General features: G+C 38.5%; 10 protein-coding genes and 1 long non-coding RNA gene across 14 annotated transcripts in view; 3 read left to right on the top strand and 8 right to left on the bottom strand.

The window, feature by feature from the left end:
• The window catches only part of LOC307152240 (uncharacterized protein), a 54,723-nt gene extending 19,492 nt beyond the window's left edge, over positions 1-35,231 (bottom strand). The window contains exons 1-4 of one of the 3 annotated variants that reach the window (XM_079860707.1): positions 34,938-35,231; positions 7,824-9,863; positions 7,639-7,748; positions 7,223-7,326 (exon numbers count right to left, since the gene is read on the bottom strand). In XM_079860707.1, coding sequence (XP_079716833.1) covers positions 7,223-7,326; positions 7,639-7,748; positions 7,824-9,863; positions 34,938-35,037 — 2,354 coding nt within the window. In that variant the 5' untranslated portion in view covers positions 35,038-35,231. The remainder of the gene's footprint in view (positions 1-7,222; positions 7,327-7,638; positions 7,749-7,823; positions 9,864-34,937) is intronic. The other 2 variants (XM_079860705.1, XM_079860706.1) reach the window with 2 other exon arrangements.
• A 56,431-nt stretch (positions 35,232-91,662) lies between these two features.
• LOC307154740 (uncharacterized protein) lies at positions 91,663-108,020 on the bottom strand (the record flags this gene model as incomplete). Its single annotated transcript, XM_079864826.1, has 8 exons — positions 107,874-108,020; positions 107,153-107,620; positions 97,408-97,529; positions 95,902-96,007; positions 95,011-95,264; positions 94,857-94,937; positions 94,205-94,308; positions 91,663-91,801 (listed from the first exon to the last, which is right to left on the bottom strand). The coding sequence occupies exons 1-8, from the start codon at positions 107,971-107,973 to the stop codon at positions 91,663-91,665; spliced, it is 1,374 nt and encodes a 457-aa protein (XP_079720952.1). The 5' UTR covers positions 107,974-108,020.
• A 4,855-nt stretch (positions 108,021-112,875) lies between these two features.
• Positions 112,876-118,135, bottom strand: LOC307154739 (uncharacterized protein; the record flags this gene model as incomplete). The annotated part of the gene is made up of 4 exons (XM_079864825.1): positions 117,976-118,135; positions 117,241-117,624; positions 117,040-117,143; positions 112,876-112,947 (listed from the first exon to the last, which is right to left on the bottom strand). Exons 1-4 carry the CDS (start codon positions 118,082-118,084, stop codon positions 112,876-112,878), a joined length of 669 nt encoding a protein of 222 aa, XP_079720951.1. The 5' UTR covers positions 118,085-118,135.
• Positions 118,136-137,182: 19,047 nt separating this feature from the next.
• LOC307152652 (uncharacterized protein) lies at positions 137,183-139,161 on the top strand. Its single transcript, XM_079861479.1, has 5 exons — positions 137,183-137,337; positions 137,545-137,868; positions 137,944-138,053; positions 138,513-138,616; positions 138,820-139,161. Exons 1-5 carry the CDS (start codon positions 137,238-137,240, stop codon positions 138,950-138,952), a joined length of 771 nt encoding a protein of 256 aa, XP_079717605.1. The 5' UTR covers positions 137,183-137,237; the 3' UTR covers positions 138,953-139,161.
• A 5,245-nt stretch (positions 139,162-144,406) lies between these two features.
• Positions 144,407-148,508, top strand: LOC307152743 (C-type lectin domain family 4 member E-like). The gene is made up of 5 exons (XM_079861642.1): positions 144,407-144,606; positions 144,882-144,992; positions 145,071-145,180; positions 145,251-145,351; positions 148,057-148,508. Exons 1-5 carry the CDS (start codon positions 144,498-144,500, stop codon positions 148,193-148,195), a joined length of 570 nt encoding a protein of 189 aa, XP_079717768.1. The 5' UTR covers positions 144,407-144,497; the 3' UTR covers positions 148,196-148,508.
• Positions 148,509-157,225: 8,717 nt separating this feature from the next.
• On the bottom strand, positions 157,226-172,411 carry LOC307152558 (uncharacterized protein). Its single transcript, XM_079861325.1, has 6 exons — positions 172,235-172,411; positions 171,626-172,075; positions 171,433-171,542; positions 162,556-162,659; positions 161,773-162,131; positions 157,226-160,515 (listed from the first exon to the last, which is right to left on the bottom strand). The coding sequence occupies exons 1-5, from the start codon at positions 172,374-172,376 to the stop codon at positions 161,978-161,980; spliced, it is 960 nt and encodes a 319-aa protein (XP_079717451.1). The 5' UTR covers positions 172,377-172,411; the 3' UTR covers positions 157,226-160,515; positions 161,773-161,977.
• A 1,924-nt stretch (positions 172,412-174,335) lies between these two features.
• Positions 174,336-195,875, bottom strand: LOC307152110 (complement C3-like; the record flags this gene model as incomplete). The annotated part of the gene is made up of 41 exons (XM_079860506.1): positions 174,336-175,645; positions 176,816-176,951; positions 177,261-177,344; positions 177,438-177,518; positions 177,607-177,696; positions 178,794-178,899; positions 179,591-179,680; positions 180,195-180,285; positions 180,606-180,654; positions 181,107-181,197; positions 181,284-181,343; positions 181,613-181,771; positions 183,594-183,757; positions 184,990-185,140; positions 185,290-185,385; positions 186,468-186,627; positions 186,730-186,805; positions 186,906-187,109; positions 187,190-187,276; positions 187,641-187,698; positions 187,978-188,187; positions 188,314-188,453; positions 189,089-189,180; positions 189,262-189,376; positions 189,584-189,784; positions 190,378-190,449; positions 190,557-190,686; positions 190,792-190,947; positions 191,024-191,215; positions 191,299-191,502; positions 191,607-191,753; positions 191,864-191,979; positions 192,108-192,228; positions 192,538-192,643; positions 192,788-192,875; positions 192,987-193,069; positions 193,403-193,491; positions 193,716-193,789; positions 193,889-194,051; positions 194,213-194,405; positions 195,802-195,875. 41 exons carry the CDS (start codon positions 195,873-195,875, stop codon positions 175,507-175,509), a joined length of 4,938 nt encoding a protein of 1,645 aa, XP_079716632.1. The 3' UTR covers positions 174,336-175,506.
• Positions 195,876-197,392: 1,517 nt separating this feature from the next.
• On the bottom strand, positions 197,393-226,362 carry c3a.6 (complement C3a, tandem duplicate 6). Its single transcript, XM_079860476.1, has 41 exons — positions 226,264-226,362; positions 225,753-225,948; positions 225,426-225,594; positions 225,243-225,316; positions 223,926-224,014; positions 223,699-223,781; positions 223,014-223,101; positions 222,749-222,851; positions 222,551-222,671; positions 221,875-221,990; positions 221,361-221,507; positions 220,875-221,078; positions 219,453-219,644; positions 218,270-218,422; positions 218,066-218,195; positions 217,919-217,990; positions 217,577-217,771; positions 214,749-214,866; positions 214,493-214,584; positions 214,245-214,384; positions 213,262-213,474; positions 211,967-212,027; positions 211,804-211,890; positions 211,522-211,725; positions 210,188-210,263; positions 209,947-210,106; positions 209,546-209,635; positions 209,318-209,474; positions 208,271-208,434; positions 203,153-203,308; positions 202,971-203,030; positions 202,807-202,897; positions 202,672-202,720; positions 202,444-202,534; positions 201,879-201,968; positions 201,395-201,500; positions 200,461-200,550; positions 200,279-200,359; positions 200,107-200,190; positions 198,117-198,252; positions 197,393-197,957 (listed from the first exon to the last, which is right to left on the bottom strand). The coding sequence occupies exons 1-41, from the start codon at positions 226,332-226,334 to the stop codon at positions 197,816-197,818; spliced, it is 4,941 nt and encodes a 1,646-aa protein (XP_079716602.1). The 5' UTR covers positions 226,335-226,362; the 3' UTR covers positions 197,393-197,815.
• A 556-nt stretch (positions 226,363-226,918) lies between these two features.
• On the top strand, positions 226,919-252,969 carry LOC307152817. Of its 2 annotated transcripts, none has more exons than XR_013820057.1 (4): positions 226,919-227,097; positions 227,389-227,483; positions 249,929-250,040; positions 252,902-252,969. It is a non-coding gene; the product is annotated as an uncharacterized lncRNA (long non-coding RNA). The 2 variants fall into 2 exon arrangements; XR_013820058.1 differs by lacking the exon at positions 252,902-252,969 and adding an exon at positions 251,007-251,080.
• On the bottom strand, positions 231,963-260,594 carry c3a.5 (complement C3a, tandem duplicate 5). The gene is made up of 41 exons (XM_079860470.1): positions 260,495-260,594; positions 260,215-260,410; positions 259,961-260,129; positions 259,501-259,574; positions 259,281-259,369; positions 259,090-259,172; positions 258,910-258,997; positions 258,651-258,753; positions 256,180-256,300; positions 255,914-256,029; positions 253,152-253,298; positions 252,870-253,073; positions 251,214-251,405; positions 250,974-251,126; positions 249,902-250,031; positions 249,742-249,813; positions 247,760-247,957; positions 247,012-247,126; positions 245,234-245,325; positions 245,015-245,154; positions 243,952-244,164; positions 243,765-243,828; positions 243,586-243,672; positions 243,189-243,392; positions 243,020-243,095; positions 242,618-242,777; positions 242,296-242,391; positions 239,057-239,204; positions 238,594-238,757; positions 237,085-237,240; positions 236,856-236,915; positions 236,691-236,781; positions 236,551-236,599; positions 235,874-235,964; positions 235,587-235,676; positions 235,324-235,429; positions 233,271-233,360; positions 233,065-233,145; positions 232,789-232,872; positions 232,477-232,612; positions 231,963-232,303 (listed from the first exon to the last, which is right to left on the bottom strand). Exons 1-41 carry the CDS (start codon positions 260,566-260,568, stop codon positions 232,162-232,164), a joined length of 4,944 nt encoding a protein of 1,647 aa, XP_079716596.1. The 5' UTR covers positions 260,569-260,594; the 3' UTR covers positions 231,963-232,161.
• Positions 260,595-263,027: 2,433 nt separating this feature from the next.
• On the bottom strand, positions 263,028-283,826 carry LOC307152142 (complement C3-like). The gene is made up of 41 exons (XM_079860549.1): positions 283,727-283,826; positions 283,447-283,642; positions 283,123-283,291; positions 282,424-282,497; positions 282,203-282,291; positions 281,472-281,554; positions 281,289-281,376; positions 280,526-280,628; positions 280,274-280,394; positions 280,062-280,177; positions 279,803-279,949; positions 279,505-279,708; positions 279,175-279,366; positions 278,948-279,100; positions 278,736-278,865; positions 278,434-278,505; positions 278,052-278,249; positions 277,575-277,677; positions 276,982-277,070; positions 276,738-276,877; positions 276,231-276,443; positions 276,041-276,101; positions 275,705-275,788; positions 271,807-272,010; positions 271,520-271,595; positions 271,223-271,382; positions 269,987-270,082; positions 269,724-269,880; positions 268,690-268,853; positions 268,454-268,612; positions 267,634-267,693; positions 267,460-267,550; positions 267,309-267,357; positions 266,785-266,875; positions 266,499-266,588; positions 266,050-266,155; positions 265,692-265,781; positions 265,289-265,369; positions 264,519-264,602; positions 264,242-264,377; positions 263,028-263,312 (listed from the first exon to the last, which is right to left on the bottom strand). The coding sequence occupies exons 1-41, from the start codon at positions 283,792-283,794 to the stop codon at positions 263,171-263,173; spliced, it is 4,929 nt and encodes a 1,642-aa protein (XP_079716675.1). The 5' UTR covers positions 283,795-283,826; the 3' UTR covers positions 263,028-263,170.
• Positions 283,827-284,108: the final 282 nt, after the last annotated feature.

Below are 284,108 nucleotides of genomic sequence, written 5' to 3'. Positions count from 1 at the left end.
AAACGAACAAAGAAAAGTGTGATCTGATAGTCTGGGTTCTCTTACGAGAGGTCTCTCGTACTGTGTAAGTATCTTACGCCAGTAGTCAGGTTCACTATATATTTTTGTGGGAATTTTTGGGGGATTTGCTAAACTATACATTTTTGGAAAGGTTATTGTATAAGGAGTCAGAAAATCAATGTTTGCATTTGCCCAGATGTCTATATGGCGGCCATATTGAATTTTTAAAAAATAGCCGCCGTAAAACTTTAATTTGTAATATCTCGGCTTCTGAATAAACTGGAATGTTGATTTTAACTGCTAAACCCACATTTTCAGGGTCAGGGAATCCAATGGTGCTAGTTACAAAGCTACAAGACTTTTTCACATTAACCCATAGATGCATAAGTGGGTCAGAAATGACCCGGTGTGGTTGTTTTCTTGCAATATCATTGTAATGAAAAATTGTTCGCATTTAATATTCCATGTTCCTCAAAAACCATGGTTTTTTATCATCCCATTGAAATACATCCACAATATGGGTAAAAAGACTAAACATCACAAGCAGTTGGTCAGATAACTCAGAGTTCCTTTTATTGAAGAGTTTAAAATTAGCTAATGTAAAACATGGATGTTCGGGAACTATCGACATATGATTAAGCAACCTATATAATTAGACAGTTTCTCATAATCATCATCGCTTTCATACATCACGGCTTGGGAAGTGTCATCGTTCTGGCACTGGCTGCTGCACTGACACATGTCAGTACAGGCTAAGTCCTTAGTTCTGCAGGAGCACCTCCCAGAAGAGCAGTCAGATTTACACTTGCATTGAACCAACTCAAGGATGGCCTTTGGGGCTGGGAGGACCTCTGTGGTCACTGGTTTGAGCATGCCATCCGAGTGTTTGAAGTATCCGTTTTGCAGAGGATCCAGCTGTGGATCCTGCAGAGCAATGGCTGCCTTTGCCCATACTCTTGTTTGGGCATGGACTCTCAAGATGTGTTGCTTCAGAGCTCCAAGTGTTGGAGGGAGCTAGTCACTTTCTGCCCTATGTTTGCAGAAGAGATGCCATCACTTATCCAGTGGATTTGTATGGGATCATGTGAATGGCAATGAAGAACCAGATGTTGAGGGGTCTGGCTCAGCCGTTTCTGTGCTTCTTCTTTTCTGTCCACGCTTTTTGGCAGTGTAGTGTCCTGTAGCTAAAGCATGTGCATTGTGGTCTCTTGCACGTTGTATTTCAACCTTATTAGTTGCACTGAGGGACAGGAGCGATGCCAGACTGCATTCTCTGTGCACATTGTTTCTGGTGTGCAGTTTTGCAGTCGCCTTTGTACTTGGACATAGTTCCCATCATTCAAACTGGCCCTCTCTTGAACTACCTGAAGAATGAGACCATAGGACTCTAATTTAGGGTGTTAGACCAGGACTCCTTTCTTTTTATCATCAGACTGGCAGAAAATGCACTGCTTCCAGTTAATGGACTCCTCAGCTTGACCCCTTCTTAAATATATCTTAAAAATATATCTAAATTACATCATATGCTCTCATTGACAAATGCGGAACAATTAGTTAATGCGTTCATGACATCAAGGCTAGATTATTGTAAAGCTCTATTGGGTGGTTGCCCTGCACGCTTAATAAGCAAACTATAGCTGGACCAAAATGCCGCAGTTTTGAGTTCTTACTAGAACCAGGAAGTATGACCATATTAGCCCAGTTCTGTCAACACTGCATTGGCTCCCTATTAAACATTGCATACATTTTAAAATATTGCTGATTACTTACAAAGCACTAAATGGTTTAGCTCCGCAGTGCTTGAGCGAGCTCTTAACGCATTATAGTCCTTCACGTCTATTGCGATCTCAAAATTCCGGCCAGTTGATAATACCTAGAATATCAAAATCGACTGCTGGCGGTAGATCCTTCTCCTATTTAGCACCAAAACTTTGGAACAGTCTTCCTAACATTGTCCGGGAAGCAGACACACTCTGTCAGTATAAAGCTAGACTAAAAACACATCTCTTTGACCTAGCATACACATAACACATTATAGACTTCTATAATTCAATGTTAGGCTGCATAGATTAGGTCAGCCGGAACCGGGAACACTTCCCATAAATCCTGATGTACTCGTTACATCATAAGAAGAATGGCATCTACGCTAATTTGGCTCGAAACATCACTACAAATAAAATCTTTCAACAGGAACTACTTTGTGTGTGGATCACTCTCAGCATCCTTTCTAGTAGGTTTGCAATGTGCATGTCTTTGTAATTCCCAAAATAAATATTAAATGTTTTAATGAGTGATATAAAAAATATTTTTTTGAAGAACAGCTGGAATATGAAATGATAACTTTTCATTACAAAGATATTGCAAGAAAACAACCACATATTCCTACTCATTTTTTTCCTACTCATGCATCGAAGGGTCAATATGGTAAAGTGTAACTAGCACCATTGGATTCCTTGACCCTTACAGTGTGAGTTTAGCAGTAAAAATCAACATTCCAGTTTATTCAGAAGTCGAGATATTACAATTTTACATTTTACGGCGGCCATTTTTTTAACTTCAATATGGCCGCCATATAGACATCTGAGCAAATGCAAACATTGATTTTCTGACTCCTTATACAATAACCTTTCCAAAAATGTATAGTTTAGCAAATCCCCAAAAAATTCCCACAAAGGTTAAAATCTGAATATAATGAACCTGACTACAGGGGAAAACCTCTTTTCCACGAGATATTGAAGCCAAAATTTATCTTATAATTTTGTATTAATGCAAAACGCGTTGCAGCAGCAAGCAGACATGGGCGAGACAGCTCGCGTGCCCATTGACTGCTCTGCTTCTCTTCTGATCCTCTGTCAACGACTTTGTGGAGAGATTCGCTGAGGTGCAGAAAGCGTCACAGGCCTTTAAGCACTTCCTCCCGAATCGCTCCAGTTCCGCAGCAGGCCGTGCGAAACCACCCGCTCGGAGCTCACAGCCGCAGCCTCCGTGCCCACTGCCCACTGCCCATCCCTACAAACAAGCACAGCCCTTCACACAGGGCCCGCGCTCATAAAATCGACTCAAGTCGATCGCGCACCCAACATAGTAAACGTGATTCAAAATGCTCACGACCAGAAAAATCCTCGCGCAGATTCGCAGAGGAGACTGGTTTATGTCGATAGATCTGAAGGATGTGTATTTTCAAATACAGATAGTGTCACGTCACAGGCGATACTTGAGATTCGCCTTCGAGGGCCAGGCTCATCAGTACACAGTCCTACCGTTCAGCTTGTCCCTAGCCCCCCGTACATTTACGAAGTGCATGGACGCAGCGCTCGCGCCCCTCAGACTCCGGGGCATGCGAGTGTTGAACTATTTGGACGATTGGCTGATTCTAGCTCAATCTCACTCAGAGCTCGTAGAGCACAGGACCGTTTTACTCGAACACCTCGAGAATTTAGGTCTAAGAGTCAATTGGGCGAAGAGTTCTCTGATCCCCAGTCAGATGATATCTTTTCTGGGCACAGAACTGGACTCGCAGTCCATGATAGAGCGGCTGTCATCACAGCGCGCACTAGACATTCAGCGCGCAGCGAGCTTTTTCCGCTGTGGCGCGACCGTCCCGCTCAGGAAATTTCAGAGGATGCTGGGTCTCATGGCCTCAGCATCATCAGTTCTTCAGCTGGGCTTGCTCCGCATGCGCCCCCTGCAGTTCTGGTTAAAAGCACGGGTACCGCGCAGAGCGTGGGCATCCGGTCAGCTTTGTCTCAAGGTCGATCAGACTTGCGTCTTAGCTCTGAAACCTTGGAAAGCGAACGACTCTGAAACCCCCTCCACGCTCAAAGTCTATGTGGCGGCCATAGCAGCGTTTTCTAAAACAACGCTTGGTCAGTCAATAGGAAGGAACGATTTAGTCATCCGCTTCCTCAAGGGAGCTAGGAGGCTGAATCCTCCCAGACCCCCTTCAGTCCCTGTGTGGGACCTTTCTACGCTGTTGGAAGCCATGAAAAGTGACCCATTCGAGCCTATCCAAACGATTAACTTCAAACACCTGTCTTTCAAAACAGTGTTCTTACTGGCTCTTGCTTCAGTGAAGCGCATAGGTGACCTACACGCGCTCTCGGTGAGCGCGGCGTGCATGGAGTTTGGGCCGAATGATTCGAGAGTCATACTCAAACCTAGGCATGGTTACGTTCCAAAATCCCTTAACACACCGTTTCGGGCTCAGGTCATTTCCCTGTCCGCCCTACCGGTCTCTGACGAGGAAGGGGACGCAAGCTTTCTTTGCCCAGTTAGGGCGCTAAGAGCTTATGTGTCTCGCTCGTCTGTTTTTTAGACAAACAAAGCAGCTGTTTGTTTCGTTCAGTGGGCGTTCCAAGGGACTGGCTGCTTCGAAACAGAGCCTATCCAGATGGATAGTTGATGCTATAGCGCTGGCATACACTGCCAAGGGCTTACAGTGCCCGTTGGGTGTCAGAGCGCACTCCACGAGAGGCGTGGCCTCATCGTGGGCTTGGTCTAGCGGGACTTCCTTGCAAGACATATGTATGGCGGCGGGCTGGGCCTCACCGTCTATATTTATAAGGTTTTATAACCTGGAGGTTCCCGCCTTACAGGCCAAGCTGTTGTCGGTGTAAACGAATCAGTGCTGTCTGTTTCGCTGATTCAGGACACTGGGGTCGCTGAGCGTTGTGCGCTGCCGACTGTATATGCTATGGGAAAATGCGTAAGACCCGCATCTTCCCACATCAGTTCAGGCCGGATCCCGCCCTGTCTGTGTGATGTCACAATAAACACTTGCGTCTATGAACGCTGCTGTATATGGATAGAGTGGTTCCCCCTCCTCTTTCCAGGACTCTCTTGAGTTCCCTTGGTGACTATTCACTGTGAATCCTGGGCTTCGCCTTCAGGTTTATTAGTGTTAGATCCCAGCACGCATGGCGCTTTGCATTGGGTCCCCTAGCGTAATATACTTACGCAGTACGAGAGACCTCTCGTAAGAGAATGTACTCGGTTACTAACGTAACCTCGGTTCTCTCTAGAAGAGGGAACGAGTACTGCGTATCTTGCCGTGCATGCAACACACTCTGGTTCTCTTCGGCGATGAAAAACCAGGTATCAACTGCCCCCGAGCTTCCTTTTATAGGCCTAAGCCACGCCCGTTTCAGCGGGACATGACGCAATGGAGGGATTACAAGGAGGGACAGAGCAGTATAGAATAATGGTTTAATATGTGAAAAATAATGCGAATTTTTAAAAATGAAGCATGAACACATGTTACAGTGCACCCCACAAACACAATCAAGCCTTCGAAAAAAAGCGTTTTACCACCCCTTTAATAAACATTGTACTGATCAAAACACTTTCACATTAATTTATTTAGAAACACAGTCATCAATAATCATCCTGTGAATCTCAACAATGGGGACAATAATGAAGCATGTTGCAGCGGCTGCCACCAATCACAACTCATTAATGGCTCCCATCATGCATTACGGTATGAATAAATTATGATCTGAATTGTCTATGTAATTTACTTTTCCTAATTTAATATTCTGCTCCTAACCATTGTTGAGATGCATTGACTGAATCTTGACGTCTGTGTGTTCCTAAAAGAAAGGTGTTGTTTTTTTTAAACATCTTTTAAGAAATCCTTTATATTATATCTAAAATTCTGGATATTTATGCAGAATCACAAACATAAAGTTCAAATGATGATTGTCATAATATAACCAACACCATCAGATAACTTTTTTTCTTTGTTCATCTGGCAGTTATAACTCAGATACAACAACCAAACAAAATCTAAAGTTAATAATATAAGGGTCAATAGCCCCACTAAAGCAAACAATGATCGCCATAACGCTGGCTTACAATTTGAGATTTTCTCCTTCAGTGATTCTGCTTGTTAACATCAGGTGTCTTCAGTAATGCTCAATCATCACTCAATTAATCACTTAATTATCTCATTAACTTCAACACTCTTGAGTGTTCATATACACTCCCAGGAGTGTTAATTTAACACTGGAGTTTTTGCTGTGTACAAAGAGCCGTAGTTAACTGACAAGCTGAGCCATATCGCATTAATTATTGCTGGCGATATGTCCGCAATATTAATGCGATATGGCTCAGCTTGTCAGTTAACTACGGCTCTTTGTAGTAAATGCCGCTTTATCTGAAAGCAGGTGATGGCGATTTACTACTAATCAAGGAACCGGCTTTACTGACGAGATGCACATAACAATGTGATGCGATATATCGCCCAGCCCTAGTGTGGACACACAAGTGTTCATTTAAAACTGAAGATTTTGCAGTGGGGTTAAAAGGGTTAAATGTGTCAAATAAAAAAAAAAAAATAGTGAAGCATAATTTAATATTAATCACCTGTAAATTAATTTACGGCATCAAACTGCAAAAAAAAAAAAAAAAACAGCCATTTACTGGCAACCACAGCTGCCAGTAGATTACCGTAAAATCAAGGAAAAACAGTAATATACTGTAAAACAAAGATTTACTAAACGAAAGAAGTTAATTTCACTGAAATATTAGTGGAAGTTAATAGAAAAAAGTTATGCGAAGTCAATAACTGATAAGGAGAGTAAATATTAAACTGAAGTGTTTTATGTGGTTTTGCACAAGATGATACAGGAGAGATCTGTTAGTTTAATTAATTAGTTGTGTGTGTCACCATTGTGCTGGAGAGTAGAGCCTGTGCTTCAGTTAAAGATGAGCAGAGAAACTCTGATGTTCTGCTGCCGGTTGCTTTATTTAAAGGCAGTAACTGTGTAGTTGTTGATGAAGTGACAATTTCCTTGCTAAGTACTTTAGCACATACATGCGTGCTATTTTTCGCTAAATACGAACTGCAAAGATTTTAGTTAAAGTCATGTTTTTAATTAATTCACTATTACACATTAGGTGTTTACAGTTTTATATTAAGATATATTGTTTTCAGTGGACTAAATTAAGTAAGTTTACAGTACTATCAGTAAAAATACTATTTTTAAACTCGAACTGTTTGAAGCAGTTGTTTTCCCAAATGATATGAGTTACCTTCCATGGTATTTTACGATAACATACTGTAAAAAGGAGAGCTGTAAATTAACGGTAAAGGGCTGTAAATTAACAGTATATTGCTGGCAACCACAGCTGCCAGTAGATCACCGTTATTTCAAAGCGCAATTTTTTACAGTATGTTTAAAATATATCCACAGTGGATTTCTGTGAGTGTTTTATTACTCACCCTTGATTCAGTGTTGAATTATCCACCCATTTCATGATCCCCTCAGTCTCAATGTCAGACAAACCAATCCACACTCTCTCCTTGACTAATATAGATATTAACTTCTGTATGTGAAAAAAAAAAAAAACACATTAAAGAGTGATAATCAACATTACATTATAGATCTTCATCTGGTATTATTTGTTGGACAGAAGAAAAAGATAACTACCAGCATTACAAAGTAATATTCAACAGCAAGAACAAATAAAATATGAAAGACGTTTGTTATATAATTGTAGCATTTATTTTCCAAGGAAAACATGAGACTCTGTTGTGACTGTTTTTGTTGTTTGTTTGTATGTATGACAGAATATATTTAAGTATGTTCATTCAAAACAAAATTACCATAAACTAGATATATTTGCCACTGAACTCACCTGCCTCTCTTCAGTGTTGATAATGATCAGATCAGCTCCTCGATCTCTGCAGAACTGCCTGGTCTCAGACCAGCTCATCAACTCATTGGATTTGAAAAACCTGTCTTTTCCTTTCATTAAACATAAATACATGTATTAATTGTGTTGTAAAGTGCAAATATAAATTTAAATCCATTAGTACTGACCTAGTTCATATACTTTCCTTATTTCAGAGTCTAACTCCATTTTCTTCTGACTCACAGAATCAAAACTTCTTTGTAACTGGCTTTTCTCAGCACTGAGATCATTGACTCTGGTCTCCAGCTCCAGTTTCTTCTGACTCAAAGAGTCGGAATTGTTCTGTAACTGGCTTTTCTCAGCACTGAGATCTTTGACTCTGGTCTCCAGTTCCAGTTTCTTCTGACTCAAAGAATCAAAACTTCTCTGTAACTGGCCTTTCTCAGCATTGACATCATTGACTCTGGTCTCCAACTGGCTTTTCTCAGTGTTGAGATCTTTGACTCTGGTCTCCAGCTCCAGTTTCTTCTGACTCAAAGAATCAAAACTTCTCTGTAACTGGCCTTTCTCAGCATTGAGATCATTGACTCTGGTCTCCAAATGGCTTTTCTCAGCAGTGAGATCTTTGAATCTGGTCTCCAGCTCCAGTTTCTTCTGACTCAAAGAGTCAAAATTGTTCTGTAACTGGCCTTTCTCAGCATTGAGATCATTGACTCTGGTCTCCAAATGGCTTTTCTCAGCAGTGAGATCTTTGGCTCTGGTCTCCAGCTCCAGTTTCTTCTGACTCAAAGAGTCAAAATTGTTCTGTAACTGGCCTTTCTCAGCATTGAGATCATTGACTCTGGTCTCCAAATGGCCTTTCTCAGCATTGAGATCATTGACTCTGGTCTCGAACTCCAGTTTCTTCTGATTCAAAGCATCAAAACTTCCCTGTAACTGGCTTTTCTCAGCACTGAGATCATTGACTCTGGTCTCGAACTCCAGTTTCTTCTGATTCAAAGCATCAAAACTTCCCTGTAACTGGCTTTTCTCAGCACTGAGATCATTGACTCTGGTCTCGAACTCCAGTTTCTTCTGATTCAAATCATCAAAACTTCCCTGTAACTGTTTCTTCTTAGCACTGAGATCATTGACTCTGGTCTCCAGTTCCAGTTTCTTCTGATTCAAAGCATCAAAACTTCTCTGTAACTGGCTTTTCTCAGCACTGAGATCATTGACTCTGGTCTCGAACTCCAGTTTCTTCTGATTCAAAGCATCAAAACTTCCCTGTAACTGGCTTTTCTCAGCGCTGAGATCATTGACTCTGGTCTCGAACTCCAGTTTCTTCTGATTCAAAGCATCAAAACTTCCCTGTAACTGTTTTTTCTCAGCACTGAGATCATTGACTCTGGTCTCGAACTCCAGTTTCTTCTGATTCAAAGCATCAACACTTCCCTGTAACTGGCTTTTCTCAGCACTGAGATCATTGACTCTGGTCTCGAACTCCAGTTTCTTCTGATTCAAAGCATCAAAACTTCCCTGTAACTGTTTTTTCTCAGCACTGAGATCATTGACTCTGGTCTCCAGTTCCAGTTTCTTCTGATTCAAAGCATCAAAACTTCCCTTTAACTGGCTTTTCTCAGCACTGAGATCATTGACTCTGGTCTCGAACTCCAGTTTCTTCTGATTCAAAGCATCAAAACTTCCCTGTAACTGGCTTTTCTCAGCACTGAGATCATTGACTCTGGTCTCCAGTTCCAGTTTCTTCTGATTCAAAGCATCAAAACTTCTCTGTAACTGGCTTTTCTCAGCACTGAGATCATTGACTCTGGTCTCGAACTCCAGTTTCTTCTGATTCAAAGCATCAAAACTTCCCTGTAACTGGCTTTTCTCAGCGCTGAGATCATTGACTCTGGTCTCGAACTCCAGTTTCTTCTGATTCAAAGCATCAAAACTTCCCTGTAACTGGCTTTTCTCAGCACTGAGATCATTGACTCTGGCCTCCAATTCCAGTTTCTTCTGACTCAAAGAGTTGAAGTTGTTCTTCAGTTGGTCTTTTTCAGTCATTAGATCAGTGTAATTGTCCTGTAAGCTGATGATAGTGTGATTGAACTCTTCAACTGTGTTCTTGTAACTCTTTAACAGGTCTCTCTCTGCTGTGATGGTGATGTACAGTATGATGAAGACCATCAGAAGAACACAAATGAGCCCGAGACACACTGTCATCAACACCAAACACCTGCGTCCTCCTGACAAACAGAGACAAAACACACACATATCAGTTAACAACAATTCACGCAATATTATTAGTAGGGCTGGGCGATTTAAATCGCGATATTGTAATGCGCATCTTGGCCCTCATTTATCATTCTTGCGTAGAAACGGGTGTATATGTTGGCGTAAGATTATGCTTACACTCCTCTCACCGCCTGATTTATGAAGCTGTGCGTACCTTTGAAATCCAGGTGTACGCAATACCTGACCTTGATAAATGCCGCGGCTGAAAACGATCGTCATTAGAATAACACGCCCCTATATATTCAAGTCTCCGCTTCCCCCACGGCCTCATTTTACGCCATGGACACACGGAAGATGGCAAAGAAGAAAAACTTCTTTGAGAAAGAGAAAGTGAAACCAGGGAAGTGGAAAGAAACAAAATTGATTTCTAGATTTTTATTATTAATGACGCTTATTATTATTTAGAAGAAGAATGTATTTATTATTATTATTTGTATTATCATTATTATTATTATTATTATTATTATTATTTAAAATAAGAAGAATGTCATTTTTATTATTTTGTCAGTCTGAATTATTTTTTTGGTCATTGAAAGCCTTTCATTAGTAAACCCAGTCCGTGCACACCTGCCGGGTCTAACCCTGGCCTAACCATCGTTTCAAAGAATACAACGGCGAGCGCGTCGAGTATAAACGCCTCGTCCGTTTGGGGAGGAGCGCGCGCAGTCTGCGGAGACTCGCGCTGCGGAGCCAGGCGAAAGTAAACAAGGCTTGAAACGTCAGGTAAAGCGCACAGGCTCGCAACTGAAGGAATACATATGCCTACAATTCAAATGCTTTGGTAAAGTCACACAACTTAAACATTGAAGTCCATGTTGCACAAAAATAAACACTGAAGTTTATAATTACTATGTTGTTGTTTTTTTACAGTGGGTCATAATATATCATATCTTTTAGTTTGTCAGTGCGTTTTGTGGTGTTAGGAATTGTTTTTCTGCGCATTCCCGCACTCAAAACATGCGTACACCACCTCCTGAGCTGGCGTAGGATTTGAGTGTGCCATACGCCAACGTTCATATTGATAAATCTCAAAGTCACCGTGGTTTTGGGTGTACGCCAGGTGTACGCTGGAAATTTGGTGTACGCACTTTTAATAAATGAGGGCCCTTGTCAGTAAAGCCGGTTCCTTGATTAGTAGTAAATCGCCATCACCTGCTTTCAGATGGAGCGGCATTTACTACAAAGAACCGTAGTTAACTGACAAGCTGAGCCATATTGCATTAATATTGCGGACGTATCGCCAGCGATAATTAATGCGATATGGCTCAGCTTGTCAGTTAACTACGGCTCTTTGTACACAGCAAAAACTCCAGTGTTAAATTAACACTCCTGGGAGTGTATGAGTCCACACTCAAGAGTGTTGAAGTTAATGAGATAATTAAGTGATTCATTTAGTGATGATTAAACATTATTGAAGACACCTGATGTTAACAAGCGGAATCACTGAAGGAGAAAATCACAAATTGTAAGTTATCGTTATGACGATCAATGGTTGCTTTAGTTGGACTCTTGACCCATATATTGTTAACTTTAGATTTTGTTTGTCTGTTGTTTCTGAATAATAATCACCAGTTGAACAAAGAAAAAAGTGATCTGATGGTGTTGGTTATGTTATGACAATCATCATTTGAACTTGATCACTGAACTCATTAAAATCCTTCTTTCTGACTTCGATTTATGTTGTTGGTTAGTGAATCTGCATAAATGCCCAGCATTTTTAATATAATATAAAGGATTTCTTAAAAGTTGTTTAAAAAAACAATCATTCTTTTAGGCACACACAGATGTCAAGATTCAGTCTATGCATCTCAACAATGGTGACGAGCAGAATATTCAATTAGGAAAAGTAAATTACATAGACAATTCAGATCATAATTTATTCATACCGCAATGCATGATGGGAGCCATTAATGAGTTGTGATTGGTGGCAGCCACTGCACCATGCTTTATTATTGTCACCATTGTTGAGATTCACAGGCTGATTATTGATGTCTGTGTTTTAAATGAATTTATCTGAATGTCTTTTGATCAGAACAATGTTTATTAAATATTTTGAATTATAAGTACTGATAATCATAGGCTGAAGAATCACTAAACTGCTGCTAACAAGTTAAATTAAACTATCTCAATAAGTGTCCTTTTTCAGATCACAGCATGATTATGTCAAAACATAACCAACACTATAAAATAACATTTTAATTAATCTCTTAATTATCTCCTCAGCCCTAAATGCCACTCCACCTGAAAGCAGGTGAATGCGGATTTACTACTAATCAAGGAACCGGCTTTACTGACGAGATGCGCATAACAATATCGCAATTTAAATCGCCCAGCCCTAACAGATATGGTACATGTTTACAGAGGTGGAGAGTCCTGGGGTCAGAAAGTAAAAGTCCTGCCATATGTTTATTCCATTCCATGATCTCTCACAGCAAAAACTCCAGTGTTAAATGAACTCTCTTGTGAGTTTATTTGCCTCCAGACTCAAGAGTGTTAAAGTTAATGAGCTAATTAAGTGATTGATTGAGTGATGATTGAGCATTATTGAAGACACCTGATGTTAACAAGCAGAATCACTGAAGGAGAAAAATCACAACTCTAGATTTTGTTTGGCTGTTGATCTGAGTTATTACAGCCAGATGAACAAAAAGAAAAGTTGATCAGGTGGTGTTGGTTATATTTTAACATAATCATCATTTGACCTGAATCACTGAACTCATTTAGAGCCTAATCTCTGACTTAAATGTATATTGGTCATTACAACATCACAGTAATTCTACAGATTAAGATCCAGATTTTTCAATATAATTCAAATTATTTCTTAAAAGTTGTTCTGATAAAGAAAAGGAAAATCTTTCTTTAAGGCACACACAGACATCAAGATTCAGTGTATGAATCTCAACAATGGTGACAAAAAGAATATTCAATTAGGAAAACAAAACAATTCAGATAATAATTTATTCATACCGCAATGTATGATGGGAGTCATGGATGAGTTTTGATTGGTGGCACCCAGAATGCACTGCAACATGCTTTATTATTGTCACCATTGTAGAGAATCACAGGCTGATACTTGGTGTCAGTGTGTCCAAATAATATATTATTTCTAAGTCTTTTGATCAGAACAACTTTCAAGAAATCTTTCTGATTACATTGAAAATGATTAAAATGGCATAATATTAGAATCACAGGCAGCTGTAATCAACAAGGTAAACTTAACTCTCTAAATGAGTTTCGTGATTCAGGTCAAATGATGATTATGTCAAAACATAACCAATTTCTCTTTGTTCATCTGAGAGTGTTAACCCAGATACAACAGCTAAACAAAATCTAAAGTTATTAGTTTATGGGTCAAGAGCCCAACTAAAGCAAACACTGATCTCCATAACGGTGACTAAAATTGTGATTTTCTCCTTCAGTGATTCTGCTTGTTAACATCAGGTGTCTTCAATAATGCTCAATCATCACTCGATCAATCACTTAATTATCTCATTAACTTTAACACTCTTGAGTCTGGAGCCAAATAAACTCACAGGAGAGTTAATTTAACACTGGAGTTTTTGCTGTGTGAGTTCATGGGTGGAATAAATATATGGCAGGACTTTTACTTTCTGACCCCTGGATTCTCCACCTCTGCATGTTTACTAATTTGAACTCTATAGAATGATTTCTGAAGGATCATGTGACACTGAAGACTGGAGTAATGATGCTGAAAATACAGCTTTGCCAACACAGAAATAAACTGAATTTAAAATATTTTAAAATAGAGTTTCTATTTTAAAGTTAAGTTTTTTTTTTAAATTGTAAAAATGTTTCACAATATTACAATTTTTGCTGTATTTTGGGTCAAATAAATGAAGTCTTGGTGAGAAGAACAGACATCTTTTAAATAGTGTTGCTTTCGTCAACGAAAATTATGACTAAATATCGTCGTCAACGAACCTTTATCACGTGACGAAAACGAAATGAAACGAGACGCCACGTAAATGCTGGTCATGTGACGATAACTATAATCAAATGTATAATGCAATATTGTTGACGAATAAAAACGAGACTAAATGTGATTTACAAAATAAAAACTATGCTAAAATGTCTCTTCATTTCCGTTGACCAAAATGAGACGAGACAAAATGTTATGACGTTATTTCGTCTCGTTTAGTCGCGTTATTATTATTTAGCAGTATTTCTGTTCCCCTTGGCTCACTTCAGGGGCTGCATTAAGCCCCGTTCACACTACAAGCGACTTTATCGCTGCATGTCACCAGTGGCTGGCGGTGAGGTCGTTAGTGGGCGTTCCCACTACTGGTTGCCTATGTTTGTGAGTGACATTCACGGATGTTACTCCATGTTGTAGACAACAAATCTGTTTTCTTGCCGCTACAAGCTAATATTTTGGAAGGAAACGTCTAAATATAAATGGAATCAGTACATAAAATGCATAATATTAAAGATGAATGAGAAACAGCGAGTGCCCTGTGCTATGGCGGCTATTTAAATGCAGCAAATGGGCAAATACTGGTCTTTCTGAGTTCACAAAACCATTCAGGCTCAGAGTCAGCACGGCGAGTACCACTCGGAATACACGGAGACATATCATAAATTATTGGACAGTTTCTGACAGCTAAAATAAACTTCTCATTCATCTTGCCTCGGTCGGACGCGGCACTGAAGAGTGACGAATCACGTGCGCTCCACTGACTTCACTCCTATTGGTTGTCACTCCCGAAAGTCGCTCTTCATTTGCATAAAGTTGAACAGATCTCAACTTTGTCGCGTCGCTGGACACGCCCCATCCGGTCGCTGACGCGCGTGTCACCGGAAATCACCCGCTCCCCATTGAAATGAATGTTATCGCGTCGCTTTGTTGCTTGTAGTGTGAACGGGGCTTTAGGTCGCACTGTGCAGACGCAGGCAACGTCGCTTCCTCAAGCCCCACTCGCGGCATTATTAGAAGATGCATCTGCGGTGAGTTAGTGTAAACGACAACAAACAAAGTTAAGTCTGATGCCTGTTTCACACACACTCCGTGTGCTGTGTGTATGCGGTGCAGGTGCAGCACAAGCTATAGTGCTTTCACATATGCTGCGTTTGCAGTGTGTAACTTATCCACGGCTGTACCACAAACACATAGGCTACTCACTATTTTTATTTCAAATCCTGAAGTTATCAGCTACCTTTTTTTTTTTTTTAAAGATTTGTCAGCATTGCGATTCTCTTCACATACACTCTTTAATAGATGTAATTCACGTTTAAACACAATTTAAACAACGTAGGCTATTATTCAATGCATTACTTTTATAGATTTATATATTAAGTTGCTCAAGCAAGTGGTAAAATATTTAACCATGTACTTATATTAAAATCACAAACATTTTAAATACAAATTTTAAATTGACATTTTTTTATTTAATACAATAAATCTTACATGTCACAAAGAACTTGTTTTTCCACCTTCACGAATGAGACGAGTATTACTTTTCTGTTCGCTATTTTTGCTATTTTTCCATAGTGGTACACTATATTGACTAGAATTGCATTACTAAAAAGAGATTAAAATACAATTTTCATTGACTAAAACTAGACTAAAATGTCATCAGTTCCCTTTCAGTCGTGACGACATAATTGGGATCACTTCAGGGAGCCCTATCAACTTCGAGTGTCTACAGAACGAGCCAATGAACGTTGGCGTGCGTGAATCGCGTCACGCGCCCCGCCCCGCCGCGCGGGTATAAACAGGAAGCGGGCGCACGCACACATTGTCTTTCACTTCGGAGCCGAGTTTCTATGAGACTTTTTGTCTATCAGAATCAGCCTTTGAAGACTTCAAAAAGAGGATCATCTCTCTGTTCCTGTGTTGGTGTGACGGCGCGATCAGCGGTGGCCGCGAGCATTGCAGCTCTCAACTGCTGTTTTCACAGCATTGTGTTTGTGTTTGTGTGTGTGTGTGTGTCGGTTCGGTGGGCGTTTCCCCTGTGTGTGCATTCACACTGCGGCTACCCCTGGGTGCCTCAACACAAAAGAGAGTTTTTCCAAATCCTTTTTTATTTTCACTAAAAGAGCAACACAAGCGTGACCCTGCGTCTTTTTCAAGATGTCATTCCGCTTGTGCGTTTCTGGATGCCGTCGTTCCCTGGCGCCAGCAGATGGCCACAGCAGTTGCCTCTCGTGTTTGGGCATTCAACACGCTGAGGCAGCTTTTGTGGATAGTTCATGTTCCCACTGCGGGAACATGACTATCGCAGCGCTTAGATCGAGACTCGCTTACCTCAAGGGAGGTGCAGTCCCCTCGCCTATGCCCCGATCTAGTGTCTATTCTGCCCCGCAGAATAGACCTACTTCGGCGCATGACCAGGGTGATCTGAGGATTACCGTGAGGGCTTCCCCGTCGAGTCATCCTCCGTGGGCCCCTCACGCCTCACAAGCGCTGTCGCCACTGGGGCCCCTTAGTGGACGTCTTGGTCCTTCTCCGGAACGACCAACCGTTTCCTTTGGGGCTCCGGCTGATGACCAGATGTCGATCGCAGCATCGGAGGGGGAGCTGTCCTCTGGAAATGACGACTCGGCTGCGTTGCCCCCCTCGGGGTGTGTAGCATTGTCCGAGCCAGATCCAGAATGGACTGCTATGCTTTCCCGGGCCGCCGAGAAGGTCGGGCTTGCGTGGAATCCTCCACCACATCCCGAACCTTCTCGGTTGGACGATTGGTTTCTCGGGGCGGGCCGTGCTGGTTCTCAGTGCGCCGCCCCGGTACCTTTCTTTCCGGAAGTGCATGAGGAGCTCTCTAGGACGTGGAAGGCACCGTATAGTGCCCGAAGCCGTTCTAGTGGCTCCTCACCCCTCGCCACCCTCGACGGCGGGGCAGCTAAGGGGTATGTGGATATCCCCCCAGTGGAGCGGGCCGTCGCGATGCAGCTGTGTCCGGCGTCCGCTTCCTCTTGGCGGGGTAATCCACGCCTCCCGTCCAAGGCCTGTAAGTTTTCGTCCGGTTTAACGGCGAAGGCTTACAAGGCCTGTGGACAGGCTGCTTCCGCCCTCCATGCCATGGCGCTCTTGCAGGTCCACCAGGCCCAGGCGCTCATGGACATGAACGAGGGTGGTTCTGACCCAGAGCTCCTCCGGGAGCTCCGTGTGGCAACCGACCTCGCCCTTCGGGCGACGAAGGAAGCCGCACGTTCGGTCGGTCAGGCGATGTCCACTCTGGTGGTCCAGGAGCGCCACCTTTGGCTCAACCTTGCGGATATGAGGGACACCGATAAATATCGGTTCCTGGATGCCCCTCTTTCCCAGGTTGGGTTGTTCGGCGACGCGGTCGAGAGCTTTGCCCAACAGTTCTCGGCCGCACAGAAGCAGACGGAGGCCATCCGGCACATCCTGCCCCGGTGGACCCCTGCTGCTCCCACCCGTCCGCCGGCTGCAGACCCTCCGTCTACTCGTCGCCGAGGTCGGCCTTCTGCGACGTCCTCCGCTCCCGCCAAGCCCCAGCAGCAGCAGCCATCATCCAGGCCTCAGCGTGGAGCAAGCCGCAGAAAGCCGACCCCGCCCGTCCAGGCCGCTGCCAAACCAGGAGGCAAGCGACGGTGCAAACGACCCTGAGACGGGCGGCCCAGAGGTGGATCAAGTTGCTCTTCAGGAGATGGCGAAGGCGCCACTCCTTCCCCCGGTGGAGGGCCGGGCGGAGAATCTTTTGTTTCCTTTTCTTTTTGTTCCGCCACTGACCCACGGGTCAGTGGTACCCACATTTTCAAAAAAAGAGCAATTTCTGAAACCTCTGGGCCCCAAGAGGGCGCGCTTGGCAGTCGACGACGCCGCCATGCCTTGTCACTCCCGAGCCCCTCTTTCATCGCCAGCGAGCAGCAGTGGCTGTGTTCCGGACGTGCTGTCGCCTCCACACACTCACTCTGCCTTTCAACGGAAGCAGGTATGTGCTGCACCACACACTCAGACCCCACTTCGGGCCGCTGTGCCGTCCGAGTCGGGTCCCTGCATTCCGCCGCGCTGCCCCACCCCGGGTACGTCTGTTGTGCCGTTAGTCCCGCTTGTTCGGTCTCTGGGAGCCTGGTTAACGCTTCCCAGCCCGTCTCGCTGGCTCATCCGTACCATCAGACTCGGCTATGCGATTCAGTTCGCCCGGCGTCCCCCTGCTTTCAAGGGCATTCTGTTCACCCGTGTTCTGGCGGACAGTGCCCCTGTGCTCAGGGCCGAGATCGCAGTCCTACTGGCGAAGGACGCGATCGAGCCGGTCCCTCCAGCCGATATGAAGACCGGCTTCTACAGCCCGTACTTCATTGTACCCAAGAAAGGTGGTGGGTTACGACCATAGACTGTAAAAAAATATGGACGTAGTGTCCGTGACGTCACCCGTAGGTTTCTGAAGAGCATTTTTGAAGCCTAAAGTGGGCGGAGCCGTCCGTCGCCATCTTGGCCTTGCGTCACTCCCGGATAACAGAAAATAGGCAAACAGGCGGGGCGTGAGTGGAGCTGAGGAGCCAGCCTGGCCATAGATATGAGCATTCTCTGATTTGAGCCTGGCTATCTGAAATCACCTAGCTCGACGTGATCGAGTTAGCTGATGATGTAAAGCCAATTAAAAGTTCCTGTTTTTGCCCTTCGAAATATTATAATAGTTAAAATACATGGCTACAAGTGAGACTGTGTATTACTTCGAGAGTGTTTGTGTGTGACAGTGATTTATGTGCATACATGTCAGTCACTCTTTCATGGTCCGTCAGCGCGGCATCGCTCAAGTTCGTAGAGAGCTTATTCAGTCCATTTTAAATTCTGATTTTGGCCGCCTCTCAAATGGGTTAAACCGTTAACCCATAGATATATTGCCTTTGAAGTGCAAGTAAATGCGCTAGAAAATCCGCGCTCATTCATGGATGTGCATTTATTGCACGGACGGAGAAAGCGCCGACGCCTGCATGATTTCATCTGACGGTACATAAGCATATTATCTATCTGTTCCGTGAGAGCAGAACGAACGAGCCTTTATTGACGTTTTAAATTTGAAAACCCCAAAAAGCAACAAAATTGTCTGACATCCATTAGTGCATGTTCACAGAGGAAAACAACTGAAATACAGCTATGGTTGTTCTCTCAAACGATACTCGACGACAACGACTGAATCCAAAGACGTGGGCTTTGTACCCAAGTATTAAATTGTATGAAATAATCCCGAAAAAAAGCACAAACACCGCAGAGAAGGCAAGTTCAGCAGCAACATTTGCTGAGGTGAAGTGACGGCTAGTAACAGCAGACAAACGGCTAGCATTGACATCAGCGGGAATCCACCTGTCACTCAAGTGGCCACACCCTTAAATTTAAATATTAATCAACTAAACGGATGAGTTATAAAAAAATTCACCCCCCTCACAGTTGTTATGAAGGGCAAAATTAGCTGTATAGACCAAAGCCACATAGAGATCCAGGCTGTAAACATGTTTTTTTCTGCTGTAAAGTTGGTAATTTTAACATGAGGGAGATACAGATTTGACTCACTTCTGCAGCCAGGCCAAGCGGCCAGTTAATGAATTGCAGTTTAACTCACTTCCGTGTTGGTTTCAAGAGAGAGACGGGGAGGTTGCCGCTTGGTTACGACCAATCTTGGACCTGCGCGTCCTGAACCGGTCCCTTCACAGGCTACCGTTCAAGATGCTTACGCAGAAACGCATTTTCAAATGCATCCGTCCCCAAGATTGGTTTGCAGCGATCGACCTGAAGGACGCGTACTTTCATGTCTCGATTCTCCCTCGGCACAGACCGTTTCTCCGCTTTGCGTTCGAGGGACGGGCATATCAGTACAAGGTCTTACCCTTCGGGCTGGCCCTGTCGCCCCGCGTCTTCACGAAAGTCGCGGAGGCGGCCATTGCTCCCATGTGCGAGCGTGGTGTTCGCATCCTCAACTACCTCGACGACTGGCTTATTCTGGCCCAGTCGAGAGAGCAGTTGTGCGAACACAGGGACATGGTGCTCAGTCACCTCAGCCACCTAGGGCTTCGGGTCAACTGGGAAAAGAGCAAACTCACCCCCGGGCAGAGGATCTCTTTTCTCGGTATGGAGTTGGACTCGATCAACATGACAGCGCGCCTCACCGAGGCCCGTGTCCAGTCAGTGTTGAACTGCGTGAGCACACTCAAACGAAGAACAACGGCGCCACTGAAACTTTTTCAGGGGCTCCTGGGGCATATGGCATCTGCAGCCGTGGTTACGCCGCTCGGATTGCTTCATATGAGACCGCTCCAACACTGGCTCCACGATCGAGTCCCGAGATGGGCGTGGCAGAGCGGCTCGTGCCGGGTCCAAGTGACTCCGCACTGTCGCCAAACTCTCAGCTTGTGGTCAGACCCTTCGTTCCTGCGGGCGGGTGTTCCCCTGGAACAAGTGTCCAGGCACTCTGTGGTCTCCACAGATGCCTCTGCCACCGGCTGGGGGGCCACGTACAACGGGCATGCAGCTTCAGGTCTGTGGACGGGGCCTCAACTGCATTGGCACATCAACTGCCTCAAGTTGTTAGCAGTACGTCTTGCACTGAGCCGTTTCAAAACGCTGCTACTAGGCAAGCACGTACTGGTCCGTACGGACAGCACTGCGACCGTTGCGTACATCAACCGCCAAGGTGGTCTACGTTCCCGCCGCATGTCACAACTCGCCCGCCATCTCCTCCTCTGGAGTCAGAAGCATCTGAGGTCGCTTCGTGCCGTTTACATTCCGGGCCTGCTCAATCGTGCAGCTGACGAGCTCTCACGTCAGCAGGTGCTGCCGGGAGAATGGCGACTCCATCCCCAGGTGGTCCAGCTGATTTTCAGGCGCTTCGGGACCGCACAGGTAGATCTGTTTGCCGCTCCGGACACGTCTCACTGCCAGTTGTTCTATTCCCTGACCGAGGGGACCCTCGGCTCGGATGCTCTGGCACACAGCTGGCCCCGGGGCCTACGCAAGTATGCATTTCCCCCAGTGAGCCTTCTTGCACAGACCTTGTGCAAAGTCAGGGAGGACGAGGAGCAGGTCTTGTTAGTTGCGCCGTATTGGCCCAACCGGACCTGGTTCCCGGAACTAGTGCTCCTCGCGACAGCCCCTCCCTGGCCCATCCCTCTGAGAGAGGACCTGCTCTCTCAGAGACGGGGCACCCTATGGCACCCGCGTCCAGACCTCTGGAAACTCCATGTCTGGTCCCTGGACGGGACGCGGAGGTTCTAGGTGACCTACCCCCTGCGGTAGTTGACACCATCACTTCCGCTAGAGCCCCCTCTACGAGGCGCCTCTATGCTTTGAAGTGGAACCTGTTCATTGACTGGTGCTCCTCTCATGAGGAGAACCCCCGATCTTGCTCAATCAGAGCCGTGCTTTCCTTCCTGCAAGAAGGGCTGGAGCGAAGGCTGTCTCCCTCCACCCTTAAAGTGTATGTTGCCGCTATTGCTGCACATCACGATGCTGTTGATGGTAAGTCTTTGGGAAAGCATGACCTGATCGTCAGGTTCCTGAGGGGAGCAAGGAGACTAAATCCTCCTCGCCCACTCTCTATACCCTCTTGGGATTTGTCTCTGGTCCTTTCGGCTCTTCAGAGACCACCCTTTGAGCCTCTGCAATCTGCTGAGTTAAAAATCCTGTCCTGTAAGACAGTTCTCCTGGTTGCATTGGCCTCCATCAAGAGGGTAGGGGACCTGCATGCATTTTCGGTCGACGAATCGTGCCTAGAATTCGGCCCGGATAACTCTCACGTGATCCTGAGACCCCGGGCCGGATACGTGCCCAAGTTTCCTACCACTCCCTTCCGGGACCAGGTAGTGAACCTGCAAGCGCTGCCTTCGGAGGAGGCAGACCCAGCCCTGGCTTTTCTCTGTCCCGTTCGCGCTCTGCGTCTGTACGTGGACAGAACGCAAAGCCTCAGGACCTCAGATCAGCTCTTCGTCTGTTACGGAGGCCAGCAGAAAGGGAAGGCTGTCTCCAAGCAGAGGATGGCCCACTGGATAGTGGATGCCATCGCCTTGGCTTACGAAGCCCAAGGCGTGCCCTGCCCGCCTGGGTTGAAAGCCCACTCCACTATGAGTGTCGCTTCTTCCTGGGCGCTGGCTCACGGCGCCTCGCTGACAGACATCTGTAGAGCTGCGGGCTGGGCGACACCTAACACGTTCGCTAGGTTTTATAGCTTACGTGTTGAGCCGGTTTCTTCCTGTGTGCTCGCTTCTACTAGCCGGTAACACCGAAGTTCCCGCTCTAGTGTCGGCTTGCTGCGCCACTCCCTTCCTAGGAACGGATACGTGCGTTTTTTACTCCAGTCGAGTTCCCCACTTGGCGAGCCCTGTGAGTTCCTTCGCACCCCTTCGGCAGTCGGACGTTGCGGAGCGTCCGACGCCAGGTCTAGTGCTTGTATGCTTGTGTAACTTGTGCTAGGCTGGGTTCCATATGTGGTGATCCCTGCGGCGATCCCATATGTGTATTCTTCCACGACCAGCTCCCTGCGGTGAGCCCGTGTCTTCCCTTGGCAGAGCCCGCTCTGCCGTCACTGTCCGGTGTGTCTCCCCCTTCGGGTGGAGCCACCCCAGTGACATTCAATATGTTGCACTGCCCCTTCGGCCAGTCCATATGTGTATTCTCCACATGTTACCTCCCTTCGGGCAGGATGTGGCTCCGCAGCGTTCTTTCCCATGGAAAGGTACGCTTTCCCAGTGTTATCCAAGAGTTCCTCTATGTGGGGTATAATGGAACAGCAGTTGAACTCCCTCTACGCAGGCCTTCCGCCCCAGCAGTTGGGGGTCTGAGAGTCTTGCGTAGGGCGCTGGATGTGGCAGCAACCGTGGCGTTTTCCATGGGATCCCAATTACGTCGTCACGTCGACGTTACGTCGAACGTGAGCGACTGAAAGGGAACGTCTCGGTTACTGTTGTAACCCTCGTTCCCTGAAGGAGGGAACGGGAGACGTAACGTCCCGTCGCCACCGTTGCTGACCATCGCTGCATGGCCGTCACAAATCTCGGCTCCTCAGCGAAAAACAATGTGTGTGTGCGCCCGCTAACTGTTTATACCCGCGCGGCGGGGCGGGGCACGTGACGCGATTCACGCACGCCAACGTTCATTGGCTCGTTCTGTAGACACTCGAAGTTGATAGGGCTCCCTGAAGTGATCCCAATTACGTCGTCACGTCGACGTTACGTCTCCCGTTCCCTCCTTCAGGGAACGAGGGTTACAACAGTAACCGAGACGTTTTCGTTGACTAAAACTAGACGAAAATAGTCATGGATAATTCTGACCAAAATAAGACTAAAATGCTAAACTGAAACTTGACTAGTCTAGACTAAAAAGAGTATGAACGTGACTAAAACTAATAAAAACTAAGATGACAGCTTGACACAAAGACTAGACTAAAACTAAAATTAAAACAGGCCGCCAAAAACAACACTACTTTTAAAAACATAAAAAAAATCTTACCACCCAAAAACTTTTGACCGGTAGTTTATATAGCATCTAACTTGTACTATTAGCACTTATAATAAAATGTACAGTCTTACAGACTAGGATAATAGTCCTACAGTCTTACAGACTAGTCTACCTCTCGGAAAATCCTGAGAATCTCATCAAGCATTATCAGGTGAGGATCTAAAATTGATCAATAACCAATATGAGCTCCAAACCTAAATAAACAACTTGTATAATGGCAATTAATTTAACCAAATTAGATGTAAGAGGCTGTAATATATTAATTTTATTTAAAAATATAAAGGTACATTTCTTTCTAATTTTGTGATTCAATACAATGTATTTTCAATGCAATGTATTTTTCGCGACAATCTGAACAATAACAAGTGATGTTGCAAGTAAATGCAGATTTGCTGTTTTTTTATTGATTTATTTTTTAAGGATACTCATGGGAACGAAGATGAACTGGAACAGCTCACATTGAGGATCATCATGAAAGGTGGCTCAACGGAAAATCTTTTAAATGTTGCAAAGGGTGAAAAAGTTGTAAGTGAACATCCATTTGTCAATTTGCCATATTTTGTTGTACATTTCATGTGTGGTTTCAGGCTTTGCAGCCTGTGGCAAAAAATAAAGTGAAATGCTTTATTGTGTGTGATTTGCACCCAGTCAACACGTTGATCTCACAGTGATCTCTCCATATGACCACAATGTGAGTTCACAGTGAGCTAAAAGTGTAACCGCACTGTGCACTCACTGTGTGCTCATATTATGGACACAATGTGAGTCACCCCAGCTAGAAATGTAATTGGACATGGACTCCAACATCACTCAGATGTTTAATTAAGTGATTAATTTAGTGATGATTGAGCTTTATTGAAGACACCTGATGTTAACAAGCAGAATCACTGAAGAAGAAAATCACAAATTGTAAGTTACCATTAAGGTGATGGGTGTTTGCTTTAGTTGGGCTCTAGACCATTATATGTTTACTTTAATATTTACTGTTGTTTGTCTGCTGTTATTGATTTATAACAGTCAAATGAACAAAGTAATATGCTATCTTATAGTGTTGGTTATGTTTTGACATAATCATGTTGTGACCTGAAAAAGGAAACTTATTGAGACAGTTTGGTTTAACTTGTTAGCAGCAGTTTACTGATTCTTCAGTCTATGATTATTAGTATTTTACTTATAATTCAAAATATGTAATAAACATTGTTCTGATCAAAATAAATTAAATTAATTTAAAACACAGACATCAATAATCAGCCTGTGAATCTCAACAATGGTGACAATAATAAAGCATGTTGCAGTGGCTGCCACCAATCACAACTCATTAATGGCTCCCATCATGCATTGCGGTATGAATAAATTATGATCTGAATTGTCAATTTACTTTTCCTAATTGAATATTCTGCTCCTCACCATTGTTGAGATGCATAGACTGAATCTTGACATCTGTGTGTGCCTAAAAGAATGATTTTTTTTTTTAACAACTTTTAAGAAATCCTTTATATTATATCAAAAATTCTGGCGATTTGTGCAGATTCACTAACCAACAACATAAATCGAAGTCAGAAAGAAGGATTTTAATGAGTTCAGTGATCAAGATCATAACATAACCAGAACCATCAGTCACTTTTTTGTTCAACTGGTGATTATAATTCAGAAACAACAGACAAACAAAATCTAAAGTTAATAATATATAGGTCTAGAGTCCAACTAAAGCAACCATTGATCGTCATAACGGTAACTTACAATTTGCGATTTTCTCCTTCAGCGATTCTGCTTGTTAACATCAGGTGTCTTCAATAATGCTCAATCATCACTAAATTAATCACTTAGTTATCTCATTAACTTAAACACTCTTGAGTGTGGACTCATACACTCCCAGGAGTGTTAATTTAACACTGGATGTTTCGCTGTGTACAAAGAGCCATAGTTACCTGACAAGCTGAGCCATATCGCATTAATTATCGCTGGCGATACGTCCGCGATATTAATGCGATATGGCTCAGCTTGTCAGTTAACTACGGCTCTTTGTAGTAAATGCCGCTCCATCTGAAAGCAGGAGAAGGCGATTTACTACTAATCAAGGAACCGGCTTTACTGATGAGATGCGCATAACAATATCGCGATTTAAATCGCCCAGCCCTAGTCAAGACCAAAGAGTCCAACTACAGCAAACACTGACCTCTACAATGGTGACCAAACCAAACTCTTCAAACAAACTTCAACATGTAAACCTCTTAAACATAGTTTCTAAACATCGAAACTTCCCGCTATAACTGTCTAAGAATGTTAGGGGGGATAATGTTCTATCAATGTCATCACTAAACATGTTTGAAATGTTTATAGAGAGTGTTATCCTACCTTTTAGGAGAACATTCTGGTTACAAAAATAAAATTAGCTACAGAAAATATTACAAGAACATAACATAATGCTCTCAAAACATTCATAGAACAATAACATTTCTAGCTGGGATGAGCTCATATTGTGGTCATAGTTTGAGCACACAGTGAGAGCGCTGTGAGGTTACACTTTTAGATCACTGTGAACTCAGATTGCTGACGGTGTGACCACATGGTGACATCACTGTGAGATCATAGTGTTGACTGGGCATGTTACATTTAAGACACTGAAAGCAGTGCAGTAAGCAGACCAATAGCTGAAGATCTAAAATAAGTTAAAAATGTTAAGTAAAAATGTTAATTAATTTAATTGTCTTATTTTTATTTATAAATTAGCTTAAATGTTAAGTTAACACAACTAAGATTTATTTTGATCTCACATGGCCTGCACTGTGTTGGATTTACTTAAAATGTATATGCACCATTTTTGCATCACACTTTTTAAGTAATCCCAACTTGGAATAATTTTACTTAAAATTAACAAGAAAACCTTTGTTATATGTACTTATATTTTTAAGGAAAGAATGTTGCGTATACTCAAATATTTAAGTACATATAACAGCTCAACACTTCAGACTAACAAACGAGATGCATGATAACATCCAGAAGAACAACTGCTTATAATGGAGCAAGACATGAACACATCAGATGAAAAGGGTGCAGCATTACATTTCACATGAAAGCAGGTAATGCTTGATGAATTCAACTTGCATTGTTTTAAAAGACGGGACTCTTAATAATGAATTATGTGATCACTATTGAATGATTCCATAAGAAAATAGAAGTTTAAAGGGGGGGTGAATTGCTGTTTCATGCATACTGAGTTTTTTACACTGTTAAAAAGTTGGATTCCTATGCTAAACATGGACAAAGTTTCAAAAGTTAAGTTGTACGTTTGAAGGAGTATTTTTGTTCCAAAAATACTCCTTCCGGTTTGTCACAAGTTTCGGAAAGTTTTTTTCGAGTATGGCTCTGTCTTACGTAAGATAGAGCGGAATTTCCTTATATGGGTCCTAAGGGCACTTCTCCGCGGCCGCGCGCGCACTCGCAGACCAGAGAGAGAAGAGAGCGAAAGCAGTACGTTACCTCAAAGCGCTATGCTCGGCTTTTAGGGAAGTCAATGTCACCAAAGAAGTGGGTTTTTGGTTGGCAGGGCAAGACAACCCTGCACAGATTCCCAAAGAACCCAGCGTTAAGGGAATAGTGGATGGAGTTTGTTTTTTCGAAGCATCAACGGAGGTTGTGCACGACTCTTTGTTCCCTGCATTTCGACGATGATTGTTTTATAAACAAAGCCCAGATCGACTTATTTGCAGATCGTCTAATGCTTAAGGATCGAGCAGTCACGGTGAGTAAACTACTTCAAATGTCTCTCTGTGTTGTTAGATCAGTTAGCACAGCTATAGCACACCGCCCACACGGCCCGCCCCCAGCCGCTCGGTTTTTTCCGGAAAGACTCGGTACAGCCAATCTTTAACTTATAAATATAATAAAACTAAAGACGTTTTGGAGATATGAAGGATGCAATACTACTCTATAGGTACTCAAGATTAACAGGAGATTGAGTGAAAATGAGCATTTCACCCCCCCTTTAAGCATGAAAAACAGGATGATCCCTATTTCTCACAAATCCCTTTTTTTTTCTTCTCAGAGCATCTGAGATCATTCTAGTAGTTCAGGGTGTGTTTTCCAGGATTTAGTTCAATACAGTCCACAATCCACATAGCAACATTGTGTCGGCCCAGATCCGGCCCACATCTGGCACACATGGAAAGATGATCTGGCCCACATGCAGCGTGGACGTACGGCACTTGGGTGGGCCACTCCTGTTTGCCAGATCTGGGCCACAAGCAGGCCATAGCAATGCCACATCTCAGCCAAGAGCAAAGAAATAAACCAGAACTGGAGGATTAAACAACTCCACAAACAGCTTTACCAGCTTCACTTATTACCAACCAGACTGACTTTATTTCTGTCAGACGTCTACAAAAGTTTTTATTGAGAATTAACAGAGGTTTAACTATAATGTGTTTCATTTAAAGTCACCATTACAGTGAATAGTGTTTCCATTAGTTGGGCTCTTAACTCTTAGTATATCTATTGTCTTCTTTGGCTGCTGTGACAGAGTGTTTGTCATACACATTTGCAGCAGCAAAGAAAGCTAAAGTGACATGAGATCAGGTGATGATGGTTACCTGTTGATGGTTTTATAATCATCATGAAATAACCTGTTTCACTGAGATACTTTGAATCTCACAATTGTGCTGTACCATTAATATATTCTCATCACAAACCCTGTGTTACTGCAGCGTGAGATCCAGCAATATTATAACAATCAGTTATTAGACTTTAACAAACATGAGCACGAAAAAAAATCCACGGTGACACACTTAGATAGGCTATCAAAAATCAGCACACGAATCTCAACAAGGGTGACAATATTTTTTTTTTTTTAGATTAATTCAGAACATCACTGAAAGCTACTAAATGCCACAACAAAAACAACAGCAAAAAAATAAAAGCACATTTTTAGAATTAAACAAATTAATAGGACAATTTAGCTGCATAATTTATTCATGTTGCAATGCATGCTGGGAGTTTTGTACAATGATGGTACCCAGCATGCATTGCAGCAAGGTACTTTTGATTCTCACCATTGTTGAGATTCATACGTTGATTATTGATGTCTGTGTGTGTCATCGAACAGTAATGATTCGTGCTCATGTTTGTTAAAGTCTTCTAACTGATTGTTATAATATTGCTGGACCTCATGCTGCAGTAATACAGGTTTTGTGATGAGAATATATTAATGGTACAACACAATTGTTAGATTCAAATTATCTCAGTGAAACAGGTTATTTCATGATGATTATAAAATCATCAACAGGTAACCATCATCACCTGATCTCAGTTCACTTTAGCTTTCTTTGCTGCTGCAAATGTGTTTGACAAACACACTATCACAGCGGCCAAAAGAGACAAAATATATAATAAGAGTTAAGAGCCCAACTAATGGAAACACTATTCACTGTTATGGTGACTTTAAATGAAACATATAGTTAAACCTCTGCTAATTCTCAATAAAAACTTTTGTAGACGTCTGACAGAAATAAAGTCAGTCTGATTGGTAATAAGTGAAGCTGGTAATGCTGTTTGTGGAGTTGTTTAATCCTCCAGTTCTGGTTTATTTCTTTGCTCTTGGCTGAGATGTGGCATTGCTATGGCCTGCTTGTGGCCCAGATCTGGCAAACAGGAGTGGCCCACCCAAGTGCCGTAAGTCCACGCTGCATGTGGGCCAGATCATCTTTCCATGTGTGCCAGATGTGGGCCGCATCTGGGCCGACACAATGTTGCTATGTGGGAAGTGGTGGACAAACTAGCCGTTTGCAAAATTATGGTGATAACACTGAATCAAATAATTGCACGCTATGACGTCTCTGTGTTTCCATCAGAGCGCCTAGTTTACACATTACACACAACTGGATAAGACAATTAGCAGATCTGTAAGCTAGTTCTCTTACGAGAGGTTCTCTCATATTGCGTAAGTAGCTTACGCTGCGGGAAAGTCTTCTTTCTCGAGATACTGAAGCCAAAAAATTATCCTTAATTTTTAATAATCTTGTCAACGCAGTGCGGCAGCATGCAGACCTAGGGCAGGCTGACTCTCGTGCCCATTGGCTGCCCTGCGGCAACTGCAGCAGCCTATCGCTGAGCCCTTGGCGTGACGTCACGTCCAATGACCGCGCTTGGCGTGCTTCACGCGTCACAGCCCGCCAAAAGGGGTGTGGCTTAGCGTATATAGGCGAGGCTCAGAGGCTGCTTCACTGGTTTCTGTCTCTTCAGCGACGCTCTCCGCATCGCTGGACTCTGAGTAAGCCGCCGCCGTTGAAACAAGCGACCAGCACACCGAGGATATCAGCCTGAAGAAGCCGGCCGTCTTCGCCGCCTTCAGCCTTCCCTGCCTGCTCCGCTATCCGGCGAATTATATCCTTTTCTGCTCTGTGTTGTGTGTGTGTTTGTGTGTTCGCCTACCGCGACACACTGCATCTAAAAGAGCGCGAGGCGTTTGTTGCAAAATGCCTCGCAATTCCTGTGGCTCGTCCAGATCCCCGCTCAGCGACAGGGACCGCCATGTGATCTTCGCTCTCTGCCTGGGTCGTGACCGCGCAGCCTCGCCCTTACTTCGGGCGGCTGCGAACTCTGCGAAGAACTGCCGATGTCGACCCTGCGGGCTCGACTCGCCACGTTCGACGCTTCCGCTGTCTCTCCGTCCACGGATGCAGCAGCTGAGCGCTCGCCGGAGCCCCTCCCGCGAGCCTCGCTATCTCCTTCTCCCCCCCACCTCCCGACGCGCAGCGGTCGGCTTTCGCCCGCACTGCCGTCACCTCAGGGGATGAAGCAGACAGCGCTGCTATCATAGACAGCTGCTTACCCCCCTCTGTCAAGCCGCGCAAACGGCGCCGCTCACAAGGGATGTCAGAAACGGACGGTCTCGGGCTATAGCTTCCTTTACGTTACAAGAAAGCTACCCCCCCGTCACTGGCTAAAGGAGAGAAGAGTGTTTAGCCCCACCTAGGTAAGACTAACCTCCATTCCTCGCATATTTCTCAGTCCCCTCTTAAACTCAGGCGACTGGAAATACTTATACTGCAGCAACGAGCCTGTTTTTATACACGCACGCCTGCAAACAAACACTGACGCAAAAACATTATGACGCTAGCCCCCTTCCGGCGCTCTCCCCCTCTGTTCGAGCCGCGCAAACGCGCCGCTCACAAGGGATGTCAGAAGTAGACGGTCACGGGCTGGCTTCCTTTACGTTATAAGAAAGCTACCCCGCGTCTCGGTCGTGCGCGTCACTGACTGGCCACCTCCATTCTCACACATTTCTCAGTCCCCTCCTAAGCTCAGGCGACTAGAAATATCTATATTTCAGTAAACGAGTCTGTTTTAATACACGCACGCCTGCAAACTAACGATGTCACAGCACATGATGACATCTTCCCGCTCTCTCTCCCTTTGTTCGAGCCGCGCAACTGCGCCGTTCTCAAGGGATATCAGAGCGGACGTCACGAGTACCGGCGAAAAGAGGAAGAGTGAGTGTTTTCATCCCGCCTAGACCGGACTACCTCTGATTCTCACATATTTCTCAGTCCCCTCTAAGTTCAGGCGGCTGGAAATACTAATACTGCAGTAAACTATGGAGCTATTCTTGTGCCAATAAAACTGAACGTAGCTTTTCAAGAAACTAATGAAAATATAAATTGAAACTAAATAAATTATCTCTAAAACTGAAAAAGAATAAATCGCAGACAAATTTTTTGACTTCGTTTTTAATACACTGCATGTTTTGCTAACTATTTCTCATATTTCAATCGCTGATCTGAACTTACAAATGCGCTTCCAGAGTTCTCTTACGAGAGTCCTCTCGTACTGCGTTTTTGTAAAAACGCTACGGGAAAAACTCTTTTTTCACAAAATACTGAAGCAAAAAATTATCCTTAATTTTCATACATGTAAAGCGCGTTGCAGCAGTACACAGCTATGGCGAGATGGCTTGCTCGCTCATTGGCTGCTCTGCGGCAACTGCATAAGCCTATCGAGCGAGGCCTGAAGTGACGTCAGGCCAATGAGGGCGCTTCGCGCCCTCCTTTCCATTTCCCGCCGAGACGGGTGTGGCTAACCTCTATAAAAGGATCTCGAAAAGGCTGATTCACTTGATTTTTCATCTCTTCAGCGAAGCGCACGCATCGCTGGATCACGAGGAAGCACGCGTCGTCTGGGGCAAGCACTTCAGCGGGACGAGCCCTCGAAGCCGCTGGCCAACGCCGCCTTCTACAGCCGTACCTGCTGCGCTTTCCGATGCCATATCCTTTCCATTCTATTGTTCTTGTGTGTGTGTGTGTGTGTGTGTTCGCTTTGCAACACTCACCCCTAAAAGAGCTGCGTCTTTTTCAAGATGCCTTCTCATGCAGCGCTCGCTATATTCTTTTTCAGTTTTAGAGATAATTTATTTAGTTTCAATTTATATTTTCATTAGTTTCTTGAAAAGCTACGTTCATTTTTATTGGCACAAGAATAGCTCCATAGTAAACAAGCCTGTTTTTATACACGTGCGCCTGCAAACAAACGCCGAAACGAAACACGACGCTCTGTCATATGCTCGCGGCCGGCGGCTCGCGGCGCCTGCAGCCCTGGCTGGCAGCCGAATGGTATCACACAGGAGTGACTATGGGAGTGATCTCACACCGGATAGTTGTCTCGACAGACGCTTCCAACCAAGGTTGGGGAGCGCTCTTCGAAGGCAGACCGGTCTATGGCCGCTGGTCAGACCAGGAGAATCTCCTACACATAAACTGTCTAGAGATGCTCGCGGTCGAGAAAGCGCTCAAGCACTTCCTCCCATTCCTCCTAGGTCACCATGTTCCAGTCCGAACGGACAATACATCGGTAGTGAATAATACATCGCTATGTGAATCGCCAGGGCAGTGTCAGATCAAAGACGCTCTGCACCCTGACGGAATGCCTCCTCGTGTGGGCTCAGCACTCTCTGCGCTCGCTGAGAGCCGCGCATGTGCCTGGCCACCTGAACGAGGGTCCCGATAGACTGTCCAGGGACAACGTTCCCTCTGGGGAGTGGTCTCTACACCCCCAAACAGTCCAGTCACTGTGGCGCCGTTTCGGCAAAGCGAAAGTCGACCTTTTTGCGTCAAAAGACAACGCTCACTGCCCAGAGTTATTTACGAAGAACGAGGACGCACTGGCCCATACCTGGCCCAGCGACCTGCTATATGCTTTTCCCCCGGTCTCTCAGGTCATCAAGAGAGTCAGGGAAGCGCGCCACACAGTGCTCCTCATAGCCCGTACTGGGAGAACCAAGCTTGGTTCCCGGAACTAATACAGCTGGCAGACACAGTCCCCTGGCCGATACCGGCGAGGAGAGACCTTCTCTCCCAAGCCCGCAGCTCAATCTGGCATCCCCATCCAGAGCGCTGGTCTCTGCATGCGTGGAGCCTCAACGGTTACTCGTTGATCTGTCAAAAGGGGTTATGAACACGATCATACAATCTAGAGCCCCCTCTATGAGACGGCTCTACACGTCAAAATGGTCGGTGTTTAGCAAATGGTGCACTGCCAAGGGGCTCAATCCACAGGCATGTGGGGTATCGCATGTATTGTGTTTCCTTCAAGAGCTGCTGGACGCGGGCAGGTCCCCCTCCACGCTCGAAGTTATGTTGCGGCCATCTCAGCTTTCATTGACTCAGAGCTGGGCCGCGCATTAGGAAGGAACGTGTTCGTCACTCGCTTCCTTAGAGGAGCCAGGAGGATGAACCCCCCGCGACCCCCCTCGGTTCCTATGTGGGATCTTTCACTTGTCTTGGAGGCCCTGAAAACGCATCCCTTTGAACCCTTGGAAACTGTGGATATGAAATACCTCATGCAAAAAAAACGTTTTTCTGATAGCTCTGTCTTCAGTTAAACGTGTGGGAGACCTTCACGCGTTATCTTTAACGCCGCGTGCCTCGAGTTCGGACCTAACGATTCTAAAGTTATGCTCAAACCGAGGCATGGTTACGTTCCCAAAATATTGGGCACTCCCTTCAGAGCGCAGGTCATTTCTCTCTCAGCCCTGCCAACTTCCGGCAGCGAGGCCGATAGTAATCTCCTCTGCCCGGTCAGGGCGCTGAGAAACTACATCACACGCTCCGCCGCTTTCAGGCACTCGGAGCAGCTTTTTGTTTCGTTTGGAGGGTGCACCAAGGGTCTGGCCTCCTCGAAACACAGTCTATCCAGATGGATAGTGGATGCTATCGCAGCTGCTTATGCGTCTAAAGACCTGCAGTGCCCACTGGGCATTCGAGCTCACTCCACCAGAGGAATGGCCTCGTCGTGGGCGTGGTCCAACGGGATTTCCATTCACGACATTTGTACAGCGGCAGGCTGGGCCTCCCCCTCTACATTTGTTAGGTTTTACAACCTGGAAGTTCCCGCCTTGCAGGCGGAAGTTCTATCAGCCTAAGTCTCGCGTAGACCGGCCCACTATCAGTGCGCGGGCTACGTTGGTTGATTTAGCTCTACTGGTTGAGCTGCACTATGCAGGGAATTGTCAGTTCGGACCGGCTGTGCCGCTCTGTGCTCCCTAGTATGTGCTTGTGTACTGCGCTAGCCTTCTATTGGCCGCCCGGCTCCCTGCTATCACGTTCCCCGGGCTCTCCCTGGGACTCATTCAGTGGATGCTGGGCGCGCACGGCGTTGACAAGGGTGTTCCCACAGCGTAAGCTACTTACGCAATACGAGAGAACCTCTCGTAAGAGAACGTAATCGGTTACTAAACGTAACCTCTGTTCTCTCTAGAAGAGGGAACGAGTATTGCGTAACCCGCCGTGCTTGCGCCACGAGCTCACTCGCTTCAAGCGACAGAAACCAGTGAAGCAGCCTCTGAGCCTCGCCTATATACGCTAAGCCACACCACTTTTGGCGGGCTGTGACGCGTGAAGCGCGCCAAGCGCGCTCATTGGACATGACGTCATGCCAAGGGCTCAGCGATAGGCTGCTGCAGTTGCCGCAGGGCAGCCAATGGGCACGAGAGTCAGCCTGCCCTAGGTCTGCATGCTGCCGCACTGCGTTGACAAGATTATTAAAAATTAAGGATAATTTTTGGCTTCAGTATCTCGAGAAAGAAGACTTTCCCGCAGCGTAAGCTACTTACGCAATATTCGTTCCCTCTTCTAGAGAGAACAGAGGTTACGTTTAGTAACCGATTACGTTCTTTTATGTCTTCTCTGCTGAGCTAAAAGTTTTTTTATATCTCTGATACGTTTTCTTGTTGAAATTGAGAACATTATTTTGTTAACCACCATTCATCAACAGTAACAGTGAGTCAACTGGCTTGTTTAGTTCATTATTTATTCCATCTATTTCATATATGTCATTGCTATGCTAATGTAGCTTATAGCTTGTTGTAGGATTCACTGTGGAGTATACAGTAAAAATAAATGTTTTAGTATTTAATGTGTCAATCAATTAATCTTAACTTAACTATACTACACTAAAAAACTAAAAAGTGTTAGTTAGAACAACTGTTGGATTTTTCAGTGTAAAAAAGGAATGACTGAAATTTTATATAACAGTTTTCAGTTCCTCAAACATTATTGCTCCATTACCAACTCCATCTCTACGTCAGAATAAAATTTCTACTTACTGCACATTGGAGCTTTTTCTTCATCCTGCCAGAGACTCTCTGTTTGTGGTCCAGTTGTGCCTTTGGTAACTTTGTTTACAACATACTTGCCTGATTTCATTATTTGCTCTAACTTACAGTCTTACAATACAGTAGCCTATGTGTTCACAGATGAGCTGCGGTCTGTACTGTAAGACTGGATTTCGTGCTAGGAAAGAAAGTGAAATCAAACATCCTGCATTAAACAATAAAAATCACTAATCTGGAGATCCCGCCTCTCCCTACTTCCCTCCTTTCACCCTGACTCAAATCACTGAAAGTTTACTAAGAATGTCAATATAAAACACTTAATGTTATCAGGGTTCTACCCTCCCTTACGAAAAAGAAGTTTATTCAAGTGTTCTATTAGTATACTTCTTTTAAACTAAAAATAAGAAAATATAATTTCAGTCTACTTTTTATATACTTCTCAGAAATATACTTTATGTACTTCTCAGAAATATACTTCAAATTGCACTTAAGTGTACTTGACTTATACTGAGAGAAAAGTCCAAGTATATTTAGCCTATACTTGTTGATCAATATATACTTAAAAGTATAATTAAGTATTCTAAGTATTTTTGGCTTGTACTTGTGTTTACTATTTTAATTGAGTAGCTTATTAAATACTTTTTTAAAAACATAATATTACACAGCGTCTTATAAACTAACATGTTCAGCTTTATATAACAAAGTTTCGGGTGGAATAGCTTATAGAGTAAATAAAATAAGCATGGAAAATAAGTTTATTCAAGTGTTAGTATACTTCTTTTAAACTAAAAAGAAGAAAGCATACTTTCAGTCTACATTTTATATACTTCTCAAAAATATACTTAAATACACTTACGTGTACTTGACTTATACTGAGAGAAAAGTTCAAGTATATTTGGCCTCTACTTGTACTCAATCTTTTGATCGAGATATACTTAAAATTTTAATTATTCAAAGTATACTTGGCTTGTAGTTGTGTTAACTCTTTTGATCGAGTAGCCTATTAAATATACTTTTTTACATTGTTTTTCATATAGTCTTATGAAACTTTGTTTGAAAATATTGATTGAAATGTTGATATAGAACAGATATGTTTCTAATTCTGCGTATCTGAATTTTTGTGCAGGCTAGTCCACTGGTAGTGTACATATTTACTTTAATTCAACTTTTTCCCACCATTGACTGAATTTTCCAGCTATCCATGTTTTCACTGGTATACGGTAGGGAGCGCTATGACAGTTCTAGTACAGAATCTCTGGATCAAAACACAGGAGAAGAAGAAGCTGAACCATGTGATAGAAGATTGCTCACTCAAATGTAAAATAATGTGATCATCAAACATTAAACAGCTTGCAAATCAAAACTGCTTAATGTTTCCAAATGAAATGAAGCGTAGGCCTAACCCATGAAGAGAAAACGACTGTGAATCTTTGGGGGTGTTGGACTCGATCTGCTCCACCTGTATTTTGATCATCGTTCTGGATCTGATCAAGGCGTAGTCTTTGACAAATATGTGATTTTCTCAACTATTTTCTCAACATTTTAACAAAATGTTGCCTTTCTTTATGAAACTTACTGACATTCAAGTGTTGATAAAAAAGGATGAAGCTCATAAAATGTTTTTAAAATTAAAGTAGAGTTAAAGGTATTTTTCAAGTATAAAAAAATAACATTTGAACATAGTATACTGTAGGCCTACTGCAACTGCAAAAATTGTATATAGTAAACTGTAAGTATAATGTTAAGTTCACTTAAAGAAAACTTGTAGAATAAAACTACTTAACTAGTAGTTTACTGAGAGTACATTAAAAGAAAACTTGTAGAATAAAACTACTAAACTAGTAGTTTACTTAGAGTACACTAAAAGAGTAAAAATAATATATAAATGGTAGCCTGGTTAACACCAGACCCTTCTCAGTGAGTGTAGGGTCTGGAGAAGCTATGTAGACAAATCATTTCCAAAGGGGCGTCACCAACCGACGTAGCTCAAATTCCTCTGGGCGCAATTGGATAGTCTTAAAACCAATCAGAACGATGAAGCACTGTAAACCCAGATTTTGTTTCTAATTAAACTTACGAGTAATCATTACTTATTCTTTTATGTTTAGTAAAAACCTGCTATCATCACTAAACAACATTAGTTGTTTGTACTATTTAGCTGAAAGATTCATTGCACTAATCATGTTAAGCTGAGATAATGTTAAGCTTCTGTAAGGGAGGGGCGTGGCCTATTTAAACAGGTGACAGTGCGCAGAGTGTGCCATTGCAAGATTGAACCGAAGTCGAACATTACCAGCTTAACTTATTACTAAACAGACTGACTTTATTTCTATCAGACGTCTACAAAATATCTAGTTGAGAATCAACAGAGGTTTAGATGTTGATTATTTATTGTTTCATTTGTAGTCACCATGATGGTGAAAGGTGTTGGCTTTAGTTGGGCTCTAGCCTTTGATATTTAAATATTATATTTTCTCTTGCTGCTATAATTGGGAGTTTAAAAGGCACAATAGTTATAGCAAACAGATAAGAGTACTGTGATTTATAAATCTCCTTCAGCGTCGCTGCGCTGTCGGTATCGTGTAAATTCCTCCTCAAACGTTTATGATTGGTGTCAAAATGATAAACTATAAGTATGATGTTAAGTTCACTTAAAAAATACTACTAGTTTAGTAGTTTTAAACTACAAGTTTTCTTTTAATGTACTCTCAGTAAACTACTAGTTTAGTAGTTTTATACTACAAGTTTTCTTTAATTGAACTTAACATCATGCTTATAGTTTACCATTTATATATTATTTTTACTCTTTTAGTGTACTCTAAGTAAACTTGTATTATAAAACTACTAAACTAGTAGTTTACTGAGAGTACACTAAAAGAGTAAAAATAATATATAAATAGTAAACTATAAGCATGATGTTAAGTTCACTTAAAGAAAACTTGTAGTATAAAACTATCAAACTAGTAGTTTACTGAGAGTACATTAAAAGAAAACTAGTTGTGCACTTGAAGTTTACTACTGTTACACTTATAGTACACTTAAACATATACTTTTATATACTTCAAGTGGGCCAATTTAGTCCCAAGCAGTATTAAAATAGTACACTTACAAGTTTACTACTAGTACATATTGACATTAGTATACTTACTATATAAAGTATACTTAAAAATATACTTGAACATTACTCAAGAATACTTCATAAAATGAACTTGAAGTATACTTTTTTTTGTAAGGGCTGGCAGCTTTGTCTGTGTTGTCTTTGTTTCATGTCTCTATGTGTCCTGCTTAAACACATGGCTCTGTCTTTGTTTGTGTTGGCCATGTGCTCCTCTGTTCCTGCCTCCTTGTTTCCCTGTACCGCACCCTCTTGAGTCCTTGTTTGTCTGAGAGTTGTCACCTTTTCCTCATGTTCTCAGCTCCCTTTATACGTGTTCTCTTGCCCTCATGTTTTGCCAGTTCGTTGTCATTGAGTGTGTTGTGCTGTTACTTATTGCTCATAGTTCCAGCTGTGGATAATGATGGCAAAATGAGGCTTCCTGAACCACCGAGACCTCAGAGCCCATTGCTTCAGCCAAAGGTTCATTACTGGAAGCTTCATTTGCATTGCTCATTAGTGACACCTAGCTACTGTGCAAAGAAATAGCAGACAAATTAATTCATTCTGAACCAGTGTCTTCAAGTGCCAGTGCTAGTGGCAGCTGGTATAAATGAGGACACTGATGCTTTCTGAACCTGGACTTTACACCGAACCTGGTTTCAAAGAGTTGTCCTCATTTTAAGTATCTTCACTTCTACCAGGGGTGGAAAGTCCAGGTTCAAAAAGTAAAAGTCCTCCTCAGTATTTTGTTCCAATCACCTGGATTTGATAAACAGATTAATTAAGATAGAAGTCCAATTCCTGCAAGTCAATAAGTTCTTGAATAGACTGTGTGAGAATGATCTTTAGCCCCCTCTAGTGTATAAACATAAGCACACTTTCTGTCATTCAGCTTTAACAGTGTTTCTTTTATGAGACACATGAAGTCCTTTTCATTTCTTAAACTGTGTTATTTTTAGTTCCAATACTGTGGTGCTCAATGACAGAGAGGATGATGATCAGAAGAACAGAGACATTGAATGGATGCCTTCATGTGTATATCTATTCATCTATTACTCTTTAAAAACCTAGACAGCAACATATTATAGTTTCGGCCCAGATCCGGACCACATCTGGGCCGTGTGGAATCCAAGTGTACGAGATGTGGGCCGGATCTGGCCAACACTATGTTGCTGTCTGGGAATAACCATAGACAGTATATAATCTGGACACAGCGACCCCATAGGTTTCAACAGAGAAAAGTGAAGTCAATTAGAAGCTCTCACTTCCTGATGGTCGAGTGTACTGCGCAGACTCAAACTGAGCTTGACTACGTAGATGTGACGTGAGCAAACCGTCTGTCTTCTAGTAGCTGTGCCAAGCGAAATCTGAATCATTCCCTTCATAAACTTGCAGAGACGGAGAGTGTGAGTAGGAGCTGTCCATGAGCTGGAGCAGGAGCAACTTTTGCTAAGTATTCTGATTAATTACTTTGTTATTTTGCCTCCACGTCCCCCGATTGCCCGCGAGCTTCTCCTCCTGTCCATATGGTAATTCTCTACTGTGCGACAGAGAGTCGAGTGGTTATGACGCAATCGTTAGCCTATTTTTACAAAAACTGCTTCTACGGGGCCATAACGTAAGATACAAGGTAATGGAGCCTTTTATACATTTTCATGTTTCTTTAGAAATAAATAATGGACAAATGGAGTCTTTAAACGCCTCAGATGTAAAGTTATTCGCTGTCAAAGTGACACCAAAATGAATTGGAGTCAATGGAATGCTAACAGCAGGAGATGGTCTGCTAATCAATGGCGGCGCCCGGGGAAACTTCAATATTTTATGAAACCCTGCCCCCTGGGAATAACCTATTATAGAGGTAGAGTGGGGGTAAAACGCCTCCCACTTGTTTTTCCCAAAATAACCACTAGAGGGAGTCAAGATGCATTTTTACTGTTGCTATGCACTACGTTGACATATACAAATCTCCATGGAGAAGAGCTGACACCAGCAACGTATTTGAAGAGAAGAGGATTACATGGTAAGTGCTTTAATTTTCAGATATTAGTAAATAAGTGTTTAAGAGAATATTGTTCTGCAGGATATGATGTATGATAGATGAATAGTGAAGTCTGTAGTTTGAGAGCATATGTTATTTATAAGGTATATAATTATATTTTAAAAATGAAAACATTTTTTAAAAGTCATAGCTTGTGGAGTAAATCGGCCCCTACGCTGAGGGGTAAAACGCCCACCAGGGGGCATAGTTTCTCTCTATCATAATTACTATAATAACATATTTCTCTCTATCAAATTCTTTGTTTTACACTTACTGCAGTATAACTAGGTGGTAAAATCTAAATATTTGAACAAAACATGAAAAAAAAATACCTCAAGTGAGCATTAGCTTGCTAGCACAGTTAGCTCACTGTTTGAAGGTGGTTAGGTGACCCAATGATAAAACATAGTGGCTTTTAATGCATTTATTGAATATATTTCACTACATAAATATACTAATTTCTAAGTTTAATATTTATTTAGGGGTTTCTGTTTGTCTTGGTGATAGTGGTGAACAAATACATCAATTATCAACCCCATATAGGCCTAGTGTAGAAATCTCATCCTCATATATATATTTTTTCTCTCCTTATAGATGCGGACATATAAAAGAAAAAGTAACCGTGGTGCTTATACAGAGCAAGCTCTACAAAATGCCCTCAGAGCTATTGAAGAGGGAACTGCTTTGAAGGCTCCAGCCCATCAATTTGGAGTCCCCCCCAAAGACCTTGAGGCGGCATAGGGATAAGAAAGTTTTGTTGGAGCCTGGATCAAAGTTGTTTAGGCCGCAAAGCAGTTTTTACGTCATCATTCGAGCTTCAGTTAACGGATCACATTCAATCAATGGAGAGAGCATTATTTGGGCTTTCAACGATGGATGTAAGGAGGCTGGCCTTTGACCTGCAGAGAGGTTAGGCTTGAACCATTGTTTTCATTCAGAGCGCAATATGGCAGGAAAAGACTGGTTTTATAGTTTTCTAAGGAGACAAGGAACCCTGTCTGTCAGGACTCCACAGGCGACGAGCATATCTAGGATGGTGGGGTTCAACAGACCGAAGGTGGACCTGTTCTTTCGTATTTATGAGGACGAACTCCATAGGCTTGGCGAAAACGTTGACCCCACCTGTCTGTGGAATATGGATGAGGTGGGTGTCCAGAATGTACAGAAGCCAAACAAAATTGTTGGTTCAAAGGGGAAGAGGCAGGTGGCAAGAGTCACAAGCGCGGAAAGAGGCTTTACTGTCACTGCTGCCTGGTCCATGAACGCCGCTGGGTAGTTTGTACCACCACTGTTTACAACCTCTAATTAAATAACATCACTGTATAAATATGAAATAGCAATTGACCAAATTAAGATGATTGATTTCCTCAAATTAAATTAACTAAAATTGCCAGTAAGTTGCTGCAAATTTGACACTACATTTTTTTACAGAGCAGGCCTAACTTGACCTATGTATTGATGTCAATTAACTAGAAGGGAATGAATCATATTTTTAAGCTGGGACAGAGATGATGATTTAGGAAAACCAGAGATAACTTTTAAACACAACCCACATAGCAACATTGTGTCGGCCCAGATCCGGCCCACATCTGGCACACATGGAAAGATGATCTGGCCCACATGCAGCGTGGAATTACGGCACTTGGGTGGGCCACTCCTGTTTGCCAGATCTGGGCCACAAGCAGGCCATAGCAATGCCACATCTCAGCCAAGAGCAAAGAAATAAACCAGAACTGGAGGATTAAACAACTCCACAAACAGCATTACCAGCTTCACTTATTACCAACCAGACTGACTTTATTTCTGTCAGACGTCTACAAAAGTTTTTATTGAGAATTAACAGAGGTTTAACTATAATGTGTTTCATTTAAAGTCACCATAACAGTGATTAGTGTTTCCATTAGTTGGGCTCTTAACTCTTATTATATCTTTTGTCTTCTTTGGCCGCTGTGACAGTGTGTTTGTCAAACACATTTGCAGCAGCAAAGAAAGCTAAAGTGAAGTGAGATCAGGTGATGATGGTTACCTGTTGATGGTTTTATAATCATCATGAAATTACCTGTTTCACTGAGATAATTTGAATCTAAAAATTGTGTTGTACCATTAATATATTCTCATCACAAACCCTGTGTTACTGCAGCATGAGGTCCAGCAATATTATAACAATCAGTTAGAAGACTTTAACAAACATGAGCATGAATCATTACTGTTCGATGACACACACAGACATCAATAATCAACGTATGAATCTCAACAATGGTGACAATCAAAAGTACCTTGCTGCAATGCATGCTGGGTACCATCATTGTACAAAACTCCCAGCATGCATTGCAACATGAATAAATTATGCAGCTAAATTGTCCTATTAATTTGTTTAATTCTAAATATGTGCTTTTATTTTTTGCTGTTGTTTTTGTTTTGGCATTTAGTAGCTTTTCAGTGATGTTCTGAATTAATCTAAAAAAAAAAAAAATATTGTCACCCTTGTTGAGATTCATGTGCTGATTTTTGATATCTAAGTGTGTCACCATGGATTTTTTTTCGTGCTCATGTTTGTTAAAGTCTTCTAACTGATTGTTATAATATTGCTGGACCTCGTGCTGCAGTAACACAGGGTTTGTGATGAGAATACATTAATGGTACAACACAATTGTGAGATTCAAATTATCTCAGTGAAACAGGTTATTTCATGATGATTATAAAACCATCAACAGGTAACCATCATCACCTGATCTCATTTCACTTTAGCTTTCTTTGCTGCTGCAAATGTGTTTGACAAACACACTGTCCCAGCGGCCAAAGAAGACAAAATATATAATAAGAGTTAAGAGCCCAACTAATGGAAACACTATTCACTGTAATGGTGACTTTAAATGAAACACATTATAGTTAAACCTCTGTTAATTCTCAATAAAAACTTTTGTAGACGTCTGACAGAAATAAAGTCAGTCTGGTTGGTAATAAGTGAAGCTGGTAATGCTATTTGTGGAGTTGTTTAATCCTCCAGTTCTGGTTTATTTCTTTGCTCTTGGCTGAGATGTGGCATTGCTATGGCCTGCTTGTGGCCCAGATCTGGCAAACAGGAGTGGCCCACCCAAGTGCCGTAATTCCATGCTGCATGTGGGCCAGATCATCTTTTCACGTGTGCCAGATGTGGGCCGGATCTGGGCCGAAACAATGTTGCTATGTGGGAAGTGGGTGACTACAAGATATTAACATGCATTTACTCAGTGTATAGTATATGAGGGTCAGTGTTCTGCCATTTATTTACTTGGATGGTATGAATAAATATAACACAAATGTGAAAAACACCCTTATTCACATTATGATAAACTGGATATTGTGAGTTTATTATAGATTAATCTCAGTTCTTGTATAATGGCAATTTTACATTCTCTTTCTAACAAATTTCATCTGCACATCCATATCAATTGGTACATTACAGTCAATTACACTCTAAAAAGAGATGTGTTAAAAATGACACATGTTGTGTCAGTTTTAACACATGTGGTGAGTGTGCTCAGGGACAACACATGTTGTGTCAAATTTAACACAATAAATGTGTAAGTCATTTTAACACACAAATTGTGTCATTTTAAAAAATAAAGCGAAAGGGCCCGATGCAAAAATATTAACCGTTTAATCAATAGTCCAGTACAGAATGCATGTGCACACAAAGTACAACACAATGTTTCAAGCTCAATGACTGGACAGACTCACTGTACTGGACATTATTCAGTTATTCATGCTTCAACCCCTAATTGATAATGCTGCTTTTGACAAAAGTTCATGAAGAAATAAAGGTTAACCGAGTTTGCACTTTGAATTTTATTAAAATGTAGCAACTGACAAAATATATTCATATAAATAACTTGTATTTACACTGGCCTGTTTGTTTGAGAACATAGCAAACTCTGCATACCATTCACAGTGATGGTGAGTGTCGGCGCTCAAAATGATGAGTTGAAAACAACACAACCTGTAGAAAGAGATGTTAAAAATGACACATGTTGTGTCAGTTTTAACACATGTAGTGTGTGTGCTCAGGGACAACACATGTTGTGTAGATTTTAACACATGTTGTGTAGATTTTAACACATATTGTGTCAGTTTTAACACATGTAGTGAGTGTGCTCAGGGACAACACATGTTGTGTCAAATTTAACACACAACCTGTGTCGATTCTTAACACATCTCTGTGTTTATAAGGACTACACATTTTGTGTTACCTTTAACACAACTAATGTGTTATTCCTCTTACACAGAAGTGTGTTGAAACCTTTTACACATTAATGTGTTATAGTTACACAACTTGTGTCAGATCTGTGTCACATGTGACTGTAGTCGGTGTGTATTTGCCAGAGTTACTTCCTGTGTTTTTACAACTGAGTGTTTGGATGAAAACTGAAACGTATTGTTAACTTGTGTTTATGTAGTCCAGTGACGTTTAATAAAGAGTTTGTTTGAACATTTGGATGGTTTAGACATCATGAATCTACACAGACAAGCTCTTATTGAGAATTAACTGAGGTTTAGATGTTGATGTTTCACTGAATGTTTTATTTGAAGTCACCAGAATCGTGATTAATGGCTCCTTTATTTGAGCTCTTGACCCTTTACTCTTCTTTTAGTTTTTCTCTGGCTGCTTTAACTGTATTTTAATAAAATACATTTGTTATGGTGAGAGAAAATATGATCAGATGTTTCTTGATGATGTCATAATCAACAAGTGCAGATCTGATCAGGTTTATGAGTAAATGGATAGTGCACATTTGATTTATTTATGTGCTGTTAGTTATAATTATCCTGTGACCACATCATGCTGTCCAGTAGTGCAGAATAATTGTTTTCTGAAAATTTTAATCAGCAGCAGAAACTAGTCAAACACAGACATCAAGAATCACTGTATGAATCTCAACAATGGTAACAAACGAAAAGCTTCATGCCGCAGTGCATGCTGGGAGTCATGGATGAGATTTGCACTATTGTGGCACCCAGCATGCATTGCTGCATGAAGCATTTTGTTTGTCACCATTGTTGAGATTCATACGCTGATTCTTGATGTCTGTTTGATACCTTAGACTGTAAGATTCTGTACGACCTGTGTATTTATTAATTAATTTTAAGCTAATTGCATTATGCTAATCTATTATGTATTACACTCATCTTTCAAATATTAAACTCTTTCTGAGCTTCAGCTGAACAATTTTACATGTTCATGATGATAATATTATCATCTGAGCATATTTTTCTCATGATTATTTCTGCTGTTTCAAATGTGTTAAATTAAATACACATTTACAGCAATCAGAGAAAACTAATATTAAAGAGTCAAGGGTCAAGAGCCCAAATAAAGCTGACACTAATCACGATTCTGGTGACTTTAAATGAAACATTCAATGAATCGTCAACACCAAAACCTGTTCATTCTCAATAAGAGCTTCTGTAGAGTCTGACAGAAATAAAGTTAATCTGGTTATTAATAACAAGTGAAAGCAGCATTTGAAAAAGACATTGAAAAAGAGGCATGGTGTGATTGGCTGCAAAAAAACAACCGTTAATCTTTAAGTTTTCATGAATTAAGATTTTATTTATTTATTTGAATATATTGCTTTATTTATTTTAGAGCATTTTATGGGATACCAAATAAAATATACCTATAATTTTTTTTCATAAAAACTGCCCTCCACCCAGTGCTATTCTATCCAGAGTTACATTTTAACACACATTGTGTCAAAATGCCATCAACACATCTTGTTGTCTCTTTTTAGAGTGTTTCCAGTGTTACATTTTAACACACATTGTGTGTTAAAAATCTACACAACATGTGTCAAAATGCCATCAACACATCTTGTGTGTTGTTTTTTAACACATCTCTTTTTAGAGTGTACAAAACAAAATTGATATCATGATGGAAATTAATATACAATAAAATCAGCCGACAGTGACATGATAGAAACCTCAATCAGAAATGATGTGAGTACAATAACTATGATTCCATAAAAGAATACATAAAAGTGAACAAATGATCAAATTAACAACGGTTGGAACAAGTCTCACAAATCCCTTTTTTCTTCTCAGAGCATGGCAGATCATTCCAGTTGTTCAGGACTGGATTTCCAGCCATCAGTTCAATACAGTCCTCATTTCTATGTTCGTCATTTGGTTCACCTTTAAGCCAAAACCTGGATAACATGTATCAGATTTTTAATTATTAGGAACTCATGTTTAAATTATAACATCCAAATAAGTTTTAATATGCTAAAAGGTGCAGAAGTGAAAGTGCAGAAAAGTATTGTATTTATAGGAGGTGGCTTTGTAATTGCAGTTCAAGTTATGTGGTTGCAGAACAGTTGTGTCTTAAGCTGTGATGACCACACTTTATTTAAAAAAAAAGAGAAAAAAGGTTAAACTATAATATAGACCAAATACAGTGTTTTATCACTTACCCTTGATTCAGTGGTGAATTATCCACCCATTTCATGTTGCCCTCTTTTTCAGTGTCAGACAAACCAATCCACACTCTCTCCTTGACAAATGAAAATATGAACCTTTGTGTGAAAATAAAACAACAAAAAATGTGATTCCACTTTCTCTCCTTAAACACACACATTTAGAAGCAATGCCTCTAAAATGAAGAGAAATTAAAGAAAATTTGAAAATAAAGGTGTGTTGTTAATGTGATGAGGGTAGTCACATATGCTGTAAGATAATGTTTTTCTAAATTAGTGGAGTGTGTTTTCAAGGAGATACTATCTCATTTCATTTTTTTACTTAAAAATGTAATGTTCCCATTTAGTCAGTCACGTTCAACGTTACATCGATACTGACATATTAGGGTCTCGGGAGCTCCAATCACCTCTGAGCAATGTTCCCTCTAATTTCATTTCTTGCTGAGCAAAACTTTTCTCTTATGGGAAGACATTTTTCACCACCAGAGCAAAAACATCAGAAGTGCGCGATTCCACACTCGCGCAGCTTAGAGGGAACATTGCCTCTTGAGTAATGTGTAAAATAAAATAAAAACCTGTACCGAAGTATGTTGTATGAGCCTGTGCACTACTCCCAAGTCACGGCGGCCTCGGCACCTGAGGGTAAGAACAGTCGAGGCGAGAGAATAGGAGACGGAAGCATGGGGAGCAACAGAGAAGAGAGAGGGGAGAGAAGAAAAAATTATTGGTCCGGTTCCTAAAATGCACTTTCATCTGGTCCTCCTCCCACTGGGGGAACTCCTCTCCAGTGCTTGGTGGTAGCGCTGGGTAGCCCTCGGTGGACGGCTTGACACTTAAAAGTGCTTTTGCACAGTTACATGCAACGACTCACCCCTCTGCGCTTTGGAGCAATAGAGCAGATTTCTCTAAAAGAGCAAGCACAGGTGGTGAGTGTCTTTTTACAGACACCTCTCTGTCCATGCATTCCTATGTTGCTTCCTGTCTTCATCTGACATCCACGATCGCTGTCTCACATGTCTGGGCCATAAGCATGCTGAGACAACGTTCATGGATGGTTCATGATCCCATAGTGAGAATATTGACTGTGTCGACACAGCTGTCGCGACTCGCTTTTCTCGTAAAGGCTGAAGACCCCTCTGCTGTTACCCAGCCCACCGCCTGTGTATAAAGTGGTTTCTCTATATGCGGTTTCTGGACGTAACACGGAGGACTTAAGACACTATCACTCAAGCCAGAGCTCCCTATAAGGAGCTACAACTTACATCCCTGCAAGGCTAGCTTATGCTTTGTAGTGGAGTCTGTTCACTGAATGGCGTTCATCCTGGGGGAGGATCCCCGGAAATGCCCTGTCAGTTCTGTGCTTTCCTTCCTGAAAGAGAGGTTTGAGCAGAGGCTTTCCCCCAACCACCTTGATAGTGTATGTTGCCGCCATCGTTGCACATCCCGATGCAGTTTATGGTATGTCACTGGGAAAGCACAATATGGTCATCAGGTTCCTGAGAGGCGCCAGATAGCAAACTCCTCCCAGGCCATGCCTCATCCCCTCCTGGGACATTTCTGTGGTTCTTTAGGGTCTATAGAGAGCTCCTGTTCAGCCGCTGGAGTCAGGTGAGTTTAAAAGGATAGATCACCCAAAACTGAAAATTAGCCCATGATTTACTCACCCTCAAGTCATCTAATCTTCTTCTGTCCAACTAAAGCAAACACTGATCACAACAATGGTGACCAAACATTTTAAAACATCAACTACTAAACCTCTGTTAATTCTCAAAAAAGAAGATCTGCCGAGATCTTGAGAGATTTATTGTATTTTATTTGCAGTTGATTTCAGGCTTTGTGGCTTTAAGTCAGTTGTAATTGTTGCATTTCATTTTCTGAGAGTGTAAACGTGATGTTGAACCAACATCACATTGTAACATTGACTCAATGCCATTACCATTGATTTTTGGATGAAATCTTAAAACATTTTCAACATTAATTGTGTCAGCAAAAGTGATTTTGAGTCAAAAAAGTACACATTAACATTGATTTAACATTGTTTTGATGGTTGCTGTCTATATCTGGGACCCTAATCAAACACACCTGAACCAGCTAATCAATGTCTTCAGGATTACTAGAAAGCTACAGACAGGAGAGTTGATCAGGGGTTGGAGCTAAACTCTGCAGGACCGAGTTTGCCTATTCCTGGTTTAGGGCCACATTTACTGTGTTTTGCTGATTTCAATACACAGTAAATTCCTCAGTGTTAAGTTAACACCACTCAGTGTTTTTATGGGACCCACCAACTTGGCTTTTTCGCTGCAACAAATGTGTTTTATAAAAACATAATTGTAGCAGCCAGAGAAAAGGTTATATTAAAGAGTCAATGGTCAAGAGCCCAACTAAAGCAAACGCTAACCACCATCATGGTGACTTTAAAATACAACTATTGATTTCATTCAAACGGATATTAAATAAAGTCAGTCTGGTTAGTAATAGGTGAAGCTGGTAAAGCTGTTTGAGTTGTTTAATCCTCCTCTGCTGAGATCTTCACAGATTTAATGTCTTCTTTTCTCTTCAGTTGATTTCATCTAAGACTGTGGCTGAAGTCAGTTGTAGTTCTTGTGTTTCTCTTTCCTTCAGTGATTCAGCTTGTTAACAGCAGGTGTTCATAATTAATGCTCAATCATCACTTAATTATCTCATTAACTTCAACACTGCTTTAACTCTGTAGTGTGCACACATATGAACACTGAGCAGTGTTAATTTAACATGGGCGTTTTTCTGTGTACTATTACATAAATCTTACCTGTTTCATTTACATATGACTGACAAATATAAATCACATTCAGTTTATTAATACAATTACATAAATCTTATCTGTTTCATTTAGATATGACTTAAAAATATGAATCACATTCAGATTATTGATTGGTTTATGTTAAAACTATGTAATCCAAATGCATGGAAATTTGTTATGCAATTCAAATACATAAATCTTATTTTTAGACAAAAAATTTTTTTTTGAGTGTAGCGTTTGCTTTAGTTGTGCTCTTGACCATTGACTCTTTAATATATTAAAAAAAATCTCTGGCTGCTTTAATTATGTGTTTATAAAGCACAACTGTTGTAGCTAAAAAAGCCATGAGAAAATGAGATCAGGTGATGTTGACTTTTCATTGATGATGAAGATGATATCATCATGAATCCCTGATCTTATTCAGTGTCTAATGTTTTGATTATATATAACTTGTGCTTTTAAAACTGTTTTATTCATAATAGAAGTTATTGGGCTCTGTGTTTATCAAATAATATACTTGGTTTTTAAAAACTATTTAGTGCACAAAAACCTTTAATCTATGGCATTACTTAGACACACACAGACATCAAGAAACAGCATAAGAATCTCAACAATGGTGACAATCAAACAAAATATCCAGATAATCAGATCAACTCCAGCTGCACAATTTATTAAAGCCGCAATGCATGCTGGGAGATATGGGTGAGTTTTGATTGGTGGTACCCAGCATGCACTGCAGCATGAAGCATTTCATTGATTGTCACCATTGTTGTGAGTCATACACTGATTCTTGATGTCTAAGTAATAATGTTGAGTAAAGAGTTAAATGTTTTTAAAATCATTTATATTATTTGATAAACAACATCGCTCTCATGTCGTAAAAATCAATGGATTCTGTTATAATACAACATAAAAACCACAAGTTCTATATAATCAAAGCATTAGACACAGAACATGATCAGTGATTTTGGCATTTACATGATGATATCATCATCAATAATCAGCTAACATCACCTGATCTCATGGCATTTTTAGCTACAACAACAGAGCTTTATAGTTTTATAAACACACAATTATAGCAGCCAGAGAAAATTTATATTAAAGATTTAAGGGTCAAGAGTCCAACTAAAGCAAACGCTAACCACCATCATGGTGACTTTAAAATACAAAATATAATTTCATTAAACTGGAAATTAAATAAATTAAATCTGGTTAGTTTAAGTGAAGCTGGTAATAAGTGTACGGCCATGCATTTCACCTTTTTGTTTGGCAAAATGACATCAGCAGAGGTCAAAATCTTGACATCAAATTGACATTGACACTTTGACGTCAATATGACTTTCATTTTTGACCTATTTCTTGACGTAATTTTGACATCAAGGTGCCCGCTGGGCGGTCTATGCAATGCATTTTTTTTTTTTTTTTTTTTTAATAAGTGCAATTTAACAAGCTTTTTTGTTTCAAATACATTGTCATTATTTTACTTCCATATCCCTCATATTATTAGAAATTAAGTTTCAAATCAACTTTTTATGTACGCTACCCTTGTATTTAGATACCCTTGTACAGCTTTTATAAGACAAACACTGATAAACAATAAAGTCCAAATAAGAACACGGTTTCAAAATAATCCATGTTAATACATTAAATATAAAAACAGAAACACTGATATATTGCTCTCAGAACATATATTTTAAACTGTATGTAACACTTCTCATTTCCTCAAACATTAGTGACACCATTAACTTCATCATTTGTGACATAAATAAAATAAAGTCATTTTCTGCTTACTGCGCTTTTCATCTTTTCCTTCATCCTGGTCATTACTCTGTGTTGGAGGTCCAGTTGCGTTCCTAATATCTCTGTGTTCAACATTTTGATAAATGTCCTCTAAATCCATTATTCACTGTGTCGGACAGTACGTCTTCACAGATGAGATGATCTTTAGAATGATGAGTGTTTTTAAAGTAGTGCTAAACCTTCACAGGAAGTGGTTCATTTCACACTGGCCTTCGAGAAGAATAAACACTTGCAGTCCAACTTATAAACTCCCTGCAGACTCATACTACTGTGTTTGTGGAAAAGCTGTCTTCAGCAATTTTCTGGAGGTTTAGATGTTCTTATTTTTAAAATAGGAATTAAAAATACTAAAATAAATAAATACACACACTTTTCTGTGATTATTTTGCACTTACCCTTTTTTCAGTGGTGAATCGTCCACCCATTTCATGATCCCCTCGTTTTCAATCTCAATCCACACTCTCCCCACTAAGCAAAATGATGTCCGAAAGACGTCTTTTCAACGTCAAATCGGACGTTGAAAAGACGTCCACTGAGGGTCTAGAATGAAAGTTGATATGACGTCTTTTTTCGACGTGTTCTGCACATCCGATATAGACGTTCATCGAACCTTCGTACAAGGTTAAACACTAGTTCAGATGTGGGCATTGTGGACATATTTCAACATCATTTATGGTCTCATTTAGACATAATTACTTTGACTATTGCTGTCAGATGATCTTAGTGAGAATTAACAGAGGTTTAGATGTTGATATTTGTTTAATTTGAAGTGTCACCATTGTGGTGATCAATGTTTGCTTTAGTTGGGCTCTTGGTCCCCTTTCTTTATACTTTAACTTTTCTTTGACTGCTTTAACTGTGTGCTTGTGTAACATAATTGTTGTGGCAGAGAAAGCCTATAAAAAGTTTGAGTGTTATCAGCTCAATGTTGATGATGACATAATCATCACAAAATGGGCATCTAATATTGTTTAAAGTTTTGTGTTTATATTTGGGATTAATAACCACCATCCTTGTGGAACTGCAATATTGGTGCCAAAAGCATTAAAATTATCACTTATTTGAAGGTGGATAAAAATCATGTGCACATGATGTTTTCAGCAAATGTATCATATAGTCACACACAGACATCAAGATTTTGCACATGAATCACAACAACGGTGACAAAAAAAAAAAAAAAAAAGCTTCATCCTGCAATGCATGATGGGTAGCTTTCATAGTACAAAACTCATTCTTGATTCTCAAGCTTTTTTGTTTTGATTGTCACCGTTGTTGTGATTCATATCCAAAATCTTGATGTCTGTGTGTGACTATTTGATACATTTGCTCAAAACATCATGTGCACATGATTTTTATCCACCTTCAAATAAGTGATAATTTTAATGCTTTTGGCACCAATATTGCAGTTCCACAAGGATGGTGGTTATAAATCCCAAATATAAACACAAAACTTTAAACAATATTAGATGCCCATTTTGTGATGATTATGTCATCATCAACATTGAGCTGATAACACTCAAACTTTTTATAGGCTTTCTCTGCCACAACAATTGTGTTACACAAACACACTGTTACAACAGCCAAATAAAAGTTAAAGTATAAAGAAAGGGGACCAAGAGCCCAACTAAAGCAAACATTGATCACCACAATGGTGACACTTCAAATTAAACAAATATCAACATCTAAACCTCTGTTAATTCTCACTAAGATCATCCGACAGCAATAGTCAAAGTAATTATGTCTAAATGAGACAATAAAGGATGTTGAAATATGTCCACAATGGCCACATCTGAACTAGTGTTTAACCTTGTACGAAGGTTCGATGAACGTCTATATCGGACGTGCAGAACACGTCAAAAAAAGACGTCATATCAACTTTCATTCTAGACCCTCAGTGGACGTCTTTTCAACGTCCGATTTGACGTTGAAAAGACGTCTTTCGGACATCATTTTGCTTAGTGGGTCTCCTTGACTAATGAAGTTAAGTGCCTCTTTGTGTGAATAAAGACAGGAATAAGTGTGATTCCTCTCATTGATTAACAGACACTCACACAATCTCACCTGCTTCTCTTCAGTGTTGATAATGACCAGATCAGCTCCTCGATCTCTGCAGTAATGCCTGCTGTCAGACCAGCTCATCGGCTTATTGGACATAAACAAGCCATCTGGACCCCACAGAAATCCTGAAAGAAACACAACTTGTTCAAACAGTATACATAAAAGAAAAAACTGGAAAAAAGAAATGTACGTACAACTAACCTCGTTTAGAAGAGCACTGAAAGTGCAGCAGTGTGACGGCTGTAATCAGAAGAAGACAAAGGATCCCGAGACACACTGTGATAATCACCAAAGACCTGCTTCCTCCTGACAAAACACAGATATCAATGAATACACTCCATATTGTCAGTTCTGTCATGACACGACAACAGCAAATGATCTAGGCAAGTATTTGAATGTTGAGCAAAAAAGCTTATTGGCTACGGATACAGCAGGAACCAATCAGCTGTGCCCTGTAGAGATGATGTCATTGCAAGCGGATTGAGTTATGGACCATGGCTGCGTTCCAGTCCACTTTTAGACACGCACTTGCGAACTTCCCTAAGCACTTCCCCTCGGGGGAATCCCCGCCGCCATTTTGAAGTGCGTTCCACTTCGTGAAGTGGACGAGGGAAGTTTAGATGGACAGACCCTCGTTCCCTCGATTTTGACCGAGGGAGCGAGTCTACTTCACATGTACACTTCAGGCACCTATATGTCCCACAATGCAGTACGATTGTGACGTCACCACATATCTCTTCTAATCATCACCACACAGACAACTCTATGATATATTAATTATATATATATTTTAATTTAAAACAACCCAAACACACCTATAAACATTTGGATGCTGCATTAAACAAATTATTAAAGGGAAAAAAATGTAAATAATAAATCAACTCCACATCTGATTCCAAGTGATCAAGGGCTTAAGACGTTCCAGTTCAGACCATTGCAGTTTCCGCCAGTAGTGGGCACTCGCAATGACGTACATCCGAGTGAACGAGACGAAGGGAAGTAAGCGAGTGAAGGGCATGACAATTTTGGACTGGAACGCAGCATAAATAGAGCTTCATCACAGAACTTTGTGTATAAGGTTTCAAATCAACATTTAAAATATTTTATTACTCTAAATTATGTAAACAAGAACACATGCTGAAAAAAGTAAGAATATAAAATAATTATTTGCCAGCACATTGACTATTGGTCTTGGAAAACAATGATTGAAATCTAACAGTTCTCATTTCATGAACCCAAATTAAACTCTGCTTACTGCACTTTCGGGCTCTTCCTTCATCCTGGCAGTGTCTTTGAGGTCCAGGTGTGTCCATAATATTTCTGCGATTAGGATTTTCATAGTAGTCGTCAAATTCCATTATTCGTTCTTGTGTCTTGCAGTGCGTCTAGACAGATGAGCTGTGGTCCTCAGAATGATGACTACTTTTAATAGTCCACCTTATATAGTGCTAAATTTACACAGGAAGTGATTTCATTTGACATTTGCCTTTAATGTGAATATATGGCCTTCAATGTAAATATAGACTTCCTGAAACTCTCCTCAGACTCTCCTTCATTTTGCTCACATGTGGTGAGCAAAATCCCCATTTCCAGATCAGAAAAAGTCACTCATTAGTCGAAACTTCTCTATTACTGGCATTTGTTAATTGATATAGTCACAGAACCTGTTTTCATAGAGTTGTCCTCATTTTAAGTATCTTCACATCTTCTACACAATGGAAATGGGAATTAGAAAAATGTTGGATCTGTGCCTTTGTAACAGGCTTTTTCTTAAAATGTTTTATACTGCCTCAAGTGACAAATGTAAAACTTTCTGAGAGATAAACAGATTAATTCAGCTAAAATTACAATTCCTGCAAGTCCAAAAGTTCTCCAATAGACTGTCCACAGTGTGAGAATGATCTTTAGCCCCCTCTAGTGTATAAACATAAGCACACTTTCTGTCATTCGCTTTAACCGTGTTTCTTTTATGAGACACATGAAGTCCTTTTCATTTCTTAAACTCTTTTATTTTTAGTTGCAATACTGTGGTGCTCAGTGATAGAGAGGATGATGATCAGAAGAACAGAGACATTGAATGGATGCCTTCATGTGTACATCTATTCCTCTATTACTCTTTAAAAACCTAGACAGCAACACATTATAGTTTCAGCCCAGATCCGGACCACATCTGGGCCGTGTGGAATCCAAATGTACCAGATGTGGGCCGGATCTGGCCAACACTATGTTGCTGTCTGGGAATAACCTATTATAGAGGTAGAGTGGGGGGAAAACACCACCCTGGGGGGAAACGCCCCCCACCTGTTTTTCCCAAAATAACCACTAGAGGGAGTCAAGATGCATTTTTACTGTTGCTATGCACTACGTTGACAACGGGGATATACAAATCTCCATGGAGAAGAGCTGACACCAGCAACGTATTTGAAGAGAAGAGGATTACATGGTAAGTGCTTTAATTTTCAGATATTAGTAAACAAGTGTTTAAGAGAATATTGTTCTGCAGGATATCACAGTGATGTATGATAGATGAATAGTGAAGTCTAGTTTGAGAGCATATTGTAGATTTAAAAATCATGGTTTCCCCTTTATGGTTGAATCACGGAAGCTACACCAGTTACCTTTGCCAAGAGATTCAATTTATTATGTATCATGTGTCAGACAGAGAGAAACAGGCATATGAGAATAAGGCTATATGAGAGGTCTTCATTCCAGATTTCTCTGTTCCCCATTTCTTTATCTTCTCATCCCATCATGCTAGATGGAAATGGTTTCTCTGGCTTTATGTTTCTCTGCCCTCATACCTCTGTTTCTCATGCCATTAAGTTTTCTCTCATGCCCCTGTTTCTCTTGCCTCTGTTTCTCTGAGGTGGTACAGTAAGATTGAGCTTAAATACACAACTGAGCAACTTTTGTCTTCCTTTTAAGGTATCAAAAACATATAGCTTATGTTTAAAAATGGAATGTATACCTAATTCTTACACATGGTGCAATCCACTATCCTTCTGTGTATACATTAATACATTAGTGGTATACAAATGGTACATTTGCATTAGTTGAAACATTCCTCTTCTCGCAAAGAGCATACCAACAGTACACACTGTTAGACCTTACCGTTTTTTTTTTTTACAGTAAAATACTGGCAACACTGTTGCCAGTAAAATACTGTTAATTGTACAGTTCTTTACTGTAATCTACAGTTTGTTTCTGTAAAAATGCACTAAATTCTAATTCAAATGAACTAATTACACTTGCAGAAACCGACTGCCTTAAATTGACCAACTGTCATTTAAATGTATTAACTAAAATTTATAATGCATTAATAATGTGAGCAAAGTATAACTGTGAACTTCTTTCATTTGAGACCACTAAAAAACTATTGTACATACATAAAAAGATTTCCACTGGACCAGCAACTACACAGTCACCACCTGTTAAATAAAGCAACATGCAGCAAATCATTAATGTTTGTAGATCTTCTCCTGGACTGAAGCACAGGTATGGGCTCAAATTCCCGCCAAATATATAGCGGTCACGTATAAAAAAATAATAAGCGTGAATCAAAAATTTACAAACACATGTAAAAATATATTGCACAAACTGAAAAAAAAATGCAAAATGATTAGAATAGCAAACAACGTGGTCACGGATCAAAATATAATAAGCGTGAATCAAGAAATAACAAGCATGAATAAAAACTTTAAACACATTAAAAGTTATTTTGCACAAAACTTAAACTTATGGTCATGCTTTCTTAAAAAGTATGTTTTCCTTGGTTTTATTACTGTGTACTTTGTGCTTTCTTGCATTTTCTGCTCATATTTTACTCTTTTGTACGCTTGTGCTGTTTTTCTCTTCGCTCTTCTTTCTATGTTCTGCGCTTGCTTTCCCAAATGTTGCAGTTCGAGTTTCATGTAAATTAGGGCGGGCTTAAGCGTCACCATTGGTCCACTAGTTCTAGATTGACAGCTACTCCTCTAGCCAATCAATCGAAGAGGGGAGTTGACGTCACACCAATGCGACTCGTGGCTACTAATGCTTACTTGTTATACAGGAGAAGACGACCATCAACTCAGTTGGCAAAAAAAATTTCTGTGGCAGGACACCTTTAAACTAGCCTGACTACGTCAGACTTCCTACTTCCGCTAATTTCATTTCGCTCCTGTAGTCAGTCTGAGATAGCAGCGTATCTTTCAGTTTTCCACCGGCCTGAAAACAGCCGGGCCAGTCAACGAACAGAGGGCGGGCTGAGATCCGTGACGTAGACGCTGATTGTACCGTGGATGCATAGATTTACTTCACATAATCTGCAAAAGTCCTTCACAGCCATGTTCACTCCGGTATTTCGCTCGATGGTTTAGTTTTTGCATCATACATGCGTTTACAGTGGAAGTTAGATGCGGCTGAGCATGCGCATAACACACGCCATAACCAAACGTTATGTGATTGGCTTACGGGTAACCAATGATTTTAAACTTCAGACAAGCGCCCCCCCCCCCCCGCGAGAGAGAAAACACTTCCCACATAGCAACATTGTTTCGGCCCAGATCCGGCCCACATCTGGCACACGTGAAAAGATGATCTGGCCCACATGCAGCATGGAATTACGGCACTTGGGTGGGCCACTCCTGTTTGCCAGATCTGGGCCACAAGCAGGCCATAGCAATGCCACATCTCAGCCAAGAGCAAAGAAATAAACCAGAACTGGAGGATTAAACAACTCCACAAATAGCATTACCAGCTTCACTTATTACCAACCAGACTGACTTTATTTCTGTCAGACGTCTACAAAAGTTTTTATTGAGAATTAACAGAGGTTTAACTATAATGTGTTTCATTTAAAGTCACCATTACAGTGAATAGTGTTTCCATTAGTTGGGCTCTTAACTCTTATTATATATTTTGTCTTCTTTGGCCGCTGGGACAGTGTGTTTGTCAAACACATTTGCAGCAGCAAAGAAAGCTAAAGTGAAATGAGATCAGGTGATGATGGTTACCTGTTGATGGTTTTATAATCATCATGAAATAACCTGTTTCACTGAGATAATTTGAATCTCACAATTGTGTTGTACCATTAATGTATTCTCATCACAAACCCTGTGTTACTGCAGCACGAGGTCCAGCAATATTATAACAATCAGTTAGAAGACTTTAACAAACATGAGCACGAAAAAAAATCCATGGTGACACACTTAGATATCAAAAATCAGCACATGAATCTCAACAAGGGTGACAATATTTTTTTTTTTTTTAGATTAATTCAGAACATCACTGAAAAGCTACTAAATGCCAAAACAAAAACAACAGCAAAAAATAAAAGCACATATTTAGAATTAAACAAATTAATAGGACAATTTAGCTGCATAATTTATTCATGTTGCAATGCATGCTGGGAGTTTTGTACAATGATGGTACCCAGCATGCATTGCAGCAAGGTACTTTTGATTGTCACCATTGTTGAGATTCATACGTTGATTATTGATGTCTGTGTGTGTCATCGAACAGTAATGATTCATGCTCATGTTTGTTAAAGTCTTCTAACTGATTGTTATAATATTGCTGGACCTCATGCTGCAGTAACACAGGGTTTGTGATGAGAATATATTAATGGTACAACACAATTTTTAGATTCAAATTATCTCAGTGAAACAGGTAATTTCATGATGATTATAAAACCATCAACAGGTAACCATCATCACCTGATCTCACTTCACTTTAGCTTTCTTTGCTGCTGCAAATGTGTTTGACAAACACACTGTCACAGCGGTCAAAGAAGACAAAAGATATAATAAGAGTTAAGAGCCCAACTAATGGAAACACTAATCACTGTTATGGTGACTTTAAATGAAACACATTATAGTTAAACCTCTGTTAATTCTCAATAAAAACTTTTGTAGACGTCTGACAGAAATAAAGTCAGTCTGGTTGGTAATAAGTGAAGCTGGTAATGCTGTTTGTGGAGTTGTTTAATCCTCCAGTTCTGGTTTATTTCTTTGCTCTTGGCTGAGATGTGGCATTGCTATGGCCTGCTTGTGGCCCAGATCTGGCAAACAGGAGTGGCCCACCCAAGTGCCGTAATTCCACGCTGCATGTGGGCCAGATCATCTTTCCATGTGTGCCAGATGTGGGCCGGATCTGGGCCGACACAATGTTGCTATGTGGGTTCTCTATTATGCTATTCCAGACTCTATCTACGAAGCAAAGTGAAGTAGCAGAGTCTGGTATTACCAGGCTACCTTTAAACTGCATGTGTGCCTGCAACTCAATCTGTTGCCGGTATATACCTGGCAATATGGTATCGTTAAATTCGTCATCCTAACGACGACCTGTTACAGTTATGCCTGTCTGATGATCCATCATTCACCTCTAATGCACTGGACCTGGCACCGCGAGCGTCGATCTTCTCCGAGCAATAACCACCACCTACCGGCCGTTTTACTTTCATATTTAATCAATAACAAGGATGGGTAATGTCGGTCCTGGGTGCAGAGTTTAGCTTCTCCAACCCTAATCAAACACACCTGAACCAGCTAATCATCGTCTTTAGGATATTTAAGACAGGTGAGGTTTTTAATCGGAGTTAACGCTAAACTCTGCAGGACAGCGGCACTCTAGAAACAACGTTACCTATCGCTGATGGAGATGTTGCTGTATTCAAATTTGAAGCTATATTTAAAACATTAATCCTAAAGTAATATGCAATTATGTAGCTATGTAAGTAAACACAATAAGTTTGTAATAAATCACTGTATTAAATTCAACTGGTTTCTGTATATCTTCTCTGTAACACAATCATTTTCAATAATCTTGTCAAATTTGGCGAGGTTAATAAAAAAAGGTAGGCAATGCGTAGCGTCAAAGTCCTAAAGTCTCAATGGCCGTTTTAGTTTTTGCAACGAATTGTAGCATTTCATAACTGCAGGATGTTTTACTTACAGCAGCCTTAGCATATTGACATCATGAGCCAAGTAATATTGTTTAACACCAATTAAGTGTGCACATTAACATTATCATGTATCTCAAAAAAGATTAATTTAATTAATTATGTCCAGAGTTAAGATAGCTTTACTGCTTGAAAATCTTAAAGTTAAATTGAACTGCCATCTTCCCCTGTATAAGTAAGTGCAGCACTCCTGAAAAAGAGTAAGGATTAAAGAAAAATGAAATAAAAGAGAGCGCAGCAGTGCTTCTTTGTTGTTATATTTACTCAGAATGAAGTGCATCACGGGCGCGCACCACCCACTGAAGTGTGCGGTGACGTAATCACGCTGGTATGCCAAGCGAAAATAATTTAATAAATGCACATAACAAAGCACAAACAAAATAATTGAACAGTATATAAAAGTATTAGAAAAATAACATTTTAGTATATTATAATGGGATTGAAGAAATTGTACAAACATAAACAGCTTGTACTCCTACATAAGCATCAGTAGCCACGAGTCGCATTGGTGTGACGTCAACTCCCCTCTTCGATTGATTGGCTAGAGGAGTAGCTGTCAATCTAGAACTAGTGGACCAATGGTGACGCTTAAGCCCGCCCTAATTTACATGAAACTCGAACTGCAACATTTGGGAAAGCAAGCGCAGAACATAGAAAGAAGAGCGAAGAGAAAAACAGCACAAGCGTACAAAAGAGTAAAATATGAGCAGAAAATGCAAGAAAGCACAAAGTACACAGTAATAAAACCAAGGAAAACATACTTTTTTAAGAAAGCATGACCATAAGTTTAAGTTTTGTGCAAAATAACTTTTAATGTGTTTAAAGTTTTTATTCATGCTTGTTATTTCTTGATTCACGCTTATTATATTTTGATCCGTAACCACATTGTTTGCTATTCTGATCATTTTGCTTTTTTTTTTTCAGTTTGTGCAATATATTTTTACATGAGTTTTTAAATTTTTGATTCACGCTTATTATTTTTTTATACGTGACCGCTATATATTTGGCGGGAATTTGAGCCCATACCACAGGCTCTACTCATCAGCACAATGGTGACCCAAATTTTTTTTTTATAGTAAACCACTGGCAACAGTGTTGCCAGTATGTACCTGTTTTATAACTTACAGTTTATTACTGTTAACTTAAAATACATTTTGTGGGTGTGACTTTTTATCTTACACTGTTAACCCTTTCAACCCCACAGGGAAATCCACACTACAAAGAGTAAAAGTAACATTGATGCTGCGTTCCAGTCCACTTTTGGACACGCACTTGCGAACTTCCCTAAGCACTTCCCCTTGGGGGAATCCCTGCCGCCATTTTGAAGTGCGTTCCACTTCGTGAAGTGGACGAGGGAAGTTTATATGGACAAACCCTCGTTCCCTCGATTTTGACCGAGGGAGCGAGTCTACTTCACATGTACACTTCAGGCACCTATATGTCCCACAATGCAGTACGATTGTGACGTCACCATATATCTCGTCTAATCACCACCACAACAGACAACTCTATGATATATTAATTATATATTTTTTTTATTTAAAACAACCCAAACACACCTATAAACATTTGGATGCTGCATTAAACAAATTCTTAAAGGGAAAAAAAATGTAAATAATAAATCAACTCCACATCTGATTCCAAGTGATCAAGGGCTTAGGACGTTCCAGTTCAGCCCATTGCTGTTTCCGCCAGTAGTGGGCACTCGCAATGACGTACATCCGAGTGAACGAGACGAAGGGAAGTAATCGAGTGAAGGGCATGACAATTTTGGACTGGAACGCAGCACCAGACAGTGTTGCAGTGAGATAATTAAGGGAATATGTAAGTGAATGTTGAGCATTAGTGATGAACACCTGCTGTTAACAAGCAGAATCACTGAAGAAAAGAGAAACACAAAAACTACGACTGACTTCCAGCCATTACACATTATTACACTTATTATTAACCAGTATGACTTTATTTCTGTCATACATCTACAGAAGTTGTTATTGAGATGTTTAATTGAAAATGTTTGTTTGAAGTTACCGTTATAGAGATCAGTGCTTGCTTTAGTTGGGATGCTGATGCTAAAACATTTGTTTGTTTTTCTTTGCAGATTGAGTTGTGTTTTTGCAAGTCACACTTGTGCGCACACAATTTATGAATGATTGCGGTTGTAATGCTTATGATGACAAATTCATCATATTGCCTGTTCATTCGCAGTGGTTCTCAACTCTAGTCCTCGGGACCCGCTGCTCTGCACATTTTGTATGTCTCCCTTATTTAACACAACTGAACCAGATCATCAGCTCATTAGGAGAGATTCCATGAACTGATTTGAGTGTGTCATATAAGAGAGACATACAAAATGTGCAGAGCAGTGGGACTGGAGTTGAGAACCACTGCACTAAGTAATTAATTCTTATTTATTCAGAGTTTTATCCTCGATCAAAAGTGTTACATTAGCACTATTAGAAACTACAGCAATAAATTTCTATGACTCATTTTTTTATTAACACTTCATGCATTAACCAAAAAAAAAAAAAGAAGAACAGATCTACACTATGCTTTAGAAACACAGAGATATCACAATTTAGCACATTAATCTCAACAATGGTGGCAATATTTCTTTTCTTTTTATTATTCATGCAGCAGTGCATGCTGGGAGTTTTATATTATCCTGGAACTCTATTTCATTGCGAAATGAAACTTTTCACCATTGTTGAGATTCATGTGCTGATTGTTGATGTCTGTGTGTGTCTGAGTCAAGCAGGAGTAAAATAAAATTGAATGCACTATATGATTATTATTTTCAGAAGGCCTGATTACAGAAATATTGATTTCATTTTGTAGATACACAGATTTATGCTAAATATGTCATACCCATAATATCAATGAATATATACAGGAATAATCTGAAAATCAGACATGTCCAGGACGATTGTACCATCATCACAAAAGAATAAAAACACCTGATCGACTTCCTCTTGACTTTTTCTTGCCATAACAAATGTGTTTTATAAACTCACTGTTACAGCAGTCAGAGAGAGATGAATGGTAAGTAGTCGAGGGACAAGAGACCAACTAAAGCAAATACTGATCTCCATCATGGTGACAACAAACTTTATTATTAACTATATCTCTGTTAATTCTCAACAAGAACTTTTGTACATGTATGAAAGAAATAATCGTAAACTGGTTTGTAAACTGGTTTCCCACTCAGTGTAGCTGGAAGTCAGTTGTAGTTTTTGTGTTTCTCTTTTTTCTGTTCTTGTTTCTCTGTCCATTAGTGATTCTGCTTATCAGGAGTTCATCAGTGGCTCAATTCACTCACTTCTTTACATCCAAGTGGACTTTATTGGTGAAATAGGGAATAGTGAATGAGGGCATAGGGTGTGATTGGGAAAACAGCCTCTGATTGTTGACTTAAAATAAAATAATATTGAGATTAAAATACCTCAGTGCATCAGTCTGTTTCATGATGATTATGAAACCATCATCACCTGATCTCATTTCACTCTAGCTTTCTTTGCAGCTGCAAATGTGTTTAACAAACACACTGTCACAGCGGCCAAAAAAAGGACATAATATATATAGTTAGAGTTTAGAACCCAACTAATGGAAACACTTATCACTGATATGGTGACTTCAAATGATAGAGTTAAACCTCTGTTAATTCTCAATAAGAGCTTTTGTAGACGTCTGACAGAAATAAAGTCAGTCTGGTTAGTAATAAGTGAAGCTGGTAATGCTGTTTGTGGAGTTGTTTAATTCTCCTCTGCTGAGATCTTCACAGATTTAATGTCTTCTTTTCTCTTCAGTTGATTTTAGAATTAACAGAGGTTTAACTATAATGTGTTTCATTTGAAGTCACCATAAGAGTGATTAGTGTTTCCATTAGTTGGGCTCTTAACTCTTATTAAACCTTTTGACTTGTTTGGATGCTGTGACAGTGTGTTTGTTAAACACATTTGCAGCAGCAAAGAAAGCTAAAGTGAATTGAGATCAGGTGATGATGGTTACCTGTTGATGGTTTTATAATCATCATGAAATAGACTGATTTACTGAGGTTTTTATAATCTAACAAATATATTGTTCCATTAATATTTTCACGTCACAAACCCTGAGTTACTGCAGCAACTGGGAGGAGCCAGAGAAGCTTGATTTTTTTTTTTTTTTTTTACAACTTATCTGTCTCATATTCTACTATCATGACATAATGACAGTTTTAACAAATATGTAAAAAAAAAAAAATGTTTTACAAAAGTTACCTACTGCAGCTTTAAATTAAATATATTTTTTATATATTTTTTCTTTTTTAGTGGATACAAATTAAATAACATCACTGTATAAATGTGAAATGGCAGTTGACCAAATTAAGATTGATTTCCTCAAATTCAGTTAACTAAAATTGCCAGTAAGTTGCTGTAAATTTGACAGTACATTTTTTTTTACAGAGCAACTTGATGTCAATTAACTAGAAGGGGATGAATCATGTTTTTAAGATAACTTTTAAACACAAGTGGGTGACTACAGGATATTAACATGGATTTACTCAGTGTATAGTATATGAGGGTTAGTGTTCTGCCATTTATATACTTAGATGGTATGAATAAATATAGCATGTGAAAAACTGAATATTGTGAGTTTATTATAGATTAATCTCAGTTCTTGTATAATGGCAATTTTACATTCTCTTTCTAACAAATCTCATCTGAACATCCATATCGATTGGTATATTACAGTCAATTACAAAACAAAATTGATATCATGATGGAAAAATAAACCCAAACACCCTTAAACAGGCCAAACTGGACCTTTGCATTGATGATTCTGGAAACAGCAGAAAGTGCCTGAATCTGATGTTTCTGTTCCTCTCTGATCACTTCAGTCTGATAAACCTGCTCTCTGCTGCCCCTGCTGGACTGGGGCAAATATAGCCATTGTGCAATAAACAGATACACAAGAATGAAATATGCCATAAAACACAGTTACAGTTTACTATATTAATAATAATGGTTACTGACCATTTTATTAAAAGTGAAAGAAATACAAAAAAATCGAAACACAATCAACATCAAAAGCAGTTTCACAGACACTAAATATCAGAATAATTTGTGAATCAGGACAATCTGGGATGCTATAGACTTCTATATTTTACTGTGATTTTCACCTCAACCAGCAAATGAGACGCATAATAACAGCTAGAAGAAGGTTATGTTGGCATAGATCTGCTTGTGATGGAGCAGATTACTAGCAGATGACTAGTGCCACACTAGTCCCAGATTACCGAGTTCACCCATCTGATGTTGTATGTTTATTATAGCAATACTGTTTTTTGACAGTTTTACATTTTTCTATTATATGAATTTCCATGTATGTTACAAAATATTGTTGAGATTCATATGCTGATTCCTGATGTCTGTGCGTTCAAACACAATAACTTCTATGCACAAAGTATTTTCAAATTGTTTTATATTGCTGTTGGATCTCAAATTGTAGAATCTCAGAGCTACAATCATCAATAATAAGAAACCAAGCATATAGTCAAATATTAATGCTGATAATGCCACTGTCATCAAAACATATTGTGAGCAGGTCATGTTTTCTCTTGCAATAACAAATGTGCTTTATAAACACAATGTTGGAACAGTCAGAGAAAAACTAATATTAAAAAATTAAAAGGGTCAAGAGCCCAACTAAAGCAAACACTGACCACCAAAATGGCAACTTGAAAAGAAAAATTCCATAAAACATTACCATCTAAAATTCTGTTGAATCTCAAGAAATTTAGTATGTTGACAACGATGTATGACAGAAATAAAGTCAAATTGGTAATAATAAGTGCAACAATGTGTAATGACTCAAAGTCAGTTGTAGTTCTTGTGTTTCTCTTTTTTCTGTTATTGTTTTTTCTCTTTCCGTCAATGATTCTGCTTATTAACATCAGGTATCTTCAATAATGCTCAATCATCACTTAATTAATCACTTAATTATCTCATTAACTTCAACACTGCTTCAGTGTTAATTTTAACACCCTGTAGTAGGGCTGGGCAATACATCGCACGATATTGTTATGCGCATCTCGTCAGTAAAGCCGGTTCCTTGATTAGTAGTAAATCGGCATCACCTGCTTTCAGATGGAGCGGCATTTACTACAAAGAGCCGTAGTTAACTGACAAGCTGAGCCATATCGCATTAATATCGCGGACGTATCGCCAGCGATAATTAATGCGATATGGCTCAGCTTGTCAGTTAACTACGGCTCTTTGTACACAGCAAAAACTCCAGTGTTCAATTAACACTCCTGGGAGTGTATGAGTCCACACTCAAGAGTGTTTAAGTTAATGAGATAATTAGGTGATTAATTTAGTGATGATTGAGCATTATTGAAGACACCTGATGTTAACAAGCAGAATCACTGAAGGAGAAAATCACAAATTGTAAGTTACCATTATTGTGATGGGTATTTGCTTTAGTTGGACTCTTGACCCTTTTATGTGTGCTTTAGATCTTGTGTGGCTGTTGTATCTGAGTTATAACTGCCAGATGAACAAAGAATAAAATTATCTGATGGTGTTGGTTATATTATGACAATCATCATTTGAGCTTGGTCACTGAACTCCTTATTTGCTTCTTTCTCACTTAAATGTATGTTGTTGACCACAGAATAACTGTGATTCTGCATAAATATCCATAATTTTAGATGTAATATAAAGGATTTCTTAAAAGTTGTTTTAAAAAAATAAAAAATCATTCTTTTAGGCACACACAGACGTCAAGATTCAGTCTATGATCTCAACAATGGTGAGGAGCAGAATATTCAATTAGGAAAAGTAAATTACATAGGCAATTCAGATCATAATTTATTCATACTGCAATGCATGATGGGAGCCATTAATGAGTTGTGATTGGTGGCTCCACTGCAACATGCTTTATTATTGTCACCATTGTTGAGATTCACAGACTGATTATTGATGTCTATGTTTCTAAAAAAAATTATTTGAAAGTATTTTGATCAGAACAATGTTTATTAAATATTATGGGTTATAAGAAATATATAGAAAATCATATGCTGTAGACTCACAAAGCTGCTGTAAACCAAACTATCTCAACAAGTTACTACTACGATTTACTACTAATCAAGGAACCGGCTTTACTGATGAGATGCGCATAACAATATCGTGCGATATATCGCCCAGCCCTATTGAGGAGTGTTAATTTAACACTGGGGATTTTGCTGTGTAGCAGACTGTTTAAAAGACAGGAACCGTAATCAAAAATGAATAAGAGTGATGATTCCATAAAATAATACAATTAAAAACAGAAGACGGGATGAACCCTATTTCTCACAAAAACCTTTCCTCTTGACAGAGCATGGGAGATCATTCCAGCTCTGGTTGGAGTCTGAAGGAATCAGTTCAACACAGTCCTCGTTTCCTGCATTATTTGGCTCCCCTTCATTCCAAAACCTGAATAATAGTGTAAGCTTATTACTGAAGCTAGAGCAAAAGTGAAAGTGCAAAAAAGTAAAATAGAGAAGTTTTTCTTTTTCTTTTTTTCTTCTAAAAAATAAAAATACAATTTTGGCTGTGGTGTTTGAGGAAGCCTCACACTATAGGGCCACATTTTACAGTTACATGCTGTTTTCCATTAAAACATCAATATACCATAAAAAAATGCATTCTGGGTAATATTTGACATTTTCGAGAAAGTAGCCTACAGGAATATTCTGTGAATTAGGGCTGGGCGATATATCGCACAATATTGTTATGCGCATCTCGTCAGTAAAGCCGGTTCCTTGATTAGTAGTAAATCACCATCACCTGCTTTCAGATGGAGCGGTGTTAAATTAACACTCCTGGGGCTGGGAGTGTATATGAGTCCACACTCAAGAGTGTAAAGTGTTAAAATATGAGTGTTAAATTAACACTCAAGAGTGTTAAAGTTAATGAGATAATTAAGTGATTAATTAAGTGACTATTGAGCATTATTGAAGACACCTGATGTTAACAAGCAGAATCACTGAAGGAGAAAATCACAAATTGTAAGTTACCATTAAGGTGATGGGTGTTTGCTTTAGTTGGGCTCTTGACCCTTATATGTTTACTTTAATATTTACTGTTGTTTGACTGCTGTTATTGATTTATAACAGTTAAATGAACAAAGTAAAGTGTGCTCTGACAGTGTTGGTTATGTTTTGACATAATCATGCTGTGATCTGAAAAAGGAAACTTATTGAGATAGTTTGGTTTAACTTGTTAGCAGCAGTTTAGTGATTCTTCAGCCTATGATTATCAGTACTTTACTTATAATTCGAAATATTTAACAAACATTGTTTTGATCAAAAGACTTTTAAATAAATTCATTTAAAACACAGACATCAATAATCAGCCTGTGAATCTCAACAAAGGTGACAATAATAAAGCATGTTGCAGTGGCTGCCACCAATCACAACTCATTAATGGCTCCCATCATGCATTGCGGTATGAATAAATTATGATCTGAATTGTCTATGTAATTTACTTTTCCTAATTGAATATTCTGCTCGTCACCATTGTTGAGATGCATAGACTGAATCTTGACGTCTGTGTGTGCCTAAAAGAAAGATTTTCTTTAAACAACTTTTAAGAAATCCTTTATATTATATCAAAAATTCTGGATATTTATGCAGAGTCACAGTTATGCTAAGTCAGAAAGAAGGATTTTCAAGTTCAAGTTCAAATGATGAATGTTATAATATAACCAACACCATCAGATCACTTTTCTCTTTGTTGAAATGGCAGTTATAATTCAGATACAACAGCCAAACAAGATCTAAAGTAAACAGATAGAGGTCAAGATCCCAACTAAAGCAAACATTGATCGCCATAACGGTGGCTTACAATTTGAGATTTTCTCCTTCAGTGATTCTGCTTGTTAACATCAGGTGTCTTCAATAATGTTCAATCATCACTAAATGAATCACTTAATTATCTCATTAACTTCAACGTGGACTCATATACACTCCCAGGAGTGTTAAATTAACACTGGAGTTTTTGCTGTGTACAAAGAGCCGTAGTTAATCGACAAGCTGAGCCATATCGCATTAATTATCGCTGGCGATATGTCCGCGATATTAAAGTCTGCGTGAACCGGAAGTTGCAAACGACTTTTCTCCAGTGTTGTGACGCATTTCCCAGTGAAACGGAATATTGAACAGAGGGCAGGGTTTTACTCTAGCGCTCTTCCTCTCCATCTCTGCTCATAACAGACTAACGGTTTGAGGGGAGTGGTTAAGCGTTGCCCAAACCAATTCCTCAAACCTACGTCATCAGAGAAGGTCCTCCAATGCAGAGGGGAGGGGCATTTTCAGATTTTGATTAAAGATTACGAAGCCAAAAATCTTTTTTGTGTGGATTGACTTGCATGGATGAATTGTTCACCACAAAACGATACAATTTAGGCAAACAAAGTAAATATGGTCAATTTTGATTTCATGTGGACTTTAATGCGATATGGCTCAGCTTGTCAGTTAACTACGGCTCTTTGTAGTAAATGCCGCTCCATCTGAAAGCAGGTGATGGTGATTTACTACTAATCAAGGAACCGGCTTTACTGATGAGATGTGCATAACAATATCGTGCGATATATCGCCCAGCCCTACTGTGAATTAACAGCGGTCAAAGTCGACACTCAGAGGCTGTGTTCACTATTTACTATTCCCTACATTTGTTCACTAATATAGTCCACTTGACTGAGTGAATTAACCCTCTGGGGTCTGAGGTGTTTTTGGGGTCCTTGAGATGTTCTGACATGCCCTGACATTTGTGGTCTTTTCAGTTGCTTATAAACATATTAATGGCAAAGGTGTAATTACACTAGCACAAACAGGGATACCATAACATGTGAGCAACATGAATGTACATGTTTGTATTTTTGAGAGAATAATGTTTATACATGGTTATTGAAAAAACTAAAAACTAAAGTTTCTGAAATAAGGCCACAAAACACATACAAATATGTGTCAATAAGACTTTTGACTAATGGATGTTGTCGCCTAGATTTTTTTCTTCAAAATGATGTGAAAATCATCCTCCCTAATCATTCACATAACACAATACATTGATTTAAATTTTGCAAAACACTTTCTGTTTGGAAAGGCAATATGCGAGTGGGGCGTCAACGATCCAACACCATCATGCATATTTAGTGGTTCGCAGGAGACAATGGGGCCCGCATACTTAAAGGATTAGTTCACTTTTAAAAAAACTTTTGCTGATAATTTACTCACCCCCATGTCATCCAAGATGTCCATGTCTTTCTTTCTTCAGTCGAAAAGAAATTAAGGTTTTTGATGAAAACATTTCTCCATATAATGGACAGCTTCAAAGGGCTTTAAACGATACCAGATGATGAATAAGGGTCTTATCTAGCGAAACGATCGGTCATTTCAAAAATAAATAAACAAAGTTTAAGTTTTATAAGCACAAATGCTCGCCTTGCTCTGTTCTGTGATGCGCGTTCGTGACGTCATGTAATACGCAATTACGTTGAAAAGGTCACGCTTTTCTGTCCTGACGAAATTTTTCTTTTAGGCTTTTTAAAGGTGAACTAAGTAACTTTTTTACCTTAACTGCACAGCTTCGGAGTCATTGGAATGGTTATATTACTTATGTTGGGTTGAATGGTGGTCGTTTCACACCCCCCTGGTGCCCGTGAGCGGAAAATCCGCACTTGCAACTTTGAGCCGGCGGGCCGGGCGAGAAGCGAGAATACAGCGAAGAAATCCCAAAGCTACTGAGTGCTGCTTTAAATACCGATACGCACACAAAATTGGCATTTTAAACGATAAACTGACACAAAGACATTTTAATATGTGTATATGGTCCTTATGCACATTTGTAAACACTGACTCATACTTCCGCCTACGTCAAGCGTGACCTTTTCAACGTAATTGCGTATTACGAGACGTCACGAACGTGCATCACAGAACAGAGCAAGGCGAGCATTTGTTCTTATAAAACTTAAACTTTTTTTTTTTTTTTTAAATGACCGATCGTTTCACTAGATAAGACCCTTATTCATCGCCTGGTATTGTTTAAATCCCTTTGAAGCTGCACTGAAACTGTCATTTGGACCTTGAACCGTTTGGGGCCCATTGAAGTCCATTATATGGAGAAAAACCCTGGAATGTTTTCATCAAAAACCTTAATTTCTTTTCGACTCAAGAAAGAAAGACATGGACATCTTGGATGACATGGGGGTGAGTAAATTATCAGCAAAAGTTTTTTTTAAAGTGAACTAATCCTTTAATGAGCCATTCATTCAGGTGTCACTGAGCCACAAGACAGAATGCAAGAGCAACAGTTGGAAGCATCTCAATTTTTTTTTTTTTTTTTTTTTTTTTTTACAAATTGTGCTTGCAAATTGGCCTATAATATCCAAGGAAAACATGTCTAGTAATTGTGCAGTTAATTCTCATACTGTATTTTCAGTTTTGGAATATTTATCCTTTCCCCAAATTTGCAGAGGTGGAGAATCCAGGGGTCAGAAAGTAAAAGTCCTGCCATATATTTATTCCACCCATGAACTCACACAGCAAAAAATCCAGTGTTAAATGAACTCTCCTGGGAGTTTATTTGGCTCCACACTCAAGAGTGTTAAAGTTAATGAGATAATTAAGTGATTGTTTGAGTGATGATTGAGCATTATTGAAGACACCTGATGTTAACAAGCAGAATCACTGAAGGAGAAAATCTCTTTTTTAAGTTACCATTATGGAGATCAGTGTTCGATTTACTTGGGCTCTTGACCCTTAAACTAATAACTTTAGATTTTGTTTGGCTGTTGTATCTGGGTTATAACTCTCAGATGAACAAAGAGAAACGTTGATCAGGTGGTGTTGGTTATGTTTTAAAATAATCATAATTTGACCTGAATCAGAAAACTCATTTAGAGAGTTAAGTTTACCTAGTTGATTACAGCTGCCTGTAATTCTAATATTATGCCATGTTAATCATTTTCAATGTAATCAGAAAGATTTCTTGAAAGTTGTTCTGATCAAAAGACTTTAAAATAATATATTATTTGGACACACTGACACCAAGAATCAGCCTGTGATTCTCAACAATGGTGACAATAATAAAGCATGTTGCAGTGCATTCTGGGTGCCACCAATCAAAACTCATCCATGGCTCCCATCATGCATTGCGGTATGAATAAATTATGATCTGAATTGTCTTGTTTTCCTAATTGAATAGTCTTTTTGTCACCATTGTTGAGATTCATACACTGTATCTTGATGTCTGTGTGTGCCTTAAAGAAGGATTTTCTTTTTCTTTATCAGAACAACTTTTAAATAATTTAAATAATTATTTGAATTATATTGAGAAATCTGGATCTTAATCTGTAGAATTACTGTGATGTTGTAATGACCAATATACATTTAAGTCAGAGATTAGGCTCTAAATGAGTTCAGAGATTCAGATCAAATGATGATTATGTTAAAATATAACCAACACCACCTGATCAACTTTTCTTTTTGTTCATCTGGCTGTTATAACTCAGATCAATAGCCAAACAAAATATAAAGTTAAACATTTGAAGGTCAACTGCCCAACTAAATCGAACACTGATCTCCATAATGGTGACTAAAATTGTGATTTTTCTCCTTCAGTGATTCTGCTTGTTAACATCAGGTGTCTTCAATATTGCTCAATCAATCACTCAATCACTACATTTTCTCATTAACTTTAAGGGGTGGTTCGGGATTTTTGACATCGGACCTCATTTTTAAGTCAGCCTGGTTGTTATTCATCAGTGGAGACATTTTTTTTTTTAAATTATCCAGTCCTTATATTTGGATAGTTAGCTGATGCTAGGCTAGCGCGAGTCAATGGTAGATGTTAGCCAGCCATTAAAAACCGTTTTACCCACTCCACAGTGCACCAAACGCAAATCAGTTATAACACTAGACTATCGATGCAAATGTCCGTTGAGAGAATAATGTTAGAAATCAAACTTACCTTTCATCACATTGCATTAGTTATAATTTGTTCCCTGTAATCATAAGCCTTGTCTACAGCAGCAGCGGAGTGATATTGATTACCTAGGCAACCGAGTGAGCCGGTACACACATGTACTACACACACTGTAGAGCGCTTCTGTTCTGTTTACTTTTTGCCGCATTACTAACCGGAGCAAAGTAAAATTCCGCAGCTGCTGAGAAACTAGTTCCTTTGGGATCATTGAGATGAAAGGTAAGTTTGATTTCTAACATTATTCTCTCAACGGACATTTGCATCGATAGTCTAGTGTTATAATTGATTTGCGTTTGGTGCACTGTGGAGTGGGTAAAACGTTTTTTAATGGCAGGCTAACGCATCTACCGTTGACTCGCGCTAGCCTAGCATCGGCTAACTATCCAAATATAAGGACTGGATAATTTAAAAAAAAAAAATTCTCAACTGATGAATAACAAACAGGCTGACTTAAAAATGAGGTCCGATGTCAAAAATCCCGAACCACCCCTTTAACTTTAACACTCTTGAGTCTGGAGCCAAATAAACTCCCAGGAGAGTTAATTTAACACTGAGTTTTTGCTGTGTGAGTTCATGGGTGGAATAAACATATGGCAGGACTTTTACTTTCTGACCCCTGGACTCTCCACCTCTGCAAATTTGTCACTAATAAAACTCAATAATATATTTAAAGAAAAGGCTTATATTTACATTTTAATCATTTGTTTACATCTACCTTGTAAATATAGATTTTTGTATTAAAAAGGTTACAATTACAACAACAATTCAAGTGTAATCTTTCTTTGTAAAAACTACACTGTTAGACCTTACCAGGGTTTTTTTTACAGTAAAATACTGGCAACACTGTTGCCAGTAATTAACTGTTAATTGTGCAGTTCTTTACTGTAATCTACAATATGTTACTGTAAAATGCACTAAAACTCGAGTTAACTAATTTCACTTGCAGAAACCGGCTGCCGTAAATTGACCAACTGTCATTTAAATGTATTATCTAAAATGTATAATGCATTAATAACGTGAGCAAAGTATTACTGTGAACTTCTTTCATTTGAAACCACAACAAAACTTTTGTAAATAAAGAGATTTACACTAGACCAGCAACTACACTGTCTGTTAAATAATGAAACATGCAGCATATCATCAATGTTTGTAGATCTTCTCCTGGACTGAAGCACAAGCTCTACTCTTCTGCACAATGGTGACCCAAAAAACAAGATTTTACAGTAAACTACTGGCAACAGTGTTGCCAGTAGGACTGGGCGATATATGGCATGACATTAGGGCTGGGCGATTTAAATCGCGATATTGTTATGCGCATCTCGTCAGTAAAGCCGGTTCCTTGATTAGTAGTAAATCGCCTTCACCTGCTTTCAGATGAAGCGGCATTTAGTGCTGAGGAGATAATTAAGTGATTAATTTAGTGATGATTGAGCATTATTGAAGACACCTGATGTTAACAAGCAGAATCACTGAAGAAGAAAATCTCAAATTGTAAGTTACCATTAAAGTGATGGGTGTTTGCTTTAGTTGGGCTCTAGACCATTATATGTTTATTTTAATATTTACTGTTGTTTGTCTGCTGTCATTGATTTATAACAGTTAAACGAACAAAGTAAAATGTTATCTTATCGTGTTGGTTATGTTTTGACATAATCATGCTGTGATCTGAAAAAGGAAACTTATTGAGATAGTTTGGTTTAACTTGTTAGCTGCAGTTTAGTGATTGTACAGCCTATGATTATCAGTACTTTACTTATAATTCAAAATATTTAATAAACATTGTTCTGATCTAAAGACATCCAGATAAATTCATTTAAAACACAGACATCAATAATCAGCCTGTGAATCTCAACAATGATGACAATAATAAAGCATGTTGCAGTGGCTGCCACCAATCACAACTCATTAATGGCTCCCATCATGCATTGCGGTATGAATAAATTATGATCTGAATTGTCTATGTAATTTACTTTTCCTAATTGAATATTCTGCTCCTCACCATTGTTGAGATGCATAGACTGAATCTTGACGTCTGTGTGTGATTAAAAGAATGAATTTTTTTTTTTTTTTAAACAACTTTTAAGAAATCCTTTATATTATATAAAAAAAATCTGGGCATTTATGCAGATTCACTAACCAACAACATAAATCGAAGTCAGAAAGAAGGATTTTAATGAGTTCAGTGATCAAGTTCAAATGATGATTGTCATAACATAACCAACACCATCAGATCACTTTTTTCTTTGTTCAACTGGTGATTATAATTCAGAAACAACAGACAACTCATTGGGTCAAGAGTCCAACTAAAGCAACCATTGATCGCCACAACGGTAACTTACAATTTGCGATTTTCTCCTTCAGTGATTCTGCTTGTTAACATCAGGTGTCTTCAATAATGTTCAATCATCACTAAATTAATCACTTAATTATCTCATTAACTTAAACACTCTTGAGTGTGGACTCATACACTCCCAGGAGTGTTAATTTAAAACTGGAGTTTTTGCTGTGTACAAAGAGTCGTAGTTAACTGACAAGCTGAGCCATATCGCATTAATTATCGCTGGCGATACGTCCGCGATATTAATGCGATATGGCTCAGCTTGTCAGTTAACTACGGCTCTTTGTAGTAAATGCTGCTCCATCTGAAAGCAGGTGATGGCGATTTACTACTAATCAAGGAACCGGCTTTACTGACGAGATGCGCATATCAATATCGCGATTTAAATCGCCCAGCCCTACATGACATTGTTATGCGCATCTCGTCAGTAAAGCCGGTTCCTTGATTAGTAGTAAATCGCCATCACCTGCTTTCAGATGGAGTGGCATTTACTACAAAGAGCCGTAGTTAACTGACAAGCTGAGCCATATCGCATTAATATCGCGGACGTATTGCCAGCGATAATTAATGCAATATGGCTCAGCTTGTCAGTTAACTACGGCTCTTTGTACAAAGCAAAAACTCCAGTGTTAAATTAACACTCCTGGAAGTGTATATGAGACCACACTCAAGAGTGTTAAAGTTACTGAGATAATTAAGTGATTAATTTAGTGATGATTGAGCATTATTGAAGACACCTGATGTTAACAAGCAGAATCACTGAAGGAGAAAATCACAAATTGTAAGCCACCGATATGGCGATCAATGTTTGCTTTAGTTGGACTCTTGACCCATTATACATTCACTTTAAATTTTGTTTGTCTGCTATTATTTATTTATAACAGTCAAACGAACAAAGAAAAGTGTGATCTGATAGTCTGGGTTCTCTTACGAGAGGTCTCTCGTAATGCGTAAGTATCTTACGCTAGGGGAAAACCTCTTTTCCACGAGATATTGAAGCCAAAATGTATCCTATAATTTTGTATTAATGCAAAACGCGTTGCAGCAGCAAGCAGACATGGGCGAGACAGCTCGCGTGCCCATTGACTGCTCTGCTCCTCTTCGGATCCTCTGTCAACGACTTTGTGGAGAGATTCGCCGAGGTGCAGAAAGCGTCACAGGCCTTTAAGCACTTCCTCCCGAAGCGCTCCAGTTCCGCAGCGGGCCGTGCGAAACCACCCGCTCGGAGCTCACAGCCGCAGCCTCCGCCCTCTGCCGCTTCATCGCAGCGCCGACAGGACCGCAGCTCGAGGCCTCGCTCTTGCTCGACTAGCCGCTGCACCGCTCCGCGTGGGCCACGGCCAAGGATTGCGGTGAAGTCTGAAGCCCCAAAGCCATCCTAGCACGCCTAGGAAAGCATCGGTGTTCGAGTCCCACCGTGGCCGGACTTTCACCGAAGCTCGTCGCTCGTTCAGTTCCAGGAAATGTGACTGTTCCAGCGTATCCTGCAGTGTACAAGCCGGAACAGCTGCCCGCTTGCCTGCACACAAAAGCCGTTTTTACGGCTACCCAGATAAATCCCATAAAGAGTATTTTCTGGTGTCCCGGCCACGGCCGATGGTGCTATAAGTGTAGAAAAGATGCCCATTACTACTTGAGATTCGCCTTCGAGGGCCAGGCTTATCAGTACACAGTCCTACCGTTCAGCTTGTCCCTAGCACCCCGTACATTTACGAAGTGCATGGACGCAGCGCTCGCGCCCCTCAGACTCCGGGGCATGCGAGTGTTGAACTATTTGGACGATTGGCTGATTCTAGCTCAATCTCACTCAGAGCTCGTAGAGCACAGGACCGTTTTACTCGAACACCTCGAGAATTTAGGTCTAAGAGTCAATTGGGCGAAGAGTTCTCTGATCCCCAGTCAGATGATATCTTTTCTGGGCACAGAACTGGACTCGCAGTCCATGATAGCGCGGCTGTCATCACAGCGCGCACTAGACATTCAGCGCGCAGCGAGCTTTTTCCGCTGTGGCGCGACCGTCCCGCTCAGTCTCATGGCCTCAGAATCATCAGTTCTTCAGCTGGGCTTGCTCCGCATGCGTCCCCTGCAGTTCTGGTTTAAAGCACGGGTACCGCGCAGAGCGTGGGCATCCGGTCAGCTTTGTCTCAAGGTCGATCAGACTTGCGTCTTAGCTCTGAAACCTTGGAAAGCGAACGACTGGTACCAATCAGGTGTAAGCCTGGGGACTTCCTCGAGGGTGAAAGTGGTGTCGACGGACGCCTCCACCTCGTGATGGGGAGCGCTGCTCGAGGGCAGACCGTTCTTTGGCCAGTGGTCAGAACGAGAAAAGCTTCAACATATAAACTGCCTAGAAATGCTGGCAGTGGACAACGCGCTGACGCGCTTCTGTCCTCAGATAAAGGGCCACCACGTCAGTCCGCTCGGACAACATGTCGGTGGTGTCCTACATAAATCGCCAGGGCGGTCTCAGATCCCGAAACTTATACAGGCTGGCGGAACGCCTCCTGTTATGGGCTCAGCGCAACTTGCGCTCGCTGAGAGCAGTGCACGTGCCTGGGCTGCAGAATTTGGGGCCAGACAGACTGTCCAGGAACAACCTTCCGGTCTCTACACCCACATACAGTCCAACTGTTGTGGGAGAGATTCGGCAGAGCAAAAGTGGACCTGTTCGCGTCTCACGAAAACGCTCACTGTCCGGAATTTTTCTCCAAGAGCAAGAGCGCGTTGGCCCAAGCGTGGCCACGCTGCCCGCTCTATGCTTTTCCCCCCGTCTCTCTCCTGCCTCAGGTGATAGAACGGATCAGGGAAGAGAGATGCTCAGTGCTGCTCGTAGCGCCACTCTGGAAGAACCAACCATGGTTCCCAGTCCTGATGCAGCTAGCGGACACTGCCCCATGGCCAGTGCCAATGAGGAGGGACCTCCTCTCTCAGGCCAGGGGTTCGATTTGGCATCCTCACCCGGAGCTGTGCTCCCTTCACGTATGGGCGCTCAACGGGTACCTGCTGACCTCCCAGAGGGAGTGCTAAATACTATCACTCAGGCTAGAGCCCCGTCTACCAGACGGCTCTATTCCTCAAAGTGGTTGGTATTTTCTGGCTGGTGCACAGCTCGGGGCATTTCACCCTTAAACTGTGGGGTGACGGAGGTTCTCTCCTTCCTTCAGGAGCTGCTGGATAAGGGCAGGGCCCCCTCCACGCTCAAAGTCTATGTGGCGGCCATAGCAGCGTTTTCTAAAACAACGCTTGGTCAGTCAATAGGAAGGAACGATTTAGTCATTCGCTTCCTCAGGGGAGCTAGGAGGCTGAATCCTCCCAGACCCCCTTCAGTCCCTGTGTGGGACCTTTCTACGGTGTTGGAAGCCATGAAAAGTGACCCATTCGAGCCTATCCAAATGATTAACTTCAAACACCTGTCTTTCAAAACAGTGTTCTTACTGGCTCTTGCTTCAGTGAAGCGCATAGGTGACCTACACGCGCTCTCGGTGAGCGCGGCGTGCATGGAGTTTGGGCCGAATGACTCGAGAGTCATACTCAAACATAGGCATGGTTACGTTCCAAAATCCCTTAACACACCGTTTCGGGCTCAGGTCATTTCCCTGTCCGCCCTACCGGTCTCTGACAAGGAAGGGGACACAAGCTTTCTTTGCCCAGTTAGGGCGCTAAGAGCTTATGTGTCTCGCTCGTCTGTTTTTTAGACAGACAAAGCAGCTGTTTTTTTCGTTCAGTGGGCGTTCCAAGGGACTGGCTGCTTCGAAACAGAGCCTATCCAGATGGATAGTTGATGCCATAGCGCTGGCATACACTGCCAAGGGCTTACAGTGCCCGTTGGGTGTCAGAGCGCACTCCACGAGAGGCGTGGCCTCATCGTGGGTTTGGTCTAGCGGGACTTCCTTGCAAGACATATGTATGGCGGCGGGCTGGGCCTCACCGTCTATATTTATAAGGTTTTATAACCTGGAGGTTCCCGCCTTACAGGCCAAGCTGTTGTCGGTGTAAACGAATCAGTGCTGTCTGTTTCGCTGATTCAGGACACTGAGGTCGCTGAGCGTTGTGCGCTGCCGACTGTATATGCTATGGGCAAATGCGTAAGACCCGCATCTTCCCACATCAGTTCAGACCGGATCCCGCCCTGTCTGTGTGATGTCACAATAAACACTTGCGTCTATGAACGCTGCTGTATATGGATAGAGTGGTTCCCCCTCCTCTTTCCAGGACTCTCTTGAGTTCCCTTGGTGACTATTCACTGTGAATCCTGGGCTTCGCCTTCAGGTTTATTAGTGTTAGATCCCAGCACGCATGGTGTTTTGCATTGGGTCCCCTAGCGTAAGATACTTACGCAGTACGAGAGACCTCTCGTAAGTGAACGTACTCGGTTACTAACGTAACCTCGGTTCTCTCTAGAAGAGGGAACGAGTACTGCGTATCTTGCCGTGCATGCAACACACTCTGGTTCTCTTTGGCGATGAAAAACCAGGTATCAACTGCCCCCGAGCTTCCTTTTATAGGCCTAAGCCACGCCCATTTCAGCGGGACATGACTCAATGGGCGCGAAGCGCCCTCATTGGTCTGACGTCACTATAGGCCTCGCTCGGTAGGCTGATGCAGTTGCCGCAGAACAGCCAATGGGCGCGCGAGCTGTGTCGCCCATGTCTGCTTGCTGCTGCAACGCGTTTTGCATTAATACAAAATTATAGGATCATTTTTTGGCTTCAATATCTCGTGGAAAAGAGGTTTTCCCCTAGCGTAAGATACTTACGCAGTACTCGTTCCCTCTTCTAGAGAGAACCGAGGTTACGTTAGTAACCGAGTACGTTATGTTTTGGCATAATTATGCTGTGATCTGAAATTTAAAACTTATTGAGATAGTTTGGTTTATCTTGTTAGCAGCAGCTTTGTGATTCTACAGCATATAAATATCAGTATTTTTCGTATAATTCAAAATATTTAAAGGGGTGGTAAAACACGATTTCACTTTTCTAACTTTAGTTAGTGTGTAATGTTGCTGTTTGAGCATAAACAGCATCTGCAAAGTTACAACTTTCAAAGTTTAAAGCAAAGGGAGATATTTGCTTTTAAAGAAATCAATTTCTAAGAACTACAAAAAACGGCCAGTAAGGACTACTCGACATTCCTGCAGGCTTGCTGACATCACTAAGCCCAATATTTACATAAACCCCTCCTCCGATGAAGGATTCGCACAACGGCTAGTCCTGAAAGATGGAGCAGTTCCCACTTTAAAAACAGAAACTGTTTACGGGCCACAACCTGTAAGTATGATTTATTTTTCGTCGTTGTGTTTTCCTGTAATAGTTCGTATTGTTAATTGTAGGCTACGTTGTAGAAAGGAAGTAAACGAAGGACGACGCTGTTTGGCTCCACAAACCAGTTTGTTAAATGCTAACGTTAATTCATACTTATCCGACAAACACATACAAACTTCTGTTTAATATCACCAGCGCAGCGAACTTGGAATGTTCGTGGTTGTTGTGTTGTCGTTTATGTGATCAGTGTAAATTATTCTTTGATTATTGCTTTTATGTATTGTTTATCTACATGCTTGTTTACCTACCTACAATCGTTCTACATATACAAAAGTAACAGTGTCATATAGCGATCTGCAGTCTTAAAAAACATACCTTTCTGAAACGTCCTTTAACAGCCGTTCTTGAGCAGGTTCTGCTTGATCCTCTCCTCTAACATTCTCTGGGTCTGATTCGGGCTCAAACTGGTATGGCAATATTGACGCCGTTGTTTACTGTCTGAAGCACAAACTACCGGTAAAGATAAGGGGGCGTGACGTTTCCGATTTTCCGTACTTGGCGGTTAGCGAATCACAACACACTGGGCCAGCTAACCAATCTGAGCCCATTGTGTATTTTGAAGGGGGGGGCTTCATAGAACACAGAAATCATCCGACCGTTTTTACAAGGAGGGACAGAGCAGTGTAGAATAATGGTTTAATATGTGAAAAATAATGCGAATTTTTAAAGACGAAGCATGAACACATGTTACAGTGCACCCCACAAACAAAATCAAGCCTTCGAAAAAAGGCGTTTTACCAACCCTTTAATAAACATTGTACTGATCAAAACACTTTCACATTAATTCATTTAGAAACACAGTCATCAATAATCATCCTGTGAATCTCAACAATGGTGACAATAATAAAGCATGTTGCAGCGGCTGCCACCAATCACAACTCATTAATGGCTCCCATCATGCATTACGGTATGAATAAATTATGATCTGAATTGTCTATGTAATTTACTTTTCCTAATTGAATATTCTGCTCCTTACCATTGTTGAGATGCATTGACTGAATCTTGACGTCTATGTGTTCCTAAAAGAAAGGTGTTGTTTTTTTTAAACAACTTTTTAGAAATCCTTTATATTATATCTAAAATTCTGGATATTTATGCAGAATTACACACATAAAGTTCAAATGATGATTGTCATAATATAACCAACACCATCAGATCATTTTTTTCTTTGTTCATCTGGCAGTTATAACTCAGATACAACAGCCAAACAAAATCTAAAGTTAATAATATATGGGTCAAGAGTCCAACTAAAGCAAACAATGATCGCCATTACAATTTGAGATTTTCTCCTTCAGTGATTATGCTTGTTAACATTAGGTGTCTTCAGTAATGCTCAATCATCACTCAATTAATCACTTAATTATCTCATTAACTTCAACATTCTTGAGTGTTCATATACCCTCCCAGGAGTGTTAATTTAACACTGGAGTTTTTGCTGTGTACAAAGAGCCGTAGTTAACTGACAAGCTGAGCCATATCGCATTAATTATCACTGGCGATACGTCCGCGATATTAATGCGATATGGCTCAGCTTGTCAGTTAACTACGGCTCTTTGTAGTAAATGCCGCTCCATCTGAAAGCAGGTGATGGCGATTTACTACTAATCAAGGAACCGGCTTTACTGACGAGATGCGCATAACAATGTGATGCGATATATCGCCCAGCCCTAGTGTGGACACACAAGTGTTCATTTAAAACTGAAGATTTTGCAGTGGGGTTAAAAGGGTTAAATGTGTCAAATAAAAAAAATAAAAAATAGTGAAGCATAATTTAATATTAATCACCTGTAAATTAATTTACGGCATCAAACAGCAAAAAAAACCAGCCATTTACTGGCAACCACAGCTGCCAGTAGATTACTGTAAAATCAAGGAAAAACAGTAATATACTGTAAAACGAAACAATCAGATTTACTAAACGAAAGAAGTTAATTTCACTGAAATATTAGTGGAAGTTAATAGAAAAAAGTTATGCGAAGTCAATAACTGATAAGGAGAGTAAATATTAAACTGAAATGTTTTATGTGTTTTTGAGCAAGATGATACAGGAGAGATCTGTTAGTTTAATTAATTAGTTGTGTGTGTCACCATTGTGCTGGAGAGTAGAGCCTGTGCTTCAGTCAAAGATGAGCAGAGAAACTCTGATGTTCTGCTACCGGTTGCTTTATTTAAAGGCAGTAACTGTGTAGTTGCTGATGAAGTGACAATTTCCTTGCTAAGTACTTTAGCAAATACATGCGTGCTATTTTTCGCTAAATACGAACTGCAAAGATTTTAGTTAAAGTCATGTTTTTAATTAATTCACTATTACACATTAGGTGTTTACAGTTCTCTTACGAGAGTTCTCTCGTACTGCGTCTTAGCTAAGCCACCCGGGCTACAGAATCTGGGTCCAGACAGACTGTCCAGGAACAACATTCCCGCGGGCGAATGGTCTCTACACCCACAAACAGTCCAGCTGCTGTGGGAGAGATTTGGCAGAGCGGAAGTGGACCTCTTCGCGTCCAGCGAATTCGTTCACTGCCCCGCGTTCTTTTCCAAGAACGAAAGCGCGCTGTCCCAGAGGTGGCCGCGCTGCCCGCTCTATGCCTTTCCCCCCGTCTCCCTCCTTCCACAGGTGATAGAACGGGTGAGGGAAACGAAATGCTCAGTGCTGCTTGTAGCACCACTCTGGAGGAACCAACCTTGGCTTCCAGAGCTGATGCAGTTAGCAGACACTGCCCCGTGGCCGGTGCCATTGAGGAGGGACCTCCTCTCGCAGGCCAGGGGCTCGATTGGCACCCTCAACCGGAGTTGTGGTCCCTCCACGTGTGGGCTCTCAACGGTTACCCGCTGATCTTTCAGTAGGAGTGCTAAATACTATCACTCAGGCTAGAGCACCGTCGACTCGACGGCTCTATGCCTCAAAGTGGTCGGTATTCTCCAGCTGGTGTATAGCTCGGGGATGTTCACCCCTCGACTGTGAGGTGACGGAGGTTCTCTCCTTCCTTCAAGAGCTGTTGGATAAGGGCAGAGCCCCCTCCACGCTCAAAGTATATGTGGCGGCTATCGCAGCGTTCGCTGAAACAACGCTCGGTCAGTCGATAGGAAGGAATGATTTGGTCATCCGCTTCCTCAGGGGAGCTAGGAGGCTGAACCCTCCCAGACCCCCATCGGTCCCTGTATGGGACCTCTCTACGGTTTTGGAGGCCATGAAAGGTTCCCCTTTCGAGCCCATCCAGACGATTAGCCTCAGACATCTGTCATTTAAGACAGTGTTCTTGCTGGCTCTTGCTTCAGTGAAGCGCATAGGTGACCTGCACGCGCTCTCTGTGAGCCCGTCGTGTTTGGAGTTTGGGCCTAGTGACTCGAGAGTCATACTCAAACCTAGGCACGGTTATGTGCCAAAATCCCTCAACACACCGTTTCGGGCTCAGGTTATTTCCCTGTCTGCCCTGCCGGTGTTAGAAGAGGAAGGAGACTTGAGTTCTCTTTGCCCTGTCAGGGCTTTAAGAGCTTATGTGTCTCGCTCTGCTGTCTTCAGACAGACTGAGCAACTGTTTGTCTCGTTCAGTGGACGTTCCAAGGGAATGGCTGTTTCGAAACAAAGCCTATCCAGGTGGATAGTTGACGCCATAGCGTTAGCTTACACTTCCAGGGGTCTTCAGTGCCCACTGGGTATCAGAGCGCACTCCACGAGAGGCGTTGCATCGTCGTGGGCCTGGTCTAGTGGGATATCCTTACAGGATATATGTATGGTGGCAGGTTGGGCCTCGCCGTCTACATTTATCAGGTTTTATAACCTTGAGGTTCCCACCTTACAGGCTAAGCTGTTGTCGGTGTAACTGAATCAGTAGTCTGACTTGAACACTGAGGATGCAAGCGCAGTGCGTTGCTAACTATCTTACGGGCAGTATTACGTAAGACCCATATTCCCACATTAGTCAGGGTTTGCCTTGTCTAAGTGACGTCATAATATTGCGTCTGCGGACGCTGCTATATATGGGGACGGAGAGTTCCTCCTCCTGTTCTAGGACTCTCTGTGAGTCCCTTTGGTGATTGTGCACTGTAAATCCTGGGCTCGCCTCCAGGTTTATGGTTGTTAATCCCTGCACGCACGGCGTCTTACATTGGGTTCCCGCAGCGTCTTAGCTAAGACGCAGTACGAGAGAACTCTCGTAAGAGAACGTACTCGGTTACTAACGTAACCTCGGTTCTCTCTAGTAGAGGGAACGAGTACTGCGTTCCTTGCCGTGCGTACGATTCACTCTGGTTCGCTTCTTCGATGAAATAAATCAAGTGAGTCAGCCTTTTCGAGCTACCTTTATAGGGCTAGGCCACGCCCGTTTCGGCGGGAAGTGGCAAGGAGGGCGCGAAGCACCCTCATTGGTCTGATGTTGCATCAGCCTGCGCTCGATAGGCTTATGCATTTGCCGTAGAGCAGCCAATGAGCAAGCGAGCCGTCTCGCCTGTGGCTGTATACTGCTGCAAATGCGTTTTACAATATTACAAAATTAAGGATAATTTTTTGCTTCAATATTCGTGAAAAGAGACTTTTCCCGCAGCGTCTTAGCTAAGACGCAGTACTCGTTCCCTCTACTAGAGAGAACCGAGGTTACATTAGTAACCGAGTACGTTTTATATTAAGATATATTGTTTTCAGTGGACTAAATTAAGTAAGTTTACAGTACTATCAGTAAAAATACTATTTTTAAACTCGAACTGTTTAAAGCAGTTGTTTTCCCAAATGATATGAGTTACCTTCCATGGTATTTTACGATAACATACTGTAAAAAGGAGAGCTGTAAATTAACGGTAAAGGGCTGTAAATTAACAGTATATTGCTGGCAACCACAGCTGCCAGTAGATCACCGTTATTTCAAAACGCAATTTTTTACAGTTTGTTTAAAATATATCCACAGTGGATTTCTGTGAGTGTTTTATTACTCACCCTTGATTCAGTGTTGAATTATCCACCCATTTCATGATCCCCTCAGTCTCAATGTCAGACAAACCAATCCACACTCTCTCCTTGACTAATATAGATATTAACTTCTGTATGTGAAAAAAAAAAAAAAACACATTAAAGAGTGATAATCAACATTACATTATAGATCTTCATCTGGTATTATTTGTTGGACAGAAGAAAAAGATAACTACCAGCATTAAAAATTAATATTCAACAGCAAGAACAAATAAAATATGAAAGACGTTTGTTATATAATTGTTCCAAGGAAAACATGAGACTCTGTTGTGACTGTTTTTGTTGTTTGTTTGTATGTATGACAGAATATATTTAAGTATGTTCATTCAAAACAGAATTACCATAAACTAGATATATTTGCCACTGAACTCACCTGCCTCTCTTCAGTGTTGATAATGATCAGATCAGCTCCTCGATCTCTGCAGAACTGCCTGGTCTCAGACCAGCTCATCGACTCATTGGATTTGAAAAAACTGTCTTTTCCTTTCATTAAACATAATTACATGTATTAATTGTGTTGTAAAGTGCAAATATAAATTTAAATCCATTTGTACTGACCTAGTTCATATAACTTCCTTATTTCAGTATCTAACTCCATTTTCTTCTGACTCACAGAATCAAAACTTCTCTGTAACTGGCTTTTCTCAGCAGTGAGATTATTGACTCTGGTCTCCAGCTCCAGTTTCTTCTGACTCAAAGAGTCGGAATTGTTCTGTAACTGGCTTTTCTCAGCAGGGAAATCATTGGCTCTGGTCTCCAACTGGCTTTTCTCAGCGTTGAGATCTTTGACTCTGGTCTCCAGTTCTAGTTTATTCTGACTCAAAGAGTCGAAATTGTTCTGCAACTGGCTTTTCTCAGCAGTGAGATTATTGACTCTGGTCTCCAGCTCCAGTTTCTTCTGACTCAAAGAGTCAGAATTGTTCTGTAACTGGCTTTTCTCAGCAGTGAGATTATTGACTCTGGTCTCCAACTGGCTTTTCTCAGCGTTGAGATCTTTGACTCTGGTCTCCAGTTCTAGTTTCTTCTGACTCAAAGAGTCAGAATTGTTCTGTAACTGGTTTTTCTCAGCAGTGAGATTATTGACTCTGGTCTCCAGTTCTAGTTTCTTCTGACTCAAAGAGTCTAAATTGTTCTGCAACTGGCTTTTCTCAGCAGTGAGATTATTGACTCTGGTCTCCAACTGGCTTTTCTCAGCGTTGAGATCTTTGACTCTGGTCTCCAGCTCCAGTTTCTTCTGACTCAAAGAGTCAGAATTGTTCTGTAACTGGCTTTTCTCAGCAGTGAGATTATTGACTCTGGTCTCCAACTGGCTTTTCTCAGCGTTGAGATCTTTGACTCTGGTCTCCAGTTCTAGTTTATTCTGACTCAAAGAGTCGAAATTGTTCTGCAACTGGCTTTTCTCAGCAGTGAGATTATTGACTCTGGTCTCCAGCTCCAGTTTCTTCTGTCTCAAAGAGTCAAAATTGTTCTGTAACTGGCTTTTCTCAGCAGTGAAATCATTGGCTCTGGTCTCCAACTGGCTTTTCTCAGCGTTGAGATCTTTGACTCTGGTCTCCAGCTCCAGTTTCTTCTGACTCAAAGAGTCGAAATTGTTCTGTAACTGGCTTTTCTCAGCGTTGAGATCTTTGACTCTGGTCTCCAGTTCTAGTTTATTCTGACTCAAAGAGTCGAAATTGTTCTGTAACTGGCTTTTCTCAGCAGTGAAATCATTGGCTCTGGTCTCCAACTGGCTTTTCTCAGCGTTGAGATCTTTGACTCTGGTCTCCAGCTCCAGTTTCTTCTGTCTCAAAGAGTCGAAATTGTTCTGTAACTGGCTTTTCTCAGCAGTGAAATCATTGGCTCTGGTCTCCAACTGGCTTTTCTCAGCGTTGAGATCTTTGACTCTGGTCTCCAGCTCCAGTTTCTTCTGACTCAAAGAGTTGAAATTGTTCTGTAACTGGCTTTTCTCAGCAGTGAGATCACTGACTATGGTCTCCAGTTCTAGTTTATTCTGACTCAAAGAGTCGAAATTGTTCTGCAACTGGCTTTTCTCAGCAGTGAGATCTTTGACTCTGGTCTCCAGTTCTAGTTTCTTCTGACTCAAAGAGTCAGAATTGTTCTGTAACTGGCTTTTCTCAGCAGTGAGATCTTTGACTCTGGTCTCCAGCTCCAGTTTCTTCTGACTCAAAGAGTCAAAATTGTTCTGTAACTGGCTTTTCTCAGCAGTGAGATCACTGACTCTGGTCTCCAGTTCTAGTTTATTTTGACTCAAAGAGTCGAAATTGTTCTGCAACTGGCTTTTCTCACCGTTGAGATCTTTGACTCTGTTCTCCAGCTCCAGTTTCTTCTGACTCAAAGAGCTGAAGTTGCTTTGTAACTGGTCTATCTCAGTTTGATATGTTGAACCGGTCTGTAACATGTGTGTAGCTTGTATTTCTCTCTCTGCTGTGAGCTTGATATACAGTACTATAATGGCGGCCACTAGGAGAACGCACATGAGGCTAAAGCACACTGTGCTCAACACAACACACTTACTTCCTCCTGTCAAACCTCCTGCCAAACAGGAAAACATAAAAAAAATCAATACATTTTCTCATTAAAATAGTAAGGCTTTTAAGGAACATGTTCATAATTACAAAGAAGAGCACTGTTAAAAATCAAGAACATGTTGAAAATTACTGCTATTCAATATAAATGTAACTAAAATCACACTAAATGTCTTACTGTGTTTTTGAGCTGTTGCTTCACTGAGGTCCTTAGTAGCATGAACATCTTCATCTCTGTCCAGTCCCCTCTCGTTGGACTTGCTGCTGGTCTCGATGTCAACACTTTTATAAATGCCCTCCAGTTCCATTATGACTTCTGCGTCTCTTCCGTTGAGCTGTGGACTTTAGGAGGACGAGTGCAGGGTTTAATATAGAGAACCTCCCCTAGAATTTACATATTGCTGACCAACAAGAATTCAAACTTTGATGCACTGTACATCTTCATGCAATGAATGTCAATCATGCTGAGTTGATGCCCCCCCCTCCCCCCTCTTCATTTCACTAAAACTTCATTTCAGCCAGAGTCCAAACTCAACTGTAAATTAGGAAAATTTGTAAAAATATACCATAAATATGTCTGACATATTCATAAATATTTCCTAATTCTCTTATAATTAACTGATTTTAGAGCAGTTTTTTTCTTGCATAGTGACAAACAGCACAGCTCATTGTGCAGCTTTCTTTAAATACTGGTGAAAATTAGTACAATAATTCTTGCCTTTCAGAGATTTTTGTTAATTTACTCACAAAATGACTTCAAACATTAATCTTTAGTACTTTCTTTTTGGTTTAAAAAAAGCAAAGATAAGCATTAAAATGAACTTGTTACAACCATTTTGAACTTTCTATTGAGCATTATTTGCACTCCGTGTCACTATGAGGTGATGAACTTCAGACTGATGTGCTGTGTTAAACACTAATGCACACTTCCTTCCAAAGAAACTTACTTTTACATCCTGCTGAGCTTGAATTATTGGAAAATTACACAGCATAAGGTTCACACAACATAAGGTTACTCTATGTTGAAGATTATAATATGCATTATGCATTTCGGCATCAATATTGGATCAGTATACTCTAAAAGTGTATTGTTTTGGGACAGTAATCAGAATAGATGACCTTGCTAGACTTCTTTTATTAGGACATTTGCTTAAACATTGTAAGTCAAGCTAGTATACATTATTTAATTTGCTGAGTAACAGGATAGTTATAAAAAAAGCAACAGTCAAAATTAACTCATGATTAACATACACTGAAAGTTGAAATTCAAAAGCTGTAGTCTGGCATTAGGGCCGTTTTGACTGCACTGTTAGACCTTACCGGGTTTTTTTACAGTAAAATACTGGCAACACTGTTGCCAGTAATTTACTGTTAATTGTGCAGTTCTTTACTGTAAAAATGCACTAAAACTCGAGTTAACTAATTTCACTTGCAGAAACCGACTGCCTTACATTGACCAACTGTCATTTAAATGTATTATCTAAAATTTATAATGCATTAATAACGTGAACAAAGTATTACTGTGAACGTCTTTCATTTGAAACCACAACAAAACTTTTGTAAATAAAGAGATTTCCACTGGACCAGCAACTACACAGTCACCATCTGTTATATAAAGCAATATGCAGCAAATCATCAATGTTTGTAGATCTTCTCCTGGACTGAAGCACAGGCTCTACTCTTCTGCACAATGGTGACCCAAAAAAATACATTTTACAGTAAACTACTGGCAACAGTGTTGCCAGTATATACCTGTTTTTTAACTTACAGTTTATTACTGTTAAAATACATTTCGTGGGTGTGACTTTTTATCTTACACTGTTAACCCTTTCAACCCCACAGGGAAATCCACACTACAAAGAGTAAAAAGTAACACTGACGCAGTGTTGCAGTGAGATAATTAAGGGAATATGTAAGTGATTGTTGAGCATTAGTGATGAACACCTGCTGAACAACAGAAAATAGAGAAACACAAGACCTGCAACTGACTTCCAGCCATTACACATTATTACACTTATTATTAACCAGTATGACTTTATTTCATACATCTACAGAAGTTGTTATTAAGATGTTTAATTGAAAATGTTTGGTTTGAAGTTACCATTATAGAGATCAGTGCTTGCTTTAGTTTAGTTGGTGGTTTAGATGCTGATGCTAAAACATTAGTGTTTCTTTTGCTGCTTGAGCTGTGTTGTTGCAAGTCACACTTGTGCACACCCACAGTTTATGAATGATTGCGGTTATAATGATTATGATGACAAAATCATCATATTGCCTGTTCATTCACTAAGGAATTCATCCTCAATTAAAAGTGTTACATTACCACCACTGTGAAACCACAACAATAAATTACAATGATTTTTTTTTTTTAACACATCATGCATAACCAGAGAAACAGAGCTACACTGTCTTTTAGAAACACAGAGATATCACAATTTAGCACATGAATCTCAACAACGGTGGCAATATATATTTTTTTATTCATGCAGCAGTGCATGCTGGGAGTTTTATATTATCCAGGAACCCAGCATGCATTGCGACATGAAACTTTTGATTGTCACCATTGTTGAGATTCATGTGCTGATTGTTGATGTCTGTATGTGTCTGAGTCAAGCAGGAGTTTTTTAATGCACTATATGATTACAATATTGTTCAGAGGACCTGATTACAGAAGTATTGATTTTATGTTGTAGATTTACAGATATATGCTAATTATGAAATACCCATAAATTCAAAGAATAAATATAGAAAAGATCAGAGAATCAGACATGTCCAGGATGAATGTGACATCACAAAAGCCAAAAACACCTGATCATCTTTCTCTTGACACTTTCTTGCCATAACAAATGCGTTTTATGAACTCACTGTTACAGCAGTCAGAGAGAGATGAATGGTAAGTAGTCAAGGGACAAGTGAAGTGACCAACTAAAGCAAATACTGATCTCCATCATGGTGACAACAAACTTTATTATTAACTATATCTCTGTTCATTCTCAACAAGAACTTTTGTACATGTATGAAAGAAATAATCGTAAACTGGTTTCACACTCAGTGTTCCTGGAAGTCAATTGTAGTTTTTGTGTTTCTCTTTTTTCTGTTCTTGTTTCTCTGTCCTTCAGTGATTCTGCTTATCAGGTGTTCATCAGTGTCTCAATTCACTCACTTCTTTTCATTCACTTTGTCAAGGGGACTTTATTAGTGAACTAATGTAGGGAATAGTGAATGAGGGTATAGGGTGTGATTGTGAAAACAGCCTCTGAGTGTCGACTTTGAGCACTGTTAATTCACAGTATATTCCTGTAGGCTATTTTTGTTTTCTACGGTATATTACTGTTTTAATGGAAAATGGTATGATATTGTCAGAATTTGGCCTTTTTTTACAGCAAGGGTTAACAGTGTGATTATCTACAGCCGAAGCGCAGATCTTGCTGGAGACTCAACATGCCGTCGTATTTTTCTTTGAGTTCAGCGCTCGTCTTGCTCTGCTCCAAACTGGGCCAAAACTCCACCCAGGTCCTCTCGCCCAGAGCGTACCAACCGCTGAAGAGGAAGCAGAGGAAGAGCATGTTAAACAAGGTCTTACATGACAAACTTTAATGAATTAATTAAATCCTTTGTCCTTGATTATTCTTCAAAAATCAAAAACATTTCTTTCACTGACTGACAACTTTCTACTCAAGGACCTTGACATAAATGTAGTGGAGTAAAAAGTACGATATTTGTCTTTCAAATGTAGTGAAGTTAAAGTAAAAAGTTTCCAGAAAAAATTATAACCAAGTAAACGACAGATACTCAAAAAGTGTACTTAAGTACAGTACTCAAGTAAATGTACTTTGTTACTCTCCACCTCTGCAATATGGGAACTACACTATGCAATTTTTTGGCCACATTGCAACATTACCAGGCTTGTATACTTCCTCCAGTGAATAGATTATTACAACAATGCAAATGGTGCTTTAAAAAAATTAAAAGCAAGCACAATTCACAATGTTTAATTGTAACATACTAACCATTCAAAAAGTGTTAAATATCTCACACTCTCTCATGAATACAGAGGCATTTTCACAGATCAGGACACACATTCTTTGAACCACAGGTCAAGTGCACTTACTTTTCACTTTCCAGTTGTACATCCTCAGACTGGCCCATGATCAGATAGCTCTCACCCCGCTTCAGATCCAACGCTTGTACGATCTGTATGGTGAAAGTGCGCCACTCCCCCTCCACATAATTTTCCGGCTCTACACAGATAAGCAACATTTGAATACTGTATGTCAAGTCAAGTCAAGTCAAGTCAAGTTTATTTATATAGCGCTTTTCACAACATAGGTTGTATCAAAGCAGCTTCACAGTAATAAATTAAAACAATACATAAATGTTTGTTTCTAATGGAACGTCCATGTTTGGTAATGCTGATCAATAGTATCGTTGATTGATTAGTTAAATTAAATATCCAAATATCCCCAACTGAGCAAGCCAAAGGCAACAGTGGCAAGGAACCGAAAAACTCCATCAGGTGACCTAATGGAGAAAAAAAAACCTTGGGAGAACCCGGGCTCAGTCGGGGGCCAGTTCTCCTCTGGCGTTTATGAACTAGAGACCGGATTTAACTGTAAGATTAAAAGTATTATATGAATGCCTGGCTGAAGAGATGCGTCTTTAATCTAGTTTTAAACTGGGAGAGCGAGTCTGAGCAACGAACAGTATCCGGAAGACTATTCCAGAGTTTTGGAGCTAAATGTGAAAATGCTCTCCCTCCTTTGGTGGATCTGGATATCCTAGGTATGACCAAAAGCCTCGAATTTAGTGACCTTAAAGAGCGCGATGGATTATAGGGCGATAGAAGATCGGTTAAATAGACTGGAGCTAAGCCGTTTAGGGCTTTATAAGTCAGTAGCAATACCTTGTAATTAATACGGGACTTTATACGGGACTTTAATGTATGTAACACAAATACACAAGTATGGTGAAATGTTTGAGGCAATGAGTTTGTACTGGCACAACCAAAAAAAAACAAAAAAAACTAATTTGTCTGGCAGACATCAGTGATTTAGTTTATTTCATGATGATTATAAAACCATCAACAGGTAACCATCCTCACCTGACTTCATTTCACTTTAGCGTTCTTTGCTGCTGCAAATGTGTTTGACAAACACACTGTCACAGCGGCCAAAAAAGACAAAAGGTATAATAAGAGTTAAGAGGCCAACTAATGGAAACACTATTCACTCTTATGGTGACTTCAAATGAAACACATTAGAGTTAAACCTCTGTTAATTCTCAATAAAACTTCTGTAGATGTCTGCCAGAAATAAAGTCAGTCTGGTTAGTAATAAGTGAAGCTGGTAATGCTGTTTGTGGAGTTGTTTAATCCTCCTCTGCTGAGATCTTCACAGATTTAATGTCTTCTTTTCTCTTCAGTTGATTTCATCTGAGGCTGTGTCTGAAGTCAGTTGTAGTTCTTGTGTTTCTGCTAGTCTCTTTTTCTGTTCTCTTCTTTCCTTCAGTGATTCTGCTTGTCAACAGGCTTATTAAGGCTGAGATGACTCAATATTTAATCTACACTGATTTTGTGGCTCAGATAAGGTCCCGTTCTGGTTTATTTCTTTGCTCTTGGCTGACATGTGGCATTACTATGGCCTGCTTGTGGCTCAGATCTGGCAAACAGGAGTGAGCCGTCCAAGGGCCGTCATTCCACACTGCATGTGGGCCAGATCATCTTTCCACGTGTGCCAGATGCGGACCGGATCTGGGACGTCAAAATGTTGCTATGTGGGTACATATGGCTATGGCTATATTTGCTCCAGTCCAGCAGGGGCAGCAGAGAGCAGGTTTATTAGACTGAAGTGATCAGAGAGGAACAGAAACATCAGATTCAGGCACTTTCTGCTGTTTCCTGCATCATCAATACAAAGGTCCAGTTTGGCCTGTTTAATCTCTTACCCTTGATTCACTGTTGAATTATCCACCCATTTCATGATCCCCTCGTTCTCGATGTCAGACAAACCAATCCACACTCTCTCCTTGATGAATGAAGTTAAGTGCCTCTGTGTGTGAATATAAACAGGAATAATGGTACGTTTACACCGCAATGATGTACTAAAAATGAAAAAGAACAGCGATACAGATTTGTAGTCGTTTTCGCTTATCTGTGTGAACAGGGATCGTTTTGACAACACTGTGTCTTGTACATGATAAACAGATCAGATCATTGATCTGTTTATCATGTACAAGACACAGTGTTGTCAAAACGATCCCTGTTCACACGGATAAGCGAAAACGACTAAAAATCTGTATCGCTGTTCGTATTGGCGATGTCACTTTGTGAATAAATTCTACACACCTATAGACAAGTAATACGTATGCGTATTTGCACATTTTCACAAATTTGCGTTTTTGTAGTTTACACAAACTACAAAACTTGCACTTTGAAACCTGTTTTCAAAAGTTTGCGTTTTCAGGCCTCCAAAAAGCCGTTGTCATGTAAATAAACACCCACAATACATAATAAGTTTCCCGATTTTAGTTGAAAATGGTGTGTCGTGTAAAGAGTGTGATTCCTCTCATTGATTAACAGTCACTCACACAAACTCACCTGCTTCTCTTCAGTGTTGATAATGATCAGATCAGCTCCTCGATCTCTGCAGAACTGCCTGCTCTCAGACCAGCTCTTCGACTCATTGGATTTGAACAAACAAACAGGACCACACAGATTTCCTAAGAGATTGTTTAAAGTCCAATTTTTAAACTCTGGTCTCTAACTCCAGTTTCTTCTGACTCAAAGAGTTGAAGTTGTTCTTCAGTTGGTCTTTTTCAGTCATTAGATCAGTGTTCTTGTCCTGTAAGCTGATGATAGTGTGATTGAACTCTTCAACTGTGTTCTTGTAACTCTTTAACAGGTCTCTCTCTGCTGTGATGGTGATGTACAGTGTGATGAAGACCAGCAGAAGAACACAAATGAGCCCGAGACACACTGTCATCAACACCAAACACCTGCTTCCTCCTGACAAACAGAGACAAAACACACACATATCAGTTAACAACAATTCACGCAATATTATTAGATAACATTTCAAATCAACCTTTGTAAGTAATCAAGCATTTTTGTTAGATAATTATAGAGTACGTTCTTTTATAATGAGAAACATTTGGAACATTTCTCATCCCCTCAAACATTAGCGACACGTCTCTGCGACAAACGAAACTTTCTTCTTACTTTGCTTTCGATCTTTTCCTTCATCGTTGCTGCGACTCTGTGTTGGAGGTCTGGATCTGTTAGTAATATTTCTGCATACATAAAAGGTCCCTGATTCCATTATTTCCTCAAACTCACAGTCTTACAGTCTTACAGTATGTGTTCACAGATGAGGTGTGGTGTTTAAGACCATGTTTTTAAATAGTACCAACACAGGAAGTGGTTTTTATTAGATGAGACACAGATAAATCTAGATTTCATTCTCACTCTAAAACTCTTTATGCGTATACTACTGTATGATTGAATATATATTGCATATTCAACCTCATATAGTCGAAGCATTGTGAAGTTTTCCCTGTGATCAAGTTAGCATCTACAACGTCCAGCAAGAGGAATCTGTGATCACCTAAACTGATCAAACACCCTAAAACAGGCCAAACTGGACCTGTGTGTTGATGACCATAAACTGGAAGTGAATGATGATTTACATCGCTGTCGTGTTCAGGAACAGAGAGGATGATGGGAAATAGAGATTGTGGGATGAGGACTTCCTGTTATTAAACACAAGTGAGTGACAACAGGAGATTCGCATTTCCCTTTTCCCAGTAGATGTCACTGTTCTGCCATTTTCACTATGATGGCATAAACAAATTAAATAAGTAAATAAATAACCCTTTAACTTTGAGTTCAAATATGAATGGTAGAAGCTTAGATTCACAGGAGTCAAAACTTCTCTTTTACTGGAATTTCAAAAAAGTTAACGTCATTGAATCTGTCCTCCAACTTAAGTTTCTTCCTGAAACATCTGATGACTTTTAGTGGAATACACTTGTTCTCTGCTGCATTCTGCTGGGCTGGAGGAAATCTCAACAAAACACATGAAATGTAAAATAAAATAAAATAAAAGTTTATGGTAAAGATGGTAATTGACCGTTTTATTCAAAGAGTTTATTCAATTCAATTCAAAAGCAGTTTCACAGACATGCAATATCAGAGCAACAGGCATGGGAAACATGATGTTGTGAGTTTATTAATATAGCAATAAGAAAATAATAACTCCATTTTCCTTTCATTTCTGTATACACTCCTGATTTTTTCTATTATAGAAAATGTTAAAAACAAAATGGATACCTTGAAAGCCTTTGACAAGAAAGTATCAGACTGTTTTAAAAGTTAGAAAAAGTATTTGTTCTCAGTAAAATTATTCCATAAAATAATGATCGTAAAAGCACAAGGAGACGGGATGGACCTTATTTCTCACAAAGTGCTTTTTTAAAGTCTGAGCATGGGATATCATTCCAGACGTTCAGGTCGGAAGGACGACAATATGAGCAAGACTGCATTTCAATACAGTCCTCAGTTCCACTTCCATCATTCGGCTCAGTTGGGAAAAAAAACCTGAATAAAATGAGACAGATTTCAGTTGTTCGGTACCCCAAATTTCCAAGTATCTCAAAGTTTTCACTCATTCAGCAACCAAATAATAACTGAGCATATGCAAAATGAAAAACAATTGAGGATCTTCTCAAGCTACTCAAAAACTACCAACACTCACTGTCCCCCCAAAAATACCCAATTATTTCAAGAATAAAATAGTTGTGCAGATTAAGTAAATATTCATCAAATCATCCTGAACTTTAAGCGTGCTTTCCATTGTGTCTGTGTGATGTTTGGCAACCATTCTGCTCAGTGTTGCTGAAAAACTACATTGCTTGGCAGATGTTATTTTATAAAAGCAATAAACTTTGTTTTATATTTTCTGTGAGTGTTTTATCACCCTTGTTTCAGTGGTGAATTATCCACCCATTTCATGTTGCCCTCAATCTCAATGTCAGACAAACCAATCCATACAGTGTCCTTGATGAATGATTTTATGAACCTCTGTGTGTGAATATAAACAGGAGTAAGTGTGATTCCTCTCATTGATTAACAGACACTCACACAAACTCACCTGCTTCTCTTCAGTGTTGATAATGACCAGATCAGCTCCTCGATCTCGGCAGAACTGCCTGCTCTTAAACCAGCTCTTCGGCTCACTGGATGTGAACAAATAATTTTGACCCCACTGATATCCTAAGAGAAGAAAAAAAAAAAAATCAAAAGTGAACAAATAAAATATATATTTAAAAGAAAAGGCTGTTTTATCAAAAAATTGTTGGACTAAATTTTCTCTAATGCGTGACTTGTGTAATTAAGTAAATTCCTCATCCTGTCATCCCAGTAAATGTTCTTATAACTTTGGCTAAAGTTCTGGCAAGGTTGTCTTATGAACAAATGTTCTTCCAATAATGTTAATAGAATGTTTTTTCAATATCAACTGGTCTTAAAAAACGTTCTCAAACGTTAAAGGAGCTGTATGTAAGATTGTGGCCAAAACTGGTACTGCAATCACTTTCAAATTACTGTAGAGCGGTGTATCCCCTCCCCTTCCCCCCTGACTCGAGGTTGCCAGATAAGCTCCAGGATCCAGCACAAACGTTTATAGCTGCAGCTGTGGTAACTAGAGCTGAGCTGGCAACCCGGATGCCGAAACACAACTGACTTCGTGATTGGTAGATAGGTGGAGGGTGGGGCATCAGGCCAAAACACAACATGACAACATCAACATCAGTTGAGGGCTGCAACTTCACTTTTAAATGACAATATCCTGGCCGGACTACTGTTGTCAGTGATATAAGTATTTGAAATGAACATGATTTCTTAACGTCTAGTGACATATCAGGGCCATTTTATGATTAATTGAAATACATTTCTTACATACAGCTCCTTTAAGCACAAAAACATAAACACAAACAGGGGTTCTCAACTCAGCGCACTGTAAAACATCACACAGAGTATTTTGATGGTATTTTGACACATGTTGTGTAGATTTTTAACACACAATGTGTGTTGAGATTTATACACTGATGTCTTGATGTCATTTTTAAAGTTATTTATATACAATATTTTGTCAGTTGCTGCATTTTAATTAAATTCAAAGTGCAACATTTTCACAAAAGCAGCATTATCAATTATGGGTTGAAGAGTGAATAATGTTCAGTACAGAGAGTCTGTCCAGTCATTGAGTGAGCGATATATTATATATTAATTATTATTAATTATTATTTATTTTTTATGTAAACAACTCAAACACACCTACACTCACCTACAGGATTATTGGGAACACCTGTTCAATTTCTCATTAATGCAATTATCTAATCAACCAATCACATGGAAGTTGCTTCAATGCATTTAGGGGTGTGGTCCTGGTCAAGACAATCTCCTGAACTCCAAACTGAATGTCAGAATGGGAAAGAAAGGTGATTTAAGCAAGTTTAAGCGTGGCATGGTTGTTGGTGCCAGACGGGCCGGTCTGAGTATTTCACAATCTGCTCAGTTACTGGGATTTTCACGCACAACCATTTCTAGGGTTTACAAAGAATGGTGTGAAAAGGGAAAAACATCCAGTATGTGGCAGTCCTGTGGGCGAAAATGCCTTGTTGATGCTAGAGGTCAGAGGAGAATGGGCCGACTGATTCAATCTGATAGAAGAGCAACTTTGACTGAAATAACCACTCGTTACAACCGAGGTGTGCAGCAAAGCATTTGTGAAGCCACAACACGCACAACCTTGAGGCGGATGGGCTACAACAGCAGAAGACCCCACCGGGTACCACTCATCTCCACTACAAATAGGAAAAAGAGGCTACAATTTGCACGAGCTCACCAAAATTGGACAGTTGAAGACTGGAAAAATGTTGCCTGGTCTGATGAGTCTCGATTTCCGTTGAGACATTCAGATGGTAGAGTCAGAATTTGGCGTAAACAGAATGAGAACATGGATCCATCATGCCTTGTTACCTCTGTGCAGGCTGGTGGTGGTGGTGTAATGGTGTGGGGGATGTTTTCTTGGCACACTTTAGGCCCCTTAGTGCCAATTGGGCATCGTTTAAATGCCACGGCCTACCTGAGCATTGTTTCTGACCATGTCCATCCCTTTTTGACCACCATGTACCCATCCTCTGATGGCTACTTCCAGCAGGATAATGCACCATGTCACAAAGCTCGAATCATTTCAAATTGGTTTCTTGAACATGACAATGAGTTCACTGTACTAAAATGGCCCCCACAGTCACCAGATCTCAACCCAATAGAGCATCTTTGGGATGTGGTGGAACGGGAGCTTCGTGCCCTGGATGTGCATCCCACAAATCTCCATCAACTGCAAGATGCTATCCTATCAATATGGGCCAACATTTCTAAAGAATGCTTTCAGCACCTTGTTGAATCAATGCCACGTAGAATTAAGGCAGTTCTGAAGGCGAAAGGGGGTCAAACACAGTATTAGTATGGTGTTCCTAATAATCCTTTAGGTGAGTGTATACATATAGAGTGCTGCATTAAAAAAAATTATTAGGGAAAAAAATAATAATAAATCAACCCCATGGTGGATTCTAAGTGATCAAGGACTTAGCAAGTTCCAGTTCAGCCTATTGCAAAGGTTCGACAGTAGTGGGCACTCTGTTACGTCCAGAGACGAAGTAATTATTGATTTTATATTTACTTCTAATGTGTCTTGTTTCTTTTTCTCTTGCTCTTTCTACTCAATCTGCCTGGCAGGTAGTTGATCGCTCCCAGCTGTAACTGATTACCAATTAAGAGTGAGCCAGCATAAAAGCAGAGCTCCAGCTACCAGACGGTGAGAAAACGTTCCCCCAAGAGTTTTCTCCAGAGCGTTGTCTTTCTCCTGCCCAGCCTGTTGTTGCAGTTACAATTGGTGGTTATTGAGCTGCTGATTATTCTATTTTGGTATTGTAGTATTCTTGTTGGTTCATTGTAATATTTTTTCCAAACACTTACTTTTTGTTATGTTAGTTAAAGAGGGTTATATTCTTTATCTTTTGAGTTTGTTGCTTGATTAATAGCTGCTACTATTAACATCCTCTTTAGCAGCTACCTTAATGTTTGCTTATTTGCGTTTTGGGTTTATTGGTTTTATTTGGAAGCTGTAGGGAGGTGGATGCCCTTTTTGTTTTCTCCTGTTTTGGGGCTAGTAAGGGAGTTAGGGTATAACTCTGTTATTTTTCTTTTCTTTTCTTTGTTAGTCTAGTTAGAGGTAAATTATTCCAGTTATATTGTATTTGGTTTATTATTTTGGCCTTATCCTCTCCTGAAACTATTGCTTCCTTTTATGTTTTTCTTTGTATTTGATCCACGAGCTGTGAAATAAAATATTTTTCTGGATACTTGTGGCTTGTGGTGCTGTGGCAGGACTTAGATTAGCGCTCTCTAAAATTTGGTTTTACTTTTGTTGCGTCCCCATTTACCCCTAGATTTATGTGGGACGTAACAATTGGGGGCTCGTCCGTTTGTTTAATTATTTCGTGGAATTGTGGTATCATGAGTTTTTCAGCAGCTTCGAACTTGTGTGGGTGAGGAAGTGTACATGTTATGAATTGAATAATGGAATTTGATTTGGTTAAGTTTACTTTGGAAGAGTTTGACAGGTGTAGGAAAGGAGATCTGATTTTGATTGCAGAGTTTTTTAATATTCCTGTCAGCAAGGAGGCAAAGAAGCAATGCCTCAAAGATGAGTTGTACCGAAGGCTTGTTCAAACGGGTATTTTGTCAGCAGATTCTAACGTGGGTGGGGAAGTTGTGTCGGGAGAGTCTATTTCTTTTCATACTAAAGGTGGCGATTCGAGTTCTGATCCTTTGATGCCGCTTCGTTTAAAAGAATTAGAGCTTGAGCTTAAGAGGCAGGAGCATGAAACTCAGTTGTTAAAGTTGAAGGCTCTGGAAATTGAGGCTGATCGAGATATTAAGCTTCGAAGCTTGGATCTCGAAGCTCAGATGCTTCATAGTAGGCCGGTTCCGTTGCCTAGGTCTCGTCCTTCCTCATCCAGTGTTTTGGCACCGGTCGAAACAGGTTTTGACGTGAGTAGGTACGTGAGATTGGTCCCTCCCTTTCGTGAAGGTGAAGTGGATGCGTACTTTGTTGCATTTGAGCGTATTGCCACAAAATTGAACTGGCCAAAGGATTTGTGGGCTCTTTTGGTGCAGAGCAATATTGCTGGCAAAGCTCAAGAGGCATGTGCAGCATTGCCAGTTGAGAGTTCGTTAGATTATGACGCTGTTAAATCCGCTGTGCTCCGTGCCTATGAATTAGTACCTGAAGCGTACAGACAGAAGTTTAGGCTGTGTTCGAAGCTGCCTAACCAAACTTTTACTGAGTTCGCAAGAGTAAAGCGGGTACTGTTTGAGAAGTGGTGCTTCTCAAGCAGGGTCACGGCTTTTGAGGAACTTCAGGAACTTTTGTTGCTGGAGGATTTCAAAAGTTGTGTTCCTGAGGGCGTCGTAGTTCACATAAACGAACAAAAAGTGAGTAAGCTTGTTGAGGCCGCAGTTTTGGCAGACGAGTATGTGCTTACACATAGAACTGTTTTTCCTTCGATGCGTTCTGTTAAAACTTCCTCCTCTGAGGAGAAAGCCGCTAAGAATTGGTCAGGGGCTAACCCTGTTAAACCGATTTTGCAAGGCTCCAAGAAAGTTGAGGAAAAGCGGGTATGTTTTTACTGTCTTGACCCAGGGCATCTTATTTCAAATTGCAAAGCTTGGAAACAGAAAAACTCTGCTAAAAGTAAGGGCGTAGCATTCGTCAATGCTGTTCCTGAGAGTGCTGTTAATTTACAATTTGGCCTGAGTACTTTCAGCCCATTTGTAATGAGGGGCTCGGTAGCTCTCTCTGAAGATTCTGACTTTAGGCCACTCTTGATGCTTAGAGATACAGGAGCAGCACAGTCCTTAATTTTAGATAACATGCTTCCATTCTCTGCTGACTCATACACTGGTTCTAGTGTGCTAGTCCGTGGGATTGAATTGGGCTGTATTTCTATTCCATTGCATAGGATTTGTTTGAAGTCTGATCTTGTTTCTGGTTGCGTGAGCCTTGGCGTACGATCAAAACTGCCTGTCGAAGGGGTAAGCATGATTTTAGGAAATGATTTAGCAGGTGGCAAAGTTTTTCCTTCTCCAATTGTGTCTGAAGATCCTGTTCGGTCTGCTCAAAATGGCCTAGTGCAGTGTTCTGCTACCTTTCCGGCATGCGCCGTAACTCATGCTCAATCACAGAACTTTGAAAATGTGATTGATCTTTCTGATTCTTTTTTGTCTTCCCCTCAGACTGTAGAGAGTGAGTTCTATATTAGTCCTGTTTCGATGGAAGCAAGTGGCAGGAGTGGCGAAGGTAAACTTCCTTTAAAAGTGAATAGAACCCAGTTAGCTACTGAGCAACGTTCTGATCCGTCACTTGCTACATGTATTGGTGGTACTGTGGAAAAGGCCGTAATCCCTCAGATAGCAGTGGGTTATTTTTGGGATGATGATATTCTCATGCGTTGGTGGAGACCACGTGCTATGGATGCAGAATTTCTGACAGTGTTCCAAATTGTGTTACCTGAGGCATACCATAATCAGATTTTGAAATTGGCCCATGAACATGTGTGTTCAGGACACTTGGGTGTCACCAAGACATATCATCGAATTGCCAGACATTTTTTTTGGCCGGGCATGAAAACCGCTGTGTCTAGATTTGTACGCTCATGTCATGTCTGTCAGTTAGGTGGAAAGCCCAATCAAACAATTCCACTTGCTCCACTACAGCCAATCCCAGTTCTTGGAGAACCGTTTGAGAGGCTTATTATTGACTGCGTAGGCCCATTGCTAAGGCTAAAACTGGACACCAATACCTTTTAACGATTATGTGTGCTAGTACTCGTTACCCTGAAGCTGTTCCTTTACGGACTATCCAAGCTAAAACCGTAGCCCGTGAGCTCATTAAGTTCTGTTCAGTTTTTGGCTTGCCGAGAGTCATTCAAAGTGACCAGGGGTCCAATTTTACCTCTAAACTATTTAAGGAGGTAACGAAAGAGTTGGACATAGAGCACCAGTTGTCCACGGCATATCATCCAGAGACCCAGGGAGCTCTGGAACGGTTCCACCAGACCCTGAAGTCTCTTTTGCGTATATACTGCATGGAGACTGGTAAAGACTGGGTGGAGGGTTTGCCGTTTTTGATGTTTGCTGTGAGGGGAACCGTCCAAGAATCCCTGGGATTTAGTCCTGCTGAGCTGGTTTTTGGCCATGTAGTTCGTGGCCCATTAAAACTCCTAAGTGAGCAGTTTCTAGCTAAGGAATCCCCTCGTAAGTCTGTGCTAGACTATGTGAGTACTGTACGGGAGCATCTACACAAAGCGTGGGAGTTAGCTAGAGTTCATCTTGCTGAAGTCCAGTCCAAGATGAAATTTCACTACGACAAGGATAGTCTTCAGCGTAATTTCCAGCCTGGTGATAAGGTTTTGGTACTGCTTCCTTTGCCTGGTTCACCTATGCAGGCAAGATTTTCTGGGCCTTACCAGATTGAGAAGAAGTTGAATGACACAAATTATGCAGTTTCTACTCCCGATCGCAAGCGAAAGATTCGTGTGTGCCACATTAATATGCTTAAGGCTTACATTAGTAGAGATGGTGTTAAGTCTCAGCCTGGTCCTGTTGACGCTCTTCCTGTTGTTGCTAACACTGTTGTTAATTTGTTTCCTGTGTATTCTCCTGATTTAGATGGTCTTTGTTGTAAAGATGCCATTGCTTCATGTGGTACACTGTCTAACTCTGTCATCTTGTCTAACCTGCAGTCACATTTATCCTATCTGCCTGCAGCTCAGTGTGATCGTGTGGTCCAGCTAATTGAAAAGTATCATATGCTGTTTAATGATGTACCCTCACAAACTACTATGGTCACTCATGACATTGATGTTGGTGAATGCAGGCCTATCAAACAGCATCCATATCGTGCAAATCCCAACAAACGCCAGGCTATGAAAACCGAGGTAGAATATTTGTTGACTCACGGCTTTGCAGTGCCAAGTCAAAGTCCGTGGAGTTCACCGTGCTTGCTTGTACCTAAACCTGATGGTTTGTGGCGATTTTGTACTGATTTTAGGAAGGTGAACTCTGTAACTAAGGCTGATTCCTTTCCTCTTCCACGGATTGAGGATTGCGTTGATCGGGTGGGATCAGCTAGCTTTGTTACCAAGCTGGATTTATTAAAAGGATACTGGCAAGTTCCTCTGACACCCCGTGCCTCAGAAGTCTCGGCGTTTGTGACCCCCGATTGTTTTCTGCAGTATACATCTATGGCTTTTGGCATGCGAAATGCACCAGCAACATTTCAGCGGTTGATGCTGAAGGTACTGTCAGGTGTGCCCAAATGTGAAGTCTACTTAGACGACATAGTTATATACTCTGCAATGTGGGAAGAACATGTACAAACTCTTGAGTTGGTGTTTAAACGATTGTTGGAAGCCCATCTGACCTTAAACTTAGCTAAGTGTGAGTTTGCTAAGGCAAGAGTAACTTACCTTGGCAAATTAGTTGGTCAGGGCCAGGTGCGGCCTGTGCAGGCTAAGATAGAGGCTATTTTGGACTTCCCACGGCCAAGTAATAAGCGGGAGTTACGCCGTTTTCTGGGGATGACCGGGTACTATCGTGGTTTTTGTAGGAACTTTGCTACTGTTGTTACACCCCTAACTGATCTCCTTAAAGCGGAACGGAAATTTGTGTGGAATGCTGAGTGTGAAGCTGCATTTGATTCTGCTAAAGATCTGTTATGTCATGCTCCTGTGTTGTCTGCTCCGAACTTTGATTTGCCTTTTAAGCTACAGGTGGATGCTAGTGGGGTTGGAACCGGGGCAGTGTTGCTGCAAGAAGACAAGGCGGGAATTGAACATCCAGCGTGCTACTTTTCGAAGAAATTCACCACATGCCAAAGAAACTACAGCACCATCGAAAAGGAAGCTCTCGCCTTGATGTTGGCATTGCAAAATTTTGAGGTCTATTTATGTAACGGTAGTATGGGCCCTATTATCATATACACTGACCACAATCCTCTCGTCTTCCTGTTTGTTCTTGATATAAGGTATAAAAAAGGAGTGGACAATGTAGTGGCAGATGCTTTATCAAGAGCTCATGTTGATGACTAAACTGCTCATAAAATGTGTGGTAAGTCTTGTTTCTCTCTTTTACAAACCAAGAGAAATCATAGTTTGTAATTATGGGTGGGGGTGTTACGTCCAGAGACGAAGTAATTATTGATTTTATATTTACTTCTAATGTGTCTTGTTTCTTTTTCTTTTGCTCTTTCTACTCAATCTGCCTGGCAGGTAGTTGATCGCTCCCAGCTATAACTGATTACCAATTAAGAGTGAGCCAGCATAAAAGCAGAGCTCCAGCTACCAGACGGTGAGAAAACGTTCCCCCAAGAGTTTTCTCCAGAGCGTTGTCTTTCTCCTGCCCAGCCTGTTGTTGCAGTTACAATTGGTGGTTATTGAGCTGCTGATTATTCTATTTTGGTATTGTAGTACTCTTGTTGGTTCATTGTAATATCTTTTTGTTATGTTAGTTAAAGAGGGTTATATTCTTTATCTTTTGAGTTTGTTGCTTGATTAATAGCTGCTACTATTAACATCCTCTTTAGCAGCTACCTTAATGTTTGCTTATTTGCGTTTTGGGTTTATTGGTTTTATTTGGAAGCTGTAGGGAGGTGGATGCCCTTTTTGTTTTCTCCTGTTTTGGGGCTAGTAAGGGAGTTAGGGTATAACTCTGTTATTTTTCTTTTCTTTTCTTTGTTAGTCTAGTTAGAGGTAAATTATTCCAGTTATATTGTCTTTGGTTTATTATTTTGGCCTTATCCTCTCCTGAAACTATTGCTTCCTTTTATGTTTTTCTTTGTATTTGATCCACGAGCTGTGAAATAAAATATTTTTCTGGATACTTGTGGCTTGTGGTGCTGTGGCAGGACTTAGATTAACGCTCTCTAAAATTTGGTTTTACTTTTGTTGCGTCCCCATTTACCCCTAGATTTATGTGGGACGTAACAACTCATACAACGTAAGTAATGACGTACAATGATTTCTTTAAAAGCAAATATCTCCCTTTGCTTTGAACTTTGAGCGTTGTAACTTTGCAGATGTTGTTTATGTTCAAACAGCAGCATTACACACTAACTAAAGTTAGAAAAGTGAAATCATAATCAACCACCCCTTTAAACCTGACACAACATTTGGCTGTTTACACGATACCGTTTTCAACTAAAAACTTAAAACTTTTTATGCGTTTTGGTCATTTGTTTACGTGACAACGCCGCTTTGGGCGCCTGAAAACGTAAACTTTTGAAAACTGGTTTCAAAGTGCAAGTTTTTGAAAACGGTCTCAGTGTAAACAACAAAAAGACGAATTTCTGAAGACGATGTCATGCACATGCGTATTACGTGTTCAGTCTATAGTGTTCATCTAATGACCTGGCAGCAGAATACAGCGTTTTTAGTCGAAGTCAGTCTGGTTAGTAATAAGTGAAGCTGGTAATGCTGTTGGTGGAGTTGTTTAATCCTCCTCTGCTGAGATCTTCACAGATTTAATGTATTTCCTCTTCAGTTGATTTCATCTAAGGCTGTGGCTGAAGTCAGTTCTGTTTCCTGTATTTCTGCTCGTCTCTTTTTTTTTTTTTTTTTTTTTGTCTAAACATGATACTTCAGGTGATGGTCTTTGACTTTTTTCCTTTGACGCTGAATGTTTGGCACCCTGTGCTACCATGCCGTTAAATGTTTTTTTTGTTGTTGTTTTTTTACAGGATATACAACTGTTGGATTTTTCAGTATACTGACCTTGTTCAGATGTGTCTTTCTTCAGTTCCTCACTCAAAGACGTGACTTTGGTCTCTAACTCCAGTTTCTTCTGATTCAAAGCATCAAAACTTTCCTGTAACTGGCTTTTCTCAGCGCTTAGATCATTGACTCTGGTCTCTAACTCCAATTTCTTCTGATTCAAAGCATCAAAACTTCTCTGTAACTGGCTTTTCTCAGCAGTGAGAGCATTGACTCTGGTCTCTAACTCCAGTTTCTTCTGATTCAAAGAGATGAAGTTGTTCTTCAGTTGGTCTTTTTCAGTCATTGGATCAGTGTAATTGTCCTGTAAGCTGATGATAGTGTGATTGAACTCTTCAACTGTGTTCTTGTTACTCTTTAACAGGTCTCTCTCTGCTGTGATGTTGATGTACAGTGTGATGAAGACCAGCAGAAGAACACAAATGAGCCCGAGACACACTGTCTTCAACACCAAACACCTGCGTCCTCCTGACAAACAAAGACAAAACACACACATATCAGTTAACAACAATTCACGCAATATTATTTTAGAAACAGTTTTTTAAAAAGTATGTTCTTTTATAATGACAAACATTGGTCAATGACTAAAATATGGAACATTTCATATAAAATCAGAAACAATTACAGTTTTTATACAGAAAACAATGATTGAAACTTTACGTAAAATTTCTCATCCGCTCAAACATTACTGTCTCTGCGACAAACGAAACTTTCTGCTTACTTTGCTTTCGATCTTTTCCTTCATCGTTGCTGCGACTCTGTGCTGGAGGTCTGGATCTGTTATTAATATTTCTGTTTACATAAAAGGTCCCTGATTCCATTATTAGCTCAAGCTCACAGTCTTACAGTATGTGTTCACAGATGAGGTGTGGTCTTTAAGACCGTGTTTTTAAATAGTACCAACACAGGAAGTGGTTTTTATTAGATGAGACACAGATAAATCTAGATTTCATTCTCACTCTAAAACTCTTTATGCGTATACTACTGTATGATTGAATATATATTGCATATTCAACCTCATATAGTCGAAGCATTGTGAAGTTTTCCCTGTGATCAAGTTAGCATCTACAACGTCCAACAAGAGGAATCTGTGATCACCTAAACTGATCAAACACCCTAAAACAGGCCAAACTGGACCTGTGTGTTGATGACCATAAACTGGAAGTGAATCATGATTAACATCGCTGTCGTGTTCAGGAACAGAGAGGATGATGAGAAATAGAGATTGTGGGATGAGGACTTCCTGTTATTAAACACAAGTGAGTGACAACAGGAGATTCACATTTCCCTTTTCTCAGTAGATGTCACTGTTCTGCCATTTTTACTATGATGTTATAAATAAATCAAATAAGTAAATAAATAACCCTTTAATTTGAGTTCAAATATGAATATGAAGCTTATAAGATCCTACATGTGAATCTGTCCTCCAACTTAAAGGAGAACTCCGGTCAATTTTAACATTGAGCTCATTTTTTTGTACATTTGGAGTGCTGTCAATACAGAGAACAACGACAAAAATCGGTGTTGCCTACACCGAGTTATTCTATTTTTAAAATGTGCACCCTGTTGACTTCAATAGGGCAAGTACTAAACCTGCTTTTAGCCTCTTAACATCCTTGATGTGTCATTACAAGTGCACAGAAAATGTGAGTGATTCCTTCTGAGTGAACACGAGTGGATCTGACTGCAGTAGATGTGAAAGATATGTATAAAAATGATGTTATTTAAGCCAGCGCAAATACCTTTGTTTACATCCTGTTTTTCGGTTGAAGTCCAAAGTAGTCAATTGCCGAGTTCACGCGCGTGATCATAGGTACTAAACCTATGCGCGTGAACTCGGCAATCGACTACTTTGGACTTCACCCGAAAACAGGATGTAAACAAAGGTATTTGTGCTGGCTTAAATAACATCATTTTTATACATTTCTTTCACATCTACTGCAGTCAGATTCACTCGTGTTCACTCTGAAGGAATCACTCACATTTTCTGTGCACTTGTAATGACACATCAAGGATGTTAAGAGGCTAAAAGCAGGTTTAGTACTTGCCCTATTGAAGCCAACAGGGTGCAAATTTTAAAAATAGAATAACTCGGTGTAGGCAACACCGATTTTTGTCGTTGTTCTCTGTATTGACAGCACTCCAAATGTACAAAAAAATTAGCTCAATGTTAAAATTGACCGGAGTTCTCCTTTAAGTTTCTTCAGATGCAAAAACCTGATGTTGGTCTGCAGCTGATATTTTTCCACTGTACCAAATGCATGTAAAGGCCTGTATCCTGAAACATCTGGGGTCTCATTTATAAAACTGTGCGTAGGAACCTTACTAAAAGTGTACGTGCGCCCGAAAGCCAAAAAAGGCGTACGCAAAAAAATATTGAGACTTATAAAACCGTTCGTATGCCAGAACCTGCGCAGAATTCACTTTATAAATCCCAGTCAGCGGAAGATTGTGCGCACATGCGTCTCCTCCCCGAAATAACCATATATGGAGCTTACAACGCCTAGTTTTACTACGCAGATCCTCATCTGCATATAATTTGCATATGATTATTCATCCACGTGATAACGTTTAATGGTACAAGACACATTACATTAATAAAAATCATGTAGTTGCCTATCCTTGCCTTGTTTTTGAATTCATAAATCAAATAGTGTATAAAATACATTTCAGATAAAGTTTTTCTCACTCTTTTCCACTGGCCGAATTGTATTTTTAATTGAAGCAGATAGGCCTTGGACATTATTTGCACAAAACTATTTTCTCAGACAATCATTATCATGATATAAGCAATTATCTCTGTGGTTAAAACATTTAAACACAGCACGCCACAGGAAAAGTGTTCAAAAACATCGCATCCACAACAAATATTTCTATTGATTGAATTTGAATATAAAAAATGTTGTAACTTCTCAGTAATGATTTCATGTTTAAGTGTTTAACTCCATTAATTTGAATGGCATATTTAATCTAAATGTTTATATCATAAGTAAAACATAGTTTAAATAATTATTTTATTTATTTCAACTGTTATTTGCGTCAGTTTCACTAAACGTCCCAACGCGCTCGCTGGCGCGGACATTTAAGCTGGGATGGATATTTGCTTCAAGTGACAGGCTTGGTGAGTGAAAGTATATTTGTATTATCTTTCTGTATATGTTTAATTTTCTTTAGATTTTCTGTCTAAAAGTGACCAAAAAGACACTTAACTCCAGCTCACCATCGGTGTTGCCAAACTGCTCCATCTCCAAAACTTTCGTACGCATGGGTCAGAGTTTGCGTGCAGGTGCGCAAATTTTCCCGTCAAGTTTGTTTTTATAAATCACAACTTATGCGTCGGAAGTGGCGTACGTCTCTTTCAGGGCCTGTTTTGTGCATACACAACGGTTATAAATGAGGCCCCTGATGACCTGCAGAGATATTCAAGGCACTTTTTCCTCATCCAACTAAAAAAAAATAAAAAATTGGCTATTTAATATTGACATAGTATTTGCAGAATTATTTGATTTACAAGTGTCATGTTGTAACATTTGGCCTAATCAAATGGTCAAATAAGAAAAGAAAAGAAGAGTAAACATTCAAATGCTTCTAATTAGTCATTTTTAAGAAAGGAGCACATGAGAAACCACAAATATATGGAAATATGTACCATACACACACACAATGCATAAACAATTCAACCCCTCTATAAAGCATTTTGTTTGTTTTTTGAGTTTTGTACTTTGCTGGTACCCAGCATGCATTGGAGCATAGCACTTATAATTGTCACCATTGTTGAGATTCATATGCTGATTGTTGATGTCTGTGTGTGTCATCGTTGGTCAATATTTTATGCTCATGTTTGTTTAAATCTTCTGATAGTTATAATACTGCTGGATCTCCTGTTGTAGTAACACAGGGTTTGTAACATCAATATATATTAATGGCACAACAAAACCGTGAGATGTGATTAGATTCAAACAACATCATCAGGTTATTTCAAGATGATTTTAAAACCATCAACAGGTAAGTTACCATCATCAGCTGATCTCAGTTTGTTTTTAGCTTTATCTTCTGTTGCAAATGTGTTTGACAAACACACTGTCACAGCGACCAAAATAGACAAAAGATTAAATAAGAGTTTAGAGCCCAAAAACTGTTATGGTGACTTCAAATGAAACACATTAGAGTTAAACCTCTGTTAATTCTCAATAAAACTTGTGTAGACGTCTGACAGAAATAAAGTCAGTCTGGTTAGTAATAAGTGAAGCTGGTAATGCTGTTTGTGGAGTTGTTGAACCCTCTGGGGTCGACAAACGCGCCGGCACGTTTTGCTTGATTTTTTTCACATAGCAGCAAAATAGACTTAAAATACTCCGTCATTTTATGGTCATACATGCGTAAGAAATATGAAAAAAAAAAAACTGTAAAATGACTACTTTTTTTATGTGTCCACTTACAATCGAAACAAAACATTGTGCTTTTGTAAAATAAAGAAAATAAACAGGCTGTGCTTTCAGCCTCTCCGTCTCTGTTGTTTGTGGTGGGGTAAATTAAACACAATATGCGTTGACGTCACAATCGTGTTGCATTGTGGTATATGGAGCTGCCTGATGTGTACGTGAAGTAGACTCGCTCCCTCGGTCAAAATCGAGGGAACGAGGGTCTGTTCATATAAACTACCCTCGTCCACTTCACGAAGTGGAACACACTTCAAAATGGCGGCAGGGATTCCCCCGAGGGGAAGTTCGCAAGTGCGTGTCTAAAAGTGGACTGGAACGCAGCCCTGGGGTGGACGGGTTTAATTTACCCCACCACAAACAAATCTATGATATATTAATTATTATTTATTTTTTATGCAAACAACTCAAACACAACTATATACATATAGAGTGCTGCATTAAACAATTTTGTTAGGGAAAAAAACAATAATTAATCAACCGCATAGTGGATTCTAAGTGATCAAGGGCTTAGCAAGTTCCAGTTCAGCCTATAGGCCTATGTCACACTTCCTGCTTCCGGAACGCGGAGTAGGGATTCAGAACTTCCGGTCAACAGTATTTCTCGATAAGGATTTATATTATTATCCATAATGTCTAAACCATCCGAGGTAGACTGACCACGAGCTATGAGGTTGTGAAACGAAGGTTTTTGCTCCTGTAGAAGCTATAAGATCGTGTAAAATCTACCTTGTTTTAAGAAAAACATGTTTTATCTGCGATCTTATGAAAAAAAAAACTACACTACCCACAATCCTAAGCGTAGCAGCAACGTCTGCTGATTGGTCCAACTCGCTGTTACCATAGAAACGTTTACCTTACTGGCGAACACGCGCAGTAGTGTACCGGGTTGCTCTGCGTTAGGACGTAGACAGCCATACCTCAGCTTTCATGCTTTTCCACTTGAGAGTTTTCATTTACCATCCGAACCACATCGTCATATGTGACTTCAGGCAGGGTGCGGAGAGATTTGGTCCAGCAGTATCTATCGGACTCCGCCATTGTAAAAAGCTAACCGGAAGAGCCGTATCCCTACTAAAAGACGTACTTCCGGTCTTCAATTTTTTCGTGACATAGGCCTATTGAAAATGTTCGCCAGTAGTGGGCACTCATACAACGTAAGTAATGACGTACATCCGAGTGAACGAAACAGAGGGAAGGTAGCGAATGAAGGGCATGACAATTTTGGACTGGAACGCAGCCCTGGACCTTTGTATTGATGATGCAGGAAACAGCAGAAAGTGCCTAAATCTGATGTTTCTGTTCCTCTCTGATCACTTCAGTCTGATAAACCTGCTCTCTGCTGCCCCTGCTGGACTGGAGCAAATATAGCAATAGAGCAATTAAGCAGATACACAAGAATGAAATATGAAATAAAAACAAAAATATAGTTTACTATAATAATAATAATAATGGTTATTGACGATTTTATTAAAAGTAAAAAACAATTCAACTCAAAAGCAGTTTCACAGACACTCAATATCAGAATAACTGATGAATCAAGGCAATCTGAGACGCTTCAGACTTCAATATTTTATTGTGACGTTCACCTCAACATTTAGACCAGCAAATGATAGGCATAATAACAGCTAGAATAAAATGATATTGACATTATAATGTTGCTGAAGCAAGACATGAACACATCAGAGGTTTGGTGTCCCAGATCACCCTAATTCACATTGCGAGAAACTGGATGTTGTGAGTTTATTATAGCAATGAGAAAATAATGACAATTTTACATTTTTCTTCTAACAAATACATATGAACATCAGATGGCAGTGGTTTAAAATACATTGTACATTCCCAATAGTAAATTAGTTAAAGGAGTCATAACCTAGTATTACCTTGGATACCCACGCTCTATTATAGTCTTTCAGGCCCTTCTAAAAAAGAAAAGTGGAAAAAAAAAATAAACACAGAGCTCCTCTGACCCTTATTTCTAAAGGCATTATTGTCTCGCGAGATCTGATGCGATATTTTGGCTGTCGTGGACGGTCATTTTAATAATGCAAATGAGGGGCGCGTTGATTGGTGGCAGGAAGGAGGGGGGTTGACACCGCAGGTGACGCTTCAGCATATCATTCCAAAATTACATCATGGCGCAAGTTTTTTCTGATTTCTCATTACTATGACTGCCATGCTCAGTTAGCGTAACTTTAAATGTAACTGCAATCTCAGTCATTTGTTGTTTGCAAAGTAGCAGCCATTCCCCATGTTTACCTCGAAGCTAATACTCCCGCTAGCATACAATAGCCGCATTAGCAGTTAGCTGCTGTTTGTTACACACAGTAGAGCAATAAAAACACAGTCTTACCGTTTCAATTGCAGGCAAGTCTCTGATTGTTGGAATGGCCCCTTTTTCCAAACGGAGCTTCGATGCCAACTTCGCCTGATATTGCCCCAAATTTGTGAACGATTCCGGCGTAAAATGATTAGCACAGACACCTAACGTTAAGCCAGTGGGAAGGGTTGTAGGAACCGCGTCATTAAAAATGAATTTAATCCACTGGTCCCTGACAGCTTGGTCCGTTCTTGAGAGAGAAAACACATTTACATGTTGATTCTGGCAGTCAACAACAGAGCAACTCACGTGTGCACTACGTTTCTGCATCTTTCGCGACTGAATATGAGGGGGAGAGGGGCAGGGCTTCCTGCAGCATAGGTCTGCGGTGTCCATATATGGTATATCCTGACCCGTCTTGACGTCAAGTCGGGGCAGAAATAAAAAATGTTATCTCATATTTGAGTGTGCGTGCACGTGGGCTGTTTTACGAACCCAGGGGTAAACAAACGCTTCACTTTTAAATATCGGCTTCCCGGCCAGTGTATAATCGTTAGGCAATCATAACATGCATTGATTATCGTGGAAAAGTGAAAATTATAGGTTATGACTCCTTTAATAAAAAAAATAGAAGCAAAACCACAAGATTGGATTAAAACTTAAATCTCACAAATCCATTTCCTCTTCTCAGAGCATGGGATGTCATTCCAGTTGTTCACAGTGTCTTTAGTAGGATTCAGTTCAACGCAGTCTTCATTTCCACCTGCATTATTTGGCTCACCGCTGGACCAAAACCTGAATAACATACACCAGTAATTTAGAAACCCAACAATATTCACAGCACCACAATAGCAAGTTTTAAGGGTAAGATATAATAGTGGAGAAAAGTAAAACAGAGAAGAGTTTATCAATAGAATATATTTATGGGAAGTATTTTTGTTGTCATGATTGTGGTTGTTAGCATAGATCATTGAATCGGACAAGACCATTAGCATCTTTCTCAAAAAAATTATTATAGATTTATGAAGGTTGTGATGTTCTATCTTTTGAATGAGAATAAAACTGACTTAAAGGACGGTTGCCGAGAGAACTCAATGCACTGCAAAAAAAATGCAAATTTAGAAAACATCTTTATAAGTTTGACAACACGTGCTGCAAATACTCACAACGCACATGTGATGTCTAGATGGTCATTGTGAACATTTTAATTACACATGAACATTTTCAGTTCCAGTGAGTAAAGCTTCATTTAATTAGTAATAATTTAATTTTTAAAGCTTTCATTTAATTTCAGCAGTCATTATACTGAAATTAACAGAAAAAACATGTCATCCACTCTAGTTTCATTTGATGTTGTTACATAAAGTTGACAGAGGATCAAAGAAGTCAAACAACCCCATTTGGACGTGCTCATCATTATCGTAACTTGCCCAGGCAAAGGCTAGCAATGGAAAGAACCGGCAATGGATTGTTTTTATGGAATAAACATATGGCAGGACTTCTACTTTCTGACCCCTGGACTATACACCTCTGATTAAATTGAGAGGCTTACTAACTTGTTTGGTTTTAGTCATGGGCATGCAAGTGTCTGTAATCATGTGTGGCTAGTGACCATGTGTATTTCAGCATGGTGAATCTCTCTGTCTCGGTACATATGATGGGAGTTTATTGTTTGTTTTTAATGAGTGTTTTATGAGTAATTTTCCTGTTTGATGTTCGGCAGGTTTAACTGCACGTTCAGGGGTTTCCAGTACTTTTAATTGGAGCCAAATGTACATCAAGTGACGACTGCACTGCTGTTTTGTTTTTATTGTTTTGTCATAGTTTTAACTTACAGTTTTGCCTGGATCTCTCCTTAGTCCGTTTTGTTATTTTTGTTTGTTTGTTTGTGGTGTTGTGTGCTGAAGTCACAGACACAGCCCTACGTTAGTGTGAGTTAGCTGGGAGGCTAAGGTTAAGTAAGCTGGGCATTGTTGGCCATTTTGTTTCCTCCGCTCAGTGCCTGTGGCTGTGTTTGATCTGTTTCTTGGTTTCGTATTTTTGTGTATAAATTGTTATTGAATTGATTTTCTATTTGTATGTGTTCCTTTTGTATGTGTTTTCTTTTGTATGTGTTCCTTTTGAGTGAATTATTTACTTTTGTTTTGATTATTGTGAGTGTAATTGCTTTTAAGTTACAAAAGTGTAACTGTACTTTTTTTGTTGGAATTTTCTGAAGTTTTTATCAGTTAACTTTTGATTTCTTGTGTTACTTTTTAATTTTGTTGTGTGTTTGGTTAAATCTTTAAAATGGGAGGGGTTGGCCATGGTTATTGTGTACTGGTGTCCACGTGGAGTGCTGTGCTTAACATTTTTGTCGTTCTTTCACAAGTGTGAGTTGTGGGTGTGGGGTAGAAATCCGAGGGCCTCTGCTGGCCATCTCCCTCTTTATTTCTCTTTCTACTGTACTTCTGATGTGATTGAGACCTTGTCTGAAATTGCATTTACTGGATCTTTTTTTGTATGTTCAAATAAAGTGATTTTGTCTTTACTTTTTGTCCACGTCTCCATGCTCACCCTACCTTTGGCAACGAACTTGTGTGCCCTTGCGTAGGGCTGATAAATAATGTTACATAAATCCAACGTAACCTAGTTACGTGGGACCTGTTGACATAAAGTTAATTAAAGCCAACATAGCATTTTTTTTTAGTGTTCTGCAACTTTCATTTTGTTTTGCCTGTAAATGTTTTTGTTTTTTTTACTCTTAAAGTGATGGTAGCTGTTGATTTTCATTATAGGAATCACCAAGGATAATGGTTTCAGCTAAAAAATCTTCCTTACTGTTCAACTGAAGAAAAAAATCACCTACAACTTGGATGGTTGAGGGTGAGTAAATAACAGCAAATCTTTTGGGTGAACTATCCCTTTAACAAATGCATTTACAGTGGTTTTCTGTGAGTGTTTTATCACTTACCCTGTATTCAGTGGTGAATTGTTCACCCATTTCATTCTGCCTTCAATCTCAGAGTCAGACAAACCAATCCACACTCTCTCCTTGATGAATGAAGTTATGAACCTCTGCATGTGAATAAAAAACAGGAATAAGTGAGATTCCTCTCATTGATTAACAGACACTCACACACTCTCACCTGCTTCTCTGCAGTGTTGATAATGACCAGATCACCACCTCGATCTCTGCAGAACTGCCTGCTCTCAGACCAGCTCTTCAACTCACTGGATATGGAAAAAAACCCTGGACCACACAGAGTTTTGTACATAAACACTTTTCAAAACTGTATGCATAAAGTAAAGAAAAAGAGAACTAGGACAAAAAACAGATTTCAACTGACCTCGTGCAGAAGCCTTCTTCTTTAGTTCACCATCCAAAGATGTGACTTTTCTTTCTAACTCCAGATTCTTCTGACTCAGTGAGTCAAAACTTCCCTGTAACTGGCTTTTCTCAGCGCTGAGATCATTGACTGTGGTCTCTAACTCCAGTTTCTTCTGACTCAAAGAGCTGAAGTTGTTCTTCAGTTGGTCTTTTTCAGTCATTAGATCAGTGTAATTGTCCTGTAAGCTGATGATAGTGTGATTTAACTCTTCAACTGTGTTCTTGTAACTCTTTAACAGGTCTCTCTCTGCTGTGATGGTGATGTACAGTGTGATGAAGACCAGCAGAAGAACACAAATGAGCCCGAGACACACTGTCTTCAACACCAAACACCTGCGTCCTCCTGACAAACAGAGACAAAACACACACATATCAGTTAACAACCAATTCACTTAGAATTCATATTATTAGAAATATAGGCTCAAATAAATCCACCTTTATCTTTAGACAATACACAGGCCTTTTTAATAAAAAAGTTTATTATTTGATAATGATAGCGGAATATCTGTAAAATATGCAAATAAGAACATATGTTGAAATGTTAAATAAAATAAATTCATGTTAATAAATACCATAAAATGCAGAAACATGAACACATTGTTCTTTGAAAAAAGATTAAGTTTATAAGTAACATTTCTTATTTCCTCAAAAGTTAACAAAACCATTTCTTCTTCAAATGAAACTTTCTACTTACTGCACTTTCCATCTTTTCCTTCGTCCTGGCTGTGATTCTGTGTTTGAGGTCCAGTTGTGTCCTTAATATCATAATTTTCAACATTTTCATAAATGTCCTCTAAATCCATTATTCGCTCTAATGTCTGACAGCAAGTGTTCACAGATGAGCTGTGGTTGAATGATAGTCATGGTTTCTTTTAAATAGTGCTAACACTAAACGGGAAGTGGCTTTATCAGTTCAGACACAGAGAATAATACTTTCATTCCCACAACAAAACTCTCCGAAACTCTGCATAGACTCAAACACCTTTAAACAGGCCCAACCTAACCTCAATATTATATTGATGGCAATAAACTGAAAGGGAATGAATAAATGTTTTTAAGCTGGGACTGAGAGGATGATGGAAGGAAAAACAGAGATAACTATTAAACACAAGTGGGTGTACATAAAAGTGTTCAATGTTGAAATATCACAATATTTAGGGTTGGAACTTCCAAGTCTCACAAATCCTTTTTATCACATGTGAGCATGGCAGATCATTCTCGTTGTTCAGGATTGGATTTTCAGGCATCAGTTCAATACAGTCCTCATTTCCATTCCACTTTGGTCATTTGGTTCACCTTTGAGGCCAAAACCTGAATAATATGTATGAAAATTTTAATTATTCGGACGCCCTTTTTAACTTATAACTGTCAACTTGACTTCAGAAATAAAAGATGTGACCAAACCAAACATGACAATAACAGACCCACAGTTTTATTCAGCAACCAAGCAATAATAATAATTATCTTTTTATTTATTAATTTGGTTGAAAGCAACTAAAAAATGAGAAAAATCACAAGCAATATTATACAAGAGCCAACAGTAATCACATTATCACAACAGCAGTTTCAAGAATACGCTAAAAGGTGCAGAAGTGAAAGTGCAGAAAAGTATTGTATTTATAGGAGGTGCCTTTGGATTTGCAGTTCAAGTTAAGTGGTTGCAGAACAGGTGTGATCTTTAGAGTGATGAGTGGTTTTACACTAGTGTAAACCCTAAACAGGAAGTGGTTTCATTTCACACTGGCCTTCGACAAGAATACAGACTTGTAGTCCAACTTAAAAACTCATAGCATGCAGACTCATACTACTGTGTTTGTGTATTGTACATTCAACCACATGTTATCCGCTTTAAAAGCCAATAAGAGGAATCTGTGAACACTCAAATAAACTCAAACACCCTTAAACAGGCCAAACTGGACCTTTGTATTGATGATGCAGAAACAGCAGAAAGTGCCTGAATCTGATGTTTCTGTTCCTCTCTGATCACTTCAGTCTGATAAACCTGCTCTCTGCTGCCCCTGCTGGACTGGAGCAAATATAGCCATAGAGCAATGAACAGATACACAAGAATGAAATATGAAATAAAAACAGAAATACATTTACTATAATAATAATGGTTATTGACCATTTTATTAAAAGTGAAAACAATAAAACAAATTCAAAACAAAACCAACATCAAAAGCAGTTTCACAGACACTCATGAGAATAACTGATGAATCAGGGCAATCTGGGAGACTTTAAACTTCTATATTTTACTGTGATTTTCACCTCAACGCTTCAGACCAACAAATGCCACGCATAATAACAGCTAGAAGAAGGTTATGTTGGCATAGATCTGCTTGTGATGGAGTAGATTACTAGCAGATGACTAGTGCCACACTAGTCCCAGATTACCCAGTTCACCCCGCTGATGTTGTACGTTTATTATAGCAATACTTTTTTTTTTTTGACAATTTTACATTTTTCTATTATATGAATTTCCATGTGTTACAAAATAATATAAAAAGAAACTGATATCATGAAAGCAGTTGCTTAATAAAATTACAGTAGCAGACTGTTTGAAAGGCAGGAACCATAATCAAAAATGTATAATAAAAGTGATGATTCCATAAAATAATACAATTAAAAACAGAAGACGGGATGAACCCTATTTCTCACAAAACCCTTTCCTCTTCTGAGAGCATGAGAGATCATTCCAGTTCTGGATGGAGTCTGAAGGCATCCGTTCAACACAATCCTCGTCTCCACCTGCATTATTTGGCTCTTCTTCATACCAAAACCTGAATAATAGTGTAAGCTTATTACAGAAGCTAGAGCAAAAGTGAAAGTGCAAAAAAGTAAAACAGAGAAGGTTTTTTTTTTTGGTTTTTTTAAAATAAAATAAAAATTTTGGCTGTGGTGTTTGAGGAAGCTTCACACTATAAAAATTTGCTGTAAAAAATGGCCACATTTTTAAAGTAACATAATGTTTTCCATTAAAACAGCAATATACCGTAGAAAAAAAATGCATTCTGGGTGATATTTGTCGTTTTCGAGAAAATAACCTACGGGAATATACTGTGAATTAACAGTGATCAAAGTCGACACTCAGAGGCTGTGTTCCAAATCACACCCTATACCCTCATTCACTATTCCCTACATTAGTTCACTAATATAGTCCACTTGACTGAGTGAATAAAAACAAGTGAGTGAATTCCAGAGTTGTATAGTCCAGGGGTCAGAAAGTAGAAGTCGATGCCATATGTTTATTCCACCCATAAACTCAGTCATCTGATTTCACTAATTAGTTCTCTCTCCTGTCTGAATTAGCAAATCCATGTGATTGGAACAAAAAACTGAGGAGGACTTTTACTTTCTGAACCTGGACTTTACACCACTATATGATGATTGTAACCATTAACAATCAGCCATTGTCATCTGATCCTGCTTTCTTTCAGCTTTTTTTGCCATATCATATATATTTTAAAGACGCAGTTACCACAGTCAAAGAAAAGCTAATATTCAAAAGTCAAGGGTCAAGATCCCAACTAAAGCAATCACTGATCACCATCATGGTAACATCAAATGAAAATAAAATGACATCTAAACCTCTGTCACCTTTTAATAAGAACTTCTGTAGACGTGTGACAGAAATAAAGTCAGTCTGGTTAGTAATAAGTGAAGCTGGTAATGCTGTTTGTGGAGTTGTTTAATCCTCCTCTGCTGAGATCTTCACAGATTTAATGTCTTATGATTTCGTCTTTTTTTCTGTTCTTCTAGTTCCTCTTTCCTTCAGTGATTCTGCTTGTTAACAGCAGGTGTTCATCAGTGTCTCAATTAACATGTTAACTGTTAACCTGTTAACTTTTACTTTGAAAATTAACTGAATTAACTATGAAATGATTCACTCAGTCAAGTGGACTTTAATAGTGAAGTAATGTAGGGAATAGTGAATGAGGGTATAGGGTGTGATTTGGAACACAGCCTCTGAGTGTCGACTTTGAGCGCTGTTAATTCACAGTATATTTTTGTACATCACTGTTGCCAGTATTTTACTGTAAAAAACCTGGTAAGGTCTAACAGTGTACCCAGTCAACACGTTGATCTCACAGTGATCTCTCCATATGACCACAATGTGAGTTCACAGTGAGCTAAAAGTGTAACCGCACTGTGCACTCACTGTGTGCTCATATTATGGACACAATGTGAGTCACCCCAGCTAGAAATGTAATTGGACATGGACTCCAACATCACTCAGACGTCAAATTTTGGCTGAAAATGAAAATTGGATTGACGTGTAAACATCGGATCTCAGGCTCCAACTTCATTAAACAACTCCACAAACAGCATTACCAGCTTCACTTATTACTAACCAGACTTTATTTCTGTCATATGTGTGGAAAAGTTCTTATTGAGATTAACAGAGGTTTAGATGTGGATGATTTATTGAAATTAATAGTTTGGTTTAATGTCACCATTATTGTGATTAGTGTTTGGATAAGTTAGGCAATTTGACTCTTAAAGTTTTAATGTTAGTTTTTCCCCGGCCCGCTGTAACTGTTATGACAACAACAGTAAGAAAAAAATGTATCAGATGATGTCAGCTACTCTATGATGACGATAATGATATAATCATCATGTAGTGCTGATATGATCATCATCGTGTAATTTCTTATAGACAATCATGTTTGTTATTAATAATATATAATTGTTTATAGTAATGTTTCTACAGCTTGACATCCAACTATTATAATACAAAAATCTAACATTACTGTGTAATTTAGACACACTCAAACCTCAAAAATCAGCATGTAAATCTCGATAACGGTGACATGCTTCATACCGCAGTGCATTCTGGGAGCCACTGATAAGTTTTGTATGATGCACCCAGAATGCATTGTGGCATGAAACACGTCCCCGTTATTGAGATTCACAGGCTGATTCTTGAGGTTTGTGTTTGTCTTAATGCGGAGTTTTAAATCTTATTGTTCACTGATCTTGATTTTAATAATGTAAGTAGCCAGCATACTTGACCACATTTTCTCTTGCTATAATAAGCATCTACAGCAGTGGTTCCCAATCCTGGTCCTGGGGACCCACAGCTCTGCACATTTTATATGTCTCCTTTATCAGACACACCCAGTTCAGTTCATTAGAGCTCTTTCCTAACGAGCTGATGATCTGAATCAGGTGTGTTAAATGAGGGAGACACACAAACTGTGCAGAGCTGTGGGTCCCCAGGACCAGGATTGGGAACCACTGATCTACAGCAGCCAGAGAGAGACTAACATTTAAAGTGTCAAGACCAAAGAGCCCAACTACAGCAAACACTGACCTCTACAATGGTGACCAAACCAAACTCTTCAAACAAACTTCAACATGTAAACCTCTTAAACATAATTTCTAAACATCGAAACTTCCCGCTATAACTGTCTAAGAATGTTAGGGGGGATAATGTTCTATCAATGTCATCACTAAACATGCTTGAAATGTTTATAGACCCAGTCAACACTATGATCTCACAGTGATGTCACCATGTGGTACAACGTCAGCAATCTGAGTTCACAGTGATCTAAAAGTGTAACCTCACAGCGCTCTCACTGTGTGCTCAAACTATGAGCTCATCCCAGCTAGAAATGTTATTGTTCTATGAATGTTTTGAGAGCATTATTTTATGTTCTTGTAATATTTTCTGTAGCTAATTTTATTTTTGTAACCAGAATGTTCTCCTAAAAGGTAGGATAACACTCTCTATAAACATTTCAAACATGTTTAGTGATGACATTGATAGAACATTATCCCCGCTAACATTCTTAGACAGTTATAGCGGGAAGTTTCGATGTTTAGAAAATATGTTTAAGAGCTTTACATGTTGAAGTTTGTTTGAAGAGTTTGGTTTGGTCACCATTGTAGAGGTCAGTGTTTGCTGTAGTTGGGCTCTTTGGTCTTGACTAGGGCTGGGCGATTTAAATCGCGATATTGTTATGCGCATCTCATCAGTAAAGCCGGTTCTTTGATTAGTGGTAAATCGCCTTCTCCTGCTTTCAGATGGAGCGGCATTTACTACAAAGAGCCGTAGTTAACTGACAAGCTGAGCCATATCGCATTAATATCGCGGACGTATCGCCAGTGATATTTAATGTGATATGGCTCAGCTTGTCAGTTAACTACGGCTCTTTGTACACAGCAAAAACTCCAGTGTTAAATTAACACTCCTGGGAGTGTATGAGTCCACACTCAAGAGTGTTTAAGTTAATGAGATAATTAAGTGATTAATTTAGTGATGATTGAACATTATTGAAGACACCTGATGTTAGCAAGCAGAATCACTGAAGGAGAAAATCACAAATTGTAAGTTACCGTTATGACGATCAATGGTTGCTTTAGTTGGACTCTTGACCCATATATTATTAACTTTAGATTTTGTTTGTCTGTTGTTTCTGAATTATAATCACCAGTTGAACAAAAAAGTGACTGATGGTGCTGGTTATGTTATGATCTTGATCACTGAACTCATTAAAATCCTTCTTTCTGACTTCGATTTATGTTGTTGGTTAGTGAATCTGCACAAATGGCCAGAATTTTTGATATAATATAAAGGATTTCTTAAAAGTTGTTAAAAAAAAAAAAAATCATTCTTTTAGGCACACACAGATGTCAAGATTCAGTCTATGCATCTCAACAATGGTGAGGAGCAGAATATTCAATTAGGAAAAGTAAATTGACAATTCAGATCATAATTTATTCATACCGCAATGCATGATGGGAGCCATTAATGAGTTGTGATTGGTGGCAGCCACTGCAACATGCTTTATTACTGTCACCATTGTTGAGATTCACAGGCTGATTATTGATGTCTGTGTTTTAAATTAATTTAATTTATTTTGATCAGAACAATGTTTATTACATATTTTGACTTATAAGTAAAATACTGATAATCATAGACTGAAGAATCAGTAAACTGCTGCTAACAAGTTAAACCAAACTATCTCAATAAGTTTCCTTTTTCAGATCACAGCATGATTATGTCAAAACATAACCAACACTATAAGATAACATTTTACTTTGTTCATTTGACTGTTATAAATCAATAACAGCAGACAAACAACAGTAAATATTAAAGTAAACATATAATGGTCTAGAGCCCAACTAAAGCAAACACCCATCACCTTAATGGTAACTTACAATTTGTGATTTTCTTCTTCAGTGATTCTGCTTGTTAACATCAGGTGTCTTCAATAATGCTCAATCATCACTCAATTAATCACTTAATTAAACATCTGAGTGATGTTGGAGTCCATGTCCAATTACATTTCTAGCTGGGGTGACTCACATTGTGTCCATAATATGAGCACACAGTGAGTGCACAGTGCGGTTACACTTTTAGCTCACTGTGAACTCACATTGTGGTCATATGGAGAGATCACTGTGAGATCAACGTGTTGACTGGGGAGAGTGTTATCCTACCTTTTAGGAGAACATTCTGGTTACAAAAATAAAATTAGCTACAGAAAATATTACAAGAACATAAGATAATGCTCTCAAAACATTCATAGAACAATAACATTTCTAGCTAAGATGAGCTCCTATTGTGGTCATAGTTTGAGCACACAGTGAGAGCGCTGTGAGGTTACACTTTTAGATCACTGTGAACTCAGATTGCTGACGGTGTGACCACATGGTGACATCACTGTGAGATCATAGTGTTGACTGGGTACTGTAAAACATACGGTAAACATACGGTAGCAATTTTTATGTTTTACATCATTGAACTAAAATTTACGGTAAAAAAACAGCAGCTGTGGTTGCCAGTACTTTACCGTAAAAAATATGGTGGAAATATTTACGTTTTAGGGCACTAAACTAAAGTTTACAGTAATTTTTTTTTTAGGTTTTGTGCCATTGAACTTATTAAAAATACTGTATTACTAATTTGTATTAGAAACCAATTTGTCATAAAAGTTATTATTGAGAATTACCAAAGGTTTAGACATTGATGTTTTATTGAAAATAATAAAGTTTAAAGTCACCATTATGGATATCAGTATTTGCTTTAGTTGGGCTCTTGATCCTTGACTTTCTAACTTTAGATTTACTCTGACTGCTTTAACTGTGTGTTTATAAAACACATTCGTTATGGCATAAAAATCAGAGCAAAAATGTGATCAGATGTTGTTGGCTATTTATTGATGATGGCAGAATTGTCATGTATTGGCCTAATTCACTGATCTCATAAAGAGTTGTATCTTTTATTGTATGAGGAAAGCTTCATACTAATATATTTCACGTTTTTGAATAGCTCTGAGTGGTAGCTGCAACAAAAACAACAGTAAAAATAAAAGCAGATAATAATAATAAAAGAAATTCTTCATATAATCACAACACTGATGTATAATATTCTACTACAATCAATAATGTAAAATTAATAACCCATATAATCAAATAGAACTTAGGATAAGACTCTAAATGAGCTCAGTGAATCAGGCCACTACATGGTGATTCATTTTTTCTCTGATTTTCTTGCCATAATCAACGTGTCTTATAAACACAGTTAATGAAGCAAAAGAAAACAAATGTTAGAAAGTCAAGGGTCAAGAGCCCAAATAAAGCAGTCACTGATCACAGAGAGTAAATATTAAACTGAAGTGTTTTATGTGGTTTTGCACAAGATGATACAGGAGAGATCTGTTAGTTTAATTCATTAGTTTTGTGGGTCACCATTGTGCTGGAGAGTAGAGCCTGTGCTTCAGTCAAAGATGAGCAGAGAAACACTGGTGTTATGCTGCCGGTTGCTTTATTTAAAGGCAGTGACTGTGTAGTTACTGATGAAGTGACAATTTCCTTGCTAAGTACTTTAGCACATACATGCTTGGTATTGTTTGCTAAATACAAACTGCAAAGATTTTAGTTAAAGTCATGTTTTTAATTAATTCAATATTACACATTAGGTGTTTGCAGTTTAATATTAAGATATATATTAATTTTCAGTGGACTCAAATGAAGTAAGTTCACAGTACTATCAGTATAAATACTAGTTTTTGAACTCAAACTGTTTGATGCAATTGGTTTCCCAAATGATATGAGTTACTTTCCATGGTATTTTTACGGTAACATACTGTAAAAAAGGAGAGATGTAAATTAATGGTAAAGGAATGTAAATTAACAGTATATTGCTGGCAACCACAGCTGCCAGTAGATTACCTTTAATTTACAGCGCAATTTTTTACAGTATGTTTAAAATATATCCACAGTGGATTTATGTGAGTGTTTTATCTCTTACCCTTGTTTCAGTGGTGAATTATCCACCCATTTCATGATCCCCTCAGTCTCAATGTCAGACAAACCAATCCACACTCTCTCCTTTACTAATGAAGATATGAACTTCTGTATGTGAAAAAAAAAAAATATATATATATTAAAGAGCGAGAATCAACATTACATTTTAGATCTTCATTTAGTCGGACAGAAGATCAAGACAATTACCAGCATTCAAAATTAATATTCAACAGCAAGAACATATAAAATATGAAAGACATTTGTTATATCATTGTAGCATTTATTTTCCAAGCAGTGTTAAAACACGAGACTGTTGTTTGTTTGTTTGTACGTATGACAAAATATATTTAAGTATGTTCATTCAAAACATAATTACCGTAAACTAGATGTATTTGCCACTGAACTCACCTGCTTCTCTTCAGTGTTGATAATGATCAGATCAGCTCCTTGATCTCTACAGAACTGCCTGCTCTCAGACCAGCTCTTCTCCACGTTGGATATGAAAAACCTGTCATTTCCTTTCAATAAACATAAACAATTACATGTATTAATTGTGTTGTAAGCACTTTCAGAAAAAAAGGTACAAAAGCTGTCGCTGTGGCGGTACCTTTTCAAAAGGTACACTTTTGTACCTAAAGAGTACATATTAGTCCCTCAAAGGTACATATTAGCAGAGGTGGGTAATCCAGGGGCCAAAGAGTAAAAGTCCTGCCATATGTTTATTCCACCCATAAACTCAGTCATCTGATTTCACTAATTAGTTCTCTCTCCTGTCTGAATTAGCAAATCCAGGTGATTGGAACAAAATACTGAGGAGGACTTTTACTTTCTGAACCTGGACTTTACACCTCTGCATAGCAATGCCACATGTCAGCCAAGAGCAAAGAAATAAACCAGAACTGGACATTATCATAGCCACAAAATCTGTGTATATTAAATATGGAGTCATCTCAGCCTTAATAAGCCTGTTAACAAGCAGAATCACTGAAGGAAAGAAGAGAACAGAAAAAGAGAAGAGCAGAAACACAAGAACTACAACTGACTTCAGCCACAGCCTCAGATGAAATCAACTGAAGAGAAAAGAAGGGTAACACTTTATATTACGACCCGCAAACAACTGCGTAAGTAAACCGAAACTACGGTGTACGTTTCTGTAATTATAGTGTACTTCCGTGTAGGTATAAGGGAACAATATGTTAAGTTTTGGGTAATAAAGGGGTAACAAGCAGATATACAACCTGCAAAGAACTTCGTAAGTAAACCGAAACTACGGTGTACGTTTCTGTAATTATAGTGTACCTCCGTGTATAGGTATAAGGGAACAATATGTTACTTTTTGGGTAATAAAGGGGTACAACCAGATATACAAGCAAATTATTTATAATGTAATTATTTTAAAACTAACAGGTACCTATTCTGTTAATATATTTCAGGCAAAAATTGTACGTCTGTTGTATATAAAAGTTATCACATTTCTGGCAAAATATGTTCTTGTGCAATGTAGTTACAGGGTAATTTTGACATCTGTGGGTTGTAAATTAAACTTTTTGGCAATGCTATTTATTGGCTTTTCTTACTAAACTACTTAACGTTAAGCCAAAAAAATTTGTTTTTGCTATGATTTTAATTTAAAACGTACCATGTAGTACTTAGTCCTTACCTTATCACATTGTATTGCAATGACACTTAAATGTCAGGGCAAATATACTGTGTAATTAAAAGTTTTTTTGTTTAGTTTTTTTTAATAAGAGTACCTTTCTCTGTAATTACTGTGCAAATATAGTGTCGTTTCGTATTGTTACATAGTAAGTAGTGTTTGTTACCCTTTTCAACTGTGTATTTACAGGGTAAGTGTAACTCCTGCGGGCTGTAAATTAAAGTGGAGCTTGTTACCCCCTTGTTCTGTGTAGTTACAGGGTAAGTGTAACTCTTGCGGGCTGTAAATTAAAGTGGCGCTTGTTACCCCCTTGTTCTGTGTAGTTACAGGGTAAGTGTAACTCCTGCGGGCTGTAAATTAAAGTGGAGCTTGTTACCCCCTTGTTCTGTGTAGTTACAGGGTAAGTGTAACTCTTGCGGGCTGTAAATTAAAGTGGTGCTTGTTACCCCCTTGTTCTGTGTAGTTACAGGGTAAGTGTAACTCCTGCGGGCTGTAAATTAAAGTGGCGCTTGTTACCCCCTTGTTCTGTGTAGTTACAGGGTAAGTGCAGTAAATATACAATAAAGGATCCAATTTAATTTCTGACTTTTATTTTACAAAAAAATGTCAAAACACTTTTTCATCTTAATAAAACATTATCTTTTCTACAGTATACTCAAACAACAAAGTAACACATTATACCCCCCCCCCCCCCCCTTTTATTTGCATCCCTTGCTTTTCTTCTTCTTTCTTTTCTTGCTCTTCTTTTTCTTAACTTCCACTGGGGACTCTGAAGTTGAGGAGTTGATGGAGTCCCATTGGTCTTGCTGCACTGCAAAAATATGAATATATATACATGCTCTTAGCAAGCTACACCTTCAAGTTGTCGAACAACCCTCCACTCTAAACATTTTGTGCCACCTGATATTACTGTAGTAACTGTCATTTTGAAGAAAACACATTTTGGTGAAGTTTGAGTCAGATCATGGGGGGGTTGTGATATTTTATAGTGATAATGACTGTAGTGTTGCAGAAAATGTTTTTTAAAAAGGCATAGTTGTTCTGACAGCAACAAAAAAAAAAAAAAAAAAAAAAAAAAAAGCATGAAACACAAACCTGAGGGCTGTGGCAATAGTTCAATAGTTTGGATTGAGCTGATCAACAAACGGACAGGGAACTACGTCATCACGTTGAAAGGTCACGCCTGCGCCGGCCGAAGTACCGCCCCACTGTTTACAATGCGACCGTACGTAGGAGGATAATTCAAATAGTATTGTTTGCGATTATATATATATAAATAGTATTCAGTGAATATGAATAGTATATGAATAACATTCTGATGAATATGAATAGTAGTTCAAATAGTATTGCCGGCGCAGGCGTGACCTTTCAACGTGATGACGTAACTTAGTTCCCTGTCCGTTTGTTGATCAGCTCAATCCGAACTATTGAAGGTAAAAAGTCTATAAATTATATATTTCTTTTTTTTAAATGACCTATCGTTTCGCTAGATAACAACCTCTTCTTCAGCTGTGATCGCGTACAGCCCTTTTAAACACTTAAAAGACTTTTGAAACTGCATTGATTTGGACTTAACGATGGTGACCAATGAAGTCCGTTGTAAATGATCATTTTGGGGTGAACTAATCCTTTAACAAGTGCATTTATAATGTACAGTACCAGTGATGTTTAGTTCTTAAATTTGATGTTTTAAAAAATAGGAAAGTGGTCACAAGTATAAGCCCTGGAGTAGGGCAGGAGTAAAATTTAAACGTCTAACCTTTCTTTCTTTCAAAGATAAGATTATCACTCTTAAAGCAGAGATCACCTTGCTCAAAGATGAGTGTGATTTTTTGAAAAAGGAAATTGAAAAGATGAAGTCTGCTGTCCCATCTGCAATGACACAAAGATATGTGCCACAGCCCTCATGTTTGTGTTTCATGCTTTTTTGTTTTTTTGTTGCTGTCAGAACAACTATGCCTTTTTTAAAAACATTTTCTGCTGCACTACAGTCATTATCACTATAAAATATCACAACCCCCCCATGATCTGCCTCAAACTTCACCAAAATGTGTTTTCTTCAAAATTAAAGTTACTACAGTAGTGGTGGCACAAAATGTTTTAGAGTGGAGGATTGTTCGACAACTTAAAATTGAAGGTGTAGCTTGCTAAGAGCATGTATATATATTCATATTTTTGCAGTGCAGCAAGACCAATGGGACTCCATCAACTCCTCAACTTCAGAGTCCCCAGTGGAAGTTAAGAAAAAGAAGAGCAAGAAGAAGAAAAGCAAGAGAAGCAAATAAAAGGGGGGGGGGGGGGGCGTATAATGTGTTACTTTGTTGTTTGAGTATACTGTAGAAAAGACAATGTTTTAGTAAGATGAAAAAGTGTTTTGAAATGTTTTTGTAAAATAAAAGTCAGAAATTAAATTGGATCCTTTATTGTATATTTACTGCACTTACCCTGTAACTACACAGAACAAGGGGGTAACAAGCGCCACTTTAATTTACAGCCCGCAGGAGTTACACTTACCCTGTAACTACACAGAACAAGGGGGTAACAAGCGCCACTTTAATTTACAGCCCACAGGAGTTACACTTACCCTGTAACTACACAGAACAAGGGGGTAACAAGCGCCACTTTAATTTACAGCCCGCAGGAGTTACACTTACCCTGTAACTACACAGAACAAGGGGGTAACAAGCGCCACTTTAATTTACAGCCCGCAAGAGTTACACTTACCCTGTAACTACACAGAACAAGGGGGTAACAAGCACCACTTTAATTTACAGCCCGCAGGAGTTACACTTACCCTGTAACTACACAGAACAAGGGGGTAACAAGCGCCACTTTAATTTACAGCCCGCAAGAGTTACACTTACCCTGTAACTACACAGAACAAGGGTGTAACAAGCTCCACTTTAATTTACAGCCCGCAGGAGTTACACTTACCCTGTAAATACACAGTTGAAACGGGTAACAAACACTACTTACTATGTAACAATACGAAACAACACTATTTGCACAGTAATTACAGAGAAAGGTAGGCTACTCTTATAAAAAATAAACTTTTAATTACACAGCATATTTGCCCTGACATTTAAGTGTCATTGCAATACAATGTGAAAAGGTAAGTATTAAGTACTACATGGTACGTTCTAATTTAAAGTCATAGCAGAATTTTTTTTTTTTTTTTTTTGGCTAAACGTTAAGTAGTTTAGTAAGAAAAGCCAATAAATAGCATTGCCAATGTTTTTCGAAATCAGCTGTTTATAAAATTGTTTCAGATTAAATTTTTTTCATACTGTGCTTACATACAGCCATATATACAGTATATATATATATTTAATTTACAACCCACAGATGTCAAAATTACCCTGTAACTACATTGCACAAGAACATATTTTTCCAGAAATGTGATAAAAACTTTTATATACAACAGACGTACAATTTTTGCCTGAAATATATTAACAGAATAGGTACCTGTTAGTTTTAAAATAATTACATTATAAATAATTTGCTTGTATATCTGGTTGTACCCCTTTATTACCCAAAACGTAACATATTGTTCCCTTATACCTATACACGGAGGTACACTATAATTACAGAAACGTACACCGTAGTTTCGGTTTACTTACGAAGTTCTTTGCAGGTTGTATATCTGCTTGTTACCCCTTTATTACCCAAAACTTAACATATTGTTCCCTTATACCTACACGGAAGTACATTATAATTACAGAAACGTACACCGTAGTTTCGGTTTACTTACGCAGTTGTTTGCGGGTCGTAATATAAAGTGTTACCAAAAGAAGACATTAAATCTGTGAAGATCTCAGCAGAGGAGGATTAAACAACTCCATAAACAGCATTACCAGCTTCACTTATTACTAACCAGACTGACTTTATTTCTGTCAGACGTCTACAATTTTTTTTATTGAGAATTAACAGAGGTTTAACTCTAATGTGTTTCATTTGAAATCACCATAATAGTGAATAGTGTTTCCATTAGTTGGGCTCTTAACTCTTATTCTAACTATTGTCTTTTTTGGCTTTTGTGACAGTGTGTTTGTTAAACACATTTGCGGCAGCAAAGAAAGCTAAAGTGAAATGAGATCAGGTGATGATGGTTTCCTGTTGATGGTTTTATAGTCATCTTGAAATAACCTGATTCACTGAGGTATTTTAATGATCTAACAATTATGTTGTTCCACTAATATATTCACATCACAAACCCTGTATTACTGCAGCATGAGATCCAGAAATATAACAATCGGTTTAAATCTTTTAACAAAGATTAAATACAAAAAAATATTGATCACTGCTGACACACACAGACATCAACAATCAGCGTATGAATCTCAACAATGGTGACAATCACAAATATTTAGATAAACTGATCAATTCAGAACATCACTGAAAAGCTACTAATTCACAACAAAAACAACAGCAAAAAATAAAAGCAATTTTGAGTCAAACAAAATGATAGGACAATTCAGCTGCATAATTTATTCATGTTGCAATGCATTCTGGGAGTTTTGTACTATGCTGGTACCCAGCATGCATTGCAGCAAAGAACTTTTGATTGTCACCATTGTTGAGATTCATACGTTGATTGTTGATGTCTGTGTGTGTCACATTAAAGTATTTCATGCTCATGTTTGTTAAAGTCTTCTAACTGATTATTATAATATTGCTGGCTCTCATGCTGCAGTGACACAGGGTTTATGTTGTGAAAAAAAAAATTTGTGACAACACAATTGTTAAATTATAAAACCCTCAGTGAATCAGGCTGTTTCATGATGATTATTAAACCATCAACAGGAAACCATCTTCATCTGATCTCAAGTCAATTTAGTCTGATAAACACACTGTCACAGCGGCCAAAAAAGACAATAGTTAGAATAAGAGTTAAGAGCCCAACTAATGGAAACACTATTCACTGTTATGGTGACTTCAAATGAAACACATTAGAGTTAAACCTCTGTTAATTCTCAATAAAACTTTTGTAGACGTCTGACAGAAATAAAGTCAGTCTGGTTAGTAATAAGTGAAGCTGGTAATGCTGTTTGTGGAGTTGTTTAATCCTCCTCTGCTGAGATCTTCACAGATTTAATGTCTTCTTTTCTCTTCAGTTGATTTCATCGGCTGTGGCTGAAATTACTCCATATTTAATATACACAGATTATTTTGGCTACGATAAGGTCCAGTTCTGGTTTATTTCTTTGCTCTTGGCTGACATGTGGCATTGCTATGCAGAGGTGTAAAGTCCAGGTTCAGAAAGTAAAAGTCCTCCTCAGTATTTTGTTCCAATCACCTGGATTTGCTAATTCAGACAGGAGAGAGAACTAATTAGTGAAATCAGATGACTGAGTTTATGGGTGGAATAAACATATGGCAGGACTTTTACTCTTTGGCCCCTGGATTACGCACCTCTGCTAATATGTACCTTTGAGGGACTAATATGTACTCTTTAGGTACAAAAGTGTACCTTTTGCCACAGCGACAGCTTTTGTACCTTTTTTTCTGAGAGTGAAGTGCAAATATACATATAAATCCATTTGTACTGACCTAGTTCATATAACTTCCTTAGTTCAGTCTCTAACTCCAGGTTCTTCTGACTCAAAGAGTTGAAGTTATTCTTCAGTTGGTCTTTTTCAGTCATTAGATCAGTGTAATTGTCCTGTAAGCTGATGATAGTGTGATTGAACTCTTCAACTGTGTTCTTGTAACTCTTTAACAGGTCTCTTTCTGCTGTGATGTTGATGTACAGTGTGATGAAGACCAGCAGAAGAACACAAATGAGCCCGAGACACACTGTCTTCAACACCAAACACCTGCGTCCTCCTGACAAACAGAGACAAAACACACACATATCAGTTAACAACCAATTCACTTAGAATTCATATTATTAGAAATAGGCTCAAATAAATCCACCTTTATCTTTAGACAATACACAGGCCTTTTTAATAAAAACGTTTATTCTTTGATAATGATAGCGAAATATCTACAGTAAAATATGCAAATATGAACATATATCGAAATGTTAAATAAAATAAATTCATGTTAATATATACCATAAAATGCAGAAACATGAACAAATTTTATTAAAAATTAAATTTATAAGTAACATTTCTTATTTCCTCAAAAGTTAACAAAACCATTTCTTCTTCAAATGAAACTTTCTACTTACTGCACTTTCCGTCTTTTCCTTCGTCCTGGCTGTGATTCTGTGTTTGAGGTCCAGTTATGTCCTTAATATTATCATTTTCAACATTTTCATAAATGTCCTCTAATTCCATTATTCGTTCTAATGTCTGACAGCAAGTGTTCACAGATGAGCTGTGGTTGAATGATAGTCATGGTTTCTTTTAAATAGTGCTAACACTAAACGGGAAGTGGCTTTATCAGTTCAGACACAGAGAATAATACTTTCATTCCCACAACAAAACTCTCCGAAACTCTGGATAGACTCAAACACCTTTAAACAGGCCCAACCTAACCTCAATATTATATTGATGGCAATAAACTGAAAGGGAATGAATAAATGTTTTTAATCTGCAGGGACTGAGAGGATGATGGATTATGTATGAAATTTTAAATTTTGGACGCTCTTTTTAACTTATAACTGTCAACTTGACTTCAGCGGAATTGTGTAACAGAAATAAAAGACGTCACGTCACGTCACGTTTGTGAAAAGATGTCACAAACCAAACGTGACAATAACAGACCCACAGTTTTATTCAGCAACCAAGCAATAATAATATTTCTTAGAAATCAACTAAAAAATGAGAAACGTCACAAGCAATATTATGCAAGAGCCAACAGTAATCACATTATCACAACAGCAAGTTTCAAGAATACGCTAAAAGGTGCAGAAGTGAAAGTGCAGAAAAGTATTGTATTTATAGGAGGTGCCTTTGGATTTGCAGTTCAAGTTCAGTGGTTGCAGAACAGGTGTGATCTTTAGAGTGATGAGTGGTTTTACTAGTGCTAACCCTGAACAGGAAGTGGTTTCATTTCACACTGGCCTTCGACAAGAATACAGACTTGTCCAATTTAAAAACTCTGCAGACTCATACTACTGTGTTTGTGTATTGTACATTAAACCTCATCTCAAATAAACTCAAACACCCTTAAACAGGCCAAACTGGACCTTTGTATTGATGATGCAGAAACAGCAGAAAGTGCCTGAATCTGGGCTGCGTTCAGCCCCGACAAAACGTTGCACAACGTTTTTAAAACAGAAACGGTGATGCGTTGAACACACTGTTCTGATGACGCAAGAGTTGCAACTATGGCAGCTGAGAAGGCCATTCTTTGTGTTCTTTGTGAAGAATTTTTGGAGCCTGATGAAGTCGGTATAAATATGTTTTTAACAGAGGTGGGTAATCCAGGGGCCAAAGATTAAAAGTCCTGCCATATGTTTATTCCACCCATAAACTCAGTCATCTGATTTGGTCAGGTTTTTTTTCTTGTCGAAGGCCATTGTGAAATTAAATCACTTCCTGCACTGTAAAATCAGGCTGTGATTCTAGCTAACTAATTTAATTGTAAAAATCTAGTAATCTGTGCTATACACATACTATGCCTTTTTAACTCAGAAAACCCAAGTAAAGATTAATTGATTGGTTTGAGTGCCATTTTGTCAAGCAAAAAAATAAATAAATAAAAATAAAAGGTTTAAGGCAGGCCAATTCTTAATAGACTTTTTTTTCCTGCATTTATTTTAATGTTTCCATTCACTGATTTCCCAAAGTCATCTTAAATGTTCAATTGTCAATACAACTAAAAAAATTTTTTTAGAGAACATCACATAAGCTAATAAATATATATTACTACTGTATTATTTACACTACTGTATATTTATTACCCCCCTTTCTTTGAAACCAAATAACTGTGATTTCTTGTTGAATCACTGCATCAATAGGAAGTTAATGAAAATAATTTAAATGAAGTTCCTAGTGCCCAGCCAAATGGAACAATGATCACCATAATGGTGTTTAAAAACATTTTAGGAAAATCAACATCAATTTATGAAGTTTTGCATTTTTGCCAGCACTTTTTCACTTGTTTTTATGGACAGTGCATTGCCATTCATGTACTTGAGTTTCGTTCAACAATGGAGTTTCAGGTTATCGAGTTCATAACCATTATATGTCAGTTGTCTTAACATTCAGTGTTTGACTTCTCATCTTCGGTAAACTGAGTGGGTAGCGTAGATATTTTCCTATCTTTGTGGTGTCTTATTTACTCCTTTCCTAAAAATAACTCATTAAAAGCATTTTAAGAAGTTTACCCTGCTTGACTATTTTCTTATTTGACCATTTAATTAGGCCAGGTGTTACAAAATGACACTTGTAAATAATACAATATTAATATAAAATAGCCTAGGTTGTTGTTGTTTTTTTCAGTTTGATGAGGAAAAAGTGCCTTGAATATCTTTAACTTTCGTGAAATTCCAGTAACAAATTAGGTTTGACTCCTGATGAATATTCCGGGAAAGGTTAAAGGGTTATTTATTTACTTATTTAATTTGTTTATAACATCATAGTGAAAATGGCAGAACAGTGACATCTACTGAGAAAAGGGAAATGTGAATCTCCTGTTGTCACTCACTTGTGTTTAATAACAGGAAGTCCTCATCCCACAATCTCTATTTCCCATCATCCTCTCTGTTCCTGAACACGACAGCGATGTAAATCATCATTCACTTCCAGTTTATGGTCCTCAACACACAGGTCCGGTTTGGCCTGTTTTAGGGTGTTTGATCAGTTTAGGTGATCTCAGATTCCTCTTGTTGGACGTTGTAGATGCTAACTTGATCACAGGGAAAACTCCACAATGCTTTGACTATATGAGGTTGAAAATGCAATATATATTCAATCATACAGTAGTATAAGCATACAGAGTTTTAGAGTGAGAATGAAATCTAGATTTATCTGTGTCTCATCTAATAAAAACCACTTCCTGTGTTGGTACTATTTAAAAACACGGTCTTAAAGACCACACCTCATCTGTGAACACACACTGTAAGACTGTAAGACTGTGAGCTTGAGAAAATAATGGAGTCAGGGACCTTTTATGTATGCAGAAATATTAATAACAGATCCAGACCTCCAACACAGAGTCGCAGCAACGATGAAGGAAAAGATCGAAAGCAAAGTAAGCAGAAAGTTTCGTTTGTCGCAGAGACGTGTCGCTAATGTTTGAGCGGATGAGAAATGTTACAAATGTTTCTCATTATAAAAGAACGTACTCTATAATTTATCTAACAAAATCACTTGATTACTTACAAAGGTTGATTTGAAATGTTATCTAATAATATTGCGTGAATTGTTGTTAAATGATATGTGTGTGTTTTCCTGTCAGGAGGACGCAGGTGTTTGGTGTTGATGACAATGTGTCTCGGGCTCATTTGTGTTCTTCTGCTGGTCTTCATCACACTGTACATCACCATCACAGCAGAGAGAGACCTGTTAAAGAGTTACAAGAACACAGTTGAAGAGTTCAATCACACTATCATCAGCTTACAGGACAAGAACACTGATCTACTGATTGATAAAGACCAACTGAAGAACAACTTAAACTCTTTGAGTCAGAAGAAACTGGAGTTAGAGACCAGAGTCATGTCTTTGAGTGAAGAACTGAAGAAGGAAAAATTAGAGACTGAACTAAGGAAGTTATATGAACGAGGTCAGTACAAAGGGATTTATATGTATATTTGCACTTTACAACACAATTAATGTAATTGTTTATGTTTATTGAAAGGAAATAGCAGTTTTTCCATATCCAGTGAGTTGAAGAGCTGGTTTGAGAGCAGGCAGTTCTGCAGAGATCGAGGAGCTGATCTGATCATTATCAACACTGAAGAGAAGCAGGTGAGTTTGTGTGAGTGTCTGTTAATCAATGAGAGGAATCTCACTCTTTACACGACACATCGTTTTCAACTAAAATGGGGAAACTTATTATCCATTGTGGGTGTTTATTTACATGACAACGGCTTTTTGGAGGCCTGAAAACGCAAACTTTTGAAAACAGGTTTCAAAGTGCAAGTTTTGTAAGTGCGTGTAAACTACAAAAACGCAAATTTGTGTAAATGTGTAAATACGCATACGTATTACTTGTCTATAGGTGTGTAGTATTTATTCACAAAGTGACATCGCCAATATGAACAGCGATACAGATTTTTAGTCGTTTTCGCTTATCCGTGTGAACAGGGATCGTTTTGAAACGCTGTGGCCTGTACATGATAAACAGATCAGATCATTGCTTTTTCATTTTTAGTACATCATTGGAGTGTAAACGTGTATATATTCTACATTTATATTCACACACAGAGGCACTTAACTTCATTCATCAAGGAGAGAGTGTGGATTGGTTTGTCTGACATTGAGAACGAGGGGATCATGAAATGGGTGGATAATTCAACACTGAATCAAGGGTAAGAGATAAAACCAGTGCAAGTGTATTTCAAACATGAGACTCACAACCTCTAAAAAATAACTGAAGACACACACTCTTCCACAAACACCACAACCAAAGATTATTTGCAAAACAAAACTCTTCTCTCTGTTAAGTTTTTGCATTTTCTCTTTTGCTCTTGCTTCTGTGCTAAATTTACTCTTGTTGCCACATGTTATTCAGGTTTTGGTATGAAGAAGAGCCAAATAATGCAGGTGGAGACGAGGACTGTGTTGAACTGATTCCTTCAGGCTCCATCCAGAACTGGAATGATCTCCCATGCTCTGAGAAGAGGAAAAGGGTTTGTGAGAAATAGGGTTAATCCTGTATTGTCATGTTTCTAATTGTATTATTTTACAGAATCAATCTTATTGTGATTATAACATTTCTGATTGGGGTTCCTATCTTTTAAAACAGTCTGCTAATTTAATTTTATTCAAACTGGTATCAATTTAATTTTATAATATTTTATAACATAAAAAAAACACAAATTGAAATGTATAAAAGAAAAATGTAAAACTGTCCAAAAAAATGTATTGCTTTAAAGGCACAATATGTAACTTTTTTGCTTTAAAAATAGCAAAAATCACTATATCTATGTTATATATATTTTTTAGTTGTGTACTTACATTATCCCGACTGTTTCCAACAACTTTCAAACCAGGAGAAATTTGTAATTTAATTCGAGAAACGTCCCGTTTCTTTATTTCCGTTTTGTCGCCGTCAATGGCGTCATATCCGCGTTCTCCCTGGTTTCCGCTCGTACTGCCATAGCAACCAGAGCTATGAACCAGAGCCGTCTGATAGTAACCAAAGCGACAGACGTGGACAACTGTGTAGTTCGCAATGTCTATCTGCACGCTGTTGTTGTTTCGTTCAAACATTATGGACCATGGCAAGCAGACTTTGGATAAAAAACGAGAATCAATATCAGCGCGGTGTTTTCGAGATGCCGAGAGCTCCCATAGACAGTATATAAACGAGAGCTCCACGTCCGAGACTTCGACCGCTCCTACATGTACTTTATTAAACAGGTAAGCACATTTACATAAAACTAATCAATGTTATATAGTTCAACAATGATAAAATGTCAGAATATGATCTGTATGTTATTCTAATGTTGATCTAGTTTACTGCTAGTCTCATACAGACAAACTAACACATAAAGTTCAACACATTCAAATGCAGTTTAGTGTGATAGTGTAATGTTAGACCAAGTGAAACAACGCTGCGTTACCTCTCAAGTTAAATTTGTCTAATAAACTGACCTGTGAGTAGTAATTCTGCGTGTAGTTCGGGAGAATGAAATGTCCATATTCCTTTTATATCCGCGGGACTCGCGTCGCGTGTGGAGCTGCTGCTGATAGCTGTCTCTTAGCAATCCCGAACTGCTTCATATCACAGTCATGATAAAAGCATCGATGTATTCAGTCATCCATAAACATTATTAGATCGGTCGGCTTGACGTTGACGACAAGATCCATAATTCTTAGCAAATGTTGCGTAATCAAACTACGCCTTTGTTATTGTAAATAGGTTAGCGACCCCTAGTGGCGAAAAATGCCATACTGTATGTTTAATAAACTTATAACATCAGATTGGGTAAACCTCTAATGTGTTCATGTCTTCCCAGACAGCAACAGTGTCGGCCCAGATCCGGTCCACATCTGTGTGTAATACACGTGTACCAGATCTGGGCCGGATCTGGGCCGACACTATGTTGCTGTCTGGGTTGCTGTAAATATGATCTTATTCTAGCTTTTATCATGAGCCAATAAACTACAGAAGTCTGAAGTGTCCCAGATTGCAATAATTAACCGTATTATGCTGTTGTATGCCTTTGAAACTTTTGATTTGAATTGTTTTCTCTTTAAATGATCAATATAATGTAAATATAATAAAAATGAAAATAATAAAATAATAAAAAAAAGATTTTTTTTTTTTCATATTGCGTTCTTACATTTTTCTATCTGTGATTATGGTGAGATATTTCCGCAATGCAGCAGAGACATTTTATACAATTTACAGACGTACAGTACTTGTGTTCAAGTTCAAGCACTAACATTTACACCTAAGAAAGTTTCTTTGATGGTAATATAATTTTATTTCTAAAGAATAACTGTAATTTGTACTGTTTTCAGAGAATCATGTGATCAATTTCAAATGTAGAAATCATTTGCACTTGAGATCGACGCCACTTGAATAACAGTCCTTCCAAACGAAACTGAAAGTGAGCAACGAAACCACAAAGCGCCTCTCTCAAGACTGTTAGTGAAGGGTACATGCTCACTTTGAGGAAATCACCATTTATGAGCATGTGACACTGAGTGTTCGTTTGAAAGATAGATGGCGGGAGATTTCGAATTTATGTAGAATATAAATAGAATAATTCAAGTTGTCTTGTTGAGATACATTTTTGTCTTGCATGAACAGTATTTATATTTCCGTAGGAAATAAATGGGTTTAATTGTACATGTGTTGGAATCTAAAGAGGAAATGCTACATTTATGAAGTCAGTAATTTGTTGTTTCTTATTTTGGCAAATTTTGGGCTGTTGATTGTTTTGTTGTAGTTTCCCAGACAGCAACATAGTGACGGCCGTATTTACATGAATTAGTCCAAATGGATCCCTCTCTTTCAGATTATTCCCAGACAGCAACATAGTGTTGGCCAGATCCGGCCCACATCTGGTACACTTGGATTCCACACGGCCCAGATGTGGTCCGGATCAGGGCCGAAACTATAATGTGTTGCTGTCTAGGTTTTTAAAGAGTAATAGATGAATCGATGTATACATGAAGGCATCCATTCAATGTCTCTGTTCTTCTGATCATCATCCTCTCTGTCACTGAGCACCACAGTATTGCAACTAAAAATAAAACAGTTTAAGAAATGAAAAGGACTTCATGTGTCACATAAAAGAAACACAGTTAAAGCTGAATGACAGAAAGTGTGCTTATGTTTATACACTAGAGGGGGCTAAAGATCATTCTCACTTTTAACACACTGCTGGTGGTTCCCATATACAGTAAACCCCGAACAGTATTAATTTAACAACGGGGATTTACATTTTTCTGCACTTTCACTTCTGCTTTAGCTCCTTCTCTTTATCTTGTCTTTGGGGTTTCCATTCGAGGAGGCAAAGGAAGCAGTGCTTCCACAAAAAACTGAATAAGAAATGAATCCACAGTACAAAAATAAAACAACGCAAATCCCGCCTCTCATTTTCATGCGCATCAAATCGGTCTGACTTAATAGGCATAAATATTGGTGTTAATGAGAATACTAATTAAAAAGTAAACAACTCACCCATATCACTTCTTTATCCACATCAGATTCACCTGAAATGACTTGAAAACCTGTAAGTGTGTTTGGGCTTTTAAATGTGCAGTCAGCTTGGTGAAATGAAAGGCACATCTCCGTGTCTGTGACCAGGGGCAGCGCTAGGCCTATTTTAGGGAGGACTGAAGTGATAATTGAGGAATAAGAACATCAGGGGCCGTATGTAATATTTTAGTCTTAAGTCTGTCAAAATTCTAAGAATGACATAATTTTACTCTTATTCCTAAACTTAAGAATAAGTGTGATTCATAAAGGTTCCTAAGTGTTAAGACTTGGTAACAGCTCCTAAATTATTTAAGAGTGCTGGAGAGGTCTCCTATAACTGAGTTAGGAGTAACAAGATGGCAGCAGAGAGGAGGAGGCCGCATACTTTTCAATGAAAATATAATGTATTAGAGTTAAATGATGACGAGTTGATCAAATGATAAAAATGTTGTTTTTGTGCAGAGGTGTATAGTCCAGGGGTCAGAAAGTAGAAGTCCTGCCATATGTTTATTTCACCCATGAACTCAGTCAGCTGATTTCACTAATTAGTTCTCTCTCCTGCTGAATTAGCAAATCCAGGTGATTGGAACAAAATACTGAGGCGGACTAGTGATGTTTATTTTATTTTATTTTATTATATGATGATTATAAATCATCAACAGGTAACCATCATCACCTGATCTCATTTCACTTTAGCTTTCTTTGCTGCTGCAAATGTGTTTGACAAACACACTGTCATAACAGCCAAGAAAAGACAGAATACATAATAAGAGTTAAGAGCCCAACTAATGGAAACACTAATCACTGTTATGGTGATTTCAAATGAAACACATTAGAGTTAAACCTCTGTTAATTCTCAATAAAAACTTTTGTAGACGTCTGACAGAAATAAAGTCAGTCTGGTTAGTAATAAGTGAAGCTGGTAATGCTGTTTGTGGAGTTGTTTAATCCTCCTCTGCTGAGATCTTCACAGATTTAATGTCTTCTTTTCTCTTCAGTTGATTTCATCTTAGACTGTGTCTGAAGTCAGTTGTAGTTCTTGTGTTTCTGCTCGTCTCTTTTTCTGTTCTCTTCTTTCCTTCAGTGATTCTGCTTGTTAACAAGCTTATTAAGGCTGAGATGACTCTATATTTAATATACACAGACTTTGTGGCTCAGATAAGGTCCAGTTGTGGTTTATTTCTTTGCTCTCGGCTGACATGTGGCATTGCTATGGCCTGCTTGTGGCCCAGATCTGGCAAACAGGAGCGGTACCCACCCAAGTGCCGTAATTCCACGCTGCATGTGGGCCAGATCATCTTTCCACAAGTGCCAGAAGTGGGCCGGATCTGGGCCGAAACAATGTTGCTATCTGGGTGTCCTTCATTAAATTAACATCGCTCGGTGTTCATATGGGAACCACCAGCAGGGTGTTAAAGTAACACTGAAGCAGTTTTAGAGTTAATTAGATAATTAAGTGATTAATTGAGTGATGATTGTTTGATTATTGAAGACACCTGATGATAACAAGCAGAATCACTGAAGGAAAGAGAAACAAAAGAACTACAACTGACTTCCACCCACAGCCTTAGATGAAATCAACTGAAAAGACATGAAGTCTCTCTTATTACAAACCAGTTTGACCTTATTTCTGTCATTCATCTACAGAAGCTCTTTTTGAGAATTAAGAAAGTTTTAGAGTTTATTAATTACAAATAACCATTTTTGGTCAGTGATGAGATTAGTGAATCATTCTACTTCATGACGGTTCAACTATATGACCTGATCATCTTTGTTTCTGACTTCCTATGTAACAAATTATGTGTTTTGGTAAACACTGTTACAAAGACCACAAACTTGTAGAAAAACGTCAAGTGTCAAAGTGGGCGGCAAAAAAACGAAACACCGATCACCATAATGGTGATTACAAAAACATTACAAAACTTATTATTTCCAATAAACCATCAACATCTACACCTCTATTAATTGTAATTGGTAATAAGTGAAGCAGGTAATGCTGTTTGTGGAGTGAAGGAGTAATCCGAGGGATTAGGGTTTCATTTGAGAGCCTTAGAGATGCTGTGGATTTAGTGTGCGTGAAGTGTACTGCGCTATGGACAGTCTTGCACACTTACTTCCCGTCATGTGCACACGCTCTCAAGTGACCAAGACCGCAAGTGTGGGTATATTTGGACAGACCCAGAAAACATCCCCATCACAGAAGAGCGAGAAAGAGAGACCCGTTTAAGAGTTTGATAATCTTTCTCTGACACAGATCTGCAAACTTTACCGTCATGGTTCTCATTTGTTCTGAAGTGCACGTTCGCATAAAGCATGCTGATCCTTACGCTTCAAAGGAGAAAAAATGGTTAGGTTTAAAACACCAGTGATTACATCATCTGTCACCACTTCTTCATCATGATTTTGTAACCCGTTTTGTCAGAGATTGTCACTTCCTGTATTCCTTTTTAGTGTTAGCACTATTTGTGAAACCACGACTATCATTCAACCACAGCTCATCTGTGAACACTTGCTGTCACACATAAGAGTGAATAATGGATTTAGAGGACATTTATGTAAATGTTGTAAATGATGATATTAAGGACATAACTGGACCTCGAACACAAAATCACAGCCAGGATGAAGGAAAAGATGGAAAGTGCAGTAAGTAGAAAGTTAGAAGAAGAAATGGTGTTATCTTTTGAGGAATCTTTTTTTCAAAGAATAACGTGTCCATATTTCTGCATTTATTAACATGAAGTTGCATATTTAACTGTAGATATTGCGCTATGATTATTAAAGAATACGTTTTTGTTAAGAAGGCCTGTGTGTTGTCTAAAGATAAAGGTGGATTTATTTGAGCCTATATTTCTAATAATATGAATTCTAAGTGAATTGGTTGTTAACTGATATGTGTGTGTTTTCTCTCTGTTTGTCAGGAGGACGCAGGTGTTTGGTGTCGATGACAGTGTGTCTCGGGCTCATTTGTGTTCTTCTGCTGGTCTTCATCACACTGTACATCACCATCACAGCAGAGAGAGACCTGAGAGGTTAGTACAAATGGATTTATAAGTTTATTTGCACTTTACAACACAAATAATGAGCAAAGTGTTTATGTTTATTGAAAGGAAATGCCAGTTTTTTCATATTCAGTGATATGAAGAACTGGTCTGAGAGCAGGCAGTACTGCAGAGATCGAGGAGCTGATCTGGTCATTATCAACACTGAAGAGAAACAGGTGAGAGTGTGTGAGTGACTGTTAATCAATGAGAGGAATCACACTTACTCCTGTTTATATTCACACACAGAAACTCATATCTTCATTCAAGGAGACAGTGTGGATTGGTTTGTCTGACATTGAGACTGAGGGGATCATGAAATGGGTGGATAATTCACCACTGAAACAAGGGTAAGAGATAAAACACTCACAGAGAAACACTTCAGAATAATTTGTTACGTCCTTTTTATATTCATTTAAAAATTAGATAATCACAATTAATCTTCCCATTAATAAACTGTATGCACAACTCGGTCACACTAAATGCGTCTCTATAGCACACATTGTGTTTATTGTGCAATTTATGCGCGAAAATGAGTTTTTACATGCACTGTTAGACCTTACCGGGGTTTTTTACAGTAAAATACTGGCAACACTGTTGCCAGTAATTTACTGTTAATTGTACAGTATGTTACTGTAAAAATGCACTAAAACTTGAGTTAACTAATTTCACTTGCAGAAACCGACTGTCTTAAATGAACCAACTGTCATTTAAAAGTATTAACTAAAATTTATAATGCATTAATAAAGTGAGCAAAGTATTACTGTGAACTTATTTCATTTGAAACCACAAAAATTTTTTGGTAAATTAAAGAGATTTCCACTGGACCAGCAACTACACAGTCACTGCCTTTTAAATAAAACAACATGCAGCAAATCACCAATGTCTCCAGATCTTCTCCTGGACTGAAGCACAGGCTCTACTCTTCTGCACAATGGTGACCCAAAAAACTAACTTTTACAGTAAACTACTGGCAACAGTGTTGCCAGTATATACCTGTTTTATAACTTACAGTTTATTACTGTTAAAATACATTTTGTGGGTGTGTCTTTTTATCTTACACTGTTAACCCTTTCAACCCCACAGGGAAATCCACACTACAAAGAGTAAAAGTAACATTGAGACAGTGTTGCAGTGAGATAATTAAGAGAATATGTAAGTGATTGTTGAGCATTAGTGATGAACACCTGCTGTTAGAACAGAAAATAGAGAAACACAAGAACTACAACTGACTTCCAGACATTACACATTATTACACTTATTATTATGACTTTATTTCTGTCATACATCTACAGAAGTTGTTATTAAGATGTTTAATTGAAAATGTTTGGTTTGAAGTTACCATTACAGAGATCAGTGCTTGCTTTAGTTGGGATGCTGATGCTAAAACATTAGTGTTTCTTTTGCTGCTTGAGCTGTGTTTTTGTAAATCACACTTGTGCACACACACAGTTTATGAATGATGGTGGTTATGTTGATTATGGTGATAAAAATCATCATATAGCCTGTTCATTCACTAAGGAGTTCATTCTCACTCATTCAGAGATTAATCCTCAATCAAAAGTGTTACATTAGCACGACTGTGAAACCACAGCAATACATTACAACAACTTTTTTTTTTTTAACACATCATGCATAAACCAAAAAAAAAAGAAAAAAAACAGAGGTACACTGTCTTTTAGAAACACAGAGATATCACAATTTAGCACATGAATCTCAACAATGGTGGCAATATTTTTTTTTATTATTCATGCAGAAGTGCATGCTGGGAGTTTTATATTATCCTGGAACCCAGCATGCATTGCGACATGAAACTTTTCACCATTGTTGAGATTCATGTGCTGATTGTTGATGTCTGTGTGTGTCTGAGTCAAGCAGGAGTTAAAAATGTTTTAATGCACTATATGATTACAATATTGTTCAGAAGACATGATTACAGAGATATTGATTTCATGTTGTAGATTCACAGATAAATATGTAATACCCATAAATTCATAGAATATATACAGGAAAGATCTGAAAGTCAGACATGTCCAGGATGAATGTTAAATCATCACAAAAGCCAAAAACAACTAATCATCTTCATCTTGACTTTTTCTTGCTATAACAAATGTGTTTTATAAACTCACTGTTACAGCAGCCAGAGAGAGATGAATAGTAAGTAGTCAAGGGACAAGTGACCAACTAAAGCAAATACTGATCTCCATCATGGTGACAACAAATTTTATTATTAACTAAATCTGTGTTAATTCTCAACAAGAACTTTTGTACATGTATGAAAGAAATAATCATAAACTGGTTTGTAAACTGGTTTCACACTCAGTGTGGCTGGAAGTCAGTTGTAGTTCTTGTGTTTCTCTTTTTTCTGTTCTTGTTTCTCTGTCCTTCAGTGATTCTGCTTATCAGTGTTCATCAGTTTCTCAATTCACTCACTTCTTTTCATTCAAGGGGACTATATTAGTGAACTAATGTAGGGAATAGTGAATGAGGGTATAGGGTGTGATTGGGAAAACAGCCTCTGAGTGTCGATTTTGAGCACTATTAATTCACAGTATATTCCTGTAGGCTAGTTTTATTTTCTACGGTATATTACTGTTTTAATGGAAAATGGTATGATATTGTCAGATTTACAGCAATTACAGATTTTTTTTACAGCAAGGGTTAACAGTGTGTGTTTGATACGCGGTTTATTGCGTGTAATACACACACACCCCACACCACTACTAAACCTACTCATGACCCATGCGTGTGTATTATATGTTTGGTTAGGATTAGTGGTGCACGTAAAAACTCATTTTCACGTATACATTGCACGATAAACACAATGCGTGCTATAGAGACGCATATTCATGATATCAGCTGGTATGCATAAATTATCTCTTTTACTTTTCTGCACTTTAACTTCTGCTCTGCTATTCTGGTGCTGTGAATATTGTTGGCTCTTTTATGATGAATGGCTTGTTAAGCTCCTCATTTGTTGTTTGCTGAATGGATAAAAACTTTCATTGAACATCTGGGGTCCTGAATAACTGAAAATCTGACACATTTTACTCAGGTTTTGGTACAAAGATGAACCGAATAGCCATCAAGGTTCAAATGAGGACTGTATTGAACTGGATCCTACAAGAGACCCTGTGAACAACTGGAATGATCTGCCATGCTATTTTACGAGTAAATTTATTTGTGAGAAATAAGTTTCATCCTTGTTGCTTTTGCTTCTATTATTTTAGTGAATCATTCTTATTGTGAATGTATTATTTCTGATTGAGGTTTCTGTTGTTGTTTTTTAAAAACTGCCAAAGGATCATCATATGATTTTGTTAGAAGGAAAATTTAATATTGTTATTATTTTTTTTAATTGCTATAATAAACTGTGAATGAGGATGATCTGGGACACCAAACCTCTGATGTGTTCATGACTATTATTCTATTGAGTGTCTGTGAAACTGCTTTTGAGTTGTATTGCTTTCACTTTGAATAAAATGATCAATATCAATTATTATTATTATAGTAAACTGTATTTTTGTTTTTTAATCATTATTGTGTTTCTGATTTATTAAACTATGGCTATATTTGCTCCAGTCCAGGGGCAGCAGAGAGCAGGTTTATCAGGCTGAAGTGATCAGAGAGGAACAGAAACATCAGATTCAGGCACTTTCTGCTGTTTCCAGCATCATCAATACAAAGGTCCAGTTTGGCCTGTTTAAGGATGTTTGAGTTTATCTGAGTGCTCACAGATTCCTCTTGTTGGCTTTTAAAGATGTGGTTGAATGTACAGTACATAAACACAGTAGTAAGAGTCTGCAGGGAGTTTTTAGGTTGGTCAGGTTTTTTTCTTGTCGAAGGCCAGTGTGAAATTAAATCACAAAATTAAAAAATAACAAATCAAATTAAAAGTCATACTGGTTAATAATAAGTGTAATAATGTGTAATGGCTGGAAGTCAGTTGTAGGTCTTGTGTTTCTCTATTTTCTGTTCTAACAGCAGGTGTTCATCACTAATGCTCAACAATCACTTACATATTCACTTAATTATCTCACTGCAACACTGCGTCAGTGTTACTTTTACTCTTTGTAGTGTGGATTTCCCTGTGGGGTTGAAAGGGTTAACAGTGTAAGATAAAAAGACACACCCACAAAATGTATTTTAACAGTAATAAACTGTAAGTTATAAAACAGGTATATACTGGCAACACTGTTGCCAGTAGTTTACTGTAAAATGTATTTTTTGGGTCACCATTGTGCAGAAGAGTAGAGCCTGTGCTTCAGTCCAGGAGAAGATCTACAAACATTGATGATTTGCTGCATGTTGCTTTATTTAACAGGCGGTGACTGTGTAGTTGCTGGTCCAGTGGAAATCTCTTTATTTACAAAGGTTTTGTTGTGGTTTCAAATGAAATAAGTTCACAGTAATACTTTGCTCACGTTATTAATGCATTATAAATTTTAGTTAATACATTTAAATGACAGTTGGTCAATTTAAGGCAGTCGGTTTCTGCAAGTGAAATTAGTTAACTCGAGTTTTAGTGCATTTTTACAGTAAAGAACTGCACAATTAACAGTATATTACTGGCAACAGTTTTGCCAGTATTTTACTGTAAAAAAACCCGGTAAGGTCTAACAGTGCATGTTCTCAAACAAACAGGCCAGTGGAAATACAAGTTATTAATATACAATATTTTGTTAGTTGCTACATTTTAATTAAAGGGGGGGTGAAATGCTCATTTTCACTCAATCTCCTGTTAATCTTGAGTACCTATAGAGTAATATTGCATCCTTCATATCTCCAAAAAGTCTTTTGTTTTATTAATTTTTTAACAGAAAGATAGGCTGTACCGAGTCTTTCCGGAAAAAACCGAGCGGCTGGGGGCGGGCCGTGTGGGAAGCTTAGCTGTGCTAACGCGCCAAGCTAGTGACAACACACAGAGACATTTGTTCAACAAACAGTTTTACTCACCGTCCGGTTCCAACGCACGACCGCGAACCTTTATCATTGTGACTGCTCGATCCTTAAGCATTAGACGATCTGCAAATCCGTGGATCTGGGCTTTGTTTATAAAACAATCATCGTCGAAATGCAGGGAACAACAGTCTTACACAACTCCGTTTATGCTTAGGAAAACATACTCCATCCACGGGTTCCTTAACGCTGGGTTCTTTGGGAATCTGTGCAGGGTTGTCTTGCCCTGGCAACCAAAAACACACTTCTTTGGTGACATTGACTTCCCAAAAGCCGGGCAGGGCGCTTTGATGGCGAACTGCTTTCACTCTCTTGCTCTGGTCTACGAGTGCGCGCGAGGCCGCGATCTTACCGGAGAAGTGCCTTTAGGACCCATATAAGGAAATTCCGCCCTATCTTACGTAAGACAGAGCCATACTCGAAAAAAACTTTCCGAAACTTGTGACAAACCGGAAGGAGTATTTTTGGAACAAAAATACTCCTTCAAACGTACAACTTAGTTTTTGAAACTTTGTCCATGTTTAGCATGGGAATCCAACTCTTTACCAGTGTAAAAAACTCAGTATGCATGAAATAGCATTTCACCCCCCCCTTTAAATTCAAAGTGCAAACTCGGTTAACTGTTGTCTCTTCATGAACTTTTGTCAAAAGCAGCATTATCAATTAGGGGTTGAAGCGTGAATAACTGAATAATGTCCAGTACAGTGAGTCTGTCCACACTGTTAACCCTTGCTGTAAAAAAAGGCCAAATTCTGACAATATCATACCATTTTCCCTTAAAACAGTAATATACTGTAGAAAACAAAACTAGCCTACAGGAATATACTGTGAATTAACATTGCTCAAAATCGACACTCAGAGGCTGTTTTCACAATCACACCCTATACCCTCATTCACTATTCCCTACATTAGTTCACTAATAAAGTCCCCTTGACAGAGTGAATGTAAAGAAGTGAGTGAATTGAGACACTGATGAACACCTGATAAGCAGAATCACTGAAGGACAGAGAAACAAGAACAGAAAAAAGAGAAACACAAAAACTACAATTGACTTCCAGCAACACTGAGTGTGAAACCAGTTTAACATTATTTCTTTCATACATGTACAAAAGTTCTTGTTGAGAATTAACAGAGATATAGTTAATAATAAAGTTTGTTGTCACCATGATGGAGATCAGTATTTGCTTTAGTTGGTCACTTGTCCCTTGACTTCTTACCATTCATCTCTCTCTGACTGCTGTAACAGTGAGCTCATAAAACACATTTGTTATGGCAAGAAAGTGTCAAGAGGAAGATGATCAGGTGTTTTTGGCTTTTGTGATAATGTCACAATCATCCTGGACATGTCTGATTCTCTGATCTTTTCTGTATTTATTCTTTGAATTTATGGGTATTTCATATTTAGCATATATCTGTAAATCTACAACATAAAATCAATATTTCTGTAATAAGGTCTTCTGAAGAATATTGTGATCATATAGTGCATTAAAAATCTCCTGCTTGACTCAGACACACACAGACATCAACAATCAGCACATGAATCTCAACAATGGTGACAATCAAAAGTTTCATGTCACAATGCATGCTGGGTTCCAGGATAATATAAAACTCCCAGTATGCACTGCAACATGAATAAACAAATATATACTGCCACCGTTGTTGAGATTCATGTGCTAAATTGTGATATCTCTGTGTTTCTAAAAGACAGAGTAGCTCTGTTTCTCTGGTTATGCATGATGTGTTAAAAAAATTAATCATTGTAATTTATTGTTGTGGTTTCACAGTGGTGGTAATGTAACACTTTTAATTGAGGATGAATTCCTTAGTGAATGAACAGGCAATATGATGATTTTGTCATCATAATCATTATGACCGCAATCATTCATAAACTGTGTGTGTGCACAAGTGTGACTTGCAAAAACACAGCTCAAGCAACAAAAGAAAAACTAATGTTTTAGCATCAGCATCCCAACTAAAGCAAGCACTGATCTCTATAATGGTAACTTCAAACAAACATTTTCAATTAAACATCTTAATAACAACTTCTGTAGATGTATGACAGAAATAAAGTCATACTGGTTAATAATAAGTGTAATAATGTGTAATGGCTGGAAGTCAGTTGTAGGTCTTGTGTTTCTCTATTTTCTGTTCTAACAGCAGGTGTTCATCACTAATGCTCAACAATCACTTACATATTCCCTTAATTATCTCACTGCAACACTGTCTCAATGCTACTTTTACTCTTTGTAGTGTGGATTTCCCTGTGGGGTTGAAAGGGTTAATTAACAGTGTAAGATAAAAAGACACACCCACAAAATGTATTTTAACAGTAATAAACTGTAAGTTATAAAACAGGTTTATACTGGCAACACTGTTGCCAGTAGTTTACTGTAAAATGTATTTTTTGGGTCACCATTGTGCAGAAGAGTAGAGCCTGTGCTTCAGTCCAGGAGAAGATCTACAAACATTGATGATTTGCTGCATGTTGCTTTATTTAACAGGCGGTGACTGTGTAGTTGCTGGTCCAGTGGAAATCTCTTTATTTACAAAAGTTTTGTTGTGGTTTCAAATGAAATAAGTTCACAGTAATACTTTGCTCACGTTATTAATGCATTATAAATTTTAGTTAATACATTTAAATGACAGTTGGACAATTTAAGGCAGTCGGTTTCTGCAAGTGAAATTAGTTAACTCGAGTTTTAGTGCATTTTTACAGTAAAGAACTGCACAATTAACAGTAAATTACTGGCAACAGTGTTGCCAGTATTTTACTGTAAAAAAATCCGGTAAGGTCTAACAGTGTAATGCTTGGCCATCGATACACTGTTAGACCTTACCGGGTTTTTTTACAGTAAAATACTGGCAACACTGTTGCCAGTAAAATACTGTTAATTGTACAGTTCTTTACTGTAATCTAGTTTGTTTCTGTAAAAATGCACTAAATTCTAATTCAAGTTAACTAATTACACTTGCAGAAACCGACTGCCTTAAATTGACCAACTGTCATTTAAATGTGTTAACTAAAATTTATAATGCATTAATAATGTGAGCAAAGTATTACTGTGAACTTCTTTCATTTGAGACCACTAAAAAACTATTGAACATAAAGATATTTCCACTGGACCAGCAACTACACAGTCACTGTCTGTTAAATAAAGCAACATGCAGCAAATCATCAATGTTTGTAGATCTTCTCCTGGACTGAAGCACAGGCTCTACTCTTCTGCACAATGGTGACCCAAAAAACTAGATTTTACAGTAAACTACTGGCAACAGTGTTGCCAGTATAAAACAGTTTTATAACTTACAGTTTATTACTGTTAAAATACATTTTGTGGGTGTGACTTTTTATCTTACACTGTTAACCCTTTCAACCCCACAGGGAAATCCACACTACAAAGAGTAAAAGTAACGTTGAGACAGTGTTGCAGTGAGATAATTAAGAGAATATGTAAGTGATTGTTGAGCATTAGTGATGAACACCTGCTGTTAAAACAGAAAATAGAGAAACACAAGACCTACAACTGACTTCCAGCCATTACACATTATTACACTTATTATTAACCAGTATGACTTTATTTCTGTCATACATCTACAGAAGTTGTTATTAAGATGTTTAATTGAAAATGTTTGTTTGAAGTTACCATTATAGAGATCAGTGCTTGCTTTAGTTGGGATGCAGATGCTAAAACATTTATTTTTCTTTTGCTACTGTGCTTTTGCAAGTCACACTTGTGCGCACACAGTTTATGAATGATTGCGGTTGTAATGCTTATGGTGACAAATTCATCATATTGCCGGTTCATTCACTAAGGAATTAATTCTTATTCATTCAGAGTTTTATCCTCGATCAAAAGTGTTACATTAGCACCACTATGAAACTACAGCAATAAATTGCTATGACTCATTTTTTTTAACACATCATGCATAAACCAAAAAAAAAGCTACACTATGTTTTAGAAACACAGAGATATCACAATTTAGCACATTAATCTCAACAATGGTGGCAATTTTTTTATTTTTTTTTATTCATGCAGCAGTGCATGCTGGGAGTTTTATATTATCCTGGAACCCAGCATGCATTGCGACATGAAACTTTTCACCATTGTTGAGATTCATACGCTGATTGTTGATGTCTGTGTGTGTCTGAGCCAAGCAGGAGTAAAATAAAATTGAATGCACTATATGATTGTTATTTTTCAGAAGACATGATTACAGAAATTTTGATTTCATTTTGTAGATACACAGATCTATGCTAAATATGACAAACCCATAATTTCAATTAATATATACGGGAAAAATCTGAAAATCAGATAGTCCAAGATGACTGTGACATCATCACAAAAGAATAAAAACACCTGATCATCTTCCTCATGACTCTTTCTTGCCATAACAAATGTGTTTTATAAACTCACTGTTACAGCAGTCAGAGAGAGATGAACGGTAAGAAGTCAAGAGACAAGACCAACTAAAGCAAATACTGATCTCCATCATGGTGACAACAAACTTTATAGGCCTTTATCACAGTGCGCGTGACGTCACTTCCAACGGCGAGTAGTAGCGTAAACCGAGTTCCGGTCGAGTCTGTAGCAATGGCGGCGGCGCGAAGGTTTTCAATATCACTGCGGGATCTTCCCCAAATCACCAACGTTTACACGATTGTGGAAAATCTTTCACAAACGAAAGTATCCAAATTTGAGAAGGGATATAAATTCTTCTTTGAAAACTACATCTTCAATTATGAAGGTAAGTTTCATTTTAACGTTTGTTTATTCTCTCGAAATGGCTAACAACTACCTAGCTGGCTAAACCATGATTGTCTTACAAATACCCAAACCAATACAATTTTCAAGTAAAAAACAATTTTTATTTTGCTGTGATATGGTAGTGTGATTATAATGCTGTTTTTGTGCAATACAGTATCTGATGTTGTAGATAGTGAGGTGATTATCAGGGCACAGTGTTACCGGTCCATGAGGAAAAACGAAGAGCCACACTCTCTTCAGGTTACCTGTTCAGGTTTCAGAACTTTAGTTAGGTCCAGTTCGAGGACACAAATTTGATTGTGTTTATAGTTGCTACGGTTGTAGCGGGTTAAACTGCAGTTGCAGTTTGTTTGAAAAAGTGTTCAAATGAAAATTGTTAGACTGCTGTTGCAGTCAATTTATGTCAATGTTTCATTTGTATTCTAATTTTAAACCGTATATAATGTTTTATTTATTTAGATTTCATTTAAAGTCGACGAGAATCCTCCTGTCATCAGTACTTTTTGCTGTTCCTGTGTGGCTGGGAAAGAGCTATGCAACCATTTGGTTGGCTTGCTGTTTCAGAGTGCACACTACAGCATGATGAAACTAAAGACGGTACCACCCACTATACCCAGCACAAGCACTCTACAGACTTGGCACAGACCCAGGACTCAGGTATAGTAAACAGCTATTAACTATTTTATGCATGAATTATGACAATCTCAGACAGTATTTTTGTCCTATTTGTCCTATTTGTTTTCATTGATCCAAGGACATGAAAAAAAACAAGTTTTGACTTTCTATCTGTCCACTGCTGCAAACTCTATTTTGTTTAGAAAAATTAAGCTTTCAAAGTTTATAAACATGCTCTCAATAATAACATAATTTGTATTTTTTAACAGGGAATCCATCCTGAAGCAGTGGATCGATTACTTGTGAGGAAGCCAAAAACCTCTAGCAGAAGTGGTATTAAGTCCACTCTTTACAGGGCCTACACAGGTGATTACATTTACATTATTTTATGTCAAGCAAAAAAATTTACAAGTTAAAGGACTTTTAAAAGTATTATTTCTATTCTCTTCTTTTTTTTTTCTTTGCTTTTAGGCCCCCTTCCCAATAATTTGCTGCTCTCTTCTGTGGAGTCTTTAAGAAGTGTCAGGCCTCAGCCACTGATCTGCAAGGTTCTGCATGGCTTGTCGGAGATGAATCTGGTGGAGTCTAAGTTTGGCCTGGTACCCAAAGGTTCTTTGCTGTCCTATCAGTGCCCTGCTGAGTCATCAAGGGATGCTGTCAAACATGCAGAAGCCCCTGCTTTCCCTACGCTTCCTCTGGATGGGTATACATTTGAAGGAAGATTTAAATTTGTCCCGAATTTTCATGATATGTTGTTCTTAGAAAGCTTGGCAGTCACTCAAGAACTAAGCACAATAATTGAAAAAGACACACGGGACCAGTCACAGTCTGCTCTATGGAACCAAATGCGTACACCACGCATTACATCCAGTAGATTCCGTGAGGTGTGTCATGTCAGAGGAGAGTCGACTAGCCAGGCACTAGCTGTCCGAATCATCAGAGGGGTTCGTCAGACTTCTGCAATGAAGCGTGGACTGGATCTTGAGCCTGAAGTGCTATTTCAGTACTCTGGTATGATGAATGTCAATGTTTTACAGTGTGGGTTTGTTATACATCCTGATGCGCCACACCTTGGCACAAGCCCTGATGGCAGAGTCTACGACCCTACTGAGAACCCTCCCTTTGGACTTGCAGAGGTAAAATGTCCTGACGTTGATGACATTTCTCAGGTGACACACATAAAAGTTGTCAACGGTCAAGCTAAGTTAAAGGAAAGCCACAAATACTACTGGCAAGTTCAGGGACAGCTTGCAGTAACAGGACTGAGTTGGTGTGACTTTATAACAAATACCAAAACAGACATAACCATTCAGCGCATCTGGAGAGATGAGAGTTTAATTGTCTTAATGAGGGACAAAGTAGACATTTTTTTCTTTAATACATACATGAATGTGTATTTTAACTCTAGGAGTTGTTAAACTAATACTGGTGATGATTGATTGTTTGTTTATTGTTAAAGGTCAAGGTCACCCAAAAATGAAATGCAATAATTTACTCACCCTCGTGCCATCCTAGATGTACATGATGCACAATATACATATATATACATGATATATGAATATAGATCATATATAGAGATTTTATATCTTATCTATATATTTATCTATATATATATATTTATTAACTCTTAAGAGTGCTGATGTGCTTAAAATAGTGCTGATGTTGATTTGTTTACTGTTACATGAACAGTTTACCCAAAAATGATATTTATGCCACAAATTATGGCATAAATGTCATTTTCGGGTAAACTACTCTTAAAGGTTCTTCAAATGTCTATTTTGGTTGAGCATCTGTTTGTCTTAAATGTTTAATAGTGCCTATTCATAACTAAGTTCACTGTAAATTGTTAATGAATAAATGAGAAATAGTAACAACTGAGAAAATGTAACAACTTTTTAATTGTCACAATGCAGTCAATACATATGTAAAAAAAAAGTGGTGCAATAAAAAACAATTCCAATTTTTAACTTCAGTTTGCAACTTTCAAGCTCATTTACTAAAAACATATTGCAACATTAAATGCAAGTTTTCACAATTCAATATTTTTGTACAAATTAAACTATAAAACACACATTTGATTGATTGCAAATTAAATCATGTTTCTTTTCTGTATAAACGTTCTATACAACATCATCATTTGCATCAAGTGGGCCTTGGTAATTAGCCATTAAACAGCAGTTTGCCCATATTTGGTTCACTGTGCCTGTCAGGGTGAGAGGAATGGTAGAGTCCCAGATGTGGTTTTCTTTGATTCGCCGAATTACTCTTTCCACCACGATCCTTAGACGGGCTATTGATTGTGTACATTTCGTCTCCTCTTTTGTAAATTGGGCTGCTCTTTTGAATGGAGGGATAACAAGCCTGGCTCCCACATTTTCAAGCAGTCGCTCTATGGTAAAGCCTTTATCTGCCATACAACAGTCTCCAGGCTCGAGCAGTTCCAGAAGTCCAGACTGTTTTGTTATCTCCCTGTCTGAGATGGATCCAGTGAACAGCTGTGAAACAAAGGTTATGGCCCCACATGGAGCAACACCAACCAAGCCTTTGAAAGTAGGGTAGTTTTTGTAATGTGAAAACATCTCCGACTGTAGTGTAAGTGCTGAGGGGTTTTCACATCTGATCTCAGTACAGTCCAAAATAACACGGACATCTGGGAAGTGCTCCTTAAATTTTGCTGGCATGGTTGCTCTGACTTGCTCTTTGGTCATCCAAATAGGCAAGGACCCCAAAACAAGGTACAGAAAATTTGCCCATGTTATGATAACTCGACTGACCGTTGTTGTACTCACATTGAAGATATCTGCCAAGACCTTCTCTCGTAGACCTGCAGACACGCGGCAGCAATAAAGGAAAAGCTCATCAATAAGCTGAAGCTTTCTGTTAGGGCTTGGTCCTGGAACCGTCTCTAGACCATGTCTCTGTGCCTTAGACCAGTACACAAGGTTCGATGCTGATGGTTCTACTGATGCCCAGAAAATCCTGAAAACCTTCTCTGAGGGAAAGCGTGTGTAAAATCGGAAGTCGTCATCCGAGAGACAAAATCGATTTATTTGAATGCGGGAGACAGACAAAGCTCTTACTTCTGCCTCCAACTCTCTAATTCTCTCTGCTGCAGCATCCAATAGATCTGGACACGGAGGTGTTGAGTAGTCATGGTCTGTGAGTGGGACGGGTCCGTAATAGACAACAGGCTGTTCATCACTGACCTCAGATTCACAATGTTGGCGCTTTGACGTTATCTTATCCAGTACATTGGGTCGTTTTTGGCGAACACTCCCCCAGTTGTTCCATTCAAACCTGGACGGTATAACTCCACGTTTCAAGCGTTTACGATCGGCTGTTGACGAGTAGTCAGATTCTGTGAAGTGTTGCCCGCAAACGTACGTACTCCCTTTTAAAACTGCAAAACTTTTGCCTTCATCCCGCCGAATAGAATGAATCCACATTTTCTTAACTTTTTCATCAGTTGGAAAAGAATGAAAACTGAGATACGGCTGTTTAGTAGAACTATTACAACATTTAGGAACGCAACAACAATTCCTCGCTGTGCTCGCCGCCATTGCTACAGACTCGACCGGAACTCGGTTTACGCTACTACTCGCCGTTGGAAGTGACGTCACGCGCACTGTGATAAAGGCCTATTATTAACTAAATCTCTGTTAATTCTCAACAAGAACTTTTGTACATGTATGAAAGAAATAATCGTAAACTGATTTCACACTCAGTGTTCCTGGAAGTCAATTGTAGTTTTTGTGTTTCTCTTTTTTCTGTTCTTGTTTCTCTGTCCTTCAGTGATTCTGCTTATCAGGTGTTCGTCAGTTTCTCAATTCACTCACTTCTTTTCATTCACTTTGTCAAGGGGACTATATTAGTGAACTAATGTAGGGAATAGGGGAATAGTGAATGAGGGTATAGGGTGTGATTGTGAAAACAGCCTCTGAGTGTCGATTTTGAGCACTGTTCATTACAGTATATTCCTGTAGGCTAGTTTTGTTTTCTACGGTATATTACTGTTTTAATGGAAAATGGTATGATACTGTCTGAATTACGCCTTTTTTTACAGCAAGGGCTAACAGTGTAGCTATGTAAATCGTGAATACATGATTAATCCTTAAGTCTTGTTTAGAAAACAAACAATACAAAACAATTATTGGAACTTTTAAATGCGAATTGTTTTTATAAAATGATTGTATGGAACTGAAAGCTCCTGCAGCAGGTGCATTAGCACAACAGGTAGCCTCAAGCTACATGACACAATTTAATTTATTAATATTACACTTTTATTTAAAGCTCACTTTAAAACACCATCGAGTGTTTGTATCATATTCCGGTCGCGGTTTAAAATTGTTTCAAGTCATAAAATTATTTTGAAATATGTTATATTTAGCATTTTAGATGAAGCTATGGGCTATCATTACCTAGCATATGCATTCTGTAAACATTCTTTATTCATATGAAAACCCCAAATCGCACGAAAATCACCCACAAAACACAAATACTTCGTATCGTGCATTTATTAGTTACTTGTTTCAGGTGAAGAGATGTCACTTTCGCTTTGTTATCATGGATGTGCAGAATCAGGAAGTGTAAACATACGCGTCATGCAGAAGAGGTCACGTTGAATCACGTGAAGATGATTGACAGCTGGTACAGCGAATAATAAAGATTTGAGGTCAAGTATGACGCAAATCAGGAAGAGGAGACACACAACAAGCTCCGTGCGCTGTTTGAGCTCTAAAGATCGCATAATTCAGTGGAAAATGAACAGAATTTTTATTCTGTATGATCAAAATATTGTACAAACATGTGATAATTAATCATTTTTATCCAAATATGCGCACTATTGGACTAATAACCCTGGCGGATGCTGTTTATTATATGTATTTGACCACAAATAAACCGGAGAAGACGAGAATGAATGTTTTGTGAGTGATTATTTCTATTCAAAATAACGATCGTTACAGATTATTTTGCACTCCTGGCATAAATTAAGAAATTAATGTCACTGCAAACCACTTAAATCATAAACAGTGGTCAAATATCGAAGCTGGAGTCTTAAACCTTCCTTATCCCAGCGGGCATCTTGATGTCAAAATTACATCAAGAAATAGGTCAAAAATCAAAATCAAATTGACGTCAAAGTGTTGATGTCAATTTGATGTCAAGATTTTGACCTCTGCTGATGTCATTTTGCCAAACAAAAAGGTGAAATGCATGACCGTACACTTATTACCAGCTTCACTTAAACTAACCAGATTTACTTTATTTAATTTCCGGTTTAAATAAATATAATATTTAAATAGTTTAAAATATATTAAACATATTTTGATGACACCATGATGGTGGTTAGCGATTGCTTTAGTTGTGCTCTTGGCCCTTGACTCTTTAATATAAATTTCTCTGGCTGCTATAACTGTGTGTTTATAAAGCACAACTGTTGCAGCTAAAAAAGCCATGAAAAAATGAGATCAGGAGATGTTGGCGGTTTATTGAAAATGATGATATTGTCATCATGTAATTGCCTGAATCTCTGATCTTATTCAGTGTCTAATGTTTGATTATATAGGACTTGTGATTTTAATATTGTATTATAATAGAAGCCATTTAATTTTACATCATGAGAATAATTTTTTGTAATTAATAAAGGATTTTAAAAACATTTAATGCATTAAACTCAACATTATTACTTAGCTATCAAGAATCAGTGTATGACTCTCAACAATGGTGACAATCAGTGAAATGCTTCATGCTGCAGTGCATGCTGGGAACCACCAATCAAAACTCACCCATATCTCCCAGCATGCATTGCGGCATTAATACATTATGCAGCTGGAGTTGATCTGATTATCTGGATATTTTGTTTGATTGTCACCATTGTTGAGATTCATATGCTGTTTCTTGATGTCTGTGTGCGTCTAAGTAATGCCATAGATGAAAGGTTTTTGTGCACTAAATAGTTATTAAACACCAAATATATTATTTGATAACATTGCTAGACATGCTGTAGAATCAAATTACTTTTATCATGAATAAAATCACTTTTATACCACAAGTCCTATATAATCAAAGCATTAGACACTGAATAAGCTCAGGGATTCAGGCAGTTACATGATGATATCATCAATAAACAGCCAACATCTCCTGATCTCAGTTTCTGATGGCTTTTTTAGCTACAACAATTGTGCTTTATAAACACACAATTAAAGCAGCCAGAGAAATTTTTATGTTAAAGAGTAAAGGGTCAAGAGCACAACTAAAGCAAACGCTAACCACCATCATGGTGACTTTAAAATACAAAATATGATTTCATTAAACTGGAAATTAAATAGAGTAAATCTGGTTAGTTTAAGTGAAGCTGGTAATAAGTGTATGGTCATGCATTTCACCTTTTTGTTTGGCAAAATGACATCAGCAGAGGTCAAAATCTTGACATGAAACTGACATCAACACTTTGACGTCAATTTGACTTTCATTTTTGACCTATTTCTTGATGTAATTTTGACATCAATTTGATGTCATATTGATGTTAAATTGACATCAAATGCCCACTGGGGAGTTTGTCCAGATCAAGTAAGAGTGTGATGTTTTAAAGAGTAATGAATTTTGAACAACGTTAAGTTGGGATCACCAGTGGCCCTATGACGGGCAAGGGGTTAAAGTCTCACAAATCCCTTTTTTCTTCTCAGTGCATGGCAGATCATTCCAGTTGTTCAGGACTGGATTTGCAGGCATCAGTTCAATACAGTCCTCTTTGCTATGTTCGTCATTTGGTTCACCTTTGAGCCAAAACCTGGATAACATGTATCGGATTTTCAATTATTAGGACCCCATATTTAAATCAAACAGCCCATACATTTTATTCAGCAACTAAGCAATACGAATAATTATATGTACATTTACTAATTTGTCAGGAGGCAACTAACAAATAAAAAAAACATCACAAGCAATATTAGAGCCAACAGTAATCACATTACCACAACAGCAGTTTCAAGAATATGCTAAAAGGTACAGAAGTGAGCAGAAGTGAGAGTGCAGAAAAGTAAAAGAAGCACAGCATTTGTTTATAGAAAGCATGTTTCATTGTATTTTCAGTTCAAGTTAAGTTGTTACAGAACAGGTGTGTCTTCAGCTGCAGCGGTCTCTTTTTTTTTTAAATGAGAGTGAAAAAGACAAAACTAACAAATAAAGCACAAATAAAGTGTTTTATCACTCACCCTCGATTCAGTGTTGAATTATCCACCCATTTCATGTTGCCCTCGTTCTCAATGTCAGACAAACCAATCCACACTCTCTCCTTGACAAATGAAGATACTTTCCTCTGAAAAAAAAAAATGTGAATGTGAGGGGGAACAGAAAAATACAAAGTATTATTATAAATAAAGCATTTTTTTCTCATATTACATACACATGTACAGTATGTAAAATTACAAAAATTATCTGTAACTAAACAGTAACAACACGATAATGATAAATGATCACAATAAAATGGACAAATGACTGGCAGACAAACCATGTTTGGTTAACTGCAAGAGATTTGCATTTTACAGTGAATATGTTTGTTAGTAATAATTCAAGCAATACCTGTAAAATAACAGTGTTTATCTGTAAAAAGTTTAATGAAAATGTACTTTTTCAAGTACTTTTTCAAACTTTATTGAAATTAGGATATTTTACATTCATTTTACGTTTTTTGTTTAGCCATTTTTTTATTATTATTATTTTTTTATTTTTGACAGAAAAAAATGGGGTTACATACACTGTTAGACCTTACCGGGTTTTTTTACAGTAAAATACTGGCAACACTGTTGCCAGTAATTTACTGTTAATTGTGCAGTTCTTTACTGTAAAAATGCACTAAAACTCGAGTTAACTAATTTCACTTGCAGAAACCGACTGCCTTAAATTGACCAACTGTCATTTAAATGTATTAACTAAAATTTATAATGCATTAATAACGTGAGCAAAGTATTACTGTGAACTTATTTCATTTGAAACCACAACAAAACTTTTGTAAATAAAGAGATTTCCACTGGACCAGCAACTACACAGTCACCACCTGTTAAATAGAGCAACATGCAGCAAATCATCAATGTTTGTAGATCTTCTCCTGGACTGAAGCACAGGCTCTACTCTTCTGCACAATGGTGACCCAAAAAATACATTTTACAGTAAACTACTGGCAACAGTGTTGCCAGTATATACCTGTTTTATAACTTACAGTTTATTACTGTTAAAATACATTTTGTGGGTGTGTCTTTTTATCTTACACTGTTAACCCTTTCAACCCCACAGGGAAATCCACACTACAAAGAGTAAAAGTAACATTGAGACAGTGTTGCAGTGAGATAATTAAGGGAATATGTAAGTGATTGTTGAGCATTAGTGATGAACACCTGCTGTTAGAACAGAAAATAGAGAAACACAAGAAATACAACTGACTTCCAGCCATTACACATTATTACACTTATTATTAACCAGTATGACTTTATTTCTGTCATACATCTACAGAAGTTGTTATTGAGATGTTTAATTGAAAATGTTCGGTTTGAAGTTACCATTATAGAGATCAGTGCTTGCTTTAGTTGGGATGCTGATGCTAAATCATTAGTGTTTCTTTTGCTGCTTGAGCTGTGTTGTTGCAAGTCACACTTGTTCACACACACAGTTTATGAATGATTGCGGTTATAATGATTATGATGACAAAATCATCATATTGCCTGTTCATTCACTAAGGAATTCATCCTCAATTAAAAGTGTTACATTACCACCACTGTGAAACCACAACAATAAATTACAATGATTCATTTTTTTAACACATCATGCATAACCAGAGAAACAGAGCTACACTGTCTTTCAGAAACACAGAGATATCACAATTTAGCACATTAATCTCAACAATGGTGGCAATATATATTTTTTTATTCATGCAGCAGTGCATGCTGGGAGTTTTATATTATCCTGGAACCCAGCATGCATTGTGACATGAAACTTTTGATTGTCACCATTGTTGAGATTCATACGCTGATTGTGGATGTCTGTGTGTGTCTGAATCAAGCAGGAGATTTTTAACGCACTATATGACTACAATATTCTTCAGAAGACCTTATTATAGAAGTATTGATTTTATGTTGTAGATTTACAGATATATGCTAAATATAAAATACCCATAAATTCAAAGAATAAATACAGAAAAGATCAGAGAATCAGACATGTCCAGGATGATTGTGACATCACAAAAGCCAAAAACACCCGATCATCTTCTTCTTGGCTCTTTCTTGCCATAACAAATGTGTTTTATAAACTCACTGTTACAGCAGCCAGAGAGAGATGAATGGTAAGAAGTCCAGGGACAAGAGACCAACTAAAGCAAATACTGATCTCCATCATGGTGACAACAAACTTTATTATTAACTAAATCTCTGTTAATTCTCAACAAGAACTTTTGTACATGTATGAAAGAAATAATCGTAAACTGGTTTGTAAACTGGTTTCACTCTCAGTGTTGCTGGAAGTCTTTTGTGTTTCTCTTTTTTCTGTTCTTGATTCTCTGTCCTTCAGTGATTCTGCTTATCAGGTGTTCATCAGTGTCTCAATTCACTCACTTCTTTACGTTCACTTTGTCAAGTGGACTATATTAGTGAACTAATGTAGGGAATAGTGAATGAGGGTATAGGGTGTGATTGGGAAAACAGCCTCTGAGTGTCGATTTTGAGCAATGTTAATTCACAGTATATTCCTGTAGGCTAGTTTTGTTTTCTACGGTATATTACTGTTTTAATGGAAAATGGTATGATATTGTCAGAATTTGGCCTTTTTTTACAGCAAGGGTTAACAGTGTATTTAACATTCCCTTTTGAAGTGGAACTTCAATGCTGCGTCTGTAATTGACACTATGGGGAACAAAATACCCAATATGCCATGTCAAGGGAATGCTTGCCTCACTAAGCTGTGAATATGCACAAATATAATAGTGTTCAGTTTCTGTTTGTTTTGTCCCATGTTAGTTTCTATAGTTACCCCTTGTTTGTCTCCATACCTGATTAGTTCTCACCTGTTGTTCAATATCCCTCGTTACCCTGTGTATTTATCCCTGTGTTTCAGTTGTCTTTTGTCTGTCATTGTCTTTGCAAGTAGTGATGTAAAGTCTGATTCATTCTTGCAAACCGGTTCTTTCAGACAGTTTGTTTCAACGAAGCGATTCAAAAACCAGATTCATCGGTTCCTTAAGTCATCACGCAATAATCAATTATTTTCTAACAACTCAGTGTCATGTTATATCAATGACACATTCCAATAAAGTAATTTGTGTGAACACATATTGAAACAAATAAAAAAATATTTGTGTGAACACATTGCTGATTATTGGCTTTCATTAATGCAGTTTGTGGTCACAGTTTCATTTGTGGATCCCTTATGTCGGATACGACTGAGTAATATTGAGAAAATAGATAGAATAGAATTCCTAAAAGTTTCGCAACTACAGAACACATTACAGAATTTATATGCCTCAGGCTTGCATGGTCAAACAGGTATCATCAACTCACTCATCAGACTCCTCTGTAATCATCGGCAAACTTCGACAATTGGTTGAACCGGCTCATGCTTTTTGCGCCATCAACCCTGAACTAAAGTTCGATTCAGTTCAATTAGTGAACCGGCTCAAAAGAGAGATTCTTTCAAGAATCAAACATCACTATTTGCACGTGTTTGTGAAGCTATTGCATTCTTGTTCCTTGGATTCTGTTCCTGTTCCTGGTTTGGATTTTCATTGTGGACTACTTTTGTTTTTGTGAATAAATTGGATAAATTGCTGCAATTGGATTCTTGCCTCTCCTCGTCCCTGCTGTCCCTTCACTGAAAAAAGTGAAACATCAGTGCAATTCATTCAAAATATATATTTGCATTGGTCCAATGGAAAATTGTGATTTTCAGTATATACCTTCTGTTTTCACTTTGCCTCAAAGTAAGTGTTACACCCTCTAAAATGCTACTTTGGATTAACTTTAAAAAATTGATGTAATTTGTTACAGCTAATTTTTTTTAGTTTTTCTCAAATTGTATTTATGATTTAGTTAAAACCATACATTTTGATTAATGTCAAACCTAAATTTTAATTTTTTCCAACTCAACGTTTTACCCTAACCCAAAGTACACAGCAAAAACTCCAGTGTTAAATTAACACTCAAGAGTGACGAAGTTAATGAGATAATTAAGTGATTAATTGAGTGATGATTGAGCATTATTGAAGACACCTGATGTTAACAAGCAGAATCACCAAAGGAGAAAATCACAAATTGTAAGTTACCATTATGGTGATGGGTGTTTGCTTTAGTTGGGCTCTAGACCATTATACGTTTACTTTAGATTTTGTTTGGCTGTTGTATCTGAGTTATAACTGCCAGATGAACAAAGCAAAAAAAAGTGATCTGATGGTGTTGGTTATATTATGACAACCATCATTTGATCTTGATCACTGAGCTCATTAAGATCGTTATTTCTGACATAGGTTTATGTTGTTGATTACAGCATAACTGTGATTGGACATAAATATCCAGAATTTTAGATATAATACAAAGGATTTCTTAAAAGTTGTTTTGAAAAAAAAAAAATCTTTCTTTTAGGCACACACAGATGTCAAGATTCAGTCTATGCATCTCAACAATGGTGAGGAGCAGAATATTCAATTAGGAAAAGTAAATTACATAGACAATTCAGATCATAATTTATTCATAACGCAATGCATGATGGGAGCCATTAATGAGTTGTGATTGGTGGCAGCAAAATCTAAAGTAAACACATAATGGTCTAGAGCCCAACTAAAGCAAACACCATCTCCATAACGGTAACTTACAATTTGAGATTTTCTCCTTCAGTGATTCTACTTGTTAACATCAGGTGTCTTCAATAATGCTCAATCATCACTCAATTAATCACTTAATTATCTCATTAACTTTAACACTCTTGAGTGTTAATTTAACACTGGAGTTTTTGCTGTGTACTTTGGGTAAAGGTAAAACTAAAAATTTTGGTTTACCATAAATCAAAATTTATGGTTTTAACTAAATCATAAATACAATTTGAGAAAATCTAAAAAAATTAGCTGTAACAAATTACATCAATTTTTTTAAGTTAATCCAAAGTATCATTTTTTTCAGTGTTGATAGGCACATCCAAAATTACTCATATAGAATGTATAGGGATGCCACTCTCTAAGCCAATATCCTCCAATAGTAGGAGAAGATACTCAAGCTTCTATACCCTATAGTAAGGGAAGTCGCGGCCTTGGTCCCAAGAGCAGAGCTCTAAGAAAGAAAATGGCTCAGCTATGTCAGCACCTTGAAAAAACCCTTAGGCAGTATAGACCTTATGCGCCAGAGAAACGAGGACGCCGCCATCTTTAGAATATTGTCTTTTATCTTCCGTTTTTGCGGTCGCTCTGTATATTTCTATGGCGCTGCTGTCCAGGAGTAATTAGCTTTTGAAGTGGATTTGCTTAATGCAAAGTTAACGAAAGTTATGAGGACTGTAATGTTTAAAGCAGATGATTTAACAAATGTCAGTCGACGGGGAAGATTTCAAAACGAGCCGTTCATTATTAAACACGCAAAATCGCTGTGAAAATACAGACCGGATGTCAAAAGACAACGAGCGCAGCTCTGAAAAGGGGCGGGGCTACATAAGGTCTATAGCCTACCAAAAGGAGGGAATATCAGCTTTGACCTTGGATATTACTTCTACTTCCAGGGGGAGAATGCAACCCTCAACTTCATCAGAGGGGATTGAAATATTAGAGCGGCATAATATAATTGCCACAGACTCTCGTCATCAAAACTCAGCTCTACTTAAATACCCTAGAGTAGGGGTTCCCAATTACGGTCCTCTGCCCTCCCAGCTCTCAATACCAAGTATGCAAAGTTCGGACTTGTGTCCTTGGTTGTTTGGACCTGCCAAGTACGACTCAGGAGAACGAACTCCAGAGGACGGGATGATGCAAGTTCGGTCATTCTAAAAATGGAACAGCAGCATACTTGATAACTGTGCAGGCCAGTCAAGTTCTGCCACACCAAACTCACTCATCTATTTCTTTATGGACCTTGCTTTGTGCTCTGGTGGAGTAATGTTGGAACAGGAAGGGGCCATCCCCAAACTGTTCCCACAAAGTTGGGAGCATGAAATTGTCCAAAATGTCTTGCATTATGAGTTCCTTTCACTGGAACTAAGGGGCCAAGCCCAACCCCTGAAAAACAACCCCACACCATAATCCCCCCTCCACCAAACTTTACACTTGGCACAATGCAGTCAGGCAAGTACCATTCTCCTGGCAATCGCCAAACCCAGACTCGTCCATCGGATTGCCAGACAGAGAAGCGTGATTCGTCACTCTAGAGAACATGTCTCCACTGCTCTAGGGTCCAGTGGCAGCTGCTTTACACACTGCATCCGGCACTTTACACCACTGCATCTGACGCTTTCCATTGCACTTGGTGATGTAAGGCTTGGATGAAGCTCCTCGGCCATGGAAACCCATTCGATGAAGCTCTCTACGCACTGTTCTTGAGCTAATCTGAAGGCCACACAAAGTTTGGAGGTCTTGGCGACTTCTGCGCACTGTGCACCTCAGCATGCGCTGACCCTCTGTGATTTTACATGGACTACCACTTCGTGGCTGAGATGCTGTTGTTCCCAGTTGCTTCCACTTTGTTATAATACCACTAACAGTTGACCGTGGAATATTTAGTACACTGTTAACCCTTGCTGTAAAAAAAGGCCAAATTCTGACAATATCATACCATTTTCCATTAAAACAGTAATATACCGTAGAAAACAACACTAGCCTACAGGAATATACTGTGAATTAACATTGCACAAAATCGACACTCAGAGGCTGTTTTCCCAATCACACCCTATACCCTCATTCACTATTCCCTACATTAGTTCACTAATACAGTCCCCTTGACAGAGTGAATGTAAAGAAGTGAGTGAATTGAGACACTGATGAACACCTGATAAGCAGAATCACTGAAGGACAGAGAAACAAGAACAGAAAAAAGAGAAACACAAAAACTACAACTGACTTCCAGGAACACTGAGTGTGAAACCAGTTTACGATTATTTCTTTCATACATGTACAAAAGTTCTTGTTGAGAATTAACAGAGATATAGTTAATAATAAAGTTTGTTGTCACCATGATGGAGATCAGTATTTGCTTTAGTTGGTCACTTGTCCCTTGACTACTTACCATTCATCTCTCTCTGACTGCTGTAACAGTGAGTTTATAAAACACATTTGTTATGGCAAGAAAGTGTCAAAAGGAAGATGATCAGGTGTTTTTGGCTTTTGTGATAATGTCACAATCATCCTGGACATGTCTGATTCTCTGATCTTTTCTGTATTTATTCTTTGAATTTATGGGTATTTCATATTTAGCATATATCTGTAAATCTACAACATAAAATCAATACTTCTATAATAAGGTCTTCTGAAGAATATTGTAATCATATAGTGCATTAAAAAACTCCTACTTGACTCAGACACACACAGACATCCACAATCAGCGTATGAATCTCAACAATGGTGACAATCAAAAGTTTCATGTCGCAATGCATGCTGGGTTCCAGGATAATATAAAACTCCCAGCATGCACTGCTGCATGAATAAAAATATATATATTGCCACCGTTGTTGAGATTCATGTGCTAAATTGTGATATCTCTGTTTCTAAAAGACAGTGTAGCTCTGTTTCTCTGGTTATGCATGATGTGTTAAAAAAATGAATCATTGTAATTTATTGTTGTGGTTTCACAGTGGTGGTAATGTAACACTTTTAATTGAGGATGAATTCCTTAGTGAATGAACAGGCAATATGATGATTTTGTCATCATAATCATTATAACCGCAATCGTTCATAAACTTTGGGTGTGCACAAGTGTGACTTGCAACAACACAGCTCAAGCAGCAAAAGAAACACTAATGTTTTAGCATCAGCATCCCAACTAAAGCAAGCACTGATCTCTATAATGGTAACTTCAAACCAAACATTTTCAATGAAACAACCCCTGTAGATGTATGACAGAAATAAAGTCATACTGGTTAATAATAAGTGTAATAATGTGTAATGGCTGAAGTCAGTTGTATTTCTTGTGTTTCTCTATTTTCTGCTCTAACAGCAGGTGTTCATCACTAATGCTTAACAATCACTTACATATTCTCTTAATTATCTCACTGCAACACTGCGTCCGTGTTACTTTTACTCTTTGTAGTGTAGATTTCCCTGTGGGGTTGAAAGGGTTAACAGTGTAAGATAAAAAGACACACCCACAAAATGTATTTTAAGAGTAATAAACTGTAAGTTATAAAACAGGTATATACTGGCAACACTGTTGCCAGTAGTTTACTGTAAAATGTATTTTTTGGGTCACCATTGTGCAGAAGAGTAGAGCCTGTGCTTCAGTCCAGGAGAAACATTGATGATTTGCTGCATGTTGCTCTATTTAACAGGCGGTGACTGTGTAGTTGCTGGTCCAGTGGAAATCTCTTTATTTACAAAAGTTTTGTTGTGGTTTCAAATGAAATAAGTTCACAGTATTTCTTTGCTCACGTTATTAATGCATTATAAATTTTAGTTAATACATTTAAACGACAGTTGGTCAATTTAAGGCAGTCGGTTTCTGCAAGTGAAATTAGTTAACTCGAGTTTTAGTGCATTTTTACAGTAAATTACTGGCAACAGTGTTGCCAGTATTTTACTGTAAAAAAACCCGGTAAGGTCTAACAGTGTAGTGAGGAGATTTCACAAATGGATTTTTTGCACAGGTGGCAACCTATCACTGTAACACACTTGAATTCACTGAGCTCCTGAGAGCAACCCATTCTTTCACAAATGTTTGTAGAAGCAGTCTGCATGCCTACGTGCTTGATTTTATACAACTGTGGCCATGGAAGTGATTGGAACACCTGAATTCAATTATTTGGAGAATGTTAATGTAAATGTATTTCGGGCTCTCACCAGGTGGGGGTAGTATGCGTACAAAGGGATTTTTAACAGATGTTTCTTGTATTCTTGAACAAGCTCTGTATGCCACTGAACTCACCTGTCTCTCTTCAGTGTTGATAATGACCAGATCACCACCACGATCCCTGCAGTACTGCCTGCTCTCAGACCAGCTCTTCAACTCATTGGATATGAAAAACTCACCATTTCCTATTTAATAAACAAATACATTTTTTTTTTTTTTTTTGGATAGTAAAGTGCAATACTATATGGACACATTCATTTTTACACACCTCGTTTACATAACTTCCTTAGTTCTGTCTCCAGTTCCAGTTTCTTTTGATTCAAAGAATCAAAATTTCTCTGCAATTGGTCTTTCTCAGCACTGAGATCATTGACTCTGGTCTCCAGCTCAAGTTTCTTCTGACTCGAAGAGTTGAAACTGTTCTGTAACTGGCCTTTCTCAGCAGAAAGATCATTGACTCTGGTCTCCAACTGGCTTTTCTCAGCAGTGAGATCTTTGACTCTGGTCTCCAGCTCTAGGTTTTTGTGACTCAGAGAGTTGAAGCTGTTCTGTAACTGGTCTATCTCAGTTTGGTATCTTGAACCAGTCTGTAACATGTGTGTAGCTTGTATTTCTGTCTCTGCCGTGAGCTTGAAATACAGAACTATAATGGCGGCCACTAGGAGAACGCACATGAGGCTCAAGCACACTGTGCTCAACACAACACACTTACTTCCTCCTGCCAAACAGGAAAACGTTAAAAAAAAATCAATACAGTTTCTCGTTAAAATAGTAAGGCTTTTAAGGAACATGTTCATAATTATAAACATATATTGAACAGATGTTGAAAATTACTGCTATTCAATATAAACAACTAAAATCACACTAAATGTCTTACTGTGTTTTTGAGCTGTTGCTTCACTCTGGCTGAGTTTTTGGTCCTTAGTAGCATAAATATCTTCATCTCTGTCCAGTCCCCTCTCGTTGTCCATGCTGCAGGTCTCGCTGTCAAAATTTGTATAAATGCCCTCCAGTTCCATTATGACTTCTGCGTCTCTTCAGTTGAGCTGTGGACTTTAGGAGGACGAGTGCAGGGTTTAATATAGAAAACCTCCCCTAGAATTTACATATTGCTGACCAACAAAAATTCAAACTTTGATGCACTGTACATCTTCACAACATAAATGTGATGAATGTCAAACATGTTGGGTTCATACTTCATACAGTTACTCACAAAATTACTTCAAACATTAATGAATCTTTTTGTTTAAAAAAAAAAAGCAAAGATAAGTATTAAAAATGAACTTGTTACAACCATTCTGAACTTTCTATTGAGTATTATTTGCACTCAGTGTCACTATGAGGTGATGAACTTCAGACTGATGTGCTGTGTTAAACACATATGCACACTTCCTTCCAAAGAAACTTATTTTTACATCCTGCTGAGCTTGAATTATTGGAAAATTACACATACTGTAAGGTTCACCACACAACATAAGGTTACTCTATGTTGAAGATTATAAATAATATAATACTGTATGTGCATTTCAGCATCAATATTGAATCAGTACACTCTAAAAGTTTATTGTTTTGGGACAGTAATCAGAATAGATGACCTTGCTAGACTTGCTTTGTAAGATTTGTAAGAAATTGTAACATTGTAAGTCAAGCTGGTATACATTATTTAATTTGCCAAGTAACGGGATAGTTATTAAAAAAAAAGCAACAGTCAAAATGAACTCATGTTTAACATACATTGAAAGTTATGGCTAGCAGTGGGAGGACATTATGTTATTCAACCTGGAATGTGAATGTCCTGGGTTGTCCAATTAAAAGGAAGAAAATACTGGAACATCTGAAAACTAAAAAAACAAGATGTAGTATTCTTGCAGGAAACACATTGTTGTCCCCAGGAATCAGTTAAATTATGCAGGGACTGGATAGGACACGTGTCCTTTAGCACTGGGTCATCTAAAAGTCGAGGAGTAGCTATATTAATTAACAAAGGCTTACAGTTCAGGCTCAGGAGGGAGGTTAAAGAGGAGGAGGGCAAAATAATTATAATAGCAGAGATACAAGGACATACTCTGATACTGGCCAATATATATGCACCCAATGTTGATCACCCTAATTTTTTCGTAGACTTAGAAAGTAAGTTTCATGATAGTATCCAATATTTCTGGGAGGAGACTTCAATGTTGTCTTAGATCAAATCCTTGATAGAAGTAAACCAACATTAAGTAGAATGCCTGACTCTGTTTTCACTTGTTAAGAGAATGTGTTCATGGGTCTCGCAGATGTGTGGAGGCTTTACCACCCAACGGACAGAGATTATACTTTTTACTCAGGAGCCCGCAAAATCTATTCAAGAATAGATTTTTTTCCTAATTTCTAGCTCCTTGCTGCCTGCCACACTATCCTGTTTAATTGATAGCATTCTGGTAACAGACCATACCATGGTCAGACTACAAATGACCCCATATCAGGAAACAGAAAGAACACAGATGTGGCGTTTTAATTCATCTTTATTACAAGATGTGGGATTTAAGGAAGATCTTCGAGCCCAGATTAGGCTATATTTGGAGACCAATGTCCCCACAGCTCCCTCTGCCATAGTGGCCTGGGAGGCCATGAAGGCCTTTCTAAGGGCCTATATTTATTATTCAATATTCTTCTCATAAGAAGAAGGTCAATGCTGCTAAACTCACAGAAAGGAGAATTAAGAACACTGAAGCTAAATCAAAAAGGAATATATCTGAATCTATTTTAAAAGAATTGACCCACTTTAAATATGAATATAATATTATAATATCCAAAAAAAACCCCGAATATCTTTTGTTCTAGGGCCAGGCAGACTATTTTTGAATTGGGGGATAAAGCAGGGAAATTTTTGGCTAGGTACATATTAAAGTCCATATCTTCGGAAGCAGCAGTGACGACTGGGGATGGAAGCATGGCAACTAAATCTAGGGAAATAAATGATGTATTCAAGACATTTTATATAAATCTTTATAGCCTACATCTGAAAACACTGCCACAGACAAAGAGATAATGTCATTTCTCAACAAATTATACCTTCCTAAGCTGAGTGTCTCTCAACAGTAGGACTTAGATTTACCTATTAGTTCACAGGATACTTTACAGCAGAATTTTTTTAATGTTATGCAGAAGACATATTACCATTATTTGAAAATATGCTTGCAGAAGCATTTGAATTTGGCAAATTACCTTCCTCATTAAACCAAGCAATTATCACACTTATACTTAAAAATGAAAAGGACCCGACTGACTGTAAAAGCTATTGTCCACTTACTTTTACATCCTGCTGAGCTTGAAATATTGAAAAAATTACACAACATAAGGTTACTCTATGTTGAAAATTATAAATAATATAATATGTGCAATTAGTAACCTTATGTTGTGTCATGAACTTTATGTTGTGTAATTTTCCAATAATTCAAGCTCAGCAGGACGTAAAAGTAAGTTTCTTTGGAAGGAAGTGTGCGTTAGTGTTTAACACAGCACTTCAGTCTGAAGTTCATCACCTCATAGTGACACTGAAGTTCATTTTCAAGTTCATTCAAGTTGTCTATTCTAATGTCTGATCTGTGATCAGTGATTTGTAATAATAGTAAAAACTTTGTAAAAGTTTTCGAGAGAGTTCCCCTTGTAATTCTTAGCTATTCCATATGCAAACATGTCAGCCAATCACAAGCGTTGACACTGAAGTCTCACAGCAGACACGCCCCTTCAAACAGAGCGTTCAAATCAGAGGCTAAAATCAGGCTAGGAAAAATGCCTTTTATTTCTAAATTATGAAAATTTTTGATGTAAAAATCATACTAACATTATAAGGGCACCCCAGCAAACATTATAAAATAATAAAATAATCCAGTTCATGACCCCTTTAAATCAGTACCCTCTAAAAGTGTATTGTTTTGGGACAGTAATCAGAATGGATGACCTTGCTAGACTTTTTTTATTATGGAAATGTGCTTAAACATTGTAAGTCAAGCTGGTATACATTATTTAATTTGCTGGGTAACAGGATAGTTATTAAAAAAAACAGCAACAGTCAAAATTAACAGCTATCCTTTAAGCTATCCTGAGTTTTGTAATATGATCTTGTCATCAAAAGCTGTAGTCTGGCATTAGGGCCGCTTTGACTGATTATCTGCAGCCGAAGCGCAGATCCTGCTGGAGACTCAACATGCCGTCGTATTTTTCTTTGAGTTCAGCGCTCGTCTTGCTCTGCTCCAAACTGGGCCAAAACTCCACCCAGGTCCTCTCGCCCAGAGCGTACCGACCGCTGAAGAGGAAACAGAGGAAGAGCATGTTAAACAAGGTCTTATGACAAACTAAAACGAATCAATTGAATCCTTTGTCCTTGATTATTCTTCAAAATCAAAATGTCTAACATTTCTTTCATTCTTCTTACAGAAGAATCCACTTGTGGTACAACTTAGCATTTTTCTAACATGACTAAGCACGTTACTAGCATGATTTAGTTGTTAAAGTCCCCCTGTGGTAAAAAATCCAGCTTTTAATGTTGTTTATATGTCTATGTGATGTTTTTAATCTGCTTTAAGACAAACCATGTGTAAATTCATAAGTCGACTCCATTTCTGAGTATTTTCTCCTTAAAACTGCAGTGAACCAAAGACAGTCTCAAAAACACAGTTTGAAATCGCTGGTGTTTCTGACGTCACAAACTACCTTGTAACCAATCAGATCAACGTGTGATCGTCAACGAGTGGATCTCTGAGCTGAGTGAGTGAGTGGAGGCGGGGCTCATTTGCATATTCATAGAACTGCGTGTACTAAATGAGGCAAAGGTGTTGGGTAACATTCAAGCTACTTTAAGGTATGAAGATTTTTTTCCCCAAGGTAAAAACTTTTAAATATGTAATTTTGGATAAATGATTGATTACAGGGGGACTTTAACATTTTCTAGCATGATTTAGCACATTGCTAGCATGTTTTATGTGTTGCTAGCATGATTGTAGCATAAATTAACACATTGCTAGCATGTTTTAACATGTTGCCAACATGTTTCTAGTGTGATTTAACACGTTGCTAGCATGTTTTATAAATGAGATTGTTTCTGTGCATGTTCTAATGAAAATGAGAGCAGCATTTATTTATTATGAATACAGATAGCTACAGTAGGCTACATGCTTTTTCTTTTTTTTTTGAGCGCAGTGTAAATGCACAATATGTGAACTACACTATGCACTTTTTTTGTCATGTTTGCAACATTACCAGGCTTTCATACTTCCTTCAGTGAATTGAGTAGTACAACAATGCAAATGGTGCTTTAATAATAACAAGCAGGCACAATTAACTACCCCACTAATGTTTAATTGTAGTTATTGTCTACAAATAATGTGATTGCACACAAAAAGCTCTCTCTGGAATACAGAGGCATTTTCACAGATCAGGACACACACGCTTTGAACCACAGGTCAAGTGCACTTACTTTCCACCTTGCAGTTGTACATCCTCAGACTGGCCCATGATCAGATAGCTCTCACCCCGCTTCAGATCCAATGCTTCTTTGCATGAGATCTGTACGGTGAAAGTGCGCCGCTTGCCCTCCACATCGTTTTCCGGCTCTACACAGATAAGCAACATTTAAATACTGTATGTAACACAAATACACAAGTTTGGTGACATGTTTGAGGCTCTATGTTTGTACTGGCACAACACAACTAAAACAAATCTAATTTGTTTCTCCCAAAATACTGTAAAGGCCAGACGTGTGTAGCTTATTTACTGTGGGTTATTAAACTTAAACAAGATAACAGCAGAACATTTGTATATCGCTTTAAACTTGTTGCTGAAATAAGTGGGAAACTTAATCTTTAAATCGACATCATTTACAAATGTATACACAAAAGAGTGGTTGGAGTGAGGAATTATACCTTTTTTGAGGGCAATTTCAATACTCATATTGTAATAAACTGTTGAAGCGTCGTCATCTTCACTCTCCAGAACAGCTTTATAAACTGTAAAAAATGATAAGTATATATGCTGAAGACATTCTCATTAGATGCAGTGTGTTGTCTCTACAAAAAAACGAAATTTTCATAATTTATTACCGTAATTTATTTTTGGTTCACATGCTTTCTTATTACGCAGAGCCTCTTGAATTTTCTCCTTCTGTTGAAGACTGCAGTTTTCTGTATCAGCAATAGACAGATAAATGAACCTGCTGTAGATTAACAGCATAACTTACTTAAACTTTCATGAAAACAAAATGCACGTTACCTTCGGCACACTGGCAGACATCATTCTTACAGATTTTTTGAAGAGCCCCTTCCTTCCTGGTCGGATGATAAAACTTCACACAGCGATTTTCTAAACATTCAGGAATCATGACAACACATGGGTCACACGGGTATACAGTGATTGTGTTGTAGAATCTGAGATATAGCAGTCAGCTACGGAAATAATATCCAAATAAGTCATAAAGATAATCAATAAACTTACAACATCTTTTACTGTAATCATGAATTGAATGGGACTTTAACATGCAGAGTTAATCATGATTTAAAAATAGTTACTGCTTTTTCTTTATGAACCTACTGTTGTAATGCAAATGATATATTGTGGTTGAAAAAAAAAAAAAAAAACCGTGGATTTGCCAGAGGGAAAAATATGTAAATAAGCTGATAGGGCGGGAACACGCGCGCGCTGTGAAGAGCAAAAGAAAGAGAGAAATATCTCAGGAGAGCATGGTGGTTTTAGCTGGCAACAAAAAGACAATTTTAAGTTTAATTCTGTTCGTTTTTCTTCTGGTAATATTGGTTTTGTTCTTTCCAGCAATCGCGAGGATTCCGTGAGTAGCTACCACACACACACACACACACACACACACAAGTTGCGTATAGCCTAGCCTACTTGTTTTCATACAGCTTCAAACTGTAACCTAACAGAAACCTTTCTGCATTTTTACAATTAAATATATATATATATATATATATATATATATATATATATATTTACCTTATTTTATACCGATTTTACAAATGAAGACGTCCGTAAATGGAGGTTTTAAGATTTTTTGTCATGTTAACTCATTTGTGGGTACACATTTATAACCAAACATGGTTAGCACACAAACACACACGTGCGCCAACGACAGTTTAAACCGTACGTTTTTTTTTTTTTTTTCGTTTTTTTCTTTTCTTGTTTTGTTAGATGAAAGCGTGATCTGTGCTAGGCTTGAAGAACAAAAAAACCCAAACAAAATGAAGAATAAAATAACATTTTCTAAACATTTAGGAAGTATTTTCAGCACGCTCCACATTGTGAAGTTTGCATGACATCAATCAAAGACAGCTTATTTGAGAAGCATTTATGGTTGGGTCTGGCTTTGTTTCCTGGGGAACTTATCAAATCTTTTTTGTAATTTATGTCAGACTACTGGAGTACATGTTTCATCAGTTTCATACCTATAGAGTAGTATTCATATACAGTGACTGCTGCTGGTTGAATAAAGCCTCCATTCATAATCCTGTGCAGCCTGAAGGCGATCATATCTCTCCTGTTATTTGAAATCTGCAAGTGTAAGTGCAAACAGCAGACACTTTATAGTAGGGAATGCGGGAGGAATTTTGAAGTTTCATTTTTAGTTCAAATAAAACAAAACAAAAAAAAAAACAAAAAAAAACAACTGTTATAAATGCAATTTAAAAAAAAAAAATTACGCAACATATAACAAGAACATATAACTTATTCTGTCCTCTTTTTGACTAGATGTTATTGAAAAGTCACAGCATATTATAATCACTTTAAAAATATGAATAGAATTTATGTAACAGAATCTATGTTATTATTCATTCTTATAGTAATTATGGTAACACTTTACAATAAGGTTCATTAGTTAATGTATTAACTAACAATGAACAATACATTTGTAACAGTATTTATTAATCTTTGTTAATGTTAGTTAATAAAACTACAGCTGTTCATTGTTTGTTGATGTTAGTTCACAGTGCATTAACTAATGTTAACAAATACAACCTTTGGTTTTAATACTGTATTATGTTGAAATTCATATTAACTAAGATTAATAAATGCTGAAAAAGTATTTCATTCTTAGTTCATGTTAACTAAGAACCTTGTTGTAAAGTGTTACCATAATTATTATTTAATTTAGGGAGTAAGAGTCTCACTTTGCCTTTAACCTTGTTTCTAACATTACAACACCTATATATGAGTGTTTTCCGAGTAAAACTGCTACAGAGACCTTGTCCAGGTAGAGGATGAGGGATCCTCGCTCTGAAAGCTGCTTGTCCATCTCAAATTTCTGAATCAGCCTGTCCCGTCCAGTTGACAGCTACAAACAGGAACAGAAAGTTATTTTTGGGGAGTTTGACAGCTTTTCTGCTTATGCTTCTTCATGACCTTTAATGCATATCGCTTCTGCATTTAGCCTCGGTGGCCACCGCAACTTCCCGTGAAGCGCAGGGAATGAAAATTGTGAGAAAATTAAGCATAAAATTACATTTTGGAAATTTCCCACAACAGGACAAAGCAATATTTATATGATTTACCTTCACAGTAAAGGTATATTTAAATATAATATGCTAAAATTTTATGCTGACTATAGTTATTAAAATATAATTAGTTGTTATTAAAAGAGTTTGCTAAGTGTGGGACAATCCCAGACCGGAAGCTCATCTAGCACTGAAATTGTAGTGGAAATATTGGGCAGTCCATGCATATTTTTTCGTAGTGTGAAAAAAAAAAATGCAGTTTGTTGGGACTAATATGCACATTTCAATTGAAACCCCATGGACTTTCCATTTTGGCAATAGCAAATGTGATAATAATGAAAAAGTGATCCATACCGCCTTCAGATCATTCTCATCCACAACAAATCCCGTCAGTAATGATATGTCCAGTATAGACATGGTGGCGTCCTTGTCCGCAGACAGATATCTGTGGAGTCAAAGAAAACGTGAACTTTCAATTGCACTAAAATATGAGGTTGAGACAGTTTTCTCCAACTCTCTTAACGTCAAAAAACATGCACACATCAGCTTTAACAGAATATAATAAATGTCATGATAAAGTACTGTAATTCCAGCCAAAACTTTGGACTGTCCACAATGTTAGTTAAACTAAACTTAATTAGTAATTCATTTGATCAATTCTTCATTATTCACTGAACTTGGATATTGTTTAGTGCAAGTTTATACTTTCAGTATTCAGTTGATCAGAACAGAATATAGTGATGAAAATGGCACTTATTTGCACACCTGGTTTTGATAGTGAGTTTATAACTCTCAGTTGCTCCCAGATATGTTACTAAAAAGAAAGAAAGAAATTGTTTGTGATTTTCCTCATTTGTAAGTCACTTTGGATAAAAGTGCCTGCCAATTGTAAACACACACAAGTGGGCGAATGTCACAAAATGTGTAGGGCATTTCACCAAAAACAAAATAAAAGCAAACATTTGTTTTTATTATATTTGAATCTTATTATATATTTAATTTTGCATCAATAAAACAAAGCCTGTTTTAGAAACATTACTATTACTTTCATGAAAAATAAATAAATAAATTGTATTTAATTTTGGTTACAATACAAAATATTGTAATTTTTTTTTTATTGTAAGCAAATGTAAAATTATGCAAAACATTCTGACAAAATGACACTTGTGAGGACCAGCATGATCATACATTTTTTTTTTACATTTTTAAATATATTGTATTTATGATCATGTCTCTCTCTGAAAATTGAAGACACACAAATCTGACCTTGATCATCCCTTTCAAAAGTCAAATCAAGCTCAAAGTTCTTGCAGGTGTCACTCCTCTCTTTCGGTTTTGCATAGTACTCAGTCACAACCTGCCGAGGAGAAAAGAGTTTTCCAAGGTCTGGTGTATATTTTCAGTGTTTAGCTTTGATTTATTGCTTTTTCTTCAGTCACTTACAGTTACAGCGACCTCTCCAGAACCCTTGGCACTGATGGTGATCTGCCTGCTGGATGGAAGCTGTTGATGGACAAAAATAATAATGCATACTAATCAATCTTGATAAAATATATCAAATGTTGCTGATCAATATAAGAATTACATACAGAGGTTTCATCTTAAACCAGGTACACCCACAACAATATGACTTCTTGTGTGAAATTAAAGCTACACCCTGTGACATTAAGGGTCATTTATATCTAACTGTACAATATACATCTTAGGACTTTATTAACATTATTAACTCAATGACATTAAAATGGTAGCGTGCAAACACGTTTTCCACTCACCTTGGTTGTTTGTGCGAGATGAGAGTCTTCTTTGCTGAACCTCCACACAATCGGCTGCTGGCTGCCTTCCACTTGGATGGTCATCTCCAGCTCTAACAGCTTGATGTCCGTCACTTTAATCCTGTACTCGGCTACAGCCTGGAACACCATGATGGTGGCCTGGGAGGGAGGAGACACGTTTGAACGGTTTTTCGCGTGTAGGTTTTTGCCCTTTTGGTCCCTCATCTTTCCCTCGGGTCATTTTGACCCGAAACACATTTAAACAATTTTTTTAAAAGATTGAATGTTCATCGAAGGGGTCCAAGACCCAAGGATTTTGTCGCACTTGAACCACGAATACACAAAAAATAAATTGAATGGATTTTTGTGGTTGAAATTTAAAAAAGTAACATATCTTTCCCTCGCGGGTCAATTTGACCCCCATAGGAATGAATGGAGTGCGAGGATTGCTTCAATACACATAGAAAAACCTAAAAATGCTACAACGGACCCCGACGAACAGCTCATTCGCTCCATATAGAGCTATAAGGCCATCTAGAGTCAAGAAATATCAATTTATATATTTTTTTTTCCACAAGAGGTCAGCAAAGCTGAATTAAAAGGGTTATGCATGAAATTGTGAGTTATTTTGAATTTAAGTTGAAAGAATGTGAGTAATGTGCTTAAATTACTATTTATTTATTATTTATTGATGAAATCTAGTAATTTAAAAGTAAATTAAAAAAAAAAAAAATACCCAAGAGGGAAAGATGTTTCAAAGTGCGAGGGAAGGGTGAAGGAACGGTGAAGGTTAAGGTTTATAGTCTGTTCTTTTACAGTTTTGGCTTTGGCACAAAATGCATCCAATGACTACATCGTTCAAATGACATGAATTCATTTCTCACTCAGACACAAACATCTCCAAAACTCTGTGTGCGTTCAGGCCGATTTGCATGTTTACATACTCTTTTCAAAACCTAGCATACCTAGCATAATAAAAAACTGAATAAGACTGCAATATGCTACATTTCTTCAGAGTAATACATTACCATGATGAAATATATTCCAAATCTAAAAAATGAAATACTATTTTAAAAAATTAGATGTACGTATCTGAACACCTACATGGGTGTTAGTGTTTCATTTTCATTGCCATCTATACAAAGTGGACATTTTAGGGGTCATTTTGTACTGTAATGTAAACATGGACCATGTAACAAACTGAGTGTCATTCTTTTTTGTAAAGAAATTTTATCTGTTGTGGTCGTGTTTTGATTTGTTTTTTAAGTCATTGTTTTATGAGTCAGTGTGTTTGTTGGGTAAAAACCTTTTCTAGTTTTATGGAAGAATGAATTGATTTGAGACATGTATGAAATATTTTGGAAGTTTTAGTGTATTTCTGGGACCAGATTTACCTACAGCTTGCGCCAGCGCAAACCCTCTTTTGGCGTTAAAAAACTACTGTCAGGATTTAAAGACACGCAGTGAAAAGCTCGTGCTGAAAAGGCATAGACAGAGTTATTTTTGCGGCTGACCTTATTGTATATGCATAAGAATTTCTCTTTCATGCGCAAATATTTATGATGATTGTGTGATTTACTAAGGTTTGCACTAGTCAATTTACTGGTATTTGCACCATTATTTACCACCATTATTTATTGGAAATGATCTGGCTGCCTCTGTGTTCTTTAAATTACGCGTCGTCAGTCGATCACGCACAGAACCTTCCCATCAGCACTTTTCTGGGATCACACTAATTTGCCCTGTTTAGTAAATCTGGCCCTAAATGTGAAATTAACTGCTGTGCCAAAGTGAAAGCTGGTAATGAGAAATGAAAGGTTTTGAAAAATTGAGAAATGTGTCCTAGCTATTGTAAAAAAAAAAAAAAAAAAAAAAAAAAAAATATATATATATATATATATATATAAATATATATATATATATGTTGCATATTAAACATACTGTATGGACAGCTATACGATGTTTAATGTACACTACAAACCTGAGTTGTGCCATATCCTCCATTGGACTGCCTCTGGTTGTTGAGCCAGTTTACGATGGGAGCTGCGCTCTGAAAGTCTCCAGCTTTAACAAGAGCCAGAAGTGCATAGGCCGAAGCCTCCAAAGTAAAGCTACTGCTTCCAGGCACGAGCCAGTGACTTCCATCTGTATGGGGTTAATTTGGTATAATTTTATTTTTACAGCATATTTCGCCATAAATATTGTTCCAAAGCAACTATACTTTATTTTTGAAATAGGGTAGACAAAAATTCAAAACACATTATATGCTTCTTAACTTTGTTTTATATTGTTTTATATGAAGTTTTATATTGTGTCATCATTGTTTATTTGTTTATGCAAATTGTATGTGTTTATTTTCATTATCATTCTACACTACCAGTCAAAAGTTTATAATAATCAAGATTTTTGAGTCTTTGTCTTCCTTGCTTTGAATAATGTTACATGTTATGTGTTGTTCTGCATCTTAATAATTTTTGCTTTGATGCCTAGGCAGGTAAAACAAGAAATGTTAATGCTGATAGGATGATATGGGTGCTGCATCCCACATAGCAACATTTTGACATCCCAGATCCGGCCCACATCTGGCACACCTGGAAAGATGATCTGGCCCACTTGCAGTGTGGAATGACAGCCCTTGGGCGGACCGCTCCTGTTTGCCAGATCTGGGCCACAAGCAGGCCATATCAATGCCACATCTCAGCCAAGAGCAAAGAAATAAACCAGAACTGAACCTTATCTGAGCCACAAAGTCTGTGTATATTAAATATAGAGTCATCTCAGCCTTAATAAGCCTGTTAACAAGCAGAATCACTGAAAGAAAGAAGAGAACAGAAAAAGAGACGAGCAGAAACACAAGAACTACAACTGACTTCAGCCACAGTCTAAGATGAAATCAACTGATGAGAAAAGAAGACATTAAATCTGTGAAGATCTCAGCAGAGGAGGATTAAACAACTCCACAAACAGCATTACCAGCTTCACTTATTACTAACCAGACTGACTTTATTTCTGTCAGACGTCTACAGAAGTTCTTATTGAGAATTAACAGAGGTTTAACTCTAATGTGTTTCATTTGAAGTCACCATAATGATGATTAGTGTTTCCATTAGTTGGGCTCTTAACTCTTATTATATCTTTAGTCTTTTTTTGTCTTTTGAATCTAAAAATTGTGTTGTGCCATTAATATAATTCACGTCACAAACCCTGTGTTACTGCAGCATGAGATCCAGCAATATTATAAAAATCAGTTAGAAGTTTTTAACAAACATGAGCACGAAAGTTTAATCTATGATGACACACACAGTTATCAACAATCAGCATATTGACTCCTGTACATTTCAAGCTCAAATAATCATAAGAAAAGGGTGTTTCTTTACCTGCAGAGGCTTTTCCTAAGAGGACTTGTTTGACAAGTGCATTTCCATTGGCTAGAGCATAAGATGTCATAGCCACTGAGTATGGGTTCGTCAGGCCATTTAACTGAGATCTAAGGTACGCGATGGCTTTATCAATGCTACTCTCGAGACTCTAAAGAGGAATAAAAACAAATGCGAGAATAAATTACGTGCATGACATATAATAAATTAACATTGCTGATATGTAGTTCAATGAAGCTAGCAACAGATTTTCACTTTTCACTTTTTTCAAGTATTAACTCAAAGCCTAGCAGGACTCACTGAGATTTGGCCAGCACACGTGCTTCTCCCCTCCTGTAGGGCAATGAGCACAAATGCCGTCATGGATGCTTGTGTGTCTGTCCCACGTACGTTCCCCTGTGTCACAGTGATGTCAGAAATAATGCATAAGTAAAGGTGTGGTCACAATTACCATTGCAGTGTGAAATTTTGCACGTGAAATCCAGTCATTTAAATGGGAACTGGCACAGTGAAGAATTTCGCTAGATAAACCTCCGCAAAAAAAATTTGCATTGTTGACCAATAACAAGCTTCTTGGTTGATGTTCGACAGTGATTTCTGTGTGAGTAGAGACTCGTGACTTAGCAACAAAGCATAACAAAAGAACAACAATGGACAAGCTGTATCTACTCTGCCCTTTTTGTACAACACTACACTTAAATATTATTATATACATATATTAATAAAAGGGAGTGTTTTTAAAGCAGTTAATTAGGGATGGTCTGTTTGATAGCTGGTAGAATTATCCTTGGATGTTCATTTTGTCATTATTCTTGTACTTCATTCACGGTATTTTGTAGCATCAGGTGCCATTTTCTTTCGCCTGCAAAATTCCGCGGAGCAACGGTAACCACACCTTAAAACTGAGAAGATAAATTGTAAAATAAATGCTTGCAGGTTAACGCTGCTGTTTAATATTTTCAATGTTAAAATACTTTCCATCTTAATCAGCTGAGAAAACACTCACTCTGTTTGTTTGAAGAGTTCAAAATGTCAACTTCTAACTCAACTAATGTAAAAGGAAGTCTTGGGAAAAGCTTTTTTTGCAATTGTATTGTAGACTTTAATAGATAGATATATTAAGGTAAAAGTTGCTGCATAATTTGTAATGGTTTTACACCTGGTTAGATGTCAGTGACAAACCACCTTCTGTTTTTGTTGTTTCGTATGTGCTAAGTTTGAATATGTGGAAGCACAAATGAAAGAAGTTATGGAAGATGACATTTTCAGTAAATAACAACTTAAATTTTGTTCTGTTAAAACAAATATATTATAGGCTTCAGATGACTTAAAACATAGCACACAAGTAGTATGGCCACTGAAGAAAGAAAGTCATACAGGTTTGGAACAACATGAAGTTGAGTCAAAGATGAGCGAATTTTCATTTTTGGGTGAACTATCTTTAAAGTGTCATAGTGTTTAAAACAGGTCTCACTCACAATCATCTCTCCATGAATTACAGGGGCATCTTCTTTGAAAGTACCATCGGGTAACTGCTTGTTCAGTATGAGCCACTTGAGAGCAGAGCAGATCACATTCTGGTCTATGTTTATGATGTTACTGGCCATGGCAAATACTTTAGCAACATACGCTGTCAACCTTTAGGAGAAAGGCAACTAAAATTTAGTCTTAATGATGGCAAGATGCTTGATTAATAGTTCTTACCAAACAAGTAGAACTATTGAGAAATATATCAGTTACCAGGTGCTGCTTGGGCGATTAATCCATGCGGCATACGACCCGTCGGTTTTACGATACGCCAGCTGTTGATTATAACCTGTACATCAACACAATTAGATGGCCAGACTCTATACAAGAATGTGAAACAAAAGTTTCAGAGCACAATAGTTTGCATTCCAGTCTTATGTTTAGTTTACCTTTTGTAATATAGAAAACAGCTGTCTGTCTAAGCCCAGCCTTCACGGTGTGCCACTGATTGGTTTTATCCAAGTAATGCGTTGCAATGACAGGCATCGTTAGGCCAATCATGTTCTGCTCCCCACAGCCACCAGGCTGGACAACCAGGGAACCCATGGCATGACCACTTATAGCCGCCTCTATTGTTATGCTGATCAAATCTCCTGTGCACAAAGAGATTGACATACTGGTAAAAAACTAAGCCATAGTTTGTTTTACTTACAGGATTGGTTAGAAGAATCACCTATTGCTGATACATATGTGGTCGCAGGTGTGTTGGGCGCCTGGTCCCTCAGTATTAGGCTCCTGATAACCTCCACATGTTCACCACCTGCTCCAGAAATATGGGAACTGTATAGTCATGCTTCACTCTTATTTGTACATGCAGGACAGGAATTTGAATGACTAGTGTGGCCTTTATTTATTATTTACAAAGAAATCATCCAGGGCTCAAGACAAAAATCATAAAACTTGAAACATTCACAAAACACTGAATGTGAAGAAAACACTCCCAACAACTCATGAAATGCCCATATAAAGGTAAAAATATATATATCCTTGACAATCAGTTCCAGAGGCTACAAATTTCCCCTTCAAGTATTAGTCTACCCCCCAAAAAAAAATCAGTCAAAAAAGTAAATGATGACAAAACAATGATTTGTGTGCATTTCTTTGTTTTGTTGGAATCATCTTACCTTTCTTAGAAGGATTTAACTGTAGATTTTGATTAAGTTTGGTCAAAACGCCTTCAGCCTAAGGAAATTAAGAGAAGAGTGAGTGAGAGAACAAATTCTCTGTGTTCAAAAAACACATAATACATATTTGCAACTAGCATGTTTCGTTTTCTTTAAAACTTGAGGAAAGCTGTGGGGAATGTATGCCAGTCCATTTCTTTATGTCCCTGTATGGAATCTGCATGTTTTGGCATCTCTTGTGTTCTGTTCACAATATGTTAAACCTACACTCTGCAAATGATATACTGTCTTTTTGTTTTCTAATCAAGATGGGTTTTTTTTTTTTTTTTTTTCTTACCACCACTAGGAGATCTTTCTTCACGCCATCGCTTCCACGTCCCGAGGCAGCTGCCTTCACCTCAATTGCATGGCGTCCAAAAGCCATTGGGACAATGACAAAAGGTACTGAATATGATGACTTAGCATCTACCGCCACTACGATTTGGAACTTTCCTTTATTACTGGCCGGGCTGCAGATGTCCTTGGTTTCCTTCAGTTCCACACGTACCTAATGCAAGAAATGAAAGTCAGATACTCCTTAAGAAGAAAGGAGAATAGCCAAAGCATATTTTGTCATCACGCTGAGCGCCTGTCTGATAAGGTTTGCCATAGTAAAACATTCTTCCAATCTGACCTTTACTTTTCTGCCGTAGAGGTTGTGGATAATGGCCTTGATTTCAATTTGCTCATTGCGCACGGCTGAATATGGAATCTTCAGGTCAATAAAGAAGTCCTTCATCACTATCATCTCATGAACATCTGCCACACAGATACCTTTGTAGAGAAAAAAGAGAGCAAGCCGTCACAGAAAGCATGAGATGTTTTGTAGGCCTAGAACATTTTCAGCCCAGGACAACAGGACATAGAAAATGGAGCGATGCATTGAAATTATTGTCTGGGGTAATCAACAGCATGCACTCAAAAAAATGCTATGTTGGCTTTAATTAACTATTTTTATGTCAAATGTTGGCTTTAATTAACTTTTTTATGTCAATTAACTTAAGTTAATTACATAAGGTTAATCCAATGCCAGAAACTGGATTATTTGTTTTGGTTGAATGTAAAAATATAAATTTTAGGATAATTGAACTTAATTAACTTAATTGTTTTGGACAAAATTAAGACTGTTAACCTTATTCAACTAAACGCTTGGATTAACCTTATGTAATTAACTTAAGTTAATTGAAATAAATAATGTTACATAAATCCAATGTAACCTAGTTACGTGGAACCTGTTGACATAAAAAAGTTAATTAAAGCCAACATTTGACATAAAAAAAAGTTAATTAAATCCAACATAGCATTTTTTTGAGTGCATGCCACAAATGCAATGCATAAGGATGGAAAATTCCCTGGAATTTCCTTTAATATGGACAAGTGGTTTGTATGTTTACAACATCAATCTGTACCATGCGTCTTGGACAAGCTGATGGCTGTGATTTCCCAGGTAGTTATGGAGTCTTTCAACTGTAGGCCATTTCTGGGTATGGTGGTTGTTTGACTAAAAGAGAGATCATCTTTTACTTAAACAGGATCATCACTGGCTGAGCACTGACTGTTGAAAACTGCAAGTCATACTCACCACTGGCGGTCAGTTGACGGACAGTTAGGCAACACCACTTCCTCCCAAAGCCAACTTTCAGGGAAGAGCGTACGTGACACAATGTCATCTGAGTTCACAAACTCTTCAGTTTCACCTGTGGGTGAAAGGGTGGTTGATTTATTTAGACAAAACAGAAGGTAAGAAGGTAATTTTCCAATTGGATCAATTCCTGCAATTCCAGAACCACAACTTGTAACAGCTCTGCCTGCTCAAGACAGACCTGAAGCAGGATGTGAGTCCAGGTGAATTCGCTCGAGTGTTTAAATTGAAATATGTATACTATTTTTGAGAATGCTCTTACTGCGGGATAGAAGCTGTTCGCCCTCTTTATCTGCCTCTTTTTTGTTGTTGGTCATCTCATTGCAGCAGTACAGGAAAGACTGTCTGCACTCCTCTCCATCCAGGATAAATCCTGCCCGATACTCACAAGTGTATGTCAAATCAACCATATTCTTCATTCCATCCATACAGCAATCCTTCTCAAGGCCAGAGTACTTGTTCACTAGAGGTGGATCAGAAAAGAGAAATGGACAGGGACTGATTACATAAAATTTGGTTAGTCTTTTTTTGTTTTGACTTATCTTTTACATCTACTGATTATAAATGTCTTTTCAATTGGGGGCCAGCACCAAGGGTGTATAGGCACATATGGTTTCTGTTCATTTTCTTGCCATCACCCTCATCTCTGGCTGGGAGTCCATGAGCTGTATGAACCCCTAGAACTGTATGGTAAGAAGTTGTGATAAATGACACACTAGTTGTGGGGAGTTCCAAAGTTTTTTCAGGCCAAATTTAAGGTCTCTCTCTCAAATTCTCTAGTGTTGAACTTGCAAAATTTAATGTCATATGTATTTTCTCAAACTCAAAATTTGTGTCAATGATGCCATCCTCACATTTGTGTTGATACAGTGCTGGTCAAATGCTATTCACATACTGTACATACCAAACCATTCATCTATGATGCATCTAAAGTAGTTTCTTGACAATTATTTTGATTCAAATGAAACCTAGTAACTAAACTTGGGATCATTCACTGAGTGTAAAATTTGAGGTTTGCTATTTATGGGTGTAAATGGAGGAATAAAGCTTTCTAACCTAGAGTCTCCCAGAGTTGTTTTATGCTCACTTCTCGTTTTTTCCTTCGAGATGAAGAAAGGCATGCGGCATCTGGAACAGACCAGTTTTAAAAATGGAATTAGTCAGATGCATTCATTGATAATAGTGAAGTCTGTACGTGGATCATTTTGAATAGGTCAAGTAAATAATGCAAGTACTTTTTCTGACGCTAGTGCCTCCAGCAGAGCTGGACTCAAACAGCAGGCCGGCATCACTAAAAACTTGCATGCTTTCTTTTCCACTTCCTGCTGTGCAGCCAGTGTCATGTGACTCAACAACGTCCCAGATCTGTTGGAGGAATTAATGACAAAGTGAATGAAGTCAATATGTTTAGGTAAGAAGATTTGGCCTCATTACAGTTACAGTGGAAGGATTCAATTCTGATCTACCAACCTTTGTTTGAGTTAGTCTGTTCTTGTTGTTGAGAACATAAACACCTTTATCCACAGCAACCAACCCAACCTTGGCCCCAGGGTCTCCTGTTAGTCTCAAGCCAAATTCTTCACCAGGCTCATAGACATTCTTAGGATTGCGGACTTCCACTTTAAGCTGGGAGAGCAAAGAACATAGATCAGAAAACAAATGAAGATCAATTCACAGTGTTGTATGACCAGGGCCAAAATACCGTTCCCATGCACGTGTCCTTCACGTCGACCCAGACTGAATCAGACACCACCTCAGACGAGCCCACATGGTAATAAGCCACAAAGCGGAAGGACGGCACCATGTCTTTGGTTACAGGTAGAGACAGAGACACTAGAGCTTGTCCTCTCCTCTTGAACCTGTCCGCTTGAACAATCTGACCTTTACTTAAGATCTGAAAATGAGGCAAATAAAAGACACTGAATACATTTTTGGAAACATTGTCACTGCTTGAATCATGACATGACTGTCTCTAACCATGTATGTGTAATCTTGATCTTTGGCTCCTGGACTTCGTCCAGTGTTGAGATTGACTTTCATTTGATCACCGATCTGAAGCTCTGCAGCATCAATGCCGATGTGCAGGTAGTTGTTGGAGCCGCCTTTGGGAATGTAAGCGAGAGCCGTCATCGTCTTCACTGCCTGCTGTTCGTCGCTTAATTGTGGATCTTTGGTTTTTGCCTGAAAAGAATCAATACATTGTTATATGTGCAGTAATATACTCCATTGGTTTTTTTTTACATCTGTTAATCTGACTGAACATCAGTTGAGATGGAAGGTCTTACAGTGGTCTGCAGTGTAGAAGATCCTCCTGGAGTATTTATGGTAACCTTCGCAATGCCATTGGCTCTTGTTTGACCTCTGACCCCTCCAGGATTGACCTCTACTTCCACATTTTTAGCAGGAGTTTGGTCAGGATTTGTTACATAGACCTTAACATAAAACCCAGAACAAAAAAAATAAGGAACACAGTAATATTTACTGAAACATTGCTCTTAAGGTTATCAAATCATGTTTTTGCTTTTTAGCCTATGTTTTATACCGAGACATCGAAGGGCATCCCAGGTTTGAAGAATTGTGGTGTTCTTTTGAAGTGGATGGTGTACGGTGATGTCACAATCTGAATGCCTTTCCTGGAAGCTTCCACCATTTCACTGCCTGAAACACACAAGCGTATGATAATAAACAGAAATGAACACATGCACATTACATAATGTTTCTGAGGCCTGAACATGTCCACGCTGTTGTCCAAGAAGAAGGTATGCCAGACATGGTGTAGTTCTTACCAGTGTCGGTCAGCAGACTCACTGTAATGTACAGTGATTGGCCAACAAGTTGCATGATGTTTGGGAAGGTCTCTAGGATGTGATTTCTTCTCAGTTCTGCAGTTCCACTTCCATCAGAGATCTGACATTCAACAGGAAAACTTGATCAGATCTGTGCAAATGTATTTGTCAACTATCAACTGTCATATATGGACTCATTATACTTTGTGTGTGTGTCTGCATATGTCTAAGTAGAAATTATGAACACATAAGACACGTGTTTCTGAGTTTACGCCATTCTTGAAGAGGGCCTTTTTATATAGAAAAAAACCCACAGAAATGATTCATATATGGAGAAGAAATAATCCTAAAGAGTGAGAGTGAGAGAGAGAGAGAGAGAGAGAGAGAGAGAGAGAGAGAGAGAGAGAGAGAGAGAGAGAGAGAGTAGTACCTTCACTTTCTGTAAGGAGCCTGGCATACTTATCTTCCCTTTATCTTCAGTAATCACACCAAATACAACAAATCCATGACCATTGACTGTCTCCCCAAACAAATACCTTTAGAATACACAAACACACACTTATATACTTTAATAGCTAATATATTCTAAAACATTATTGCAACTGTATTAATATTTGCTAGCTATTAAATTAGAAAACATGCATATGGCCATAATATTAAGTACAAAAAAAGTGCTGTACTTGGCTTCGATCTCGACTGATAGACTGTCATCGTTCACATAGAAGAAGGCTTTCTGTGGTCTCAAAGAGACCTCGAAGCTGGGCAGGACTGCAAGAGGAAAGGGAAGAACCTGAGTTAACACTGCATTGCAAATGTCATTGGTGTATTGTGCAATGCTGTTTCGTAACAGCTCGCAAAGACCCATCCAGAGACACTTACCGTATTCCTTGACTTCAAACTCACTGGAGAAGTTTGTCTGTGGGCTGTTCTGGTGCCACGCCATAAGTTTCCACATCCCTGGGCTAATAAAAGTCACAGTCTTATTAAAAGATAACAGGTACTTTCCACAAAAAGGGTACAACATTTTTCAAAAAATCTTCAGAAAAATTTAATATGATATCATATTATTTATTTTAAATGAGGTTTGCAATTTATTTGGGCTAATTTCAAAATAAATATTAAACATATTGAACACTTGTCCAATTCCTAAGGACAAGCAAAAGCAATAAAGGCACAAAGATGTGTCCACCAATTTGTACTGTACTCTATTTTTGGAAAAGTGCCAACAAACTGACTCAGCAATATTAGGTTTTAAGTATATTCAATACATTTGAAGTATTGACAAGGATACTCACCTGGCCGGATCAGTCAGGCTGAATGTTCCTGACACCAGTCCTCCACTGGGATAAACGGATTTGCTCTGAAGGCTGATGCCATCAGGTGTCTGTCAACATTGAAGATTTATTCTCTAGTTGCAGTGAAATTGACGAACACATATAAACATATTTGTGTGTAACAAATTTGAGCTTGCATGCACAACCAGACAAAATCAGTTATTCACATTCACTGTAGAGTACAAAAGTCTAAAAAAAAATGCCGGTGATCTCAGACTTTTGGACCCCACTGTAGTTTAATATGCACAAATACACAGACGGACGGCACATTTACCAAGATCTCCACTCGGACTCCACTTTCTACGGCCTGATTCATGCCTGGACTCAGTGAAAACACCCTGTAAAAAACTAGAAGGAGAAGACAAACATCTGTGTCATTGCATCAAAGATCTCAAGAGACAAAACTGGCTCCACCACAAACAAATGTAGAACAGCAAATATTTCCACCTGTGCTGGCTGGAGTGTAGATGGTTTTATCAGTCTGTAAAACTATGTGTCCAGATTGGAAAATCACCATGACCTGTTTCTCCAGCAGCTTCTGTGGAAACTGAGCTTGCAGGATGACATATTGCTCCACTCCCTTCTCATAGGCATATGCATTACCAGGTACCTACAGGCACACGATACACGAAACAACACGCTGGAACAGTGTTCACACAAAGCCCAACATAGCAAACTACCATCCATCGGTTTGAGTCCACTGTAAAACACATCCTCTCTGATATGCATGTTAACATATGGACATTTTTGACACATAGACAACCTTCTCACCTCTATATCTACCAGCTCCTGGTAGTTCTTGGCAGATGTCAGAGCAACTGATGTACTCGTCACTTCACGCTTGTCTTTAACGTTTCTCACAGAGATTTTAACATCCAGACTGGCTCCAGAATAGTCCTGCGCCTCCACAAACACTTTCTCTGCGGACCCGACTCTCAGCAGGTTCGGGGCCGAGAGAATGTAGCTGAACAATACAGGTTCATTTAGGAGGAGCAGGTGGGAATACAGAAGAATATTTCAGTCACACTTTATTTTAGGGTCCAATTCCCACTTTTAACTAAATGACTTTTGCCTCAATAAACTCCTGATTACATCTTATTAATAGTTTGTAAGGTAGTTGCTAAGTTTAGGTATTGGGTGAATTAAGGGATGTAGAATATGGTCATGCAGAATTAGGCATTAATATGTGCTTTATAAGTACTAATAAACAGCTATAATATCCTAGTAATATGCATCCTAATGAGCTACTAGTATATAGTGAGAATTGGACTCTAAACTAAAGTGTTACCAATATATCTTAGTCTCATTTCACAGCACTTTTACAAAGGATACAGCACTAAATAATGTATTATTTACTGAAAATTCTGGCTTCCAAAGTTATCTTATGAGATTAATTTAAATACGGTACTTTATGTTTAAAGGAATAGTTCACTTAAAATTTTAAATTCTGTCATCATTTACTCACCCTCAAGTTTTTTCAACCCTGTATGAGTTTCTCTCTTCTGCTGAACACAAAAGAAGTTATTCTGAAGAATGTCGGTAATCAAACAGTCGATGTACCCATTGACTTCAACAGTATTTTTTTTTTTCCTATGATGGAAGTCAATGGGTCCATGAACTGTCTGGTTACTGACATTCTTCAAAATATCTTCTTTTGTGTTCAGCAGAAGAGAGAAACTCAGACAGGGTTGAAACAACTTGAGGGTGAGTAAGTAATGACAGAATTTAAAATTTTAAGTGAACTATTCATTTAACACCATTTATTACATGGCTTGGCTGAATTCCAATGTAGAATGCGGTCTGTTATTTCTTTATAACAGACCGCTGCGAAGTATAACAGACCGTTGCCATGAAAAACAGCGCGTTGCTATGGACGCGGAATGGACTATTTTCTTTGGCGGAAGCAATACAATCGTTTTTAAATCAATAAACTCCTTTTTGAATAAATAATTTGTGTCAAATTATTTATTTATTTTGTAGGTAGCCATGTAATAAGCGGGATAATGTATAGTGAGCCGGTTGTTATAGTGAATAACAACCCCTTCAGGCTGATTCAAGATCCCTCCGCTTCGCGTCGGGATCCCGTTCAGCCTGTCGGGGTTGTTATTCACTATAACAACCGGCTCACACATTATCCCTTACTTAACAGTTACACCCACAATTATCTCATTCTGTTGTGAGTGATTTGGTTGGACTAATCAGAAGCTCTTTGCAAAAACAGATTAACAAGACACAACAATCCTGTAGCTGGGAACTAATTTCTTAAAGCTGGAGAAAGACCTTAACAGCTATTTTAAATAAGATTTTAAATCCATTTCATCACAACTCAACAAGCATCAGTTGTGTGTGTTTATACTCACAGGGGGTCGCAGAGGGAGAGGAGGGGTAATGAGACGAGTACCGCCGCCAGCCACACCGAGTCCACGCGCATCATGCCTGTATCTGAACTATAGCAGACGCTCATTCTCAATATATTCATCCTCACTTGAGTCCCTCCCTCAGTGAAGAGCATCATCATCATCCTCACTGTCAGTTATTGGGTAACATGGGTGGAGGGACCTGAACTATGATTCACTATGATCATCTTGTGCGATTAAAGTTGTGACATTTTCGCTTTCTTCTCCTCTGGGTCAGACCACAGATTGTAAAAAAAGACCATCACTGCAGCATCATGCTGTCATGCAGTGATGTGCCTTTAAATAGATTGATCAATCAATCAATCATTCAGAGTTTATATTAGGTAAAGAAAGCAGGTTTGTTCCCATTGATCTCGGCCCTTTATATGACCCCAAATCGACTTTTCCGTAGTTATTAAACATGGTTCCCTTCATCTCAGTTGCATAAAATGTTGTGACTTTTTCTGCATTATCTATTTATACACGCACACACACACACACACACACACAAAAAAAACTGGGCTTGATTTGGTTGTTCTAAAGTGTTAAATAAAAAAATAAAAAAATCACACTGGTCTTTGGGGTCGATACGACCCCACATTGGGGTTGGGAATAGTGATTTTTTTTATTTTTCATTTGTCATTTCATTTACTCTTCACTTTTGTTCCTATCCACTTATTGCTTTTTTGTTGTTGTTGTTGTTGTTGTTGATGATTTTATTTACTTTTATTTACAGAAAAATGTGTTTCTTATTCTAAAGTTAATAATTTTATACATTTCGATTGTTAAAAAAATAATATGTAATAGCAATCAAGTCTTTTCTTTTAGTGGCAACTTATGTGCCATTATTGCAAATTTATTTGGCATTACTGCAAACTTATGTGGCATTATTGCAATAACAAGACACTTCAAAAGACTTCAAACAACAACAAAACATTTTTTTCTAATGGTGTAGTTGAGGAATTTTGCAGTAAATAGGTTAAAAAAAGTACGTCACATCCCCCAAAACACAGCATAAATGTATAGATGTATAGAAGTAAATTAAAAAATATATATATAATTTGTATTATTAAAATGTATATTTTTTTGTAAGACCATACTGACCCCAAAGGACCACTGTGTGCACTGGAAACTTATAGGGTTAAACATCGAACACCTGGGTCATCTGTCGTTATCAGCCTGCACATGCAAACTCATAGTGAACATGAAATAAAACCACAATTTCTCAACAGGTCAAGTTGCTGTTAGTGTTTGTAACACTGCAGCTCGATTTTATATTCTTATATATTTTTTTATCTATATTATAGCTCTGAAGGACTCGTGTTTCTTTCACCTTCATCAACCTGATTTAAATTATGACTAATACTGAATGGAGTTGTTTGATCTCATGTAACGGTGCCATAATTTTACTTTTCAAAGGTCTGAAAGTTCAGAAGTTGATGCGGTTTAGACATTTATCATCATCGTGGTCTGTCTTTCACAGCCAGTGTATTTTGCTGTTGTGTGTGTGTTGGTCAATACATAATGTCTGGTTTTGCAGCCAAAGAGATGAGAATGGAGAACAAATTTATTTTATTTGGCTAAATTGTTCAAAGCTCAATTAACTTCAGAAAGTACAAATGATCCAAATAGACTGTGGCGAGTTGTCACATGAGGAAAGCTGTAATTATGACTAGATTACAGTCTAGTATCGTTACACTACTGCGTTTTTACTATAGCAGTGGTTGCAGATTACAACACTAAGACATTTGTCAATACAATAATTCATGTGAATTCAATGCACATACCCTGCAATTGGGGCATGTTGTCACAAAAGTAAAATGTGTTAAATTAACTCAATGTAAAATGTGTGACACCTTGTCCCAGTTTTCCCTATTATAGAAAGGTTGACGTCAGTACATTGATCCTTTCTTTTAGTAAATCTGGAGAAGACATAAAATAAAGCAAAGTTCATAGATTTCACACGTGATGAGGATCTTTATGTTGTGCATCCGAGGTTGAAGAGCTGGTCAGCGAGTGCAGCGATGCCGACGTACTTGTCTTTGTATTTTTCAGTTTGGGCCTCCTCTTGTGTCGGCCAGTATTCAATCCAGGTCTGCTCACCCAGGTTGTACCTCAATCTAAAAAACAAACACAAACACATCAAGATCGATCCATACTCTGTGTATCAACTCTAGTCTCATAGATGACGCAGTGTGGAGCGTTTGAAACTGAACTCGAGTTCAGACCAAACAAGTGAGAGAGAGAGATTGTCCTCGTAATGTTCATAAAGCTCCTACCTTCCACCAATCCTAGGAAGTGATGTGGTGTGGCCCATGATCAGGTAGGTTTTGCCTTCTTCAAGTTCAAGAAACCCTCTACAGAAAGGATGAGCCAAGAAAGACCTTGTCTGCCCTTCCACAGCTGGATCAGTCCCTGGAAACCATACACTCTTAAATGTGTTGTAGATTTATTTTATAGTAAAAGAAAACAACAGCCTTATGGAATTTAACAAATTTGTCATGTGACTGTTTGCTTCCTGCATTGCATTCATTAAAAGCTTTACATTCAATAAATTTTTCATAAGAGAATCTATGCTAATTCATTATCAACAAGCATTTTCAACAATTATCATCATCATATCACTTACCTTAAAATTGTGATTGATGAGTTGTGCCATCAAAAAAACATTAAAGGCACCGTTTTTTGAAACATTTTATTCACATTCTTTCATACATTTAGATAGGTGGGTAAATGCATTTTTGTCTCAGTGCATGCATTGTTTTAGTTTGACAGGGTCGGCGCTAGCTTAGCTTAGCACAATGAATGGAATCCTTTGTTGCCAGCTAGCATGGCCTGAGTAAAAGTGATCAAAAAAAAAAAAACCCACGTAATTACTTCTTGTGGCCTGCGTATTCACAACGAGTACAAATAGCAATGCAGATTAACACTAGGCGATTTCCTAGGCAGATATTGACTATATTAGGGGGAAGCACAGGCGAAGCACTGCTACTGGTTTGCACCCAGTGCAATTGACTTTGTACACCGATGCATGTATCATTCCTATTTTGCACCCGCACACAGCGGACTTTTCCCTGCACAGACGCACGTCGGTAAATTAGGGAATGAACTTGCGCTCCAGGGGCGGTTCAGCAAAAAGAGGCGGCGTGTTCCGGCGCAAACATTCCCTGGTGCTATTTTGCAGTTTTAGAAAACAATTCCACCACTAACCAGGAGAAACCTATTCTAAAGTCAGTGGCGTGTTATTCAGATGCTATTTTAAGGGCGAATGCTTGGCCATAATCAATGTAGCGTGTGCACAACACACACACACTTTGCTTTACACAGACGCAGCAGTTCACATTTTTGCAAACCATACATAATTACAAGGAAAAATATTAACCCACGAGGGAAATCATTGTTGTGTCCATGAAGATGTGAAAAAATAGGCATAAATTTAGCTTACACATTTACCCAAATTAGTATATGCCTGTTTAACCGAAGCTAATTTGGGTGTGTTTCTCCATCCCAAACGTCACTCCTCTGTGTTTTACGGCCCTGATGAGAACGTCGGTCTCCTCGGCTGTGAACCGCTCCTGGTGTGCGCCTGGCAAATCCGCCGTTATAATAGCAATCCACCATGGAACAAGCGTGCCTGCTCTTAAAGGGAATGTGAGATGTCGCTCTGATTGGTTTATTTCACGTTACGCCCAAACCACACCTATGAATAATGAAGATACTTCAGACCAACCCATTTTAGATTTGCGAGATCCGCTCACAAAGTTACTTGCGTTTCGCGTTTGATTTACGTTTCAGATCGTTAAAATAGGGCCCTAAATGTTAACATTAGTTAATGCACCTTGAACTAACATGAACAAACAATGAACAGCTGGATTTTTATTAACTAAAATTAACAAATATTAATAAATACTGTAACAAATGTATTGCTCATTGTCAGTTCATGTTAGTAAATACATTAACTGATGTTAACTAATGAACATCATTGTAATGTTACCAAAGGTTCTTTATGTTTTTACATGCCAAACCATTTTGCATTCTGTTCAGTTATTATAAATATAAAAGGTTATTGGCAACAGTGGCTGAATCAATACAATTACTGATCAAAATATGAGAAATATTCAAAAAGTTGATGCATTTACAAATTCATGCATATTCCTTCATTCATACTTTCAGAAATTAAATTGTATTTCCAATCCCCCACAAAGGTTGATTATTTGACACTGCGACTTGTTTTCTGCAGATTACAGTGCACTTCATAAGACATCATACCTTCCTTCAGCACTTGTTCAATGGTCATGTTGTAGATGTCTGCTTGCAGTGAAAGCTGCTTTCCCACCACCCTGGTTTTATAAACTATAAGAGAAGTGAGTAACAGCATATAAATCCCAGCTCTTCACACAGACAAACACATTTACAAAAGCAGAAAGCTGTGTGTGTTTACCGTAGTCAACTCCAGGCGCACAGGCCTTATCAGCACGCTGAGACTCTTTAATGTGATGCTTCCTTTGGAGACTGCAGTTCTCTGTAAATACAGACAGGTTTATCTACAAACATGCACACAGACACACACCAGCCTCACAAATGAACTCAAACAGTGTGTATTCAGTTCACAGACACACGTACCTTCGGCGCACTCGCACAGGTCTTCATGGCAGAGTCTGTTCAGCGCACCGTCTCTCTTATGAGGATGGAAGAACTTCACACAACGATCATCTGCGTGTTAAATTCAAGTCACCATGAAACTGGCAATTCTTGTTTTTTTTATGGGATATAGCATTATGCCTTTTGCAATAAAAATTGTTTTTAGGCTCTACTAGAATAGGTTTTAATGCTTGAATGTTCAAAAAACACATTATTTTCCCTATATTCTCCATTGTTGCAGCTCCTCTCTTCCCAGTCTGTCAGTAACACTCAGTTTACTTCCTGTCTCTATGAAGCCCCTCCTTCTGAAAAGCACACTGTGCTCTGATTGGTCGGCTGGATCAGTGTGTTGTGATTTGTCCAGCGCTTCAAGAGTGTTTGGGAAATGTCCCGCCCCTTACCATAACTGCCAGTTTCAACACACTACTAACTCACTCAACCAGGCCCCGCCCCTTTATTCTGCGTATTAATTATTTAAATGAGGAATATTGTGACGTGTTCGTTCCCGGAATAAAACTCAAGATTACAATGGAGGCGTTTCAGGAAGTTCAGAAACACTGACACTGATATAGAGTACATGTACCTCAATCTTTAATCAGAATAACTTTTCCTGCAACGTCATCTCTTCTCTGATAATATGTTTACTGGGACGAGGGCGGGGCAACCTGTCACTCACATGAGATCAACCAATAGCAAACCACAACCACTCAATCAATTGCCTATGGACAAAATTAAGTCCCGCCCCACATATTATCCTGTTTCACTTGGATATACGTCACAATAGTGAAGAAGACTAATGCAACTTCTGTTTAATGATGTGTATACAATATGTATACAGTATGCCTTTTCCACTTTCTACCACTGTTTTCACTGTAAACCGTGTATCGTGTGTGAGCGTCCATGTGACATCATGCACCTGGAGCGTTGTACTCGTACACAGTGACACCGGCGGGCTGCAACATTCCCACTTCATTGATCTTGTGCATTCTGAAAGCAATCCTTTCCCTCTCTTTATGAGAAACCTAATGAGACACACTGGCAATTATTATGACTTTACATTCACAAATCACTTTTGCATTTATACAATCCAAGTATTTCCATACATGGGTAATAACTCTGTCAGCCATCATTTTAAAGAGAGGTCATACTGTACCACCACACAAGTGAATGTTATAAAGAAAATATTAACAAATGTAATGTGTATAAATTCAATGCATATAATTTTGCATCGATCAAATTTAATTCAGCCAAATTGTGTTTATGTCACAGTGTTATGTTCGTTCACATAATATCATCATTTCATTCTGGCTACACATTAATTTACACAGCAATTTTACTAATGTTCACATGTTTGGTGTTCAGAGTCTCTCGTTGGTGTTAAAAGGTTTAGTTTTCAGTACCTTATTCAAGAAGATGATTAGCGATCCACGCTCTGAAAGCTCCATGTTCATCTCAAATCTCTCAATGTACTTCTCTTTCCCTTTAGATAACTGATGGAATTAAATCAGAAAAGTTCAAACACTGAGAAAAATGATCCTTTATAGAACCACACATCCATAATATTACCAGTCAAAACCAAGAATTATATATAATATAAAGGTGTGGATGAATGAAATTTGATTGTGGCTCAGTGAGTTTCAGGTAGCACCCAGCTAACAAAAATAAGTGCTTAGAACTTTTTGCTAATGTTTCCATTAAGGGGGCCATTTACATTACAAATGTTCCCATTTACATGACAACGCTTTCACGGAAAACTTTTTAAGTGTTTTGGCCATTCATTTATATGACAATGGCATTTTGGGGGCCTGAAAACACACATTTTCGAAAACGATACCGTAACGTCTCTGTGTAAACTACAAAAACGGTGACGTCATGTGTGTGCGTGTTATGTGTTCAGTCTATAGGCGTGTAGTGTTTCTTTACAAAGTGACATGTAGTATTACTCAATTTCTGAATCCTTTTTACCTTTGAAAGATCAGTGTCATCTACTTTAAATCCTGTTAACAGGCCAACATCCAAAACAGACATGGCAGCATCTCTCGCTGGGTTCTTGAAACTGCACAGATGGATTAAAACAACACACGTGATCTAACTTTCCATCAGTTCATGCTCACATTCAGCTGAAGATGCAAATCTAACAGCTGACATACGGATGGACGGATCTGCTTTTACTCTACATTAACTTTTACTCACTAGGTTTCAATGGTGAGCAGGTAACTTTCAATGGCTCCTGGATGTGACACTGCGTGCAATGCAGATTGAGAAGATATAACACTGTTAAACGTCACTAATAAAAGACATGAATACAGATGAACTGATGAATCCTACCGTCAAGCTGTTTCACCATCTTCACACTGAGATCAAACGCATTACAGTCATTCTCTCTCTCTTCAGGAAGGGCATAATACAGAGAAAACACCTGAGGACAGATCAAGCTGTAAATCTTTGTAAATAACATGTAACTGAAGTCGTGAGCGATCACGAATGCTCACCGAGAGAGTGGCCATCCCGTTCCCATGAGCAGTGACGTTGAATTTCTGTGTCAGTTTGACCTGTTGTGAGAACATTTTACATAGTTCAATTATGTTGCATGATTTGAAATCAGAGACATGCATGAGAATTGAAGGGGAAAAGCGAACTGTGCATGTCTGTTCACTCATATATGTTCGTTCACCTTGTCTGATCGCGTCACATGCGTGTTGGAACGAGTGAAAGTCCATCTGTTATGTGTTGTTCTTCCCTCCACAGAGAGTTCAATGTTCAGATTCACGTCCTGCTTCTTCGCTTCTGTACGATATTCAGCCACGGCCTGGAAAACGATGATGTTCGCCTAAGAGACGAGGCAGAAAAATATACAGCATTCCCTTATTCATGAAGCAAATGCTCCAGTGTTTTAGTCCAGGGGTTTTAAATTGGGTCCAAGAAAACATTTAAAACATGAAAATAAATAATAAAATTATATTATTATTATTATTATTATTATTATATTTTAGAACATGTAATGGTAACACTTTACAATAAGTTCCAATTATTGAGTGCATTAACTAGCATTGAGCAATACATTTGTTACATAATTTATTAATCTTAATTAAATAATTAATATTTTAAGTATAACAGTGTCATTATTTTGACCGTCATAATTTCAACTTTTTATGTCAAAGGCGACTTTATAATGTCAGTTTTGCCTTTTTATGGTCATAATTTTTACTTTTTATATCAAATGATGACTGTATAATACTTAATATTAAAAAACAATAACAGATACTTTACATTGTAATAATGTAATGTAAATATTGAAGTGACCATTCACTATATAAATGCTTTGTAAGTGTTTTAATTGTTAGTTTATTTTAACTAATATATCTGTTTATTGTTAACAAATTAAACCTTATTGTGAAGTGTTACCAATAAAATAAATTATATAATAAAATAATATACAATAAAGTTAATTCTGCTTTCTGAAGACTGGCATGTAATTTTGAGATTAATGACAGTTACTTTATATATGCATTTTTCAGATGATATCTTATACATTTTTAACATTAGGAAAGGGGTTCGTCGCAAAGGCAACATCATATTTAGGGGTTCATGACATCGAAAAGTTTGAAAACCCATGTTTAAGACCATCAATGAACTGGTCATTAAAATGGTGGACTGTTTATTAAACCTTTCACACATAAGTTTAAAATATTCTAGCGGGAGTTTAAGGGGGCCATTATTTTAGAACGTATCACCTTATTATTATTATTATTATTATTATAAACCTTTATAATGATCATATTAGCTTCCACCATCCACTTCTCCCGAAATACATGAAAGTGGCCGGCGAAGTTGGACATTTTATAGTGACCTAATACCCACACATTATGTATCTGATATGTATAAAACACCTCGTCAGTTTATTTAGTCTGTATAATGCTGTTACATGTCTGTTTGTTTTTGGACTTCTTTTCATGTTCATTGTGTTCAGTTTCCCGCCATTCCTTGTTCCCAGTTTCACCGTCTTCATTAGTTCATTTGGTTCACCTGTGTTGTGTTAGTCAGTTCTCTATTCTCTCCCTGTTTGTTTCTATGGTTACTGTCTATGAGTTCATTTGCCCCAGCTGTGTCTCGTTTCCTCATCTGTTATCTGTGTATTTAAGCCCTCTGTTTATCCCTGGTCGTTGGCTTGCATTACATTTAAGTTATTGTTGATGTGTGGTGTTTCTCCTCGTGGATTCTCCTGTTGATTGTTCTATTAAAAGTCTCCTGAAGTTATCTCCATCGTCGTGTGCTTAAATACAGCCACCATTTTGTAACAAATGTTCGAATCACACCGGTGTGATCGTACACGTCCAAGGGTTAAAGGTGCTGTATGTAACTTTTTTTACTCTATTAAAGCATCAAAATGCCATAATATGTTTGCAGATATTTAGGAAACATGCTAAGTTCACATACTCGTTTCTCTGAAAAACACTTCTACAGCCAGTTATTTTACTTATTATTTTACACGTTCCATGTCAGTCGGGTTTTGTTTTGGTCTGTGTGACTCCGCCCACTGCCAGTTCACCCAATGGTATTTCAACACCCCGGGATGCCAGTTAGCAGGAAACACAGCGTATCACAGCCTTGGAAACCAGCTAACAAATTGGTCAGATATTGCAGATTCCACACAGCCTAAAAAGCCTCTGTATCCATCTAAAAATCTCTATGAACGAAAGCATATTAAAACATGGATAAATCAACTCATTAATTACAGTCTGTAAGTCTCCTCGGTTTTCGTCGTCAATTGCGCTCGCTCCTGTTGCGTGTCTAAAACTGGCAACCCGTGTGAGCGTCGAGTCTGAGCAGGAGGGGGCGGGAGAAACAACAGTCTCCGATATTTAGAATTTTGACTGCAATGCCGATTTTGACCACTAGGTCGAATGTATGAAGAATATGTGTCATTCTTACATACAGCACCTTCAAACCTTGTCAGCAGGTTTATTTTTAAGCAGTAATGATCAGGGGCTGTATTCACAAAGAATTTTAAGGCTAAAAGTAGCTCCTAACTGGCGAATTTAGGAGCAACTCCTAAAAATAATGGGCGTGTCACTCGTAACTTTAGGACTCCTAATTTTTTTGACTAAGAGTAATTCACGAAGCATTTTAGCCCTAAAAGTAGCACCTAAGCCTGGGACAGCTTAAAAGAAGTCGAGAGGACTCCTAACTCACTACACTCTTAAAACGGGTGTGTTAAAAACAACACAACCTGTGTTATATCTTAACACACCTGTGTGTCTAGTTAAGGACAACACATTTTGTGTTACTTTTAACTCAACCAGTGTGTTATTGTTCTTAACACAGTGAGTGTGTTAAAATATTTAACACACTAATGTGTCATAAATCACACAATTTGTGTCATAGATGTCATATATGTGACCAATTAAAACACTCTTAAAATGGATGTGTTAAAACAACACAACCTGTGTTATATCTTAACACACCTGTGTGTCTAGTTAAGGACAACACATTTTGTGTTACTTTTAACTCAATCAGTGTGTTATTGTTCTTAACACAGAAGTGTGTTAAAACCTTTTACACACTAATGTGTTATAGTTACACAACTTGTGTCAGATATGTGTCACATGTGACTGTAGTCGGTGTGTATTTGCCAGAGTTACTTCCTGTGTTTTTACAACTGAGTGTTTGGATGAACACTGAAACGTATTGTTAACTTGTGTTTATGGAGTCCAGTGACGTTTAATAAAGAGTTTGTTTGAACATTTGGATGTTTTAGACATCATGAATCTACATAGACAAGCTCTTATTGAGAATTAACTGAGTTTAGATGTTGATGCGTCACTGAATGTTTTATTTGAAGTCACCAGAATCGTGATTAATGGCTCCTTTATTTGAGCTCTTGACCCTTTACTCTTCTTTTAGTTTTTTTCTGGCTACTTTTAATGTATTTTAATAAAATACATTTGGCAAGAGATAATATGATCAGATGTTTCTTGATGATGTCATAATGAACAAGTGCTGATCTGATCAAGTTTATGAGTATATGGATGGTGCGCATTTAATTTATTTATGTGCTGTTATTTATAGCAATCTTGTGATACTACATCATGCTATCCATCATATTAAAACATGTTTTCCAAAAATTGTAATCTGCAGCAGAAGCTAGACAAATACAGACCTCAAGAATCCGCGTATGAATCTCAACAATGGTGACAAACGAAAAGCTTCATGCCGCAATGCATGCTGGGAGTCATGGATGAGATGTGTATGGTGGCACCCAGCATGAATTGCGGCATGAAGCTTTTCGTTTTTCACCATTGTTGAGATTCATACGCGGATGCTTGATGTCTGTTTGTTACCATAGTCTGTAAAGTCCTGTACGAACGGTATTTAAAAATAATTTGAAGCTAATTGTAATATGATAATCCTTTTAAAAGTACACTAATCTTTCAAATATTTAACTCTTGCTTAGCTTAACATTTTTACATGTTCATAGTGATAATATTATTATCTGAGCATGTTTTTCTCATGATTATTTCTGCTGTTTCAAATGTGTTCAAATAAACACACTTTTACAGCAATCAGAGAAAACTAATGTTAAAGAGTCAAGGGTCAAGAGCCCAAATAAAGCTGACACTAATCACGATTCTGGTGACTTTAAATGAAACATTCAATGAATCATCAACACCAAAACCTGTTAATTCTCAATAAGAGCTTCTGTAGAGTCTGACAGAAATAAAGTTAATCTGGTTATTAATAACAAGTGAAAGCAGCATTTGAAAAAGACATTGAAAAAGAGGCATGATGTGATTGGCTGCAAAAAACACCCATTAATCTTTAAGTTTTCATGAATTAAGATTGAATTTATTTATTTGAATGTATTGTTTTATATATTTTAGAGCATTTTATGGGATACCATATAAAAATACCTATAATTTTTTTCATAAACACAAACTCTCCTCCACCCAGTGCTATTCTATCCAGAGTTACACTTTAACACACATTGTGTGTAAAAAATATACACAACACAACATGTGTCAAAATACCATCAACACATGCTGTGTGTTGTTTTTTAACACATCTCTTTTAAGAGTGTAAGACCTTCACAAACCGCTTTTTGTGGCATTTCACGTTGCGATGTTTTGAAATGCGTATATGCGGCAGCTACAGGAGCTTCCAATCGTGAGGGAACAATTTTGCATTGTAGGCATAACTAGGGATGCAATAACGCCACCAACAACAACCAAAACTAGGCTACTCATTGCATGTAAACTAATTGTAACGTTTCATTGTGAATCAAATTAAAATGTTCTTCTCTTTGCAAACGTAGGCAGAGGCATATAGTGACAGATTAATTCAATAATGTTGCAAAGATATTGCATCAATCCATATGTTTCATTAGGCTACTAGGCTATTTGTTGTGCCTTACTCTTTATTCATTTAGGCTATTTATTCAGTTATTCATCATCTTCCGTCCTTCGCACTACTTGTGTAGCGCACGCATTCTCAGACCTGTCACCTGTCACTCATCATCGTAGGGGAGGGGTTTGGAATCATTCCCGCGTTACAATCATCAGCCAATCAAGGTGGTCACTTCAGTCAAGCTCGTGCATGAGTAATGACGTCATCCATAGCAACGAAGACTCACTCTTAGTTTAGGAGTTGTCATTTTTCTTTACTAAGAGTAGGTCTGAAAGGCGTTGTGAATAACTTTTAAGAGAAAACTCCTAGCTAAAATCTTTTAGTGCGATTTAGGAGCACTCCTAGTGGTAAGATAAAATGCTTTGTGAATACGGCCCCTGCTCTGTACCTGTGTGGTTCCACTGGCTCCATAGTGAGCTCTCTGTGCTCTCAGCCAGCGTACGATCGCTCTGGCGCGCTCGAAGTCCTTCACTTTCACCAGTGCGAGAAGCGCATAACCTGTGGCCTCCAGAGAGTGCTCATGCGGTCCAGGAACTTGCCAAAATGTACCAACTGTTTACAAGACACAAATGGAAAAGGTTGACATGGACACAGGGTTGTTATAAAAGTTTTAAAAATGTCACAATTTGTTATTTTCAAATCAGTTAGTAATTTGTTTAATTAGGTTAGCAAGTCACCATGAAATCAAAATTAAGAATTCTTTTTTTTCGCAAACTTTTTTTAAATTCATGTTTCCTCATAATCTAGAATCAAAATAACTTCCCCTCCCTCTTGCAGCATCTCTTCTCTTCTCTGATGATGAGTAATACACACATGTCAATAACATGTCAATCACATGAGATCCACCAATAGCAAACCACAACCATCCAATCAATTCCCCACGGACAAAAACAAGCCCCGCCCACATTTGCTCTTGTTTGAGAAGCCGTTTCACTCGGATGTACATCACAATATAGGGAATCGACTTTAATAATCAATATTTTATTTATAATAATCAATCGTTTATCTCACTGTAACGTGTACATTTCTACTGTAGTATTCGTTTTTCTTCATTTATAACTCAAAACACAAACTGTTCCATGCAGTTATAAAAACACAACTGACACTTAATCAGAAAATCCAGGAAGTGAACAGTGGCTGGTTGTTTTACATGTCAATCAAACAGCTGATTGGTCCTTTCTGCAACACACTGATAGTCTAAAGGATTGAGGGAGTAACTGAAAATAAAAGTTCTTTACTCAGAATTGTATTAGTATTTTTAGTTTATTGTCCATCCATCCATCCATTCTCCATACCGCTTGTCCTATGTAGGGTTGTGGGTTAATTTATTATGTCATTGGTGTTTACAGGTTTATTTATTTATTTTTGCATTTCCTACATGTCATGCTTATAGTGGCTGTAGTTGCTCTGATGATTTGACTGTGTTGTTACTGACCTTCGTTCTGGCTGGAATGACTCATCAGGATGTCTTTATTGAGTTTTCCAGCATGGGCCAAAGCGTAAGAAGTCATAGCGACAGCATAAGTGCTGGTCAGACTGTGAACTCTCAGCGTCAGGTAATTAACGGCTTTGTTTACACTGCTCTGAAGACTCTAGTATGGAGAGAGAGACTCAGTGAGACTGATGCGACGTAGCGCTGTTTGTTTCAAGGAATCACACTTACAGATTCAGCGCAGATCTTACTGCCCTCTTGCATGGCAATCAGAACGAATGCCGTTAGAGAGGCGTCGCTGTCTTTCCCCTGTACGTCACCCTGGAATTAACATACACTCAAATAAACGAGAGCCCAAACAATTGTTAGGAAAAAACTTGAACACTAGTTCGCCTACTACAGCATATTGATGTCTTCCTTTAGAGCTTTTTCTCCAAATTATTTAAAACTATTATATATTCAAATTAATGACATGTCCGACCCTCTTGACTTTAAGACAACGAACACACTATTCACATTCTCACTAGATTATTTCATTTTAATACTAATAATATTCTACACTGGACATTCAAACATTACAGAGGAAGTAACATTTTCTGAAACATCATGTATGTACACCAAATGAAACTTACAAGCATCTCTTCATGTATAACGGCGGCGTCTTCTTTAAACGTGCCGTCTGGCAGCTGTTTGTCTGTGGCCAGCCACTTGAGGGCGCTGCAGATCACATTTTCCTCTATGCTGATCAGATCGCTGGCCATCGCAAGCACTTTCGCCACATATGCCGTCAGCCTGTAATGACCAGAAAAGAAGAGGTAAGAAACGACATGTAACTAATTGATCAGATAAATATGGCAGGAAAGCTCGTCTCACCATGTGCTGCTAGTCGTGCTCATCGAGGCAGCAAAGGACCCGTCTGGTTTACAGAAAGTTAGCTCTCGCTGATAACCTTGGCAAGAATGATACAGTAAATAACTTACTAATTCATAGCTTTTGTTTGTATAATAGAGAATATTCTGAGGGATCTATTAAAGGGGACCTATATGTTTTTTTTTTTAAACATTATTGTGTGTCTGCAGTGTGTGTACACAACAACCCACTCCTTTTTTTATATTCTACATAAATCAGAAACTCTGTCTCTCCTCCAATCACCTGACTCCATTCTAGTGTGCAACGCCCACTTTCAATGATGCAATCAGTTCCTAGTGGACAATATGGAAGCCCATTTCCACCACATAAGAAAAAAATCATGCTTACTGGTCGAAATGATGATATACTAAGTCATAAAAGTCAAAATTCTGACATTAAAAAGTTGAAATCATGACATATTTGAGATTCGAAAGTCAAAATTATGACCGCAAAAGTCGAAATGGCATAAAAATACCAAGTAGCCTACTATGACATATTAGTCATAATTATGAGATGAAAAGTCAAAATGATGACACACTAAGTACTACTTGAGATGAAAAGTCAAAATTATGGCAAAGTAATAATTATGAATAAAATTCGAAATTGTCAAAAGTCATTTGAGAGTCGAAATTATGACAGTCATCATTTGATATAAAAAGTAAAAATTATGACCATAAAAAGGCGAAACTGACATTATAAAGTCGCCTTTGACATAAAAAGTTGAAATTATGACGGTTAAAATGACACTGTTATACTTAAAATTCGAAGGTTGAAATTATGCCAGTCATAATGACTAAAAAGTAAAAATTCTGACAGCAAAAGTCGAAATTCTAACATTAAAAAGTCGAAATTATGAGTCATTATGGCATAAAAAGTACTAAATGACATACTAAGTCTTAATTATGAGATGAAATTTATGACATTAAAAATTTGAAATTATGACAAAAGGTCAAAATTCTAACATTAAGTCATATTTCAGATGAAGTCAAAATGATGACATACTGTCACTTGAGACAAAGTCGAAGTTATTTCAGTCATAATTTTGACAAAATAAATTTACAATTTTGTAAAATTTGTTTTATCTCAATTTCAACTTTTTAAGTCATAATTTTAACATAATTCTGACCATCTCATAATTTTGACTTTTTTTGTCATAATTGAGATTTACTAAAGCATTGTTTTTATGTGTAAATAGGCTTCCATGGGATAAAGCTATGCCTCGCCCTTCATGTATACTCATTAAATATCATGTTTCTCTCAGAAATGCATCAGATTAAAAGTGAGAGTGGTCAGCTGACCTGTGTTGATATGGTTAATGGCTTCATTACGCCGGTTCATGCCAACAGTCTCCCACTGCTTGGTGCTGTCCAGATAATGAGTGGCAATGACAGGTAGAGTCATGTAGATCATCGTCTCCTCTCCATTACCACGGGGCTGGACAATAAACCGCCCCATGAAGTCTCCACTGATGGCCTGCTCGATCATCTTACTGAACTCCTGACCTTGAGTAACACACAGCGGTCAGGACTGGATGAGCGGATGGACAAGCAGAATAAATAAGCGCTCAGATTCCTACTTACTCTTGACTGTGATGTACGTGTTAGCGGGTGTGTTGGGGACCTGAGTGTCTGGTTTGAGACTCCTGACAGACACTTGTTGTACTCCACCTGTCACACAGGTTCAGATTGAAATTAGAAAAGGGGGATTTTTGGATATTTTGGAGGAAAGACTCCAATAACTCACCCATTTTAGCAGGATTAAGCTCGACATTTTTCTCCTGTATCATAGTGAGCACACCCTCAGACTGAAACAAAGAGATTGGGTTTGATCTGTTTAGGGTGATTGAATCACATAATGAAATCAAGCTTCTATAATGTCAGTAAATGAATGGTTTCCAAGTGTATTGAAAAGCAAACAATACATATGTCTTAAATACTTCATAAATTAAAGCAATTATCATATCGTATCTGGTCTTTAATAATGTTTTCAAAATGTTAGTACAAAGACATTTACATCATTCATGGAACATTTTTTTCTGAAACGTTTTATTTTGATGTTGGATATTCGCATGTCGGTCAAAAAGGACAGATTTTTTTTTATTCAAATGAAATGAATGTACTATTTTAGTTTGATAATGTTTTTTATTTAATATTTTGTATTTTTATGGGATTTAATGGTACTAGCTGTATTTTTAATCCATTCATTAACTTTTTGAGCATAGACTTGAAAAACTTAAACTGATCTCTTTTCAAAGACGACACTTGGCAGATTATTGCTGAAGTGAAAAAAAAAAGTTTTAAAAAGTTAACTTAAAAAAGTTACAGAATTTTATGTTTGTTGTTATGAAAAATGCACAAAAATAGTATTATCTTGATATCTCAAAAAAAAAAAAAAAAAAGCTTTCAGTAAGATTTTATTTGGCCGCAGTACCAAAAGTTTTCACTAGATGAAATTCGTTTCCCATTCATTTCCAATGTGGTCATATTTGACTGCGGGGAGCACAAGTGTGACTACCTTTTTCAGGACCATTTAACCTTTTTGAATCATGTCCATGTTTTTTTTTGTGTTCACATAGCAAGTGCCAAAACCTTTCCCAAGTTCCGTATCACTCCGATAAAGTAAAAAAAAAAAAAAAACGAAACGAAAACGTAAGATTTTTCGGTCAAAAATAACCAAAGAGCATCAGAGGGTTTTAACATGACTACTTGTTTCTGAATGTTTAGAGAAGATTCAAAAGTAACGTTTCCATAATATTTGCACAATAATGTTTCCTTAATAATCACATACTGTAACCAAGACAAAAAAACAAATAATCTTTTTAAAGCATTTAAAAAAAACAGACGTTTTGAATGTTCAGGGAACATTCAGAAATAGCACTTCCATTTTCGAAGTCCATTTTTGGGTCTGAAATATAAATGATAGCAATATAAAGTAGAATTGTTATTGCTGTTTTGAATGCTGTAATTTAGCATATTTATGGGATGCCAAAAAAAAAAGCTTTGTAATTTTATCAGTGGGCAGACGGGAAGTTCCCTCACCTCCACCCTCAGGATCTTCTTCACTCCATCATTGTAGACAGAGTCATACGCTGCAGCCTTCACATCGATCCAGTGATTGCCCAACTCCAGGGGAATAATCACATACGGGACGGACCTGGAGGACATGGACTCGACCTCCACTTCTGCTTGGTAGGAGCCCTTTCTGCTGGCGGAGCTGCAAATGTGTTCAGTCTCCATGAACTCAAGCCGTGCCTGAAGGAGAAGCCGACAGTTGGACAAATGCACCCATGTGTTACAGTGTTGTGTGTGAAAGGTTTTGAATGTGTGTGCTTTGTATGAGATTTACCATAAAGTCCCCCTGTAGTCAAGAATTGTATCCCTTAAAACTCATCTTTGATCACCAAAATTACATATTTAAACGTTTTTAATTCTTCATGCCTTAAAATATCTTGAATGTAGCTCTACACCCTTGCCTCATTTAGTATTCTCGGTTCTATGAATATGCAAATAAAAATAAGCCCCGCCTCCACTCACTCACTCAGTTCAGAGATCCACTCGTTGACGGTCACGTTGACCAGCGATTTAAAACCGTGTTTTTGAGACTGCCTTTGGTTCACTGCAGTTTTAAGGAGAAATATTCAGCAATGCTGTCGACTTATGAATTTACACATGGCTTGTCTTAAAGCATATTAAAAACACCACACAGACATATAAACAACATTAAAAGCTTGATGTTCACTACAGGGGGACTTTAAAAAATAAAATGGTGCCATAGTTGTGGTTAAAGATAGCTTGTTTACTTGTAACCTAAAAACACTCAAATTTTGGAAGATTTAGCACTTTTTGTACTAGCCTGGTCCTTGCAAACAACCATATAAAACCTGTGAACTTGGACTCCCAGAAGTAATGCATGATTAAAACAAGTCTAATTTGCCTCATTGGCACATTTGTCCTCACGTTAATTGTATCTGACACCACATTGGGTGATTATCGAAGACCAAAATGACTGTGTTAATGTTTACCCTAATTTTCTTCTTGGTGTAGTTGTGAAGGATGGCCCTGATTTGTACTTGCTCATTGCGCACAGCTGAGAACGGCACCTTCAGGTCAATGAAGAACCTCTTATAAACTATCATCTCGTATGGATCTGCCACACATATGCCTTTGGAGAAAAAGACAGCAATGGGAGTATTAGCATGATGCTACAGGTCTAAAACGAGGTGAAAAAAGTGTATTTTATAAGTGTACTTCATCCTAACATAAGTTTTACCGTGCGATTTTGACAGGCTAAAAGCGAAGATTTGCCAAGTAGTGATAGATTCTTTCAGGTAGATTCTGTCTCTTGTGATCGATGTTGCTCCACTGGGACAGGAGAGGATAGAAAAAGGTTAAAACAGATAAATAAAGAAAATACCCATAAAGGCTGACAGTGCATGCAAGACTATCTACAGATAATAACTAGTAACGAAAAAAACATTTCCCTTTGCTTCTGCTCATTTAAAATTAAATTTTTGTCTCCTACTCACCATAACTTCTTATTAGCTGGGCAGAACGGCAGAATCTCCTCTGTCCAAAGCCAGCTCTCTGGAAACTGTGTACGTGATGAGATTTCATCAAAACTCTCATAATAGTCGCTGTCCTCACCTGTCCAGGTTTACAGAAAAAAATACATATACTGTGAGCAACTAGGAATTCACTTCACTCATTTACTCATCCATCATCAATCCTGCTGTTTCTTTCGGAAATCTGTAAACTCAAATGAACAGTAATTCCAGTCTTAATTCCTGTTGAACCTACATAGGTTTGTAACAAATTTGCATAACGCCAGTCTGAGGTCTTGATTGGCTGCCTGCGAACAACATCTACGTTAGCAAGCCCACTAAGCAAAATGATGTCCGAAAGACGTCTTTTCAACGTCTTTGTCACAAAAATCGGACGTTGAAAAGACGTCCACTGAGGGTCTAGAATGAAAGTTGATATGACGTCTTTTTTCGACGTGTTCTGCACGTCCAATATAGACGTTCATCGAACCTTCGTACAAGGTTAAACACTAGTTCATATGTGGGCATTGTGGACATATTTCAACATCATTTATTTTCTTATTTAGACATTATTACTTTGACTATTGCTGTCAGATGATCTCAGTGAGAATAAACAGAGGTTTAGATGTTGATATTTGTTTAATTTGAAGTGTCACCATTGTGGTGATCAGTGATTGCTTTAGTTGGGCTCTTGGTCCCATTTCATTTATACTTTAATATTCCTTTGACTGCTGTAACAGTGTGTTTGTGTAACACAATTGTTGTGGCAGAGAAAGCCTAGAAAAAGTTTGAGTGTTATCAGCTCAATGTTGATGATGACATAATCATCACAAAATGGGCATCTAATAATGTTTAAAGTTTTGTATTTATTTTTGGGATTAATAACCACCATCCTTGTGGAACTGCAATATTGGTGCCAAATGCATTAAAATGATCACTTATTTGAAGGTGGATAAAAATCATGTGCACATGTTTTGAGCAAGAGTATCATATAGTCACACACAGACATCAAGATTTTGGATATGAATCACAACAACGGTGACAATCAAAACAAAAAAGCTTGAGAATCAAGAATGAGTTTTGTACTATGAAAGCTACCCATCATGCATTGCAGGATGAAGCTTTTTTTTTTTTTTTTTTTTTTTTTTTTTGTCACCGTTGTTGTGATTCATATCCAAAATCTTGATGTCTGTGTGTGACTATTTGATACATTTGCTCAAAACATGTGCACATGATTTTTATCATCATTTTTAACAATTGTGATACACAAACACACTGTTACAGCAGTCAAAGGAAAATTAAAGTATAAAGAAAGGGGACCAAGAGCCCAACCAAAGCAATCACTGATCACCACAATGGTGACACTTCAAATTAAACAAATATCAACATCTAAACCTCTGTTTATTCTCACTGAGATCATCTGACAGCAATAGTCAAAGTAAGTATGTCTAAATGAGACAATAAATGATGTTGAAATATGTCCACAATGCCCACATATGAACTAGTGTTTAACCTTGTACGAAGGTTCGATGAACGTCTATATCGGACGTGCAGAACACGTCGAAAAAAGACGTCATATCAACTTTCATTCTAGACCCTCAGTGGACGTCTTTTCAACGTCCGATTTTTGTGACAAAGACGTTGAAAAGACGTCTTTCTGACATCATTTTGCTTAGTGGGAGGTTGCAGATAAAGTTCAAAATACAAAGTTTTAATAACAATAATGCACAGGGCAAGACAGAAGATACTCCAACAGAATGCTAACGCAAACGAGACCGGAACACCACTGAGTGAAGGTGAGGAACTAAAATACACAGGGAGAATGAACTAATTGACGAACAGCTGTGATAAGGACTAGTGTCCATGAAACCTGATGAGTGGCAGGAAAAATCAAACAAAGGTACACATGTGACAAATGAAAACATACTAAAAGTCAAAGAAAGCGAAGAAGTGCTGAAGAAGATGAATCTGAAATTCAGATATGGTAATGGTTGTTTGGTTTCCGACACATTTTGTAAGGCCATCTGACCAATCAGAGCAGAGTAGACCAATCACACAGACTGGGTCATCTGACCAATCAGAGCAGAGTAAACCAATCACACAGACTGGGTCATCTGACCAATCAGAGCAGAGTAAACCAATCACACAGACTGGGTCATCTGACCAATCAGATCAGAGTAAACCAATCACAACAGACTGGGTCATCTGACCAATCAGAGCAGAGTAGACCAATCACAACAGACTGGGCCATCTGACCAATCAGAGCAGAGTAAACCAATCACAACAGACTGGGTCATCTGACCAATCAGAGCAGAGTAGACCAATCACAACAGACTGGGTCATCTGACCAATCAGAGCAGAGTAAACCAATCACAACAGACTGGGTCATCTGACCAATCAGAGCAGAGTAGACCAATCACAACAGACTGGGTCATCTGACCAATCAGAGCAGAGTAAACCAATCACAACAGACTGGGTCATCTGACCAATCAGAGCAGAGTAGACCAATCACAACAGACTGGGCCATCTGACCAATCAGAGCAGAGTAAACCAATCACAACAGACTGGGTCATCTGACCAATTAGAGCAGAGTAGACCAATCAAAACAGACTGGGCCTTCTGACCAATCAGAAGAAGAGTCGTCTCTTGGAAAGGAGGGGTTTATCATTCCAAATAATTATTTAATTATTAACCATTTTATTGCCATCTTATATGCATCTTGTAAAGAAAATGGGTTTGTTAGCCTGTGGAAACATTACACAGTGTTAAGATCAAGAGTTTGACAATCAACTGAACAATATTTAAAAACGTACTCCGAGCCAGAATCATCTCCTCCTCTCCAGCCTCCATACTACGAGCCACCACGTCATTACAGCAGTGCAGGAAGGCCCGGACACATTCCTCTCCATCTACGATGTACATGGCTCTTCGTTCACAGGTGTAGCCGAGTTTATTATCCCTCATGCCATCCACACAGCACTTCCTCAGATCACCAGAGTACTGACCAGCTGAGAAGACAAAGACAATCAGGACAGAAGGAGAAGAACTGCTGAAGAACGAGCACTGGAGCGCATTCATTCATCCTCCCTCTCCAAATCATTTCCTTTCATCCTTTACTGTCTGTCAAGTAAAAAAGAAAAGCTCCAGCTTCTCACCCAGTATAGTGGTGACCCGCTGAGCACTCTCAGCTCTTCTTCTTCTCTTTGAAGGGGCGGGACACTCTGGCACTAGAGGATGTTTAAATAACAGGCTAAGAGATTTGTACAGCTTTAGAAAACTGAAAGAACATTATTTATATATACCAGTTCTGGTGTCGGTTCCTCCTGCAGTGTGTGACTCAAACATCAGACCTGAATCACTGAAAACCCCCATACTGTCCTTTCCACCTCCTGCCGTACAGCCGGTGTCATGCTTCTCTACAATGTCGTAAATCTAAAGCAACAAACAGACCATTTATAAGACAATCACAAGCGTTCAATGTTGAGGTGTTGATGTAGGACCTCCACCTTCATCTGAGTGAGTCTGTTTTGGTTTAGTCCATGCACAGCTTTATCCACCGCCACCAGCCCAACTTTAGCTCCAGGATCTCCAGTTATCAGCAAGCTGAACTCTTCTCCTGGCTCGTAGATCGGTCGAGGCTCCTTCACCTGAACCTTCAGCTGTGAAACACAAGAAACACTAAGGACCCTACTGGAAGAATCTACTGGACTCTAGTAGTATCTATTCCTGCTGATCACGCATTAATATAATTGAACTTAAGACGCCACTGATCCAAACAAGACACTTTTGAAGCTTAGGCCGTGTGTCCACCAAAGCGTTTTTTTCACGTGGCTGGCGTATTTTTTCAATTGTTTTCAATGTTTTTAAAACCCCATGAGCGTAACGAGGCGTTGAGCGTTTTTTTCACGCTGAAGCACTGAGCGCTCACGTTTCATACAGGTCGCCGAGAGTTGAAGAATGTTCAACTTTGGGTAAAACGCAGCGCTCATCACTATCACTTTTTACCCAACCGTCCAATCACAGTGGAGGAGGGGCGGGACTAATACCAAACCGACCAACCGTCACATTCTGCTTGTACAACGTCAGCTGGCTGAAAACGCTAGGCGCTCTGCTGAAAACGCCTAGCTGTGGCCGCTTGAGAGCATTTGCCAGTGTTGCGTTTTTTTTCAGTTGAGACACTTTGCTTGTTATGATACGGAATATCCGCGAAAGTGTTACTAGTATCTCATTTCACACATATTTTGTTTTTGTGTTGATTCTATATTAAAATGTCGAGACAATGTAATGTATTTTCTCTGGCTCTTGTTTTAAATGTTTTTTTCCCGTTATTATGCTTGTTGTCGTCATCTGTTGACGTTGTACAAGCAGAATGTGGCGGTTGGTCGGTGTGGTATTAGTCCCGCCTCTCCTCGTAAAAAGTGATAGTGATGAGCGCTGCGTTTTACCCAAAGTTGAACATTCTTTAACTCTCCAACTCTGGTAACCTGTAAAAAAATGCAGAACGCTCAGCGCTTCAGCGTGAAAAAAAAAACCGCTCAGCAACTCGTTACGCTCATGGCGTTTTAAAAACGCGGCACTCCCATTGAAAACAATTGAAAAAATATGCCAGCCGCGTGAAAAAACGCTTTGTTGGCCTTAGTGTCAATTCTTGATGTCTAATAGATCTATAATAATCCGTGGTTGACCCACCGTTCCCATGCACGTGTCCTTCACGTCGACCCAGACTGAATCAGACACCACCTCAGACGTGCCCACATGGTAATAAGCCACAAAGCGGAAGGACGGCACCATGTCTTTGGTTACAAGTAGAGACAGAGTCACTAGAGCTTGTCCTCTCCTCTTGAACCTGTCTGCTTTAACAATCTGACCTTTACTTAAGATCTGAAAATGAGAGGGAAATTTGACATTTAACCTTGACATTCATGCAGTCCCTTACGAAAAATAAGTTTATTCTTTTAAAGTATTCAAATTATACTTGGCTTGTAGTTGAGTTAACTCTTTTGGTCGAGTTGCCTATTAAATATAATTTTTTTTGCATAGTTTTTCATATACAGTCTTATGAATCTTACATTGTTTGAAAATATTGATTAGAATATTGATATAAAACAGATATGTTTCTAATTCTGCGTATCTGAATTTTTGGGTAGGCTAGTCCTCTGGTAGTGTATAGGAATTTACTCTAATTCTACTTTTCCCCACCACTGACTGAACTTTCCAGCTACCCATGTTTTCACTGGTATACGTTAGGGGGTGCTATGACACATCTTCTAATACAGAATCTCCAGATCAAAACACAGGAGAAGAAGAAGCTGAAACAAGTGACAGAAGATTGCTCACTCAAAAGTAAAATAATGTGATAAAACATTAAACAGCGTGTAAATCAAAACGGCTTAATATTACCAAATGAAATGAAGCGTAACCCATGAAGAGAAAACGACTGTGAAGCTTTGGGGGTGTCGGACTCGATCTACTCCATCTGTGTTTTGATCATCGTTCTGAATCTGATCAAGGCGTAGTCTTTGACAAAATGTGATTTTCTCAACTTTTTTGTATAAAATGTTGCCTTTCTTTATGAAACTTACCGACATTCAAGTGTTGATTAAAAAAGGATACTTAAAAATATACTTGAACATTACTTAAGCATAAAATGAACTTGAAGTATACTTCTTTTTCGTAAGGGGTAGATTTTATTCTTCTAGTAAACAAATATTTATTTATTTTTATCAACTGATGTACCAATTATTTATTCAATTAATCAATGAATACTGAATGGGCATTACAGAAAATGCTTTTAGAGTTCAACGTATAGTTTGTATTTTGTAATTCTGTCTGATTGAGACTTTGGCACCTGCTATTTTTGGATTGTTGGTCTATATAATATGTACAATATTTAAATCTTTTTCTAATTCACCTTTCCATAAGATGGCACTTTTCAGAGCACATTCATGCTCTATTCGTTGTGACATTTGTTTCAAAGATGAAAGATATTTTTTTGAGATCGTTTAATAAACAGCATTGCTACTTTACTAGCATGTAGCAGTGGTAACAAAATAATGATACTAGATAATTAATTTCAATTAGGCCACAGACTGAAACAGGTCTGTCTCTCACCATGTAGGTGAAATCTTGATCTCTGACTCCTGGACTTCTGCCCAGGTTCAGATTGACTTTCATTTGATCAGCAATCTCAAACACTGGAGTATCAATGCCGACGTGCAGGTAGTTGTTGGAGCCGCCTTTGGTCTTGTAGGCCTGAGCCGTCATCTTCTTCACTGCCTGCTGGTCTTCATCTAATTTTGGATCTTTGGTTTGTACCTGGAAGTGAAGAGATGATGATTTGATGCTATTCTAAGTTAAAAAACAAACATAAAATGACAAGAAAAACGACTAATTAAAACAGCCTAAGCTGGTGTCCAGGTCTGGTCTCTATTGATTAGTGTTAAAGACCAGCTTAAAGCAGTCAAGACCAGTTTTACCAGACTATAAGACAAGCAAGACTATCTTAAACCACATAAAACCCACAATCAATCTTTTTTTTGTAAGCCTGAGACACATCAAGCTCAGTAGTTCAGTAATAAATCCGACATCAGGTCTTACAGTGATCTCTAGTGCGGAAGATCCTTCTTGAGAATTGACTGTAAGCTTCGCAATGCCATTGGCTCTCGTTCGGCCTCTGACCCCTCCAGGATTGACCTCCACTTCCACATTTTCAGCAGGCATCTTGTCAGGGTCTGTTAGATAAACCTATGAAAACATCAATTATGTTTTTGCTAGACCTGACGGACTGTTTCTAAATGCCATTTAATGGTGTGTTCAAGTAATGTTGGATAGACAGTGTGAGTTCAAACCACATGAGTGGCACCACAAAATCGTAATAACAAGTTGAGAAACTAAGACAAGATTTTATTTGATCCTCAAGTTTCTGAGTTGGAGGCGTGACAATGAAAACATGGCCGACAATGGATGAAAAAAACATGGTGGACAATGGATGTAGTTGCTTGACCTCATAATTATGAATTACAGAAACAGCTTGCCAAATTAGGGTATTGTTCCAATTTCTTTATAAATATAGACTACTTATTCTTTTTGCAATAACTGAAATATTTCATACCGAGATGCTGAAGGGCATCCCAGGTTTGAAGAATTGTGGTGTTCTTTCGAAGTGGATGGTGTACGGTGACGTCACAATCTGAATGCCCTTCCTCTGAGCTTCCACCATTTCACTGCCTGAAACACACACCAAATTGTGACTAAAATTGTATATTATATCATATAATATTTCAAATCAATATATAATAAAATAATAAAATATATATTATTATTATTTATTTATTTTTAAACCCAATAGTCTGGCAGCCGGAGTTGTTTTACAGCATCTCACGCCATTAGTGCTGCATTTTGTAAGACTTTTTTTCGGTGTAAAAAATTAAAAATAGAAGCAGTAGTTCTGAAAAACCCATCTTGAGATCCTTGCGTTCTGCTGGGCACCATTCAGAAAAGTCATTTATTAGACATTTTTCAATCAGATTTTATGTACGGCTTAGAGAGTGTATAGCATTATTTAGTAAAAAATATGTTTATTTAAAAATAGCGTTTTTTTTTTTTTTGTTTTTTTTTTACATATTCACACTAAATAAATGCATTATTTACAGCCCTAATATTTACATAACAAATTTTTCCATGAAATGCCACTTTTTAGAGCTAAATTCATGCTCTACTTTGTTGTGACATGGCTCATAAATGCATACATTACTGTAGATTGGCACTGCACTTTTAATTACACTTACCAGTGTCAGTTAAAACACTGGCTGAAATGTAGATTGATCGTCCAACCAGTTGGCCGATGTCTGGGAAGGTCTGAAGTATCGTCTCCTTTGTCAGCTTGGCAGTACCTTCTCCATCTGATATCTGTGTTTTATGTAAATGCCATCACTTTGGCTGCATCACTTTAATACGTCAGGCGTGTTTTCATCTGGGAAGCTCACCTGGACTCTTTGAAGTGAGGAAGGAATACTAGTTTTCCTCTCAACTTCCATGACACCAAACACCACAAACGCATGTCCGTTCACGTTGTTTCCATGCAAGTACCTAGAGAAACAGACTTCATGTGTGACATTAGGATTGAAGTGCTTTGGTAAGTATACAACTTTATGGAGTAAACACAGCAAATGTGGGAGAGTATGAAATGAAACGTTCATCAATGCTTGGAGAGAATAATAAAACATATTAGATCAAGAGATAAAGCCTTACCTGGCTTCAATGCTAACCGTCAAATTAGCATCTTTCACAAAGAAGAACGACTGACTGGGTGATAATGTGACTTCATAAGTGGGAAGCACTATAACAATAAATCCACATAACAATAATGAACACTAGAAAGATCATCATGTGCATGCTGTCGGTTCCAAAAGTCAAATATCACACACACATATCACAATCGTTTATGTAAGAGGAATAAGAAATATCAGAAAAATTAATATCAGTACCATTGTTAACTAAAACTAAAACTTTTAAAAGCATTTTCGGTAACTGAAATAAAGCTGATGAAATTAGATGAAAAACTTGAAGTTTAACTAAAACTGAAATAAATATAAAGCTAAATGGCAAAAGCGCATTACAAAATTACTAAACCTTAACCTACTGTAAAATGAAAATGAATGCTAATTCAAACTATTTATAAATACTACAGTAGTATATAACTACTACTAAAGTAACACTGATCAAGTGCTGCTGTCATTAAAGCAAAAGAGACACTTGCCAAATACAAAGATATTATCAAATTCATGTGTTGATGATCTATTAAATAATAATAAAAAATGAAATGCAAATTAAATTAAATGTCCAACTGTATATATGCAGTATGTAATTTGTTATAAACAACAAAAATATAATAAATATCTATCTATATCTATTTATCTATAGATAAAGCTTCTACCATATTCTTTGACTTCGAAGTCAGCAGTGTAATTCTTTTGCGGCGTGTTTGCGAATCTTGTGACCACCTTCCAGATCCCAGGGCTACAAATATAAGCAGATCAAAAACAGATGATTACAGACCTAAGAATGAATATCCTTCTCCTCTCTACAGACAAACCGAGTGATAATCCAGTCGGGTAACTTGCGTCCAGTTACGTCAAGTCTCAGTTTTCAGCATGAACACACCTGGCAGGCTGAGGTACGGCATATTTTCCTGATCTAATCCCTTGTTGTGGAAATACGGTTTCTCTCATAGTTGTGATGCCTCGAGGATCCTTCAAGAAAAGAAAAAAAGATTAATAATTATATATAATTTGATATGATATTTTTTGTTTCATTATAATCATATAGCTAATTATCAACAGCCAGAGGAGATTGTGCATCATAAAAACAAAACCAGTAAAATTTACGTAAAAAAAAAAAAAAAAAAAAACAGAACATTGCCAGAACTTTACCGCAAAAAAATGCAGTAGCAACAATTTAGTTATTACGTATTTAACTTAAATTTACAGTATCTTTTTTAAATATTTGATTATCTGATATCATGTTAATATTCCAACCAACTGAAGTACTAAAATATGTTTGGTACCTAAACTGACAACCACCACAAAAACATAGGTGGGAAAAAGTTTTTCCACAAACTGTGGTAAATAATCATTTAAAGTGTAACAAATACAAAACACCATGACACTAACATCATTCAATAAACATGAATTTAAGTATAAATGCTGTGATAAAAACCTCTTAGGTTAACAATAAGTATGGTGAAAAACCATTAGTTTATGGAAGTGGAAAAGAACAAATCTTCTTATAAATTAGTGGGGAAAAAACAACAAAATTTGTCACTTGAACACATTTCACATTTTATGGTTTTACATTGAAATAACAGGTTCTTATCAGTTCTTTGTCATCAGTTACGTACATTAGGGTTTTATGTTGCATTTTATGTTGTTACGATGACTTTTTAAAGGGATAGTTCACTTTGAAATACACTAGAATAGATGCCGCCTTGCCTACGGCATTCGTTCCAATGAACTGCCGTAGCCAAGGCGACATCTAGTGTATATATATCTATGCACCAGTCTGCGCACACGTCACACACCAGGATGCACGCGCGTCCTCAGATCATTTGGACGTGGCTGTGTACAAGAGTTAAAAAACGATATAAATAATGTTCGTTTTCTCACACAAACCGCTCGTTTCGTGTCTTAGGCCATCAATGTGTACTTACGATGGGGAATTGTTTAATTTGGACGATGGGGAATTGTTTTAATTTGGACTCTGTGCATGCTCTTTGAGACCATGACCATAGACCTGCATTAAATGACTGACAGACAAGAACGGTTAGACCTAAAAATATCAAAATCTACTGCAGAAAAAAAGACACCTACATCTTGGATGCCCTTGAGGTAAGCTAAAACATACCAAAATTTAATTTCAAAGTGAACTATCCCTTTAAAGTTCATGAATCATTTTTTTAGGAAAGTTTTCTTTTAAGAGTACCATGATTTCCACTGATATTCCAGCATGTTCAAGTGGTTTCAGACCAGGCGTCAGCGAGAAGATCCTGTATTGAACTGCAGAAAGGATATTTGATCTTTTTTTGTTTTTTTTACAGAAATAGTTTATTTTATGCTTTGCATCATGACATTCAAGGGGGCATCTAATGTTGAAGCTGTTTCTTACCTGTGCTAGCAGGCGTGTAGATGGGCTTGTCTGTCTGTACAAATATATATCCAGACTGGAATGAGACCATGACCACTTTCTCCAGGATTTTGGATGGAAACTGAGCTTGTAGATACACATACTGCTTCTCCAGAGGATCATCAGAGAAGAAGTCCTTATCACTGGGAATCTGAACAGCAGTACATATTAATAATGAAAGATCTACAACATGCATAAAAACAAACTAACTGTAAATAAAATAGAAGACTGTTCAAATATGAAGTTTGCTCTCTGATGAATGACACACATATGCTTACATAAGGACAAAGCATGTCAGAGTGGCATCACCTGTATATCTGTAAGGATCTGGTAATTGTTTTCTGCAGTCAGTGTCACTGTTTTGGACAGTATATCCAGGTTCTTCTTTGGGTGGTTCTTCACTGTGATCCTCACGTTCAGGTTTCCTCCAGAGTAATCCTGAGCCTCCACAAACACGTTCTCTGAGGAACCCACTCTCAGCAAATTAGGAGCTGACAGAACAAACCTGAGGAGATCAAATCAAACAGCTGTAAATCCTGACCACATGAAGGGCACTGGTCTAGTTGTCACTTTATTCCAGTGAATATTTAGCATGTAGGTTTAGTTTTGAAATGCATTATCAGTATAGAAGGATAGCTTAAAATTTCACTGCTATGCAGACAAAAAAAAGATATAATGAACATATGTTGATAGTTTGTGACAACATGCCCCAATAGCATGGCACATAGCTGTCAAATGGGGCAAGTTGTCACAGCGAAAAAAGGCTGTTAATAAGTATAATAAGTAACCTGTTCATTAAAACGGTGTGTTTAATACTCACAGAGGGTCACACAGTGTGAGGAGGGGTGAGGAGAGAAGAACAACAGTCAGACACAGCAGCTTCACGTCCATTCTGTCTGTGTATGTGTGTGTGTGTGTGTGTGTTCATGTTGCAGCTCTGATGTAAAACTCCTCCCATTAGCAGCGCAAAACACTCGCATAATAATACGATTGAATATTAGCATAATGATTTCAACGTAGGCTACTGCACAAAGCGATTTATTTTCTTTAAAACGTTTTTTTTATTATAGTGTTTTAATACTGACAGATGAGGCAGCTTTCAACAAATATCCATCTAAAGAAATCTAAAAACAACGATATAAACATATGCATAAAGGTTTCAAACTTAATTCTCAATAGTGGAGGTCGTGCCACAACAATAACGGCTCAGAGGAACAATATCCTTTTGAGAAAAACAATATTTTTTTTATTTAATTTTCTTGGACACTTACACAACAATGTACATCACATGTAAAAACCCATATAATATACAAAAACAAAACAAACAACAATATCCTTATTAGATTAGAAATCAAATGACTTTGTTAGCAGGAAAAAACAAACAAAAAAACACTGACAGCCAATCAAAATCCTCCCTCCTTTAAAGCGCGCTGCCGCTGAGGTAAATTTGAACAGTTGTCTGTTGGTCGGTCGTTACAGTTTTTGTTCTTGGTGTAAACCAACTTTAAATTCACAAAACTTTAGTCGTTGTCAATCTAACAGTTACTTTGATCAGAAAATAGATTATTGCGGAGCTTTAAGGGGGAAAGGACAGAGTTCACTGCAGTGAGATTTCCCTTAAATGACCTGCACTGTTGTGCAAATGCAACCTTTGGTAAGTCTGCTGCTCTTCTATTGATCAGTCCGGGTTGGAAAACATCCCAGTATTTCAACTGAATGATGCTGTTAAAGTTCTTTTGGAGTTTTCCTAGAAATTAGATGGTGTTGTTGAATTATTATGTTGTGATTATGTCCACGATTCAAAATTAGTTTACCAAACCAAAGTTACAACCAAAACAGATTCTGATGGATACAACTCTCTTTAAGGAGTTTCAATTTTTATAGCAACATGTTAGTGACAAACAAATGTTCTCCCCATTCCTTTTTTTTCTTTCTCAAACTCTAGGACTGAAACCCTGTGGCCCAATCCGTCGAATGAATTCACAGACAGCATGTATGAAAGAAGGCAACTCCCGAGCAAAATGCTTTCAGATTTCCAAGGTAACTTAGGCCTACCACAAGACCTAATGATGATCTAGAACAAATCTAACGAGTCAGCTGCGTTTTATATTATGGTTGTCACTTACGGTTTGGGGAAGTTGCACTCAAAAAGACTACAATTTCAAATTATAAGGTTGCTACAAATAATACTTAGGCTATCGGTCAGTTTGACTCAATGAGCAGTACAATTTCCTTCATGTTCTTATTTCAGACTTTACCCACAAATCCTTTACTTCCCACATTTCAGACTTTACTCCCTAAATCCTTTACTTCCCACATTTCAGACTTTCTCCCCAAATCCTCAGGTCTCTTTCCATGTTTGTTTTCACATGGATGCTTTAAAATGTAGCCAAATTGTTAGCAGTGTTTACTTTCTGAAGCAGGTAAACAATATTGTCTGTCAAAATTACGAAACTGAAATATCAATCACTCAATGATTGCAGTTAATTAACATTTTTGATTAAGGCAACATTATGTAACATAATACAGATATTACTACAGTGTTATTTAACACATCCATAATATTGCTACGGAAATAATCAGGGGTCATTCATGGTCTGTTGGAGTAATTTGTTAATGCTTTTACATTTTTAAATATCCTTTTAATGTTCGATGGTTGAAGGGTGAGTAATGTCAAGTAATGTCATCTTATTGTACCCAGTTTTTGAAAATACTAGGGATGCAACAATACAGTTAGCCCACGGTTCAATACATACCTCGGTTTTTTAACCACGGTTTTCGGTTCGGTTCGGTTCTGACTCATAATAGTGTTTTTTTGTTATTCTGTGCTTAGGCAATAGGAACAGTAAGAGGTTAAGGAGAAAAAAATAAAAACGATTTATTGCAATACTCCTTTATTTTACTTAAAAGCTAAGCAAAGTCCACTAGTTCTTAGTGTATTGTATAATATACAATTAACACTGACATCTCTTTACCTCAGAGCGTCCGTTAACTGAATGTCACCTGAAAATCCGATAACATCAGCAATTTTCATTCAAGCAGCTGATTTCTGTGAATGATTGTAAAACTAAATGTATATTGCAGCACAGGGTGAAGTCAGTATATACATTAACGACGATTTGAGACAAATAAATGTACATTTAATGTAAAACTATATAGATGGCATTCTGTGGCGCGGCAGGATTTTGAACACGGTCCTGAGCCGAAAGGCGCCGACGGTGTGTGTAGCGCTACGTACACTCATAGAGAATAATGTTTTCGAATTTAAAAGACGTGGCGCTGCGCGTCCGGTGTGCGACCCCTTTAAATTGACCATTTCAAATAAACATATTTTGTGCCTTCAGACAGTGATATTGGGTGATGGCGCCGCAGATGTGCAGTCATGTTGGAAGTGTCTCCGTTTGAGTAGGCTACACGTGTAAAACAATGCTTGCACACAGTTATTTTTATTGTTTACCGTTTTTTCTTCCTCGGCACTATACTCAACGGCAAAACCGAAATGTCCCCACACCACGGATTTGAAAGACGCCGGCGCTTCCTCGTACTGTAGCCTCACTTCACCGCCGCTCGCCATGTTAAAGTGTGGAATGATGGTTAAGCGCCCCCTAAATTTAGAGCATATTGAATATTTACTCGCGGGGAATTTCCTTATCAGCTTGTAGACTTACAGGCACACACAAACAGTCAATTCGGAGAGAAATAAAACGCACATAAATTATTTAAACGTAAAACCGAAAAAACCGCAATTCACAAGCGCGTATTGAACCGTGGATGTCGTACCGAACGGTTCAATATTATATTGAGAATTGTGGCATCCCTAGAAAATACTTATTATTGTAAAGAGAAAAAATGTCCAGGGTGCTCAAGGAGTTCAAAAAAGGGTTTTTGAAGGTGCTCTTTGGGGTCGGGAATTCAATAAAATGTAGTAGAAGGAAATCCAAGGCACTCTTCTTTAGAAAATTATAAAAAGCCTTTATTGGACTGGCTATTTCATGATAGAAAATTTAAAAGACTTTGGGGAAAAAACAACCCATGCGTAGCGGCACAAACAGCCTTCTTCAGGGTAAGGATACTTATTATTGTGTTTATAGAGCGAACCTTTCACTGACTGTTTACAGTTTAACGAAAGTTACACTCATAATAGGCCTTTATCTCATTTCCTGGTTTCGTAACGTTTGAAATCGCCAAGCAGTGTACTCGCACTTCCGGTGGTTACTTAGTTACCTTTAGATGAAAAGTAGGTCAGTAAACTTAAATAAAATCGCGATATAGACCAGTGTCTGTCAATATTAAACCGCATAAAGACTATTTAAATAGGAATCGTGCATGTTCTGCGTGTCTCTGTGAATGAATGGCACAGACGTGCTGTTTCATTTACCACACACACACTGAGGCACGCATGACACTCGCGATGTTTTCAGCCTATATGAGGACATTAATGCACTTCATCAACACAGCCGCTCCGAGAGTCACTTCAACAGCATTTTAGCTTCATTTGAGAAAAACTATCATCATATCATAAAAACACAGAGAGACTCAAAGGTCTACACGGCAACCCGTCAAAATAAAAGTTTGGTTTAAGGGGCTTAAATGCTGAGTCTAATGAAAAAAAAAAAAAAATCACTGCTTCAGCCAATCCCTCCTTTCCACAATCAGCACTGGCTTAAAGGAATGGTCCCGAGCCAAACTTTTTTCCCCTTGGACGAACATTATTAAAGTTAGAGCTTATTTAGAGATATCAGCCTAATAGCTTAGTGCAGGCGCTAACGGATCCTAGGCTGTCTCTCGTAAATTACCCCACTAATAATGCCCAGAATGGTACCAAACTTCTACAGTAGAACAAATATGTTCTGTACTCATAAAACGAGGCATTGGAAAGTTTGTAAGTACATCAGGAGTTTATTTAAATAACACTTGCCTGACAGCTTATGCTACCGCTAACCCTGACGTCGAGGTCACTTCAGTGGGAATCTGAAGAGATCCCCCAATTTGGGAAAAGCCCGTAAAAGTCCTTTGCAAAACTCACAAGTGTAAGGGAAAAGCTAGTGAATTTAACACTCCATAGAAATATATCCCAAAAAAATTATAATTTTTTCCGAAGTGTTGACAACTTAGTGTTAACTAATAATTGTTGCAAACTGGTACCACCAACAAAATATTAGTGCATTCCTGGAACTGGGCCTCGTTACACTACATTCTTATGCATCGCTTTCTGCCAGGACTTTTACGCGCTTTTCCCAAATCACGGAAGTGACCTCGACGGTAGCATAAACCGTCAGGCAAGTGTTATTTAAAGGGACACTCCACCCATTTGCATTAAGCTTTGCATTGTTAGAAACCCAGTCATACTATTGAATGGTCGTGCAACACTCTCTCATTTTCCCCTGAGACGGGAGAAATCCGTTATTTACCTCTTACACTTCCTCCTACAATGACGCAAAAATCGTCATTTTGCGTCATTGTAGGAGGAAGTGTAAGAGGGGGGGATTTCTGTTGAGACTACAAGCACTAGTTCCTCATCTTTCCCAGGGGGCGGGACCCGCTCACGCTACAGACCTATTACAGATCAGTGGGTGGGACTTTACTCTCTGAAACTGAAAGCAATATCCTCCATCTTGTTTGAAGCTAAGCTAACAGGCGCTGTGGAGACAGATGTAAAGTTATGACAATAGCGGAGGAGAGTGCTCAATATGATATAGAAGAAGAGGATTTCGGAAGTCTGATGCTTGAATCAGGTGTTTGTGGCTACCTTTACAAGCCGCATTATAGCGAAGAGTGCCCGAGGCAGAAGACCTGCCTGCCGCGGACGAGGAGCCCGGACTGGCTCGAGTTAGGGCGGACTGGTGGCGCCGGTGATCTCACTATGCAACTCATAGACTGTAAGATGCAACTACGAACACAGAGATGGAGTCCGTCTGCGGCAAAGAATTTCAACGATGACAATTTCTCCTGGACGAAATCTCTGAATCAGACGAGGACACGGACGTTTGTGTTGAGAACTATCCTAGTTTCGCACCGCATATGTTCTGACTGAACATCCAGGTACCATGCAATAATTCACCTTTTCGAAAGAAATACAAACGAGGAGTAATGCACTAATGAGTTCGCCAACTAACTAGACATTTTGTGTGAATGTGAAATGAATTTCAAGCTCTGGTGGTAGCTAGCCTTGTAGACGGAAGAGTGATTTCTCTTATAGGCAGATATGCGCTTTCTGGATTAGTGGGAGTGGCTTGCGGAGCTGTGCAATGTGGTGCATTGTGGGAGTTGTTGTCTTTCATACAAATGCGTCCTGAAGTTATTTTTTGTCTTTCCTCGGTCACGAAGGCACCAAATTCAAAATTTATTTTACATTTCGACTACATATATGACCCACTTTAAATAAAAAACAATGTTCAAATGGGTGGAATGCCCCTTTAAATAAACTCTTGATGTACTTTCCAATGCCTCGTTTTATGAGTACAGAACCTATTTGCACTACTGTAGAAACCAAGAATAAAGAATAATCAAGAATAAAGTCTGTTGTATGTTTGCAAATTTTATTTGACAAATGCTATAAATGATTACATTTCATTTGATAGACATTATGTTGAACTAATTTAATTAAGCATTAAGCAACTTAAAAAGAAAAGGCTGCAAATGCTTGTAAATCTGGGATTATACTAGAATTAAAAGCTTGTTTAGTTGATTTTAAATGAATTTCAGCTCATAGAAATGCTTATGTGGAACATCCAAATCGGACGAGCTTGTCGGCGAGCGAGGTTATGCCGATACGCTTTTCTCGATGTTCTGCCATCTGGGCTTCCTTGTCTGTCGGCCAGTATTCAATCCAGGTGTCTTCACCCAATTGGTACCTCAACCTGAGATGATTGAGAAGAGTGAGAACATTTTTCATTAGGAGCATTTATGCACCAGACATCAGCCATAATATTATTTCTATTCAAAATGCAAATGCATCATCGTCAAACGTCTCAAAATTGAAGTATCAGTCTCTACATAAACCAAATTGAACATCATCTTCCAAATATCATACTTTCCGCCAATCTTTGGAAGGGTTTTGGTTTGACCCATGATCAGGTACGTCTTGCCCTTTTCAAATTTCAGAAAGTCTCTACAGGAAGGATGAGCCAAGAACGACCTAATTTTCTTTTCCGCATCTGGATCAGTGCCTGAAAACAGACACACACACACACACACACACACACACACAAACCTTTGAGGATAAAGCCAGTGCGATGGAGACTGTCTGACCTGCCATGATCAGAAGTCATGAAACACAGCTGACATCTTTTATGTCCAGTTTTTCACTGACACAGTAAAAAAGAAAGAAACTGGCAAACCATACCTTCCTTCAGCACTTGTTCAACTGTCATGTTATAGATGTCTGCGTACAGTGAGAAGCTCATGTCCAACAACCTGGTTTTATAAACTACAAGACAAAAATGTGTTACATGATCATCTACAAAACAGCTCTGAATATTTTTTATAAGCTGGCAAGGACTGTAGGCCGTACTGGGACTTTATGAAGGAGATACAACTGTCCTGAGAAGGAACGCTATTGTACAAGACATACTCAAACATTCTCTATTGCTAATTTACAATAAGATTTCTGGATGTTTACCGTATTCCACTTCACGTTCACAGGCCTTTTTTTCACGATCCGCCTCATCGATGCGTTTATTCTTTTGCAAACTGCAGTTCTCTGTCAGGATATTTCATACGTTTACCATATTTACTTTCTTTCTTTCTCATGGAGACTTCATGAAGTTATATTTTTAAAGCATGTTGTATGTTCATCTTGCATTTAATGAATAAAAGTGTACGTACCTTCCGCACACTGGCACAGCTTCTCGCTGCAGAGCCTGTTCAGTGCGCCGCCTTCCTTTTGAGGATGGTAGAACTTCACACAACGCTTATCTGTTAACATATTAAAGTGCAGGACATTGAAGCTGTCAGACGGAAGCCTTGTATGTCCAAAACCATTACTTTTCAGGAAATGGAGAAAACACTGTATTTTTTAAAATAATTAAACGCTGCGTTGTCAAAGTTGATTTTGTTGTTTTAAATGTGCTCTGACACTTGCATGTGTTATATTCATAACATTTTACCAAAATCAAGCTCAAGTGAAGTTACAAGGTTTTTGACCAGTGAATGTCGAACATACACGTTTTTCCGTCAATAGAACGGCAGTAAGTGCATCACATTACGTTTTCATCAACTTCAGGTTATTATAAGGGTGTCACGATTTCGATTTTAAATCGAAATCGATCGAAATTAATGCTCAATCTCGATTATCGAATCAAAAAATGGAATCGTCGATGCTGCCACGCCCCATATGTCACGTCACCTCGGCTTGCCTGTAATAGGTAAAACTCCTTTTCTCGAGAATATTGAAGCCTTTATTTTAAAACGCATTGCAGCTGCACAGCGAGAGCATCATAGCTCGTCTGAGCGAGCTGATTGTCTGTGCTGCGGCAACTGAACTGCACGAACCTATGGCGAGTTAGCAGTGGTGTGCGGTTCAATGAGAGCGCTTGGCGCCCTGCTAACCTCAAGCGCGCCAATTTGGACGCGGCTGAAGTGTATAAATTCAGAGAAAACTCGCCAAAGGACTTTAGGTATAAATCGACTGAAGCGAAGTACCAGATATGAGCGAAATAGCACGGCAAGGCAACGCAGTACTCGTTCCCTTATCTCTAAGGGAACCGAGGTTACACAAGTAACGAAGTACGTTCCCTTAACAGAACGTTCTCTCGTACTGCGTTGCAAACGCTGTGGGAACCCAATTTAAAACGCCGTGCTATTCGCCTGTGACTGCTCTGAGGAGTCCAGGGAGCCCCGGGACTATAATAGGTAATAGCTTATATTGTTTAAGTTTCCAATTGACTGAAGATATAAGTTATTGTTACATTATGTTGTTAATAAACGTTTTAAATTTGACAACATTGCGAACAAAGGTCAGATATTATTATATTGCATAAAAGTCTAAAAATGGCATAGCTTGTGCTTTCCATTTTTTTTTTTTTAAATCGAGAATCGAATCGAAAATGTAATCGAATCGAGGATTTGGAGAATCGTGACACCCTTAGATTATATAGTTTAAAGTAGCTATGTGGGAATACAGTTTTTTCTGTGATTTGGCCAAAATCTCATGTTATAAATATGAAGTGCTTCGCACAGACTATTTAAGGCACTATTGGCTATTACTCTACAACAAATGATAGACTAATACTGCCTTCACATGCCATCGGAATTATCGTAAATACTAGTTTCCAATTGGACATGAACACCCACTCAAGTCAAAATTTGAATGCGATGAGCTCGTAAACACGACTTGGGAAGTAGGAAATTTTCGATAGCATGTGAAGGCAGCATTAGACACTCTTCTCCGCTCCTCAAATACACAAAAAATTTGCCTTTATATAGTATTTCTTAAGTAAAGAAAAATGCTGTACTTATTTAAACAACCAGTCTTTTATTTATCCTTACATTGCAAACAAGCAGAGACGGTCCTAACTGTGTGCGTATATTTAATTGAATTGTAGCGTTTGAGATTTCACAAAAGCACTATGCTTTATTATGATTTTTAAATGGTCTTAATATATTGTACAGCCTTAGAAAACAGTCTAATAATATGCGGTTCATGGTTTCTCGTTCTTGAAATGCATCTTTTCCGGCATTTTGCAGGTGACTTGACAATAAATGCTACCTATGAATGTCACTTCTGTTCTGTCACAAAACGAGAAATATCGTCACGTTTTAATATCGCAAGATCTCGTAGCACATGATCTCGTCACACCCCTAGTTAGATGCTTTTCTTTTCTAGTCCCCCTGACACAGATGCTTGTTGGTACGCTTCATGTGTGCGACTGTAGTGTACCTGGGGCGTTGTACTCGTACACCGTGACTCCGGCGGGCTGCAGCATTCCCACTTCAATGATCTTGTGAATTCTGAAAACAATCCTTTCTTTTTCTTTATGAGAAATCTAAAATTACATTAAGTAAAAAACTAAAATGAATTATTAGAGCTTTCACTATGCAAAACAGCAATTTACCAAATTGCTCACAGCAAATGAGAAAGAAATCAGTTGCAATCACAAAAAGAGAAATGAAACAATATGGGAATAGTGGCATTGATTGTACCGTATCTATGTAGATGATAAGAGATCCTCGCTCTGAAAGCTCCTTGTTCAACTCAAAGCTCTGAATGTACTTATCCTTACCAGTAGATAACTGGTGAAAAAATCATGAGAAAAACAACAACAACAACAGGTGTGATATCAAAGTTCAAGTATAAAATGTCCATTATATAAATTTGATAGCACTTGTAAAAATATTACCATGGAAGAATTCAATATGCTGGACTCGTAAATATTCAGAGTTTACGATTTTACAGTAAACTTTCACAATTATTGACATTATTTATTTACCTTTGAGAGATCACGTTCATCCACTTTAAACCCTGTCAGCAGGCCAATGTCCAGAATAGACATGGTTGAGCTTCTTAACGGGTCCTTGAAACTGCAAAGGAGGCACACGTGAGGCAGACACATTGGTGACATTGGCACTACCCATCAGTGTCACTTTCTATTTGCTGCTTTTGCAATTTACCATCATGCATCACAGCTGCTTCTTGTGCAAAATGATCACATGTTAATCATCATTTAACTTTGCTTCGCCCCTTTTGCTGAAAGTATTACAAGGTTAGATAAATATCGAAATCATCTAGACGTTTTATTTCTGGTCTTTCCATACATTTCAGAAAAGAAGACGACAAATTAAATGGGACCTGTTAATCTTGTTTAAAGTTAGAATGTAACACTTTATTTAAGGGTCCAATTCTTATTATTAACTAGTTGCTCATTAGCATGCATATTACTAGGATATTAGCTGTTTATTAGTACTTATAAAGTGCATATTAATACCTTATTACGCACAACCATATATTCTACATCTCTTAATCCTAACCAATACTTAAACTTAACAACTACCTTACAGACTATTAATATGCAGTAAATTAGGAGTTTATTGAGGCAAAAGTCATAGTTAAAAGTGAATATGTATTCCCCATATTAAAGTGTTACCGTTAGAATAGTTGTATACTCACATGTATTCAATGGTGAGTAGATAACTTTCAGTGGCTGTATCATAGGACACTACGTATAGAAAGATAACATCATGATCCAACTTTATTTTACAACACAGCAGTTCAAATTAGTCATGCCACGTTCTCACGATGAATCCTACCGTCAAGCTGTTTTTCCATTTGCACACTTAGATCAAACACTTTACAGTCGCTGTCTTTCTCTTCAGGCAGAGCATAATACACAGAAAAGACCTGCGAGGAAAGTACATGAGCTTTTAACACAGAACAACAATAAATATTGCATTAATGCGTTCGTGAACACTCACAGAGAGCATGGCCAACCCAGTCCCTTGAGCGGTGATGTTGAAGCTCTTCGTAATGTCAAACTGTGAAATTCAGTCCATAAGGTAGACAAATAAAGACAACACACTTTTAGGTGAATCAGTTAACACATAAACATGTGAATCAGACTAGATTTAATCAGAGATTTAAAGTTGCTAACTGAGTGCTGTTTTAAGACCACAAACTCTGGTTCATACAGTCATATTTCCAGACCTTGTCTGTGCGCTGACGATTCATGTTGGACGATCTCATAGCAAAAATCTTTTTTTCAGATCTCTCCTGCACAACGAGCTCCAGGTCCAAATTAATGTCTTTCTTCTTAACCTGAATGCGGTACTCAGCCACAGCCTGGAACACCATGATCGTTGCCTAAACAAACGGGTAATTGGACAAGATAATTTTTTTGGGGGGAGTATCAAGTTAAAAGACATGGCCAATTAACATAATAATACATAGCACTACATTAATGCCTGGTTCAGATTACACGATTTTGGCACGATCCGTTTGACATAGGGTGTCGTGGGGATTTGTAAACGACAACGGGCGTCGGTACGCAAGATTCGGTCGTTTCATCTCGTGTAGTGGGCGACAACCAACGTCGCGTCTGCGATGCTTCACGACATCACGATAAAAATGTTTGTGTAACTTTTTTTCTGTCCTCCACTACGAGTGAGTAAGTGAATGAGTGTGTGTGTGTGTGTGTGTGTGTGTGTGTGTGTGTGTGTGTGTGTGAGCAAGTGAGTTAGTGAGAGTGAGTGTGTGTGTGTGTGTGTGTGAGCAAGTGAGTTAGTGAGAGTGAGTGTGTGTGCGTGCGCGAGTGAGTGAGTCAGCGACAGTGTGTGTGTGTGAGAGAGAGAGCGTGAGTGAGTGCGTGTGTATGTGTGCAAGTGAATGTGAGCGTGTGAGACGGCACGCGATGACTGGTCGGAAAGCAATGTGTAGTCTGACATGTTTCTTGTCCACGATAAGATTTTAGGAGTCAAAATGATCAATTACATCGTTACACCAGTAGGTGGTGACAAGTGATTGTTAAAAAAAAGGATTTGTCATTGAATCATTCATTTAAAAGATTAGTTCAAAAATGCAGATTCGTCCAGGAATGAAATAAGTGAAGTATTTATAAGAGAGTCATTGAATCATTCATTCAGACTGATTTTTTATAAACAATTAATTAAAATGAATTAAACGTTTTAAATAGACTGCAGCAATTAACATTTTCTCAGAAACTCTAGTAAATGACATGTTATTTTGTTTAGTTGTCTGTTCAGAATCGTGGGACAATCGTGATCTCAGTTTGAAACAAAGAAATCGTGATTCTCAATTTATCCAGAATCGTGCTGCTCTATGTTGTAGTTTTCAACTCCCATTACTTTACCCACTGCTAAACTTTTAGCATTAAAATGAAAAATATGTCCACATTAGCTACGTTTACATGGACACTTTTTGTTTCATCAGAAGGAAATCATTCCGATTGAAGTCTCGCAATTCACACTCGTTCAGACATTGAAAACTTATGGAGAATTTCTCAGTCTGGGTAAAAATGTCCTCACGTGTACGTAGATATAAGTTTTTTTTGGGTATATCGATAAAATGCAATATGCATTATTCCTTTAAGTTGAATAACTCCTAGGGGTGAACAAATCCAGACACATGGAACAAAATGAGGAGGACAATGTAAATTGTAAACAAGAGCATTCATTCGTTTGTCATTTGATGAAATACCTGTGTGGTGCCATAGCCTCCGTAAAGGGTTTGTTGCTTTCCCAGCCAACGCACTGCCCGTCCGGCTCGCTCAAAATCCTTTGCCATCACCAGGGCAAGAACTGCATAACCTGTGGCCTCGAGAGAGTGATAGTGCTGCCCAGGAACTTGCCAAAATATGCCATCTAAACAAATAGATTTTTTTATAATAATGTGTGTCACAATACACTTTTTTTATACAAGAGTGATAGTTCTAAAAGTTTAGGAATTGTTGGGAAACAATTGACACACACAACTCATATTATTTATTTGAACAATCATGTAAATTACAATAAAAGTAATATCAAAATTCATTTTAAATACACATTTTCAAAGGAAAAAAAAGAGAAAGTTTCAGAATTTTTTTTTTTTTGTCTTTTTTATAAATTTTATATCACTATAATAACCCTGGTATAACTATCTTGAAGACTGTAACGTTACTGACCTTTGCTTTGGGTGGAATGACTCATCAGGATGTCTTTATTGAGTTTTCCAGCATAGGCCAAAGCGTAAGAAGTCACAGCGACAGCATAAGTGCTGGTCAGACTGTGAACTCTCAGCGTCAGGTAATTAATGGCTTTGTTTACACTGCTCTGAAGTATGGAGAGAGAGACTCAGTGAGACTCAAGGCAAGGCAAGTTTATTTATATAGCACATTTCATACACTATGGCAATTCAAAGTGCTTTGCATAGAAAATAAGCATAAAATAAAAGCAAGGGAAATTAAAACAGTTTTAAAAGGAATTCAAAGAGATAAATAATACAGTTATAAAATGAATTAGAGTAAAATGATACAGTTATAAAATGAATTAGAGTAAAATGAATTAAAGTAGTAAAAAGATGATACACAGAATAAACTTCTCATCTGGCAAAACACTGGTGTATCTTATTTTGCATGTAGTTTTACTCTTACACTGTGTCTGTGGTGTTTATTCGGTGGGCCTAAGAATTCCATTGGACGTCTCCGATGGACCAGATTTTTCCCTAAAATCGGACAGGAGGATCTCTAGGACTGACCTCGAGTTCACTGCCCCATCAGTCCGCACATACCCCCCCCCCCCCCCCCCCCCCCCCCCCAATCCAGTCAATCCAGTCCGCACCCCACAGAACCCCAAGTTTAATTATACAAGGCCGATATATCTAAAATAATTTCTTATTTACCGTCAACATTCAGCAAATGCGCATCAACATCATTTAATCCATTCAAGGGGAAGGAAACGCAAAAGATTAATCAATTCGGTGTTCGCGCTCTCTCTCTCTCTGCGCGCACTTCGGCTGCGTGCGGCTGTGCACACAAATAACGTGCAAGTCCTGATTTTCGCCTCTTCTTTTGCATTTAAAATTGTTTGAATGTGTAAATTGGCAAGACAAAACACGTCCAAATTATAAACTTTCACTCTATGATGGTTAAATTTAGCAGTTGATCCACGAATCACATGCGTGCCGAACCGTGGGACCTGATCCGTGCGGATCACGGATCAACTGCGATCCGTTCCACCCCTAGAAAACAGTTTTCACGTCCTCTAAATGAACCAAACTCTTGATGTCCACAGAACCCGTCACGGGTTTTTCCTACATTGAAAATTTTTTGCCGGCCGCCAAAACGATTTTTTGTTTCGCCAAAGCCTTATTTGATCTGTAATTGGGTTTTGTGAGTGAAGCAGGCTACTGACGGAGTGACGGAGAGAACGATCACAGCGCCCCACCCCCGCGCGGGCACTCTCCGTCTTCAGTTCTGTCTTTGCTCTCTCCCTCGCATCAAAATCAACTGATCCTAAAGGTCGGAAGACCGAATCCATGTTTCACGCGGTGCATTCGGAGAATATTTTTGCTGAATTAGCGCTGGGTGTGAAATGCAATCAATTTTTTTGCCTTATCTTCTCTTACAACTTGTGACAAGCATTCCGCACATGCAGCTGACTTTAAATAAACGCAAAAAAAAAAAAAAAGTTTGAAGTGTTTTTGTGTGTGTTGACAAATCTTTCATGATGTCCTAACAGCCAGGATTCCCAATTTCCCACACAACACGTCCGCTAAAGTCCGATTCGCGACCTAATGACTCCTTTGAGCCGAGGGACAGGACACTGCAGTTCACAAAGGTTCATAATTTGCATGTGCTTTAATGCCTTGTCGGTTAAACATTTAATTCGCGTGCTAATGCGCTGTTCTCAACGCGTGCGTTTCTCAGCGCGTGCATGTGAAGCTCACATGCACTAAACGCCTGTCTACCAGCGCCTGGATACTGGACTAAGTTATCTTTTGAGTCTTATTGTGTGCTTATACTGTTAAATACACACAAGGTTTACATAAAGTCAGTTATGTCTAAAGTGAAAGCAAACTTGAGAAAATTGAGTAAATCTGTTTGTCAAATGCGTTAGACGCGTCGAGCGCAGCTCTTTTAAAGAGACAGTAGCATCAGTAAACAAGCTGCCGCTTGTCCGTAAAGGGATAGTTCACCCAAAAATAAAACTTCTCATCATTTACGCACTCTAATGTTGTCTTGTTCCAAACCTGTATTAATTTCCTTCGAATATTTTCTAATATTTTTCTAATATTAATATTTTGAAGAATGTGGCTAAACAGTAGCTGGTCCCCATTGACTTCCAAAGAAGAAAAATATACTATGGAAGTCACTGGGGTACATCAACTGTTTGGTTACCCACATTCTTCCAAATAACTTCTATTTTTAACAGAAGAAACAAACTTATTCGAGTTTAAAACAACTTGAGAGAGTAAATTATGACAATTTGAATTTTTAGGAGAACTATTCCTTTAATGTTAATAAAACAACAAAACTATTGACTGATAACTTTAAGTAGCTTTAATAAGTATCAATGCATAATTTATACAGTGAAGTCTATGTTTTGTTTTATTTTCATATTTGTTCATTTAATTACTTTCTTCAATGCTACTGTTAAATACACCTACTGTAGCTGAAAACATAAAGCACTGTTTATTTAATTTGTATATTAAGTTGTGTATGTGTAATGTGTAATTTTTGATCTTAATATTTCATAACAAAGAAAATATTGACAAATATTTTTATCTTTGCCCCTGTCTGCCATTTTGTTTTTTTGTTGTTACCTAAGGCTTTGTTTTTTAAAATATAGACATTAGTTTGGCTGTAATGCTGCTCAGTCACAAAATAGTAAAAACAAAATATAAAAAGAATCGTGATAAAATCGTGAATCGTGATTTTCCTGAAAAAAAAATTGTGATATGATATTTTTGGCATATCGCCCACCCCTATGATGGCCCCCCCCCCAAAAAATAAAATAAAAAGAATGAACAACCAAATATTAACAACGAGGAACAAAAGAAACAAACATCAAGGTATAGATATAAAATAAGTTGTAATCGCTTTCTTTTACTAGCCTGACAGTGATCATTTTTCATGAATAAATAGGATAAGAAAAAAATCACAAACTGTTTCTTTGTATTTATTTTAAATTTAACATTTATTGTCAATATTGGGCTTGCGGATCATGTGGGTACTAGGGGACTCTTTGCTGTGTGTGGATGACCATGTCGGTCAGCCACCACCGAAGACCAATTTTGACCCAGGAAAAACCCTGCCCGTGTGTGCACCAAAAGTGCTACTGTGAAAGCACCTAGTGCTAATCTCACTCAGTGAGACTGATGTGACATATTGTAGTGCTGTTTGTTTCTAGGAATCACACTTACCTGAACAGATCCAGGACAGATCTTACTGCCCTCTTGCATGGCAATTAGGACGAATGCAGTTAGAGAGGCATCAGCATCTTTCCCCCGTACGTTACCCTGGAATGAACATACACTCCAATAATAATATGTTGTATAATGATATAATAAGAATGTTTGGATCCTTCTGAAGTGCAGAGCTGTAGGTGCTACACGCAGCTAGAACCAGCCCACAGTTTGGCAGACTTTCTCACATTGTGTTAGTTCTTCAGTACTGGTGTTTAGGAGTAAATTTATGGGCTCCAACTGTTGTACTTGATTTTTGAAGTTCATACATTTAACTTACAACCATCTCGCTGTAATACACAGGGGCGTCTTCTTTAAACGTGCCGTCTGGAAGCTGTTTGGTTGTGGCCAGCCACTTGAAGGCGCTGCAGATCACATTCTCCTCTATGACGACTAGATCGTTGGCCATCGCAAACACTTTTGCCACATATGCCGTCAACCTGTAAATGGACACAAGATTAAGTATACTAAAAGAAACACAATTGTTATCTCAATATTTTTTCATAATTGATAAGCGTTGCAACGTTTACAGTTATTGAGCTGAACTAAATCAACACTGAACTGAAGTGATATAAACAATAACACTATTGTCCTCTTAGAGCTGCTTTACAGCTGAAATAGAAGTTGTTTCATCAGTGCTGAAAACTGTTATTTTCAAAGTAATTTAGTAGCATTATTTCACCATGTGCTACTTGGTCTGTGTATCCAGGCAGCATAGGACCCATCAGATTTACGGAAGGTCAACTCCAGCTGATAACCTTCACAAGAACAAAAAATGCATGACATAGTGGCATGTGCTTGGCACTTTAACTCAATTTAACAATTGAGAGCACATTAATGTTGAGGCTGACCTGTTTTGATATGTTTAATGGCTTCATTACGGCGGTCCATGCCAACAGTCTCCCACTGTTTCGTGCTGTCCAGATAATGAGTGGCAATGAGAGGCAGAGTCATAAAGATCATGGTCTGCTCTCCAGATCCACTGGGCTGGACAATGAGCTTACCCATAAAGTCTCCACTGATGGCCTGCTCGACTGTGCGCGTTATCTCTTCACCTGCGAGCATGGAAGGTAAATGGCTGTGATTTGGCTTTTGAATGTCATATTGGCACGCATGAAGATCTAGTTGTTTAAAATATTTATGTTCAGCAGAAGAAAGAAATCCAGAAAGATTTAAATGGAAAAAATAAAATGGATTTCACAGGTCCATATAAACCTCAGAAGAATGAAATTGCAATGAGATTTTCACCTATCACTGTGATCAGTGTGGAAGCAGGTGTGTTGGGAACCTTTCGGCTTGGGATGTCACTCCTCATCGACACGACCTGGACGCCGCCTGTTCAGATCAAGAGGGAATAGGGTGTTTTAAGAGGATTTCAACCATCATTTTCATTGCATATCCAGCATGTGTTTCTAAAGAACCTGCACCTGGCTGCTCGGAGGGGTTGATCTCCACAACGCGCTCTTCGACTTCGGTTAGCACACCTTCAGACTGAAAGAGAATAAGACGCGAATGCAATTTGGTGGACACATTGGAAATCTTCAAATAAAGTAATAAAGTGATTCCTGCAGTAGCCAGAAGATCCTTGTCTAAATGTTGGCATGGCAGACTCACCACCACTTTAAGATTCTTTCTAATTGCGTCATTGCGATTGGAGCTGTATGCTTCAGCTTCGATCCATTGGTCACGGAGATCCATGGGGATGATGATGAGAGGAACAGCTACGGAGGACATGCGGTCAACGGCAACTGTAATCTTGTTTTTGTTTTGTTTTTTTCTGGCACTGCTGCAAATATCGTCCGATGTCTTGAATTTTATATGCACCGGCTGGTATAAGACAAAACGGGATCTTCAGCCGTACAATTTAACCTTATAAAGCCTGACATATAAACAATAGTCAGACAAACACCTCAATTTATTAAGACACCCAAACTGATCAAAAATATGTTCTTCGTAGCAGATGCTAATATTTATATTGATAAAAAGATGAAATTCTGATTGTAATGTAAAAGCTTGTGATGTAAATAAACAAAATATTTACAACAGTGTAGCAGACTACTTGCATAAAATGCATATAAATATCAGTCGTCTCTCAATGTCTGCCAATAATGTCTTAGTAAGATAATATTTAAATGCTTTGTTTTAAAACTGTAACAGAGCTTTGATCATAAACCTGAGTATAATGTAGTACAACAATGATTGAGAGATGAACAAATAAACATTCCTCAAAAGCCTTTTGATCATATTTGATACTCACATTTTAACAAAAAGAGTTATGTATGGATTATAAAGTAAACTTAAGTTTCCTCAGTCCAGTGTTTATCTTGAACAATATTAAAGTTATTCTTACTTATATATTACTTACTTAGTTATTCTTTAATAAAAAAAAAAAAAAATTTACTTGATAAAAATCAGTGCAGATTTCACAGCAAAAAGACACATGAATCACGAACTGACGGTGGACGTTTGTTCAATTATATAAGGCCTTTTACTTGCTAAAAAAAAAGATTAATCTATCAATCAGACGACAGAAGGCATGTAGTAGATTGCGTGCAACAAGATTTTCAGCAAAGTTTTGATCGCGTTGATCATTTAAAGGCCTTAGAAATGTGTGTATCAAATATGATACAGCAGGCTTTAATGAGTGAAAACAATGTGATCAGTAAACTGCACATACTTTAAGCATCTGATTGCTGTAATTGTGAACAATAGCCTTTATTTCCAGTTGTTCATTCCGCACTGCTGAATAAGGCATCCTCAGTTCAATAAAAAAATCCTTCTTAACGGTGATCTCATAAGGATTTGCCACACATATTCCTGCATTGAAAATGAGTGAGTGTCAAAAAACAGCAAATGATAAATAGAATAACAAATGAACAAGAGCTGTACTTTTTACCGAGGGTCTTGGACAGGCTGATGGCTGTGATCTGCCAGGTTGTGATGGAGTCTTTCAGGAATATACCAGTTCTTAAGGCAGATGTTTCATCGCTAGGTACAAATGAAGACTGTCTCATGGTCATATCTTTTCAACATCTATAGACTATCAGGTTTGCTTCATTGTGTTCTGATTTGGTTATTCCCTTTGCTTGTTAGTTTCCATGGTTTCTGAGTAGTTACACACCTGTTTCTGTTCCAGTTAATTGTTTTACCCAGTGTGTTTAAGCCCTTAGTTTCCTTTGTTCAGCGCTCGGTCTCATTTCAGTTTACATGGTTGTTGATATCTAGCTCATGTGTAGGCCTGTCACGATAACAAATTTTTCTGGACGATAAATTGTCCAAGAAATTATTGCGATAAACGATAATATTGTCGCTCTGAGACCATTTTCATCTAATATAATGATAATGGCATAATAATGCAGGTACACCATTTCAAAGATCTATAAACTTTTATTTCTAAAGAATATTAAACATTGAAAACGGAAAACATTTTAAATATCCACAAAAAATGAACAAAACAACCAAAAACAATAAAAGCAATGGACTCTCCGTGTCTGTTAACAAAAAAATTCACTTGAATAAATACCAAAAACAATAAATGGATGTAAACAAAATTGCACTTCAAAAAATATTAAACATTGGGCCCGAGTGATTGTGTACTGTCGGGAAGACGGAGATGCACTTTATTGCGTGTATAGGCCTATGCTACGCACTGAAAATACTTGGTTAGGATTAGGGGTGAGGAGTGCATGCGTATTACACGCCATAAAGTGCGTACCATATTCATATGCACGCAAAAACTATTTTTGGCGTTTAAATGGCACGAGAAATAACATTCGTGGTATAGATACGCATTTTCATGAGATCGGGCTCGCTGTCGCGTTTGGCTTTGAAACCAATTCCATCTTTTTCTTTTTTTCCCCTCCAACTCACAACTAGCGTCTTCTCTCTCTCCCGGTAGTCGCCGCAAACAGTCCCGCCGGCGCAGCGCGGTAGAGGACTTTGCCCAGCAGTTCTCTGCCGCCCAGAAGCAGACGGAGGTGATCCCGGCCCAGATATGTGCCCAAGGTTTCTACCACTCCCTTCCGAGACCAGGTAGTGAACCTGCAAGCACTGCCCTTTGAGGAGGCAGACCCAGCCCTGGCTTTTCTCTGTCCCATTCTTGCTCTGCGCCTGTACGTGGACAGAACGCAAAGCCTCAGGACCTCAGACCAGGTCTCCGTCTGTTACGGAGGCCAGCAGAAGGGAAAGGCTCTCTCCAAGCAGAGGTTGGCCCACTGGATAGTCATAGTGGATGCCATCGTCTTGGCGTACCAAACCCAAGACGCACCATGCCCCCCTTAGGTTGCGAGCCCACTCCGCTCGGAGTGTAGTTTCTTCCTGGTTGCTGTCACAAGGTGCCTCGCTGACAGGTATCTGTAGAGCTGCAGGTTGAAAGACACCTAATACTTTCGCTAGGTTTTATTGCCTTCATGTCGAGCCGGTAGCCTCCCGTGTACTAGCTTCCTATAACCAGTAAACACCGAAGACCCCGCTCAAAGTGTTGGCTTGCTGCGCCATTCCCCTCCTATGGACCAGTGTTGCCTCCCCCCTACATAGGCCGGAGCCACCTCAGTGTACATATGTAACCGAGACGTTTTTTTTAGTTTTTTTTTTTTTTTAAGAACAGCATTGCGGTTCACACAAAATGTTTTTAAGTAAAGTCAAATTTATTTAATTATATAATCTTTCACTCACCACGACTGTTTTGGAGGACATGGAGGTAGATTGATCTCCTCCCAGAGCCAGGTTTCAGGGAACTGTGTACGTACAAACACGTCTTCTGGTTCATCATCAATATCATCTTCCTCACCTGAGCAAACAAACTAGTGTACACTACCATTCAAAGTTTTAGGGCCAGTAAGATTTTTTTTCTTTTTTTTTCTGAAGTGTTTACTCAGCCAGAACACATTAAATTGATTAAAAAATGTACAGTAAAGACATTCATAATGCTTCATAATGCAATGTTGTTGTTTTTTCCGGAACCTCTAAAAAAAGTATCAGTTACCACAAAAACACGAAGAAGCAGAGGATACTAAAATTAAACAATCTTACTCATCCCAAACTTTTAAATTATAGCGTATTTATATCATTACTTCAATTTGAAGTTACATTAAAAAAAAAGTTTTAGATGCAAGTGTAATATTGGAGCAAATTGATCAATTAATCTAAAAATATAAAAAAGTTTATTCTGATGGGTTGTAATTGAATTTGTGATCATAATATTGTCATAATATTCTAGATAATTAACAGCTATAAGTAACCCCACATGGACTCAAACTTTACAACTGTTTCTACATATTATAATATGTCTGAATGAAATTTAGGACAAAAAAAAGCTAGAAAGAAGCATTTGAGAGTTAATCAGGTGAATAATTCTCCTGCTGAAATCACTGCACGATTGAGAGCTGTGAGAATGCATTTGCAAATGAGGCACAAATCTCACTGCGGGCCAGAAGCTTCTCATCCTCGCTGTCGTACGTCCTTCTGTGGTCTTCGATCACGTTGCAGCAGTGCAGGAAGGCCTGGACACATTCCTCTACATCTAAGATGTATTTGGCTCGCCGTTCACACGAGTAGCCGAGTGTACTCTTTTGCATGCCGTCCACGCAGCACTTCTTCAGTTCGCCAGAGTATTTACCACCTGAGAAAACAATGTTAGTGTAGAAGAGATGAAGAGCAGACAGTGAGGGCAGAAGGAGAAAAACTGCATAAACTTATCTTCAATAAAACATGTCCACCTTCAACATGCACGATTTTTGGGGACATCTAATTGCGATTTTTCTGATAAAAATTGCAACTGTGATTTAAAATGCAAACTTAAAAAAATCCAGGTTTGCTGTTCTTGTTTGTAGGGCTGCACAATTTGGCCAAAATGTTGATATGACTAAATAAAAATGACAAAAGAAACTAAATAAAAACTATTACTTATGTAATATTTCACTGTTAAATACAACCAATGGTGTATTTTAAGAAAACATATTTAATAATAATAACAATAATAATATTTTACTTTGCAACTGTAAAATTGTAATACTAATATGTGACCCGTCACGGAAACCAAGGACACAAGTCGGCAGCACAACTTTCGAGCAAAATGAGAAAGAAGCGGGTTTTTTTCAAAATTGGTGATTTTCGTTTTTTTGCAGAATCTGTAAGTTGAGATCACGAAGAAGCCTCTCCATGTTTGAGATAGCAGTATTGGTATATTTAAAAGCGTACATTTTGATGTTTAAATCGCCTTGTTTTTCGGAGATTCTAGCACGCAGTAGGGGGCGTGTCATTGTCGGTGTGTATTTCCATACTGAATTGCCGGCGTGGCTACTTATTATGCAGCGCTCGGGCCGGCTCTATCTGATTTCAAAATTCAATGAAGATGGACGCCAATAACATTACGATGTCCAGCAATCGATTTAAATAGTAGCTTACATGGGGTTAAAATGGGGTTAAAATGGGGTTTAATTTGTCGTCAGTGTGAACACATAGATCCGCCAATGTAGTCAACGTGCATATGAATGGTACAGTGGTAGAGCGTTCGCCAGCCGTGTCAGAGGTTGAGAGTTCGATTCCGCCCTTGAATAATTTTTTTTTTTTTTTTCGTATAGTTTTTTTTCTCTCTTCAAAACGATTATGTTCATCAGTGGTTGTATATCAAGCAGGGACATGCAAACGTTTGAATTATTTTGTTATTTCAACAGAACAAATAGAGAGTATCCGCAACGGATTGAAGCGCGCGTCGAGTGAATACAATGCAGTGTGCGCGCGAGCCACAAGAGTAAACACTGTATCTGCGCCACTGATCGCAGCAGCAACGAGCACTTTGATCACTTGATAAAAAAAAAACACATTTCAGCGCTAGTATCTTATTTAAAAAACGAACTAAATGAATGCTCTGCCAGTTAACTGGAGATGTTTTATTTAGAGAATTTGTAGAATTGGTACATTCAGGGGGAGGGGGAGACGGGGGAGCTTTACAGGGGGTATGACTTATCTAAATGAGATGTAAATGAGCCCTATTGTCATTCCCAGAAGCGTGAGAACTTGCCAATCTTTAGAAGCAGATTTCTACCATTTCAGTTTTTTTGAGTGCCTACCTTCAAATGGCCACAACTTCTCCAAATATTATCAGATTTCCATGTGTTATACATCGTTGGAAAGCTTGAATACTACACTTTCAGAATATGTGAATAACTCAAAATGCCCCAGAACCGACTTGTGTCCCTACTTTCCGTGACTGGTCACATGTTTATGACTCTTAATTTCTTAATTTTCCAACGTTCAAACACTGGCGGAGCTGCTTGCGTGTAAAATAACACAGTGACACACTTCACTCTGAAACACGCACATTTATTTAATTAAATTGCAGCCTTATCATAACCTTGGTTTTATTTCAATGAATTGTTCAGCCCTAATAAAAAGATTCTTTACCCAAAGTAGTGGTGACCTGCAGAAGACTCTCGGCTCGCCGTTTTCTCTTAGATGGAGCAGGGCACTCGTTATCTACAAGAACATTAAATATTTCTTTAGAAATGTAGAGCACAAAAGAAAACAAAACAGTTCAATTCCAACAAAAGGAATGAATCAATACTTGTTCTGGTGTCGGTTCCTCCTGCAGTGCTGGACTCAAACATCAGACCTGCATCACTGAAAACCCCCATACTGTCCCTTCCACTTCCTGCTGTGCAGCCGGTGTCATGCTTCTCTATGATGTCCCAGATCTAAAGCAGGTAAAGCCTAGTTCACACTACATGATTTTAAAACGTCGGGCTGAACTGTGCGGTTCACACTACATGACTTGCTCTCTGTGAAATCAGGAGTGTTCAAGTTGTTGAGCTGTTCACACCACACAACACAACGTGATTGATCCACAACAGGAGGTAACGCACTACACGAGTTGACAACAACTCTGTCACCCAACGATTCTATCTTGTCTACAAACCACGTTTTGTCACGAAAAATCACGCGATAAAACGAACCGGAAATGACGCGAAACAGCGCACGCGCCACTACCCAGCGAAGACGAAAAAGAACACAACACGCGAATATGACGTCAGACAGAAATTAGTGCTGCAAACTGTTTGTGCGATGATTTGCTCTGAAAAAAAAACGCAAAAAAAAAATTATGAGAAAAGAAAGAGTGGATCTGCATACGTGAACAGCTGGGATTGTCTGTGCTACAGAAAGAGTTGGAGGTGAGTAGGCTGCAGCATGTTTATATCGGAGATGTAGCTGCATGCTTATGTTTGTCTGACGGCCCGCGTATTTACTTTTTTACAGTCTATGGTATTTACCCGGTGACCTCAACCCATGCCTTGCTCTGACTGGCTGTAGCTCATGACATCACATGAGATTGAGTCGTGCGACAGCTCCGGATATCTAGCATGCTAGATATTTTTCTGGGCTCGGCGACGCGTCAGCGAGGCGTCTGCGAGCGTCTTTGATGCGTTGTTGGCTCTTTCATACTAACAGATTGGCGAACGTTCATCGCTCGCTAATCCCCCGCGATTTGCATGCGATAACACCCTGACCTGTTGGCGAGCTCAACGATTTGCAAATCGGGCTTAAATCGGGCTTAAAGTCATGTAGTGTGAACTAGGCTTAAGAGACTACGTAATTTTAAGTCGGAAACTACAAAGGTTATTGTACATGAGGTTACTTACCTTAGTCTGAGTGAGTCTGTTCTTGTCATTAAGGACATAAACACCCTTATCTACAGCTACCAGCCCAACTTTAGCTCCAGGGTCTCCAGTTATTTTCAGGCTGAGCTGATCTCCTGGGCCAAATTGCGCCTGGTCCTTTACCTCAACTTTGAGCTGGGATTAAAAACAGTAAAGAGATACTTAGCAATTTTGATGGTAGTGGGAGAACTTTTCTTGATCATGGTTTATCAGTTGACCCACCGTTCCCATGCACGTGTCCTTCACGTCGACCCAGACTGAATCAGACACCACCTCAGACTTGCCCACATGGTAATAAGCCACAAAGCGGAAGGACGGCACCATGTCTTTGGTTACAGGTAGAGACAGCGTCACTAGAGCTTGTCCGCTCCTCTTAAATCTGTCTGCTTGAACAATCTGACCTTTACTTAAGATCTGTGGGAATAAAGATAAATACAGCCAGCATAAATTACATTAATAGATTATCAGACATAATAATAAAATATACACATCATAAACATCAAAACAATAAAAAATATAAACATCATAAGACATCTGCCCAGCTAACAGACTTTTGTTATAAGAACGTTCTCCAAATATTCAGTGTTGGTTCTGGGAATGTGAAAAATGTCCAGTTTTCTTGACGTTAGAGGAACGTGTTTTAAAAGGTATAATGTTCCTCAAACGTTCTTTCAACTTAATTTTGATTTAAAATTCAACATTATAGGAACATTGATTTCTAACATTCCAAGAACATAAAAATGTCCAGTCTCCTTAATGTTACTAAAATGTTATTTAAAGGTTAGTGTGATGTTCCTGAAACATTCTTTCAATCATCTTTCGAAAGAGTAATAAGAACACAAACTACAACTTTATTCAGACACAGCCTTAGATGAACTGAAGATAAAAGACATTAACTCTCTCAAGATCTAATTAAACAACTCCACAAACAGCATTACCAGCTTCACTGATCTCCATGATGCTGACCTTAAATGAAACATTTTCAATAAGACATCAACATCTAAACCTCTGTTAATTCTCAATAAGAGCTTCTGTAGACGTCTGTCAGAAATAAAGTCAGTCTGGTTAGTAATAAGTGAAGCTGGTAATGCTGTTTGTGGAGTTGTTTAATCAGATCTTCAGAGTTAATGTCTTTTTATCTTCAGTTCATCTAAGGCTGTGACTGAATAAAGTTGTAGTTTGTGTTCTTATTACTCTTTCGAAAGATGATTGAAAGAATGTTTCAGGAACATCACACTAACCTTTAAATAACATTGTGTTGAATTAAAATTCAACTATAATGTTGAATTTAAAATCAAAATTAAGTTGAACGAACGGTTTGAGGAACATTATACCTTTTAAAACACATTCCTCTAGCGTCAAGAAAACTGGACATTTTTCACGTTCCCAGAACCAACACTGAATATTTGGAGAACGTTCTTGTAACAAAAGTCTCTTAGCTGGGTGATGTGATAATTTATTTGAAAAATCAGTGGCATTTGCCAGGCTCAAAGACAATTAGTGGCCACATTAAATATGACTAAGCTAAATTTACTTTAAAGTTAACTTTTAAGTTCAGTTTTATCTTGTTAGTGTATTTAACAATTTATAAATGAATAAAACTGTGATAAACGGTTTTAACGTGTTATTCAACTAAATATTTAGCCTATTCCACAAAAAGTTGTAAATTGTATTAAATAGTGTCACTGCCAAGTCGCTTACACTCCAGCATGGATGTAGATTTTAATTTTAATTTTTATTTTTTTTGCAAAGCATGCACATGTATGAATATAATTTGCATAACTCATGTCTAAATGGATGTAAAATATTTAACTGATATCAAACATCTAAGACATACAAAGTAGTGTCTGAGCACCAATTGCATCATGTGATCCTCACCATATAGGTGAAATCCTGTTTTGTCACTCCAGGGCTGTTTCCCAGATTCAAATTGACTTTAATTTGATCACCGATCTGAAGCTCTGCAGCATCAATGCCGATGTGCAGGTAGTTGTTGGAGCCGCCTTTGGGAATGTAGGGCAGAGCCGTCATCGTCTTCACTGCCTGCTGGTCGTTGTTTAATTGTGGATCTTTGGTCTTTGCCTGGAAATAAACAATTATTTTACAGGTTTACAAAATTTCAAAAATCAATAAGATTTTTCACTCATGCTCAAATCTTACAGTGATCTGCAGTGTGGAAGATCCTCCCTGAGTATTAATGGTAATCTTCGCAATGCCATTTTCTCTAGTTCTGCCTCTGACCGCTCCAGGATTGACTTCCACTTCCACATTTTGAGCAGGCGTCTGGTCAGGATTTGTTACATAAACCTTAATAAGAAATAAAAAGAAACATTAAACAATACACAGCAAAAACTCCAGTGTTAAATTAACTCTTCTGGGAGTTTATATGGCTCCAGACTCAAGAGTGTTAAAGTTAATGAGATAATTAAGTGATTCATTGAGTGATGATTGACCATTATTGAAGACACCTGATGTTAACAAGCAGAGTCATCTGTCACGGGGTGACGAAAACTTTCATTTTTCCCCAAAGGCGGAACTAATGTCCGCCGAGATTTGCCTCCCGCCGGACCCAAAACAACAGAACACTGGCTTAGTTCCGGGCAAGCGCAAAATCTCCGTGAATGGGGTAATCAGCCAAAATCGCCGCCAGCTGTGGACAATGAGACACGTTGCCATTTAGAGGAGGATAAAAGGAGAGAGTGGAGATCAGACAGGGGTGAAGTTGGGGGACGAGAGGTTTGGGACGATGTGAAGGCTGGGACGGGAGGTGTCTGGAGAGGGAGTTGTTTGGGGACAGGTGGTGTTTGGGGACTGAGTATGTCGGAGGAAGCGCGAGCGGTGGAGAAGAGGAAGTAGGGCTGGCAATGGACGCGAGACTGTGAGTGTGGGAGGAAGAGCACGGTGATTCAACTGGAGGAAGGAAATCGTTGTACAGTAAGATCGCTGGTGAGAGACTGTGAGTATCTCCATCTGCTCTCTCTTGTCTATGGGACTTCTTGATGAGAATGCCAGGTCAGGAAATGGGCGACGGCCATATGTATTTACCACTGAGTGTTGAATTGCAGTGATGGAGTGATGTGATGCACTGCCTTGATGTGTGAAGTGTGAACTTAAACCCGCTGAATGTCCATCAATTACCTGAGTTTTCTATCACGTTCCCGGACGTAAGAAGAGGCTAATACTGTTGTACTCCACAGAGACTTGAGTGTACTATCTGTCAGCCCATTGTGAAGAGAGACACGTAGGTGAATGCTTAACCGTCTGCTTTGCAGTAAAATCCTCCAGCCGTAAGTTCTCTGTCTGTCATTACTGAAGAAGAGGATTACGTATCTGTATACTCACCAGTCTGCTTTGCAGTGAAGTTCCCCCAGCCATAAGTTCTCTGTCTGTCATTACTGAAGAAGAGGATTACGTGTCTGTATACTCACCTGTCTGCTTTCAGTAAAGCCCTTCAGCCGTAAGTTCTCTGTCTGTCGACTGTGGGTCCCCCGGCGGTCCGCAGGACGGAACGACCCTGCCCAGAAGACTCACCATTCTGGATCCCTTTGCCCCTATTTTATTCAATAAAATACTGTGTTGTTGGAAGTCTCGTTGTCTGTCGTCGTTGCCTGGCCTCTGTCTAACTCCCCAAGGGTGGTACGGGTCCTAGGGGGGTGGGTGCAGCCTGATTTGGCCCGCCCCGACCTGTGACACATCGAAGGAGAAAATCTAATTTTTTAAGACACCGTTATGGTGATCAGTGTTTGCTTTAGTTGGGCTCTTGACCCTTAAATCATTAACTTTAGATTCTGTTTGGCTGTTGTATCTGAGTTGTAACTCTCAGATGAACAAAGATAAAAGTTGATCAGGTGTTGTTGGTTATGTTTAGACATAATCATAATTTGACCTGAATCACAAATTTCATTTAGAGAGTTATGTCTACCCTGTTGATTACAGCAGCCTGTGATTCTACAGCAAATGATTTTCATCATTTTCAGTATAATCCAAAATATTTCTTAAAAGTTGTTCTGATCAAAAGACTTTTTTTTTTTTACTTTATTTAGACACACTGACATCAAGAATCAGCCTGTGAATCTCAACAATGGTGACAATAATAAAGCATGTTGCAGTGCATTCTGGGTGCCACCAATCAAAACTCATTCATGACTCCCATCATGCACTATGGTATGAATGGTATGATCTGAATTGTCTTAGTTATTTCATTTCCCTAATTGAATATTCTGTTTGTCACCATTGTTGAGATTCATACACTGATTCTTGATGTCTGTGTGTGCCTGAAAGAAAGATTTTGTTTTATCAGAACAACTTGTAAGAAATCCATTAGATTATTTAGAAAATTCTGGATCTTATGCTGTAGAATCACAGTGATGCTGTAATCAACAATATACATTTAAGTCAGAGATAAAACTCTAAATTAGTTCAGTGATTCAGGTCAAATTATGATTATGTCTAAACATAACCAACAACACCTGATAAACTTTTATCTTTGTTCATCTGAGAGTTACAACTCAGATACAATAGCCAAACAAAATCTAAAGTTAATGCTTTAAGGGTCAAGAGCCCAACTAAAGCAAACACTGATCACCATAACGGTGTCCTAAAAAATGAGATGTTCTCCTTTGGTGATTCTGCTTGTTAACATCAGGTGTCTTCAATAATGATCAATCATCACTCAATGAATCACTTAATTAGCTCATTAAACTTTAACACTCTTGATTGTTAATTTAACACTCATATTTTAACAATTTAACACTCATATTTTAACACTTTAACACTCTTGAGTCTGGAGCCATATAAACTCCCAGGAGAGTTCATTTAACACTGGAGTTTTTGCTGTGTAGCTTCATGTATCTTATGTCAGCGGAGAGGAGTATGATCCTGTTCTTAAATTTTTAGTCTGTTTTTTTTTTATAGCTTTATACCGAGACATCAAAGGACATCCCAGGTTTGAAGAATTGTGGTGTTCTTTTGAAGTGGATGGTGTACGGTGATGTCACAATCTGAATGCCTCTCCTGTGAGCTTCCACCATTTCACTGCCTAAAACACACACACACACACAGAGTCAACAGTCATTTTTCCAGGTGTCAACAATGCCAAAGTCCACCTGTGCTGTTAGGGTATAAAGACCTTCCAGTAACTCTCAAACAGAAATCCAAAGATTGCCAACTCTTAGTTAAAGTTTCTTACCAGTTTCTGTTAAAACACTGGCTGAAATGTAGAGTGACTTCCCAACTAGCTGTTGGAGGTCTGGGAAGGTTTCCTTGATCATTAGTCCTGTCAGCTCTGCCTCTCCTTCTCCATCAAATATCTGCAGAGTGACAAATAGTGACATCAAAAAAAAAAAAGAAAAAGTTTTTATACAAATATTTTTGTGTTAGTTTTTTATTATTTTTCAGTATTACTGTAAAACAGTGGTCACAAACCCTAATGCAATGACACTAAAAAGGTATACTATTTTATCAATTTTGATTTTTATACATTTAATGCTGTCACAGTCAGTTGCAATCGAGAAGAGTTGTTGAGGCAGGATCTAATCGCAACAGTCACTTTTATTAACAATAGCACATGATAACGCAACCAACTATATGTCAGCATTAGAAGGCTATTTATACACAGACTAAAGGGAGGGAGAAAACATGGAACAGGTGAGATTCATCAGTAAACAAATGAGTAACCATAGCAACCATGGAACTGGGACAAATGAAACATAAACTAACACAGGAAAAACTAGAAAGTATAAACTATAAAAGTCCACTAATCAGAAACCTCACATGAAGTACATTCTTACTATTTTATAAATATTATATATATATTTTTAAATAAAGTTACTATAAAAGTTTATTATTTTTTTTTTTTTTACTATTTTACAGTAGTACTCTAAAACTACTCACAAACCCCGTTTTGCACTTACAGTAGGATTGCGACATGAATTCGAGGGCTTGGAGCCAGAGGGGGGCGTAAGTGGCGTTTTGGGCGAATATGAGTTCTTAAAGGAGAACTCCGGTCAATTTTAACATTGAACTCATTTTTTTGTACATTTGGAGTGCTGTCAATACAGAGAACAACGACAAAAATCGGTGTTGCCTACACCGAGTTATTCTATTTTTAAAATTTGCACCCTGTTGACTTCAATGGGGCAAGTTTTAAACCTGCTTTTAGCCTCTTAACATCCTTGATGTGTCATTACAAGTGCACAGAAAATGTGAGTGATTCCTTCAGAGTGAACACGAGTGAATCTGACTGCAGTAGATGTGAAAGATGTGTATAAAAATGATGTTATTTAAGCCAGCGCAAATACCTGTGTTTACATCCTGTTTTCGGGTGAAGTCCAAAGTAGTCGATTGCCGAGTTCATGCGCATAGGTTTAGTTACCTATGATCACACGCGTGATTTAATATCAATATATAAGGTCTCGATGAGCTCTATCCAATGGTGGACCTATCTGAGATCAAACTGTTTTGAATAAAGCAACAAAACAATAAAGACCTAACACAAAAGTGTGAGTAATGTTTGGAGCCAGAAGGGCATAAGTCCACTTACGCCCTTCTGGCTCTGAAAAATACATGTAGGACATGTAAGACCGTTTTTTGTTCAGAGCCAGAAGGGCGTAAGTGTAGTTGGTGCATTCAAAATGGCTGACACAACTGCAGACATGGAACTGTCTGAGGCAGAAAAGATTTTGATGAATATTATGAAACAAACTGATGAATCCTATATTGAATAAGTTGAAGATGAGTCAGAGTTGTTTTTGAGTGAGTACTGTGAGTGAGTACAGTGAGTAGAACTAAACAAACTAGTGAACAGAAAAGCAAATAAGACGCGACATGATTCTTTGGATGTGGTCAATGAATAGACTCACAGAGTAATTGAAATGGTTGAACAAAAAAGAAAAGTGAAATGAGTAAAAAGAACATGAGAGAACTGTCAATTGTATAGAGTATTTGAAATGAATGTAATGAAATAAATTGAACAACTCATGAATTGCCAATCAGAAGTGTGTTTAGCAAGTTCAGTGACTTTTATTACAGTCTGTACTGTTCAGCAGATGCCCAGAATGGAAAAGTGAAAGGAGAAAAAAAATTAACAAAAACAATTTAATGAATGAGTTAAATGAAAATTAATTAATTGTTCAAGTGTTATTCAAGTGTTAATTATTCAATCAATTCCCCTTTTGACCAATTATTTTCTGCATTGTTCAGCAGATACGCCCAATATGTCCATAGAAGACTTGGAAATGTTTGGTGCCAAAAAGGTGTATGTGACGTTATTGCCATATTTTTTAGATTTTAAAATGTTTTAGAACACGTTCATTGTGTTAATATGCCATAAGTTTATTACTTAAATACTCATTCATGTAAGTATGCCTGTGGTTGCAATGTTTCTGGTTTAAGGTCAATAATACAGGTGATTGAAGTGTGGTCAAAATTTTGTTTTGTCTCTCCTGTAAAGTTTGTCAAAAGCCACTTACGCCCCTCTGGCTCCAAGCCCTCGAATTGCACATCTCATATTTCTGTTGCTTAATCGTTACGCTAAAAGAAAACGCATATTCATACTGAAACTGCAGTTATGGTAAACTACAAACATACTGTACAAGTGATGCCTTTTTGTCTCCAACAAAATTGCATTATGTGGGATTAGAATGTATAAATAGGACTCGCCTGAACCCTTTGCAGTGAGGCAGCGATGCTGATTTTTTTCTCGTCGTCTATAACACCAAACACCACAAAAGCACTTCCTCTAACATTATTCCCAAACAGGTACCTAACAAAACAAATATAATGTCAAAGTAACAGTTTAGTACATCCCTTGTGATAAATCTTCAAACAACCACTTCAAACACAAACTACTACTGAAGAGTACTGCATTACATGTTTGCACAGTGAAAAGGTAAAATAAACAACTAAACTCCTGTCTTACTTAGCTGATATGCCTACTGTGAGAGACTCCTCATTCACATAGAAGAAGGGTTTGTTTGGATTTAAGGTCACTTCAAAGCTCGGCAAAACTACAAAAAAAAAAAAAGTCAGCGATTATTACATTTTTTACACAGCTTTAACAATAGAATAATTTGTTCTCTAGATAAGGCAGTAAACGTACCATATTCCAAAACTTCAAACTCAGTAGTGAAGTTCTTTTGCGGTGTGTTTGTGTACTTTGCGATCAACTTCCAAACCCCAGCCCTTCAAAACAACACCAGCAGAAAACACAAGAGTCTTATTAACAGAGACTACCTGCACTATGATAATTGATAATTCACTGATCAAACTTCACTAAATAGTGCAACAAACCTGGTAATTTCAGGCAAAGCAAAGTTTTCGGCATTGATGCCTCCCCTTGGTAAAAATGTATCTCTGTCGAGTGTGATGCCTTGAGGATTCTTGTTAAACAGTAAAAAAGCAACACAAATTTAGTGTCAAGTGGAAGCAATGATAAGACAATATAGGCTAGGTACTTGTTACAGTCAAGCTATTTCATCTATGCGGGTAAATAAAGTATTTAACTGAGTACCATGATATCGACTGAGACAGAAGCTCCATCAAATGGATGTTGATCAGGAGTTAAGGAGAAGACCCTGTAATTAACTGGAAAATAAATTGTCACATCAAATATGACTTCATAAGCTTCATTTCATGTAAAATGTAATGCATCTTATTGTTGTGATGGTTCTCCATGAAAAACGCCTTCTTTAAAAGTCTGCATTTTTACATGGCTGGGAAATATATCAAGTTCTCGACATCCTCTCTAAAATTAAAATGCAAGGCTGTGCCAAAGGACCTTAATGTATGTGTGATTCTCTCGTCTTTATTGTCATAGAAATTATAATAACTTTTAGTAATAATTTGTTAAAAGAACTTCCAGTATCACAGAATAGATAGCAACAAAACATGATTTTTAATACCTTTTAAGATTCCTTAATTTGATAAGCCAATTACAACATTGTGACCCATAAACTAAACCTAAATCTCACCTGTGCTACCAGGCGTGTAGATGGGCTTGTCTGTCTGTACAAATATATATCCAGACTGGAATGAGACCATGACCACTTTCTCCAGGGTTTGAGATGGAAACTGAGCTTGTAGATACACATACTGCTTCTCCAGAGGGTCATCAGAGAAGAAGTTCTGACCATCAGGGATCTAAAGAACAGATAATCATTCAGCCTGAATTAAATCTGATAATAAACTAATGAGAAACACTGCACTGTATTTATGTAGCTCTCACCTTTATATCTGTAAGGATCTGGTAATTGTTTTCTGCAGTCAGTGTCACTGGTTTAGACGTGATCTCCCTGTCTCTCTTTGGGTGGTTCATTACTGAGATCCTCACGTTCAGGTTTCCTCCAGTGTGATCCTGAGCCTCCACAAACACGTTCTCTGAGGAACCCACTCTCAGCAAATTAGGAGCTGACAGAATATATCTGAGGAAGTGAAAATTAAGATTTATATTTGTCTATCACAAGAAACAATCCTTTTTTGGACATTTCGAAAATTAATGTACTTACAGTGGGTCACATAATGTGAGCAAAGGGAAGCAAAGAACGATGGCAGTCAGCGTCACTCCATCCACATGCATCATGTTCACCTGCTCCTGTGTTTGTGACTTAAAGCTGAGCATTATTTCGACTTTTATCATTTATTCATGTCCCTCCTCATTTCAAGATATCATCATTGTCCTCAGAGCTAACTGTTGAGTAACTCGAGTGGAGGAACTAAAGTATGATCAAGCAGAAAATCGGCTATGGGTACGGGTTTGTGTTGTGCAACTCTTTTCAACAGTTTTGGTTGCCTAAAATCTTGTGTTCTCCACCCAGTTCCACATAAAAGGTTGCTTGTGTCTTGTCTTCAAACTAAGGGTGACGTGTGCTTCAATTGCTTGTTTGCACATTCTTCTTTCCTTTCTTTGCTGGAGGACGAAGGAGCAAGGAAGCATCAGTTTGGATATTGAGAAGCACCCAACAAAAAAACGTCTAAATGCAAGCAGCAGGCCTTGCTAGTAAAATGTGACCAAACGTGCTTCCATTGCACATAGCATGTGAAATGTCTCACTCCAACAAATCGCCTGTTATTCCTTAACTTCAAACTCAGTAGTGAAGTTCTTTTGCAGTGTGTTTGTGTACTTTGCGATCAACTTCCAAACCCCAGCCCTTCAAAACAACACCAGCAGAAAACACAAGAGTCTTATTAACAGAGACTACCTGCACTATGATAATTGATAATTCACTGATCAAACTTCACTAAATAGTGCAACAAACCTGGTAATTTCAGGCAAAGCAAAGTTTTCGGCATTGATGCCTCCCCTTGGTAGAAATGTATCTCTGTCGAGTGTGATACCTTGAGGATTCTTGTTAAACAGTAAAAAAGCACAAATTCAAGTGGAAGCAATGATAAGACAATATAGGTAAACCCAAATCATTAGATCCATTAAAGAGGTAATGACATTAAAACCAAACACATATTAAAATGAGAGTGTCTTGCCAAATGTCAATCAATTAATTAAATGTCATTGGAGAATGTCTAAAATGCATTCAGCATGAAACTACAAGTTATTTACTAGTTTACTCAACTGGCTTTTTGAATATTTTAATTGAAAATAAATGAAAGATGTTGACACACAAACTTTTTGCAGGTTAGAATTTGCTGACTTCCTGATTTCTCCACCCATAAGTTATTTTGTTGTACTTTCAGACGCAAACTCATAATAAACCTGAAATTAGAGACCACAATTGCTCAATATAAAAAGGATGCAATACCAAGCGTGCCGCACAAGCCCTGAAAAGTGAAGCCAAAACGTCTCGATCGCCCCCCGGTGGCTGGTCCTAGTATAGGTCATAAGCCCCGCCTCCCCGTGTTATTCAACGGGACGTGAGACCAACTAAACAATTATTAAATTACACTTCAAATATCTTTTTTCCAAAGGTGGTTTCTTTCATTTGCTGCCGTTTTTATCATGCTGATGTAAGTTCAAGTGTCTGTTTCAAAAATAAGTTGGTTTTTAGTTAGTTACGTGATGCGGTGGTGTAACGTCATGATTGACAGCTGTGATTGACAGGTTCTCTGAGCGAAGTAGTCACTGAAGCACCAACAGACATTTTTTCGGGATCTTCGGAGGACTGAGGAGATTGTATTTACTTTATTTTAACAAGCCTCTTGTCGTACTGCAATCAATTTTTAAAAAAGTGCACTCAGGGAGAGTGCATTCGGCGAGAGTGAGGGCAGAGCGTTGATTTCGCAGCTTTACTTCCTGCTCACGACTGCGCAGGTCTGGTCCCGAGATCGCTACTGCGCAGACTCAAGTTCCAAGATGTCAGCGCCATATCGGGACACTGGCGGCTTCAGTTCTCACCAATGGAAGAGAGCGAAGGGGCGTCGTCCATCTTTTTTTACAGTCTATGATTTAAACTATGACATTTGTTTATTTAGATTAAAAAAGGAACAATGTACATTAATAAACATTCCTGAATGCCCGAATGCTAGTTTTCATTGGTAGTTCCTTTGCCAGATGTTGTTAGGCATAAAAACTAGAGAAAAGACCATTATATGAAGTTTTGTATCTGTAATTGCATCATGAGAACTGAAAGCAAGTTTCTGCTTTACTGTATTTAAGGCCTTTATAGATTACTAAATTAATTTAAGCACATGAAAACATTTAGATGGTGAGCTAATTGATGCTGAAACACGTGAACCTGTATGACATCCAGAATGATGTGCTCATACCTCAACCTCTGACGATACAGAATAGTGTTGAACACTATTCATCAACAGCATCCATACAGCACAGAGAAGTAGTACAAATTACAGTGTATCAGTTTGAAACATCACTAGAAAATACATGTGGAATCTTATTTGAGTGTTAGTTACAAAAGTTGCAAAGTGCACCAAAAAATAAAAAAAAATAATCTGTGTTCATACTGTTGAAAGAGTTTCGCCTGGTTATTTAGATTCCCTGACAAGAGTTCATACTGGAATGAAGCCACACCACTGTCCTTGCAGTATATCAGTATATCACACAGTGAATAACTGGAGTCCAATACAAACTTCTTTTTTTTTTCAATTTTTATTCAGTCAGTGTTTTCTTTATAAAATTACAACAAGTATTTTGGATGGAACAATATTATGAAGATTTATTGAAAGTTTGCAAGATATGTTTCATTTTCTGTAATCAACAAATGTTTATACAATTATGTAGCACATCCTTCTTTGAGGAGGCTATTCTCGACTTCAGAGATGCCGATGTACTGTTCCTTGTATTCTTTCAATTGACTTTCCTGTCTTGTCGGCCAGTATTCAATCCAGGTGTGCTCTCCCAAGATGTACTGCAGACTAAAACAACAGAAAAGTTAAGACATATATGACTTGGCGACACATGAATCATTTCCAGTATAAGGGTCAATGACAAAGAAGAATGTACAAGGTGATAAAAACCATTGTATTAAATTGTGTTATGTAGCTTGATGCTAATTGTAGCTCTAATGCACCTGTTGTGCCAGGAGCTATATCTATTTCACAATCTATTTTGTTAAAAGAATTCACATAAAGTCCCAAGAATACATTTTTTGTTTATTTTCTAGAAAGACTTCAGATAATACTGTAGGTGGATTAATGTATAGTGGGATGAGAGTGGTATTAATGGGCAAGCAATGCAATGCAAAATATAGGCTAATAATGGCGGAATACAACCAAAAGAATAATGAAGATTAAGTCTCGTTCACGGCAGAAGTGTGAAAGGTTCGTTGTGTGAAAACAATAGAACATGAATTGCGCAGTTCTCGTCAGACATTACTCAGCAGACTGCAAATGGGTGTTTAAAGGATCTTATCAGCCTTCTCTAAAAACTCACGACATGGTCTTACAAAATGCTTCATAAGATATCATCCTCAGATTTAAACTGAAGCATGACCACACTTGTGGCTTCAATTGTGGTTACACGTTGTTATACTACAATAAAATAATATTTTTATACATTCAAACATTTTATTCTTAATAGTTTTATGTTTGAGCTTATATATCTCCATATTGATTACAGTTAAGGGGTTAATTCAGAAAATGTGTTCATTATAGATGTGTATTCAAGCCATTTTTTTCTAAACTATATTTCTTAATGCATCTCTTAAATAACAGAACAGAACTTTGAATAAATTTGAACAAAATTGGAGCTTCAATTCACTGAGCCAAAAACAAGCTTGTACAGATTTTAAATACATACATTTCAAGCAAATCCTGTTATTTACAGACAAAGAGTGGACACTTACGTTCCTCCGAGCTTTGGCAGGTCAGTGGATTTGCCCATGATGAGGTATGACTTGCCTTCTACCAATCCCAAATGATCTCTGCAACTGGGACGACCCAAAAATGGTCTGACTCTCCCCTCAACATCCTCATCAGTGCCTACAGGACAGAACAGTGTTTAGGACACACTTTCTCTGCAATTCAAATTAGCCTCATGCTGAATATGTATTTGAGAGAAAAAAATGCATTTAACAAGAATCAGACACATTTCATGAGCATGGAGAGAACATTGAACCGTACCTTCTTTCAGCACTTGCTCCACCTTCAAGTGATAGATGTCAGAGTCCTGTGCCAGATCCATCCCCACCACTGAGACTTTATAAACTGTCGAGCATACATGTTATATTGTTATCTACATGTAGAGCTGTAAGGCTCAGATCAAACTTTTTAAAAGTGCATTTACACAAGGGTTTAAAGAGATTGTTGAGTTAACAGCTCAGTGGAAGGGAGTATATTCAGTGAATAACAACATAGATTTGTGTCTGTTCTACAGTTCACAAGTTAAATTTATGGTGTGTTTGCCATTTTTAGAGCATAACAGACATGGTCATTATAAAAAGAGCATCAGATAACATTGCATTAAATAGGGTTTTTTCATTGTCGATGTTTTTTTTTTTTTTTTTTTTTTTTTTGCCGATTCTGATACCGGTTGTCGATTTCTTTCTTTCTTTTTTTTTCTTTCTTTTTTTTAAGCAAATGTATTGTTTATTTGCTCTATAACAGGCCAAACAGGCCTTAAAAAATATATCTGTAGCCATTTGAAATTAGAGACAACAAAGATGCATGAGCAATTGTCTTTGATTTGAATTAGGTTTGTATAATTTAATGCTTAAACACAAAGCATCGCAGCGCTTATAAACAGGCATTATATGCATTATATAACAGGATTTATACATCCATTAACTTTGAAAAGAGCCGTGTCAAGAACTTTCTTTTTGCATTCCAATGAAAAAAGGAACATTAAGGATTAGAACAACATGAGGGCGTGTAAATAATAAAAACACATTTACCATAATCCATGCCAGCTTCACAGGCTTTATTCAAACGCTCCCCATCTTCAACACCATTTTTCTTCTGGTAACTGCAGTTTTCTGTGTTAAGAGAAGTTAACAGTTCATACTGTTCTTTTTCCTCATTCACATTCAAGAGTAAATTATAACCAAGGGTTAAATCTAGATGTAGAGGAGATGATTTCAGTCATCCTCAACCGCCTGTTCAGCTAATTAAAAGCCAGACTGTTTTAAGTTCTAAATTTAGTAAAAAATGTCTGACACTTTGACCAGCATTACAAGTGGACAGTATGGAATAATAATTAAAAAAAAGCTACAACGCTACAGGATGTGGTCTTATTGTGTTCTTGTGTGTGTGTGTGTGTGTGTGTGTGTGTGTGTGTGTGTGTGTGTGTGATATTACCTTCTGCGCACTGGCACATGTCTCCCTTACACAGTCTGTATATAGCGCCATCTGCCCGCTTAGGGTGGAAGTACTTTTTACAGCGTGCATCTGGAAAAGAAACACATTCATGAGTTTAATTAATTTTCCTGGAAAATGTGTTAATATTGTTACAATATTTGCTGGAAAAAAATAAATAAATAAACGTCCAAATGAAGATTATTCAAAGGCATTATTGAGGCAGATGACTAAATCACTGAATGGACTTTGTTCAGGATATGGAACTGAGAAATAAACGTCCATGTTAATTTGAGTGCTCCAGTTTAATTAAACAGAAGTGTGTGTATGTGTTTATGCACGTGCACAAAAAAAAACTTACCGGGTGAGTAATATTCATATATTGTGACAGCGGCAGGTTGTAGCAGACCCACATCAAGCATCTTGTGCATTCTGAAGGAAATTCTTTGTTTATCTTTACGCAAAACCTAATAATACAAAAACCACAGCAAATGTATGGTTACATATATTGTGCACTGAAAGCAACAAATAGTTAAAAAATATCCAATAAAAAAATAAATCTATAGCTACATTTACACTGCAAAGACAGTCGCTTGTCGTATAGTTGTACATTCTCTTGTGCTTTAAAATATTGTGTGAAATATCAATATCATACTCATAAGTGAAATAATTAGCACTTTGGAACATCTGTCAGCCAATCAGAATCAAGAATTCAACAATTGCTTACAGAAATATAAAAGCAAAGCACATGGTTTTCAGGTCCAAAAAAAAAAAAAAAAGAGATGGAAATGATCAGGCAACACAGTCTACCTTATCTAAGTAGAGGATGAGGGATCCCCGCTCTGACAGCACTTTGTCCATCTCAAATTTCTGAATGTATCTCTCCTTCCCTGTGGACAACTGAGGGCAAGAAAATGAGGAAAAAAATAGCAATACATGATATGATCAAATGTCCTGTCTGTAGATGTTTATTAGATTCCTCATCTATTTGCATATAAGCTACTAGAACTGAGACGCTCCACAGGGCTCGTGAGTTTTTGTTTCTAGAATGGAATCATTTACACAAATATGAAGCATCAGTTTATCAGTGTAATACCTCTTCAAGATCTTTGGTTTCCACTCTAAATCCCGTCGGTATGCCAATGTCCAGAATTGTCATGGTGGCATCTTTTTTATCGCTTTTGTAGCTGTGAAGGACAGATCCAGAACAAATTTTGTTAACAGATTTTGTAGGTCTTCATTTTTCCTCCATCAACTGATTCTACATTTAAGGCTGCTTCCACACTAGAGCGTTTTAGTCTGCTTGATGTCAGAATTATTATATTGTAGCATAAAACAGAGCTGCTTGTCTCTGAATTAACTTTCTTTGAAGAGCAAGTTACATCTGCGTCAGAGCGCAGTGAAGTTTGAGTCTCCGCTAGTGTAACGGTGGTAACCAGCTGTTGCTAGTAATCGTGTTCATAATGCAAATGTACCGTGGTTGTGGGAAACAGTAGTGAACTCCGACCAAGAAAACAAACCAAGTGTGAAAACAGCCTAAATGAATACATGCTGATTAATTACAAATAAAAATGGTTCCTTGACATAAAAATAAACGTATTAGGAAATTTGTTCACATACAAGAAATCCATAGTGAGCTTGTAAGTTTCAATGGCTCCTTCTTGTTTTGCTAAAGGCAAACAAATATATAATAATTAACGTAAAAATCCAACACACATGGGTATTTTGGAGATGTCACTTTCTAAATTAATGAACTCTTTGTCAAGCTTACCTTCAAAGTCTTGCTCCATTTTGACAGTCAGATCAAAGAATGTACAGTCAGACTTCTTCTCAACAGGTCTGGCGTAGTACAGCGTCAGAACCTGAAAAGAGCAGCACGTCTCAGATTAGATGTTCAAACGCTTTAATCTTGCTGTTGACCGTATAAACGCTCATGAACACTCACTGAGAGAGTGGCTGTTCCAGTTCCTCGAGCCGTCACATTGAAGTCCTTGTTGATCTCCACCTGTTGAGTGAACACACGTACTCGAGTCAGCAGGATCATCAAATCCATGATGTAATGGAGATATCTGAAGACCTTATTGGAGAGGCTGCTCCCTGCAGAGCCAGTGGGTGGAGCTTGACATCCAGCTCACCGTCTTTGGACATAATGGGTGGAGCTTGAAGGTCCAGCCACACCCTAACTCTAACCTTAAGGCTGATTTATACTTCTGCGTCGGACCTACTCCGGAGCCTCTACGCTGTAGACTACAGGATAGTTTTTATTTATACTTCTGCGACGTTGTCCGCGTTGACGTGCAATTACACATGCAGAGGGAGCATGTGAAACCCGAGGGAGGAGTTCTAGCAGACCAATCACAGCGCTTCCAGTCCACGTAGAATTGGCATGTTGTTACGTTTTTTGGAGAGGTGCACCTCAGGGTACATGTGCTACACACAGCCTACGGCGTGTTACGGCGTGAATTCGACGCATAAGTATAAATTGGGCTTCACCCTATTCCCTGTACCTTAACCTACTAAGGTTAAGCTTCACCCAGTAGGTCCACACAGGTGGAGCTGGACTAGGGAAAGCTCCACCCATTTTGTTGATAGAGGGCAAGCTGGACATCATTTGGCTCTGCTGTGAGCACCACTTGTTTTATTGACCAAACACAACACTATTGACATGGACAACTAAATATGATAAATGACAAATAACATAACTATGATACAACAAAAACATCCGATTGACACATTTTGAAGCAGGTTGATGAGTTTCTCCTCACCTTGTCTGACCGTGTAAGATGCACATTGTCTCTTTTAATGGTAAATCTGACAGGTTTGCTTCTTCCTGCCACGGACAGCTCCACATCCAGATTGAAGTTTTGTTGGTCCTTCACCTGCGTGCGATACGCTGCCACAGCCTGGAACACCATGATGGTCGCCTGGAAAGTGCAGAACAGCATTCAAAGACAAGTTCTGCATCAGTTTATCACAGTCAGATGATGAGATGATAGTGTACCTGTGTGGTGCCAGATCCACCATAATGAGACTGTTTTGAACGCAGCCAGTAAATTGCCTCTCCTGCTTTATCAAAGTCTTTGCCCTTCACAAGTGCCAGCACAGCATAGGCCGTCGCCTCCATTGAGTGATGATGCTGTCCAGCGACAGCCCAGGACCTACCGGCTGATTCAAACACAAAGCAGGAATAATAACAGGACTGTGTTCCTTTACTGTTATTGACACCAACAAGCAGCAATCATTACACTACAAAATTTTATCATTTTTACTAGTGCTAGGTGGTATACCGGTTCATACCGAATACCGGTGTTTATTTTTGTTATAATATAATTTTTTTTATATACTGCAATACCGGTGTATGTCGCTTTAACAACGTTGGGAACGCGGCGCGACACTGTTTGAGAGGGTCCCTTTTCACTGTTGCACTGGTGATTGCACAGCTGTGTGTGTTACTAAGCCTGACGGTGAAGATGGACAGGTGAAACTATAGTTGATAGCTGTCAAATTATATTACAGTGTTCACAATATCAACACATCCTTTTGGAAAATATATTTGTGGTTGGCATTGACATTGTTGAATAAAGTCGAATTAAGTCAAAATGCAGCGCGGGTGTTTTTATATGAATTTAAGTGAAGTGAACTGACAGTCTTTAGAAAAGTTTCAATGTTATTTTAATTTAATCTTTCTTTATATTGCCAGATAAAGCAGTGTTTATAAGCACTGCTGCTTTGTGTACAGCCGTTACCAGCTCTTTGCAAACACTGCAAATCTGTATTAATACTAATGTGGATTTTTTTTCTACAATATTAACTCATGACAGTAAAATAGGGCATTCTAAGTTAATCTACTGCAGTATTTCCTCTCTAATCAGTAGAGCAAATTAGTGCAGTAGTACATCATTTAGCAAAATACCGTGATATGGATTTTTGGTCATACCGCCCAGCACAAACTTTTCCAATATTTACACTTGGGTTTGGGTTAGAATTGTTCCATGTTGTATAAAGCAAAACACTTTTTGATGACTTGTTACTGACCTTCTCCTTTGGTGGAATGTTTCATCAAGATGTCTGTATTGAGTTTTTCAGCATTAGCCATGGCGTAGGACGTCATCGCAACAGCGTAAGGATTGGTCAGTTGTGGAAGTCGACCTTCCAAGAATGCAACAGCCTTCCTTATACTTTCATGCAGACTCTATAAGAGTGTGTAAGAGGTTAAACCCAAGAGGGGGAAAAAAATCAACTGTTAATTTATAATTTAGTGTTTTTGATAAACAAAACAGTGGAAGAGCTGTACTTACACCAACTGATCCAGCACAGATCTCTCTGCCCTCTTGCATGGCAATCACAACAAAGGCTGTCAGAGAGGCATCAGCATCTAATCCTCGTACGTCACCCTGAAATAAAGCACAAATAAACATTATCACAAAAATTTGTTCTCTAATTAAAGGGAAATTTACACAACATAATTTTCAACAAAAAAATGGAAAACATTTTGGCCGTTCATTTACACGACAACATCATTTTGGGGGCCTGAAAAAGCGACATTTTTGAAAACGGGTTTCAAAGTGCAAGTTTTTGAAAACGATACCATCTCCGTGTAAACTACACAGATTTGAATTTGTGAAAAAGGTGATGTCTTGCACATTTGTATTACATGTTTAGTCTATATGTGCATAGTGAAGAGGGGTCATTTTTACAACATTGTCATCTGTATGCGAAAAATGCGAAGGAAAATGTTTCGATTTTAGTACATTGTCATGTACACGTGCCCTGAATCAGCAAATGCAGTCTGCTAAAATATTTTTTTTACTAAGCCTATCAAACCAATCAGTGGACAACAATTGAATCCATGCAGAACTTTAACAGACTGTGAGATAGTGACAGTATTACGCATTTCAAATGTATATGTGTACATAATTCATTCAAGTGTATTACACAACCAGAGTTTTATATTAAATAATTATCTTTAATATGCCTCCAGGGGCTCAGATTGTGCAAGCAGTATGCAAACTTATTAATTTAATTTTACACATAAATTGTAGTTAAGTTAATCAGTTATAGTTAAGGTTGGGTATCATTTGAATTTTAGCAATTCCAATTCTGATTCTTATCGATGCCCATTTTAGATTCCAATATGGTTAAAAAAAATGAAGTCAAACATTTAGATATCAAACATAACGTCAACAGATATATTATTACTGTCACTTTAAGACCTAATGCATTTTCGTTCTCAACTGTTTTTGTTCACTTAAGACATAACCTATTTTGATGTAATTTTGTGTATTTGTCTGTTCAAGCGCAAGAAGACACAAAAGAGAGCTCAATTCAATTCAGTATTCGTGCCCTATATGAGAGGCAGCTTTTTGTGTGCACGCTCTGGAAAGTTTGAGTTCGAGTGCGCACACAGAAATCGATAAGCGGAATCGAAATTTGGATTTTATCACAAGTATCCGATTCCTGACCTTAGGTCTTCGATTCCAGAATTGAAATCGATTTTCGATTCCTAAACCTAGTCATAGTGACATTCAACTTACCACCATCTCTCCATGAACTACAGGTGCGTCCTCTTTAAAGGAGCCGTCTGGCAGTTGTTTTTGGAGAACCAGCCACTTGAGGGCGCTGCAGAGCACGTCTTCTTTTATAGCAGCAAAGTTAATGGCCATGGCGAAGACTTTAGCCACATATGCTGTTAGCCTTTAATAGACAGAAACAAATGCAAATTAGTAACAAATAATAATTTGTTACTAATAATTATAAAATAATAAAATATGATGGAAGAAACTGGGCATGAAAATGCATAAAACAAATTAAATTGATTGAAATGAAAATACCATGTGCTGCTTGGCCTGTTTAACCAGGCTGCGTAGGATCCATCTGGTTTACGGTAACCCATTTGTAGTTGATAACCTAAATGCAAAATAAGTTAAAGAAAAAATTTTTGTTGTTTATTATTTATTGTAATTATTATTATTTTTTGTATTATTTATTGTAATTATTATTATTATTGTATTATTATTATAATTATTATTATGTAATTATATTGTTATTATTATTTATTATGTTTTTCTTTTATTTCAAATCATAGTCAAATTCTTTATATCTGTTGTATCCTGCTGACCTGTGTTGATATGGTTAATGGCATCACTACGGCGGTTCATGCCAACAGCCTCCCACTGATTGGTGCTGTCTAGATAATGAGTGGCAATAACAGGTAGAGTCATTTTGATCATGATCTGCTCTCCACATCCACTGGGCTGGACAATAAGGCGACCCATGAAGTCTCCACTGATGGCCTGCTCGACTGTCTGAGCGATCTCTTCACCTGGAAGGATGAAAGAGGAAATGTAGGCTGAGAATTCAGTTTTTGTTATCTTTGTTATGATGAGGTGAATTGATTGGATCATTGTGGTTTGCTATTGGTTGATCTCATGTGATTGACAGGTTGTCCTGCCCTCTTTCAAGTTAATTTGGTTAAAGATTACGAGGGCATATTCTTCAGTGATCAGCACAGATAAATCATTTTCAATAAATACTGCAATATTCCATAAAAAAAAAAAAAACAAGTCTATAAAACCTGTCAAAACTCCGCGAATCACAAAAAGTGTATCGGTGAGAACACTCGTTTAAACAGCATACACACACCTGGACATTTGACTGCACATCACATTTTTGACATTGATACTGCTTTCAGTCGTAATGCAATGGACCGGACATACATTAAGCCTTTAAATAAAAGGGTTATTGGGCTGTTTACACTGTCATATACAAAAGAGCCTGCACAGTGACAGGAAATAGAAATGAACACAAAAAAACCTGCCTAGTGCCTACCTTACACAACACTGACAGTGGACTTGCGCTCAGGATTAGAGCGGCTACGGACGAATTCTTTCTACACACACACAATATGACGTCACTCTAATGTTTAAAAAAAACATTTTAACATATAAATAACACTTTTTTAATAGCCCACTTAAAGTGTTTATTACAAATAAATGACTAAATTCTAAAAATGAATAGATGTAAATTAACCAAAATTTGCATTGAATTTACAATCTTGTTCCACACCCCTACTTCCCTCGCCCCTGGAATAATGGGTAAATTGTGGGATCCTGACACTCAGTAGGCTATGCCTACATGTGCAGTAAACATTTTGTCACTGGTAAGTCAAATATCCAACTGTCAGTTTTATATAGCTAAGCTATCCTGTCGCCGATTGTGTTCCCCTCCAGTGGGTGTGGTTGTCAGAGTAATATGACACGTTGCGCTCTGTCTCGATTACCTGTATCCACTTTTGTTTCTTTAAACGCTCTTGTTTTTGGGTCGACAGCTTATAAAAACTTAGTTCTGGGTTTTTTTTAGCTTGTTTGCTGTACATCCTGTCACATAGCAGCTTTTAGACATTATTTTGTTTTTTGTTAGAAGTCAGAAATGACAAGGAGGCAGCTTCACCCAATACAAAGTTAATGAAGAGGGATGGATTGTTCCCCCCATCCTTCCCTCGGCACAGACCATTTATTCTGTTTGCCTTAAAAGGACGAGCATATCAGAACAAGGTTGTCCCTGTCTCCACAAAGGAAGCGGAGGCTGCCCTTGCCCGTTAAGGGAAGTGGGCATTCACATACTCAACTACCTCAACGACTGGCTGATTTTAGCTCAGTCTCGGGAGTTGGTATGCGAATACAGTTACCTGGTCCTTCAGCACCTAGCCTGATTAGGACCTTGGGTCAACTGGGAAAAGAGCAAGCTCTCCCCTGTATCTCTTTTCTTTCCCAAGACCGTGCTCTGTCAATGCTGAACTGCTTGAAACTCTTCAAGTGCAAGACATCGTATCCACTGAAATATTTTTAGAGGCTCCTGGGGCATATGGCATCCTCAGCCACGTTCACACTGCTGGGGTTGATGCATATGAGACCACTACAGCATTATTGGATATGCTATTGGCCTTCAGTGGGCTTCAGGGCAAGCACCTGTTGATCCAGACAGACAACACAGCGCCATCTCCTCCTCTGGAGTCATTCACATCCTGGGCAACCTCAATCACTCAGCTGATGCGCTCTAGCGGCAGGTCTCGCACCGAGGAGAATGGAAACTCCATCCTCAGGTGGTCCAGCAGTTCTCCTCCCAGGAATCCGCCTATTGTGGCACGTATGCACTAGCGCACAGATGGCCCCAGGGCCTTTGCAAATATGGGTTTCCCCCAGTGAGCCTCATTGCACAGACTCTGCGCAAGATTAGGGAGGATGAAGAATAAGTTATGGTTTTGCCTTATTGGCCCAGTCATACTTGGTTCTCAGACCTCACACTCAAGGACCTTCTTTCTCAGAGATAGGGCACAATCTGGACGGGACGAGGAGGAATTCAGAGGCATATCACTAGAAGTGATAGATACCATCATTTAAGCCAGAGTCCCCTCTACTAGGCGGCGTATGCCTTGAGGTTGTGCATTTTCACTACGTGGCACATCTTTGAGTGAACCATGACACTGTGGATGGCAGATCTTTGTGGAAGCATGACCTGATACTTAGATTCCTGAGAGGCGCATGGAGTTTGAATTCTCCAAAACCTCGCTTCACCCTCTTGGGATCTTTCTCTGGTCTTACAGGCCCTGCAGAAAGATCCGTTTGAGCCTTTGCTATCAGTATTGCTTAGCGCCCTTTCCATGAAGATGGCCCTCCAGATTGCGCTCACATCTCTCAAGAGGGTGGGAGACCTAAAAGCCCTGTCAGTTAGTGAATGGTGCCTGGAATTTGGGCCGGCTTATTTACATGTTATCCTGAGACCCCGACCTGGATATGTGCCCAAAGTTCCCACTACTCCCTTCAGGGACCAAGCACTCCTGATGGGGGAAACCCACCCTTGTCTCTGGTGTGCACCTTGCGTATCTACCTGGACTGAACACAGGGTTTCAGACAATCTGAACAGCTCTTTGTCTGCTTCACAGGTCAGCAGAAGGAGAAAGCTGTGTCCAAACAGGTATTTGAATCCGTTTATTCTTCTACTGTTCGGTTTCCCTATCGGTGAACCCAGTGAGTGTTTTCCCCTGGACGGAGCTAGCTCCGTCACCACTCACTAGGGCAGGTATTCTCCAAACTAAACTATTGTGGTGAGCAGGACGAGGCAGAAGACTGTGGGAGAACGGCGCGAAGCCGGTGGCGTGATTAATGATGAGCGACACCTGTGCGACGCACTGGTATCGTATTTCTCACGGAGGAGCGGAAGCATAAAGGAGTTGCAACGATAGTGAAGATCAAGAAAGGAACAGGCCTGGATTTATGTTGTGTTTTGTTTGTTTTATTATATGTGACAGCAGTCGTCCATGAGGGGCTGCTGTCTTTTACTTTTGTTTTGTCTTTGTTTATTTTATTATTAAAGTATAGGCGAGGTGATGCGCTGGAGTGAGTTGCCGGAGGGACGGACGAACTCGCTGCCAGCCGCCTGGGTGCTGGAAGGGCGGCTGCCATCCGTGAGGGAGTGGAGGAGTCCCTGCCGTTCGCCGTGGGCCGGAGACTAATATCGTCCGCCATGATGGGGAGGAGCAGGGAACGGCTGCCATCTGACTGAACCCGGAGGAGTCGTCTCCGTCCACCAGGCGGCGGAGGAGTGTCGAGCCGTCCACCGAGTGCTATCCAGCACCACAGCCAGGCACTGCGGAGAAGATCACACAGCTGGTGGAGGACCGGATGGCAGTGGTTGTGGAAACCAGACCAAGATTTAATTAAATTTTTTCTCTCTCCCCTCTCTCCCTTCTGTCGACCCTCATGCTTCCATCTCCTTTTCTCTCGCCTCGTCTATCAATACCCCCAGGTGCCGGGTGACATGAGGCCGGTGGCGTATTTAATGATGAGTGACACCTGCGCGACACACCTGTCTCGTATCTCTCACGGCCCTCAACCTCGTCCTGCTCGCCACACTAACCAATTGATTGTAGATAAAGGCTTCATCTCTCTTAAACAAAACATGTATTAAACGTTTAAGAAATAATCATTAAACATTCATGAAAACGTCTTTTTCCTCACCAGTAATCGAGATGTAGGTGTTAGCAGGTGTGTCTGGAACCCGATCTTCTGGTATTTCAGCTCTAACAACTAGAGGTTTCTCCCCTGTTCCAATTGGGTTGAGAAACAGAGAAGAACAGGAAGACAAAAGAAGAGTAATGAGTTATCAGGGTAGTCAGATTTTGTATTGTTTTGGTGAGTATTGAGCAAGAAGAGCAGTTGATTGTGATCTTGATTGGCAGGAACTATAATGATATTCGTAGATGTTTTTGTCTTGACTGGATAGAAGTAAACTGACATTAATTCAATGATTTTATGATGAAGTATAAAGTTTCCATGGTTCACAGTAAATCTTACCATCCTTAACAGGATTGAGCTCCACGTTTGGTCTGTGTAATGGAACCAGCACACCCTCAGACTGAGAGAGAGAAAGAGAGTTATCTACCCGTGGTGCTCTAGATAATCTATTCAAAATATGACAAACATCTATAGATTACTGTGAAACAAATGACCAAATCAAATTAAACAAGATTCCCATCAGACGTACCACCACCTTCAGGGTCTTTCTCACTCCATCAGTGTGGACAGAATCATATGCTGCAGCTTTCACCTCAATCATGTGATTTCCCAGTGTCATGGGAATAATCACATATGAAACCGCTATGCTGGAGTCTTTGTCAACGTTTACTGTTGTTCTGTATTTGCCTTTCTTACTGGCAAAGCTGCAAACATTTTCTGTCTCCATAAACTCCACACGCACCTGGTGAAAACAGGAGAGCGAGACATAAATCTCTTCAATATGTTTAGAGGATATAAAAAGTAAATCAAATAAGAAAAGTGTGATAGACATTTCTGTTTTAGCAATAATCAGCATCCTACACCTTTTTTTCAGTTTGAGTCACATAGAGCTTAAAATCTGAAATGACTCTCAGAATCCATGTATCCTGTCATTAGTAAATTATTTGACTTAAGCATAAATGGTTATTTCAATGCACGTGGTTTTAATGTATACCATAAATCTAAATGCATTTTTCTAAATTCAAACCAAATCTACCTTCTGCTTCTTTGGTGTGTAGTTGTGAATAATGGCCTTGATTTCCAGTTGTTCACCGCGCACAGCTGAATAAGGGATCTTGAGGTCAATGAATAAGCTCTTAAAAACGATCAGCTCCTCAGGTTCTGCCACACAGATGCCTTTGAGGAGGAACACAGAAACACAGAAGAGTTTAAAGCAGTAGCTCCTGGATGATGATGATGTTTTTCAGACCATGTATCCTGCGTTTGCAGCTTCATCTTACCAAGTGTTGGTGACAGACTGACAGCCAAGATCTGCCAGGTAGTAATAGAGTCTTTCAGGTAGATATCTTTATCTTTGACTGGTGCTGGACTGAGACATGAGAAAATTACATTTAAAAATTAGAAATTTTCAAGAAGTCTTCTAGGTTGTTTACCATTTAAATCTGTATCAGGCTAAAAGCTCAATGAGCCAGGCAGCCTAAAAACATTATGTCTCACCAGGACAAGATTCAGGAGTTTTTGAAATGTAAGCAAATTAAATACTGTTGTCACACAATTTGTATTCTGCACTCCTTTCCATTATTTTGAAATTGTGTCTCCAGCTCTAATACTTATCTCTGGTCTTAAACCTACACCATAGTTGGTTTGCTATTAGACATTCCCATTACTGGTTTCCTATCAAATTTCATGAACGAAACTAGTGGATGTCATTTCATGTTGTTGACGTCTAATCAGTTTTCTTGCATCTAAAAATATACATTCTAGTGGGGATCAGTGCATGAAATGCATAATATCAAAGTTAATTATTAAGAAACAATGCATGATCTTTGTTTTGTGAGTGAGACTTAATTTACAGCTTTTGTCTCCTACTCACCAATTATCACATAGATCAATCTCTTCCCAAAGCCAACTCTCAGGGAACTGAGTACGTGACACGATCTCATCAGAATCTGTATAATAGTCATCATCATCATCACCTGTTGTAATATAAAAAAACAATAACACATCAGATAATGATAATCAAATAAATTACATTATTATTCTCTCTAATGACTATCCACTTTCATTATTATCCACAATTACTTCTTTCCAAAGTACCCAAGATTCAAAATATCAGTATTAATCACTGCCACCGGATTCATGCAAGCTGCTTTGAAACAATCTTTATTGTATAAAGCACTATTGACTTGACTGAAATGTGGAAAAATGGACATGACAGTTGTGAGAGTGTGTTACGGTTGAGGGAACATCACTGTAAAGCCTTTACATTTTGAGACAGAGTACTGCACGAGATGGTAGAGCCATCTAGAAGCTTAAGGAATTGCAACAACCTTAATCAATTTCTACTTACTGCGAGCCAGAATCATCTCCTCCTCTTCTGTCTTCATGTTTTTGCGGGTCTTCATCTCTTTGCAGCATTGCAGGAAGGCCTTTGTGCACTCTGGCCCATCTACGATGTAGGTGGCTCTTTGTTCACAGGTGTAGCCGAGTTTATTATCCCTCATCCCATCATAGCAGCACTGCTTCAGTTCACCAGAGTATTGACCAGCTGAGAAGATCATGAACAATGAGGGGAGTAGGAGAACATATTGAGAACTACTGGAGGGAAAGACGGAATTCCCTAAGGGCTCTGGATCTTTAACACAGTAAAAAAACAAAACAAAAAAAAAACCAGAAGATCTTTTCTGATTTGAATGGCAAGAGTAAAATCTGAGTAAATTCCAGTTCCTCACCCAGTGTACCAGTGATCTGCAGGAGACTCTCAGCTCTTCGTTTTCTCTTTTCAGGGACGGGACACTCGGGCACTAGAGGACAATTAATTTAAATAAATTAGCATATTGTACAAAATTATATAAAAGAACCCAAGAGCAGCATTCATTAAACCATTAAAAATTGTATATAGATATTGCAAAAAACAGGTAAGCAAGACCAAGGAACCAGACAACTCAAGTGGAATTTATAGTACAACATTCAAGACCTGACCAAAAGGATGCAACCCTTGGGAATCTCTGTTCAGTAAAAAAAAATTACTTACTTATTCTGGTGTCGGTTCCTCCTGCAGTGTGTGACTCAAACATCAGACCTGCATCACTGAAAACCCCCATACTCTCCCTTCCTCCTCCTGCCGTACAGCCGGTGTCATGCTTCTCTATGACGTCCCAGATCTAAAGGTGTAAAAAAGACACCAGTTACATGCGGTTTACATCAGAGCTGATTGTGCCATGACGTCTGAAGAAGGTCCTTCACCTGAGTCTGAGTGAGTCTGTTCTTGTTAAGGACATGCACAGCCTTGTCAACCACCACCAGCCCAACTCTAGCTCCAGGATCTCCAGTTATCTGCAGCTTGACCAGATCTCCTGTGCCATAGGTATTCATCTTCTTCTTCACCTGAAGCTTGAGCTGTTAAAACAAGAGATACTGAATCAGATCTAGTTAATAAGCATGTCAACCATTTCTTGTGATGGTTGACCCACCGTTCCCATGCACGTGTCCTTCACGTCGACCCAGACTGAATCAGACACCACCTCAGCCGAGCCCACATGGTAATAAGCCACAAAGCGGAAGGACGGCACCATGTCTTTGGTTACAGGTAGAGACAGAGTCACTAGAGCTTGTCCTCTCCTCTTGAACCTGTCCGCTTGAACAATCTGACCTTTACTTAAGATCTGAAAATGAGACAGACAAGTATAAAAGACATAAGCACTTTGTACAGTTTCAAACACAAGCTGTGGTATCATATATTGATGTAATTGATGCATTGATACTGGTACATTGGATGAATAACAAATAACCATAATCTTTACCATGTATGTGTAATCTTGATCTTTGACTCCTGGACTTTGTCCAGTGTTGAGATTGACTTTCATTTGATCACCGATCTGAAGCTCTGCAGAATCAATGCCGATGTGCAGGTAATTATTGGAGCCGCCTTTGGGAATGTAAGCAAGAGCCATCATCTTCTTCACTGCCTGCTGTTCTTCTCTTAATTGTGGATCTTTGGTCTTTGCCTGAAATAAATTAATAAATATATTCCTGCTGATTCACAGCAACTACAAATAACTGTAAACAAACAGCTTGTTTAACATTTATTCAATGCCTTACAATTATCTCTAGCCTGGGAGATCCTCCTGGGGTGTTTACAGTTACTTTTGCAATACCATTGGCTGTTGTTTGACCTCTGACTCCTCCAGGATTGACCTCCACTTCCACTTTTCCAGCAGGAGTCTGGTCAGGATTTGTTACATAGACCTTTTATAAAACCAAGACCAAAAAAGAAAAAACTTAATTCATCATCATGTATATTAATATATCGTTAAAATGGTTCTTCAGTTCCTATAACCCTTCAGGCAGTGGATTATACCGAAATATCGAAGGGCATCCCAGGTTTGAAGAATTGTGGTGTTTTCTTGAAGTGGATGGTGTACGGTGACGTCACAATCTGAATGCCTCTCCTTTCTGCTTCCACCATTTCACTGCCTGAAAAACACACACACACACACAGGATTAGCCTCTCATATACAATCACACACAGGCATGTAAACATACAGATGTACAGTATCTGTTGAGTCTTACCACTTTCTGTTAAAAGACTGGCTGAAACATAGATTGATCGTCCAACCAGCTGGATAATGTTTGGAAAGGTCTTAGTGATCATCTCCCTGGTCAGTTCTGCTGTACCTTCTCCTTCCCTAATCTATTCATATGAGAAAGACTTTAACATCAGTCTACAAGACAAGATAAAAATGTATTTAATGTTTTAAGTCACTCTCTAGGTGAGGAGAAATGAGATTGATTACAGCTTGTAAACTGTTTAATTTCTCTCACCTGAACTTTTTGAAGAGAAGAAGGAATACTTGTTTTCTTCTCACCGTCCATCACACCAAACATCACAAACGCATTTCCTTCCACCTTCTGTCCAAACAGGTACCTATAAAAGCACAGACAATTTCTGCTGTAAAAACTGAACGGTGACGACGACTGTCCCTGATCCACATCCACTTTCAACACAATGCATTTCAGTCATATTAAACAATACTGTATATCTGAGTTGAATAAAAAATGTAGGCTACCTGATGCATTTTAAAAAGTTAACACAGGTTATGCATTCTGGATAATAAATGACTATAGTACTATATAAGTGTATTCATAAATTAGCATTAAGCAAGATTAATAAACGCTGTAAAAATATTTGTTTGTTTGTTCATAATACCTAATGCAATAATTATCTGAAATGTTACCACACATTTTATAGTGTAGATCTATCGGGAAGTGACTGAAACAATACTACTACCAGTAAAATAGAGAATAACCACAACTCGAAAAAATACACCCTTTGGAGACAAAGATAAATGTCTTCCCAGACAGTACAGAGTCGGCCCATATCCGGCCCACATCTGGACTGTGGTATCCACGTGTACTAGATGTGGACCGACACTATGTTGCTGTCTGGGTTAGTTGATTTGGAAGTTATTCTATCTCAAACACATTGGAATCGCAGGACCAAGTTTTGGTTGCTCATTGTACATTATTTCACTACTTATCATAGATTTATTTTCAATACAATGAAGCAGAACATATGTTGTCTTACTTGGCTTCAATGTCGACTATCAGGCTCTTGTCACCCACATAGAAGAATGACCTACTGGGTTTTAATTTCACTTCAAATGTTGGAAGCACTATAAACCAAACCAGAGAAAAGAAAAATAAATAAATACATTATTTTAATTATCACATTTCTCCACAACATACAGTTTTCTGACACACATCTTACCATATTCTTTGACCTCAAAGTCAGCAGTAAATTCCTTCTGAGGGGTGTTGGCGAACCGTGTGACCACCTTCCAAATCCCAAGACTGAAAAATACAGAACACATCCAGAAACATACAGATGTCTGATTTCATAACATCAAAACAGATGATAACAGATCATTAACAGGGTTTTACTGCTGTTTTTATTGATAAATCATTATCCAGTATTGTCCTGAAGTACACACCATAGACCAGGGTTCCTCAATTAGTTTTTACCAAGAGCCAAATTCTTTCAACAATACATAGCCTAGGACCACTGACCTCAATGCTATGAAATGGAGTTTGATGTTATCAGTTTTACAGACGTCGCGGTCTGCATGCACAAACCACACATTGGCTTTACGTTGTTGTCCATCCACTTTGGAATTGTCTATTTTTAGTCACTACTTTTTTTTTCCCTCACAATTGCGATTGCTTCGAGCTTCTTTTTTTTTTAATGATATTCAAACAATAAATACTGTTTTGGCACACAATTTAACAGTGACGCTGCTTTAGAATTATCAGCGATTTCACGCCAGCAACATGATTACAGTGATGTTACACTGCCAGAAACATTTGACTTCAGCGCAGACCCTCGGACCAAACATTTGTCTCTCGTGGGCCGCCTATTGAGGAACCCTAGCATAGACTGATAAAATGTGTGGTCCATTCACTCAGGTTTAATATCTTCAGTCCTGTCAGCGTTTCACACACCTGGCAACCTCAGGAATGGCGTATTTTCCAGACTTAATCCCTTTCACTGGATATATCTTCTCTGATGAAAATGTGATGCCTTGTGGATTCTTAAGAAACAGAAATCAGTATCAACACTGTGTTTTCTGAGATCGTCAGTCACATGCTCATTACAGCTGATATGTCACAAATGAATGAATATGTGAATGTATGTGTATTTGTGAACCTATATAAGTGTGTACCATGATCTCCACCGTGACTCCTGACTGACTGAGTGGTTTCAAGTTGGGTGTCAAAGAGAAAATCCTGTATTGAACTGAAAGAGAGATCAAAACAAAAAATAAAATACTTTGTTTTACATATTTGAGACACTTGCCATTCAGTGTGTAAAAAAAAAATGATACCATAAACATTTACTGTGCATTATTATAGCAACAAAAATCCAGTAGGCTTGTAACGGCTGAATAAACAGTAAAATGAACTTTTTAACGGCATAGCTTATATTTCAACATATACATGCTTTTTTTAGTTTAGCTTGAGACGGCTTGAGGCAAAATGCAATTTATTATCAATTGTCTGTGATAAACACTTGTCTGTGAACTTTCCAAAAAGCAAATGCAGTCAATTCGTGGAACAGTCCAGAGGCCATTCACACTCCATCTGTCCTATATTTAATTGCTAGTATATGTGCAAAACTACACAATCTTTATGATGTCATGCTGATGTAACAAATTAAAAGTTCACATTGTGTGTTAATTCACTCTATATTTTCCATGTTTTTAGCACTGAATCGTACTAAAAGCAAAAACTGAAATATAAGTTCAGATTTTTACCCCTGATACACATAGCAATCAGTTTAATAATAAACAGGATTGTGACGTGCTTATGTATAAAGTGCACATTGTGCTTTATGTTTTCCAAGTTTTAGCACTGAATCGTACCTGTGCTAGCAGGCGTGTAGATGGGCTTGTCTGTCTGTACAAATATATATCCAGACTGGAATGAGACCATGACCACTTTCTCCAGGGTTTTGGATGGAAACTGAGCTTGTAGATACACATACTGCTTCTCCAGAGGATCCTCAGAGAACAAGTTCTGATCATCAGGGATCTAAAGAACAGAACATGAATTAGTCATTTGCCAATTTTGATGAAAAAAAAGTAAAAAAAAAATTACAAACTGAATTGTACAAGTGTAGATGATGAATCACACACTTACACAAGCAAAAAAAAAAAAAAAAAAAAAAATTGTCAAAGTGACATCACCTTTATATCTGTAAGGATCTGGTAATTGTTTTGTGCAGTCAGTGTCACTGTTTTGGACAGTATCTCACTGTCTTTCTTTGGGTGGTTTTTCACTATGATCTTTACATCAATGTTTCCTCCAGTGTAATCCTGAGCCTCCACAAACACGTTCTCCGAGGAACCCACTCTCAGCAAATTAGGAGCTGACAGAACAAACCTGAGGAGATCAAATCACAGCGTTTGAAATCTTAAAAACTGATTATTAGTAACTCTATGAACAAACGGTGTGTTTAATACTCACAGCGGGTCACACAGTGTGAGGAGGGGTGAGGAGAGAAGAACAGTCAGACACAGCAGCTTCACCTCCATCGTGTCTGTCTGTATGTGTGTGAGTGAGTGAACCTGCAGCAGCTCAGATTTATACCCGCCTCCGTGACCCTCAAAGTCCAAACTGCTCTCTCTCTCACTGACACCCCTCTTCCCATCATGGCTATTAGGCAACACGTTTGGGAAGGGGAGGATCTTGGAAAGATTTTCTTTGCAGGATTTCCAAAATTACGAAAGAAGCGCCAATAATTAAACTTAAAATATTGTGTTTATTAGTATTTGTGTGTGAGGGAAAAGTTTATTATCAAAATGTATTATGACGAAGCTGTGTCTCAATATCATTTGCATTTGTCAGT

The sequence above is a fragment of the Squalius cephalus genome, assembly GCF_949319135.1.
Source record: "Squalius cephalus genome assembly, chromosome: 2".
NCBI classification, from domain to species: Eukaryota; Metazoa; Chordata; class Actinopteri; order Cypriniformes; family Leuciscidae; genus Squalius; species Squalius cephalus.
The sequence above is the reverse complement of the archived record's forward strand: the minus strand, read 5'-3'. Positions and strand labels throughout refer to the sequence as shown.

Coding starts and splice junctions, on each gene's coding strand:
- LOC307152743 (XM_079861642.1), top strand. CDS start 144,498: ATGGATTTAGAGGACATTTATGTAAATGTTGTAAATGATGATATTAAG. Junction 144,607..144,881: donor AGGAAAAGATGGAAAGTGCA/GTAAGTAGAAAG, acceptor TCTGTTTGTCAG/GAGGACGCAGGTGTTTGGTG. Junction 145,352..148,056: donor AATTCACCACTGAAACAAGG/GTAAGAGATAAA, acceptor CATTTTACTCAG/GTTTTGGTACAAAGATGAAC.
- c3a.5 (XM_079860470.1), bottom strand. CDS start 260,568: ATGATGCATGTGGATGGAGTGACGCTGACTGCCATCGTTCTTTGCTTC. Junction 239,205..242,295: donor TCTGTCCTGGATCTGTTCAG/GTAAGTGTGATT, acceptor TCCATACTTCAG/AGCAGTGTAAACAAAGCCAT. Junction 233,146..233,270: donor GCTGTGCCAGTGTGCGGAAG/GTACGTACACTT, acceptor ATATCCTGACAG/AGAACTGCAGTTTGCAAAAG.
- LOC307152142 (XM_079860549.1), bottom strand. CDS start 283,794: ATGGAGGTGAAGCTGCTGTGTCTGACTGTTCTTCTCTCCTCACCCCTC. Junction 283,643..283,726: donor CTCACACTGTGTGACCCGCT/GTGAGTATTAAA, acceptor TGATCTCCTCAG/GTTTGTTCTGTCAGCTCCTA. Junction 278,250..278,433: donor GCAGATCACTGGTACACTGG/GTGAGGAACTGG, acceptor TGATCTTCTCAG/CTGGTCAATACTCTGGTGAA.
- LOC307152558 (XM_079861325.1), bottom strand. CDS start 172,376: ATGGAACTGGAGGGCATTTATACAAATTTTGACAGCGAGACCTGCAGC. Junction 172,076..172,234: donor AGCAACAGCTCAAAAACACA/GTAAGACATTTA, acceptor CCTGTTTGGCAG/GAGGAAGTAAGTGTGTTGTG. Junction 162,660..171,432: donor TCAACACTGAAGAGAGACAG/GTGAGTTCAGTG, acceptor TTTTTTTTTCAG/AGGAAAGTATCTTCATTTGT.
- c3a.6 (XM_079860476.1), bottom strand. CDS start 226,334: ATGGACGTGAAGCTGCTGTGTCTGACTGTTGTTCTTCTCTCCTCACCC. Junction 214,385..214,492: donor TAGCCTGTCAAAATCGCACG/GTAAAACTTATG, acceptor TTTTCTCCAAAG/GCATATGTGTGGCAGATCCA. Junction 211,726..211,803: donor CACGTACATCACAGTCAAGA/GTAAGTAGGAAT, acceptor GTGTTACTCAAG/GTCAGGAGTTCAGTAAGATG.
- LOC307152652 (XM_079861479.1), top strand. CDS start 137,238: ATGGAGTCAGGGACCTTTTATGTATGCAGAAATATTAATAACAGATCC. Junction 138,054..138,512: donor TCAACACTGAAGAGAAGCAG/GTGAGTTTGTGT, acceptor ATTCACACACAG/AGGCACTTAACTTCATTCAT. Junction 138,617..138,819: donor AATTCAACACTGAATCAAGG/GTAAGAGATAAA, acceptor CATGTTATTCAG/GTTTTGGTATGAAGAAGAGC.